Genomic DNA, 288,358 nt, shown 5'->3' on the forward strand with positions numbered 1-288,358 from the left:
TCTCACCAAGGCTACATTTATTTGATCTAAAATACAATGACATATTATTATGATTTTCTATTTTCAATATTTATTTTTTTACTCATTACTCCAGTCTTCAGTGTCACATGATCCTTCAGAAATCATTCTAATATGATTTGGTGCTCAATGTTATTGAAAACAGTTGAACTGCTTAATTTGTTTTGTGTAAAAACTGTGATTTTTTGGTTTTGTTTTTAGGATTATTTGAGGAAAAAAAAAAGTTAAAAAAAAGAACAGCATTTAATTTAAATATAATCTTTTTGTAACACTATACATTTATTCACTGTCACTTTTTACCAGTTTGATGCATCCTTGCTGAATAAAAGTAATAATTTCTTTCCACAAAAAAAAACTTTATATAAAAAAAATTATATGTATATTTTACTGCACCCAAACTTTTGAACAGCAGTGCAGATTTATTATAAAGAGGTAACGATTGTAAATATTTAAGCATGTTTTGGCTCTGCCCTCTAGTGGTAAATGGCTATTTAAACAAACAACTTCCCACTTATCTATAGAATCAAAACACAAACAAGTCACATATTATTACAAATTTTATTTATGGTTAAATAGGGTATATAATCCCCTTAAATTTGAACAATATCTGTCTGTGAACAAATTTTAAGAAAGGAAAGTCATCACCCATATTTCAAAAATCTCACTGTGGATTAAACAATAAACTTGAATTAACTAAACTAATTAACCTGTCATGCTACATTATTTACATCCTTACTATATATTGCAGTGCATAACCTTCGTCTACCTAAAAACCAGCACAATCAAAGATCAAGCTCAGTATGCCGCTTTCACGCGCGACACACCCTGACTTAAATTGACAGGTAACAGGAACCTTTCGTCAGAATAACTGATTCGATCAATACACCTATACAACCGCAAGAGAAACCCACACACACTGTCGACCTGAGACCTCAGGTACATGAGAAATCAAGGAGAACAACCATCTTCAGACCACAGGAGGATAAATAATGTGCTCAACTGGAGCACACTTCTTATGATTTGGCATCGCCCCTGAAAAGCAGCTGAATAAAATATGAGCACTCAAAATATCCAAGCAAGATTTGAACCTAGAAGACAAACTCAATCATTTCCAATTTATAAACTGAGTCAAGGTGAGAACAGGGAACTAAAGATGTGACTCACACTTCATGTTCTGCCATGCGGGAGAACACCAAGGTAAAGTGAGGACAAGACAAAACACAGCGAGACTAAAGAGCCAGCCCTGTCACTTCTTCTGTTTACAGAGGTAGAGTTCTCCTGTCAAACTTGTTTACACCAATGCGAGAGTTATATTCCAGAGTTATCGATCAAAGAGACTGAAGCTGTAGATTTCAGGGAAATGCAATTGCCTTATTCTCAAAGGCGTTGTATTGTATAAGTATTCATTTACAACAAGTGTATTGAAACTTTTTTTTAAATTTTTTGTCCTTCTAAAGCCGGATGAAACAGCGGAACCCCTGAAAGAGTGCCAAACAACCTTGATAGTGTCATTGTAACTGTCATAAATAAATAATAATATTAAAAAAAATTGCATTTGCCATTTGTGGCACGGTTATCCCAGAGTAGGCAGGTCTGTGACTGTGAATGTAAGCTTTTAGTCTGTCCGTTTATTAGCATCCGTGTGCATGTATGCATTTGTATTCGGCATGGATGTATTCAAATGTGTGTCTGTGAATCTGAGCAGAGTGTGTTGTTGCCTCCTGTTGCCAGGCAATAATCAGGTGTGTGTGTGTGCATGAGCATTAGTCCACTCCAAGGGCTTTGAGCTGTCTCTCGATCTCCGCATCTGATATCCCATCTGCTTTGGATGTGGTGGCGCTTGGTTGCTTTCGGCCAGCTGAAGGGGCATGAGCCATCTGCAGGGGAAACAAAAAAATCCATTATGGATCAAAAACAATGTGATGGATAGTGCTGCTGCAATCAAAGACTCAATAATCATGACACTTCACTGCGTAGGCCGTAGGGTACAGAAAAACAATTTAATAATTCTCTATGGCTCTCAGTTTCTAAAATAAAATGTGTTAATTCTTTCACACAGAAATATGATTCATTAATAAGTTCACACTTAAAGTGCCCCATTATGCTTTTTCGGATATTACCTCTCATGTAGTGATCAGTAGCGGCCTTTGCCATGTTTCACGCGTTCTGTTCCTCGCAAACACAAGGAGCTACCGCTTAGGCTCGAAAAAGGGAAAAAAACGGCCGGAAATTAACGGGGGCTTGGGGCAAATATGCCATCCAAAATTAATTTAAAAAAAATCCCCAAAATCCATATGGGGCAAAAAATGACTCTTGTTTTAATATTTATAAGCAATACCACATGAGCAAGAGTGCAGTTTTCCTGAATATCAGCACATTTGCAAATGTAATATTGATTTTAGTTCAATAAACAAGAAGTTAAATTTTAGACTCAGAATATTCTTTTTGCTCTATTTTGCTAACGAAAATAGCACATTTCAAAATTGCGAAATTGTACATCTCTGAGCAACAAAATCGGTGCATCCCAATTCGCATACTATCCGTACTAAATAGTATTCGAAAACAGAATTAGTACGTCCCAAATCGTAGTATGTTGAAATGAGTGTTCCAAAGATACCCGAATGGTCTACTATTACCGGTCAGAATCCGAAGTGCAGATCGATGCACACTCTAACGGCTAATATCGCCCACAACCCATCTCGCGTTGGACGAGGATTAGATTAGAACTACAAACACGCGTAAAAAGTGTTAAAAAACTACAGACATGGAGGATGTGCGAGTCCGGCGGTTATGTAGAGAGGTTTAAATAAAGGGGTAGGCGAATTGGGAAAAAATGGCAAATTATAATTATGTTTTGTTACTGAATGTATCTGGGCCTTTGTATGAATCAGTCTAATAAATGACTGAACGACTCATTCATAAAGGCAGGTGCGTCCCAATTTGCGTACTATACATTTATGTATAATAATTAACTTTTTACATTTAAATACATAATTAAATAGTTTAAAAAATTTGCTATGGTACTGAATGCGAGACCAAGATCTGTGAAATGTAACTGGCATTAGTACCATCTACTTAAATTTTGGTATGACAACACTACTAAAGTATTTCAGAGTAAAAATGTAGCTGCTCACATGTAGTCTAGGCTTACATGAAAGGTGTTTATGGGCACTTTTCACATTTCTGGAGTTCACAGAAGCAGAAATTGTCATACATGTCATATACTTCAATAGTGATAATTGGGATATTACAGCAAATATGTCTCAAAGATAAATAATAAATTACTCAAAGATCTCGCTGCTTGTGCTCTCAGGAGAGAGTGCAGAACGTAAGATACTTTTTGAAAGAGTGACAAATGGATGTACAGGTGATGTGTGCGGAATGCCCTGGACATGTTGTGGGTGTGTGTTTTTTTCTTCTTTTTTCTTGCAAATTTAAGAGGAAATATAGCAAATCTATGCACATACACAACAGGGTAATTTTACATGAAAAACTTATCTTGAAGAACTTTTACACAAAGAACACTTGCATGCAATTATTATCAAATGAAACCCACTGTGATGTGGTAAAAATTCTCTACTGGCATTTGTAAATAGGGATTTTATAGTTACATGAGCATTAGGGCTGCCTGATAAATGAAAAACATGATGTGTGATAAACTTGTTGGATTATTTTATAGCTCCTGTTTTAAGATAAATATCTCCTGTTCTTTCTAGTTAAAGAAAACATATATCAGATTAAACAGCAAATCTTGTACTACGTGACATTCTGCATAAAGTCTGATTCAGGATTACTGTAGGTCAAATGCAAAACCTAAAAAAGGCTTAATGTATAGGGTTCAATTATTTATATGATATATGTAATGGAGAACATCAAGACCAACAAATTATGCGAGGCTCAGCACTTTGACTCCATTTTCCGCATGTGATCTTTTCTTATATTGCTTCTCTTTATATATAGTTACATATCAATGTAAAAAAAAAAAAAAAAAACAGGCCTAAAGCTTAAAGGTGTTCTAAGTGATGTTGGGTGACGTCACTTCTTGTTGACGTTCGAAGTATTGTCAAACAAAACGGAGGCTAGCTAGACCCTCCTAAACCCCAGCCCCAAATCCTTCTTGTCGGTTATTGGTCGGAACAGTTTGTATTGTTTCGTGGTGCGGGTTAGCCCAGTTTGTTTTTCTTGCCGTTTGTGGAGCCTGGACTGTCTACAGAGTCTACACTGTCTACACTGTCTACTGTCTACACTGTTTTTTTACAGTGTGTTCAGGGGACAGACAGCTAGCAGATAGTGAGATGTTTGCTGTATGTGACAAAAAATGTTTTGGCCTAAAAAACGTGTGACATCACTTAAAGCACCTTTAAATAGATCAAACTTGAACAAATGGAGTGCTGCTTTAGTGCCGTTTAGGAAGAGGGTAAGAGCTAACCATGCTTGCAGTCTTTTCTATAGTTTGCCGTGCTTAGACAGACTGAATAGGACTGACTGAGCGTGGTCATCAAATGTAAAGCCAAAATACTAACACACAACCAAGGTGCCATCTCGCTTTTACCTTGTTTGAATGAAAAAAAACATTTGTAAATGCAGTCATAGATTCTTTGTATCACACTAGCATCATTGCTGCTTGGTTGTTGCATATAACACATATAAGAATAATCATTAAAGTTTTTTAAAATCCAATATATTATGCAGCCCTAATGGACACAAATGGATTTCAACACTAATGCACAACATTACACAGTACAGTAACACAGTAATAAGACAGTTTATTGAATCTAGTGCCTCAACATGATTTGACTGATGCCCGTATAATATTTCCGTTCTTACCTTTCCTGAGATCTCAATTCCAATCTCGTCCAACACCTGACTCACAATGTCGTGAGATTCTTCCTCATCACCAGAATCATCAAAGATCTCATCCAGAGTGTCGTTCACTGTAAACAGACACAAACATAGGCATTACAATCAATCCTTCCTGAAAAATTTCTAGAACATTATTTTTCAAAACCCACTCACAAAAACAACCACAATAACAATAAATAAACAAATGAAAACACATCTTACTCATCTCTTCTGTCATGTCCATCTTTGCTGTTTCCTTCTGGAAGTTCTGCAGGGTCTGCATGGTCTTCTGTGGATCCATCTTTTTGTTGACAGCTTGCATTGTCTGTAAGTTGTTTCGAGAGAGGCAGAGACACAAACACTCTTTGATTCATGTCCATTTTAAAATGTGCACTTTAGGCTACTTATGCAATTATGCAAAAGATGATGGCTATGTATCAACACTGTGCCAGTTCTGCATTTACAGAATAGACCAACATGTAGGCCCAAAACCAAAACAATTTACCTACATGGTTAATAGAGTTGTTAAGTCGTGCACAACGTCAATTTGCTGCCCTTGCTGGAAGCAAATTAGCATTTTCAAGCCATGAGTTCCCTTGGGAATTTTTAATGGGGGTTTTGAATAGTGGTTTTCCATTTGTGTAAAACAAGGTCAATATTACTTTAATATCCTTTCAAATTAAAGAGACTTTATTGAATAAAATAGCAACGTTTCTTCCAGTAATGTTTACCACAATCCTTATTTACTCATAAATCCAAAGCCATAATTCTAAAAACCCATTTGAAATTCCAGAGGGAAGCAACGGCTCTAAAATGCCAATTCTCTTTGGGTTTTAGGAATACAAAATGAGCAGCCCTATTTACTTAAATGTGAAGCCAGAGTGGATCTGAATTGTCTAAATTGATTGAAAATAAAATTCCTGGGGTTTAGAACAGACTTTTATAAAAGTTATCATGAGAATCTTACTTTGGTGGTTGTGGCCATGGCACCAGCCATCTTCATCTGGGAGTTCATAAGCTTGGTTTGTGTGGACATGGAGGTGACCTTAGAGCTGACAGCATATGTACGCGTTTTCTGTTTCCTCACTTGCACAAGCTGCTTGGCTAAAACTGTACAGGCCTCTCTGTTCCCTGTTTTAGCCATTTTCTTGATTTCCATCTCCTGTGATGGAAAAAAAAATATATATAGTAGGAAACGGTTAGAGATGCATTATAATTGCATTACAGTTCTCAGTTAAGCTAGAATAAGGCTTAGAGGTGACAGCATAATAATTAGATAAAGAAGAAGAATAATGTTTATTTGTATAACACCTTTAATCCATAAAATGCAGATATATTGTACATTTGTGTAAGAAGCCACAAACAAACAAACAAAACCTGTAAAAATGTAAAAACAACTTCATTACATTATTTTAGTGTCATACGTGTTACCCTGATGGTGTTTTTGTGTGTGTGTAATATGAACCTGTCTATATATGGGTATTGGCCATGTTTTAAGGCCACAACCACTTTCAATGAACTCAATTCAGCATGTGGATTTATATTTTACCACATGTATTATTATAATGGCTATCAGTAGTACTTTTAAAGGTGAAAAGCAAATCAGATTCTGGTAGTTCAAGTAAATTGGTATATTATATCACTTAATGAATTATATGGTTATAAGTTCCAAAATATACAGGCACCATACCATTCTGTAATAATACCTGAAACACTGTGACAGAACTTTTTTACAGTGAATTTCTGGCAACCACAGCTACTGTTTTTTAATGTTTACACTGGTTTTAAAATATAGCCATTGATGTATGACGGGCAGCTATAATAAAAGTATAAAGGATTCCACCAGCAACTTCTTAAAAGTTACACCAACAATGGCACAAACAGCCCGTATCTCAAATTGAAACAGAATCATGAGCTGTTAGTCATAATCTATTGCCCTCTGTGACATTAATGACATAATGACATAATGACATAACCTCGTGATCTCATACACCTCAGTGCTGAGAAAGGGAAACTTTTGGCATCATATTCACGTCACATTGATGGGTGGGGATTCTCACCAGTTGTTTTTCCTGTCTTTCCAGTGCTGTCCGGTCTCTTGTAATCTGTCTCTGCGTTCCCCGCAACTCTTTGTTCTGTTCTTTGATAACATCTGTAGTATGATAGGAAATATAGTTATCGATTCCCAGTTAAATTATTAATGCTGAAATTTCTGAGTCAGTTATAATAAATACATATATAAAGGTAGCCAACTACTTTCATAACAAGTCATTTTAGAACCCTTAACGATACAGTAGTGGCCCGGTGATTACATTAACTATTCGTTTCGACCATCTTTAACCCGATACTGTTAAGTATGAGCAGACTCAGTCAGATCAATAACGTTAGATGTTTGATATGTAGAATGTTTCCAGTGGCAGCTCCCACAAACACATTTTAGAATAAAAGACACTTCTGTGTTATTTAGCACTGTGGACATGCCCCAAAAGACCCCAAATCAGGTTAAATGTATTCAACAAATTTACACTCAGTAAGGAAACCAGCCGATGATTGACGTGCGAGTGTTGCTGGGCGGCTTTCACAAACAAACAAGCCCTTAGAGCAGCAGAAAAAAACTTACCGTCTACGGTCTTTTTCTTGAATAACGATGCCATAACTGCGACAAACTCCGTCGGCCACGAAACTAATAGAAAAGTAAGTATTTCAAAATGACTAATATCAACTGAGAGTCGCCTATCAAAATATCATGACTATTTCCTGGTTCTTGGCAAGTAGGCGTAAAACTTGTGCTCCTCTGCAGAGATTATTTCATTTTGATTGGTGGACATTGTCGTGACGTGGCATTCAAGTCATCCAATCGTAACATCATCTTGGAAAGCACCGCCCACAGATCTTGTGCCGCAAACACAGAGGTCTCCTTTGTCGATCTCATAAACAAAATACGGGTTGGAATTTGTTCCTTTTCCTTTTAGTACAGGGCAGGCCAGAGGTTTTCAGACTGCGGTCCACAAGGGAGAACTGGTGGTCCGTGGAAATGTGTAAAGGAAAACAGTGTAAAAAAGAAAAAGAAATACAATGAAATAAATAATGAATATACGATTAGATAATACATAGACAAATAAACAAACATATTAATAAATAACGAAAAGTTTAATTAAAATAAATCAATACATTTACTTATTACAATTATTTTAAAATAATACAGTTATGTATGCTTTAATTAATCATAAAAAATTGAAATAAATGATATTAAAATAAATAAAAATTGATTAACACACTTAAATAAGAAATTAGATTTCAATAAAGAAATAATAAAAAAATATTAAATAAATAAATAACAATACAATATTATAGTGAGTAGGAAAACAACTTAATAATGTAGCTTGATAGAAACGGAATATTTTCCAAATAACATTAGTCAAATATTCATTTGAATAATAGTATACTATTCTACGTTAAACTAGATATAGCTGCTTAAATTGAGTTCCTCGCATGAGGATGGTGAAAACCCCTGTTCTATTCATAGACAGTAAAAGAAAGGTTCTAGTACATTTGAACAGATTTTTTCATATTTATTACGACTAAGGGCAGCCAATCATAGCGCAAGGATTTGACGCATGCGCAGCCACTCATAGCGCAAGGATTTGACGCATGCGCAGCCACTCATAGTGGCGCGCAAGGATTTGACGCATGCTCGTGTGAATCCGACTCTGTTCGTTAGCTGTTCGTATATCTTCGTGCGCCGTTCGTTATGTTCCGCCTACACCTCGGATCTTGTCGATAGTGAATTAGGGCTGTATTTCGTCCCCCTCGATCTCTGTGTTGTTGTCCTCGGTGACGCGACGGAGGTGTAGCCTGACGCGGTCTCTTACGTGTCGGACTAAATAAAAGTGGAGCTCCGGAGGCCTGGGAGTGACGAGGCGAGTCTGTGTCGGGTAAGAAGAGACGCATTCGTGGGGGAAAGAGATAATGCACTTGCTGTTTTAGTGGACATGTCGCAATGCTCGATCCGTGTGTAACAAAGAGATCATGGCGGCGGTGGGCATGTTTCTCAATAGCTCAGACTTGCTTGCAGACAATGAGTCAGTCAGGCAGTCGAAGGAGGAAAATCGCGGCGGTTCTACGAAGTACGTGTGTTTATGGAAAGGAAAAGGGATGGATAGTGTTATGAATGCGATCGCTCGTCCATGGCACATTTTGATGGAAATACAGCACATGAAATGTTTTTTTTCTTGACTCCAGCATTGGTTTTTAGAGTAGTCGAAGCGTTCCGTGTTAAATGAAAGATCTTTACTGCATTCTCGCCCATGCAAAGATCTTTCTTTACCACAAAAACAATTATCTTGTGTAATAAATTGTGGATTTAATTGGTAAATAAAATGAGAGAAAATATATTCATCTTGAGTATTATTTCCTTCAAATTACACCATAAAACAGACTGATTTTGTGTTGCATACTTGCATCATTCAACCTGGAACACTATTTTACAAGTCGAAACACGCCTAAAAATGCAAGCACTTACATGTATTGTATTGTTTTATTTTATTTTAAATATCCATAAATACGCTCACGAAAAAAATGAAATTATTTCGCTTTCACCTTTTTTTCTTTATTTTGCTGTAATCATAAATCCTTTAAAATCCAAAGCGCAAATATGACTGACAGCTGTACACGGAAGTAAAAAAAGGCGGCAAATGGAGTCAACTTGGTTTGTTAAGCACGATGATTAAAGACTTTTCAACATTATTACTCATCACAAAACAGTCATGGAATCCTTCAAAGTGTATTTCGTTTATATTTGTTGTGCATGATCTCATTCATGTGTAGCTTGGTAGCTACATTTGTTTCTATGTAGATTATAATATAATTTTCACGTTATGTAAAGTGTCATCTAGTATTTTTGTCATCTGAAATTAAATGTAGACTATATAAATGCAAACATTTCACCCTTTTAGAATGTCAAAAAATATATAGTTTAAATATATTGCATAGTGTTATATTATACATTATTAATTTATTCAATGTCTTTTAATTTATTGCATTTGCATTTAATACCTATAAATATGTCTATTTTATAAGACAACCCTTCAGGCTACACAAATGAATACTCAAAAATGAAACCGACAAACCCAGTCTGTGGGCAGATTTTGTGGTCACACCCTTTCAGATTTCACATTTACATCAGTCTATGATTTACATCGATAAACATCCCCTTTTCATGGGATTTTGATGACCTGCCCTGTATATTCATAATAAATTGTATATTCGTAGTATCCTGTATATTTATCAAAATAAAATATTTTGAATTGCATCTCCAGGCTATCTAAATGACCATGGAGGCAGGAGCAGATGTCCAGCAGGGCGGCGACACTGCAATCTCAGAGACAGACAGTCAGCAGCTGGCCACTTTGGCGCAGGTGAGTTTCTAGTATGGAAACACATTTGCTAGCATGGCAAGGCTGATTATGAGTAATTATGCTTGTAGATGTGGGTTGATATTTTAATTCAATTCAGTTCTAGCTTAGTTTAGTGTCTGTGTCTCACCCTGTTGTACCTCCCTGATGCAGGTTTCCATGGCTGCAGCACAGGCATCAGCTACTGGACCCACAGTGACTTTAGTTCAGCTGCCCAACGGGCAAACAGTGCAAGTTCACGGGGTCATCCAGGCAGCCCAGCCCTCCGTCATACAATCCCCACAGGTGCAAACTGTACAAGTAAGCCTGACAAGATGGTTCATTTAAGAGATAACCGTACAAAAATCTCATTACATAATTCTGTGTGAGCCAGAGGTCGCAAACATTTTCTGTATTTTAGCAGTGACGGAAAAATCAGAAGGTCGTCCGTCATTTTGACAGATTACACTGAAGGTGATCTATCTGTAAATGTCCAGTTGGTGAAGAGTGCGCTCCAGTGTGACGGCAGTGTGCAGGCAGTGTTGCCAGATTGGCCGGATTTGAATTTGATTGTGCGGATTATAATTGGTTTGGCAGGAGGACAAAATTTGGCCGGGTTTGGGGTCAGTTTGGCGGTTTTCAAACATTTAAATTGTATTGGCTAGTTGGTTAACAAACAAAACCCAAATGTGCATGTCTATCTAATCAGTCCTCATGACGTTACTAAACTCACACCCACACAGCAGAGTAGTGTTGTCAAAAGACCCGGTACTTCGGTACCAAGTCGGTACTAAAAAAATGTAAACGTCACGGTACCAAGTTTTCTTAAGTACCGGTGGTACCGAGGACCCGTTCAAACCCGGTTCCTTGATGCGCATGCATGCACTGAGCACGTGCAGTTGCGCGTCCTCTTTATTAAAGCGCTGAGACATGGCGACCGGCGGTGCTGCTGATGTGGTGGCTGTAAATCCACTTGTTGATAAGAAAGGAGGAAAGAGACACTTATGGAAATATTTTGGATTAGGCTAATGTCACGTTGCCATAAGTGGCCGTTCACATAGCGCGTTTTTTGCAGATTCGTTATTCCAAATCTCTCATATTAGGAGCGACGCGGCGCGCTCGTTTTTCCCGTTTATATACTGTCTATGGTTTTTCCCGGAGCGCCTATGTTCATGTTTGCATAGCAACGACAGACGCCACGGGAGAGAAAGCGCTTGTGGAAAGGAGAAACTTGTCGATCTCCGAATGCAACGTTACGTTACTGTACATGAGGAGAGTAAGATGGAAAGCTTGTAAAGATTAGTTCCATATAAATTCACGGATAATTTGTTGTTTTGTCGTTAGTGAAAATCAATATTGACCTTGTATTTGAAAAAGGATCCTCATATAAAAACAATAGGCCTACTAAAATTCAGAGTAAGTTCGTTCGCATTCGGAGATCGACTATTTTTGAAACGGTGCGAACTGCGCTCTCCATGATGACGAGGAAGTATCAGCAAAGAATTTATCGATTTCTAGCACTTTGGTACCGAAATTGGTACCGAGAACCGTGGATTTTCACTGGTATCGGTACCGAATACTGAAATTTTGGTACCGTGACAACACTACAGCAGAGGCAGCTGTTTGAGGAGGATTGAATCAACGATTAATCGGTTTTGACTGTGCAAAGTTCTGTGTTATGTGCTACTATGTGTACTTCAAGAAAGACATTGAAGTCTTTTCAACAGTTTCTGTTTGAAGTTAAAGTGCAGCACAAATGTAAGGGCATTATTATTATTGACGTTCATTTCTTGAATAGCATTTTCTGCTTTTTATGGTGTGTGTGAGGGTTGTTAATTTCCTGACTGCTGTTTGCAAATAGGCTTTTGACATACTTTTAATAGTTTCTACCTGTTTGGGTAGAAACATTTTTGTCATATTTGCTCATTTTCATTTACTATATTTACCATGTTTTGATCCGTTTTCCTGTTGTATTGTTGTTCTCTTGGCAGAGAAATGTATGAATTTTTATCATTTTATTTTGTCATTTATTTTTTAAGGAGGTAAATGGTCCTTATAAACCTTTTATTGTCATGACAGTAGAATTATATTGCATTCTTTTGGCAGTAAATGTTTTGGACTGGAAATTGTGGTCCCAATCTGGCAACACAGAGCATGGGTTCAGCCTCAAGGACAAAATTAAAACTAGAAAATACGCAAAATCTAATGACAATTCTGCATTAGTCTCCCTTGATGCGTTTAATTGCGCACTGACGAGCATCCAGTTCCTGTTTTGTTCAAATCCTTCCTGTTATGTGTGAAAGAAAAAAATTGGCTGAAAGAGAAAAAAGGAAAAGGAAAAAAAAAGTCGATGCGGACGTGGAGGAAGATTTGAGTTCAGGCAGATACAGAGCGTTGATTGAGTTTAGTTTAGTTAGTTTTTTTTATTTTTAATATATTGCGTTGTTTATATTGGCCTTTTCAGGCACCAAAGCTCATTGTCGCTGCAGGGAATAAAAAATCTGCTTTGCACAGTCTCTGTTCATCTGTTCTCTTTTCCTAAATGAATAAATGCATAATCTTGCCCTTATGCTCGTCCTGTAAGTTCATGATTAAAAATTTAAATGTGAATGAAAACCACAGCTATTAAAAGTCTTATTTTCAATAAAATATGAAAATAAAAATGACTGGTAATAATAGATTATTACAGAAATTTTACGACTCTGTCCGTCAAAATGATGGACAATTGAGAAAGTCTAACGCGACCTCTGGTGTGAGCTGTCTTTGCAGACTCAATATTGTATGCAGGTAGCACATAGGATTAAATAACCTTAATACAATATTGATACTCTGTTGTTTGTTAATCTAGAAGACTTGATAGTTTAGAAATAATAATTTTTGTAGGGGATGAAGGGTCTTAAGTATTTATGGGTTCCTGTTTTGTCTCGTTTTAGATTTCTACCATTGCTGAGAGTGATGATTCTCAGGAGTCAGTGGACAGTGTGACAGATTGCCAGAAAAGGAGAGAGATCCTGTCTAGACGGCCATCATACAGGTACTTGAATGTATTTGTAGTTTCATCTCAAAAGGTGATTCGTGTCAAAGTAACTTCCCCTCCCTCTTGCAGTGACTTCTCTCTTTTATGCACTTGTGTTCACTTGTGCGAGGGCAGGACAAGCTGTCACTCACAGCAATAGACAACCACAACAAACCGATGATCCAATCAATTCAAAATCAAGTTCCTCCCTAAACTTTTTTGTTATTTGAGAAGCCGTCACAATAGGGAAGAATGGACTATCACAACTTCCATTCCATCCTGACCTTAAAGTCTCCATGAAATTAGAATTGACCCTATTTACTTTGTTAGCTCACATTACTAGTCTTGCGGTGAACAATTAATCCGTGCAAGTTAATACGCAGAAAAAATTAGTTTGTCGTGGTAATCTTTAATCAAAATCTGAACATTTGTTTCCGCTCTAGAATGGCGTTCCTTCTCTGATGACGTCAGTTTGACGGCTTGAGTAGAATATCTATAACCACTCCCCTCTAACCGTCAGTCTGCTATGAGCGAGGGATGGAGAGGAGGTGTGCTAAAATAAAATCATGTCCTCTATTCTGAGATTAGATGATATTTTAACTATTTTTAATATACCTTCAAAAACGAAATGTATGTCTGGAAAAATATTCGACTAAAAGTCACAAAATGCATAACAATGCAGGTGCATTTTGAAATGTTTTAACTAATCAAGGGCTGTAACTAATTATTATTTTGGTAATCGAGTAATCAGTCGATTATTTTGACAATTAATCAAGTAATCGGATAATATTTTTTTGTGGTAATAAAAATAGACCTAATTGAATAATATCCTATAAATTACTTAAAATGCATAAATAACAATGAGGCAATAATAATTGTCAATCAACATTTCAAAAGCAAGTAATCATTTGGTTTTATTGAACAACACTGTTAAAATATAATATAATAATGTAATTAAACATAATCAACTTGTAACGAGGTTTAATAGTTCACTTAAAAATGAAACGTTTTTCATCATTTACTCACCCTCGAGTTGTTTCAAACCGGTATGAATCTCTTTCTTCTGCTGAACACAAAAGAAGATATTTTGAAGAATGTCGGTAACCAGACAGTTGATGGACCCCATTGACTTCCATAGTAGGAAAAAAAAAATACTATGGTAGTCAATGAGGTCCATCAACTGTCTGGAACTGGCTAACGTTCAACACAATACTTTAATTATAAAATAAACAAACAACAAAATGAAAGTAAAGCGGCAAACCCCTCACGGACGACTGCCTCATATAAATAAAACATAAAAGACAACATAAACAGTCCAGGTCAGGTCCTCTCTCATTCTTCACTGTCGTCGCTCCTCCTTTTATCCTCGTTGTATGTAAGCATGTAAAAGCATGTAAGCGTTGCGATTCACTCTGAAACCTGCAGCGCATATATTTATTAAATTGAATATTCAACTCGTCAAAGTGGCTAGTTTATTCACAATTCATTGTTCACAAGCATGATTTGATATTTTGAAATGCAGAAAGATCCTGAACGACCTTTCATCCGATGCTCCAGCGGTCCCACGGATAGAAGAAGAGAAATCAGAGGAGGATTCCACTCCAGCCATAACAACCGTTACTATGCCAACGCCCATCTACCAGACAAGTAGTGGGCAGTACAGTAAGTTGTTTGCTTCTCTAGTACAAATACACTACTACTATTAACACTACTATTACTATTGACACTGTTTGAGTCTGCTAAATACAAATCGAAATGCAAAGGTTGTCAATATTTCAGATAACTTCACGGTTATACTGGTTGCATTTAAATCAACCTCATGCCATTTGTTTTCTCCCAGTTGCTATTACTCAGGGTGGAGCAATCCAGTTAGCCAACAACGGAACAGATGGAGTTCAAGGGCTACAAACCCTGACCATGACGAACGCAGCAGGCGCTCAGCAGGGCACCACCATCCTGCAGTATGCACAGACCAGCGACGGGCAGCAGATACTGGTGCCCAGCAATCAAGTGGTCGTGCAAGGTGAGATTTAGCAAAAATAGAAGACATTTCAGTTTTAAGCAAGTAGGCTACATACAACCTTGAATAAAAGAAAGCAACAGATGAGCAACAGAAGAGTAAGTGTGCTGGTCTAGTTTCTCAGGCTATAGGCTTAATCTATGCCCAGGTTCAGCCACACTTGGCATCTAAACATCTCCTTGTCAAACCATAAATATGTGCTGCTTGTGTTTTTCAGCGGCCTCGGGAGACGTTCAGGCATATCAGATCCGCACCGCAGCTAGCACCATTGCTCCAGGTGTGGTCATGGCCTCGTCTCCTGCAATGCCCAGCCAGGGAGGAACTGAGGAGGTCACGCGCAAGCGGGAGGTTCGGCTTATGAAGAACAGGTACGATTAAAAACTTATCTGCACAAGTAATTGCCCATGCTCATTTTGGACTGAAAATAATTGTCTGATACCACTGATAAAATTAAACAGGTAGCCTGTGTTTTTCTAGTCAACTAGTAGTTGTTCATGTAAGCCATTAGGCGACTAATCGCACATGTATATTAATTTCATTACTTAAATATATACTACTGGGGGGCGGAATATATGCCTATTCCCCAGCTTTTTAACGCGTTAAACTGAAAATAATTAATTGCATGCGTTAACACGTTAGTTAGTATTTTAGTAATAACGTGCAATGTTAGTATTGTATTTTGTTCCTATTAAATTATTTATTATTGTTATTATTTTACTTTACAATAATATTAGTAGCAGGGATTAAAGTTCTCCATCGCTACGACGGATTTCCGTTAATTGCAGCGAGTCAACAACGGATTTCCGTCAATTGCAGGGTTCCCGCCTGTCCAGCTGTCTCACTTTTCATTTTAAGGCTGTAAACAGGCTTACATTTCTCAAATAGTGTAATAAATATCTTAATTTTAGTTTGAATAGGTCTTAAATTAAGGAAAGACTAGGTGTATCCACCCTGGACTCTTTACGGCACTGCACTCAACATATGCTAGCCTGTGTATCATACATACCTCAGTGGACACGGTTCCATGCGTTCGCCGGCTTCTTTGAAAACAAATGCACATGACCAGGGGGAGAAGATGGGAGGGAGGAGAGTCGCCAACGAGTTTTTACAACAGTGTTGTCAAATATCTATTCCGAAGCTGTAGGGGGAGCTCTATAGAGAAACCTGCGTGCAAAAAGCGAATTTGCCAAAACTGCATAGTGCTGCTTTAATTATTTGTATGACTACATCACAAAGAGTCAAGTCTTGTAAAAGCATTTGATTGAAAACATTGAAATTTAATAAAAGTGTGTAAATAATAGAAATGAAGCTCAAAATGGCCTTTCTTTAAATGCAAATGTTCTTTGAGTATTTCATTTGTGAAGGTAATGCATATGCTCACTATACTCCTAATTACAAGAAGAATCATCTACTCTTAAACTGGGTGAGTGACAGGCTATGGAATGGGGTTTGGCCGAGGAAAATTTTTCAGTCAAATTATTTTTTTTTTTGTAAAGTAGTTTTTTGTAGTAGTAATATATTTCTTTTTTGATTTTGTTTTATGTAATTTTAATAATAATTAAAAAAAAATGTTTTTGAATAATAATAATAATAAATATTATTAACAATAATGTTATTGTAGTCATATTGAATAAAGGAGAAAAAAAACAGGTTTTCCTTTCTTTCTTTTTTCTTAGCTGATCACATGCCTGATTAAAATGCCAGATTATTTTTTTGTGTCATGATTGTTTATAGATATTTTTTTCCTGTAACTTGACTTTTACTATGAATACAACCTGTATACTGTGGTCTTCCTTAGAACCTTAACTTAATGGTTTTGAATATTGCATTTTTAGTTCGTGTGACTAATTTGGTGTCCTCTATAATCGCCTGACTGTAATAATGTGTTTCCACCACAGGGAGGCAGCACGGGAGTGCCGCAGGAAAAAGAAAGAGTATGTTAAATGTCTGGAAAACAGAGTGGCCGTGTTGGAGAATCAGAACAAAACGCTCATCGAGGAGCTCAAAGCGCTTAAGGACCTTTACTGTCACAAATCTGAATAATTGTCCTCACGCATACGTGCTGAACGGATCTCTTCTGGTGCCTCTAGAGACAGAGACTCTGAACATACCACAGGCACCTGCACAGCATCTGTCTTTTTTCATTTTTTATTTCTTTTTTTAAATATTATCTTCTGTAAAAATCCAGTTATCAGTAATACATTGTAAGTTTGTACGTGTAAACTTTTTATTTCCCTTTTCTCTTCAGAAGAAAGAGAGTCGGTTTTTTGGAGACAAGAAAAAACGACATGCAGGGTACAGTTTCGTTATCAACATGTTGCCCTACTTAAGGAGCTTTGTGAACCATAAAGAGCACCTTTCTGCAGCTGTGACAGGGAATGAATGTTTGTGTGGGTTTTTCATGAAAACAGCCCAGGGTGCTGCTTCTGAGACCTCCTCCTGTCACTCTGAGGTTCCCATTTGAAAGACTTTCCCACAATGCACCAGTCCTTGATGGCGCTGCTTGCGAGCATGATTAAAGAGGGATGGAGTTTTTCACTATTGCAGCATGGCTCTTTAATGATTGAGTTTAAATCAGCCGTGCCCTCTCCTGTTGTTTAACTGCTTCCGTTACTAATACACAAACTCATATTTTATATTTATATATATATATATATATAGATATATATATATCTATATATATATCTATATATATATATGCCCCTCTGTTATGACTTGGATTGATATATAATGTGTCATCTACTTTTTTTTAAGCAGTGTTCTTTTGTTACAAAATTAAGGAGAAACTCAGTCACATTTGTTAACAGAAAATAGCAGATCCTTTGAAACCTGGAATAATAACATTTGAAAAAGTGTAAAGTAAATGAAATATACTACATGATTTTCAATGAGTATTTGATGGCCTATAATTAGAAAATTGTTTTTTAAACTTGTAAGTGTGCTTATATTGTAATATATTGGATTTCTTCATCTATGCTAGACTTTACAGGTTATTCTAGTGCCATCTACACTGATCAGAGGCTAATTGTGTTGATTCCCTTATATTTTGGGCAAAGATTTTGATATATAATAACTGATCTCTGATCAGTGGACTTTTTTTCATGTTCCACATTGCAATGAAATGCTGTTATTCTCTTCTGTCTTTGGCCATAACATGTACCTATCCACAACAACAGAACATACATGTTATTTTAAGTCTTTTTTTTTTTTTTTTGTTAAACATTTCTGTTTTTATTTTTATGTTTATTTTTGTATTATGTATTGTATTTTTAAGATATGTTGCTTATGTGTAACCTAAATCAGTTATAAAGCATTCTGGTGCAGTCTTTCATCAACAATTATATATTTGGCAGCTGTTCGTAATCTAATGTGTTGAGGTAGTTTTTATTTTCAGAGTTTATCTGTAATGTTTGTGAAGATTTAATATTATTTGATCTTCACTTTTCACTTCAGTGCAGTTGCTCAGACCAGCAGGGACGTGTAGAGAGTTCCTCAGGGGCTCAGATGTAAAAAGGGGCATATAGCCTATATATATATATACACACACACACACACACACACAGTATCTCACAAAAATTAGTACACCCCTCACATTTTAGTATATCTACTCAAGGGACAATACTATAGAAATTAAACTTGGATTTTAGAGTAGTCAATGTCCTGCTTGTATGGCAGTATATATTAACTGTCCTCTGAAAATAACTCAACATACAGCCATTATTGTCAAAATAGCTGGCAACAAAAGTGAGTACACCCGAAGTGATAATAGCTGAACGTCGTTTAACCATGCAAAGCAACATGTCCTATTCATCATTTTCATGTTTTTGTCTGCTTAACAGTACCATACAAATTTGTGTATCTTGTATTAGAGCAGTTAAAATTTGTGCTTTGAATACAATTCTCTTATATTGACCACTGGATGTTCAACATAACACCTCATGGCAAAGAACTCTCTAAGGATTTGATAATTAGAATTGTTGCTCTCCACAAAGATGGCCTAGGCTATAAGAAGATTGGTAACACCCTGAAACTGAGTTACAGTACAGGCCAGGGTCATACAGAGGTTTTCCAAGACGGGTTTCACTCATAACAGGCCTTCCAAGAGTCAGTCAAAGAAGTTGAGTCCTCGTGCTGTGCGTCAGGTGCAGAAGCTGGCTTCAAAAAACAGACGCATGAGTGCTGCCAGCATTGCTTTAGAGGTCGCAGAAGTGGAAGATCAGCTTGTCAGTGCTCAGACTATACACCATACACTGCAACAAGTCGTTTTGCATGGCCGTCGTCCCAGAAGGAAGCCTCTTCTGAAGCTGGCTCACAAGAAAGCCCGCAAACAGTTTGCTGAAAGCAACCTGCCCAAGAGCATGAATTACTGGAACCATGTCCTGTGGTCTGATGAGACTAAGATAAACTTGTTTGGCTCAGATGGTGTCCAGCATGTGTGGTGACGCACTGGTGAAGAGTACCAAGAAAATTGTGTCTTGCCTACAGTCGAGCCTGGTGGTGGTAGCATCATGGTCTGGGGCTGCATGAGTGCTGCTGGTACTGGGAAGCTGAGCTTCATTGAGGGAAACATGGATTCCAACATGTACTGTGACATTCTGAAGCAGAACATGATGCCCTCCCTTCAGAAACTGGGCCGAACGGCATGATAACACACCACCAAGATGACAACTGTCTTGCTGAAGAAGCTGAAGGTGAGCGCCATGTGTCTAACATCCAGCAGCTCCGTGATGTCATTATGGAGGAGTGGATCCCAGCAACAACCTGTGCAGCTCTGGTGAACTCCATGGCCAGGAGGATTAAGGCAATGCTAGATAAATCAAATAAATGCAGGCTTGATGCGCATAAGGGACTTAAAATAAAATAAAAATAGTAATGTGTGTGCAAATTTTTGACCAGAAGTACTGTACTGTTATACTATTGCTGCAAAATTATAAAAAATGTTCAAATAATAAAGTCACCATTTCGTGTGTTGTTGTCAGCCTACACTTCACATGATAGGCCTGTAGGCCTGGGCTTCATTTAACAAACTATGATAGTTTCATCAAATGGTAAACGGTGTAGCAATATAGACTAAATACAAGTGACTTGAATACTATACTTAGCCTACCATTAATGCTACTTTTGGTGCTGGTTTTGTGCAGTGCTTTGTAGTCAATTAACATCCATTAGTTCAACGACGCAGATTCAGATCGCTTCATAAATGTAAAGTAAGTCTGTCCATGTAACGATTTATTTATAAATTACCGGAAAATTCACGTTCCACTTCACTTTGTCCAATGAAATTTGAACTTGTTGTGCCAGATGACAATTGGTCGGTGTATTATACATGACAAACAGGCTTCAATGAATTATGTAATATTGAATAAAATGATAAATAACTATGTTTATGATGAGATCATTAAAATAAACGGAAAAGCACATGCATAATGCCATTTCACATTTTGTAAAATATAGGCTATGCCAGATATTAGATATCAGTACATGCTAGAACAATCTCAAAATGCATTTGTTCAGGCTGTTTATCGTTCAGTTAGTAGATGAATGGATTGAAAGAGTGAGATGCCTTGAAATGATGAAGGTTACTTGAACGAATCGGGCGGGCACTGCTTCAGCCATTCAATCGCCTACAGATTGAAAAAATGAAGAAAAAAACAGAGACATTGTAAATTGTCAGTGATGCTTAAAGTGCCTAATGTAAAGTTTGTTTTAAGATACATGGAAATCTCAATTGTCTGCTTAAAGAACACCAGATTGCTTTTTTTTTCTCCATTTTTCTTTTGCAGCAGAACAGCACAGAGCTCCCTGATTGCTTGTGTTCTGTTTCTCAGAGCGTTTCACCTTCACGGTCAGTGATCAAGGTCTCCAGCAGTCTTTGATAATGGCCACAGGCAAACTTATTCATAAAACTCATTAGGGTATTAAATGGTGCTAAACAGTACCCCCTTGTCTATGAATCTGTGGGTTTGATAAAGCAGAATGAGAGGCTTAGATTAGAATGGTCTTTGTTCGATGATTATAGACTCCAGTTATTAGCACTGATTTGTAGCAATATCTTAAATGATTAAAAAAGATAATTTGTGTCAAGTCGATAATTTGTGTCGAAGTCGAAGTGCTCCCAAGTGCTATTCCGCCATTTACTTTTTATTTATTAAGTTCAAAAATGAAAATTACTCATATTGTTTTAATTTAGGCTTTTTATTCACAACATTGATCAACGCACAAACATAGAGCACATCAAATATGGTCAACAGGAGCTCAAACCCTCGATTTATATGGATAACTTTGGTGATATCTGGATGAACTTTGTGTGACAGAGTGAAAGTTCTGGTGGATTTTCAATGGTGGTCCAGAAAACTCAGAAATCTCTCAAGGTTTAAAGATGATCGAAAGGTCTTATGGGTTTGGGATGACATGAAGATGAGTAAGTGACTACCCCTTTTAAGAGAAATATATAAGTCTGGCCATTTTAAATTATTTTAATGCATGTTCTAAAAGTATTGTAAGGTGAATATCAGATTAAGAAAACTACGCTGGAAAAATTTGTGAATTCAAAAGCAAAATACTGACTCCCCACAAATGATTAAAGGACATTCTGAAATCCAAAGCACAGAATGGGCAATCTGTGAAAAGCCACAGAAGGTATTTGCATTCATATACTAAACACACTAAAAGAACATTCTGCCCTTCATTTGTTTCACCACCTGGTCATTTGTTAATCAGATTTGATTAAGCATTATTGAAATGCACGGTGTGATTGCTTTTTCGCTCATACAGCTGTGTCATGATGAAGGATTTTTACGGTAGTAATGTATGAACTCCTCTCTCACACACTCTATGCTGTTTAACTTCATGGCCTTGTCGTTTTTTCTTAGGTAGTGAGGTACTTTCGACTGATTTTAATGTGTGACAAATTGAAATAAATTAAACACTAAATGAAGTCTGAAACCCCCATGCCAGTATGAATGGACTGATGTTGAATTTTCTGCTCCAAGTCCATTTTGTCCTTATGATGTTATCTGTGTTTCTATTCTATTCTATTCTATTCTATTCTATTCTATTCTATTCTATTCTATTCTATTCTATTCTATTCTATTCTATCCACCCATCTTCTCTATATAGAGTGGCCTAAAATTCCACAGTAAAAATCTATTCATTCAAAATCCAATAATTTCGACTTGGAAATAAAGTTTTGGGATTAAAAAAAATGAATAATAAAAGTTAAGCTCTATATACTAATAAAAAAATAAAATAAAAATAAAACATACATGCATACATAAAATAATAAATAAATAGTTTATAGAAACCTTTTCAATCATGGTCTCAATTTTTTTACATAACGAAAATCAAATGTAACATGTATCTCATCAATGAAAGACAACACTAATATGTCCTATTTGTTTAGAAAGTAGCTTCTAGTACAACACACTTGTGACGCTTTAATCAATATCATTAAATAAATAAAATTAAAATTCATAAGCTGACACCAGTCCTCTCCTTATCTTTTTCTATTTCAACTCCTTGTAAAGAATTGGAAAAATGTACCGCACTATTTTCTGATCAAAGAGCATGTAATGACATGGTTATTGTGTCCCTATACTGTTGCATTGACTAAGGAGCATGCATTGCCAAATTGAAATAAGACCTCCCAGGATGGCTACATTTTCACCCATTCACAAAAATCAATTCATCACTCAATAAGAGCGGAACAAGCTTAGCAAGTACCTCTGCCCAAAGCCTTTTGTCGCTTTCAAGATGTTTCAATTATTCATCCAAAGAAAGCTAACAAAAATGGCTATGAACGAAGACAGCACAATTGATTTGACGACTTGGTTCCTTTGGGCATCGCACTTGTGGTACAATCACAATCTAATTACACAGAGGCAGGGCAGAGGAAATGGGTCGCTCCAGTGGTATTACTCATCTACCATTCGTTCCTGGAGCAAATCACTGATTTTTGATTTAGTTGAAGATTTAGTTATTTTTTTCCCAAGGATAGAGAAGGCAGAGATGAATGGCAAACGGATTTGTGGCAAATTAAATATTTTGAAGATAGAAACATGTCTCATTATAATGCATTTTGGAGGACAAGAAATGTCTTGGTGATATTCTTTTTTTTCTTTTAAAAGTTGGTCCCCATACATAAACTCACAATCAATCAGCATCCAACAAAATTGCAACAAATAAATAAATAGGCTACTATCTGTTTTTGGCAGATTTATGTCTACCTGAACATTTATAACAAAAGTTGAGCACAGGCACAAGCTTCATCCTGTAATCTGGAAGAGATGGCAGGCATGGAGAAAATCTAAGTGCAAGGGGCTAGGAACACAAAGAACCAGGGAAAACAAGGAATGTGCACCGGCACCATCAACCAACCATACAGAAAACATCGACTGACAGGAACAGGGGAAACACAAGGGCAGGGGCTCTAATTGGCTAACAAGACACACCTGGGAACAATGAAGACTAATCTACTAAAAAACTACAAGAACTACAAACATGGCACTCGGGATAGGAAGTAACCTAAAAGTCCAAACACAACACAGGAAAATAACAACCCTTTAATTCATAACGATTTAAAAAAGGAAAAATTATTATAAAAGAAAAAGTATACAAATTATGAATAAATAAAAACAAATAAAAACTAATTTATGAATATAAAGTTATAGTCGTGGTGTGAACTTCATTGGAATGGTACGGAACTTGGTGAGTCGTTATGTGACCACAAAAAAAAGAAAAGAAAAATTAATGGACTTGATTTTGAAAAAGCTAAATGGTTGTAAAAAAAAAAAAAAAAAAAAAAAAAAACCTGTCAAATTTGTGTTGTTTGCGGTCAGAAATGACAGCCGGAAATAATAGAAGAAATATTAAACAAGAGAGCAATTTTTGCTACAACCTGCAAATCAGCCACGATGCAGAAAAAAGGCTCAGTGAAGGGGTGACACTCATAAATATCAAGAGTGCAAAATAGACACATATATCCAAAACCTAAAAGTAAGTTTTTATGTCTAAAAACAACTATGGAATTTACAAGCCTCTTTAGGAATCTAGTGGTTACACCATGGCATTACAGATGTTTTTCTTTTATTTACTCCCACCAGATGACACTACTCTGCCTTCAAAAATTAGATTTTAAAGGCCTTGTCTCTATTTTAACATGAAATACAGATTTGAAAAATAATATAATAAAATATATATTATTTTCACTGGGAAACCATTTATCATTATAGCATCCAATTCTCTCAAAATACAAAATGCTATTGAACATAAATATACTACACTGATTTTACTGAAATTAAAAATAAAAAAAAGTTACATTTCAGGTGTTCTGTCACTTTTGACCTCGAACAGCACAAGTGTGACTCCCAAATGAACAATACCAGAGGGTTAAAGTGATTATTAAATCTTTATAAGATTTAGACTTTATAATTATTTATCATTATAGTTATCATCCATGGTGTGAACGGGCCTTTAGGGCTATTTGAGCTACACAGATATTATTGTAACATGTTTTATGACATCCATTCTCCAATTCCTCAAACGCTTATCAGAGTTTGGGAAAATTTTGTAGATGGTGGCAGTGGCTACACAAAAGACAAATCACTCACATACAGAGTGAAAAGCAAGACGTCCAAAAATAGTGCAAAGCTTGTTAGTTCACAAAACAAAACAAAATTATCCCAGTTCTGGATTACCATTTTGGCAGCAGGGAGAACTAAGAACTTATTATCGGCCTATACTCATAATTCTCAATGTTTCCGCGGCTCACACGTGAAGCTGGCTCGGCCTGTTACACTCTAATATGTGTTTCAACACCCCAACGAGACTGTGACAGTCAGCCAGCGATGATGAATATATCTATTCCCTCAACACTGACAAATCCCATTTTCACCGTAAGGAGTCCAGCCTTCACATATGTGTCCAGGCACATTCCATTTTCTCACAATAAGGAGCTACACAATCCTCTGTAATGGGTGATTTTTGTGGATCATCTTTTTGCGATCACCATGCAGCGGTGCAAGAAAATGAGGGCCAAGCCATTGCTGCTCATTGTGCGCCTAATTTAGTGCTCCCACATCCCTATATATCATTACTGTCTCATATAGATAAGCCGTGAGTCAACGGCAGCTGATTCTGAATGAGATTTTGGTTGTTAATATCTAAAGAAACAGGAAACATTTAAACACAGGTTTATTTAAACAATATTGCTAGCAAGAGTGGACATTCAACCATTGAATGTGCTTGAGTAACATTGCTTTTACCAGTTAAATGAACAATAAATGAATATGGTAACACTTTATTTTACAGTGCCCTTGTTACACATTACATGTAGTTACTGTATTAACCCTTAAATGCATACCTTGGGTCTTTAGTGACCCGGGACGTCATTCACTACTAGGAGAGTGTTTAACCCCTTAGGAACTGCCCTCCCACAAGGCCTACACTACTGTACATGAAATGGTCCCTTTTAAAAGGAAGTAATTTACTGTTTATGATCACATGACCCAGTGTGGCAAGTCTTCATGATTCATTTTAAAGCTAGATGGCTTGTAGTATAATTATAATATATTATTATAATATATTTCAAAATGTAATTATTTCTTTGATGGCTAAGCTGAATTTTCAGCAGTAATCCAGTCTTCAGTCTCACATGATCCTTCAGAAATCATTCTAAGATGCTGATTTGCAGCTCAAGAAACATACCTCTTGTTGTCAGTGTTGATTACAGTTAATATATTTTTGTGGAAAAAATCAGTAATCTTTGATGAAAAGAAAGGTCAAAAGAACAGCATTTATTTGAAATGTATATATAAAAGTAGCAATTCAAAAGTCTTTAGTGTCACTTGTGATCAATGTAGTGCATCCTAGCTGAATAAAAGTAATTTCTTTCTTTCAAATGAATGAATGAATGAATGAATGAATGTTACTAACCCCAAAGTTGAATTATTCAAGTGGTTTTGTTGCACATTTTCGTCGCCCATGAAAAATATTTTAAAGTTTAAGTTTCATAGGACTTTACCTGCTCCTTCCAGTGTTCCCACTTCAAGGACTTTGTCCTTTTGAGTGAGTAGCGATGCATAGGGATGTTCAGTTCCTTTTCTAATTCACCCTATATCAGCAAAATAATGCTGCAACCAATCAAATTCAAGGACTGTAACAAACCATTGCATGAATACAAATTAGTGAATGACTTAGACATTTACAGCAGTCAACGCAAACAGATTGGAAATCGGTTACATTACAAAGCAATCATGCAGCAAACCGAAGACCTCAGCCTCTCTACTTCTGTCAAAATGTTTGTGAGTATGTATGTGTCTTTTAAGGCAAGGTCACAGAATGTGACCACAGCGTTTTCAACACCTGCTCAGCCGCCCCTCAATCCACCCGTGTTTGAAGTGGTGCTATCTTTGCGATTAACATTTCGGGAAGGTAATAGTGATCTTCTCCATTCCACTGAAATAACGCAGATGCTGATCACCTCTTTCATTTTCTCTCTGCTGTCTCCCACTGTGGACTCGATTATTGGACAAACGAATAATAGCTTGAGCACTGATTATTTTGCTAATTTGCTCAAATGTTATTGCTTTTTTTATTGGGTTGACCTTATAAAAGCAGAAAATGTAAGGCAATTTCTATCAACAGTGTAATTTCAGGAACTTCAAATTGGTTATTGATGCCTTTAGCAAAGACTTTTCCTTTAAACCCTAGGAAACATAGTAGTCACATGGAATATGAGGCATCAACAGTAATCATGGCTTTATAATCAATGCAAATCCCTTTTACTTGTGAAGCAAGTCTAATCAAGGATGCAAGTTGTAGCAGACCAATATAATTTTTTTTTAAACTTGTTTTTTTTTTTAACTTAATTTGCTGAATAATTAACTCAAAAAAAATTATTTTGTCATTGTTGTACCAAACCTGTATGCAGTAAAAAAATAAAATAAATAAAAAACAAATAAATGATGGAACACAAAAGAAGACATTTTGAAGATTCTTCAAACTGGGAATTTTCATACAAGGCCATTTCACAGTGACAATGTCTGTCAAGAAAGAAAGAAAACAAACAAACATAAAAGATAATCTGACTCATGTGCTGTATTCTGCGTCTTCTGAAGCCTTACAATATCTTTGTAAGGTATTTGCTGAAAATCTTCATAACTACTGTGACCAGATTATTAAATCAGTAAACTGAACTGGAGAACCAAATCAATTTGATCTGTGAACAAGCTGTTCTTCTGAGCTAGTTCTTGAATTGGTGGTCAAATCAGTTCACAAATTGGATTGAACTATTCATTCAGAAATTGGATTGATCAATGTTTTCATTAATCAGACTGAATCAATTAATTGTATTTTTTAAGAATAAAAACAATTACTATTACTTGATTGTTCTGCCAAGGAAAACAGCCCATTAAGACATAGAAAACCATAAAAAATTGAGAAATAAACACTTTTATTCAGCAAGGGCATATTCAATTGATCAAAAGTGATAAAAAATTTGTTTCAAAAAAATTATATTTTAAATAAATGCTGTTCTTTTCGACATTCATCAAACAGCCCTAAAAACATGTATCATGGTTTACACAAAAATATTTAGCAGCAGCACAACTGTTTTCAATACAAATAATAAGATAATAATATCGAGCACCAAATCAGCATATTAGAATGATTTCTGAAGGATCAATGTCTAGCAAATGTTTATGCTATCCATTAAATTAATACTGAAGTCCACTGAGACCCTTTTCACTACAGTCGGTAAGTAACTGCTTTGATTTATAATGGCATCAATGATATAATAACTTTGGGGTGAAATGAGAAAAACTGCTGAGTGATATTAAAATAGCATGGTATATTGCCATTGACAGTGGTGAAATAGCCTATGCAGTTCAGTGCCGTGATTAACCAGTCAGAATAAAGTATTCCAGAAGGGGGTGTAATAAATGATGGGTTTATATTATATGCCTTAATATAATCCAAAGCCTTTAACTTTGCCAACATATGAGCTCTCTCTCTCTCTCTCTCTCTCTCTCTCTCTCTCTCTCTCTCTCTCTCTCTCTCTCTCTCTCTCTCTCTCTCTCTCTCTCTCTCTCTCTCTCTCTCTCTCTCTCTCTGTCTACCCATCTGTAATTACACTGTACGGAACACATTATTTTTAATTGTTTGCGTAAAGTGGAGATTCAGAGGTCAGAGAGCAGTGTTTCTGATTACAGTGGGACTCACTTGTGTCTATGTATGTGTGTTTGTGTGTAGTGGTGGGCACCTCCTCTATGTCCTGTGATTAATAGCTGCAGTACTGTGCTGTTGACCTTGAGAGCTCCGTCATTACAGGTGGTGGCTTACAGGGTGGGAGGGAGAACAGATGGGACATATTACCCCTGAATATCCACAGACAGGGAATATCGCATGGGCCAATGCGCCCACCTAAATCAAAGTTTGGAATATGGAGAGGGGAATTGATAGATGCTGATTCATAGGAGGACAGATTTGGTCATTGTAATGTGCTATTCACTGTGCTCTTTCATGCAAACCCAAAAAGGACACATCAGTGATTGGTTACACTGCTTAGCTGAAGAAAAAAAAACGGCAAGGGGGTAGACTTAAATAGAATGCTATAATCATTGTGTTTTACAATTAGTTAATCATGGTAACCATAACAGTAATCTCATAATATATTTTTCTATTCATTGTTCAGATCTTTTATGATTAATTTTCAGTCTTTACATATGAACATTTACATACAAACTTAGGTTCAGCATCATAAAATGGGCTAAAGAAGAATTTTGAACAATAAAATAGGGCTTTTCACAATTTCTACAAAAAATATTAAGCAGCACTATTTCATTGATAATGATAAGAAATGTTTATTAAGAAAATCAGCATATTGGAATGATTTCTGAAGGATCATGTGACACTGAAGACCAAAGTGATGATGCTGAAAAGTCAACTTTAACATCACAGAAATAAATGAGGAATTATAGGAATTAATTATTCTAAATTAAAATAGAAAACGCCTCAGTATACGTATGTAACCCTGGTTCCCTGAAGAGGGAACGAGGCGCTACGTCGAGACGCTGTGGGAATGCCCCTGGGTGATTGCGCCGTGAAGCACGTGTCTAATCAGTCCAATGGTGTGACGAGACGTCACAAGCGGGTGACATCATAGACTATAAAGCACACCTGAAAACAGTACGCGCTAGCTTCTGATAGGCCTAAGCAAGTCGATCACAGGCAAGCAGGAAGTATGGCAGAGTGACGCAGCGTCTTGTTGTTCCTTTTCAAGGGAACTCGAGCTGCATCGAGACGCTGTGCGAACACTACACCCACAACGCCATAATAGCAAATACCTGTTCTGTGTGAAATCATTGTGGACACTAAGAAGCAAGCACCCTAGACCCTGGAGTGGAGCCTAGATCCAAGTCGTAAAATCTAACAAATGTATGCGGTGAGGACCAGCCTGCCGCATCACAGATGTCATGAAGGGAAATCCCCAATAATAAAGCCTTTGAGGCAGCCATACTCCTGGTAGAATGGGCCCGGACAGACAAAGGTGAAGGCTGACCAGCCGCTTCATAAGCAAGTGAGATAGCCTCGACTACCCACTTGCTCATCCTCTGCTTGGATGCAGGGTAACCTTTTCTTGGTTACCCGAAACAGACGAATAGTTGATCCGATTTACGCCACAGGGCAGCTCTGTGTACGTAGTCATCCAAAGCCCGCACAGAGCACAGCAGATTTTTCCTGATCTGGTGTATTAAAAGGTGGAGGACAGAAGGCCTGCAGCATTATCGGGCCCACAACATTAGGGTGAAGAAAGGCTTTCACCATACCAGGTGCAAATTCTCATGAAGGAGCAACCGACAAGGCTTGCAAATCTCCAATTCTCTTGATAGAAGAAATAGCAGGTAGAAATAAAGAAAGGTTTTTAGTGTAAGGAACTTTTTTGAAACCTCTTCAATGGGCTCGAAGGGAGCAAAAATCAGGCCTTCCAATACAACGGCCAAATCCCAAGCCAGTGCTCTAGTGCGCAGTGCAGGCCTCAGCCTCAAGGTGCCACGGAGAAAACGAGAAATGAGAGGATATTTCCCCAATGATGCACCACCCAGAGGAGTGTGGTAAGCAGATATAGCTGCCACATACACCTTTAAGGTGGAAGGAGATAACCCCTCAGAGAAACGTTCTTGCCGATAATCGAGTACTGTACCAACAGGGCAGTTAACAGGATTCAGTTGGCGTTCTCCGCACTAAGCAGATCATTTCCATTTCAGTGCATACAGTCTTCTCATGGAGGGAGCTCTGGATTGGAGTATGGTCGGTCGAGAGACCTGATTCTATGAGCTGGGCCCCCTCAGGGGCCAAGCCTACAGTTTCCACAACTCCGGTAGAGGGTGATAAATCGTGCCCCCTGCTTGGGACAGTAGGTCCCTCCTGATCGGAATCTCCATCGGAGAGCTGTCTAGAAGGGACACCAGGTCCGAGAACCAAACTCAGGCCGGCCAGTATGGGGCTACTAGTAACAGACTGGCCCCTTCCTGGCGAACCCTCTCCAGAACTCCCGGAAGCATGGATATCGGAGGAAAACCGTACAGATGTGGCCGAGGCTACATCGCATCCAGTCCTAGAGGAGCTGGGTGCTTGAAAGAGAACCACATGGGACAATGAGTTTTATCTGAAGATGCGAAAAGGTTGACTTGAGCTTGACTGAATTTCTCCCAAAGGAGCTTCACCACATCGGGGTGAAGTCTCCATTCCCTGGGCCTCAGCCCCTGCCTCGACAGGATATCCGCTCCCTGATTTAGATGCCCCGGAATATATACTGCCCTGAGAGACAGTAATTTCCCCTGGGCCCATAGGAGGATGTGATGAGCTAGTTTGCATAGGTGACGTGATCTCAGACCCCCCGATGGTTGATATAAGAGACCACCGATGTGTTGTCCGTGCAGACAAGCACATGGTGACCGCTCAAGTCTGGCAGGAAGTGCTTGAGAGATCGAAACACAGCCATCATTTCTAGCCGATTTATGTGCCAAGAAAGTAGATGGTCCTGCCATAGACCTTTCGCCGAGCGACCACTCATGATCGCCCCCCACAGAAGCAACCTCCCAAGATCAAAGTGGGGATCAAAGCTGGAGAGACCGAGGACGGAGGCGGAACCTGAGGGAGGGCAGAGCAAGCAGAAGCAGAAGGGGTGGAGGACTAGAGAGCAGCAAGTCCGAAGCGCAGGTGAAGTGATGTCCAACCCAGGTGGAGCCGACGTGCCGAGGAAGTCTGGCGATGCCAAATGGCCGATGGTCCACGCAAAGGTTGAGGGTGGAAAGAGCGCAGGAACCAGGGCGACGGGTCGAGGCAGATCATAGCGCACCGAGGCTGGAGGCGGAGCTGGATGGCATGGATGGCTGAGAACTGGGGAAGAGACTGGAGACCCACACAGACACAAATAAAAAAACAAAGCCTTTATAATCTCTTTCTGGAGAGGTGGTGGCAGAGGTGGGCTAGGTGGTGGCAGAGGTGGGCTAGGTGGGGCCAGTGAGACAGGCATAGACTGGTTCAGGCAAAAGTAATGAGGGCAGAATAACATCCTCTCCAAACTCAAAATTTAACCAGCCAACAACTCACTCTCAGTAGAGGGAGGGTGAGCGGGCTCACTTCCAAACCCTCAAAGTCCATTAACACTCCCTCAGTGATGGATGACGTGGCCAGCTCACACACCTGGTCAGGCGCTGCTTGGGTTCTGCGGCGATGTGTTCCTCAGTTGCTCTCTGGGACACGGGCTCTAACATCGGGGCGGATTTCCTCACGCTGCCTGCGGTGGACTCAAGCTGTCATCCTCATAGGCTGGGTGGTTCTGGCTGTGCACTGGATTGGGAGTGGGGCTGGCGGCACCGAACAGCGAACGTTGATCTGCAGGAAACCAGCACCCATTCCACAAATGCGGCAAAGCTCCCTCGAGGAGCCTCCCTGGACAGCTGCGCTTGTGTGGCCGGCAAGAAGGAACAAGTACAGGCAGTTATCCGGGAAGGTGGTCTGATGGGCAAGGTCCAGAAACTCCTCTAAATGTTTCTCGAGGGAGCGTTCTCCCTGCTCAAGGCACAACAGTTTTACTGCCGGAATATCCATAGTGCAAGCAGGGAAAAAAAACAAAAATAAAACACCTACTTACTGAAAAGAAATAAAACTTCAAAAAACAGGCCACTATTTACTTTGTAGGTCCGGTATTATGTCATGCGGGTGGCTGTAAAAACTAACACAAAGATGAAGATAAAGGCAGTATTTAATAAATCCACAGGATAATCCACAAGAACAGAGTAACATACAACACATTCATAAACTGATGACACTGGACAACTAAACTCAAATAGAAATGTACATATACACAAGAAAATGAGTAGATTAATGAGCGAACAGCTGAACATGAGTGACCATGACAACAAATGATAAACTCAGCCGGAGGGAGGTGAAACACAAAAAGTCCAGAACGTATGTTCTAAGAAAATACTATTTCAGTCTTTCTACTTCAAAATTCAACATGTTACTTGCCATTTCTTTGTTTATTTGGAAAAGTTTACTAGCAAGTTCTGCAACACAGGGTGAAAATTGTTTCAAAGTAAAGCTACACCATTGGTTCAAGTGTGGGGGTTCACATGTCACAGCAGCAACACTTACTATAATATCTTATAAATGTATGAGGTGGCATGGCCTTTTACCCCACACACTGGGTAAAAGGCTCACCAACATGGGGCAAAAGGCACACATTTGTATTTTATACAAATACTTATATATTTTAAGTTAATACTTGTTCAAAACAATCACTTTAGCAAAGTTTGTACTATTTTTGGTTTATTTTGATAAATAAAAGAATTCATTTTTGTTTAATAAATATACTGTCATTAAAATATTTCATTTTAAAAAGCCAGAAACAATTCTTTTTTTAAAAAAATGTAAGATTCTGAAAGCATTGAATGAGATCCAATAATAATTTATTATAGCTTTACAGTAGCAACTGTCACAAACTGCTCTGACACAAAGGTTGTGGATCCAAATGCAGTATTTATTGCACAGGGTAATCCATAGTACAGGCAGGGTCAAACACATTATTAATTCTTAATAAGCTCTCTATGCAAACAAACACAACAAGGCAGGGAACACAGGCAAAAGAGTAATCCACGGAACAGGCAAGAAATCCAAAAACCAAGAGACCAGGGAGAATGCTCGGAATTGCAGTGTAACACTAAACAAGACTTCGCAGGGAATGAATGTGAAAACCAGGCTATTATAGTGTGAGTTAAACAAGGAAATGAGACACAGGTGAATGTCATCATGGCTGATTAGTCTGGGTAAAGGATTATGGGGAATGGAGTCTGTGAGGGAATGACAATAGTCTAATGTGGAGTGCCCTCTGGTGTCTCTCAAGGGCACTCCAGCTGGTGACAGTAATAAATAAATATGATATTGTATTGAAATAATTAATATAATATTTTTAAAATATATTTAAAATGTGATTATCTCTAAGCTGGACACCTAACTTGATATATTTACCATCTGAAGCTAACCACGTCATAACAACAAATGGAAAAGTAAGCCGCTTTTTACCCCAAATACCATACTTTTACATATTCTTCCGTTATTGAAAAACTGTTGCTTTAATTACCTTGAACAAAACTGAAAATCATTAACAATACCTTTGTCTCAAAATATAGTCAACATTTTATCGATCTACAAAATGTTTTAAAACATTAAAAATTACATCAATTTAGCACAGAATCAACTTTGCATTGCTGTCCACGATCGGTCAAGGATCAGCCAAATTTCTATGTCCATCATCAAAAGCGGTTGATAAGAAAAGTGCTGAGCTGATTTGTTGTGTCAGTGTCATCTTATGGTTTAAAAGAGAATAAAGTCAAATGCACCTTTTACCCCGGTGCGCCTTTAGCCCTGTTGCATCCTATAACAAATCATGATCATGGTCTTACAGCAGATGGAAGGTAAGACTTTCTATGTCTCTTTTGAGCAGTAATAAGCAAAAAATCTATTGCTAAATTAACTACATATAGCCTGCAACTGTTTGGGGGTGAAATGTATGAATCATAATGGAAGACAGCTTCCTTACCATCCATTCTTGCCCAATTTCATCAACAGAGAGAATAGGGCATCCCAATACTGAACTAGCCCTTCTTATCAGTTTGAGTCTGTTTTTTTTTTGTTTTTTTGTCCCTCTCTGAAATCCCAACATACAACAGCATAAAAAAGCACAGCATAAATAGTCCTTAACAGAATACAGCACACACCAAACAATCTCAGTCAACTCTGACCCTTCTTATACAATTCATGTGATCACACCGGTCCAGCTTAGTAGACTCTAAGGTATTTATAAGATCTCACAATTTCAATGTCCACCCCTCAGATATTAACAGGGACAATTTGATGTTTTCTTTCTGAAATCTATTACGATTTCTTTCTTTTTACTTGCATTAAGGAAATTCAACGGGAACCAATCTACAAAATTCTTAATAAGCTCTCTATATTCATCCTCATTATTATCAGTGATACATCCGACAACTGCAGTGTCATCATTTCTGAAGATGACAACTAGCAGAATTGTACTGAAAGTAAGATACATATTTATACAATTCATACTGTGAGAGAAAATTGTATTTCATTGGTATGTTTCTTTCTCTGTGGGAATAATTTACCATGGTACAGGAAAGATGAGTATGTGTATGATGTGCTTCTGAGAAGGTAAAATCTATAGCATAAAAGAATGAATACTGTATGTGTGTAATGCATATTTTAAGGTTATGTCCAAAACCTATGTCTTGTTTGGTTATCTTTTTTATTCCAATGATAATGTTTACTTTAATCATCTTAGCTGTTTATTTTATACCTTACTGCCCCCAAAGATATGTTTAACCTTTAGATCAGTTGCAGCAACAGCAAAGCCACACGTTTTGCTGCACAGTCTCTTATCCGTGTTTTTACTCTGAGACTTGCTGGCCCTGCATTCCTCTTCCTTTTCCTGCACTGCAAACTCCATTTGAAATGCAAATCAAAGCCTGGTGATTATCGAGAGTAACCCAGCCTCCTTCTGTTCTGTCTGCTGAATACTTATATTTGTGTATGCTCAGGCACAAAGACATGTATGCTCACACACACACCAACTCAGCTAGTGATACGCCGCTGTTCTTCAGTGTGCTCAGGACGGAGCAGGATTTATGGGAACACGTCAAAATTAACATCAGAATGCCAGCTGTACATAAATCCAGATACTTCAGTACCGGCACATCACCATTTCACATAAAATAAGGTCATTTATCACTGAGCATGATGTGTGGATCCAAAAGCATTTGTTGATTGAAAAAAGTTGTATGGTGCTGCTGTACAAGATGTGTAGTGTCAAAATGTAAAAGGAATATTTCTCAACAAAAATTATGTCATCATTTATTCACACTTATGTCATTCCAAACCAGTATGACTTTATTTTGCACAGCAAAAAAGGAGATAGTTTAATTAATTTCCTTTTGGGTGAATTCAATACAACGGCATTACACCATGACTGTCCTTCTATGATTAATAAAGCAGCCATGAGTGTCAGCAAAAAAAGTCCAATGCGGCTGGCTAATCATTTTCCAAGTGCCCTGTTTGGATTTGGTGGAAAAATCCCTGATATTTAAAGAGATGGTTCGGAGTAAAATCAACCTAGGGTCCTTTGCACCATGACCCCGAGCCAAACACCCCCCAGAAGCCTTTTTTCCCTTGGTCAAACATTATTAAAATTAGAGTTTATTTAGAGATATCAGCCGGATGGCTTAGTGCAGGCGCTAACGGATCCTATAATGTATCTCGTAAATTACCCCACTAATAATGCCCAGAATGGTACCAAACTTCTACAGTAGTACAAATAGGTTCTGTACTCATAAAACGAGGCATTGGAAAGTTTGTAAGTACATCAGGAGTTTATTTAAATAACACTTGCCTGACGGCTCATGCTACTGCTAACCCGGACGTCGAGGTCATTTCCGTGATTTGGGAAAAGCACGTAAAAGTCCTGGCAGAAAGATGTAGCGTGGGGGGGGACGTTTGGCTCGGGGTCATGGTGCAAAGGACCCTAGGTTGATTTTACTCCGAACCATCCCTTTAAAGCCACACCGTGTAACTTTTCAACCTTCATAATATATTTCCAAGACCCTTGTGATGGTACATCGACTTACAATAGGTTGAATGACACGTCTGCCATAGCCTGACGGGGTCTGTATCGCTTTTACTGGCACTATGTAACTTCGGGGTTCGGGTAGTAACCAGAGCACAAAAAGAACTACAAAATTCAACTGCTTTACGGCATACGTCACTTCCCCCACCACTTCCTCAAATTCGGACGTGAGCGTTTATATACTGTCTATGGACGTGAGATGCCAACCAGCGTTTGTTTTCGGCTTTCGTGCGTATGTTTTTGTCATGGGGGCTGTTGTGTTTAGACCTGACCACTTCATGCGTTTTCTCAGATCGGATAGCTATCCGATCGTGAAAAAAACAGGTGTAAATGCCCTCCGAAACGCATTCAAGACGCTCAAACCACTTCAGGGGGAGGTCTGAGACGCATTCCAGACGAAACTGAACAAGTGTAAATGCATCTGGTTGTTTAAACCACATATGTAAATTGTACTCCTCCCAAAAATGCTAAAAAATAAATAATAAAAAAAACGTGTGAGAGCGTGTTATAGGCTATATGTTATTGCCAGATATGACGACGCGCTGGAACACGCATCACCGCAGATGAGAAGCTGAGCATCAGATCATCAAGCCAACGTGCAAACTATCGCAAATCAAAGTGAAAGTAAGTCGCAGATGCTTAACACACAATCATCATCATCATTAAAAGTAAAGAAACAAAATGATCTTACGAGGGCTGTTGCTGCTGCTCTCTCTTATTGCGGTCTTTGATTTTGAAATTTTAGCTGATGATCAATAAAATGCATATCTGTTGCTTTCGGTGACGTGCACTCCATTAAATCTGCATATAGCGCGAGAATTGAAGATCGGATTTAAATCCGTTTCGCAAAAACATATTTATGTGACCAGGTGTAAATAGAATCGTTTTGATAAATCTGATAGCTATCCGATCTGAGAAAACGTGGCCAGTAAATAAATCTCTTATTTGTAAACTTGTTTGCATTCTATGTTGTATGTTGTTGCGCTTGCTTGTAGTATGCATTTTTTTTACATGTTGTTCATTCATCCATTGCTGATAATTAGACCAGTCCAATAATTTCCACATTTGTCTAGCTAGCTTTCGATTATCAGAGCTGTTAACAGACAACAAACACTCGTTCTCTAAGGCCTACGTGTTTTTTGCGTTATGTTTTATTGCCTAGCTTGCCTCACAAACTAGTTTGCCAGCTGAACTCAGGTGTTGTGAGGTGTATTTATCACGTAGTCCTGAGGGATATCAGACGACGCTGTTTACGTTGATTCTTGCGATCATGAGAACAGTTTTCAATATCTCACATAAATATCAGGACACAAATAAGCCTAACGTAGAGGTTGTAAATAAACGAGCACAATTTGCAAACTAGATAAATTGCAATAATCATGTCTTCGGAGTCTGTGTGCCTGTTCCATGCCCGACGCAGGTACCGGTGTGGAGGGTGGAGGGTGGGGGGGGTGGGGGAGGAGGGGTATTTACGACAGTGCAAGTATTCCACAGCGACTCTAGGGGTCGCTGTTTGACAAAAACACAATTTCTCCACAGTGTCCCTTTAAGAAATTTACAAAACAAGAAGTGCTCCATGTTCTCTCTTAACAGGTTTCTCAAGAAATTGAGCCCAGAGAACCAGGAATTGAATAAGTGATTAGAACATTAGAACAAATCTCAGTAACTCGACTCCACTCACATATGCTGATCCAAACCAGCTTTCTGTCTGTGCATTGCTTGGTGACAAGCAAAGCTTGATGCTCGGCTTCTTTTGTAATGCTTAATGTTAGCAGAGAACACACTGTCAGAAATGTATCATGACAGCTTATCACTGGGGTAGAACCCTTAGAATCACATGACACTGAAGTATGGCTGCTGAAAGTTCTGTTGCTTCATCACTGGAATAAATTATGAAATATTTAAATAATATTTCACAATATTACTGTTTTTACTGTGTTTTTTTTTTTTTTTTTTTTTTTTTTTTATAAAATGAATGCAGCCTTGGAGAACATAAGGGACTTCTTTAAAAAAATCTTTAAAAAATCATTCCAACTCCAAATTTCTGAATGGTAATGTAAACTAACTGGCCATTTTTTTCTGAAATGTCTGAAGAGTGATTTTAAGGCCGACTGCTATAATAAATAATTGCTCTTAAATAGCGGATCTAGGTGGAAAAAATAAGCGACTTCCTTTTGGAGCACTGTGACCTTCTCTTCAGATTCTCAGTTCACTCTCTCAGCCTAAACAAATGCTGCCAAGACCCTGACAGATCTCATCTGGGACGTAACTGAAAACAGTCCGACCACAAAGGGGCCATATTGATTATATTCAGAGCTCTTTCTGTCACCTGTCATTCCAGCAACAAACATATCTGAGTAGTGGCCTTTAGGGATTTGTTGATGACATTATGGGTAAATTTTTCAGAAAGATGAAAGAAGGATGAAGCATATTCCTGGGGTAAGGACTGGTTATGTATGAATGCAGTCGTTGCACAACTTTGATGAAAACGAATTAAATTTAGTGTCTATCAAATTAAAACCTCAGCACATTAAAATGTCATGGCAAAATGAAGAAGTGTCAATCTTATACACACATCCAGAGTTATTTGCATACTTCTCTGTTTGGTTGGTTTCAGCCTGAAATTGCCAGCAGGACATGGTATTAGTTTACGGTAGGGATAAGCTATGACAAAATGGCCTTATTTAGTAACATATGAATCAATAAATGTGTAGCTGATGGTTTTTGGAGTATTATATTTAAGTTCTCAAGTATTCAGCAGGGAGGCAGATTACATATACTGCTGAAGGAGATGTTCACAGTGTAACTAATGAGAGTACTTCCTGCTTGAACAGTTTAGATGTTTTGATCTACAAATACCCTGAAGCTTGAGATGTTAAGATGTGTGCCCTCTCATCTGTTTGAGGCACCTCATTTCTCTCCTAAGGTACAATATTTCTTCCATAATCCACTATAAGCCTGTCAAAGTTTCTCAGTCATACAAATGCATATGAAATATTAGTGCACAGAAATTTATAAAAACATTATTACCTCTAACAAATGCAAAGAATGATGATAAAATGGCAGAAATATTAGCTGAGTGTCACGGGGGGTTGCAGGAAGGCAGACAAAGATGAAGAATAAAGTTCCAATACGAAGTTTATTGAGGGTAATACAAATAATACTTAGGCAGGGCAACACACACTAAATGTAATGCAGACCGAACAAACTGAGTGAACAAGAGGAACTAAAATACACATGGTGATTAACTAAATGACGAACAGCTGTGATGATAGAACTAAACTAAAAGTCCATGATAATTAAACAAACTGTACATAACTGTGACACTAAGTGGCAACAAAAAGCATTTCTATGTTGTTGTGGCATTTGTTTCTAAATGCTTATTTCGATTTATGAGTGCTGACATAATACATCAACTAATTTGACAGATATGTAACCATGTTATTTTCTTGTTATATCTGTAATAATACCACTGGCAAGCAGCTAGACCTGAAAACATCATAGAAGTGTCTCAAAAGTTTTAGTTTTTCATCATTTTCTAAGACTCAATCAATCAATCAATCAATCAATCAATCAATCAATCAATCAATCTCCGCGTACAGACAACACCATTGACAAAATGATCCCCATTCACACGGATCTGCAAAAACGAATAAAAACCCTGTATTCTGCTGCCAGGCCGTTAGATGGCGAAACACTATAGATTGAAGACGTAATATGCATGTGCATGATGTCATCATTTTCAGAAATTTCATTTTTGTTGTTTACACAGAGACCGTTTTCTCTTTGAAACTTGCACTTTGAAACCCATTTTTAAAAGTTTGCGTTTTCAGCCACCCAAAACTTGGTTGATGTGTAAACGGCCAAAACGCATAAAAAGTTTTATGTTTTTAGTTGAAGATGGTAAACAGCCCCTCAGTTGTGCAATTGCCATTACAAAGCCATCAAATCAGCCTGATCTCATGAAAAGCGTCTCTATAGCATTGTATTTATCGTGTAATTTATATGCGAAAATTAGTTTTTACGTGTATATGATATGCAGTTTTCACGTGCATATGATATGCACTTTATGGCGTATAATACGCACGTACCCCACACCACTAATCCTACCCAAGGTGTTTACAGTGTGTGTCATATGCACGCAAAAACTAATTTCCGCATATACATTGCATGATAAATATCAGCCCGTTCTCATCCCAAGGCGTCATATACTGACGCTTTTGAAATTTCTTCAATATCCGACGCACAGAGCACCCTTAGGCGTCAATATGAGACGCAGATAAATATGAGTCTAGGAGGCGCCTCCTAGCGGTCTAACCCTAAACCTACCCCAGACCTAAACCTACCCATAACCGGCGTCTCATATTGACGCTAAAGGGTGCCCTTTGCGTCGGATATTGAAGAAATTTCAAAAGCGTCAGTATATGACGCCCTAGGATGAGAATGCGTTGTAAATATGCGTGCTACATAGATGCATTTCATGAGATCGGGTTGATCAAATACACCATACACTGATGGTATGAATACAATGATATGTACAATAGCAATTGCAAAAAAATAAATAAAAAAAATAATAATAATAACATTACCAGAAATCAATTCCAGTAGTAGCCTACATTGCGTTTAATTTGTTTAATGTGATTTTTATCCTTACATCTACTATGATATATTGTTAGTCCCAAGATTCTTCACATCAGTGAATAAATGCATAGATTCGCTAAGAATGCTTGTGTGCCTTTATAAACCATGTATCATTCATTCAGTAATTTTTTTTTATTTAATATTGAAAGTAGAAAAAATGAGAAAACAATTCCTTTTTCATTTTTTTTATTTTTTCCAAAAATGTTGATGAAATCTTGCTGAAAAAACGACTGAACGAATGATAGCTAGCCTACACGGATTATTTATGGTCTGGTGGTAGAACTTTCATTGAGCGTGTCAGAGAGGTTCTGGTTTCTTCATTAAAACCAGAAGACTGCACAGTGGTCACAAGGGCCAAGAGAACTGATAACAGCGGCAACGTGCACTCAGCATGATTTTAAAAACAACACATTTCAGTGATAGATCGCCTCTTATTTAACACAAACGAATTTCTTTCTATTAGGTACATCAGTGCCACGACAAAAAATGGTGGGGACAATTATCGACCCTGGAAAAAAGTGGTGGGGACATGTCCCACCCGTGACCCGTCCCACTCGCAAATTACGCCTAAACTGAAAAGAATGTTTAGTCAGTTCAGATTAGAAATTGTTCATGTGGAAACATCTACAATAACTGGTTTTGTTGAAATGAAATAAATGATTTAAGATAACTGATTATAACTGAATTCAACCAAGATGAAGGTTTTACTGAAGCATGACTGTCAGTTGATGTAACGTCTCAGTTACGTATGTAAGCCTCGTTCCCTGAGGAGGGAACGGAGATGTTACGTCAGTGAATGACTAAATGGGGGGTTTCGCTTAGAAGCCTATCACTTTTGAGTTTTAGAAAGCAAGCAAAAATTTGCATGCCGCAACTCCACCCCACCGCGTGGGTATAAAAGGAGGAGTGGTGGCAATCTCGCATTATATTTCCTCGCTGAGGAACCGAGACTGAACTCAGGCAATTCCAGCGTTACAGCGGTTGTGGCAGAGGGACGTAACATCTCCATTCCCTCCTCAGGGAACGAGGGTTACATACGTAACCGAGACGATCCCTTTCGTTCAGTCACTACGAGTTACATCAGTGAATGACGAAATGGGGGTCCCAATTTAATCACGCCACATCGGCTGTCTTCCAGTGCCCTGCGCAAGACGCATTATATTTCCTCGCTGAGGAACCGAGACTGAACTCAGGCAATTCCAGCGTTACAGCGGTTGTGGCAGAGGGACGTAACATCTCCATTCCCTCCTCAGGGAACGAGGGTTACATACGTAACCGAGACGATCCCTTTCGTTCAGTCACTACGAGTTACATCAGTGAATGACGAAATGGGGGTCCCAATTTAATCACGCCACATCGGCTGTCTTCCAGTGCCCTGCGCAAGACGCATTATATTTCCTCGCTGAGGAACCGAGACTGAACTCAGGCAATTCCAGCGTTACAGCGGTTGTGGCAGAGGGACGTAACATCTCCATTCCCTCCTCAGGGAACGAGGGTTACATACGTAACCGAGACGATCCCTTTCGTTCAGTCACTACGAGTTACATCAGTGAATGACGAAATGGGGGTCCCAATTTAATCACGCCACATCGGCTGTCTTCCAGTGCCCTGCGCAAGACTGAGCTCCCTGTCGTGAGACTAGCATGGACGAAGGGCTAGGCTTAACGCAAGAATACCAAGGTACACTGGGTAACATATCCCAGGAGGAACATGTAACACAGTGCCTACTCGTAGGGAGGACTTAGAATAATGACCTGAGAGCGGGATGCATATGGAAAACTCAGAGGTATCCAGCCCGCAGGGTGGAATGTTTCAACCTCGAGAGAGAGAGGGAAAACACGAGCTCGAAGGAGGCTTACCATGGAAATACACATGTGGGGGTCACCCAGTGGGGGAACCATGCACATGGAACACCTAGCCAATAAGGACTGATTGGCTGAGGACTGAGCAATAGGGCAGCACTCTGGTGACGGCATCATCAGTGTAGGAGGAACTCAGGGTCATGGAAGGAAGAACTCATCTGAGTGAAATAGTGCACACATCCAGTCCGTGGAGTGGAATGGCGCAGCAAGCGATGACACCCAGCGGGTCCAATTACCGGTCACTGGTGGCAAGTACATGAGAGGACACTAGCTCCACTCGGAGATTATAGAATTTTGCGAATGCCTTGGGCCAATGAGGCACAACCAATATGACCTGCTCCTCGTCCTCCCTGATCTTGCACAAGGTCCGTGCAAGAAGGCTTACTCGGGGAAACGCATACTTGCTGAGGCCCCGCGGCCAGCTGTGCGCCAGTGCATCTGTGCCGAGCGTGCCAGGAAATAAAATTCCTCTATTCCTCTGTCAGGGAATAAAACAGGCTGCAATGGGAAGAGTCGTGGGAGGCAAACAGATTTACCTGTGCGTCGCCGAACTATTCCCAAATCAGCTGAACCGACTGGGGATGGAGTCTCCATTCTCCAGGAAGTGGCTGAAGCCGTGAGAGCTCGTCGACTGCACGGTTCAGGTCTCCCAGAACATGAATGGCTAGAAGCGACCTCAGATGCTTCTGACTCCATAGGAGGAGGTGGCGGGCGAGTTGCGACATACGGCGGGAGCGTAGACCACCTTGTCGGTTGATGTACGCTACTGTCGCGGTATTGTCTGAGCAGACTAGTACGTGTTGGTTCTTGAGCAACGCACAGAAGTGGTGCAGAGCCAAACGTACCGCCACCAACTCGAGGCAATTGACATGCCAAAGGAGCTGGGGTCCTGTCCAGGAGCCTACGGCAGCATGTCCATTAAACATGGCACCCGAACCCGTGGTGGAGGCATCTGTTGATACAACAACATGCCTGGAAACTCGTTCTAAGGGCACTCCGGCCCGTAGAAAGCTGAGGTTCGTCCACAGGGTGAAGGTCTGACGGCAGGCCGGACTAACTGGTACTCGGGGCGTGCCCGGTTGCCATGCCCCCCTCAGGACTCGATCGCGAAGCCAGTGCTGAAGCGGTCTCATATGAAGCAATCCAAGCAGCGTGGCCGCGGCTGCGGATGCCATATGCCCCAGGAGCCTCTGAAATAATTTCAGTGGAACCGCACTCTTGCCGTCGAACTGTCTCAGGCAAGTCAGCAGTGACTGCACACGCTTGCTCATAAGCTGCACGCACATGGCGACCGAGTCGATTTCCATACCGAGAAAAGAGATCCTCTGCACTGGGGAGAGTTTGCTCTTTTCCCAGTTGACCTGAAGGCCCACGCGGGCTAGGTGCCGGAGCACTAGGTCCCTGTGTTCGCAAACCTGGTCTCGAGAGTGAGCTAGGATCAGCCAGTCCTCGAGATAGTTCAGGATGCAAACCCCGTGTTGCCGTAGCGGCACAAGGGCTGCCTCGACGACTTTCGTGAAGACGCGAGGAGATAGGGCTAGCCCGAATGGGAGAACCGCGTACTGATGTGCCCGCCCCTCGAAAGCAAACCGTAGAAATGGTCAAGGAAGAAAGGAGACATGAAAGTATGCGTCCTTCAGGTCGATCGCTGCAAACCAATCCAACGGATGAACACATTCGAAAATGCGTTTCGCTGTCAACATCCAGAACGGAAGCCTGTGAAGGGATCGGTTCAAGACGCGCAGGTCCAGGATTGGCCGTAACCCACCGGTTTTCTTGGGTACATTGAAGTACGGGCTGTAGAAGCCGGACTTCATTTTGGCTGGAGGGACAGTCTCGATCGCACCCTTCGCCAGTAGGGTGGCGACCTCCGCACGCATGACAGGGGCATTGCCACCGACCATGGTGTAGTGGACTCCCCGGAAGCGGGGAGGAGACCGTGCGAACTGAATTGCATAGCCGAGCCTGATGGTTCTCACGACCCAGTGGGACAGGTTGGGAAGCTCTAACCAAGCTCCCAAGAACTGTACCAGCGGGGTCATGTGAACCATATAGACGTACCCTCGATGGGGCAGCGAGGCGTTATGACCGGCCCGGAAGTGGGAGGCGTAGCGTCCAAAAAATTCAGCAGGCCGTCAGAGCAGAATATGCTTCATAGCCTCAGACTGCTTCTGGGCGGACGAGAACTGTTGGGCGCTGTAGTCCTTGACCGCGCCACTGAAGAGGCCAGCCTGGGATGTGGGTGAGTCGAGGAAACGGGTTCGCTCAGCATCTCTCATATCAGCCAGGTTGAGCCAATGGTGTCTCTGCTGGACCACATTCATGGACATCACCTGGCCCGGAGAGCGAGGTCGGTGGTGGCACGCAGCTCATCAAAGAGCCCTGGGTCAGTCCTGCCCTCGTGCATGTCCCTGCCTGGTAAACCTGCAGGATGGCCATGGCATGCAAAGAGGTGGCAGGTTGCCCCGCAGCTCTATAGGATTTCGCGACGAGAGTCGACTAAAACCTACAGGCTTTGGAGGGGTGCTTTGGGTCACCACGAGAAGAAGTGCTCTGAAGACACAGCTGCATCGCAACAGATCGTTCAACCGGGGGGACCCCAGTGAACCCTTTGGCCGCGGCCCCATCAAGGGGAGGAAAGGCAGAGAAGGTCGCCGAACGATCGCGAGAAGATAGTGGAGACTTCCAGGACCACGTGACCTCCTCATGCACCTCCGGGAAGAAAGGTATTGGGGACGGGCGCTCAGGACAGGGTGGAGGGTCCCACTCGAGCCCGATGCTCGGGGCTGCCCGGGAGAGCATGGCTGTCAACTCGGGATCTGACTCGGACAATGCTGGCACGCCTGAAGGTGGCAGCACAGCCAAATCATCATTTCCTGAGATTCCAGCCAACCTTTTCCCATCAGCCCACCGGTTGCGGCATGCAAGAGGGGGGTGTGGGCCGAGGAGTATCGTCAGCGCTTTGTTCCACACCGTCACCCTCAGATCACCCTGTCCACCAGCCAAAGTACCACCTCTCGCTCTAGTGAGGTCATTGAGTCTCAACCACAGTGTTGCGATGATCATGTTCCCGCAATGAGAACATGATTCATCCACAAAATCTGCCTTAGCGTGATCTAAGCCTAAACACGCAAGGCAGCGATTGTGCCTATCAAACTCAGAAACAGTGCTGAGTGCTGAAGCGACCAGGGAGAACACACAACTGGCAGATCACTGCACAGATCAGCAGGCAATGTGAACTCGCTGGAATTCGCCGTCAAACCAACACCTGGAGAGTAGCTCGTAAATCAAGTATTTAACCAGGTAAATCAGTTGACAACAAGTTCTCATTTATAACTGCGACCTGGCCAAGACAAAGCAAAACAGTACGACATAAACAACAACACAAAGTTACACATATGAAATAAATAAACATACAATCAATAACACAATAAAAAATGTGCAAGTGTAGTGTAAAATACAGTATGAATAGGAAGATAGGACAATAAATAGGCCATAGTGGTGAATAAATTACAGATTTACACTACATTAACACTGGAAAGATGGAAATTGTAATTAATGATGTGCAAATAGAGATACTGGAGTGCACAATGAACGGAAGTAAAAGGACTATAAACAGGTGCAGTGATCGATAAGCAGCTTTGACAGCTGATGCTTAAAGTGAGTGAGGGAGATAGGAACCTCTAGCTGCAAGGATTTTTGCAATTCGTTCCAGTCATTGGCAGCAGAGAACTGGAAGGAATGTCGGCCAGAGGTGTTGGCTTTGGGGATGGCCAGTGAAATATACCTGTTAGAGCGCATGCTACGGGTGGATGTTGCTATGGTGACCAGTGAGCTGAGATAATACAGGGATTTACCTAATAAAGACTTATAGATGAACTGGAGCCAATGGGTTCGGTGATGAATATGTAGTGAGGGCCAGCCAATGAGATAATAAAGGTTGCAGTGATGAGTAGTGTATGGGGCTTTGGTAACAAAACGGATGGCACTGTAATAAATTACATCCAACTTACTACGTAGAGTTTTGGAGGCTATTTTGTAAATAACTTTGCCGAAGTCAAGGATCAGTAGGATGGTAACTTTTACAAGAGCGTGATTGGCAGCATAGGTGAAGGAGGCTTTGTTACGAAATAGGAAGCCGATTCTAGATTTATTTTTGGATTGGAGATTGGAGTTAATGTGAGTCTGGAAGTTGAGTTTACAGTCTAACCAGACACCTAGGTATTTGTAGGAGTCCACGTATTCTAAGTCAGACCCGTCAAGAGTAGTGATGATAGTCCGATGGGCAGTTGTGGGCAATGTTCGATTGAAAAGCCTGCATTTAGTCTTACTAGCATTTAAGAGCAGTTAGAGACCACAGAAGGAGTGTTGTATGGCATTGTAACTTGTTTGAAGGTTAGTTAACACAGAGTCCAAAGAGGGGCCAGATGTATACAGAATGGTGTCGTCTGCATACAGATGGATCAGCGAATCACCAGCAGCGACAGCAGCAACATCATTGATGTATATAGAGAATATATAGAGCCCCCGCGATATGCAACTTTTCAGGGAAACCAGAAACAAATATACACAGTCAGTTAGAAAAGCAAAGGCCAGCTTTTTCAAACAGAAATTTGCATCCTGTAGTATTAATTCCAAAAAGTTCTGGGACACTGTAAAGTCTATGGAGAATAAAAGCATCTCCACCCAGTTGCCCACTGCATTGAGTCTAGGAAATACTGTCACCACCGATAACTTCATGATAATTGAAAATTTCAAGAAGCATTTTGCTACGGCTGGTCATCCTTTCCACTTGGCTACCTCTACCCTGGCCAATAGCTTTGTACTTCCCGCAGCAACTTGTTCATCGACCTGGCCAAGGCTTTCGACTCTGTCAGTCACCGCATTCTTATTGGCAGACTCAACAGCCTTGGTTTGCAAGTGACTGCCTCACTTGGTTCTCCAACTACTTCTTAGACAGAGTTCAGTGTGTAAAATCGGAGGGCCTGCTGTCCAGTCCCCTGGCAGTCTCTATGGTTCAATTCTTGGGCAATTCTGTCATCTCCATCTCTGCATATGATTTAGCAGTTTATTGTCATAAATATCAAAAATCTAAAAGGTGTGCATCATACATGAGACCTGGGTGAACAATATACAGTTGGTTTTATGACTGTAAATCATTGTCTTCAAATGCTATTGAAGTTAGAAACGTTTATGCCAATGTCGCATGTAATTTTGAGACGGTCCCTAAATATGCGTGCAACAAAAAAGTCTAAGAATGCGCTTCATGTGTCTTTCACTTATAACGTACCCATGTCTTAATGCCAAAGACCGTACTATATCTTTATATGACATTCCTAATTTAAAGTAAAATGTTTTTTCTTCTGTCATCTCCATCTCTGCTGTAGCCCAGTCTATGCTATGGTACGGTTACAGTATTGGCCTCTGTGGCTTCCTCAACTCGAGAAAAAATATATCGTTCCCTCAACATATGATCTCGAGGCTACGACTTTGCATCGCGTGGCCACAACATGATGTCGTTACCTCAACAAAATGATCTCGTGGCCACGACTTAATATGACGTTCCCACAAGATATTATGACGTTCCCACGACTTAATATCACGTTCCCACGAGTTTATATGTTGTGGCCACGACAAAAATAAGTGAACCGAACATGTCCCCTCCCGGTCACCGTACATTAGTATAGAACATTGAGTGCCCACAGAAGCACAAGCACTACTCATCAGCTGTAGACTTGGAATTAAGCCTTTTCCCCGTTATTATTTGATTCACGGACCGGACACCAGTTATCTTGCCAAAAAAAAATCTTTATTCTTATATGTCAGGAGAGAAACTTTTAGAAGATGTTATATTCATGCCAGGTCTATGCATTTCTGTGTTTCTCCTCCCTCACCCCATCATTCCTCTATGTTTCTCCTTCCTCTCACCCCGTCATCTCTCAGTTTCTCTGCGGTGGTACAGTAAGATTGAGCTTATATACATCACGTAGAGACTTCCAACTTCCTTGTAAGGTAACAAAACATGTTGCTTATGTTAAAAATGGAACGTATATGTCATGCTTTCACATGGTACAATCCACTATCCCTCTGTATTAGTGGTACATTTGCATCACTTGAAACATTCCTTTCCTTGCAAAGAGCATGCCAATACGAATTTAAAGTATCATCATCAGTGAACATCTCTGCTCAGTGAACTTTGCATTGCACTCATACCTCTAAGCAAAATATAGCTCATCCCAGATTTCTCATCAGCACACATGTACAACATACTTTGACTTCACAAAATATATTATGAAATTATTATGAAAATTAATAAAGAAAAATAATAAAAATAACATTAAGCAGTAAAGTTTGAAGTCTTCATCAGCACAATGGTAACCGCAAAAAATGGTAATTAGCAACAGAAACTCCATTAGCTTGTTTGTGTTTGCCTATTTAAGCTGAGTTCTTTTTTGAATGTATATGTAATCTTTTTTAAATGTATTTTCTATTATATCACCATAAACCAGCTTAAAATTTTGGGCAAAAAGGAATTCATGCATTCAGAAAAATGCAAAGTTCAAAAAGTGTGTGTTTTTTATGATGTTACAAAGCTGAATATTGCTGCAACTGAATAAAAACTCTTCTAGAACTTCAGCTCCTCTGAAAATGTTAAATTGGAAAATAAAAAATATACATTAGTTAAAAATGCCTTAAATTCCAGTATGTTCCACACAGAAAGCTATTGCACAGCTTCAGAAAACTCAATACAGCCAATGACAAAATTTCTGTGATTCTGGTATTTTTATTTATTATTGTTTTTGGTTGACAGATTTTTTTTTTTTCATATAAGCAAAGGGTTTGGGCATGACATGAGGGTAACAAAATATTGACAGCATTTTCATTTTTTAAGTACTTTTGAAGAATTCTTTTTTTTTTTTTCATTGGCCCTCATCCTTGCAGGCAAAAATAGATTTCTCAAAAGATCCCGCTACTGATAATATCACAGGGACACCAACCTACTCTGTCAGCCATTAGCCATTTATCTGTAACCAGTGTTGCCTACACTCTAATAAAGTTGATGCAAAGAGATTGTGGAAGCCAATCTTGGATCCGAAATTACATGTCTTCTGCCTGAGACTAGTGGTTGGGTACCTATTAAAAAAAAGTTGAAGCTTGTGAATTGCTTGTGAACCCTGTGGTTGCAAGTGTTAGCAAATAGACAGTTAGCAAATAGGCTAACTGAACCATGCTAATGAGGCAATTCGTGACACCTCAAACAAATGGGGCAATATTTTGTTAGCGTCAAATGAGCAACAGTGTTTACACTTTTTTGAGGAATTCAAATTCGCGTGGAAACATAAGTTGTGACATCTTTTCTTCATTGTTGTGATATAGGCCTATATGATATACAGTGAAACATTTTATCGAAAATGTAAAAAATGTAGGGTGGTGAAGGATTCAAATTTAAGAATCTATTTCAAATATGCTTCCTTACATAACATCACGGTAAAGAATATTGTATTTAGTGTTTAAGGGTAAGATAATGATTCTGCTCAGCAAAGTTGCCTTTCCTGTTTTCTCCTCATTGTCTTTAATGGCTCTTTGAGTCCCAGTATCACTCAGAACTGATGGGATTAGCACACGAATGATTCACTGAGAATCTCACCTTTTGTTCTGCAAATGGCTTTCGGACCCAAATGGCCCTTGGAGCCTTATGCTGATTGAATTAGGATTGACTAGACCCTCAGTCTAGGGTGTTACCTTAACCTGTATACTCATTTACATGCTTTGTTTGAATTTGTCTCCACCCCCAAAAGTCCCTCCTCCTAAAATGCCTATAAGATACCATGTAAAGTTATGTTAGATTAGATCATGTTGGAAGTTTCCACAGCCGCGTAAAGTGGAGTTCTCAATAAAGAATAACTTCTGTTGAACGCGATCCCGACTGTCTCACTGGTCTCTGCTTCGAACAAAGAAAACTTTACAACAGTGGGGACTAGATTCTAACCATTGTGTTTGTTAATAGGATGGAGGCAGATCTGAATGCAAACTTGAAGTTGATTGTAAGAAAGGGCTGGAGTATATGTGGACTAGATAATTGGAGAAGTTCGGTATACATCACCAGAGAGAAGTCTGTTGTTTCACTGGAAGATCGAGTAATGACATTTTGATTAAAAATTACACTGTAAAAAAAATGCATTTTGAAAATGTACACTCCATTGCCATTGTGACTGCTTCTTATTATGACCTATTGCCTGTTTCTTGGATATCACATTTATTGGATTACTGTTTTTGCCTTGGTTAGCTCTTTGGACTGTTTATTTTGCTCACTGAACCTAGCCAGTATCTTTGACCATCTCTTTGCCTGTTGATTTCTGCAAATTCTGCAAATGGATTCAAAACAAAAACCAAGCCTGAATCTTTTATACAAACCAGTGTGCTTAGGATTATGATAACAAATTCATATGGTAACAAACACCAGTATCAAGCAGCATAACAGACTGTTTTCATACAACTAAAATAACTGGAAGCGGGTGAAACCAGTGGCCTCGCACATTCAAGTTAAAAAATGGCCGCACCCACTCATGGTAAAAATAATGTGGATATTTGCATGTACAGTGGCGTTCTCTTATTTTACTAAATTAGATCATTTTTAACTGCTGAAACTGGAAGTTAAACCATATTATAAAGTGTCATATTACATTAATTATTAGTTTGAGTGCTCTGAAATAAAAATATCACAGAGAACAAAAGGTCTGTATAAGATTTGTTCTTCAGTGAAATTAGAGAATAATTGATAATGCCATTGTACCTCCACTTGTGAGATCACAGAAGGACTCTTACGAGTTGCTAATTATGGATGATGGCTGTGCTTTGGTTGGGACGGGTGAGGGAAAGAGTGAGAGTCTGAATGTTGAGGCTTATCGAGACAGCATTACCAAGGTTTAAGTAGGCCTGCTGGTTTGTGAAGATAAGGCCTTTCCACAGAGCCTGTTAAGGGGGCACAGGAGCTTTTAGTGGTGAACTAACAGCTCTTAAAATTGCTCTTTTATTTGGATCTAGGGCCTTACCTTACCACAATTCTAACTAGAAACTAGGAAAAGTAGATCTTAGATCAGGGGTGAAAAAGGCCATTTCTGGCAAAACCATTGATTGGTGTGTCTCTCAGGCTGTGAGGGATAAGTAGAGGAGAGCTGGCAGAGGATTTGTATGATTAGTGACACAAAGTTCAGCGGCCGGTACGCAGAAAGCTTTCTGGAGGACATATCATTACAAAGACCTATTTAGAGAGCCCATTAGAGCCCGATCTGTCTTGACAGGACAAATTGCTTTTTTTTTTACCTACACATTATTCAGTGCCGCTCCTACCCTTTTAAAGGATCCCTCAGCAAAATTTGTGTGGGGGCGCCCCGTCAGTGTGTTCGTAACCTCCAAAACGTTCCCACCACCCCTTAAGCCAGCATGTATCTCAGAGCAGTTTACTATAAACAAACAACATATAGCAGCCTGTTCATACCAAGCATGATGACTATACCAATAATGAAAAAGATATAGTTTAAAAAGAATTCTAAATGTAAAAGAATTGCAGAGTATAGACCTTTACATTTGTATTTAAGGATGTCCTGATCTAGGGTTATTATTTTATCATTTCATTAAAAAAAGAGGTTTTACTTCTAAATAACATAAAATCCCACCAAAAGTGGGTAATGCTATTTTTAAAACTTCAGGGAAGTGAGTGTAACCAGCATTGGCCAGCAGCCATATCACCCTGTAGCCCAAGACTGGTTGCCCACAGAAGCTAAGCAGGGTTGAGCCTGGTTAGTACCTGGATTGGAGACCTGCTGGGAAAACCAGGTTGCTGCTGGAAGAGGTGTTAGTGAGGCCAGCAGGGGGCGCTCACCCTGTGGTCTGTGTGGGCCCTAGCACCCCAGTATAGTGATGGGGACACTGTACTGTCAAAGAGCACCGTCCTTCGGATGAGACGTTAAACCGAGGTCCTGACTCTGTGGTCATTAAAAATCCAAATTTGCCCCTTGGCCCCTGTCCATCATGGCCTCCTAATCATCCCCATATACTGATTGGCTTCATCACTGTCTCCTCTCCACCAGTAAGCTGGTGTGTGGTGGGCTTTCTGGCGCAGGATGGCTGCCGTCGCATCATGAAGATGGATGCTGCACATTGGTGGTGGTTGTGGAGAATTCCCCCTTCCATGTAAAGCGCTTTGAGTGCAGAGAAAAGCGCTATATAAATGCAATTAATTAATTAATAATAATTATTATTATTAATAAACAAGAAATTACACTCTTACTGTTCCCGGTCAAAAATGACTGCAAACCTTTTTAGAAAAGCTTAGGCGGGTTAAGACAAATATTGGCACAACGCTATTAGTATTTTTTACTTTTCTTACTATTTTATTTTATTTGCTGACAATAGGACATATAAGATAACATGACAACACTTTTTCTCTAAAGTTAGCATATTCAATATTTTCAAGATTTAAAGGAACACGCTGACTTTTTGGGACATTAGCTTATTCACCGTATCCCCCAGAGTTAGATAAGTCCATACATACCCTTTTCATCTCCGTACGTGCCGTAACTCTGTCTGACGCACCCACTGCTAGCCTAGCTTAGCACAAAGACTGGAGGTAAACGGCTCCAGCTAGCATACTGCTCCCAATAAGTGACAAAATAACACCAACATTTTCCTATTTACATGTTGTGATTTGTATAGTCACAGCGTGTACAAATAACAAGGTCACATGAGACACAGCCATCTTCTAACCGTATACATACTGGGAACTATATTCTCAGAAGTCGAAGCTAGTTCCCAGTATGTATATGGTTAGAAAATGGCTGTGTCTCATGTGACCTTGTTATTTGTACATGGTGGGTGCGTCAGACAGAGTTACGGCACGCACGGAGATGAAAAGGGTATGTATGGACTTATCTAACTCTGGGGGATATGGTGAATAAGCTAAAGTCCCAAAAAGTCGGCGTGTTCTTTAAGTGTGCAAACTTTGGATTAAAAGTTTATTGTTTATTGAAGCATTGACATTGTATATCCAGAAGAGCTTGATTGACTGAACAAGTATGTCTTGTGCCATGTTAAATGCATGCTTTAAATTGGTTTCCTTACAAAACATGTTTTAATTTGACATTTTTGTCATTAAACATTGGTCTAATATCAAAGCTGGATATATAGAGAAGTATTTAATATTGAAATATGTTTAAAAACAATACATTACATATTTAATATAAATATTCCACAGTTGAATTTATAGTTGTATGTTACGTACCATTTTTTACCATTATGTTTGCATGACAAGAAGCACTGCTATACTACTATATAGGCTGCTTATAAGGTCTTTGACTTCATGTTGGTTCAGGGGCCCCAAGCAGCTTGTGTATTTTTATGTAGTTTTTGTGTGCAGTTTTTACAGAGAGAGGACTGGCACTGACATAATTGGGTTATTAGGAGAAACTGTTGCTCTAAATGTTCAGATTATTGTTTGTCTTCAAAACAACAGAGGTCAGGAATTCACTCATTTGGTGGACAAAGGGCTATCCACCAGTTGATGGTGATGGTCCACCAATTGATTAGATTCAGCCGGGCTACTTATCTGCCCATGTGTACCTCTTTTATCAAGCAGACAAAATGCACAGTATATGTCAGATGAAAAAAAACACAAAAAAAACAGGGTCAGATAAGGATCAGAATAGGGAGTCTAAATGCTGGATTCCAGACACTGTGGGGCACAAACCGGAGCACCACAGAGGCCATAGAGTGACGGGCAAAGTGTGACAAGCCCTGGCAAGCCTGTGACAGTGATAAATTAGAGATAGCCATCCAGGAAAACATGGATCAGGGGAACAGGGATCAAGTCAAGCGCATACACAGACAAACTCCTTTACACGCTAATGTGGCTTTGGAAACTAATCAGAGATTTATGGGTAAGACAACGGCTCTCTGCACATATCACATATCCACCCCATTGAGAGTGAAATAGAGCAAGAGGATTGATCAAGGACAAATCTGATTGATGACTGAGTTAAAGGAATACTGATGAACCTCCTGGTCACCGCTAAGGTGAGTTTGTGGAATAATGTCATTACCTGTATAAGTTCTAGAATGATGTTCCAAGCAAATAAGCATTGTTCTTAACCCACACCTAAAATCAGAGAAAAATTATGGGCTGATTACAACATAGTTCAAGCTACCCAGAGGTCGCAACCCTACGTGGGGACTCAGAAACAGAAATATATTTTCTTCATGAGCACAATTGCTTAGGCAATAGGATATAATAGGCATAGGGTATATATATATATATATATATTTGTGAAGTGACACCATGAGATGACTATGACAACATGATGGATGTGGCATGTACGAATTACATTCATACTACAGAATGTCACAAAGTACTTTTCTTTCAGAGTACTTACTCAAAAGAAGTACCTACTCAGAGTATGCGATTTTGGACATAGCCATTATGTTTATTTTGCTTATGTTCTTCTATTTTATGTCGTTTTGGATCAACGAGTCTGCTAATGCATAAATAAAAATTTAAGTGTTTATAACAACTTACCTGAATAATAACATGTGTGGTTTAGTCATCTGAAGGTAAAGGTCCCGATATACTCATGACAAAGTTCTTTTTTTTTTTTTGTGGTTCACACACCAAAAATGAGAAAACAGCAGTTAAGAAAGCATCTTGTCATAGCGATGTGGAATGTTTGCATCAGCTTTGCAATTCAGCAGTCAAGTCACGTAATGTTTATATATATATATATATATATATATATATACACTGCTCAAAAAAATTAAAGGAACACTTTAACAGAGGAACCTACAGAGGATTGAATTCAAAGACACCCCGGAAATCTAAGTGAAAAAATGATGCAGCAGGCTTGTCAATTTTGCTGAATTTTTTTTGCAGCAACTCAAAATGGTTCTCAGTAGTTTGTATGGCCCCCACGTGCTTGTATGCATGCCTGACAACGTCGGGACATGCTCCTACTGAGACGACGGATGGTGTCCTGGGGTATTTCCTCCCAGATCTGGACCAGCGCATCACTGAGCTCCTGGACAGTCTGAGGTGCAACCAGGTGATGTTAGATGGACCGAAACACAATGTCCCAGAGGTGTTCTATTGGATGTAGGTCAGGTGAGCGTGGTGGCCCTTCAATGGTAACATTCCTTCATCCTCCAGGAACTGCCTGCATGCTCTCGCCACATAAGGCCGGGCATTGTTGTGCACCAGGAGGAACCCAGGACCCACTGCACCAGCATAGGGTCTGACAATGGATCCAAGGATTTCATCCCGATACCTAATGGCAGTCAGGGTGCCATTGTCTAGCCTGCAGAGGTCTGTGTGTCCCTCCATGGATATGCCTCCCCAGACCATCACTGACCCACCACCAAACCGGTCATGCTGAACGATGTTACAGGCAGCATAACATTCTCCACGGCTTCTCCAGACCCTTTCCTGTCTGTCACGTGCTCAGGGTGAACCTGCTCTCATTTGTGAAAACCACAGGGCACCAGTGGCGGACCTGCCAATTCTGGTGTTCAATGGGAAATGCCAATCGAGCTCCCTGGTGCTGGGCAGTGAGCACAGGGCCCACTAGAAGACGTCGGGCCCTCAGGCCACCCTCATGAAGTCTATTTCTGATTGTTTGGTCAGAGACATTCACACCAGTGGCCTGCTGGAGGTCATTTTGTAGGGCTCTGGCAGTGCTCATCATGTTCCTCCTCGCACAAAGGAGCAGATACCGGTCCTGCTGATGGGTTAAGGACCTTCTACGGCCCTGTCCAGCTCTCCTAGAGTAGCTGTCTGTCTTCCTGGAATCTCCTCCATGCTCTTGAGACTGTGCTGGGAGACACAGCAAACCTTCTGGCAATGGCACGTATTGATGAGCCATCCTGAAGGAGCTGGACTGCCTGCGCAACCTCTGTAGGGTCCAGGTATCGCCTCATGCTACCAGTAGTGACACTGACCCTAGCCAAATGCAAAACTGGTGAAAAACAGTCTGAAAAGATGAGTAGGGAAAAAATGTCAGTGGCCTCCACCTGTAAAACCATTCCTGTTTTGGGGGTTGTCTCACTGTTGCCCATCTAGTGCACCTGCTGTTAATTTCATTAACACTAAAGCAGCTGAAACTGATTACCAACCCCCTCTGTTACTTAACTGACCAGATCAATATCCCAGGAGTTTAACTGACTTGATGCTATTCTCTGATTAAAAAGTGTTCCCTTTATTTTTTTGAGCAGTGTATATATATATATATTTAGAGTGTGATGGCAGTTTGTGTCCCTTCATACTCTGAATTAATATAACAAGAACCCAAAGCATGCTATGAGGAGGTGATGAACACCCATGTTTAAGGCATTCAATGAGGATTATTTTGATAGGAAGCATGGTACAGATGAGGTTACATTATAAAACTAGTGGTTAACTAGTGGTTCTATCATATCATAAAAAAATGCATAAAACAGTATACCGTACAAAAGACACCAGAAGACAGTAACATTCATACACACAATGTCCTGGAGATATGCATGTTCATTCATAAAAGGTTTGCTTATGAATTAATGGAAAGAGTCCCTTTCATGCATTATGTGTTTCATTAGGGAAATGAACTGAAAGTTACTTTTTCCACATTCCTTTTGGTTGTAAATGGCTTTTCTGCTATGGTGACCAGAGGCCTGTTTTGCTGGGGTTTTTTTTTTTTTTACATTGATTATGGAATAAAAGTCAACAGAAGCATACAGTTGATCAGCAAGGGCTCGAGTTTAAAAGTATCACTTAAAAAGCAATCAAATGTGTTAGTATTTAAATATGTGAGTGAGGTGAGTCTTGCATATCAGTGCATGTGCTTGAGATGCATGTCCCACAAACTGCCAAAGGCATTCATAACAGAAAAACCTAAAATGAGTCATCTGTTCCTGTAGAGGATTTCAGGTCTCTCTCTCTCTCTCTCACACACACACACACACACACACACACACACACACACACACACACACGTTGGGTTTCCATGTTTTATGGGTACTTTACATAGACACAATGATTGAAAAGCAAAACGTACAACTATTACTTTAAAAAAATAAAATAAATCAACACTTTCACATATTACATGTGACTATGCATGACATAACTTTAAAAAATGTCAATGAAATGCCTGGACAAAGAATAAATGTAGCCCTTTTTATTCTATTCAAGTTAACAGAGCACGTAGATCGTGTGTCTTCTGCTCTGTGTCCTTGAAATGGCAATTCACCGGCTCTGCCCAATTTTTAAAACCCACACGACATAAATTGGATTTTACATCTCACTTTTTCGTTTACGCTTCACCATTAGCAGAACATTAGGCAGGGGGAAAAAACAGCTACTGCAACAGGGAAATCAGTGTTTTTATTTAGACAAGAGCCTTAGAAGAGAACATCATTTACTCTGTTTTCTACAAGAGCTGAAGATGAGACACTTCAGAGTCTCCTGGCAAGATAATGCTCCACTCTTTTCTCCATCTTTATCCCTCTCTTTCACACACAAATGACAGAAACATTGGGCTCATTCACAGTGCATGTGGCTGAGGAGCTAAGTACGCAAAATCCTCTTTACACATTTTGTACGGAGACTGTTTCTCGATTCGTTTATCGTCAACCATTTGGTGCCTCCAAATATTATTAATTTATTTCTGTCACAACCATATAATTAATCTATTGGATCATTATTATCAGTGCATGGAAGTTAATTACACTTCCTATAATGCTAAATACATTATAATACAGCAGCACTTCAATTAGTGCATAATTACAGTACCATGAGCAAAACTAGGCGATGATAAAAGCAAATTCTCAAAAGTAATTGTCTCTCGTTGACCCAAAAGCTTTATATCCTGTTCATTGTACAATAAAGAAAAGGAACATAATTATTTGGGAGATGCTGAAATGTCTGGATGGGAATGCATTTGGTCAACTTCATGACTGACACCACATAAAACACACAAATGACAGGCACATTTTGACACCAGTACATTTAAATTAGAATTTAACAGGTCAAAGTAGCACTTTATCCAAAGCAGCCAAAGTCGAGACAACACCTCAGAGTTGTTACAGACACCAGCGGGTAGAAAGTAACTCATTTTACAGTACTTTTATATATTGATATTTATGAAGCAACATCTCATATCGGAAAAATTTCCATTATTTCAAGACTCAATCAGTTGTTTTGCAATTGCACACTGACCTTGGATAAATATCTATTAAATAATAATAATAATAATAATAATAGCTGGAATATATTTAAAAGTTAAGACTCAACATCTAAAAAAAAAAAAAAAGTGCACATATTTTAAATGTTTATGTTTCATTGTCTGCTCAGAAGCAAGATTAAAAAAAAAGAAAAAAGAAAAAGAACACCAAAACCACATAATTACACATTGGAATCACAAATTCTAAGCACGTCACAGTCACGAACAGAACAGTTGGGCGAAATATTTCCCTTGGGGAGAAACAAGGTGGATGAAGGTGAGGCACCTGACATGAGGGCAGCCGTCTCTTTTGTGGAAGATCTGAAACACAGCATTGCAAATTGCACAGTGGAGGAATGAAAAATGAAGGGCTTAGCCAGACAAATGTTTTTCCCCCTTAGCCTTTCTACAGTTTGTGTTTAGAGAATTAGATGTGGTAGGCAGAGGGAGGAATGACACTGACTGATGGATGGAATAACCCAATGTAGGAGCCACTGCAGATATTCAACTATACTAACAAAGACATAAAATCCCAGCATGGTAACGAAGAGAATAAACAGAGATAGGCTGGTATTTGCCCAGTTTAGAGAGCTTGAGATTTCACATTTAATCATGTTATCCTTCGATTGTCTTTAGTCTGTTGACGGATTCCAAAGGAAAATCAGTGGAACAGCCATTGTGACGGTCCTGATTCATTAAGCACTCAAAAAGGCTTAGCCGAGCACAAGATAGTAGATTATTAGTCAAAATCATTGTTTTATTTGCTTAGTTCAGGAAAACCAGAGTGTTTAGCAAGTTCCCAAGTGAGAAGAAGTGGAGGAGAAGAGAGGTTTTAGGTTGGAAAACAGTGCACTTGTTAGTATTGGTCATGTATTGTTGAGGTAAAGTCTTCAAGACCTTAAAGGATGGCTTGTGTGAACACTAAATGGTAACGAGATGGTTTAAAGACCAAGGGACGGTTTCAGAGAATGAAAAATTGAAAACAGGGATACTAAACTAACTGAATTGTTGAATTTTTTTAAGGTGGACGTTTTATGAAGTTGAGAGCCAAGGTCTCTGTGATCAGGAGCTCAGTGTTGATGTTATCTCAGGCCTTTTGGAGACCCACTAGAGCACAGCTTTCTTTCCACAACTTGGTTTGCAGCCGTTCATCATAAGACAGCGCTGAAGACTCCGTCTTACGACCGTTGTACAGATACAGTCCTCCGATCCCCTCGAGCTCAGAGGCAGCTGCAGCGTAGATAGCTGTGGATGCTCCTTCTGCAGGCGTCTGTGGATGGACAGGAATCAGAGATGAAGTCACACACAGCTGTGGGCACGTTAAGAATATTTAAACAGCGATGGATATGAAATATCAAAGGACAGAAAAGATTCCCGATTCCTGGAACAAAAATCCTAATTTTGCATTCCTGCTAGTCTCTTGACTTCACTCATCCTTGTACGTGACAGCCATCGCACATTCCTTGTGCGTGTTTGCAGTTGTTATAGTGTTCTTTTATTTGTTCTGTAGTGTTCTTCTTGGCACTTGAAATCTTACCCTAGCACTTGACATATATCCTTAGCTGCAAGCTCTGGTAATTGCCACTTATATGTGCACTTTCTTGTAAGTTGCAGTTGCTTTGGTAAATATACTGGCTGAAAACAAATACTGTATATTGTATCTTTATAGAACTGTCAATTTGTCATTTGGTAACTTTAACACTTTAGAACAAGGATTAATTTGTTATCACTAGTCAGTGCATTGGGTATCATGAATGAACAATTGGCTTTTTATTTTTCTCAGCATTTATTAGGTCAGGTGTGTCCAATCCTGCTTCTGGGGGGCCAATGTCCTGTAGAGTTTAGCTCCAACCTCCCTAAACTTGCCTGGAAGTTTCTTGCAATTCTGAAGCTCTTGATCAGCTGGTTCAGGTGTGTTTTAGGTTTAGGATTGGCTGTAAACTGCAGGATAGTGATTGGAGATCTCTAATGTAGGTTAATGTTAGTTTATAAATATACTATTGCTGATTATTTTAAATATTTAAATTTTTCATATTTTTCATATTTAATATGTATAATATATATTTGTAAATAATAAATTAACTTTTAAAAGAGGCCATATTATGCCCTTTTACAAAGTCTTTTTGGGTCTACTAGAATAGATTTTCATGCTTGAATGTTCAAAAAAAAAAATATTTTTTTATTTTACATTGTGGCAGCACCTCTCTTGCCAGTCTGTCAGTAACACTCTGTGTATGTTTCAGAATGGTCACGTCCCTTACCATAACATTCAACAGTTTCAACTAACGCAACCAGGCTTTGCCCCACTTATTTTTGCGTATGCCTTGGGCAGGAATTATTTAAATGAGGAATACTGTGACGTCTACGTTCCTAGAAGAAAACTCAAGACTATAATCGAGGCATTTCAGGGAATTCAGAAACAGTGCTTACTGGTATGAAGAATAACTTCAATAGTACAATTCATTAATAAAAAAAATAATCTATAAAAAAAAATAAAAAATCATGCCTCCTGACCTGGGCATAAATTCCCCACCAGTTTTTGCAAGCCAGGGAATAAGAATGTGTCCCGTTCACACAAGACGCGTTTAAAAACAGCAAGTTGGAACAGACTTGAATGGAACTGAGCAATACGTGTTTTTAAAAGCTTAAAGGGATAGTTCACCCAAAAATGAGGGTGAGTAATTGGTGACAGACTTTTCATGTCATTCCAAACCTGCATGACTCTCCTTCTTAAGAAATAAGAGGATATTTTGAGAATTTTTTCAAATATCATATTTTTTGTTCCACATAAGATACAGGTTTGAAACGACATGACAGTGAGTAAATAATGACAGAATGTTCTTTTTTAGGTGGACTATCCCAAACCGTCTCAAAATCTTGTGCTCTTGATGCAAATTGCTGGAAATAAAATCTGATATGACACAATGGCCAAATATTTCCATTTAGTGCATGTTTAAATAAACCAACAATAATTAAAAAACAAGTGTAGATGGGTTGCAAGAACATGTTGAACATGTTAACTAACTTGAATGGAATATACTGACTTTTTGTAAAGTCTATTGAATGCATTACTTGCCTGCCACAACACTGTTAAATTATCATTATTTGTTGTCTTTTTTTGTTTCAAATATTCATATATTGTATTTATTGCAAGCTAGCTAATCATGTAATTCAATTGGAAATTATTTTGTTGTCAGTCCTAATACACTTACACTTCCACATGTGACTCTTGCCTCATGTTTACACACGCCATGGTTAATTATTCAAATTACCCTTCTAATTGCAAATGTTATGGCTCGCTTCCACATCAGAAGATCTAAAAGCTGGGCTGCACAGTTGGTGAGATTGATATGCAGATGGTCAGTTGGACTATGACCTCCAGACGGATCAATTACACTGGACAGCCAATCTTCTCTAACACTGGTGCCAGATTCTGCACTTCAAACGCCTCTCTTTGAGGCCAGGCAATTGGGGCTGAGCACTGTTTTTCTATTTTCTAGATCTCTTTCGTCTGAGGGAATTTGGATTAAACTACAGGAGCCACAAGGTTTCTCTATACTGAGCTGAATCAATACAGCACAAAGAGTGTGAGAAAAGCTTATCTTTTAGAGCTGTTAGTATTGGAACATACGGGGACAGTGTGCTTAAGGGGAAATGGAGCAACAGCTGCGCTTTAGAAAGACTCAACATTTTTATATACTATTTAATAGGGATGGGCACAAAATTTACAGACAGTATACCGCACAATGGTAGAAATGTGTCAACCAGTAGATTCTGCAGTGATATACTGTATACACAGTATGGCTATGGCTATCATTATGAAGGACTACTTTACATTATTTACACATGTGAGTGATAGTAAACTGCAAAAAAAAAAAAAAAAAAAAAAAAAACATATACATATATACATATATATATATATACACAGTGCTATGCATAAGTTTAGACACCCATGCTAAAGTTGACTAAGAAGAGGAATAAAAAATCATCACATAGCCTTCACCATACCTAGAGATTGGCATGGAGTACTTTCCATAAGATCATCTCTCAATGCAAATCAAGCTATTAGGCTAACTGAAATAAAACCATGCCAATCTCTAGGTATGGTGAAGGCTATGTGATGATGTGGGGCTATTTTAATTCCAAAGGCCAAGGGAACTTTATCAGGATGCATAGTATCCTGGATCCATGAAGTAACTGGCCTTTAAAAATAAAAATCTGCCTGCCTCTATGGGAATTTAACATAGGGGTGTCCAAACTTATGCACCCTGTATTTTAAGGAAGAACATTTATTTATTTACGATACATTATTCATTCACAAAGAAAATTGGTGTCCTTAAAGGTTGGATTTTTCCTAATTTTTTTAATTAAGGCATTAAGTTCAATTTCCAAAAGATGATTTTTTTATTCCTCTTTTTAGTCAACTTTAGCATGGGTGTCTAAACTTATGCATAGCACTGTATATATATATATATATATATATATATATATATATATATATATATATATATATATATACACACACACATATATATATAATTATAAATAATTATGGTTGACGAGCTACAACATAGATTCCGCATATAGAATTAATATAGAACTCAATCGACTATTTTACAACCGTTTCAAATGGCTCAACCAATTAGAACTTAGTGAGAGCAATGTTTAATAATAAAGCAAGAAGCCACAGTTTGAAGAGATTTTCTAAAAGTAAAAAAAAAAAGAAAAAAGTTGCTTCGTAAGCAGCTCAGCCAATCATAACCATAACCAAAAGACCAGAACTATTCGTTATATATGATTCATTATAATATTTAGAATCTTTTGTTGTTTTTTGCATGCCATTTATCATGCATACGATATTTTATGTAAATCTGATAACACTTCACACTCTACGGTTATATACGTTAACATTAGTTGTATAGCTAACAAGACATAAAGATCAATACATTTACAGCTTTTATTAATCTAGATTAATGTCAATCTGTACATGTACTAATGCATTTCAAGTTTAAGGATAAACTATATTCAAGTTTAAATGAACATTACTAGTATTATAAACCAACATGAATTAACAATATAATTGTAAAATGACATTAACCTGGATTAATAAATGCAGTAAAAATGCAATACTTAATGGATTACCTAATGTAATGAAACTTAATTGTTACTTAAGTAACACTTGAGTATTTTTTTCATCCATCAAGTTCCAAATAAAAATGGAAAATAATCAACAGAGATGAAGTACCTTGTATTTGTACATACTAATTCATGTGATTATCTTAAAATAATTTAATTTAAAATTTAATATGTAAAGCATTATTGTCTTGAATTTTCAGTGAAAATGAACTGGTGGAAAACAATCAGCGTGAATGTAAAATATGTTTAAAATTATGCATACTTCAGTTTCGAGAGAGCATTTGATTTACATGAAAGATGTCATATCTCCCTCTTTCAATGAACACAGACAGTTCCAAAATTAAAGAAATGTTTAATAAATGTCTAATAAATGCTCAGAAATGTTATTAACATTCAATGTTCAGACTGTGCACAGGAAGAAACATTTTATGCTCTTGGACAAACCTTCCCAATCAGTTTCTTTTTGCCAAGTACCGAAAAATTGTATTCTCTACAGCGGGTGTGCTTTTCTATTTTAAAAGTCGTTGGCTGTCTAGTAATAACAACATTTCCCCTCAAGACATTCATAATTTGTCATCTTTTCTTTTAAACACATAAAGCACACTGTCCTCGCTGAGCCCCATCATTTCTGGGTTTTCTACAGCGATTTCTGTGCCGCATACATAATGGACGCCGTGACCCGTGACTCAACCTGAAATAAATAATAAGCCCCCTGCAAAAGGATATTGCTGTGCTGATAACTATCACAATAAATCAATATCAACACACCTCACCTCAACAAGGGTACGAGATTCACGGATATTACATATGTATTCAGCTGATTACACATTGAATTATCTTTTGTATAGTACAAATAATTCCTCTTGAGAAAAGGGTGAAGGTCACTGGCCATTGTTGTGGTTTTCATTTGCTATCTATTGCGCATAACCAAAGAGAGTTGTTCATACATAATTTATTATATAATGTTCTGACAGAATGTTCAACACAATCATATGCTGCTGTTTGCTATAGATGTTTGCTCATCTCTAATGCTCTTTTAGCACCACAAACTCAGCTGAATTTATGGGATGACAGTAAAACAGCCTGGGGGAAAATAAATGGTAGCAATTTCGATCATTTTGATACAACACATCACTGAGCAAAAACAGATGGATATTTATTGTATAGGTGGCATATAATATATAGCATAAAATGAAACCACATTAAAAATCTAGAAATACCAAATACATATTTGTATATTTGTAATTGTATACTCTATATTACTCTATTTTAATGTTGTCACTCATGCCACCATTTTCTTCCACTTATCTGAAATTCAAGAGGAGTAACATATTCTAAAAGAAGATGAAAGAATCACGTCTGATTAACACACACACACACACACACACACACACACACACACACACACACACACACACACACACACACACCTTTGAAGCAAAGAGACAAGATAAATCCAATTATTGTTCACCCTGACATAGCGGCTCCAAACCTTTCGATTTCAAGACGAATTCCAAGAGATTGGGTGAGACAGACGGATGGAAAAGAAGAAAAGAGAGAGTGAAAACAGTGTCTCCCAGGATACACCACACTGTCACAATACCTTATTGCAACATATTGGGGCAGGTGGGTTTGTCATAAAGTGTTGTCATTCAACAGAGCACCTTTCACAACAGCCTTTGTCACTGACACGCTGTATCTAAAGGAGAATATTCAGGAACTCATGAAACTGAATGCGTTTTAGATGCAAAAGCAGGCAATTTCATATTGGGACCAATAAGTAATAACAGTTATCATTTTAAATAATATTAGCTATTTATTTTAACAGTATCATTCAATATAGGATATTTATCAGCTGATATTTAATTGTGGTTGCTTGCTTCTGCTTAATTTTAGATTTTAGATTACTTTTGCAATCATATAGCACTTACTTAATGAGAAAGATTAGGCAAAAATTAAAAGGGCTTTCGTATAATAGAGCTCCCACCCAGGGTTATTATAGTTACTAAAATAAAATAAATAAATAAATAAATTCGTTACTTGAAATGAAACAAACGTTAACTAAAATAAAATACAATATGAACAAATCTTTCACTAGTTTTATTTAAGCTTACGGCATTTCTTATTTTCATGTAGTTTAACTTGATATGCTAAAATAATTAAAACTAGAGCTAAAATAAAAATGAATAAAAACTACATCAAGATAGAAAAAAACAAAAACTACAAAACATTTTTTTTACATTTTAACTCAAATGAAAATGGAACATATAAAAACAAAAATGTATTCAAAATATGAATAAAAACTATAATTGTATCTCAATAATACTAAATTAACACTTGTCCCAACTCTATTATAGACTTTCTCATCAACTATTCACCTCAAAATAATAGTATTTATATATTTCATACTTTGCATTATCACGCAAGCATTTGTTTATATATTTAGCCTTATCAGCATCAGTGGCTATTACAACATCCATTTAAACTTGATACAACTTTTGTTTTTAGTTTCTAGTGCGTTTTATTTTTTTAAACAAAATAGCATAGATTTATAATATTGTTCAATTAACAGTTATGACACATAATATTTTTTTTCTGTAGAATTTTTTAATTCAACCACTTGAAAGCTGTACATTTCATGTCCTATCTCTGTCTTGTCAATAGCAGTGGCACACAAAATTAACCCAAACACAAGTGAAAACTGAAGCCACAAGAATTCTCTCCCAAGCACAGACAGGTGCCTGAATAAACCATCACACTAGTGACTCAGACCTAGTTTGGCTGACTTTCCAAAGTTTGGCAAGCGATTTAAATAAATAAATAATTAAATAATTAATAAGGCAGTCCAAATATGCACAGGCAATTATTATCCTCCAGTAAACTTGACTAATGAGATTTTATAGAGGGCAAAATGATTTCCCTTACCCTAAAGAGCAGTTTAGCGAAAGGCTTCTTGGCTAGCTGGGCCGGGCCACACAGATTGTCATACAGGGCTGTGTCCACCATGCCTGGGTCCACTGCGTTAACCGTTACAGGGTCTCCTTTGACCCACAACCGGTCCTGCAGGTGGTAGGAGAACAGCAGCAGGGCCAGTTTACTCTGGGCGTATGCACCATGGGCACTATAACACATCCTGAGGAAGAGAGACAACGGGAGAAAAAAGAAAGAGGCCTTGAGCATAGTTATGCAGCTATTTTGGTGTCAACAGCCAGTAATGTGTTGTTTACTGTAATTTGTGTTTGCAAACCCATTTTGACAAGAATGTGCTTGTTGATGTGTTGTTGCTTCAATCAGATCATTCAGAACAGCAGTGAATCTTAGTCAACATTAAACCAGCGTTATTTGGTATTACTTACTATTACAGTGTTTATTAGTATTTTGAATTATTTTCATTTCATTTTCATTTTCATTTTGATATTAAAGTTTTAGTAATTTTTGTGTTATGTGCTTTTTGTCAGTTTTCTTTTTTATATTTCTATATAGCTTTTTAAAACAAATTTTCATCTAATATTTTTATTTTATTTTATTTCAGCTCCATTTCAATGAAACTTTTTTTTTTTTTTTTTTAACTAATAGTTTTAGTTTTAATTAACAATAATGACTGGAAATTGGAATTTGGGCATCACAACATTATAATGTACTGAATGGACATTCAGTTTTAAATAGGCTAAAAATGAAGAACATTTAACAGTTTAAGTGCGTGGTAGATGATGGCAAATATAATTGAAATGTAAAAACTGGTAAATGAGCAATTTTACAATTAAATAGCCAATATTGATTAAAGAAAACAAACAGCAAAAAATAATAAACAAAACAAACACGACAACGATGTACTAAAAACAGATGATCCACGCGGAATGGCGAAAATGACTAAAAAGGCTTGATTTTGCGTGCCAGGCCAGTAGTTGGCGATGTCACTTTGACAAGAAATACCCTGCGAACATGTAATACGCATGTGTGAACATGTAATATACATACGTATGATGTCACCGTTTTCACAAATTCACATTTTTGTTGTTTACATGTAGACGGTAAAGGCATAGTTTTCAAAACCTTGCACTTTGAAATGTCATAATCACGAGATTTCAACTTGTAAAAAGCATTCAGATCCTCGTAGAGCTCGTAATTTCAAATATTAAGCAGGGAATTTTCTTAGAGCTCCTACTTGTACCACGTGACCGCTGCAGATTTTTTTTTTTCTAAGGCATGTTTATAAAAGCTACTTAAATGTCCTAATTTAACTAAGGCCTACTCCTGGCTGAATCTATGTCCTGTCTGTGAAACCAGGCCAATATGTATTTTAACATTTAACTCATAAAATAATTTGTTCAACAGCATATTATCACTTGTAGTTGTGGTATTGAAATTAGCATCAAGAACTGGTGCCTAATTGCTATATTCACATTAACAAACCATAAATTGATTAAAAGATCTTGGGCCGGTTCCCCGATAACGCTCACTCTTAGCGCGCTAAGAAGACTCGAAAGATATATCTTACCAAAGTTGTTTATGTTCCTAAGTGTGTTCCCCGAACCATACCTTAGGAAGCTGCTTAAGATATACCTTCTTACGTGCGACGTTACCGGGTGCTGTCCGTGGCGTTGGTGCTGAATTGGTTGATATCGATGGCTCGAGAATCAATTATTCTCTCGTGCAGGGGCTGTTTATGTGAGAAAGCTGTGATCTTTATAAAAGAAGCACTTCAGAAATAGTTGAAATTGCATGTATTAGGACTCATGGGATATTATAAAAAATAATCCAAACTATAATAGCCTATAATAGCCTAGCCTATATATTTTTTTAAATTGTATCATATATTGCTGCCATAATAACCATTTCAAATTTGTACGTGCTTTCTTCTCTTTCCCAGTTTTGTTCGCTGAGGTGGAGCTGCGATGAAATATTGTTCTTGGAAATACTTTCCAGCATTTCAGTAATAAAAGTGTAGGCCTACATCTCGGTGCTCGGCAGTGATCAAAAAGGGTTTAAACAGTGGATTTTGAATCTCTTCTTGTAAACTCAGAGATGTGGATTCAGACGGCAATTAAATTACCACACGACCTGTTTGTCAAAAAAACAGTAGGTACTAATTTGGCCAGGGATTTTTACGCGGGTTGGGTGAGAAAAAACACTGATATTATGGATTCGGACGGCACTAAAATCACCGACTCTATAAACCCCTATAAATGTTTAAAATACCATACAAGCCCATGAGAAACAATATTAGCGTCCGAATAGGACTTAACTGACAGTAGCCTATGCTTTCACTGGCCTATGCTTTCACTGGCCTTTAAAAGCGCTTTTTAATTAAATTAATAATATTGTATAATAATATAATTAAAAATCTAACAACAATCAGTGTAATGACAATTTTATTCTTTGCATGAAAACACTTGAATTAGCCTAATTGAATACTGTCTGGGTGTATTAAAACTTAAGAATTATATTTGTATAGACCTGCAACAGTGATAAGGTAAAGCTAAGAGTGGTCCAGACCAACCTTCCGAAAGTGTGACTTACAGAAGATATACTTAGCGTACGAACGTGTCGGGAATCGTGCCATAACGTTAAGAGAGAGGTTAAGGAATAGGTTAAGAACTACTTAGCGATAAGAACGTTTTGGGGAACTGGGCCCTTGTCTTTCTATGCATGTTTCGAAGTCCTAGAATGCCCTAGAATGAAGAATCCATGTCTAATCATTCAGCTGCTTCATTTATCCGTTATTTATACCAGCATGTCTTTGCGCCCACCCCTTCCTCTCTCACCTTGAAGGACATATTTATTAGGAATCTTCTGTGCCAACCCACAGCATGAGCCAACCACACACACTTAACATACAGCGTGACAAGAACTCACCATCAGTTGCAAGCGGGCACCTTGTTTGCTGTATTAGATTTGTTGTTTGTCAGTATTTATTGTAACACTCATAACCGCCCCCTTTCTGCCTCCCAGGAGGCTTTGCAGAATTCAGTCAATCAATAAAACAGTGCTCTGAATCACACTGCATGTTATAGCAACTGTGTCCTTGAATAGTTGCAGTACATTACTGCAGTAATGGATGAGGACACTCAAGATTGAAAAGCAATAAAAGCAGTCCTGAGAAAAATAGGTTAGAACAGTGGCAATATTTTGAGGAATAAATAGGACAGTATGGACTGATCTGCACTACAGGAAGATCTGTTTAATATGAGACACATATTTTCGCCTTTTAAGAATGTTAGGGATGCACCAATATTAAAATTTCGGCTAATACAGACAAGTCAATATTATTTCCACTGAAAAATAGCCAACAACTCTGTACTTGGTAATACATTTTATATTATATAGTTTTTTTTTTTGTCTAAATAAACTAAAAGCAATTATTTAGGCATCACAACATTATAATAAATATATATGAATTATATATGAATTATATACATATTCATTATATGAATGGACATTCAGTTTGAGATCTGCTAAAAATGAAGAACATTTAACAGTTTAAGTGAGTGTGTCAGGGTTATGTTTTGTCTTTGTTTTCATTGTGTTCACTTTCTGTTTCGCTCATTTTCCGTTGACCGGGTTTTCCAAGTGTTTCATTGATTCATCTCAATCACCTGTCCCTTGTTAATTAACTCATTAGCTCCTTTGTTTGCCCTCTGTACTTAAGTACTCTGCCCTCAGTTTCTGTCAATTCTTTGTCCTGGATTGTTTTACGTCTATGTTGGAGTGGTTGTTCTATTCCGTGCCTCCAATTTGATCTCCTGCATGTTTCCTTGTTTGCATTTACAATTAAAATACTATTTTGTTTTGTTTACATTGTCGTGCGCCTTCATTTCAGCCACCCATCGTGACAGAGTGGTGATGGCAAATATAATTTAAATGTATATGAGCATTTAACAGCCAATATTTATTGAAAAAAAACAACAAAAAAAACAAAAAAAAACAGCAATAACCATTACAGCTATAAGCTGGAGTTTTGTGGTGGATAATTGTTTAAGGTGCGTTCAAGTAATTACGAGATTTCAACTTGTAAAAAGCGAACAGCTCCAAGTAGAACGTCATGTGTTGTTATCTTGAAACTACGGTAATTACAACATGGTGTGAATGCAGCATTAGTCTAAGTGGTGAAACAACCCAACACACTTTTATCTAATCTTATTACTTTACTGTGCAGAGTTATGAAATTATGGCTAAATTATTTTACATATTGAAACCATATTGAAACCTAAAATGGTCATATATTTTGAAATTTTCGCATGCATTCTTTTCCAGAGTTTAAAAGTGTTGCAGTTTGTAGCAATTTACACTACTTCTTTTTTGTTCCCCCTTTGCAAGCGGTCAAGCTAAACTGTAGGCCAACTGTACAATATGAATGTTTGATTGCAAAACTATCAGATAGTTGAAATCTAAGCAAGTTGGGGGAGAAAACAGCTACTTCTGCATCAGGTAAGCTTTTATTTTGTATCCTTTGAGTAAAAGTGTTGTATATTCGTATAGATACTATATAGTGGAAAATAAGGTGTTTGTCTCAAAATATTTTTTATAGCCTATCGTTTTCATATTTGCACACAATAAGCCTTTAGGCTTCTTTTTTTTTACCCCTCGATGCAAGTGAAACTCCACCTACGATTTTACTGATATATCATGCAATATACCAAATATAACTAATATATTCATTTTTCTTACACAACTCTGTTTATGCCAGAGGTTCTCAACCAGGGGGCCGGGGCCCACTAGTGTGCCTCATGATAACTTAAAATGAATTATAACAAGACAAAACAAGCATTAAAATAAGCTAAATAGACTAAAAAAAGAATAATAATAATAATAATTCACCCCCTCAAAAACTTTTTTCTTTTTTGTTTGAACAATACTGTTTTTTTAAACATGTGTCAAGTTTTTTTTTAATTATTATTATTATTTAACAAACCACATTTCATTATATAGTCCACAGCACAAACAACATGGTAACGGTTCTCAGTTGGAAATGAAATTATGAAAAGTGAGATCTTAATTCAGTAACCGGTGGATTCAGTGAGTGTATTGTTTGAAAAAGAACATACTGTTTTTTAATATGACTACAATGACTGTGTTGCATGATTTGTTTGTGTGTGCAGTCAGAGTAGACAATTCAGGCTAAATTCAGAATTCAGACTGCAAAAATAGAACATAAAAATTGGATGACTTTTGCATGTAGAACTAGATTCAGCAGTGGTGCCAAACAATACGGAATAAAATTTGATTTTAAAAAACAAGTAGGAAAATTAAATCTTCGTCTATTCAATTATGCATCAATTCATCCCTTCCATTCACAAAAAGGCTTGAGGTAAGAAAAGAATCTCAAGTGTAATACAGTAAAGCTCTAACCTTCCCTGCAAGTCATCCAGAGTTAATCTTCCTCCATAATGGGTAGCTGAAGACATAATAACTATTCGGGAACATTTCCCAGGTTTGCCTGACTTCCTCAGGACATCTAGCAACAGGTTGGCCAACAGGAAATGGCCCAGGTAGTTTAGCCCAAAGTGTAGCTCAAATCCATCCTCTGTTCTCCTCTCCGGAACAAGCATAACACCAGCTGCATACATAAAGGAACATCATTGCTGATATATTATGAACAAACAGAATATGCAGGACACCAGGAAGAATCCTACTATGCTTGATCAAGTATTCACGCCTTAAAAATGACTCATGAGTCATTTCTGAGTCACTGTTTTGAAAAGCAATGAAAATGCGCTCGGAGAACATTGTACTGCATGCAGCTCTCTGAATACCGTGAATTAAGTATTGCTGGTTTATTGATTCACATCTTTTTGAACGGCTTTTAACACACACAGAGAATGATATCAGAGATGTCTTCATATGAAACTGAACAAGCGAATAACCTTTTCCTCCATTAAAGTTCATAATGTGCCTCTTTCTGCTTAATTCATGTTCTCGCTGAGAAGAAAATGAAAAGATGTGAAGATCATCATGCGTCACATTCACACATAAACATACCCTTCTACAAAAATGCACTTCTATGTCTTTATAAAGAGCGACCACAAGATAATTAAAGTTGGTGAATCCCAATATTAAATGGATGTAATCTGGTTTAAAACCCTGGCCGAGACTGAGCACCAGCATTCATGCGGGAATAAGCCTCTGCTCTTGAAAACATGTTTCATCATTATTTTGCTCTTAACAGAATTACAGCTCAGTTCGCAGGAGAAAACAATAATCAGGATTATAAAAATGTCCTCAGCATATTAAATGAACATTAAACAGTACGTTTTTTAATTACACTCACGCTGGAAAGTTGAACCTAACGAATCCTAATTTTATCGATCCATGTTCTCTGAAGAGAGAATCAATGTCCCTCGACTCTTCCTCAGACACATGCAGTGTCCTGTCCAGCCAGGGCACTAGAGGGGTCAAGCGTTGACCTTTTGGCATCATTAGACCCTTAACGGGGTGGCACAAATATGATGACCCATCAGCTGGCATCAGAAGGGAGGGGTGTAACGCCATAGAGAACAAACAGGAAAAGGGGAGCGTGAATTATTAATTCTCTCGGTTAGGGAGAGGACAGTGTTTGACTGTTCCTGTCATTTTGAGGCATTCCCTCGGGCAGGCTTCTAAATAAAAATCATTCAGTTAAAACAAACAACCCCTAAGGCCCTCAGGACACAGACCAGACATGTCCAACAGAGCGAGCTTAGGAGGACGCAAGAGATTTTGAGCCCGTTTATAGGAGACAACCTATAAATTATAAATAGGTAACACTTTACAGTTAAGACTTTACAAGTTAATGCATTAGGTATCATGAACTAACAAAATGAACAGCAATTTTGCAACTTGTATTGTAATTTCATATTTGTTCATTAAACATTCATTTTAATTTTAAAACCTATAATGTGAAATCTACCTAAACAATATAAAAATGTATATTAACCTAATGTAAAAAAATGCTTAATAAGAATTCTTTAAATCATTAAATAAATAAATATGAAAATACGAAATATAAACAAACATTTAAAAATGTTAGACACTGCAAATATGACAATAACAACAAATAATACAGCACCATTGCTGTGGTCTAATGATGCATTTTAAGGGGGAAAATTGCCTAATGCTAGAGGAATTCAGGAATTTACATACCATTATTGACAAGGACGTGTAGTGGCAAACCTGTGGCTTTATATCTCTGGACAAACTGCCGCACAGATGTCAAAGAGGCCAAATCCAGGTACATGAACTCCACTGAAAGCAAACAGATTACAAAATCAGTACTAAAGCAGCACCTATGAGAGCAAATGCAGAAAATTAAAGGGATAATTCACCCAACAATGTTTTACCTTCCAAACGCATAGCTTCGCTTCAGAAGGCCTTTATTAACCCCATGGACCCAAATTAATTACTTTTATCATGGATGGATGCACTTTTTTTTTGCTTCAAAAAATCATCCTCCATTCACTGCCATTAAAAAGCTTGGAAGAGCCAGGACATTTTGTAATATAACTCTGATTGTATTCGTCTGAAAGAAGAAAGTCATATACACCTAGAAAGGCTAGAGGGTGAGTAAATCATGGGCTAATTTTTTATTTTTGGATGAACTATCCCTTTAATGTAGGAATTCTGAAAAGCTGGAAGGTGAATATACTGAGCTGCAATTCAAACAAATTCAACAATATAACCCTTCAAACTTAAAGGAATAGTTCACCCAAAAAATAAAACTTCTGCCATTATTTACTCACCTCATGTTATTTCAAACCTGTACGCCTTTCTACAAAACAAAAGAAGATAACTAAACAGATTTAGTTACTATTGGCCTCCATTGTAAAAAACAAAACAAACAAACAAAAAGTACAGAGACATTTCCCAATATATATATTATTTTTTTTTCACAGAAGACAGACAGGTTTAGAACCACATGATAGTGAGTAAATAATTACAGTAACAATTTTTTTTTTTTTTTTTTGGGTGAACTATCCCTTTACACTTTCTTCAAAAGGTAGCCTTTGTCAAGCCAAAATATTAAAGTTGTTTTGAAAATTTTTGCTTTTCTTATAAAAAAAGAGGAATTTCCTTGTTTCCTTGAATTTCACTTAAATTTTACTGCCTTACATTAAAATCTGAATTGCACTTATGCATCTTGTTTGCACAAAGCAAAATCAACCAATACAAAAACAGTAAATTAATTGGAAAAGGCATATTCAATTCAATTTAATTCTGAAAAGCACACAACCTGGTAAGCACAAAAAAATGAATTGCTCAAGGACGGCACAAGCATGCAAATGGAAATACTGAATCATCCAATAATATGAGGCCTCTGAGAAAGGTCTTCATTTCATCAGCTGAACAAGTCATTTTCTGGATACAAATCGGTTCAAGCACTTACACATCACAGCAATAACGTATTCAATATAACAACAGCATTAAATGCCATACTGAATGCAGTATATGTAGTTCATAATAGTCAAACGCATTTGTCCTCCTCAAATAAAACAAGTAAACTCAGCTTGTCAGCTTGTTTTAGAGGGGTTGGTTTCAAATAGTTGGAGGCTAAATTCTCTGTTGATTCATCCAGTGTTCTCATGCATGCCGTAGGTCATTTAATAACATTTTTCTGTTGGTCTGTACATCAAAGCACGTTCAATTAGTCGAATTTCAAAGCATGCAAATTATTCCACTCACTAACATTCACGGCAAGGTCAAAAGGACATTTTTCCCATCATCCCAAATGACCTGGCAGTGTTTCAATGATCGCTTCTTTTAAGATAAACATTTGAAACCAACAAAATTACTATAATTGCCCAAAAATCAGCTCCAAGTTTACTTAAAAATAAATAAATAAACAAAACAATAATATCTAGCTGAACCAGGCAGTGCAACTAAATTGAAATGCTATTGAATTAAAGACTATAACTCTCTTAATCGATAAAGTCTTGACAATACAGCTCACTACAAAGAACATCTTAACTTAAAATCAAGTTCTGCCCATTTTAAATGTATATCTTTTATGTTACTAATCTTGAAACGTGTCAATTAACTTATCAATCTGTCACGTTTCTTTGATGTAACACTAATTAACTTGCTTTAAATTTGACATCTCCATTTTGAATGAACAGGCTCATATGGAAGACCTAATCTGAATAATTTGATGTGTCTTTATCTCTGTTTAACGGGGTCACAATCCCAATCGTGGAAACAGAAGCTAGAGTTTTGCCCACTCATCATTCCTGTTCTTGTTCTCCATCAACTTTAATTAGGCATATCATTCATTCAGTCTGACGGAACTAACCTTTGAGCTAATAATGGCTCCCAAGTGAGAATTAGACCATTACATGCCTGCCGGGGTGGAGACCAAGAAATGTACACAGAAGGCCTTCTAAAAGAGCAGTGATAAAACTAATGCAGTTCTTTTTTAAATAACATGTTTAGCCTGATGCTGATAAATGTGCCAGAACATGTCCAAGTTTAGGGTATAAATTCGACAAGGTAGAAAACCCTTCAGATTTTTATTTTGGCATTTTGTTGATAAGCAAAGTAACCCTATAAGCCTTGAAACCCAAGCTTTGTGTTGCTCTAATGTGATTCAGAATGCTGTTGTGTTTACCTCAAAGAGCCCTTTGGGCTTTCGGCTTATTAAAATGAGAAGCTACATTAAAATACTCTAGTCATATGCACATCACTGCTTCAATCAGCTTTCGTTGTCATGTTATGCAAATCCTGGTATTTTGTTCATTTTTCCCCCTCCCTGAATTATAGTGAGGTGAGGCAAGGTTAACTATGACAAAGCGTTCACCTTTACTTTCCTATCAAAACAGAGTCAACCAGAGTTAGAGGTGGCCCATAGTCGTCAAAAATAGATGGTATGAAAAAATAGTAAAAAAAACCCCCAAAAAACAAAAAAGCCAACAGAATGGTGATAATCTTATAATGACTGCAACTCCAGTTAGATCATTATTACATTTGAGTTTTTATCATTCCATTAGTTTGTAAAAACATTAAATTAAATTCCAGCTGCAATTCCACTAAATTGAATCAACTTTAGGACTAGCTAAATGGTCTAAATTAAATCAGCAATTCAATATTTTCAAACAAAAAATAATTAATTTGAATGAATCTGTTTTGGTCTTGTTGTATGAACCTAAATCAAATCAATTTCAAATTAAAGGACTACATGTTTCAAATTTTGCCATCACTCACACACTGCTGCAATTAGACCATGCACACTGCCTTTGCTTTTCTGATGAAGTTACTCTAACACTGAGATTATTAATACATTACTATCAAAAATGTATACGTATTTTACTTTAAAGAAGTCATGAATTGAGAAACATATAAGTGATTATTGTACTATTAAAACACCCTGTAAGTTTCAGAACTCAAATGTCCTTGTTAGTCCAAACAGCTTTTAATGAAACCAAGCTCAGAAAACATCTTGTTTCTGATTGTCACATTATTATGTCATAGCGCGCCAAAAGACCACCTCTGCAGAATCAGATTGAGGCATCATCGCCTCTTTGGCTCCACCCACTGGGATGTAAGTGAGATGAGAAGGAGAGAAGAGAGATACAGGATCACTGGACTAAAAATAACATTACTTTCCAAAGGATCCTAATGCTAGGAAAGTTTATTTTCAACTATGTGAATGTCCAAGTAGAGCTTTATTTGTTTGTTTGGTACATTTCACTGTGGATTCTTTGGTAAATCAGTTGCAATTTTGGCGCAGGCTTTACAAACATACTCTTACTGTACGATATGGACCCGACAGTAATGCCACAAAATGCTGTTATCTAAATTGGGATTAAATTATATACAGAAAGCGATCAAAGAATGCTCCCTTTATAATCGCTGGAGCTGTCAATCACACAGCGCGAGTCACCAAAACTCCCGTTATAATCAATGACGCTGTCTATACTGTACAATGAATCTTATTTACATCGTGTTCGAGCTGTTAGTTTTGATGAAAGCATTTGTGACAGAGCAGATATAAAGTTGAATTGACGAGATCACTGCATTCATGTGGCTCAACAGACATGTCTGTCATCCAGTGGCGGAGCCAATGGGGTGTCCAGGTTGGCACCAGACACCCCTTATATCTGATTGGCCACCCCGGGTGCCAATGTGTGTCAATATATTGGATGCAATATCTTGCATCCCGTCTTAAAGTGACAGATGCCTAATATAGCCAACCTGCTGCCATCTGTGTCATTAAAGTTAATCAAAGAAGAAAAAAAATCACTAAATGATCTTGACTGAATAATTTTTGTAGCTTTAACAAGGATTGATCTACATTTAATTCATACAGTGAAGATTATGCAATGTTATTTTACGTTTGATTATTCAATTTCTGTACCTAAATTACTGTTAGACCAAAAAAAAAAAAAAAGAAGAATTAAAAAAAAAAAAACATAAAACATGGATTCCTGAAAAATAAAGTGAAAAATTTGGTAGAAAAAGATAAAATGGATTTCCCAGGGCCATAAATAAACTACATAAAACAATGATGTTAAAAACAAAAATGAACAAAAATTTATTAAAAAATCATTTTCTAATTATGTCTGTCAGTCCGCATCTCTGCACATCCAGTTATGGCAAACAAAAATGATTCATGTGATACAATATAACTCAGAGCTTAGCTAGGTGGTATTACTCTAACAAAAAGTCAAGCAGTTAATCTAACCCTGCCTCATGAATACCTCTCTAATCCTCAAGGCCTCTTCATTTCTGAGAATTACTGTGATAAACAGCACCACACCTTTAAGGTTTATAGCCCATCTCTGGCTGATCGAAATTGGTTGTTAGGATGGAATGGCCTTTGGTCCCCTTACAGTGCACTTGAACCAAACACTATCAATCCATGAGATCAGCCCAGAAAAATAATGAAGGGAAGGGCGTAAACGGGATGGCAGGAGGGATGAGAAAACCAGGTGCAATGAACAGAGATTCTGATGGCAGTATGGAAACCGCAGATGGAAACGGGAGATAATAAGCCCTTGCTGCATCAGACCTATTTATCATACAAACAGAAAAATATTGTCTCTCTGGCCTTCCCATTAATATTTACAATTATATACTATTTCATTGGTGACTTAGAAGTGAAGCTCTTATACCAGTGATAAAATGTGAGTATCTGTTCCTTTGGCACAGAGTGCAGCTTTCCAGTGCTGAGTACTCAACCGCATAATTAAACTAATTATAGTTACACAATTACAGCAATTACCCACTACATTACATTAATCGTCCGACACTACCCCAGTTTAGAGTGTGAAATGCCATTCTTACTAGCAACCCTTGATTACAAAAAACACTCATTCATCGCCAAATAAAAGAGTTTCTCCGACAACTTAAAATAGCACAAAGGACAACCTATTAGACTAGTCTTGGTTAAAATGCTAATTTTTGGGTGAATTTATAGTTGCATTGGAATGAAAATTTAACCTATCCATTTTCTAAATGCATGTTATTGATCTTATTGTGAACACTTCATTCATGCATACATTTTATTCTTTTACATTTTTTGTCCTTGTAATTTTTGTCTAGCGCATAAACCTGCTTCTTTTTACAATTGACTGCTAGCTCGCATTGAGATCTGCCTCCATCCAATCAACAACTAGAGGATTGAAACAAGACCCTGTCTACATGTTTCACTTGGATGTATGTTAAAATATGGAAGAAAAGATCTGTTGCTACTTCTGTTACATCGTGACTTTGACTTTAAAGGGTTAGTTCACCCAAAAATGAAAATTCTGTCAGTAATAACTCTTTCATAAAGACATAAAGACTTTTTCATAAAGACTTTCGTTCATCTTCGGAACACAAATATAATTTTGATGAAATCTGAGAGCTGGCTCACTTCTTCATAGGCTGCTAGTTAATCCATATCTGCCATCCCAGAAAAGTTAGTAAAGACATTGTTAAAATAGTTCAAGTGGCTACAGTGGCTCAACCTTAAGTTTATCAAGCGACGAGAATATTTTTTGTGTGCAAAAACAAACAAAAATATTATTCAACTATTCATTTTCTTCACTGTGGGCCTCTGAGTGAGTTCACATAGTGTAACAGCGCAGCGCTTCTGGGTTGTACGTCAAAAACATAGGCTCACTATTGGCCAGCATCACACACATGACCAGCCAATAGTGAGCCTACGTGTAGTCACTTTGACTATTTTAACGATGTCTTTACTAACATTTCTGGGATGTCAGATATCATTACCTAGCAGCCTATGAAGGAGTGAGACAGCTCTAAGATTTCTTCAAAAATATCTTAATTTGTGTTCCGAAGATGAACGAAAGTCTTACGGGGTTGGAACAACATGAGGGTTGTTCTCTAATGAGAGTTAGTTGACATGTAGTTGCAAAGTTACTTGTAGTTAGTAGAATGTCTAAAGTGGACTATCGAAATAAAGTGGAACCAAAATCATAAGCTATGTTTCCATCCACCTATTTTTATGCACATTTTGGTGCATTTTGCATTTGGTGCATTTTGATGCACCAGCAAAACTGGTGGATGGAAACGGCAAGATGTACATAAAGTTGAAAAAAAAATGTATCTGATAACAAAACTTGCATAAACTACGATGGAAACACATTTATCGTATACATTCCTCAATGCGCATCAAAAAATCATGTGACTGCGATGGGACAACAACTAGACTAACCAGCGGACCAATCTCGTTGCATCTGAAATGCCATTTTGGTTATTCTGAAATGCCTGAGCAAAGTCTTTTATCAAAGGCTATGTTCACACTGTCAGTCCAAATCCGATTTTTGTGCATATCCGATTGAAATCCGATCAGATTTAGCTAGTGTGAACGGCAAAATATCACGCAAAATACGCATTTCTGAAAATCCATTTCAGTCTGACAGCTCTGATCGGTTTTCAAGTGGTTTATGTGACTTTCTCACGCACATAAAACGTAATCGTCAGACGCTGTTATAGGAAACATGCTGAAAGTCGCTGCTGAAACAAGGGTGTGTTGTTGCAAAGTGCCAGACGAGCAGAAAATGACGATATGTTTTGTATATGTAACGGAGACATGTTTTGAAACCGTCGGAGACGACAGCACGGAATAAAGCAGTGCATACCAGCCTCTATGTTTCTGCTGTTGCTTCATAAGACGCAGTAGTCCAGCGCGGCGGCTACACATTGTCATGCTGTAAATAAGACAACATCTGTATTGAAAACCCCTCCATGTTGCGGTTGTTATTGTTTTTGACGTATGCCTTCCATCTTAAAGTCATTGCCATAGAAACCAATTCAGATATTCCGGAAAACGAAAGATTAGCATGGACACACAAATCGGATCTGAACAGTTGCGATACACAGTGTGGACGTCAATAATTTTAGATCAGATTCCAATTGGATACACAAATAATCGGATTTGGACAGACAGTCTGAAGGTAGCCAAAGAGGTTCAGTATAATTACCTTCCAAAACTGTCTTGCACGACTCCAAACAGCAGCATCTGCCTCCGAAAGCAAGATAACACATTATTGCGTTTCGTCTGCGTGCTCTGAGACGCAAGTAATTTATTATATACGAAAATGATTATATACAGTAGCTTCTCCTACTTTTCTTAGTGATATTTATCACCAGTTTATCAGGAATTAACGATTTTGTTCTCTTTGACTCACTGGATGGAAACAATGCTTTATTCTCAAATGTTTTATGCTTTGCAACGTAAAGGGATACTCCACTTTTTTTTGGAAATAGGCTCATTTTACAACTCCCCCAGAGTTAAACAGTTGAGTTTTACCGTTTTCGAATCCATTCAGCCGATCTCCGGGTCTGGGGGTCCCACTTTTAGCATAGCTAACTACAGAAGAGTCAAGTTTTAAATAGGAAAAATATCGAAACTCTTTGTTCATTTTTTTGAGAGAGATGCTAATGGTCTTGTCCGGTTCAATTCATTATGCTAAGCTATGCTAAAAGTGGGACCCCCAGACCCGGAGATCGGCTGAATGGATTCGAAAATGGTAAAACTCAACTGTTTAACTCTGGGGGAGTTGTAAAATGAGCCTATTTCCAAAAAAAAGTGGAGTATCCCTTTAAATTCGCAACTTTGGATGGAAACATATTGACTTTCCTAGCTGCACCCTTCACACACATTAAATGATTTGAATTTATGACACTGGGCCGAAAGAATATTAAACAGAGGGGATATAAACAGTAAGAGTGATGTCTCTCTGTGGTGACATTGTGTAAAATGACTCATGGAATAAAAGGGCAGCGGGGTGCAATAAAGCTGAGTGTGTACAAATGAGTCTTTGGGGGGAGGTGGGGGGTATATCAGGACATGTTCATGGGGCAGAAACCTAATGATGTATTGCGTACTCCCTTAGGTTTCTCTCTGTGTGTTGTGCATATTTAAAAGGCAGTTTATGGTGTGAGGCGAAAAGGATGACTTGCGTAGCAGTCCCGTGTACAATAGCTCTACATTGTCTCCCTCACAAAATTTGCTGTGTTTCAGGCTTCAGGCCTTTTCCACAACAACATTGTCAATACAGACAATCTAAAGCAGGGGTGCCCAATTCCTATTCCTGGAGATCTACCTTCCTGCAAAAGTTCAGCTCTGCTTAACACACCTGTCTATAATTATATGTGCTCCTGGAGACCTTAATTAGCTGATTCATGTGTGTTTTATCAGGGTTAGAGCTAAACTTTGCAGGTAGATCTCCAGGAACAGGATCGGGTACCCCTGATCTAAAGGGTGTTTTCACACTTAGTAAGTTACAAGGTCTTATAGTAGCTGGCATGAATTGACATATGAATGCACCAAAGCAAACCCAAATTTAGGCCATCTCAAGAGGTGGCCCGACTATGATTTGTATGTATGCAAACAGTTAGTTAGAACTGTTTTACTGTTTTCATTTGTTTTACTCCTTGGCACAACATATTTCCTGTTTCAACTAATTGAATAAGTAGATATTGGAGCCACAGGCAATAGCAGTGAACTGTCCTTGAGTATGTTCGTAAGGGTATGTATGGTGGCCTCATCGTGCCACTCACTCAATAAGGAGAGAGAAGTCGGAATACCTATTCTCTGACAGCAATGATTTTGAACCCTCTCTTCTCTTTCTTTCTTTATTTATAAAGCACAATTTAATACAGTTGCCTAAAGTGCTGTAAAAAGAACTTAAATAAAATCATACAAAGAAAAATAGTACAACAATAACATACAAATAGCCTAAGTAGACACAAATTAAAAGTAAAACATGCCTCAGCACCTAATCGAGATTAAAAGCCTGGGATAGCAAATGAGATTTTAACCAAGTTTTAAAAATTGATATTGTTGGAGCCATTCTGATATACAATGGTAATATGTTCCACAATTTAGGTGCAGCGACAGAAAAAGCCCGATCACCCCTTAGTTTCAGTCTGGATCTGGGAATAGTCGAGAGCAATCGATCAGAGGACCTAAGAGAGCAGATGTGTGCCGTTTTAGTAGGCCAGTAAGGTACGGTGGCGCCAAGCCATTTAATGATTTAAAAACAAATAATAAAAGTTTATATTCGATTCTGAAACACACCGGCAACCACTTAAGTGAAGATAAAATTGGTGTAATATGCTCATATTTGCGAGAACTTGTCAACAGTCTAGCGGCCACATTATGGACTGCCTGCAACCGCAGTAGTGCTGTCTGGCTAACTCCTATATAAAGAGAGTTACACTAGTCAAGCCATGAAAAAAATAAGGCAAGAATGACTCTACTCTCTAACTCATAAGAGAGGCCTTTAAGCAGTTAAGCATATTTGTATTAAAACATTTCATGGGAGACCCTCTTTGCAATGTCTTGGAGATCATATACTTAATGTGGGCATCCCATGACAGATCAGATGATATTTGAACTCCAAGAAAATTGATTGATTGCATGTCCAGAAATTACAGGAGAAGGAAGAGAGGGGATGTTGTCATCTTTCCTGGCACTAATTACCATATCCATGATCTTAGCCCCATTCATAGCCAGTGACAATTCCTGTCCCCATTCTGCCACTGAATCCAATGCCTTCTGGATTAGGCCAGGTAGGGATCCCATTAGAAGCTCAGTGATTGTTAGATCATCAACATATTTCCAAAACTATGAATACTAAAGGAGCCAGACATGGATCTAGATTGTTTATACAGATAAGGAAGAACAGAGGGAATAAAAGTCCCCCCTGGGGAACACCAGCTGGAATTGGATATGAGTTAGACACACAGGAACCCTGTTTCACCCTTTGCTCTCTGTAACTCAGATAACTCCTCACAATGAGCCAACGGGGCGTTTGACATGCATGTCAGCCAGAGCATGAAGCAATTGACACTGCTCAATTGTGTGAAAGGCTAGAGTAAAATGAACAAAAACCACATGAATGTCCATTTTGGGGTGGTTATTAAATTCTTCTTGCCAGTATTGAAGAATCTGATTTAGGGTAGTGTCAGTTGATCCGTTCGCTATGAAGCCATTTTGCGATGGCGCAATCTTAGTGATTGTATTGTCCAGAATGGCATCTCTGAGGATTCCTGATTAATGAAATCTGGCAGTAATCTTCTGGAAAACTGGGCTTTGTTTTTTTAATAACAGCTTTGACCACATATCACATGACACAGGTGCCAGTTCTACAGTCAGGACCAGCAGCCTTCGCTGCATTCATTTTGCGAAGTCTAGCTTTAATTTGCCCAATACTCAGGGGAGGTATTCTACCACTTTGACAGATTGTGAATAACATCATCTTCAGAGGGAGAAGTGTGGATCACTTGATCACACGGAAGCAAAATGCTTAGCAAAGGTATCACACTCATGTTGCAAGATGTTATAATCCTGAGACACAAAATCTCTCCTATCTCCTTCCATCCCATTAATGCCTTCACAGACTTAAACCACTGTTTTGGCTTAGTTCAGCACAGTTCTTCCACTTCGTTCTTGTAGTATATATATATATATATATATACATACAGTGGGTACGGAAAGTATTCAGACCCCCTTAAATCTTTCACTCTTTGTTATATTGCAGCCATTTGCTAAAATCATTTAAGTTAATTTTTTTTCCTCATTATTGTACACACAGCACCTCATATTGACAGAAAAACACACAATTGTTGACATTTTTGCACATTTATTAAAAAAGAAAAACTGAAATATCACATGGTCCTAAGTATTCAGACCCTTTGCTGTGACACTCATATATTTAACTCAGGTGCTGTCCATTTCTTCTGATCATCCTTGAGATGGTTCTACACCTTCATTTGAGTCCAGCTGTGTTTGATTATACTGATTGGACTTGATTATGAAAGCCACACACCTGTCTATATAAGACCTTACAGCTCACAGTGCATGTTAGAGCAAATGAGAATCATGAGGTCAAAGGAACTGCCTGAAGAGCTCAGAGACAGAATTGTGGCAAGGCACAGATCTGGCCAAGGTTACAAAAAAATTTCTGCTGCACTTAAGGTTCATAAGAGCACAGTAGCCTCCATCTTCCTTAAATGGAAGACGTTTGGGACGACCAGAACCCTTCCTAGAGCTGGCCGTCCGGCCAAACTGAGCTATCGGGGGAGAAGAGCCTTGGTGAGAGAGGTAAAGAAGAACCCAAAGATCACTGTGGCTGAGCTCCAGAGATGCAGTCGGGAGATGGGAGAAAGTTGTAGTAAGTCAACCATCACTGCAGCCATCCACCAGTCGGGGCTTTATGGCAGAGTGGCCTGTCGGAAGCCTCTCCTCAGTGCAAGACACATGAAAGCCCGCATGGAGTTTGCTAAAAAACACCTGAAGGACTCAAGGATGGTGATAAATAAGATTCTCTGGTCTGATGAGACCAAGATAGAACTTTTTGGCCTTAATTCTAAGCGGTATGTGTGGAGAAAACCAGGCACTGCTCATCACCTGTCCAATACAGTCTCAACAGTGAAGCATGGTGGCGGCAGCATCATGCTGTGGGGGTGTTTTTCAGCTGCAGGGACAGGACGACTGGTTGCAATCGAGGGAAAGATGAATGCGGCCAAGTACAAGGATATCCTGGACGAAAACCTTCTCCAGAGTGCTCTGGACCTCAGACTGGGCCGAAGGTTCACCTTCCAACAAGACAATGACCCTAAGCACACAGCTAAAATAACGAAGGAGTGGCTTCACAACAACTCCGTGACTGTTCTTGAATGGCCCAGCCAGAGCCCTGACTTAAACCCAATTGAGCATCTCTGGAGAGACCTGAAAATGGCTGTTTACCATCCAACCTGACAGAACTGGAGAGGATCTGCAAGGAGGAATGGCAGAGGATACCCAAATCCAGGTGTGAAAAACTTGTTGCATCTTTCCCAAAAAGACTCATGGCTGTATTAGATCAAAAGGGTGCTTCTACTAAATACTGAGCAAAGGGTCTGAATACTTAGGACCATGTGATATTTCAGTTTTTCTTTTTTAATAAATGTGCAAAAATGTCAACAATTCTGTGTTTTTCTGTCAATATGGGGTGCTGTGTATACAAAAAAATGAACTTAAATGATTTTAGCAAATGGCTGCAATATAACAAAGAGTGTGAAATTTAAGGGGGTCTGAATACTTTCCGTACCCACTATATATATATATATATATATATATATATAATTTTTTTTTGCATTCTTAATTTATTTGACAATAACTGATTTTAGATTCATATGGCAAGTTTTATCACCAGAGCAAAATGCATGCTGCCTCTCTTTTATCAGATATTTGTGATATAAACTTTCTTTAATGGAACAGTTTTGTCCAAGATAGACCCAGTGGAAGTAAAGGCACTAACCTTTGCCTCAGGGTCAGTAGCCTAATGAATCTCAGGGGTGAGTTTTCTGCAGAAGATGTGTTGAATGGGATTGGAGGGCCATTTCCCAGCATTCAACATGATATTCTGATGGTCAGAGGGGAAACTGGGGGAAAATGCTCAGGTGAAACATACATGGGACCGAAGTTGGTAAAGACTGAATCAAGATGACTGGCCTTTCTTGTTGATCCAGACACTACTTCATGTCTGCTACAGATGGTTTCAGACTTATATCTATTTTTGTCTCCAAGTATGACAATTGTGGCTTGCTGGTAGTTGCATTCAATGTTGCCAAGACAGGGATCCAAGAAATGTGTAGTTAGCATCAGGCTAGGCCATTGCTGAAGAACGTGGTGGAATGCACAGCACAGGAACAATACAACTAAACCCTAGATGAAGACGATTGGATCGTAACCAGAGCCATAGAGCTTCCTGTTCATCATCTTCTAAATGAGTTAGTTGCTTTTATGTGTTGTTGCAGACATACAGTGCAACTCCTCCTCCCCCGCTGCCATTGCGATCCTGCCGATGCAGTGTATATTCTAGAAAAATTAAAGTTGAATCTGGAATAGCAATATTTATCCAGGTCTCTGACACCACAATTACAGCTGACTTATAAAAATAATAATAATAATTATTCATTACATTTATATAGCGCTTTTCTTGGCACTCAAAGCGCTTTACATAGAAGAGGGGGATCTCCTCAACCACCACAAATGTGCAGCATCCACCTGGATTATGCGACGGCAGCCATATTGCGCCCATAGAACGCCCACCAAACACCAGCTTATTGGTGGAGAGGAGACTGGAGTTATGAAGCCAATGAGTATATAGGGATGATTAGGAGGCCATGATGGACACTGGGCAAATTTGGCCAGGATGCCGGTGTTACACCCCTACTCTTTTGAAAGACATCCAGGGATTTTTTGTGTCCAAGCTTCAAATCTGAATTTATTTTTTGACGTACACACACTGCACGAATATACAGAGTTTCCCGCTGTTTGCACATAATAATTATTCTCCTAAATTGATTCTTTATCTGTTTTAAACAGCACAGCAGACTTAATATGTATCCATTTCTGGTCATAATTTGGAGACAATGGACATATGAACCGTTGTGCAGTGCTGCTTATATTTATTACGCAGTAAAAATGCCCCTCTCCGCCATAGACGGTAAAAAAAAAGCAACTGCGCCCAAAACCGGCTGTGGATGTCGTCTGTGGATGAGAATCCGAAAGAACAAGGATTGGTGGGACGTTGTCCTGCTCCACCTCACAGACGCTGAGTGAAAGGAGGAGAATTTTAGAATGACAGGACACTCATTTATTTGACACTTTATTCAACAGGAAGAACATCTCGTTCACGCGTCATACGTCATTACGCTATTTCTACGTCTTTGCACATGCGCAGTCCTTTCAGTTTCGGTTTTCAATCCGATCAAGTGTTTACATGTTCTCTCGATCGGATTAGAAAAGGAATAAACCACCCCTTTCAATCCGATCGAAATTGCATTCGGATCGAGCTCGATCGGATCGATTAAGATGTTTACATGAGGTTTTTTTTTTAGCCCGATTGAGCCGTCAATCCAATTACTAATGGATTATTAACCAAAGAATCCATTAGTAATCGGACTGACGGCATGTAAACGTAGCCAATGCTATAATGTATATTGAAACATCGGAAATGTGTTTAAAAATCATATCACCGTTATTGAAAAAAATTATATTGCGATATATATTGAATTATTGTCCAGCCCTAGGAAAAAGATTCTTAAAATTGCTTTAAAGGTTACAAAGGAAACCATCTAGATCTACTATAAAGAAGTAGGCTGCAGTTCCTAGAATTCATACAAAATCTCCTAAAGTTGATGCCATCATATCCTTGCTCCCAAATTAAACATGTTGTCAGTCAAAAATGTAGTTTGAATGTGCGTTTATGCTATACTAAGTTAAAATTTATTAAAAGCCGAAAAAAGCAAGCTACCCGAACAGCTCCTTTGATGGCAAAGCAAAATTTTCAGTAGACAACACTTCAGTCTTCAGTGACACACGATCCTTCAGAAATCATTCAAATACGCTTATTTGGTTCTCTGAAAACATTTCTTATTATTATCAATGTTGAAAACAGTTTTGCTGCTTAATATTTTTGTTAAAACTGTGATAATTTTTTTTTTTTTCAGGATTCTTTCATAAACAGAAATTTCAGAGGAACAGCATTTATTTCAAATAGAACATCATAAATGTATTGAATAAAACTAATAATTTCTTTTAAAAAAAGAATACGGACCCCAAATTCCTGAACTGTAGTGTATTTTAACATCAAAATGTACTTTTAGTTTTACTACACTTTTATACACTTTTGTACATTTATAATTAATCTCATCAATACCATCAATATGCCCTATACTCAAATATTTAATTTAATATTAAAGTAACACTTTTTGGTCCATGTCCACTTAAAGAGGTCTTAGTTTGGTTCTTGAAAAGAGGACTAAATGTGAATAAATCGCCCTATTTTTTTTCGATTGTGCCTGAACCTGAAGAGAGACAAGAACCAATAATCCTGGTGTTCTCCAAAAATCAAAACCTTTAGAAACTCTATGATGGCAAGTTCTGTCTGTGTATTTACACTCTATGCTTTTCATTCCAGACTTTCTCAAAGCCCTTCGTGAGCTGTCTGTCCTGGCATGATTGATCACTGGCGTGCCTTTAGAAGAGCTGCTGGACAGGAATGCCTGCAGATGTTCTGTTCTGATTAAGAATCCGAGCAGCACTAATGAGCACAAGAGCCCATGCAGAACTCCTGAGTGCTGTTTCCTGATGGCACCTGACCAACAGGTCTGCTAAGAGGCGAGTTAGTCTCGGCATACGACCCACCACGGAATATACCCGTCTCATCCTTATTTGCTATTTCTGTTACCATTTTCAGTTTGGATGTGCCAAAGAGTGTGGTAATGAGGTAATCTTGGCACCAGAGGTACAGTGCCAGCCAGGGCCGTCCAAAAGGGGGGATAAAGGGGAACGTTTTCTGGGGCCCAGCCGCTAGAGGGGGCCCATGCAGTCCAGCTATAATTATGTTCACCCTAAATATAAGCAAAAGTTACCATATTTTATTTTGAACCAAAATAGCACCATTAATTGTTGAAAGTGAGAAAAAAATGCATTTTATTTAATGTTGCTTGAGTAAAATGTAGCCTGTGTCATAATGAAACACCCCTTTCCTGAAAATGGTCTGAGTAAGCTATTTTTTGTTGTACTTAATATCGCGAGCGGGCGCGGGCGCCGTGAGCGCTGAGCGAGCAGCAGGTACGAGTAGTGAGTTGTCGTCGAAAAAGATGGATAAAGCAAAAAAGCTGGCGGGGGCTAAAAATAGAAAAAGAAAGAGGGAAAAGGAGATGGCATGTCAACTGATGAGACAGCAGCTAAATAAGTGGATGAAAGGCAACAGGTAGGATTTAAAGTGTGACGTCCAGGTATGTAGATCCATCTGGCCATCGGGACTACCGGGAGATTCCCAGTGGGCCAACGTGCTTTTTGGGCCGATGCATCCCATACTTTTTTTCTTTTTTTGTCTTAACGGCCCATAAAACTGTACAATCGTTTTGTTTTGTTTTGCTTAATCGGCGGCGCTGGGTTAGTGCCGGTGTAATGCATTGGTAAAAAAAAGTCAGCGTTAGTTTTTTTTCTGAAACACCGGCCCATGAAACAAGTAGATCAGCGGCCCATTGGTTCTTTGGAACTATATGGTTATCCGGACCAGTGACGGGTAGGTTTAGGGGCAGGGTTAGGGGTAGGCCATCGTATGGTCCAGATGACCGTATAGTACCGGTTCTTTTCTTGATGGTCACTGGGCTGGCCCAATCACATCTTTAATGTGAAGTATAGAAATATACTCTTTCAAGTATAGAAATTAGTACAAAACTAATTATGAAAGTTTCCTTTATTTTTCAGTGCATTTGTTTTACAATATATGGCTATTATATCATGGGATTAATATTATAACTATTATCATGTAGTAGTGTAATGTAGACAGACACTGTAACTAAAAGAGGTTTTAATTTTTAATTTGCACACTGAATATGGGTTGGAGTTTTTAATTTTGAACTCTCAAAGTGCACCAGATTGCTGAATTTAACATTAAAAAGCACAAAATTGTCTTACGGGGGGTGCCCCCCAGCCCCCCAACCCCCCAACCCCCCTACCCCCCTAGAGGTACAGAGGTCCACTCACCACAGCTTTACCAAAAATCCTGTAAGAAACACTGGTATTGCTATGGCAATGCAGTTTATATATATATATATATATATATTTATTTATTTATTTGATTCATCACTGTGGAGTATAGTTCAATTGTATTAATAAATGACATTTTTTTACTTATTTCATCTATTAACTCTCACTCGTTCCTACTCACTCATTACATGGCACACTTATTTATTTATTTATTTGTTGTTTTTTTTGTTTTGTTTTGTCACTCAGTGACAGCAAAATTGTTGCTGCATACCCTTCTGACACTGGGTAGTTGCGCCCCTGAGTCTCTCTCAGTTAAATGTATGTGTTAATGTAGGAGAGAGAGAGAGAGAGCACACGCATGATATGAGTAGCCTATAGCAGATTTGGGGAGGGCCCATTCACTGGACCTTTTCAGGGGCCCAGTCATTTCTGTGGGCGGGCCTGGTGCCAGCTGGAGGCCATTGTGATTGGCATACCTCCATTTTCAAGTACCAACAAAGACATAATGACCCCCTTCTCCATTTTCAAATGCTGCCAGTAAATCAGACACGGGCTCCTGAGAGAGGAAGACTGATAGAGAATAACTCCTGGGTAAGTGACAGCTCTGGCTGAGATGCGGGGTTTTGTCAGTCGAGTCGGACTCCAACAGGTCTCTGAAAATGTAGATGGAAGATGCAGATTGGGCAGTACATCTTAGAAGGGATGATAAGATTTATCTCTCTATATCAAGACAGGAAGAGACAGAGCAGATCAATAAAGGATGGAGATAAAGAAGGGAATGGGCTGTTTTTTTCATTGACGTCATAATTGCAGTGTCACACTTCCATTATAATGAAGACGCAGAAGATAAAAATGTTTGACTGTTATATTACAAACATGCAAAACACATGATATAACACAATTATATGCACAAACACTATCAAATGCTCTGTATTTGACACCTCACAGACGTAGGAACCTCCTGTTTGGTGCATATGCGCCGGTGTCGCAATAATAATACATTTTTTTTTAAACGTATGTGAACCTTAGACACACAGTGTGTGTTCTGGCCATATGCTGGGGCGTCTGTCTAATTACATCAGGCGGTAGGGTGCCGTCACACCTACAATGAGCCCTCAAGTAGACATTTTACTAAACATTGACTCCACTGGTGAGGATCCAGAAGGTTCTGTGCAGGTTCTGGCTGTGCAGACATCTGCTCTTCACATCAGCTGTAAGCTGGCTTTCAACAGGTACCACAATAAACTCTCACCATGTCCTACTGACAAATATATACAGGTTTATAGGAAGTTTATTGTAAACAGTTCCATTTGAGAATGTAGCATACCAGCACTGAGAGTCATAAACCTTGATACAATCTTGATACCACAGACCCCTTTTTGTGTAGCAAATAATTACTTTTGGGTTTGAACAGTTTTTGTCATAAGTTTACATAAACTACCATTCAAAAAGTCTGAGGTCAGTAAGATTTTTTTGTTAAAGAAATTAATGCTTTTATTAAGCAAGGATGCATTGAATTGATCAAAACTTAAAAGTAAATACAAGTATAATGTTACAAAGATTACAATTTTTAAATAAATGCTGTTCTTTTAAACATTCTATTTATCGAAGTACTAGATACTAAATTGCTGGTACTAATGGTACTAATTTTCTAGCAAAAAGTATAGAACTGAAGTAATAAGCAAGTGCTTACTGACCCCAAACTTTTCAATTGTGTATATTACAATCAACCTGTACTTTGTTCAGTTGTAAAATATGTTTTATTAGTGCTGATCTGATTAATTAATGTTATCAATACTAAGTCATCAGTTAACTGTCCTAATTCTCAAATATTAAAAAGTATATTGGAATCAGGCGACGAGAATCAAATTAGTGAGTCTAAAAGAAACCTTTGGTGAACAAAAGACTTGAATCACTGGAATTGATAAAAATTCCTCCCACTAGTGGTTCAGATCAGTGACCCACAATCAGAGAAATGTCATCCAAATGGAGAATGTTTGGAGTTGGCAGTTTGGAGTCACAAAAAACACCAGATCAACATCCAAAAATTACTCAGAATAACTAACATCAGAAAGAAACTGGGCAAAACTAGTATCCATGGCAGAGTAGCAAGGTGGAAACACCAAGAAGAACACAAAAGCTTGCCTCATGTTTGCTAAGAAGAACTTGGATGATCCTCAAGAATTCTGGATCAAGTTTTTATAAAGAGCAATAGAACTTTGGGCTTGTTATGTCTGGTGAAGAACACTGCATTTCATAGAAGAAACCTATTCCTTAATTCCGCATTTCTACAATCGGAAAAGCCAAAAGAGAACAAGGACGATCTTTTTTTTTTTTTGTGTGTAATCATGATCTTGCAAACTTTTCAAGACAGACAGTATGTAGATTGAGATGAAGTCCGTCTGTGCAAAGCAGAGGAAGAGACATTTAAACAGACATTCGATGGCCATACAATATGTATGTCACATATCAGCACATCTTGGTCAAACAACTACAGTAAACTCTGAAAGTGCATGTCACTATGGCAGGCTCCATGACCACATCTAACACAGACACTTTCTGAAAACTGTTGAGATGAGCTACAAAGGCCTTGTCAATCAGAAATCTCACCAAAGATCCAGCGCTGCAGCAGCTGCTTGGAGAAAGAGACAAGCGGAGGAGGGGTGGAAAACAGCCTTGAGAACATAACTGTCCGCCCATCCAGAGTGACTGAATCCATAACGTGTTGACAGGGTGTATTGCCGCCTGCCACGGCTCAGCTCTGTACGTCTGCCTTGTGTTGTCAGGGCAAGAGAAAGGAGAGCGGATCAGCGTGGGACGAGTGTGCCTGCCAGCAGCGCTTTGCCCTGAATCAGTCACTCAGCACTATCTGTCTAAGATAGACATTATCTTGGAGCTGCAGAGTAAAGGGTCAGTGTGACCCCGTGATGAGATTGGCCTGTGCCATTTTGGGTGGTTCAGTTCAATTGAGCTTGTGTACCATTCAACTAAAGCTATATAAATGCAATACTTTAAGGACTACACAGTACTTTTCTTTTTTGTCCTGATGCCCCGGTTGGGCAAATACTTGAAATTTTAGCTTGCCCTGCCAACACTTTGACTGGTATACTAGTTCAAAAGTTTGGGGTTGATAAGAAAATAAGTATCTTATGCTCACCAAGGCTACATTTATTCAATCAAAAACACAGTAAAAACAATAATATTGTTTTTTACCTTTTAAAAAGTTAATAATAACTTTTTATTTTCCATTTTTCCATTTTAATATTTTTCCATTTTAATATATTTAAAAAATGAAATTTATTCCTGTGATGGCAAAGCTGCATTTTCAGCATCATTATTCCAGTCTTAAGGGTAACATGATTCTTTAGAAATCATTCTAATGTTGATTTGCTGCTCAAGAAACATTTCTTATTATTATTATCAATGTTGCAAACAGTTGTGCTGCTAAATATTTTTGTGGAAATCGTAATAAAAAATGTTCAGGATTAAACAGTTTAAAAGAACAGCATTTATTTGAAACGGAAATGTTTTGTAACAATGTAAATGTCTTAACTGTAACTTTTGACCAATTTAATGCATCCTTGCTGAATAAAAGTATTAATTTCTTCTTTTTTTTTAAACTACTTTTGAACAGCAGTATGTCATGTTTAGTTATGCAAAACATTAGGCATATTTATAATATTTAACCTACTCTAATTTTTCCACAACCATCACAAGTCATCCTCACAATTTGAACAAAACCTCAAACTGTACCATGGTGAGCAAAATTTGCAACAACAAATGTACAAAATGTATCACAGACCAATGTATAAAAAAACACATGTAAAACACATGTAGTGTCAATGCAACAATGGTCCAATGAGGGTTCAAAAATGGCTCCTTAATATGTTCTTTGATATTGTAATGGTGATTAACTTCTGAATATAATTTATAATAAAATACTTTTGTGTAAGGCAACTGCATGTCATATTCATAATGCATGCTACACAATCAAAACAAGCCAAGAACTGTGTTCCTAAATCAGTTTATTGCCATTCTACACAGTGCCTAACTTCACATTGGCCCACTTAGCAGCATGAAATACAAAACTATTATTCTAAATTTTAATAAATAATGCATAAGCAAGCAATACAACAATACTTGAAGCTAATGCTGCAGGTTTACACATCTCCAGTTACAGAAGTGAAACACACAGGACCTGTTGTCGTTAATAGTGACAAAGATTCAACACTTTTCATGATTCGTTAATTGCGATAACAATAATCGTAATCTTGATTAAGTTTTCAATTAATTGTGCACCTCAAGGTACATTTAATTCACATTTAATTACAGTTATTATCAGCATGTGTCATAATGATGCTTGTGTTGAATTTTAGTGCAATATTTACTGTGATTCAGGAGCAAAAGAAATGATTATATGAAATAGAGACAAACAGTAACATTTTCAAGTGTGACCTCTTTGACCACACCAACTTCTTTTAAACCAGCAACATTCTGGCACAGCATTCATTTTTAATAACCCACCGACAGCAACATTTAGCCTGTCCAATTGAGCAGCAGTAAACAAAGTTCCCATACAGCCTTCTGAGCCCATTATAATTACATGTCTTATCTTTGTCAGCTCAGTCTATCTTTTTTCCTAAATCAGCTCCGGTTTAACTGGATGTGATGTCTAACCCTCATTAGGTGATTGTAGTCGTATAAAGAGTGATCATGTGTCATTATTAGACCAGCTTAGAGAAGCACAGTGACGGATCATGCTGAGCATAAAGCCACACACATAAGCAGACCTCCAGCCAAGCCTTAGCTTGTTTTGAAAGACTCATTTCTTGTTAGCACATCTGACTTCTTCGCAGTATTGCTTTTTTTTGTCTCTGAACCAAAGACCAATTTCAAAACTGGTATTTAAAGTTACGGTTTCAGACAAACTGACCCTGGATGAGGGCAGAAGGACAGCTTTCCTTCAGTGCATTATTTCTCAACTTCAATAGCCCAATGATGAAAACTCGGGAGTGAAAACCGACGGGCCTGTTCTCGCCTAGCAGTTGAAAATCCACGTGGGGGAGGGGTTGATACCGCAGGGAAGCGAGCGTGCCTTCATCCGAACCGCAGCTCTCGATATCCCATCTGCATTACAATGAGGTTATGGTTCTTCAGCGAACACAATCATCAAACATCTCTCTCTTGGTATTCTTCTGCTTGCTTTCACACATTCTTCCAGTAAACACACCAGTCCAAACATGGCAAGAAAAATTATCCCGTTTAGCTGCAAGTTAAGTGGTATCAGGTCGTGGTGGAGTAAATCATCACCTCAAGGAGAACGTAAAGGTCAGGATCACCGATGGAAGAGGGTGTAGACATGATGATGTTCGGGAATACACAGAGCCTTTCTTACACGTCAGACCAGCTAAAAGCCCCAGGCCCTCCAAAAACATTTAATTTAGCAAGAATTTTACCTTTTCCCTGATTCAACTCCTGAATCTTCTTCACTGCTGCCAGACCCTCCTCTTCATTGTTCCCAGCTGAAGAAAAGAAAGAAAAGACAGGAAAAGGTGTTAAATATACAAAGTTATCATTGCATCAATGCCACATGAAGAATTTAAATCAGCAAATTAGTTAAAAAAACGAATATCAAGATCACTTTATATAATGAACAGATTGAATTTAGGCTTTAATTCACATATAGACATTGATCAGTGAACGTAAACAGAAGCTCAACCGAACCTGCTTGGCGCGCGAAAACAAACCTCATTGATTCTTGCTGAAGCTCAAACGTGCTGCGTAACATGAGAATGAACCTCATTGGTTGTCAAGCGAACATGCTTGATCTTCAGTTTATCTTAACTGATGTGTCAATTGATGAATGTTCATATGTGAATAAAAGCCTAAATTCAGTCTGTTCATCATATAAAGCGATCATGTCTCTTCAGAAAATTTGGACTAAACCGCTCAATTCATATGGATTATTTTTACGATCTCTTTATAAACTTTTTGAAGCGTCGAAGGTTCCGTTGTGTAAGCTTGCACTCGATCGGCCCAAAAATCGCCATCCGACCAGCGGGGAAGGTATCTGCGTGTTACTGTCTTTCCTCGTGGCAAAGTATTTTTGATTAAATGCAATACATTTTCTCATATGTATTTTCTCGTTATTTCATCTGACTCCATAAATGAAAAGGTTTTAATGATATCCGTGCATCATTAAAAATGAGCGAATGTTTGACTATTCTTTTTAACTCTTTAATGAAAATAATGTCAAAGTCAGTTAGAATAATCAAATGTAACAATTTATTATGTCAGGTAAATGTATCATGCCAATTTCATAATCAGTTCAGGGATAATCAATACAATAACATTGAATGCACTAGAATAAAGAGAAAAGATGCAAACCTAACATTAAAATACATGATGCTAAGAGTTGTGGTCACTCTTAGCATCATGGGCCAACTTGAGTTACAAAAAGGCCAAGAGCCCTTTGCTGCATTTCATTATATAGACAGAACCTCTTCAAGGAAACATCTGCTAACAATGGGAATTTACATTCAGAGTTGACACCTTTTGGGGGTATGAGACCATTTGTCAAGAGACCACCTTGCTTTGTGTGCCAGTTATCTCTAAACTCTTAAAAACGTATTACCTTTTGTTTTACTTATTTGGAAATGATACATTTGTACCAGTCGCACTGAGACATTTCAAATGATACCAAACATGTATAATACTCAATGATAATTATTCACATTAAAACTATGGATTTTTGGGTGAATTCAGGTGATCTTAGCATGAGAGAGAAGGAGTGGGGAATGAGGAGAAGGAATGTAGATTAGGATGATTCGGAGGTGAGATTTTCACAAGGGTGAGTTCAAATGTTAATTTCCAGCAAGGTCCTTTGTCTACTCGAGGAGTGGTCGTTCCCAAACCAGTTGTTCCAGTCTTACAGTTGTGTGGCGGTCAATGTATGTATTTCCCTTTAAGAAATAAAAAAATGATTAAAAAAATATTTAATTTTTTTTTTTTTAGTTTTTGTGAAGAGAATGTTTTTCTCTAAAAAGTGTTTTAATTATGTATGGTGCAGGTCATCCCTCTCAAAATATCTTTTGCCACGTTGAAATGAAGTGATCTACAAACGTCTGAAAGAATCTGCATGCTCATTGGCTGCACTCTCTGTTGATACACTAGTAGCATAGTGTTGTTTCGTGATGTGAAAAGCATTGGACAATAAAATTAAACAATAGAATTTACTTATTATAGTGTTTTACCAGAAGAAACAATTGGAGGATCATTGCCTGTATGGCAAGAGAAGCAGAAAAAGTCTGAAGACAGAAGACAGAAAGACCAACAAAGACAAAAAAAAACAAAAAAAAAACAAGCGTAAACATTGGTACAGTAGCGCATACACAAAGTGAAAAGATTTATTGATGGAGAAAATCCTGAGAAGTTCTTCTTTTTGTTGGACATGTAAGGGAATTAATTGTGTGGAACAATATGGGCGATATGGACTATATCTCGATATTTTATGGAATTTATTGCAATAACGATATCATTGACGATATAAATATAGTACCGTTCACCATTGTTTTTGGCTTCAAATGATAGCTGCATGCATTCTTGAGAGCCTCAGAAACACAAACATTGATTTAAAGTAAAACGTACCCATCATCAAATAGTCTCCTATAATATACCAATTACATAAAACACTTTTGGGGTAGTAGGGATCACTAATAGTGCGATCACCCCGTCCCTGGCCAAGTGGCTCCTTCTGGGGCCCAATCCGTTATGAGTCCTCTGCTTAGGCATGATGCTTTCGGATCAGGCCATGTATGCACTGATTCCTGCCGCACTGCTCAGGTGTGTACCAATGGGCACAGGGGTTAGCTCCCCCTGTGCCGTCAACCCTCTGCTACAAAACTAGAAAGAAAGCCTTGAAACAATCGGATTACCCAATGCCGACCACTGCACGGACCATGACTACGAATTAGCGAATCCGAACTGACTATCCTTGAAGTGAACATCAGAGGACTACGGTCCAATATTGGGGATCTTGCCAACTGTTGCTCAGTGAAGAAACCCTCCATAGTCATCATAGTTGAGACCTTTCTTGACTCCACCACTCCAGATGGGGCTGACTCCATCCAGATCCCTGGCTGCTCGCTCAACTGTCGCAGAGACCGCACTGGAAAAAACGGTGGTGGTATAGCAGTATACTGTCTAGAAGGAATATCCATCTACCACAATCCAGCTAGAGACCCTGATAGGTGCTATATACCGCCCCCCAAGTGCCTCCTGTGATATCTTGGACTACCTTGACAAGAACACATTCTCAGTGATGGACGAATATAGAACACAGTCTGTAATGCTCATAGGCGACTTTAATGTACACCACCACGAGTGGCTGGGCAGTAATAAAACAGACACTGCTGGACGGCGAGCCTTACAACTCGCCAACTGTCTGGGACTAGATCAGATTGTCAGGGAACCAACTAGAGGAGATAATATTCTAGATCTAGTTCTCTCAGACACACCAGCAACCACTACCACCTTAGCACAAATGGGATCCTCTGACCACAACCCTGTTCTAATACAGTTACAAATCCCAGTCTTCAGAGATAAGCCATACAAGAGAACAGTATGGAGATATGATAAGGCTCACTTCTGGGAAATGAGAGGTTACCTTACTAACATTAACTGGCCCAGTATTCTCAAGGATGAAGATCCTGAAATCATCTGCACAAACTTTACCACCATACTGCGAGATGCCATGGCATTATATATTCCCAATATTCTGTCCTCTGCATGCGTGTGCGTTGGTCATGCATATACAGATAGCTAAACATTGTAACGTGATGAAGAGGCTTCAATGACCACTCAGAGGATGTCAATTTTCTTCTTTACTTGAGTGTAATCATGTTATTTCTCTCAATGTTACATTACTTTGTGAAAAAGCAAAGCTTCTCTGGACCTTACACAACAAACTGGAATCGGAAGAAAGGAGAACGCGATCTCTCTGCAGCGCAGAACTGGAAAATGGCTGTTGAGCTTTGCGTGATTGTAGCTATGCAGCATAACAAATAAAGTTTTTTCCAAGAGAAGTTTAACTAAACCTATGGCAAACAGCGCCATCTAGTGGCGAAAAATGATTCATGTTAGACATGACATAATACTCCCCGTCTGGTATTAAGCATAATGCCATTCTTGAATTCTCAACGAGTGAATACATATTCACAGGGTAACTTAACACATAAGCAAAACAACCTCTGTAATAGGCCTTAAGAATGTCTTAGCAGTACCATTCTTAGTGACTTTCAGTTCCAGTTTTCTGACTCTGCCATCTGTGCCAGAAATAGCTTTGGTGACCAAAGCCATTGGCCATTCATTCCTTTTCACCTGATCATCTTTCATGAGGACCAGGTCTCCTTCTTTGATATTAGGCTTGTTGTCTTGCCATTTCTTGCGAGACTGAAGGGATGCAAGGTATTCTCGCCTCCACCTTTCCCAGAATATGCTGGCGAGATATTGCACTCTTTTCCACTGTTTCCGATATAGGTCGGTATCTTCAAAGGGTCCTGGAGGTCGGTACGGGGTACACACCTTTTGGGTGAGGATCATTGCTGGAGTGAGGAGAAGAGGTGAGTCAGGGTCAGTTGAAATGGATACAAGGGGTCTCGCATTGATAATAGCACACACTTCGGCCATTAGAGTTGACAACATTTCGTGAGTCAGATGCGAGGAGCTGATTTGAGGAAGCATAGAGTCTAAGATCCGTCTGGAAAGTCCGATCATCCTCTCCCATGCTCCTCCCATGTGAGATGAATGAGGTGGGTTAAAGATCCATTTGCAACCTTCTTCACTGAGGTATTTGGTCACACTTGAATCTTTAGTCGAGACCACCAGCATATTCAGCTCTCTGCACGCTCCTTGGAAATTAGTGCCGCAGTCAGATCGTATAATCTTAGCCGGGCCTTGCATGGCGAAGAAGCGGCGAAGCGCGTTAATGAAACTTGATGTGTCCATTGACTCTATCAGTTCGATATGAATGGCTCGCACGGATAAACATGTAAATATTACTGCCCATCTTTTGCTGTAGGCCTGACCTCCACGGGTACGGCGTGCTGATACATTCCAAGGGCCGAACACGTCCAAGCCGACATTAGTAAAGGGTGGTTCTGTGCTGATGCGGTCAGGAGGGAGGTCTGCCATTTTTTGTTCAGCTGTTTTACCTCTCTGTTTGCGGCAAATGACGCACTTGCGGAGGATACTGTTGATGTGTCTTTTTGCTCCAACTATCCAGAATCCTCCAGTGCGGATTTCTCCTTCTGTGAAGATTCGACCTTGATGATTTACTTTCTCATGGTGATGATTTATTAGGAGGGTTGCTATGTGACTATGGCCAGGTATGATGAGAGGGTGTTTCTCACTGCTGAGGAGTGTGGAATGTTCCAGTCTGCCTCCGATTCTTAGAAGTCCATTCTCCAGGACAGGGTTAAGCCTCTTAAGGGAACTCTGCTTGAAAACATCTCTCTCATTTTCCAGACAAGTGAATTCTTCTTTATAAGCTTCTCGTTGTGCACACCTGATGATGACACTTTCAGCTCGAGTCAGTAACTCAGGCATGTACGAACTTTTGCAGTGGTGCCAGCCGCAACACATGTTTTCTTTGTTTCTGAAAGACTGAGCGATGTGTATAAGAGAAGCTACGGCTCTTCTTAAGGATCTCCAAGATGAAAATCTTTCAAAGCGGTGAGAACCAAGATCAGAATCAGGGTTTAAGCATGTGGTGACGTGTGCTCGCACTTCCACGTCTGTATCTGGGTCAATAAGATTGTAAGGAGCTTCTTTCACCGGGGTGGTTGCAGGATGCTGCAGAAATGAAGGACCGGTGAGCCAATTTGTTTCAGTTAGACGGCATGCAGGAACTGGTCTAGTAGCAACATCTGCAGGGTTTTGTGAGGTTGGAATGTAAAGCCACTGTTCTGGGTGACTGAATTTTCTAATTCTTTGAACTCTGTTACTGACGTACACGTAAAAGCGTCGGGTCTCGTTGCAGATATATCCCAATACATCTTTGCTGTCTGTGTAGAACAGTAGGGTGTCTGGTTTGATGTCTAGCTCCTGGATGATTTGTTCAGCTATTTCGACTGCAAGGACAGCCGCACACAGTTCAAGTCTGGGAACCGTATGTCCAGTCTGTGGGGCTAGCTTGGCTTTACCCATAATGAATCCAACTTGACACATCCCATCGTGATCCGTTACCTTCAAATATGCGACAGCGGATATGTTCTGAACGGATGCGTCTGAGAAGACGTGAATCTCTTTTTTTACTGAGTGGGAAATGGACATTAGAGTGTAAGTCCGGGGAATTTTTAGTTGCTCTAAGTCCTGCAACGAGTCTTTCCAAAGGTTCCATTCAGTTTTCTTTTCAGCTGCGAGGGGGGCATCCCAGTCCGACTTCCCATTCGAAAGTTCACGAAGTAGCAGTTTCCCTTGGATGGTGATTGGCGCCACCATGCCGAGAGGGTCAAACAAGCTGTTCACAGTTGCCAGGACTCCTCTGCGTGTGAATGGGTTGTCACTGAGGTTAACGTGGAACGTAAATGTATCCTTCTGAAGGTCCCAACTCAAGCCAAGACTGCGCTGCAAAGGGGGTGAATCAGTGTCTAGATTCAAATGTTTCAAGTCTTTGGCATAGTCGGCTGGAGAGAATGCATGCATCACAGCTGGGCTATTGGATGCTATTTTGTGGAGTCTTAGGTTAGAGATAGCGAGCATATCTTTGGTAGCCTTAAGCAAACTGATAGCTTTGTTGATGGAGGGAAGTGACTTTAGTCCGTCATCAACATAGAAGTCTCTTTCAACAAAACGCCTCGCCTCGCATCTGCACCGAACTCTAATTCACCATACATGGCAGCACGTCTGAGGCCATAAATGGCAACAGCTGGGGAGGGGCTATTGCCGAAGACGTGGACTTTCATGCGGTATTCTACCATGCTTTGGGAGATGTCGTTGTTCTTGAACCACAAAAAGCGGAGAAAGTTTCTATGATCCTCTCTGACGATGAAACTGTGGAACATTTGCTCAATGTCCGCAGTGATGGCTATTGGCTCGTGCCTAAATCGTAGTAGGACTCCTAGCAGACTGTTGTTTAAATCTGGGCCCGTTAACAGCACATCGTTCAAAGACACGCCATGGAACTGGGCGCTGGAGTCGAACACTACACGAATTTGACCAGGCTTGCGTGGATGATACACACCAAAGGAGGGTAAGTACCAGCACTCCTCCCCTGGGTTCACAGAAGGAGCTGGCTCAGCATGATTGTTATCAAAGACCTTCTGCATAAACTCTACGAAGTGCTCTCTCATCTCAGGTTTCTTACGTAGTGTGCGACAGAGAGAGTTGAAACGGCTCAGGGCTTGCTCTCGGTTGTTTGGAAGCCGTTGTCTAAGTGCACGAAAAGGAAGGGGTGCTACCCAGCTGTTAGTGTCATCCATGAACATTTCTTTGTCCATTAACTGAATGAACTGCCTATCCTCAATTGAAGGGGCTATTTTTTCATCATCTTCCGTTCTTTCAAAGACTGAGGTGGCTATTGGGCTGGGAGCAAATTGGTGAAGGAGAGAGGCTTTAACACTTGGCTGTGCAGTTAACTTCTCCTTGAGGTAGAGTTTATTGAGACACGGACTAAAGTAAGATGGACGCCGGTCTTCTAGAATGTTTGTGCGGTAAACATTAACAGTTGAAGGCTTGTGAGCAGCACCAAGACACACCTCACCAACCACAACCCAGCCTAGGTCCAGTCTTTGAGCATAGGGAGCATTTTGTGGCCCATTGCGTTGCTCTCTTACCTTGAGCATTTGGATCTAGAGGAGGGATGAGATGAGCAATAGATTTGAGATGTGAGTGGTGTTTTGCTGCTTCAGGAGTGGGTATCTCTGACCTGTCTTCGGGCATGTAGTTGCACTCAATGAGCGCAGGGAGTGGGACTGAAAGACTGCCATCTAAAGGATGTGCGATGAAGTCCATAGCCCGCCTCCCAGACATTTCTGTGACTCCGGCACATGTGCGCAGAGTGTAGGGAAATTCTGTGCTCTTGAGATTGAAGAAGTCGAAAAACTCAGCTCTGGCAAGTGAACGATTACTTTGATCGTCAAGAATAGCATAGACGTTCAGTGATTTATCTGGCTCTCCCTTAGGGTGAACTTTGATGAGACAGATTTTTGAACAGGACCGTGAACTATTAGTATCCCCGCAGACCTCGGTGCATTTAGAGTTAATGTTAGGGTTTGTACTTTCTCTCTCCCCGCCATGCTCTGTGCTAGGTGCTTTCAGTGTCCATGGAGGTGGTCCAGGATGAAGGGCTGTGACATGTTTGTTACTACCACACTCTGTGCACTGTATGACAACTTCACAGTCTTTGGCCACATGGTCATTCGAAGAACAACATCTGAAGCAGATATTATGCTCCTTCAAAAAGATTTTCCGTTCCTCAATGCTCTTAGCTCTAAAGGTTCTGCACCGTTTGAAGGGATGGGTTTTTTTGTGAATGGGGCATTGTCTGTTTATATCAGGCTTACTATTCGGCGAATCAGAAGAACTGGTTGTTTGTGCAATCTCAGTTTTGTGAGTAGAGATGAAGCTTTTCAGTAGTCCGCCTCTTCTTACTGAGTTTTCAGGTTTTACAGGGGCAGTTGGAGATGAGTGGAATGCAAAACTTGGATCGTTGCGCATGTAGGCTTCTTTACATACAAAGTCTGTGAAAAATGTGAATGGAGGAAATGGTACCTGGAACTGAAGCTTGTATTGGGACCCTTGGGACATCCATTTTTCTTGGAGGTTATGAGGAAGTTTGTTGACAATAGGTGCCACGCCCCTCGCTGTGTCCAGGAAAGACAGCCCAGGTAAGTAGCCTCCAAGCTTTGCCGACTCCACTTCTTTGAGCAGATCTGCAAGTTCTCTTAACTTTTGGGGTTCTCTATTGCTGATTTTAGGGAAACAATCCAGCTTATCAAAGAGTGTTTTCTCAATTATTTCAGCACTCCCAAAGCTTTCTTCTAGACGGCACCATGCCATTCTTCGACCGGCTGCTGGATCAGTGACATGAACAGCTCTCACTCTTTTGACTTGTTCTGAGGACTGTGGTCCTAGCCACCTTGTCAGAAGATCAAGCTCCTTGCTAGGGGTGAGTGATAGTCCTTCTAGAGCATTCATAAATGATGACTTCCAGGCCAAGTAGTTTTCCGGTCGATTGTCAAACTTACTAAGCCCTGAGTTCACAAGCTCACGACGCACCAGGTATCTGGCTATTTCACTCATACCTGCATGATCTGTGGAGGGTGGCTGTTGCGTTGAACCGCTGAGGTAGGAAGTCTGAGGTTGGCTCACTTTTTCTGAAACCGGAATTTGTCCATAGGCTTTGTTATGAGAGAATGATGTGTGTGGCAGATTGACAGGAGTGTGCTGGGGAAATGATAACTGGGTGGTGGGCATTCTAGGTTGGCTTACTGTGAATGGTTTAGGAGTTGAAATCTGGTTTAGTGTGTCAACGTTCTGTGCAGCATTGCTCGTGACAGCCGTGGTGGGTAGCGCAGGCGAAATCATGAACTGTTCGTGATCACGGGAGTCTGTCTCTGCTTTAACATGAGGGAGACGGTGAAAACTTGATCCAGAAAGACTGTCCACATAGTCCTTTGTACGCTTTTCAATAGTTTCCTGAGGAAACGCTGTGACGTCAGTTCCCATATTCATTTCTCCTGACTCGATCTCTGCTGCAGCCGCTTCAAGAAACTCAGCCTCTGCCACTGCAGCTGCAAACTCCTTTTTATGCTGTAGTGATAACAGTTCAGATTCCAGTTTAGCTCTTTCTAACAGTACCTCAGCCTCTCTTTCCACAAAATTTGTACGTGCTCTCACTGCTTCCGCTTTAGCTCATGCCTTGGTTGCCGCCATACTCGCAGTGGACGATCTTGAGCTCTTGGAAGATGCAGATATCACCGATCTGGTTTCCAGTTGACTGAGTGAGACATGTGATGTGGTCAGCTGTTGCTCTTCAGCTTTCTTTTTAACATCCATCTTGAGTTAGTTGTGATGGGTGGAATAACTGAATAGCTGTCCTTCTCAGAAGTTTTGTCTTCTGTCCGTTGTGATGCTTTTTCACTATTCTGTCCTCTGCATGCGTGTGCGTTGGTCATGCATATACAGATAGCTAAACATTGTAACGTGATGAAGAGGCTTCAATGACCACTCAGAGGATGTCAATTTTCTTCTTTACTTGAGTGTAATCATGTTATTTCTCTCAATGTTACATTACTTTGTGAAAAAGCAAAGCTTCTCTGGACCTTACACAACAAACTGGAATCGGAAGAAAGGAGAACGCGATCTCTCTGCAGCGCAGAACTGGAAAATGGCTGTTGAGCTTTGCGTGATTGTAGCTATGCAGCATAACAAATAAAGTTTTTTCCAAGAGAAGTTTAACTAAACCTATGGCAAACAGCGCCATCTAGTGGCGAAAAATGATTCATGTTAGACATGACATAATACCCAACAAGACCATCACCAAAAAGCCCGGGGATAAAGCCTGGTTCAACACAGAGTGCAGAAGATTAGCCATGAGAAAAAGAAAGCTTTATCACAACATACGGACCTCCGATGACCCGGCTATGAAACGGAAGTTCCTCAAGGCAAGAGCAGCTTTCAATCAAGCTGAAAAGAGGGCAAAAAGGGAGTATTACACCAAATTGAGGAATGATCTTGCAGATAACTCACTAAGCTCAAAAAAATGGTGGGGCATAGTAAATTCACTTTCAGGCAGAAGTGGTTTCACAGACATCCCTGTCATTGAACACCGGGGTACCACCCACATCAGTGCCAGTGCAAAGGCTAACATCTTCTGCCAAACCTTTGCAGAGAAGTGTACTTTGCTTGATGCATCTGCGCAACCGTTGCCTCAGTGCCAGCAACCAACATCCTCTTTTGCCTATGTGCACTTCAAACCCAAAGACATTAGAAACATTCTTCGCAACCTTGACCCAGCAAAGGCAACGGGACCTGATGAAATACCAACAAAAGTCCTTAGAGAATGTGCAGCAGAATTGGCCAGCCCCCTCAGTCGTCTCTTTCAACTTCTCTTCTCACATGGCGTGTTCCCCAAACAATGGAAAAACGCCAGAGTGATACCAATACATAAAAGAGACTCAAAATCAGATCCAACAAATTATCGTCCCATATCCCTCCTCTCAGTCCTTAGCAAAGTGATGGAATCCTCAGTTCATAAACAGCTCCAGGGCTACCTCTTCCGTCATAAATTAATTTCCAATAAACAGTATGGATTTAAACCGAACCACTGCACAGCAGACCTCCTTACAGTTCTGTCGCAGACGTGGAACAACATCTTAGACAAAGGAGGTGAGGTGTACATTGTTGCACTAGACATTAAAGGAGCGTTCGACCAGGTTTGGCACAACAGCCTTCTGGATAAGCTTTCTGCTAAAGGCATAACTGGGCCATTACATTCTTGGCTACAGAACTACCTGGAAGGAAGGTCCATCCAGGTCATGCTCTCTGGTCAGTCCTCATCACCTCAACCAATCAACGCCTCGGTGCCCCAGGGATCCATTCTCGGCCCGCTATTATTCTCCATCTTCATAGACGATGTTGTAGAACAGTGCGATAATAGCATTTTTCTATATGCGGATGATTCCACCATTTACGCCCCAGTAACGACACTTAATGGTCCCAATGTGGCAGCATCCCTAAATAAAGACCTGGAGAATATTCGCAGGTGGGCTGATACCTGGAAGGTCACGTTCGAGCCCAGCAAATGCAAGGCTACGGTTCTGTCGAGAAAGAGGCCTCCATCCTGTCCGGACCTTTTTTTTGGGGCAACCAGAATTGACCTTTTTGAGCAGTTGAATATTCTGGGACTATGTATCGATAAGAAGTTGCTATGGACTAATCACCTGTCAAACATCTGCAAGCGTGATGGACAGCGTCTTGGAGCTCTGCGCAGTTTGGCCAACAAGCTTGATGTCAAAGGTAGGGCCAATGTCTACAAGGCACAAGTCAGGAGTACCATGGAGTACTCATGCCTTGCCTGGATGAACGCATCACAGACCACCCTTGGGCAGCTTGACAACATCCAGAAAAAGGCACTGAAAATCATTGGGGAGGATGAGGACACTGCCCTAAGGAAATATGCAATCAGCCAGCTCAGCCATCGTAGAACTGTTGCAGCAACAACTGTGCTTTTCAAAATGCACACTGAAAACTGTCCAGAGGATCTCAAAGCTCTGCTACCCCCACCTGATCTCCTTTGCCGAACCACTCGAAGAGCACGACCAAGTCACGCCCTAAAACTCCCCAAGTCCAACACCAAATGCTTGGGGAGGAGTTTTCTTCATTCGGCTGTAACAACTTGGAACTGCCTCCCCTGTACTGTAGTAGGTGAAATCACCTCAAAGAATGTTCAGGCCTTCAAGAAGAGACTAAACAAACACCTCCTTAGCAAAAAAACTGTAATCTCCTGATGCTTAATGTCACCTATCCTATATATCTAGTCCTGAGTAGCTGCAGATCACGATAGGCTCTCGGAACATGAATTGTTAACCCCCTGAAGTCGGCGGTATCGCCGGCGATACCAGCTCGCTTTTTTTTTATCAGTGTAAAAGAAACTCATAAATACTCTGTTGACTTTGATTTTCCATAGGAGTTTCATACATCAATCGATTCTGTTAAATGTGTATTATTTTGTGTATACTCACAATAAAAACAAAGTGTTGTGCTTTTTGCCAAATAAAGAAAAATAAACACGAAGCGAGTTCTGCCTTCTCTCTGCCAGTGTAGTCCATTCTGAAACGCGTCCAAAAATGAACAATAACTCAGCGAATACTCAGTCAATCAGGCATACAGACACACAGGCATGAAGCTTGAATTCTCTTCTTTTAAATTAAGTAATTTATATAAAAAAACAAATATTCTCATCTTGTGAAATCTGTATTAAAAGAGAGCGATTCCAGTCGAGCTCATTACAGCTGATTCAAATGTAATGTGACTCCGCCCACGGAGAGCGCGCGCTATTCAAACGCAAATGGCTGAGGCAATCCGCACAATCCTGTGAAAACCCCCATATCAGCTCGAGAAAACACACAAGTTTATTCAGATCATTACTTGTTTACACCGTCTCGCAGCGCTGTGAGGAATAATAATAATGGAAAATGTACCTCAGAAGTGCGGGTATATCGAGGAGCGAGCTGAGGAATGCTGTAGTAAGTTTTTTTTCCTTCTCACGTGAATTGGGTTTCTGTTTATGAATGAATGAACGGCAGAGATGCGCACTGTTTACCACAGCTCGCAAAAAGACAGTTTAAATTTAAATCGCGTGTGTGAATGAATGATGATGTTTTAGCAAACTGTATTGCTATACTGAGATGAGTAAAAATCGAAATAAAATGTAGGCTATTTAAGCAATGTATTAAACTGCAAATTAACAATATGCCCTAATATTTCATGAAAACAACGTTACAGTCAGGCGAAATATGAAAGACAACATTTTGTTGACTAGATTTGGGTACAGTTTTTACTGTAGAATATACTGCCACATCAAATAAGCTTTTGTTTAGCAATTTCTATATATAAAATACTATTTTTGTCAAAAATAAAGTCATCAACTAAGATGTTAGCTGTTCCAATGTTGGCTATATTCAAACTAATGAATACATAGATAAAATGTAGGCCTATAATCATTTTTTTTTTACAAAGAAAGAGTACACTTGAAATATTGTTGAAATTGTTATTGTTGTAATTGTAACCTTTTTAATAAAATAGCAAAACATATTTACAAGATAGATGTAAGCAAAATCTTAAATGGTCAAGTCTTCTTCTAAATATATCTTTTGTCCTTGCATTGTGGCTCAGTCAGTGTCACACCTGGCTAATTATGCAGAGTGGGTGGGACATTGTATTCTCAGGTGTAAACCACTCCTCGTTCACGCCCCCCTTGCATATTGGCTTTCCAAGCAAAACCTGTTTTACATCAATTTAAATCAATGTATTGTTTTATGTGAACGATAAAGCAAGACTATTTTCACATAATTTTGAAGAAAAAACTCTAGGCAATGACATCCATTAGTCAAAAGTCTTATTGCCACATATTTAGTATGTGTTTTGTGGCCTTATTTCAGAAACTTTAATTTTTAGTTTTTTCGATAACCATGCATAAACATTATTCTCTCAAAAATGAAAACATGTACATACATGTGGCTCACATATTATTGTAGTCCTGTTTGTGCTATATAGAGTGAATTTACACCTTTGCCATTAATATGTGTATAAGCAACTGAAAAAAGCACAAATGTCAAAGCATGTCAGAACACCTCCAGGGCCCAGAAAACCGCTCAGACTCCAGAGGGTTAAAGCCTGTATCTGCTTAAGCTTAAATAAAAATAAATAAATAAAAAGTCTCCTATAATATACCAATTACATAAAACACAGTAAAAATCCCAACACCAGCCCTAGCAGAAATGGAAAAGTTGCAGATAAACATTTCTTCTGTAAAAGTGCAGATAATGTTTAAATAGTGCAACTGTACTGAAAAACACCACACAATAATAATTACACACAATAATAAGTCAAATCAATTACAAGACTAATTCTTATTGTGAGGATAATTTTTACCGGTATGTCGCAAACGATAATATATCGCCCATCCCTGGTAGAACGCTCTCTAAAACTCACTAGTATCAGTATCTAATTTCCATAAAAGTCAGATGATCATGTGATCCACGTCGATAGATGGCAGTGTAGTGTCTAACAGCATTGTGGGACTAAAGTACAAAAGTACATAAAGAAAAGTGATGCTAACGCTACCTGAAGAACTACTGAATGCACCTTTAATCAATTGTTAAAAAAAGTTATTTCAAGAAAAAAAGAATCAAAATGCATAGAAATGCATATATAACATTCAGCCATCAACCATCAGAAAAATTATGTGTAAAAATGTAACTTAACTACCCATCAAGGTAGCATATTAGCACTTAAAGGGTCCATAATAGTATGTTAAGAGACTAATATGCACCTTTTAGTAGTAGATGATGTCCAAAAATATATCTTTTCAGGTTATTGCCCCAGTGACACTCAATTTTAACCATCATTACACATGTTTTTCTGACAGTTCACATACAAAGAGGAGCAGATTCACCTCAGGCTCATGCTACAACTATGGGGCTCAGTGCAATTACGCAACAGTTTTACCATGAGCTTTTACCAAATTACCAAAACAGCCGGTGCATATAGTCAAGTCCTGTTCCTGCATATGCAGTACCCTAAGAACCCCGTCCTGCATTTGAATGAACATGTGAGGAGAGTTACTCTTGCTTAAGCCCTTCTTATTGCCTTTTATGTGTCACTAAACTCCAAGAAAAAGCTCTTGTTGATAATGCAGACTGACAAGGAGGAAAAAGAAGAGGAAATGCTTGAAACATGAAAATAAGGATATGCTGTTCCCTGCTGCAGTTTGCAATTTAGCGACCCCTAGAGGCAATGTGCCTCTATTTAAGTAGAGCATGTGCTGTTCAGCCATTTTGTTATCAGGCATTTGAGAGAGCACACGGATGAATTCCATCTCCATTCATGTTTTACCCTTGAAAAGGCATTGTCTGTAAGTGTTTTCTAAAATCAATGTTATGAAAATTCTTTGGTGTTTTGTCATATAACGTAGTGTTGTATTTGAATATGTTAGATGTGTGTACAAATTTAACTATGAATGTTGTCTATGCTATTATGTATGCTATCTATGTTTAGAAGGGATGTTTTAGAAGAAGTTTATACTCAAAGTGTCTTGTAAAGTTAATGCATTTCTATTGTTGTTTTTTGCAGTTTTACACCGTTTCCATTAAATGAAATTCAAGTCAACTCTGTCTTGGGTACTTTCTGGAGGAGTGTTAAGCTTGCTGTATAGCTAGGTATCAGTACACATAGTGAGGACAGTAAAGTAAAAAGACACCATACTTCAGGATTTAATGTGAACTGGAGATACATTGTCTTCTCTCAAGGAAAATGTCGAATTCCAATTCCATAAGTGTCGATCCAGAAGACCTAGAGGTTAGGTCAGAAAGTGCTGCATCATCTTCGTCATCCTCTTCACGAAGATCAAGCAAGTCTACAAGCAGCATAGCGGCTGCACAAGCCGTGCCAAAGCAGAAGGAGCACGTAAAAGAGCAGCTTTCGCAAAACGAGAGATTGAGATGCAAGTTGAGAAAGCACGCATTGAAGCTACGTTAAATGCTCTGAAGGAAGAGTGTGAGGCTGAGGCTGCCTCAGCAGAAGCTGAAGTGTTTGAGGCATTTGTTAAATCAGAAAGGAGTGAATCTGAAAAGGGAGAAGGTCATGCTTCATCAATCCACCAGTCCATCGAACGTACTGGAGAATATGTCCGAAATCATTTTGCTCCTGTAGACGAGAATCATCCTCAGGTGTGTATAGCCCCAACCATTACTCACAGCACCATGAAGACTTTGTCAGTCAGCCTCCAAGCACAGCAAAGGTTAATTCCACAGATGTTTCAGAACTGGCTGCTTATTTAACACGTAGAGATCTTATTACTACGGGACTTAAAGTGTTTGATGATCAACCTGCCAGCTATCTGTCATGGAAATCCAGCTACAACAATGCAGTAGAGGGGTTGAATCTCAAACCTAGTGAAGAGTTAGATCTCATAATCAAGTGGATTGGTGGGGAGTCACTACAGCATGTCAAACGTATCCGAGCTGTTCATGTAAATAATCCAGCTGCGGGCCTGGATATGGTCTGGCAGAGGCTTGACAGAAGTTATGGTTCTCCTGAAGCCATTGAAGCTTTTCTGTTCTCCAGACTTCACGATTTCCCCCAAACTTTCAATCAAAGACAGCAAGAAGCTGCAAGAGCTCAGTGACTTACTTTTTGAAATATTAGCAGCAAAGAAAGAAGGTTATCTCCCTGGGCTCAACTTTCTTGACACAGCGAGAGGAATAAATCCAATTTCAGAGAAATTACCTCACAGCATTCAAGAGCAATGGATGAGTAAGGGGTCTTACTACAAAAGAGAGCATTGTGTTTCATATCCTCCTTTTTCATTTTTTGTCGACTTTGTCTCTCAACAGGCAGAGATGCGGAACGATCCCAGTTTTTTCCTCTACACTCCCAGCACTGGCCCTTTCATAGTTGAGAAGCAACATCTCACCAAAGTATGGAAACCGAAGGCCTCCTTCTCAGTGAACAGAACAGAGGTAGAAAACTCTGGAAAATTCTCTCTAGAGCACTTAAATGAGGATCCAGATAAACAATGCCCTCTTCACAAAAGACCTCATTCTCTAAAAAAGTGTAGAGCTTTCAGAAGTAAACCCCTAGTAGAACGAAAGCGTTTTTTGTCACAGCATTTTATATGCTTTAGATGTTGTTCTTCAAGAGCCCATCAAGCAAAGGACTGTAGAGCTGTAGTGCATTGTGAGGAATGTAATAGTGATCGACACATCTCAGCTCTTCATGCAGGACCAGCACCGTGGATTATGGAAGATTCTTCTACACCAGTGGATGATCATGGTGGGGAGCAAAGTGAAAGTGCAGAAGTTGCTACTACCTCCATGTGTACTGAAGTGTGTGGAGGAGGACTCAATGTTAAATCCTGCTCTAAAATCTGTCTTGTAAATGTCTATCCAAAGGGTCATCCCGAAAAGAAAGTAAGAATGTATGTGCTATTGGATGACCAGAGTAATGTGTCGCTGGCTAGATCAGCTTTCTTCGATGTTTTTAAAATCCAAGGCGCTGCTTGTCCATATACACTTAAGACTTGCTCTGGAACGGCAGATGATGCAGGGAGGAGAGCAAGTGGTTTCATTGTGGAGTCGGCAGATGGAGAAGTCCGCTTATCACTACCAACTCTCACCGAATGTGACTTAATTCCTAACAACAGGGATGAAATCCCAACTCCAGAAGCTGCACGCAGTTATACCCATCTTAAAGTTGTAGCTGACAAGATTTCGCCCCTTGACCATGATGCAGAGATTCTCTTGTTGCTTGGCAGAGATATCATTCATGTGCATAAGGTACGAAGTCAGTGCAATGGTCGTCACAATGAACCCTTTGCTCAACGTTTGGACTTAGGATGGGTTATAATTGGTAACGTTTGTCTTAATGGTGTTCACAGACCCACTGTTTGTTCTTATAAAACTAACCTCCTCTGGAACGGACGTCCCAGTTACCTGACACCATGTGAGAACAGCATCTACATGAAAGTACGGTTGTCAGGTTAACAAAACAAGTCTCCTGTCAGATCAACACGCACCGATGTGGGCAAATTGATTTTCAGTCAGGCGGACAATGACTATAAGCTTGCTGCTTCATTTGAGGATGAACTCTTCTTAGAGATCATGAATCAGGAATTCTGTAAAGATGGTGCAAACAGTTGGGTAGCTCCTCTGCCATTTCGCACACCAAGACAATGCTTACCCAACAACAGACAGCATGCTTTGACTCGATTCCTGTCACTCAGTCGCACTCTGAAGAAGAACACCGAGATGAAGGATCATTTTATAGATTTCATGGAAAAGATTTTTGAAAACAATCATGCTGAAGTAGCACCTCCCATTGACAGAGATAAGGAATGTTGGTACTTACCAAGTTTTGGAGTCTACCACCCTCAAAAACCTGGGCAAATTAGAATCGTGTTCGATTCAAGTGCACGGTTCAATGGCGTGTCGTTGAATGATGTTCTCCTTCGAGGTCCAGACCTTAATAATAGCTTGCTTGGAGTCCTCATGCGCTTCAGAACTGAGCCAGTTGCGGTGATGACAGACATCAAGCTGATGTTTCATAGTTTCCTTGTGAAAGAGGATCATCGCAACTACCTCCGTTTCTTGTGGTTCCATAACCACCAACTTGACGGTGAGATCATGGAGTATCGCATGAGAGTTCATATGTTTGGCAACTGCCCCTCACCTGCCGTGGCCATTTATGGTCTGAAAAGGACAGCCATGGAGGGGGAAAGAGAGTTTGGAAAAGAGGTGAGAAAGTTTGTAGAAAAACACTTTTATGTGGATGATGGCCTCAAATCATTCCCCATAGTGGAGGAAGCTGTCAGCGTGCTGAAATCAGCTCAAGAGATGTTGGCCCAATCCAATCTTAAGTTGCATAAAATTGCATCCAATAAACTGGAGCTTATTCACAAGCTCAGGAAAGAGAAGTTTGTATATTCTGTGATGCATCAACTAAAGCCATTGCCGCTGTTGGCTATGTAAAGGTTACAGATGCTCATGGACAGACTGAAGTTGGGTTCATCTTTGGTAAAACAAAACTGGCACCAAAACCTGACCTAACCATTCCCAGACTTGAATTATGTGCTGCTGTTCTCGCAGTGGAAATAGCAGAAGTAATCTCTGAAGAGCTGGACCTGGAACTGAAGAACATGAAATTCTATACCAACAGCAAGGTGGTTCTTGGTTACATATTCAATGAATCAAAACACTTCTTTGTATATGTTAATAACCGAGTGCAACGAATTAGACGTTCAACTCCGAAACATCAGTGGCACCATGTTCAAACTGATCTTAACCCAGCCGACTGTGGGACAAGAGCCGTTTCAGCAAACCAGCTTACTGTCTCTGCATGGCTTACTGGGCCAAAATTCCTGTCGCAAACCTGTCGTGGAAGCCTTTGACCTCATCCATCCTGAATCTGATGCAGAATTGCGACCTGAGGTAATGACATGTATAACCAAACTTTCTCCACGCCTTGGAAGTGCACGTTTTGAAAGGTTTTCAAGCTGGACGTCAGCTTCAAGAGCTGTAGCACGACTCTCACATATAGCTCATTCCTTCTCAAAAGAAGTCAATCAGGATTCCTGCCATGGCTGGCATATGTGTAAGGAACCTTTGAGTGCAGTCCAATTGGATGAGGCAAAGACTAAAAATCATTCTTGCTGTTCAAATTGAGACCTATCCAGAGGAAATGCAGAGCATCAGAAAGGGAAAACCTGTTAATAAACGAAGTCCCCTTGTCAAACTTTGTCCATTTATTGATGCTCAAGGAATACTTCGAGTTGGAGGAAGATTGTCGAAAGCACAAATTCCATCAAATGAGGCTCATCCAATTATAATTCCAGGTAAACACCACGTTGCTTCTCTACTCATTAGATATTACCATGAAAGAGTTTGCCACCAAGGCCGCCACTTCACTGAAGGAGCTGTCAGGGCAGCTGGATTCTGGATCGTCGCCGGCAAGAGACGTATCAGCAGTCTAATACACAGTTGTGTAACATGTCGTAAGTTACGGGGTAGGTCTGAAGAGCAGAAGATGGCAGACCTACCAGTCGATCGCTTGAGCACCGATCCTCCGTTCACTTATGTAGGTCTAGATGTGTTCGGTCCATGGTCTGTCATTGCCAGAAGAACACGTGGAGGACAGAGTAATAGCAAGCGCTGGGCAGTCATCTTCACGTGTATGAGTATACGAGCTATTCACATTGAAATTATTGAATCACTTGATGCATCTAGTTTTATCAATGCCCTTAGACGATTCTTTGCAATCAGAGGACCTGTGAAACAACTGAGGTCTGATTGTGGGACAAACTTCATAGGGGCCAGCAAACAACTACAGGTTGGTTCTATGCATGCCAACAAACCCGTAGAAAGCTACTTCTCAGAGCAAGGTTGTACTTGGTTGTTCAATCCACCACATTCCTCACACATGGGAGGTAGTTGGGAGAGAATGATTGGAGTGTCTCGTCGTATTCTTGATGCCATGCTTCTCAAACCTGGATCTGCTAGACTTTCACATGAAGTTTTAACAACTTTTATGGCCGAAGTTACTGCCATCGTAAATTCAAGACCATTAACTGCTGTGTCCTCCGATCCAGAACAACCTCTCATTCTTACTCCTGCTATGCTCCTTACGCAAAAGATTGGAGCACATTCTGTACCACCAGGACAGTTTGACGATAGTAATCTCTATAAACGGCAGTGGAGACAAGTCCAGCATCTGGCCAACGGATTCTGGAAAAGGTGGAGAAGTGAGTATATTTGTGGTCTCCAGAAAAGACAAAAGTGGACGGATGAGAAAACAAATGTGAAAGAAGGGGATCTTGTCCTACTAAAGGATATTCAAGCCAAAAGACACGACTGGCCTATTGGCTTAATCACTCAAACTTTTCCAAGTGATGACGGGAAAGTAAGGAAGGTCGAAGTGAAAATTGTCAGAGAAGGTGGCTCTAAGCTGTTTTTGCGACCAATCTCTGAAATTATTATTCTCTTGAGTAAGGACGGTAAAGGACTCTGTGGTTAGTTCTATAGAATGGACACTAAAGGTTTATTTGCTTGTAGGGTTTGGCATCTTAAATGCCAGGTGGGGAGTATGCTGTTCCCTGCTGCAGTTTGCAATTTAGCGACCCCTAGAGGCAATGTGCCTCTATTTAAGTAGAGCATGTGCTGTTCAGCCATTTTGTTATCAGGCATTTGAGAGAGCACACGGATGAATTCCATCTCCATTCATGTTTTACCCTTGAAAAGGCATTGTCTGTAAGTGTTTTCTAAAATCAATGTTATGAAAGTTCTTTGGTGTTTTGTCATATAACGTAGTGTTGTATTTGAATATGTTAGATGTGTGTACAAATTTAACTATGAATGTTGTCTATGCTATTATATATGCTATGCTATCTATGTTTAGAAGGGATGTTTTAGAAGATGTTTATACTCAAAGTGTCTTGTAAAGTTAATGTATTTCTATTGTTGTTTTTTGCAGTTTTACACCGTTTCCATTAAATGAAATTCAAGTCAACTCTGTCTTGTGTACTTTCTGGAGGAGTGTTAAGCTTGCTGTATAGCTATGTATCAGTACACATAGTGAGGACAGTAAAGAAGAACGTGGGTCTGAGCTCCTTCAACACCAGTCATGCTAATAACACTGTACATGGTATGGGAAATATTAAAAAGTATCACAAGTAGCAGGAAACCAATGAACAGATTACATAACCACATCAATGGATCTGTAAACCAGAGTCAAGACACCAGTGGAATAGTGTTATGCTGGGTACACACCAAAAGATTTTTTACATCTTATAAGATTTTCAAAATGTGATAGACCACAAACATGAGGACAAATAATCCTAGATTTAAGCGTTTTGCTCCTATAGTGTGTGGTGTGTCATGATGTGACAAAGACAGCACACCACACAAGAACAGATTTTCAACCAGAGTATCGACTGTGATCACAGGAAATCTCGCAAAATTTCGCGAGACTTCAGAATAAGCATGGCGGATGATATGCAGGAAGAAATTGCGATGATAGTGTTTGGAATGATTTTCACAGAAAATTCACGTGAAAAAAAACATTGTACCCACCATTATATATAACCTTTTATACAGAAATATATTCATTCTTTAATGTCTTTATTTATTCTTTTATTGGATTTATTGTCTCTTTAGAAAAAGTTATTTAATCCCTCTATAGAACCTCACTGAACCCTTGACACTCAGCTTCCTGCAAGTGTGTGTGTGTGTGTGTGAGAATGACCGTGTCTTCCATCATCTCGCTTTCTGATTGGATATTGTTTTGTTTCACGTGATAATCTCCAGAGCGTGTGCGCGTTTGTCCTCGGAGATCCCCCCACACATCAGGATTTCTGATCGTAAATATTAAACATGTTGAATATTTACGATTCACAATCGGGGCGGCTCCGACGTTCTTCCGAGCAGGTTCGGACACTCTTAACACACCTCACACCAAGGGAAAATCTGATAAGATAATCTGTTGAACCGTCAAGATAATCGGGACATAGCTAGGATTGTCGGAAGGGGGGAAATCAGACCAAAATCAGCCCGATTATCTTTTGGTGTGTACCCAGCATCAGTTTACTGATTTGAAATCAGGTATGAGATGATACTATACCAATGATCACATGCATGTCCAGGCTGACCAGATGTCTGGAAATCTCATATCCCATCCCTTTGGTTCCCCCTGTAACTATGGCAACCTTTCCATTCTGTTTGGGCAAATCTGAGCAAGACAGAAAGCAAGAAAATTATGGAAAAATTTAATGCATAATATTACAAAAACTAGTTGTTTTACACTGACACGGACAGTCTTTGTTTGGGACATATTCTTTCATCCCTCTGTGAGTGTTTTTTGGATGTGCAGTGGCCTCAGGGATCATTAATGTAGAAACTGCATGACCTGCTTTGTGATAAGCCTACTAGTGATACCATTCCTTCACTCTTTTGCTTAATGGGTATTATTAATTAATACTATTGATAAACAAGTTCACTTGTCCAATATTGATGTTTTACTGGCCAATGAGTCAGTGAAGCAGTGAGATTATGACAATCATCACTTATAAGCAGTCACTTTTTGTTACCATTTCCATGTTAAAATGTTTCCGGTTAAAATCAAATAATATTAAGTTTATTATGCATTAACTATAAGGCTTATATTTTATAGCCATCAAAAAAGTCTTAAAGTCTTAAAAATCAGTTCCTTAATCATCTTTCTTTTTCTTGTAGCTAATCCTGTGGGCTTCAAAAGCTTTAAATATTTCTGAATCAAAAGACCATTGTGAGGAAGGATTTGAGTCTAATCCTTGTGCTTTGCAATGGGACATGGTTGCCCTTTAACGGTGATTTAAATTGAAGTATAGAGCTGTCTACAATTGCAACCGAACAATCAAGTAGAAACTTGAAATTAATAAGTAATAATATGATTATAAATAATAATAATAATAATAATAATAATAAATATAGCTGCAAGCAGCAATTACCGGGGCCAAGCAGAATAAGACGACAAGACATGCCAACATGTCTGAAAGTGTCAGACCAACTGCAACAATGAGCAATTAAAGACATTTAAAGAGGATTTTAGGCGAAATGGCTGAAAAATCATGTAAAAAGTGATTCAAAATATGATTTAATGGATTGTCACTTTTGACCAAAAGGTGGCGCTGTTACGAAATTGATGTGGTGTGGTCAGAGTAAGGAGACAGTGACACATACAAAGTTTTGTGTCAATATGTCGAGGCATTGCAGATATAAAGCCTGAATAGTCATTTTGGCATCATGCCTCAACTTTGCTGCTGTGCTATACGAAAACGGTTTCATCAATCGACACGAAATCCATAACTTTTTGTCGGCACAGTCTGGAGATGATACGATTCGATTTTGGTGAAAATCGGACAAACGGTCTAGGAGGAGTTCGAAAAAGTAGGTTTTGAATGAAAATCAAGATGGAGGACAGGAAGTTTGGCCAAATAAGGAAAACTTGGTATCTATGTTCTCGGCTTGACCCAAGGAATCTATTAAGACCAGTGGCATTTCAATAGCCAGATGTATTCAAAAGTTATTAGCCTTTTTGGAAATTTTGTTATAACTTTTGACCACTAGGTGGCGCTGTCTTGAAATATTTTGGTTGCCTTCAGGGGATGGTGCTGATGACACAATCTGAGTTTCGTAATATTACACCAATGCATTTGTTTAGTATAGCATTTTATTTCACAAAACTGTATTGAAGTCAATGGGAATTTCATATTTTGTTCAATTATAGCGCCACCAAGAGGCTCAGTCCCACAATTTTTTTTACGTGTCCTCAGAGTGAGCCCATACATATGTGTGTCAATTTTGGTGAAAATATCTCAATTCGCTTCGGAATTATAGACATTTATATGAAAAAACACGAAAAAAATGACTGACACATGACTTTGATTGGAAATTAGTACCCCTAAACATCAATATTTTCGCATTTGGGCATTGGCGTATAGCTATCGACCTATGTTTCCAAACTTCTGACGGTGGTTTCGTCTCGATCGGACTAGCGGTTTCAAAGATATAGCCAAATGTTTTTTAAGCGCTAAATCACAACGCTACACAAACCGTAAGGCGAAACCTAGCATGTTTGGTATCGTAGGACTCGGCAACGATTCAGGAGTCTAAAAAGATGAGTTTCGTGAAAATAAGTCGACCACACCCAAAGTTATAAGCATTTGGAAAAAAAAATTCACCACTAGGTGGCGCTGTTTCGAAACTTCTCAGGCTCATTCAGGGCATCGTGCTGATGACCCATACCACGTTTCGTAACAATCCGTTCATGCGTTCATAAAATACAGAATTTTAGCACAAAATTCAAAATGGCCGACAGCCAAAATGACCGATATGGCAAAATTGGATATCAGTCGACTCGGCATGTTGCCCTGAATCTAACGAGACCAATTGTATGATTTTTGGACAAACTGTTCAGAAGTTATAAGCAAAAATAGCCATTTTTCATATCTCCGGACCAGTAGGTGGCGCTGCGCCGAAACACAGCATGTAGCCTCAGGTCATGCTTGTGAGTACAAGTACCAAGTTTGGTCTGAATACGATAAACCGTTGCGGAGATACGGCCTTACGACTGTTTTTGCTAGCGCTACGTAAAATGTATTCGTGCGTTTATCGAAAACGGTTTGATGAATCCATTTGAATTCCATAACTTTTTGTCAGCACTACCTGAAGATGATCTGGTTCAATTTTCGTGCAAATCGGACAAACCGTCTAGGACGAGTTCGAAAAAGTAGCTTTTTTTGAAAATTCAAGATGGTGGCCATATTTTTATGACGGCAAATGACGTCATAGGGTGCAATCGAATCGCCATGAGCTCAGGAATCAGAGGAAAAAAGAATTTCGCTGATTGGCCTTACGGTTCAAAAGTTATTAGCAAAATAAAAGTGAAACTTTGGACAGGTGGTGGCGCTAGAGGGAATGACTTAGAAACACCAAAATTGGTGTATTTAATGTTGAGACGGTCCTCTATCAGAATGTCAAACCAAAACAACTTTCCCGCAATCGGTTCTATGGGCTGCCATAGACTCCCATGGCGGAAGAAGAAGAAGAAGAAGAAGAAGAATAATAAATATAGCTGCAAGCAGCAATTATCGGGGCCAAGCGCAAGCAGACGACAGGATATGCCAACATGGCTGAAGGTGTCAGACCAACTGCAACAATGAGCAATTAAATACATTTAAAGAGGATTTTAGGCGAAATGGCTGAAAAATCATATAAAAAGTCATTCGAAATATGATTTAATGGATTATCACTTTCGACCAATCTGTGGCGCAGTTACAAAACTGATGTGATGTGGTCAGAGTGAAGTGACAATGACACATACAAAGTTTGGTGTCAATATGTCAAGGCATTGCAGAGATAAAGCCTGAATAGTGCTTTTAGCATCATGCCTCAACTTTGCTGCTACGCTATACGAAAACGGTTTCGTCTATAGACACGAAATCCATAACTTTTAGTCAGCACAGTCTGGAGATGATACGATTCGATTTTGGTGAAAATCGGACAAACGGTCTAGGAGGAGTTCGAAAAAGTAGGTTTTGACTGAAAATCAAGATGGCGGACAGGAAGCTAGGCCAAATAAGGAAACCTTGGTATCTATGTTCTCGTCTTGACCCAAGGAATCTATTAAGACCAGTTGCATTACAATAGGCCAACTTATTCAAAAGTTATTAGCAGTTTTGTAAATTTTGTTATAACTTTTGACCACTAGGTGGCACTGTCTCGAAATATTTTGGGTACCTTCAGGGGATGGTGCTGATGGCACATTTTGAGTTTCGTAATATTACACCAATGCATTTGTTTAGTATAGCATTTTATTTCACAAAACTGCATTGAAGTCAATGGGAATTTCATGTTTTGTTCTATTATAGCGCCACCAAGAGGCTGAGTCCCACCATCTTTTTTACATGTCCTCAGAGTGAGCTCATACATATGTGTGTCGATTTTGGTGAAAATATCTCAATTCGCTTCGGAGTTATAGACATTTATATGAAAAAACATGTAAAAAATGACTGACACATGACTTTGTTTGGAATTTACTACCCCTAAACATCAATATTTTCGCATTTGGGCATTGGCGTATAGCTATCGACCTATGTTTCCAAACTTCTGACGGTGGTTTCATCTCGATCGGACTAGCGGTTTCAAAGATATAGCCAAATGTTTTTTAAGCACTAAATCACAACGCTACACAAACCGTAAGGCGAAACCTAGCATGTTTGGTATCATAGGACTCGGCAACGATTCAGGAGTCTAAAAAGATGAGTTTCGTGAAAATAAGTCGACCACACCCAAAGTTATAAGCATTTGAAAAAAAAAATTCACCACTAGGTGGCGCTGTTTCGAAACTTCTCAGGCTCATTCAGGGCATTGTGCTGATGACCCATACCACGTTTCGTAACAATCTGTTCATGCGTTCTTAAAATACAGCATTTTAGCACAAAATTCAAAATGGCCGACAGTCAAAATGGCCGATATGGTAATATTGGATATCAGTCGACTCGGCATGTTACCCTGAATCTAACGAGACCAATTTTATGATTTTTGGACAAACTGTTCAGAAGTTATAAGCAAAAATAGCCATTTTTCATATCTCCGGACCAGTAGGTGGCGCTGCGCCGAAACACAGCATGTAGCCTCAGGTCATGCTTGTGATGACATGTACCGAGTTTGGTCTGAATCCGATAAAGCGTTGCGGAGATACGGCCTTACATCTGTTTTCGCAAGCGCTACGTAAAATGTATTCGTGGGTTTATCGAAAACTGTTAAGCGAATCAACTTGAATTCCATAACTTTTTGTCAGCATGGTCTGTAGATGATCTGGTTCAATTTTCGTGCAAATCGGACAAACCGTCTAGGACGAGTTCGAAAAAGTAGCTTTTTAGATAAATTCAAAATGGCGGCCATATTGTTATGACAGAAATGATGTCATAGGGTGCAATCGAATTGGCATGAGCTCAGGAATCAGAGAGAAAAATAATTTTGTTGATTGGCCTTACGGTTCAAAAGTTATTAGCAAAATAAAAGTGAAACTTTGGACAGGTGGTGGCGCTAGAGGGAATGACTTAGACACACCAAAATTGGTGTATTTAATGTTGGGACTGTCCTCTATCAGAATGTCAAACCAAAACAACTTTCCCGCATTCGGTTCTATGGGCTGCCATAGACTCCCAGTTGGAAGAAGGAAGAATAATAATAATAAGAACGGGAACAGATACAATAGGTGCCTACGCACCTTCGGTGCTTGGCCCCTAATAAGTACAGTGTCAGTAATATATATATATATATATATATATATATATATATATATATATACAGCAGATCTAGAAGAAAATAGTGCCATTGTACTTAAGTAATTCAGTGTTGATTCATTTTGGTTGTAAAAATCCTTAGTTATTAATTGAATCTATCTATCTATCTATCTATCTATCTATCTATCTATCTATACACACACACACATATATAACAAACTACTGTAACCTTTCACCTATTTATTTTGTGTGTGTGTGTTAAAATAAATAGGTGAAAGGTTACAGTAGTTTGTTATAACAAATAAGAAACAGGTTAAGCATAATTTCAGCCAACGCGATTTAGCAGCTATATATGCAACTGTCATATACAAACTGTATCAGTAGTATAAAGTATAAGAAAAAGTTGAAGTACTTTGTTCTACAAAAAAAAAAAAAAAAACTGTAATAATTTTTTACTCACTATTTACTTACTCACCCGCGTTACTTTCTTCAGTGTTAAGACAGAATAACAGTCTCAGTCACCATCCACATTCATTACAACTGTTGTTCCATACAACTAAAGTGAATAGTGACTGATCCTGTCATTCTGCCGCACAACTCATTTTGTGTTTATCGGTTTTGAACATGAATCTGATGCATAACATTTGTTTTTGGGTGAACTGTCCCTTTAAGCGCAGCTCCCACAAGACAGCTTGTAACTATTGAATAGATGTTTGACAGCTGCTAGACACATAAAATAACTACCCGTTAGACCACTGCAAATCCGTAACGATAAAAACCTCTAACCTGGCAGGTTGAACGATTTGTTGAAAAGCTGGTATAGGAGAACTTTGACGCCGTCTAAGTAGAGTCTGATGAAGCCGAAGATACAAGGCAAAAACCACCACATGTTTGAAGATGACAGGGAGTGTCTCAGTATTTACGCTCCGTGCTGAAGTACAGCAGGAACGGATCAGCTGTTCTTACGATAGTTCCGCTGTCTACGACAAGCACTGTAGACACCCAATCTGGACTCCGATTTACTACAGGGATTAACCACTGCCAGAAAAAAAAAGAAAAAAAAGAAGAAAAATAAATGCAGCTGATGAAAATTACCAAAAGACATAGCAGGATAATAATTTGAAAAACTGGTGAACACACATTTAAGTACAATCAAGAGATACGCTAGGCTAGAGATAGAGATGGAGAGATTTTTTAGTGGCCAGTAATAACTAGAGAGCTGGCCAATATAATGCAGAATAGTTGTAGACTGTATAGCAAATATACAGTAAGAGCAAATAAGATAAAATAATTGTTGAATATAATTGGCGAGGTATTTTTATCAAGCCAATTTGGTACAGTTATCTGCCGAATCAGATTAAACTAGTGGCAGACTGATAGCCTGGATGCCGGCCGAATTTAGCACCGCCCACAACATTTGAGGTCGGGAAGTTCGGTCTGGACTTGATCCGTTGTGAGTGTTTTACAAATATAAATAAATGAGCCTAGATAATATTTCACAAATAAATACAAACCATCCTACAAATTGCATTTAACCTTTGAACAAATACCAAATCTAGTGCATACAAATGCATATCTGTCTGTTATGATTGTGTGAGACACTTGGCTTTTTATGAGATCTCTCGGCTCGATTTTCTCACAAATGTGTCCAGGCCGATTTTCTCACAAATGCAGTCGAGCAACTTCTAAAACAGTAGATGGCGCTAAACTAGAGGATTAATTTAGCGATAGTCGAGAAGCAATTTGAAACTTGCCTTTGCCTACAGCTGAGGAAAATGACCGGTGAACAGGCGTGTTTCTGTCTTACTTTATCTATAATTAACCTTTTTAAGGTTTTCTTTTGCAAAATGTTTATTACATATGGTTAAGTTCAATTGTTAAGTTCTTTTCTTAAAAATGTATAATTTATTCACTTCAAAACAGAAACATTAAAAAGCATGCTATTTTAATTTGATTCATCCAACAACAGTGTAAAGTCTTCAGTTATTGTTCTGTAAAGGAGCTAAGTGAAAAAATACATTCTCTACATTTTTCCTGGGCTATTATCAGAGATGGGAAGTAACGAAGTACATACTTCGTTACTGTACTCAAGTAGATTTTTCAGATATTTTTACTTTACTTTACTATTTATTTTTGTGCCGACTTTTTACTTTTACTCCTTACATTTTAACATGAATATCGGTACTTTCTACTCCTTACATTTAAAAAAATTGTCTCGTTACTTTAGTTTCAAATAATTTCAGTGGAGTCGTTATTATTTTTGCGTCATCAACCCTTCACAGGGAGTTTGATTGACAGGCGATGTGACCAATCATAATCCGCCATTTTGTCCGACAAAGCAGTCAGGAGAGTAGACATTGGAGGATTTAAACTTGAAAAACGAAGTGTACCGACGTCTTTTCGCGTAAAAACATCATTCCTCTTATGTTCATTCATGTTTATTTGATGCTGTATAAATTAACTAGAAGGAAGAGATGATCGGTTCACGAGCAGCTTTAACTGAGGCTCTACAGCGATCTGTCACGACACATTAAAGAGACACAAAACGGGGGAGTACTGTCACGTTTCCGTTCATGTTTGGACTGTGTTGTCTTTGTCTTCTATTCACCTGTCTCACCTGTGCCTTGTTAATCACCTCATTTAGTTATCTCGTTTGTTTTGCCCCAGCGGTGTCTTATTTCCCTGATCTGTTTCCTTGTGTATTTAAGTCCTGTGTGTTCCTTCAGTCTTTGTCGGTCGTTGAATTGTCAAGGTCGGTGTTGAGTGTTTTCTTGTATTCTGAGTTTGTGAATAAACCAGATGTATTGAAATCCTGTCTCCTCGTCTTCGGCCTGCAAAACCCTGACAGTGTGGCGTAAGAGCGGCGTCGCTTGTCGGACATAGCAACAGTAACTAAAGGGAACGGAAGGGTTTGGGACCGTTCGCAAACCGGTCTTTGCGAACGGTCAAATGAATGGGAATATACGTTGCACACTTGACCCCGTCACTACAAGACGACTCGACAGATTCGGCGGCATTCATTCGCGGAAAAATCATAGCCTACATGTAGATTCCTTTAAATGTTAAGTGGAAGATTAAAAAAGAGAAACTGGGTCTGAATTCTCACAGAATCACAATTGAATTCACAATTGAATTCATATCTTGCTACTCAGTCAGAATCTCATTAACCTGGATGAGTCTCTGTCACAATAATCATATAGGCTATGTGATGTTTTAGGCCTATTGGCAGACATCCATTTAAAATGTAACGTTAGGCAATGGCATATAAAGAACCTTTTTTCCATATCCACTTAAGTTTCTCAGCTTGCACTCTAGTAACATTTGTGTGGTCCAGGTAGCTTTGCATAAAAAAATGGTTATCATTCGCAAGGCTACTTTTACTTTTATAAGTAAATTTCCAAGCCTGTACTTTGTTACTTTTACTTGAGTAAAGAAGTTAAATCAGTACTTCTACTTTTACCAGAGTATTTTTTAACACAAGTATCTGTACTTCTACTTGAGTACGAGAAGTGAGTACTTTTGCCATCTCTGGCTATGAAAAGCCAGTTTCCTAAATTCCTTAATTTTAATTCTCCACCCTTCTTTTAAAGGGATAGTTCACCCAAAAATGAAAATGCTGTCATCATTTACTCTTCCTCAAGTTGTTCCAAACCTGTATGAACAACTTGAGGAAGAGTAAATGATGACAGCATTTTCATTTTTGGGTGAACTATCCCTTTAGGCTATTAAACATATATAACCAATGTTATTAGGTAAATCAGACATGATAGTTCAGTTGATGTTTAATATTTCAACACAATAAATGGAAAAAAATAATAAAATATTTATTTCAAAATGAACAGAAACCTTCATCTGACGGTGTAACTAACGGAGTTGACAAAGGTACAACTGAGCTTACAACAACTTATTGACAAGACAACAAATTAAGACAACTAAACTATTTTATTTAATACAACAATCCTTCCAGTGGCCTGCTTTTCTCCTTTTAGAGATACAGTATGTCTCATTCTGGGTCTCCAGTAGCTCACAGAATACAAGAAGTGCACGTTGTTGAGTGTAATGGTCATAGGGTTCTGCCCTATATAGCACCAGAAATGATCCCAATGTGAATCCAAAGGCTGTCTTTAAACCGCATCAATTACTTACATTTTATTTGTGCTGACCTGCATGACTTAAGCAGTGGGAATTGGCATGTTTGCTCTCTATAAAGTCCATTAAATCAGGGTTTGCTATTGTGATCTCCTGTGAGTGACAGGTAAAGAAAAAAACAAGAAAAAGAAAAAAAGATGTGTACACTTAAAATAAGAACTGCAATAGTTCTTGTTTTGATTTCATGGAGACAGTAGATGTAAAGATGCAATCTATATAAGGCATGTAAATCAGGCCAAATATATATGTAAATAAAATCATGAAACACATTAGAACAACATTCTAAAACCAGAGGTGGAAAGTAACTAATTTCAAATACTGTCGTTACAGTAGCCTACTTGAGTAGATTTTTTTTTTTTAATTCTACTTTCTTGAGTATAATTATATTGTGGTACTTTTAATTGAGTTGAATAAAAATAAAGTAGGCTATTCAACTTCGCTACATTTATTTTCCACCAAAAGTAGGCCACAAAGTGACCTACTATGACAAAGGTGCCGACAGAGCGATAGGGCGAACTGGAATTTGACAGACACTTTTCAAACTACTGCAGTAGAGCTCTACGCTTCAGCCAATAACGACCGATCTGAAGCGCTTCAGCCAATAATTTTGGGGTCGACAGCTTATAAAAATTTATTTCTGGGTTATTTAGCTTGTTTGCTGTACACCTTGTCACATAGCAGCTTTTAGACATTGTTTTGTTTTTTTGTTATAAGTCATAAATGACAAGGAGGCAGCCTCTCGCAATTGGATTGTTTTCCCCCCGGTGTGGGCGTGGCCTAAATACGCTCTGTCTCTATCAAAATTTCCAGTTCAGCTGGGGGGCGGGGCGTTCATACCGTCAATCACTGGCGTTCACGTTTTGAATCTATTTTAGTGAATGAAAGTGAACTATGCTCATATTCTGATTTTAAATTGAAATGGGTCATACCATTGATATTACTACAGCACTGAGCAGTTTAAGTAAATAGAAACCTAGGCTCATACAAGGACGCAGTTATCGCACATAAATCATTCAATGGCCTAGGACCTCAATATATTGCAGATATGCTCACTGAATATAAACCCAACAGATCACTCAGATCACTAGGATCATATCAGCTAGAAATACCAAGGGTTCACTCAAAGCATGGCGAGTCCGCTTTTAGCTATTATGCTGGAACCAGCTTCCAGAGGAGCAGACGTGCTCCTACAATAGTCACTTTCAAATCCAGACTCAAAACACATCTGTTTAGCTATGCATTTACTGAATGAGCACTGTGCCAATGTTCGTCCGACTGTTTGTACTGTACTGTATTTTATTTTTTATTTTTCTAAACTGTTTTAATTATTCTTATTTCTTTTTATTATTTTAATTTCTTCTATGTAAAGCACTTTGAATTGCCATTGTGTATGAAATGTGCTATATAAATAAACTTGCCTTGCCTTGCCTTGCCATAGATGGAGCAAGAACAATGTGTCTAAAATGCATGCGCACAGTTCAGTTTAATTCTTTAGCTTGCCCTCTTTAACAATGCAGTTAACTAAATGTACGAAGCAAACTGTGTAAGAAGCTGAAATAACCTCAACATTAGCAATAACAGTGAAATAATATCACATGATTTATCAATCAGATGCGTGTAAAAGTGTAGCTCGGTGCTATAGCAACAGTGGGCTCCCAGCACATTTTCGGCAGAACGGAAAAAAAAGAACATTTGATTTAACATGTTAACCCGTATTGTTTTACTGTCACTTTTGTATCCATATAGGCCTACCATGTTAATCCTACATTTCTTTGATCAGACATCTCACTTACTGTTCTTTGCTTTTGCCCTTCTTAAAAAACATTCAAATGATCTTATGTGGACTTAGGCTACTTTTCAAATTTAGCAATAAAACAATCACTCTTGACAACAGGGATAGCTAATATGTTAATAGTGACAAGATTAATATCATGTTTTTCTCCAAAATCACTATTTATTATACAGGTCAATCCTGTTTGAAATAACTTGCTTCTGTGGTTGCTTCTTAACACAGAGTGAGATATAAAATATATAATTTTATCAAAATTATATACTCTGATACAGGTTATGTCTATTAGTGTTGCATTATAGATATACATCATTCTAATAAAAATACTTGAGATGGCTTGAAGAACACAGATAAACACAGATCATTGCAATCGTGTTTATTGTCTTCATGTTTCGTTAGTCTCTATCTGCATATTATTCAGCTGCAGATATCTGATGTCCATATAAGGGATTTCCTGGGCGTCCTCTGGCCTCCATGAACTAAACATATTAAATTACATGAGAGTGTTTAGCGCTCCATATTGCTAACATCGCCTCATTTTGGATAAAAATAGAAAACTATACTAAAGTACTTTGTAACGTAGTAACTTGAGGAGTTTTTAAGCAAACTCCTCTTACCTGAGTCATATTGTTTTTTTAGTACTCTTTCCACCACTGTCTAATACACACACACACACACACACACACACACACACACACACACATATGTTTGTGTGTGTGTGTGTGTGTGTGTGTGTGTGTGTGGTGGAAAGAGTACTAAAAAAACAATATGACTGTGTGTGTGTGTATGGTCCAACTCCAGACATAATACCTGATGGAGTTGACATCTGACAATGTAATATTTTTCCACCTTAACCAGATGTTGTACAGTGAAGTGGAGGTTCCCCCCTCCCACAACTATTTACAGAAACTATTACACCGGGAAGACAGAGCTGACATGTTAAGGCTGCGACTGCAGAGACTTCAACATTGTTTGTATAAAATATTTTTTCCAGGACTTCCAGGACTATGTGTCCTACCGTAAGATCCACAATGAGCAGGAAATAGGAAAGGGTTCGAGTTAAAGATGGCCATGACATTGTCTGATTTATTCAAACATTATACGCAAAGTGAGGACAACTTTGATAGGCATTTTTTATTAAAAATATAATTCAAGATTTACTTGTTTGTATTGTTTGATATATTACATTACATTACATTACATTTTTGATATTGTTGCATTTTTAAACACTTTGTTTGGCAGTTTTACATTGTGACCTCATGCTGAGGTCAGGTTAAATTACATGTATTTTCCAAGTAGAGCATGTGTAACTCCTCAACCAGGTCCTACTCGCCCCCGCTCTGTGCGGGCTTCGAACCTGGGTCTCCAGTGAGGGAGCCAGGCACTCTAACAAGGAGGCTAAAAACTGCAGCTTCTAGCATCCGTCGCTAGAGCGCCTCTTGAGATCAGGGGAGTGAGGCTTTTACTTGCACTTTCACTAGTTTGACTCTGTTACACATCGTGAGCTTAAAATTATATGGTTCTATCTCCACTTTTGGTCGAAATTGAGTTTTTGACATATTCTGATCCATTAGGTGTTTATTAATGCCTGTGTGGTGTTATTTTTGTAAAAAAAAATATAATATATATATATATATATATATAAAATATATAATATTTTACAGTATTTAAAATAATTTTTTATTTTTTTATTAATTATTTAAAAAATATTTTACAGTATTTAAAATAATACTTACAAAATTATTTTAAAACAAAAGCAATGAATGTCCTGAGCATCCATATTTCCTTTGGATTTAACTTCTTTTTAAGTATTTTTATTTTGATGAATTTCTTTATTTTTAACATAAAGCGGGCTTTTGGGTGTTTTGTCTCTTATCTCAAGAATCAGTGATTAGTGACAATATGTATTGTGTATTTCACCCAAAATAAAAATTACTGTGTGATATATATATTTTTTTAATTGAACTACTATATAATGTATAATAATGCAATGAGGGACTATTTGTGTTGAGCCTTAGCAAATCACAACAACAACAAAATATGTCCATCGCCACAAAAAGGGAGAAAAGTGGTCTTCAATTGTGACAGTCTTTGTTGAATCTTGCTTAAGCAAGAAAAAAGTGTTCTCAAGGCTCATTAGAGGGGGAAAAAAGGCAAGCATTGTAACAGTTAAAAATATCCAAAAATCATATTATATTCAGGTTAAATCACAGGAAATAGCAAGTATTCAAAGGGACATAATCATGCTTGAGCCTGTCAAACTGACAGAGGACCAAAAACAGCACCACCTTTCCAGATTGCAATAAGTAACAAGACTCAATTAGTCATTGTCCTGGTAATGCCAAATGTCTTATGTTACCAGTAAAAAGTTACTACATTATTTTAAATATATAGTCAGTGACAGAGTGCAAGCATATTCATCTTAAATAATTCTGTATTTTTAACTTCAGAATCATTAATATTTTTATTCTGGTGTCCCCATTGTCCTGTGCATTGGGTTGCCAGCACCAGGTCCAAGCCTATTCATTTCACACCTACAATGCAATATAAGATGTAGCATTTTAATCAACAGTACATTTTTTGTTAACCTTTTATCATATGTCTTGGAGTATCGCAATAATATCGTATCGTGATATGTATCGAATTGTGACATGAGGGTATCGTTACACCCCTAATACACACACACACACACACACACACACACGTCTGGTTTACTATCTTTGTAGGGACTCTCCATAAACTTAATGGTTTTTATACTGTACAAACTGTATATTCTATTCTAAGCCGTTTTCCTCATGGGGACCAAAAAATGTCCCCACACGAACAAGGATTTCGGATATTGCCACACACACACACACACACACACACACACACACACACACACACACACGATTGGATCATTGTTGTAGTGATCATTATGTTTCTATTATGTTATATGTTTGGCCGCAGTTCTTCTAACCCTTATTGTGTAGCTTTTCATTTCTTAAACAACCATGCAGGAAGACACATCATGGCCATATTCCAGAATGACATCAGACTCAGATTGTGAAAGAATGGTTGGTTAGGGAGCATGAAGAATCATTTTCACTGAGTCATGACCTAAAATTCATTGAAAGTCTTTGGGGTGTGCTGGAGGAGACTTTACAGAGTGCTTGACTCTTGCATTGTCAATATAAGATCTTGACCAAAATTGATGCACCTCTTGATACAAATAAATGTTGTGATGCATGTTATTTCCATCAGGAGGTGCATACTATTTGGTAAACTCTTAAATTCTTGGTGAGTGACAAACTGTAGACTTAGAGTAAGTTGAAACCTAATACTTTCATTTAAAAGTGTAATTTAGCAATATACCTCAGTAAAGCAGTACAATTGGCAGTAAATTATTAACTAATTCTCCCTAATTCTTCCTTTTTTTTCCTTTTTTTTTTTTATTCTTCCAAATTTTGTCTTTTAAAATTTCCTTTCTAAAAAAGCCTATTGCTATGTTAGGAAAGTCTTCCAGTTTTGTGGAATTGCACACACAAGAACCTAATTAGGCAGCTATAATCACATGCACACCAGACAATTTGGCTATTACATTTTTAAGTTCAGCATGATTTATATTTGTAAATGTTTTGTAACATTATGAATGTCTTTGCTGCCACTTTTGATCAAATTTTGATCAATTTAATTAGATAAAAATGCAGCCTTGGTGAGCATAAGATAAGATGTTCCATATTTTAAAGATAGATAGATAGATAGATAGATAGATAGATAGATAGATAGATAGATAGATAGATAGATAGATAGATAGATAGATAGATAGATAGATAGATAGATAGATAGATATTAATTACATTTAATTAAAATTAAAAGGTCAGATGTTATTGCTTCCATGGAATTACACAAGATGTGCTTTTGGAACATTTTCAAATCTCGCTGGATAACATGGGTTTTACTTGTGAAGTTGCCAGCTCACCAGCTTAAGTTCTGCTGTCATTACAGCAGAAGGAGGACAAAATAATCCTAAAATATTCTGAAATTGTCATGAAAATATTATTGTATTAGAAAAAAAATATTTTTATTAGTGGTCTCAGACCATATCTTTGTTTATTTTGTAGACTGACCGACCAGTTAGTAATCAAAAGCCATAAGTAATTTTGAATGCAAACTATGTAACAGACATAAAAACATGACTTAATTATTTTTATTTTATTGCATTTACAGTATGACGAAATGAAGAGTCTCTGACTGTTTCACTCTACATCCTTGGCACATGCAGATTTTTTTTCTGTTGGGGGCAAACAGCCATTTATGTAGCCTACTGTCATTCAAGGGCGATGTGTGCCATGAAAACGCCTCAAGAGACAGGAACACAAACCTGGGGCTCAGCTTTGGTGCAATGACAGCAGGTTGTGGAGAATCCTTGATGTTTGACTAGTACTATGTAAACAGACATTTTCTGGAAGTGCTCTCAGGCCATATAAGAATGGATTTTGTCTGAGAAGAAGAGGCTGGATGTCTCAAATTGTGGAAACTGAGTACCAGGGAATTTTTTCTTAGAGTAATTCTGTTTATAATTTAGTCTACGCTTTGACCTGTTGCTGAATTTTTATAATGTATGAGAATTCAGGGAAAAAAATGGAAAATGCTGGAAATGGGCCAGGTGATAACACAGAACAGGCTGAGGTGTGACAAAATGACAACTTGCTTTCCCACACCAGCACTCAAGATTTGTCCTCGCTGGTTAAATCAGTACCACTGATCAAAAGTGAAAACTTCTAATAATTACATGTCAGTGTGACCTGAGAATCTCCTATCTTGTTTCTCTCTCTGCTTGTCTTCATCACTTTCAGCAGACATGTTGCTTTATCCCAGAGAGTTTGCTTCCCCCTGAGCATGTTCTAACACTGACCTGAATCCCTACTCACAGTCGTTCCTTTCCAGAAGTGCTAAGCCTCCAGAAAAACATCCACTCACGCATAAACTCAGTCTCTCCCTCTCTCTCCTTCTTTTCCACTTACTCTGGATGCTGGATAGCAAAACAGCTGTTGTATTTTCCCCTTCAGAGTTTGTTTGTATCTACTGACTCCATGTCAGAATGCATTCAGAACAACAGGAGCTCCAACCCTCCCCCATATCTCTCTCTCTCTCTCTCTCTCTCTCTCTCTCTCTCTCTCTCTCTCTCTCTCTCTCTCTCTCTCTCTCTCTCTCTCTCTCTCTCTCTCTCTCTCTCTCTCTCTCTCTCTCTCTCTCTCTCTCTCTCTCTCTCTCTCTCTCTCTCTCTCTCTCTCTCTCTCTCTCCAGTTCAACTGTTCCAAGAACAGTTGTGTAATTTGTAACTACAGTTGTGTAATTTGCACACATGGAGTATATAGTTGGCATTCAGAGCATGAGTGAGGGATAGTTCAGCCAAAAATGAAAATTCTTCCATCCTTTACCTTCGCTAGACCTTTGTTCATCTTCGAAATTCAAATTCAGATATTTGTTAATGAACCTGAAAGGTTCTTTTCGATCCATTCAAAGTTCAAATAACCAAAACTTAGAAGCTCCAAAAAGATAATAAAAGCACCATAGAAGTAATCTGTATTAATCGAGAGGTTTAATTGTCAAGAGATACGATCGCTTTATATGATGAACAGATTTACTTTTATTTAAACAATGATCGACACACATACATAGAGCACATTGCAAATGATAAACATGAAAACTGAAATTAGCACAATTGAGTTTGTTTACACTATATATGATTTGCTTTATATATGAATGCTTATATGTACAGTGATAAAAGCATAAATTAAATTTGTTCATCATGTAAAGCAATCATATCTCCTACATAAAATAACGCAATACTTGGATTAAAGCACTTATTCATGTGGTTTCTGACACCTTTATGACCTTTTTTGGTCTTGTAAATTTTGATTAAACTTTTAATGGAGGGGCAGAATTGTCTCAGGTTTCATTATTTATTTAGTTATTTATTTATTCACTTATTTATCTGTGTTTCGAAGATTAACCACAGTCTCATGATGGGTTTGGAACAACATTAGAATGAGTTTTAATTTTTGGGTGAACTATCCCTTTAATCCATTCAGATTTGAATTATATTCAAGGGACACAAACAAAATAGAACCATGCTTTATTTTTGCTTACATCACTAATGCATTTCATTAATTATGAATTAACCTATCTATTTCATGTCACCGGCTTCAAACTGTTTTAATAGTTTTTATTTTAAGGATGTAAGGTGTTATATTTATCGTTAGGCTATATGTTCTGTCCTTGCCACATTTGTTTGTATTTTTGTGATATGGCATATAGTTTGACTTAGCAGCAATGGACACTATGGACAGCAGGCTTAACAAATAAGTGTGGTCATTTTGTAATGAATTGTGAATGTCAGTGACTTCCTCACACCATTCTATTGTTTTTCTCTTGCACACACGTATATCAAATACATCCTACATTCAATACATTTTTAGCATTCTTATGAGTTTGTACTCAAGTCTAATGATTTTATATTCTGAAACATCTTGAGACATCTTCAACAAACACAATGAAATGGTTAACTAGCAACTAATCTGCCCTCTATTTGTCCTTCAGATAGGAAATGTAAACGACTCTTTGAGTTCCGTCGGTATAGCAGATTCACATCAATGCCATTGATCTGGATCTAGCGGTTATTTCTCAAGCTCACTTGCAATGGCCTCGGTTCGAGGGCAAATTGGCAGTTGGACGCACTCATGATGCGCTATGGTGACTGTGCTGACACTTGAGATTCTTCTCACGTTCAGAGTGGAGTATTTAATCGGTGAGTCACTATATGCTCTTGGGGTGAAATTGTAGCCGGTTTGCAAAAGAAGAAATATATTTAAATCTATATGAGCAGTGGAAAAGATAATGCAATATTAAAGCATTATATAAATATGCACGTTGCTTTTAGTCTATACATTAGTGACTAAAAAACGATGAAATATAAAGACATCTGGAGCTGTAGCATTGAGTTTTTATTGAATCTCTGCATAACGAACGGTTGAAGGCACGAACCAAATTCCAAACGCTCTCGCATCACAAGCGCACAAAAGGCGTACCACAGGTTTCTATGGCAAGCCGTTTTAACATTTATTTCGTAACCCCAAATCGTCTATTTTAATGTTTCTAACTATTCATCAGATGGTACATACTATAAACTGTATATATTGTTACTAGTGTCTCAAAAATGGGTTCTAGTAGCCTAAATAAATCTCTGTAGGCTAGCTGAAATAGATAGGCTATAGTGACTATAGATAGTTAGGCTATAGGTTGGCTACTACCTAAAAATTAGTATAGTTACTAGTAAAACTGCAATAGGTAGCAGCAACAATTGAAATACACACTATTATGTGAATAGTTGATAGATAATTAAATATAATGTACATATATTTCAATGAAAAAAAAAAAAAAAAACTGCAAGCAATTTGTTGCCATTGACAGTGGAATCCTTGCTGTAAGATATGACTGGTAGCAAAGGAATGACAATTTGAATATATAGCCCTACTAGTGAGTACTGGAATATCTATTGATACGAGTGAAATAAAATATAGGCTACTTGTTGTTAAAACTGTATTACCCATTAGACACACACTACAGATTAACAAAAATAGATTAAATGAATGCATGTTAAATAGGCTTGCCATAGGATTCCATAAACTTCCAGTGCGATTAACTGGTGTAAGATATTTGCTTTTGTGTATCATAATACGACAGACGAAAGGAGAGGCATAAACTCTTCGCATTATAAGCTGATGGCACTCAACAGATATCATGCTTTAAAAGCAATTGAGAGCCCTTGGTATCATATCTGTGCCAACTTTTCTTGGTAATTTTTGCTCACAGTGCAGCAGTATCTGCTCTCTGTCTATGTGGGAAAGAACAAGGTGATTTTCGTTGCATAGGCTATTTACTACTGAGAAAAGTTATTTTATCATAAATGGCAGATAAATTCAATTTAAACGATGGATGGGATAAGATAGGGTTCCTTGACTCCCCGATTTCAGGTTAGTTTAAAAGCTTAAAATTGGACATGTAAAATAATTTCAACTGGTGCGTCCACATTACCAGGTGGAAGGAAAGCAGGTAGCCTATTTGCGATGGTTACCGACAGCCAGTGAAGCGCAACACGTTAGTGGAAAAGGACAGTCTATCCTATTCAAATTCTAACTGCTGTCCACCTCTAAATCTCATTCCTGGAGTTAAACTGGTTAGTCACAAGGCACTTACCAGAGTCACCCTTTGCTCCCTTGTTGAACAGTGCCAATGCTGGGACACCCGGAGCATGTCCTTAAAGACGCATCCAATAATGTCAATCAAATTCCGTGATCACAATCCACATCTCGACATATATACCATAATATCACGTACAAAATGAGCAGGATCGCAAAAATAAACAGTGCAACTAGTATTGCTTTGGTGACTGGGGATATTAAAGACTGCATGATACCGGCGAGCTGGAGAAAAGCACCGTGAGCGCAATGAAGATGGATACGCGTTCAGGCGCCAGCAGCGTCCGATCCGGTCCGTATCTGCATTGGTGCGTGCCGAGTGGGGAACCTAGAGTGAAACGAGAGTGAAACGCGTGGCACTTCAAAAACATGACACGCGAAAGAGCGCTGCCTCATCCATTGGTGATCTCCCACACCATTTGCGCAAGGGGGCACAATAGGCTACTCCGAGGTCCCTTCAGGATACCCCTCATCCAATACTGCTCGCTCAAAAGATAGGCTGTGTTAAATCATATTTTAAAATAAAATAACCATTCAAAGGCTATATAACAAAAAACAATCCTTTATTAAATAGGCTACGTATTTTATATGTAGTCAGTTGCGTTCCAAAAAGTGTTTTAAAAAGACAATAGGTTATGAAATAGCTGATGCTCTTGATATTAGGGTTTTTGTCCTACAAATGAGGCAGGTGTCCTTGAATTGTATTGTCACCAAGTCGTCGACAAAGAAGACGATATCACAGGTTATATATCGGAGGTTATATATCCGATAAAGGTGATTTTTCAGAGGGTGAAATATTTGTCATTGTACTTAAATGCATGCTGTATGCTGCAAGCGCTTCTCTTGTTGCAACACCTTTTGTTTAACACTAGATGGCGTAATAAATCTATTTTCTGGATGCTAGAGACCGCAACTGCCATCCTAAAAATGAATAAAAAAATTAGAAGCACACTCAAACTTAGGCACGTGCATGTCCAATGATTTTTGAGCAAAACAATAAATACAACGAATGAATGAATGAACGGATAGGCTAAATAAAAAATGAGGAGATGAATTATTTCAAAAAATCCTGTGGCAGAAATCATAAATGTGTCACAACGATTCTCACCTTCCGCAGATAATTTTACACTAAAGATGCTGCATGTAGGCCTAACATATCCTTACTCCCACTGTAATTTTTCCCCCTCCGTATAACAAAATATAAATTGTTTGTTAATTTGCAATGTGGCTTGCTTATTTTAATATATAATTCTTATTTAGCATATGCCTTGTAGCATATATATAATAAATGCTACAAGGCATATGCTAAATAAAAAAATGATATCCCATAGGCTTCTATAATAAAAACTGTCCTTCTTTTGGCCGTAATACGATCCACTTCGGACAAAATGAAGCTCTCTCGCGCTCTTAAAGAGCGCAGATAGGGCGTGTCGAGGCGCGTCCAGCACTGTGTTTTGAATCATCACTCTAATTAGACTACAAAGAGAGCTAAACTGTTGAATAGCAATTGGTTCGCGCTTCCATCACTCAGAGGGGTGGACTTAAGTTACTGCTCAACTTTACTTTTTCCGGAACGTTTCAAGTCTTGTAAACCGGTCATATGTTCGAGAAAAAAGAAGAAAACATTGTAGGCTAGGTTTCTTTTAAATCATACATCTTTTCAAAGCAAGATGACTTCATACACGTGGATTTTACTTATTCTGGCAAGTCTTGCGGCAACGAGAGCACAAGGTATGGTCTATCTAAACTGTTTACATTTTGTTTTGGTAACAGCGCTCGTTACATTTCTTGCACTGGGGACGTAACGTTAGGCATATAATCCATAAAATAACAACGGGAAAAGAGTCGTAGCTTTTTGCCTCTTAAACGCCCTGCTGCATATAAACTACGTCGTCACTCGTCTAAATCGCTCTTAAGTTATTTGAAGCGAGGAGTTAAAATTAGTTTTCTGGCAGTGTAACGTTACTAGACCAGTTATTTACTCTGATGCATTATACAGAAAAAGTGGGTTGAATGTTTTTGAAGTGCCACAGAACATGGGTACATTTCATTCCACATGCATGACTCACCAGCCTATGGGGAAAATGGCTGGAGAACCAAGATATATTGTTTTGGTAACATAACTTAAAACTTTTAAAAGTATGTCCAAAAATTAAAGCAGAGCTACAGAAGCTGAGATTGTTGATCTTCCCAATTTCAATTTGATTTATTCCGAACTTCATATGTTTTATGTCAGTAGCCTAATTTAGCTGCAACGCATTGAAAAGCAGAGTTTGCATGCTCATTTAAATAGTGTGGCTGTAATAGCTCCTCTTTGCCTCACAGAGCAAGATTTGTCATTTTTAATAATGAAACAAACTTTATAAACCATACACTGTCTTGTCATTTAAGTCTTTTGTTCGAACTTTAAATTCAGTAAATCAGTGCTTGTTACTGGCAGATTCCATTAATGTGTGTGTGCAAGCTTACGAATGGCGATACATTTATTCTCAACGTTGTTAATGAAAAAAACATAGAAAGAACCACTTAAAACAACTATTTTTTTGGTTCCTCTCCCATAGCTGCACGCGAGTAGATAACATCTTAGACTTTGACGGTCACAGCAAAACCCCTTTTCAACCACAGCAAACTTAATTTTGAGCAGTTAAGTTGCCTTGTTCACAGTGTTCTAAAAATACTTGATCCCATGATGTTGACCCATTCTTCCTGTGGAAGCATTGAGTCTATTAGTCCACAGGCACTCTCCTTTGTTATGAATGATGCATTGACAGGTTTGTATATAATACCTGCATTACTCAAGTTTGCCTGAATCTTAACTTTTCCTGAACTTTAAATGTAGTTCTTCCCAAATGTAGTTTTTATGCAATGTAAGTCGACTGCAAAAACATCTACCCAGATGAAAGGATCGCTGGTTTCAGTTCCGACTCAACCATCAGTCATGATGATCAGTCATGGGTTGTGCATAGACCATTATGAAAACAATGCAGTACATCCCCATAGCAACATAAGCCACAGGATGCAGTCTCGGATGGGGTGTTGCGTGTGGCAAACACAAAATCGCAATCATGCCATCGCGTGTCGTGCAGTGTACATATTTTTTCATACATTTATATAAAAAATTGTGTTTAGTTTTGCTGTGTATGTCATCCCAAGAGATGGGAGGGTTTGGTCACAATGTGAATCCAGTACAACACACAAATATAGTATACAATACAGTATTTGGGTGGAGTTATTATGTAAAATAGAACAGTCAAATTCCAATCATTTTGCTCAGTCACCTCTTTTACCCTCTAGGAATGAGACTTTGAGTTGCTTATTTCTTTCTCACACACATAGTTTTAGTTTTGAATTTGGGGGTCATATACAAGAGTAATTTTGCAGGAGGAAAGGCATTAGATGCTTTCTACAATTCAACGGCTGTTGTCTTGTTACTAACTTGGAACACTTTAAAATTACATCCTGCAGTGCTAATAGCCTTTATATTTGGAAATGGTTTTGTGAAAACAATTACTTTACCTCATTTGAGTTGCTTGACTTGAGTTCGATGTGCATCATTTATTTGGGTTCTGTACTGAGATGTGGAGCCACATGTAAATTGCACAAGTCAACTCAAATCTGGCTAATTGGTTTCCATTTGATCAAGTGTAACAATTTGAAGTGTTAATGAACTCTTTCTGAAATTTCATTAGGCATTTATGGGCTGTTATTTTAATGAACATTTTGCTGTGTTTGGAGTGACTGTCTAATGCTGAGATATAATATACGTTGACTTAGTGAATCAAATGAGTTCTGTTGAATTGGCTGGATGCATCCTCTATTGCCAAGTTTATTTGCAGCATAATTTGCATTGCTTAATTTCAGTTCAAATATTAGATTTTAAACTTGAGTTTTGAATGGGATTAAACTGGCCATAGAGCCAGTAGAGATGGTTTCTGGTTTAAACAAAATATTAAAATAACAACTGTTTTCTTGCAGACTTGGACCTGTCTGATGCTTTTGATGATGAATGTAAGTAGAAAGTACTCTATCTTTACTGTATATGGCCCATTTCATGCATGTCTATTTTTGTATGTTAAATATTTATAATATAAACAAGGCTCAACCCTTTTTCTTTTTTTTAAATTGTGGTTTAAATTTTTACTTACCCTGCCAAAATTGTCACTGGCCCCACCAAAAATTAATAAATGAATAAATAAAAATGTTTTGTTGCTGTTTTGACCTATGTATCATTGTATTCTAAAAAAAAGAGAAAATCAAAAAGAGAAATCAATTCAGTACTCACAATCTGTTTTCTATGCACGCGGAGAGGCAGTATTAACAATCAAGGGATAGTTAACCAAAAAATGAAAATTCTATATAATGTATTGCATAATTTCATAAAATTGATTGTGAAATATTAAAGCCATAGATGAGAACCACTAACCACATAGGCCTATCTATATTTATGTAAATGAATTTCAGGTAACACTTTAGTTAGGATACTGACTGTTTATTAGTACTTGGGTAGTTGACAAATGGCCAAGAAAAAGTACTTTTTTTGGAAAACATAACTTTTTAAGAAAAAATACATATATTTATGGAGTATGAAAACTGCAGTTTCAGAAAATAGTAGTGGTCACTCAATTTGTCAATGACTTCACATATTTTTTTCACGTTTTCACTCAACAGTACTGTAAATGTGTCCTATGGTGTGACATTTAAAAAGTACTAAGAAATTATATTAAATAACATAAAAAAAATACTTGAGATAGAATTGTTCACATTATTAAAACATTATTTTCTTAAAGTGATATTTATTTTACATGAAAGTACTAATTAGAATCATTTTCACCATGGATAGATGAACCTGATAAACTTTTCCCTACGAATGTCAGTAAAACTTTTTCGCCAACCTTACAAAACTGTTTGAAATTGTACCTATTTAAGAGGAGATATTATTGTAACTCCCCTAATGCCAAACTTGACTCTTTTTTTAAAAGATATTTTAAAATAAGTATATTTTTCTGTTGTTTTGTGTTTGTCACACCATAGGACAAAACGTCACACTAAAGGACAAAGATAGTCATTGCATAAAAAGAGTCAGAATATATAGTGTTTATTGTAACAATAATAAAGGAGGACATTTGTTTTTTTGTTGAAACTTTATATATTCGTTTTAAAAGCTTCTTAAGGAGGTCTTGTCCTATGGTGTGACATCTGTGTCCTATGGTGTGACAGGCGAAAGTGTCACACCATAGGACATTTCCTGTGACTTTTTCTGTCACACCAAAGGACATTTGAGCTTTTGTGGCAGTTAATAACCATGCTAATACTAGCTGAACTGTTATTAGCAATTGGCATGATACATTTGCATAATATTACATAGTCCTGCTGTCAAAAATACAAATTTTAATAAAAAAAATAAATTTAGGAGTGTCACACTAAAGGACAAAAAAACTTAACAACTTCAGTGGTCTGAAAACATAGTTAAATATTTGAACAATTCTGAGAGAAATACTTGCCATGTGCACTTCTCATGGGCTTCATAGGGGTCTTCAGTCACATGACCTTGAATGGGGTCTTTCAGCTAAATTTAGTTGTCCATGATATTGCCCAACTTAATGTCAGGTTATTGCATAACACCAAAGGACATTTTTTTCTGTGACAAACTTTATTGAATTCCTACACTTTTAGAAATGTATGTATAGGAAAAGTGATGGCCACTTAGTGAAATAGACACTTGCACAATTATGCCAGGAGTGTTCATTAAGATGTTTAAACATTATTTTCTTTATTTATAAAAGTTCATATTTATGAAATAATGTTGTCTACCGTCACACCGTAGGACGATTTTGAGATTTGGCTCAAAGTTGTAAAATAATAAAAAATAACTCGGGTATTTAAACAACAAATTCATGTAAAACAAGAAAATGTTTAACCATTTATAGTATTCTAAATGATGAAAATGTGAAAAAAAATATTTTTTATCTTCTGTGACGGTGAAAAAGCCACGTCATGTCAACTACCCACTTATAAAACACATATTAATGCCTTATTCTGAATGACCATATCCTACATCACTAATCCTACCCAATACCTAAACTTACAAACTATTAATAAGCAGTAATTAGGAGTTTGAGGCAAAAGTCATAGTTAATAGTGAGAATTGGACCCTAATCTAAAGTGTGACCAAATAATAGACTCTTGATTTCTTGTTTTGGTTGCTCCTGTCTAACTCACAAACAAATAACAAATAGACCACCCGTGGATCTTCCTCAACTCTTGTAAGTTTTGGTTTATGTTGCGTTGGCCTATGCTACACTTACTTATACTGACACCTACCAGCATGCACGTAGCATCATGCAAAAATAAAGGTATAAAGTAACAGATGCGAATGTTAAAGGGATAGTTCATCCAAAAATTAAAATTAGCCCATGATTTACTCACCCTGAAGTCATCCTAGGTGTATATGAAATTCTTCTTTCAGACGAATACAATCGGAGTTATATTAAAAAATGTCCTGGCTCTTCCAAGCCTCATAATGGCAGTGAATGGCTGTATGACTTTGGAAGTCCATCAAAGTGCCTCTATTCATGATTAAAGTGCTCCACACGGCTGAGGTGGGTTAATAAAGGCCTTCTGAAGTGAAGCGATGTGTTCGTGTAAGAAAAATATCCATATTTAAAATAACTAGCTTCCGGCAGACGGCCGTACGCATCATTTTACGGCAAAAATAGTAAATTGACGCCTCTCGCTGTTCAAACAAACAGGGCTGGGCAACTGCGTTCGTCATTACATTGTGCGTCAAGTTCAAGTGTTACTCTTTTGGCGTAAAACATTGCGTACGGCCGTCTGCCGGAAGTAATAAAAAAATAACTCCAATTTTATTCGTCTGAAAAGATGCCATGCCACTTAATGTTAATACCGCTACTGGGCGCACAAAAAACAGAGCGTGAGTACTGAATGGAGTTCTCTTTTGCATCTTCTTGGGCTTGAATCTGAATGGTTAAAAATCACGTGAATGTTTAAATTGACAGAACTTAAAAACACGTGCAAATGATAACCTTTCGTGACTATGCAGCACTGGCTCGATCGGCCAAGTGACAATTCCATCAGCTGTACCGAGCGTATTTCACACTGGCCTGGGCCATCCTGCAGTCCTTATTATAAAGCCCCGTGTCTTATTTTTCAACGTGGAAGCAAGCTATTTTCTGTGAATGTGCGAGACTTCTGATTCATTAGCCGCTCTATGGAAATAACGAGAAGAATAAAGTGCGGCACATGGTCAAACTATTTGCGCTACGAACCAGTGTGTCTATAACTATGACAATACATTAAAATAATAGGGTAAGAAATACCAGTTTGCAATATCAAGCAGCATAACAGGCTTTTTTGAACAGCTAAAAACAACTGGAAGCGGATGACACCGGAAGCCAGGCACATTTACAAATGGAAACACACACTTACGTAAAAAAAAATAAGGTGGATAAAGTAATTTTTTTAATCAAATGTGGAATGCCATACTTCGATCCTTGTTTGTGTTAACTATTCCATTGTGTCACTCATATTGTATTTTCAAACAATTAACAATATTATGATCTTAAGCTCCTGCAAAACCAACGGTGAAACCAGCAGTGAAACCAGCCCCACCCAAAAACTCAGATCCAGGAAATGGTAATTTTGTTTGTGTGTGTTTGTTTTGCATATAGCAATGGAATTATGTTCGTATGGACTGTTTAAGGTACATTGCGGTATACGTAGAATGACTAACATGAGTGCTACCTAATTTATAGTTTTGTCTTGCTCTTCTAGGATTTGATCTGTCAGATGCCTTCGATTCAGGTAAGACTGAGTGGGCTATGATGGGCACAATTCGTTTTTTAAACTCTTTTTGAATATTTTTGTGTGTGTGTAATGCATGTTAGTATCCCTCTGAATTTGTTAAGTATCTTGTAATTTTCTTTATTAGGACATGGTTCTTAATAATAATAATAATTATAAAACCTAGTTAACTTCTGGTCCAAAAATATAATTATTATTATTGTGGGGGTGCTCTGCCTGATAGTTCACCTACTGAATGTATGATGATCACTATATTGATTAGACTTAGACTTACTTTATGAATCCCCGAGGGGAAATTACAGCAGCAACAGAAAATCGAGACAACACGCATAACAAAAAATAGACAATACAATCAATCAATTGACTCATAAAATTATTAAACTCATAATTTATCAGTGTGTGTTTGTGTGACAACTTCATGGATATTGTGTGGTTCTGCATAGCAAAAATGAATACAACCTTTGGAGATCAAGTCTTTACTTTAAGTGCATAATTACTCAAAGAATCATATTTTGTGGGGAGCAAAAACTTAACTTATCAGATTCTGTTGCTGTGTGATGGTTGAATTTCTTTGAATTGGAATTCAGTGGATTCTTTTGTCATGCCAATTCAAATTTTTGAAAATTTCAAAAAAAATTCAAATTTCATTTCAGTTACTGTATTTAAATGACCCTAAACTATCTAAGTAAAATATCTCTTTATGACCATTGTTTATTGTACACAGACCCGAAAAAACCTGCAGGGGTCCCCCCAAAATCAGGAGATGGTAAGAAATCATTATGCTGGGGTGTTTATGTCATTTTTATGTACATAAAGTTCATGGGTTACACTTTATTGTAAGACAATGAGGGCTACGGTGGCCGAGAGAGCTCAACGCGCAGCAACTGAAGAAAACACATGCAAATAGAAAAAAAACGCATGCAAATAGAAAAAAACACCCACAAATTAAGAAAACATCTTCATCAGTTTCACAACACACGTGTGCTCCAAATAACACAGCCAAATACAGAAACGTGCTGCAAAAGTTCACAACACAACCAAATACAGAAACGCGCTGCAAATTGCATAGACCACAATGGAAATGTTTCTAGGGGAACCAAATAAGTGATGAACCCGACTTGACATTATTTGAAAAGATGCTAAAACACCTAAAAATCAAGATATTTTGAATAGACATATTATACATCTTTCTAGCTTTACCAAGATCTATATTATTTTGTTGGGTAGAAATTGTGAGTGGTGGTGGGGTCTTCAAATCTTGTTGTGGAACCTTGAAGTTAAAAAAAGTTGAGTTCCTCTGAGGTCTCGTTGTTACAGTAAAATTATACATTTAATATTAATGGATAACATGTTCTTACTATAGGGTTAGGATTAAAGGGTTAGTTCACCCAAAAATGAAAATTCTGTCAGTAATTACTCACCCTCATGTTGTTCCAACCGCGTAAGACCTTCGTTCATCTTCGGAACACAAATTAAGATATTTTTGATGAAATCTGAGTGCTGATCACTTCTCCATAGGCTGCTAGGTGACCGAAACTTGCTGGCCCAGAAAAGTTATTAAAGAGATCGTTAATATAGTCCAAGTGACTACAGTGGCTCAATCTTAAGTATATCAAGCGACGAGAATACTTTTTGTGCGCAAAAACAAACAAAAATAACGACTTTATTCCACTATTCATTTCCTTCTCTCTGGGCCTCTAGTTGGTTCACGTAGTGTTTTTGCGCAGCGCGTCTGTGTTACACGTCACCACGTAGGCTCACTATTGGCCGACGCTGGTCATGTGTGTGATGCGTGTTGACGTGCAACACAGACGCGCAGCGCAAAAACACTACGAGGCCCAGAGAGAAGGAAATGAATAGTGGAATAAAGTCGTTATTTTTGTTTGTTTTTGCGCACAAAAAGTATTCTCGTCGCTTGATATACTTAAGATTGAACCACTGTAGTCACTTGGACTATATTAACGATCTCTTTAATAACTTTTCTGGGCCAGCAAGTTTCGGTCACCTAGAAGCCTATGGAGAAGTGATCCAGCTCTCAGATTTCATCAAAAATATCTTAATTTATGTTCCGAAGATGAATGAAGGTCTTACGCGGTTGGAACAACATGAGGGTGAGTAATTACTGACAGAATTTTCATTTTTGGGTGAACTAACCCTTTAAGAGTTTGGTTTAGGGTTGCATGCAATTATGGGTAACACTTTATTTTACAGTGTCCTTGTTACAAGTTACATGTTGTTACTGTAGTAATAACAATAAATCATGCATAATTACATGCAACTAACCCTAAACCAAGCTCTATTCCTAACCCTAATCCTATAGTAAGTACATGTAGTTAATTATTAATCAGTACTTAAATGTATAATTACACTATAACATGGACACCTTAAAATAAAGTGTAACTCAATTATGCATAATTTACTGTTACTATAGTAAGTACATGTATAATTTATAACAAAGACACTTTAAAATAAAGTGTTAAGTTTATGTAGTAATGTTTGTTTAACTGACCCATTGTGCATTTAGTTTAATGAGCTAATTTAAGTTGATTTATTACTTGTTTGTAAATGAGTGCGTTAATACAATTTAATGTATTAATCTAATAATTTAATCATACACACGTCATTGTAGGTTAATTATGTTTTTAAATCTGTTATTGTTTGTATAGTAATCAACCTACTAATGCAATGCAAACAAATTAACATGATGATTTCATCTTCAGGTGGATTTGATCTGTCTGATGCATTTAATCCAGGTAAAAATTTATGTTGCTTTCTCTCAAGGACATTGTAGATTCTGTTTTTGTCTTGTTTACAATACCCCCCCCCCCCCCCCCACACACCCCCAGTATAATTTATTGATTTAATTAAGAGATTTTCAATCTTTCATGCAGTTTACATTTGAGGTACACTATATTCATAGATGCTCAGCTGGTAAATGTAAAGCTAAAATTTACTAGCTCATTTTCTGCTGTTCATGGCTATTACAATTGCTAATAGTTTTTTTCTGTTCAGATTGTTTTAAAGGTGTTATTCAATGAGTAACATCATGCCATAGGTTTTCTTAAAAAACAAAACAAAAAACACTTTAAAACATTCTTCAAAATACATTATTTTGTATTAATTATTAATGAACATAGATACACTTTCTATTTCTACAGATCTTGATCCCAAAAAACCTGTTGTCCCACCCAAAGAGAGAGGAACTGGTATGTTTCTGCCAACATGTTTGGGTTACACTTTATTTTACAGTACGTGTGCTTACAGTGTAGTTACATTAGAAAGTACTGGTAATATAAGGTAACTACATTGGTTAAGGTTAGGTTTAGGGTTAGGCTCAGGGTGGTTAGTACCTAGTTACTGTATGTACATGCAAAACAGGACTAAAAATAAAGTTCTACCCATGTTTGTTTGCATCTGTTAGGGTCTTGCACCACCCTTATGTCTCAAAAAAAGCTGGTAATAGTGTAATTCTTGGGGTCAATTTTACTGTTTAAGAGAGATAAAACTGGAGTGCTGTACATAGTTATGTAAAAAAAAATTATAATGCATGGCATTAGTAGAAAAAAAACCATCTTACTCAGCCAGGGAACATGCATAAATCTTGTTTATTAAAGTTCTGGTGACAAGGCTTGATGAGCACAGTATTCCTTGAGGTGTTGAGGAATTTCCCCAATGGAAAGCATATTTACACTGTGTGAATCGCTTCCTATTCCATATATAGTGTGCTGTGTTTTATTACTATATAGGAATTAGTGAATGTGTTCACAAGTGACCAATTGGATTGGATGGGGAAAAAAGGGCAGAATTATGTCATCAATTTATTTTATTTTTTTAAATTTGTATTGAGAAAATAAAATGCAAATTTTAAATGCATATCTTCTAAATGAGAATTTTGTCATGATTTAGAAACACGCTAGATTTATAAATAAACTTTAAACTAACATTATTACAAAAAGCCACAAACTGACATTTTTACTTTAATTACAATTATAGATTAGGTGCACATTTTTAAATTTGGTGAAGTCCATCAGGGGCAAAATTGCTTGTGTAAGTTGATGATAATGGGTTTTTTTTGTTTGTTTTTTTAAGGAAAATACATTAATGGAATATTTGTTTAAATTCAATATACGCTAGGTAGCAGTCTTTATTCAAAAACCTCATTTAATTTAGGTAAATCAACACTTTAAAAAGTGTGAGGAACTGAAAGATTACTGAACCCAATTAGATTCTTATGTGCATTAAACTGCTATTCTTTTGAAATCTTGCATGAATTTTTCATTTAGGTGGTGGATCTTTTGATGACAAAGACCTTCTTGGTGTGAATGAGGATGGTGGATACGTGCCCGATAAAGGCCGTAGTGGAGGTTTGTGTCAAGTTTTACATCTTTTTTTATCGTTTTTTTAGCTTGATTTAGTACTGTAAGTTGTCTTCGGTTTGAAGTTTGCATCTCTGTTCATAGCAGAAGATCAAATCCAGAGTTAAATTGTAAACAGATGTCACCCAATTCAATTGTATGAAAAATCTCCCAACAAACATCATATAACCATAACTACTTGCAGTCATTTTCTAAATAAAAAACGTTCATTTAAAAGATGTTCTTCATTGTCCATAATTATGTTACTTTAGAGAATTTTAAGAGAAAAATAGAACCAACAGAGTTGGCCATGGAACTTATTCCACATTCACTATTTTATATTCAGCATGCTTCGCTTGGGTTTCCTATGGAAGCTTGTTTCCGCCACTGAATACAAAATAAAGGAATTTTTATCATACAATTCTGACTTTTCTCAGAATTGCATGATATAAACTCGCAATTGCGAGTTATAAAGTCTAATTCTGAGGGGAAAAGATTGACTTTTTTATTCAGAATTGCGAGTTTATATCTCACAATTCTGACTTTATAACTCACAAACGACTTGTTATATAACTTGTTATAAAATCATAATTACAAGATATAAACTTTCAATTGTAACTATTATTACTTTCAATTGCGAGTTTATATCACACAATTCTGATATCACGCAAGGTCAGAATTGCGAGATGAAAATTCTTTTTTATTTTTTTATTCTGTGGCCGAAACAAGCTTCCATATTTTCCCATATGGGTTTCTGTGACTTAAATATAAGCTTTATGTCTAACCCATTTGGAATAAATGCTAAATACAATCATGATTACCTAAACGATTACCTTGGTAACATATGTTACTAAATGTACAATACATCAGTGCTGTGAGTGAATCTGACTCTGGTTTTTGGTTTTGGTTAAAGGGGGAGGAGCAGACCCTGGTTATGATGATCAAAGTGGTATTTATTTCCTTATACTTATGCCAAATGTTTACCCTCTGGTTCATAATTGTTTATTTTTATCTACTGTAACAAAACATTTACATATTTAATAGTAAAATATGTCTTCATTTGCTGGGTGATAATTTGAATGTAATTTTCTCATTAGGCGGTGCCGCTGAACAACCTCAAGGTAAATATTATTTTCACTCATTTTATTTGAATAGTACTAAAGTTACATTTATCAGTAATTGTCTGTAGTAACTGTTGGTCACAAAATGAAGGCTGTTATGGAGTTTACCTAAGGATAAATTGTCCACTGAAATATAAAGCTGACATGAGTGAGTGCCTCTGGCTGGTGTTTTTTGTTTCAGCTCTTTCATGCTCTATTTTCTAACCGTTTGTCCTGACAGAAGCTTTGTTTACTTGCCAATGGTGTCTTTCTCAGTGGAGTTAGCATGTCCTCTGTTTTAGTTTCTGTTATTTTTTGGGGGGGTTTATCAAGAATGAGTGACCACAAAAAGCTAAAATGTTTCACTCTAAATATTGAGTGAGACCATGGAAACAGTGGCGGTCTGATGACTAACTGTCACACAGTACTTGCATAAGGACAGGGCGGTCCAACAGACACAAACAATTATTGTGAGCAGTACATGTTGAGGTTTTTCCACTAGGTGATTGTTTTCTTCTGTGTTGGAATAGTACATGGGTGGTGAATATCATGTGCAGTGAAGACTGATAGATTTGACTGTTCATTCTGCCACTGGCTGTGCCCTAAATCTCTGCTTCGATTGCCTGTTGTTGCAGATCTAAACCAGCAGTGGCTCCAGCTTATCAAGAAGCTAGGCGTTAATATACCAGAAGGCCTCAGTGTCTGGATTGCCGGGTTTTTACAAGTAGTAGAGCCCCTGCTAGAGCAGTTTCGGGGACTTCTGAATGTAACGGAGGAAAAGGCAGAGCTCTAAATGTCTTGTATAGTAACCTTCTTTGCTTGTGTTGGGGTGAAATGGTTTTAAACATTGTTTACATGGTTTGGTTTTAAGGCTGGGGCTGCTGGTGCTCATGGTTTATGGATGAGATGCATATTTGGTCATGATCAAGATTAATCATATTGGTTTTGAAAATTTGGCAATGCGGAATTAATTTCATTGTATTGCTGACTGGTTTGACTGTTTTCTTTTTATGTTGGTAAGGATTATTAAAAGCCTATACACTCCCATTCAAAAGTTTGGGGTCAATAAGTGTGTGTTAAGAAATGTTTCTTAAGCACCACATCAATCTCCAGTGTCATCATGATCCTTCAGAAATCATTCTGATATGCTGCAGTAATGGCTGTTGGACATTCAGCTTTGCATCACAGGAATAAATTACATTATAAAATGTTACAATATAAAAGTTTAAATTCCAAATAATATATTCACTGTATTTTTGATCAAATAAATGCAGCCTTGGTGAGCACAAAAGAGCCTTGTTCTCAAAAACATAAAAAAGCTTACTTAGTCTGACCCTAAACTTTTGAACAGCAGTGTATATAATAAATCAGTTGGTGGAAGCCACTAATAGTTGATTGTTATGAATCTGTTAGAGTGTACAAATAAATGATAATTCTGATTGTGAAATAGATAATACACTAGTAGTGATTCAGTTATTTTAGATCAAAAAGAGGGGTGTGAATCCCAATGTTTTTCCTCAGGACATCCTCAATGACTTCTGTTCTTTTGTATCATCCCTTTTGTTGTGTTGGCACATTGTAGATGCATAGGATATCCTCAGATTTTTTGCCAATGAATAGATCTAGCAGTGGGACTGGTTTTGCATGGGTTTGAGAAGCAAACTCCGCTCGGTTTTATGGAATTAACCCAAAGGCTATTAAGCATTCCATTACTTTGCTTTTTTTCCCTCTGCTCATGGAAGCCATCTTATTACCTTTTTTTTTTTTTTTTTTTTTAAAGAACATTTGAGGTTGAAACATTGTAGCACTATTCTCTTTTGGCTAAAACTTGGTTTTAGGCTTACTTGACGTATCAGATGTACCAGAGGATTGAAACTGGCAAATGTTTGCCCTGTTGTGTGCGTCACAACTGAAAGCTTTAGCGCATGCAGGGATTATGCCATCCTAAATCTCAAAGAGAGCAGAGGCGCTATAGGGATGGGTTTTTTTTACCCCAGATACTGATGTTTCGTCTTAAAAGAGACTCATGTAAAAAATGTAGTTTTATTGGCATCAATGGTTCAAAGAGTTGTTTAGACACACACACAAGAAAAGTTTTAGCTGACCCCCCTCCCCCCTCCACACACATTATTGTAATGTTTATTTACCACATAGCAGGCATTCATCCTATTGTAAGAGCATGGTAGTTTGCATTTACTGTTGTTAATCTATTGCATATTTCAATGTTGTCTGGTTTTGTACCTTTAACATTGGTATTGTCCGTTTTGATGTATTGGTTCTCAATTGTAGTATTTCAGGCTCACATTTTTTCTTTTCTTAAGTTTGTCTGATTTCTTTTCCACAGAAGTGGCTATTTTCTCTGTCATCTTTGTTTTTTTTTTTTTTTTTTTTTTTTTTTAAGCATTTTAGCTACTTTTTGTGTTCACTTTCCTTTTAATAAAGTGAAATGTGAGAATTCCCTCTGTTTGATTCATATCATATAGTCACGCTCAACTGCTGTGACCAGTTCTTTTAATTGTCAGCATATCTCACTGGGTAAACCCCACCAACAATGACATGGTAAGAATGTATTAAGCATGTGTGAAGAACACTGGCCTGCCAGCTAGCAGTTGCCTCTTATATTATCTAGCTGCCTAAAATTTAGGGAGGTAAATCTGCATAGCTTTAGATCTGAAACTACAGTATTTTGTAGGAGGTTAACTTCAAACATTAGTTTGGAACCCTCTATTTATTTTGTCAGGTGAACTCCTGCATGCCTGGTTGCATACACAAAAATGGGTGTATGCAGGCAACGCCCAGCATGTTTACACCGTATCATGACACAGCAATATTAGAGCAACTTCACAACTACATTTTTAATTTAGTTAATCAAAATTGCACAATGTCAGATAAGTAGTTAACTACTTCCAGTGTTATGAACCTCCTCTTTCTGACCAAATAGAGTTAAATAAACGTAATTATTTAGCAATAATTGTTATTGCTTATATTTACACGTCAAGTTTAAGAACAATATGTTCAGGAACATTTGCCAAATGTTCTGTGCAGAATAGGAAACTCCTGTTGCACCCCCTAGTGGTAAAAAACATCATAGTTTGCTTGTCCTCTTGTTAAATGCCCATGTCTCTTTAGTTTTGTCATCAAGCTCCTACTAATAACTGATGTAGCCATTACAAAAATATGCGTATTGTACACTTCAGAAGCAATTTGAAACTAGCCCTTGTCCTTCTCTTTCCTTGTGTGTTCTGTCCCTTTAAATTGATCCCACAGGCGGAACCATGGCTGCCATCATCAGCTCTGTGGGTGTTGCTCTGCTCGGTGCCGCCTCAAGTTACTTTGCCTATCAGAAAAAGAAACTGTGTTTCAAAGTACAAGGAGGTGAGTTCAACACTTTTATCCAGGATTCTGAATCCCTATACAAGCACTAGCTTGGTTTTGATTTATGTTGCTTGCTTATCTGAGCAGTTCAAAAAGAGAAGAGGAAAAAATACTTCACAAATAAGCTGTTTACCTTCACAAACATACTTTTTTTTTACTCAAACTATTTGACCTCTTTTAATAACTTGTTCCACAATTATATAGAAATGCTTTCGGGAGACACAGTACATGGTTAACCTTAGCTCAACTAACACAGCAGCTCTTGTAGAGGAAGTGGGGGTTGGGCGCATGACGTGGCAGGCAGTTTAACTGCTCTGCTTGTATTACAAAAGCCCTCGAGGCCTCAACAGGTGGCTCTGTGGCGCAATGGATAGCGCATTGGACTTCTAAGCTACACTTAGAGAAGTGATTCAAAGGTTGTGGGTTCGAGTCCCACCAGAGTCGAGTTTTTTGAGAGAATGATGAAAAAAGGCTAACAACACAAGTAGCAGTGTTTTGTCCAAGTGTGAATGGTGTTACCATAGAACTTTAGTAACTGAATTTTCAAAATACCATAAACAAAATTGACTCACACTTTATATTAGGTGTCTTTAGCTACTATGCGCTTTCATAAATAAGTACAAAAATAAGTACAAAGTAGTTGTGTTGATGTTGTTTTGCAAAACACTTTTGCTGCTATTGAGGTGGGATACGGGTAAGTTTAGGGACAGGTTTGGTGGTTAGGTTTAAGGGAAAGGTCAACAGAGTAATTGTAGATGTAATTACAGAGATTAATTTCAACTGTAATTAGATGCAGGTTTTTAAAAAAAATATATAAGTACATTGTAAACGCATGTATGCACACAATAAGTGCATTGTATCAAATTATTAATTTAAATGTTAGTAGGCTACATAGTAGTTAAAGATACCTAATATAAACTGACACCCAAAATTGTTTCATGAGATAAGCTAAAATGTACATTTTCTTATAGGGGAAGATCCAGAGAGTGGCAAAAACCGTGGTACTCAGTCTGATCCACAAGGTAAGCATGATAATGCCAACATAGCGAATTTAAGAAAATGTAATTCTGACCCCACATCATATGCAAAGTTATTTGTGATTGTTTCAATCAATTAACATGGATACCAACCAACAATTTTGTCATGGGAGTGTATGATATATATATATATATATATATATATATATATATATATATATATATATATATATATATATATTTATATTTATATTTATATTTATATTTATATTTATATTTATATTTATATTTATATTTATATTTATATTTATATTTATTTCATTTTTTTATTTTTATTTTTTTCAAGTTAAAATGATCACATGATCTTTTGGAAAACATTCTAATATTCTGGTTTGGTGTGCTGCTTTTATTTATTTATTTATTTATTTATTTATTTGTGGAAACGGTATTTCTTTGAATGGCGAGTTCAAAAGAATAGCATTTATTTGTCATTTGTTACAAAAAATGTTACTATCACTTTTGATCAATTTAATGCATTGTTGCTGAATCAATTAATTTATTTTTGTGTGTGTGTGTGTGGTTTATATACAGTCATCAGTATTAAATCAGAGTTTTGTTCAAATTAAGTATTCAGAAAAGTAGTTATTTTTTTTAAACCTATTTTCTTAAAAGATAATAATTTGTTTTTATATGGATTTCATGCTTTCTGATGCAGCTACCAAGTAGATAACAATTTACTCTTTTCTCCCCCATAGTTCTCAGCAACCTGCTCCGTTCATCGTAACCGCAATTGGATCTGCGCACTGAAAGAGTACATCTAGCATGTCCAGTTATGGAGAGCCTATAACCCTGTGGGAAACATCTGTTATATGAAAGGCTGGTTTAAGGCTAATAATAATTAAAAAAAAAATGTATTTTTTATTGGATTCTCTAAGTTGTAATGCATTTTTTTTTTTCTGTATTCAACATTTTTCTTGACTATTTGTTTATCTTTGAAAGAGGTAGAAGTAATATGTCACTTGTAAAAAAACATAAAAAGATGTTTTTATTGGTCTTTTAGGATTTCAAGTGCCAATGTAAGATACTGCACTTTAAATGGACAAAGTTGTTACTATTTTTGTAGAAGTACTGCAAGTTGCATAAGGGACTTGCTATTGTAAAGTGCAAGCTGTCTGTTTACAGGTGAATGCATCAGTTGTTTTTTTGTTGTTGTTGTTCGTTCTAACATTACATGCGTAATCTGAATTTTAGACTGCCTTCTTTTACAATAAGACAATGGATGGATGGATGGATCAAGATGATGATGATGTATGCTGATGAATATCGAATTGACTGGTGACAAAATGTCAACTAAAATAAAACTGACATGGAATGAGTTTAAAATTATGGGATGCCAACTTGCTTATTTACATTTTCTATATTTAAATGAATTTAAAATATAAAAAATGATTTGAGATTAAAAGGTAAAAAGTTTTTTCTTCTCATTATTAACATATTTTAGCCATTGTAAATACTGCTAAAGATGTAGGCTACTGCACTTTTAGACTGGCCATTTTATACGCACAAGTCAACTTGCATTTAATGTGTTTAAATGAAATATGAACTACAGAACGAGCCTTGATGATTTATTGTCTGTCTGCTCTTTTTTCAGTTTTTTTGGCTATTTTTCTTTGAATATGCATTCGGTTGTTCTTCCCAAAATAAAGCCATTGGTTCCTAGATTTAGAACATTGTTCTGTATTTTGATGTTACTTAGGCTATACAGTAACGGCATATTTTGATCTTTAATACGGCGCCGAGATTGTTTTCCTTCATTTAATTTTCAGTGTTTAAATCTTGTAATAAGTTTAATGACCCAATTATTGATAATGGTAGTATCATTTCGATACTCATTCTCATTCTATGTCCAGTAGCGGGGGTTGAATGACCGCTGTCGCAATACCGTTATATCAAACCTTTTTTTTTTTTTTTTTTTTTACTTGTCAGTGAACGTTGACTGAAGGCAGCGCTGCATGCTGTTTGAAGAAAGACCTGTGGTTGCACGACTATCGTTTCATCGACTTTTCATCATTTGTTTTAAACACTGCCATTTACTTTATTGTTCCATAAAGATTTCCCCTCGTTACTCCTAAGAGCGACATAAAAATCAGACTGAGAAATGACGGGTAAGCTGACTAATATGCTTCTAATATGTTTACGTCCAAATGTCTAGACCGAGTAACAATGTATTCGAGCTGACTTAATTATTAACTGGGGAAGGACGGTGTGATTTTACATAAACCAACAAACATAGATATAATAAGCTAATGTTGTTTTGAGAGAAATTGTGTATTCAAAGTGCTGTCAACAATATAGTAACTTGAGCACTCTATTTGCATATCAAGCCTGTTCATTTCGAGTTCAGTCACTGACCATGTCATCCAGTTGTGTCATTTTGCCATCTGCTCCTTTTGCCTGCCAGGGAGTCAGGAGGACACAGGAAAACAACTGAGGTGAAATCTTGTGTAGGCTATATCAGTAACTAGCTCACAATGGCGGGTGAATGTAATGGGTCATTGAGAGAACTCGAAACCTTGTGTGCTTTTTGAAACCCACCTTATGCCAGTCAACACATATTTCTTCTTCTTTTTGAATGACTACTATTCAGATGTGTGCTTAGCACTTGTTGGCTGCTTTTCCTTAACTAATATCTTGGTCCATTAAGGCTACAAAATTAATATCATTCAAGTCCGAAGTTTAGTTAAATTTTTTTAATTAAGATCATGATCATTTCAAATAAAACACTTTACAACTTCGAATAAAAAGGTTTTACAGTGTGTTGTGTATTGGTCCAAAGCACATTTATAGCACTATTGTCCTCTGTTTACTATTTCTGTCTGCTATTTTATGTGTCTCTTTCTCTCAGAGGCTCAGGCCTTTGTGACCCTGGCCACTACAGATGCCTACTGCATGGGATGTGTAGTGGTAGGCAAAAGTTTGCGCAGACATGGAACATCAAGGAAGTTAGTGGTGATGGTTTCCCCCAATGTTTCTAGGATAGGAAGGTGAGTGAGCAACTGTCCTCCACTATTAATTCTGAAATAACATCAGTCCTTTCCTGACAGACTTCAGAAGTGAGGGCTGTGAAGAGTGATTAAGCTCCTTCTGTACATTTAGCTTTATAATATGACTTTCAAAAGGGTAATTCTTTCCCATGCATGGTACTATTAAGTCTGTAATAGTTTTCAAATTCAATCCCAGTGCAACATTAATCTTTCTTTGGGTTGCTTCTCATCTATCTTGGATTGTCTTTGACTTTTTTTTGCCTCATTGATTTTTATGCATTCTTCTAGATTGACCCTGGAGGATGTGTTTGATGAAGTTGTCGTGGTAGATGTGATGGACAGTAGAGACAAGGCACATCTCACCTGGCTGGGACGTCCTGAACTAGGGGTCACCTTCACCAAACTCCACTGCTGGACCCTTACACAGTTCAGCAAGTGTGTGTTCTTGGATGCAGACACACTTGTGAGTAATTGATTCTGTTCTGATAAATGAAAGTAAAGATGGCCATTAAAGGACACCAAGGTGTTCAAAGCTTTAGGAACACACAGAATACATAACTAAATATTATGTGCACAATATGCAATAATAAGTGCCACGGGCTGCATATGTTACAGTGCAGGTACATACTTTGAGGATAATTTATAAGTTGATGGCCCCACAACTAGGCTGTTATATTATTCTGTGCCGCAGGTACTGTGTAATGTTGATAAGCTGTTTGAATATGAAGAATTGTCTGCTGCACCTGATACAGGCTGGCCGGATTGCTTCAACTCTGGGGTATTTGTGTTCAGGCCCTCCCTGAATACCCATACACAAATCCTGGAACACGCCGCACAACACGGCAGCTTTGATGGTGAGTCACTCGGTTATATTTAGTGTATATTACATTAAGATCTTTAAAGTTCAGTCTAAATCGGATATGCGGATGCGCGTTGGAACTTTAATTAGCCTCAAATGCTGTTTTGTCACATTTGTATTTTTAATCTTTAAAAGCAACAACAGGAGCATCACATACAGTGGGGAGAACAAGTATTTGATACACTGCCGATTTTGCAGGTTTTCCCACTTACAAAGAATGTAGAAGTCTGTAATTTTTAACATAGGTACTCTTCAGCTGTGAGTGACGGAATCTAAAACAAAAATCCAGAAAATCGCATTGTATGATTTTTAATTTGCATTTTATTGCATTTATTAATTTCACAATATTACTGTAACTAACATAACTCAGTCATTCATTCACCTCACTTACTCAACTCACTCACTCACTCACTCACTCACTCACTCACTCACTCACTCACTCACTCACTCACTCACTCACTCACTCACTCACTCAACTCAACTCACTCACTCACGGTACTATAGTACTGTCAAATATAAATCTATTAATGACATTAATATGACACAACCTTTCATGTATAGGAGGAGACCAGGGTGTTTTAAACACTTTCTTCAGTGACTGGGCAGTAAAAGATATCAGGAAGCATTTACCATTTGTGTACAACCTCACAGCCAGTGCTGTCTACACTTATCTGCCAGCATTTCAGCAGTAAGTTAGTTTTCACACTATATCTTATTATTCAGGTATACCAATCATTTATGGTGTTATTTATTTGTGTAACGTGTAATGTTTATTAAGTAATCATATACCACATTAAATACATACACAAGTAGGACAAATAAGCATTCTGGTTTTGTACAGGTATGGCCACCATGCAAAAATTGTCCACTTCTTGGGTGGGATCAAGCCCTGGCATCATTCATATAATCCACAGGCTGCCAGTGAGTCATCTTTTAGGGATTCCAACAAGAACTTTTATGCACAATTTATGCATTTATGGTGGGCGGAGTACTACAGTCAAAACCAGCTACAAGTTAAGAAGGATGATAAGAAGGATGACAAGAATGAAGACTATGTAAGACTACACTCACAAACAGATATTTTGTTTTTCGTGTTGTACATAGCAGTGTTACTTCCACTGAACCTTTAAAGGGAAAGTCCACCCCCCAAAAATAAAATGCTGTCATCATTTACTCACCCTTATGTCATTGCAAACCCGTACTGTATAACTTTCTTACTTCTGTGAAACATAAAATAAGATATTTTGAAGAATGTTGGTAACCCAGCGTGTTCGGCTGCCATTGACTTTCATTGTATTTTTTGGTCCATACAGTGGAGGTCAGTGGTAAACTGTTGGTTTACCAACATTCTTCAAAATATCTTCTTTTATGTTCCACTGACGAATCAAAGTCATATGGGTTTGGAACGACATGAGGGTGAGTAAATGATAGACAGACTTTTCATTTTTGGTTAGATTTTCCCTTTAAAAATCTATTAGCATAATTATTTTATTTAATAGACCTAATGATAAAATATTTTTCATTTGTGAGTAATCTGTAATCTTGTTCTTGGTTTGCAGTCAGTGCAGCAGTTGGATTCTTCACAGACACATCCAACTCCAACACAAAGCCAAAAGAGCAGCACTGAAGCCCTCCACAGAGAGATGAGACTTTCTTCACCTCTCCAAGATCTGACTTTGGACTCACTGACAATCAGTTCATCTAAAACATCTGAGGAAATGCTAAGTGATAGGTTGAGCTGTCCTTCCAGAGAAATGGAGGTTTGAATAACTGAATTATTCAGTCATTATTCAACATTATTCAGTCTTGATTCATCTCTCACGCTGAGTCTCTCTCTGAATCAACTCTACTTCCTTTAAAAGTATTGTGCCCTCTGGGCTTTTAGACAAATCCAGTGACACACCCAACAGTGACTCACCCCAACACAAAGAGAACAAAAACCAGTTCAGATAGTTGCAAAAACACAATGAATGTGAAGATATTTGTTTAAATGTAATGCAAAGACCCAGGGATTAAAATGGACCAGAACTTTTGATTTAAAAGAAAAGGATAACATTTTTTGCAGTTTAGTGTCAATCAATTCCATTTCTTGTATATGTTCCAGAACAGTTTTTGTTTGATCCAGTTCACACATTCCATTACTTCACAAGAATCTAATGCTCAAATAAATAAAATAAAATTCATTACATTTAGCATTTATGCTACATTTATGTTTCCCTTCAGCTGGCCCTTATTTGTTTTAAAATCAAAATAATATTTATGAATAAAATTCAAGTTACAATATCAAGTTAACTTCAGTCAAGGCAAAGTTAAGAAACTATAGTTTGGTTTTTCATATCTTGTCCACCACATCTAAAAGTGCCACCCCCCACCTCCACCTCCAAATCCAAAATTTGTTTTAATCATTGATAGCATACATTGTGATTGTGAAGTATTTTGTCTAATGTTTTAGGAGAAGGCCTATTTATTTATTTACTTACTTATTTCTCTATCCTGTCTTCTCAGAATATTCTCTTTGATGTCCTGTCTGGTGGGGAGACTGAAGAGACCCCTATAGTCAGCCCTCCATCTGAGCAAGAGACTGAACACAAAGATCCAGAGACTGCTGATGATTCTTCCGTAGGCACTGGAAATGCTGTATGTATGAAAATAAGCTAATGTGCCTAACTTATGGAAAAAAAATACTTTGATTTTGATGTTATAATTTTTTATCATTTATACTTTTATAATTATTACTTATTTCCAAGATACTCGAATATGAGCTCTGCTCAAAAAGTAAAAAAAATAATAAAAAAAATAAACATAATAATAATTTAGTAAATTTTATCTATAGATGTCACTATTTCCCTAAATATGTCTCTACATATGTGCATTACATATTTGCATTACAGTTAACTAAAACTTAAACCATATTTTTAAACCAAAAACTTATTTTATTTATTTTATTTAACTTGATGTATGTACTAGAATAACCAAAAATAAAACTGGAATAAAAACTATAGACATTTTTTTTCAAAACTAATAAAAATTACGCACTCAATTTTTTTTTTACATTGGAAATGGAAAATCTAAAAATAAAAACTAATTCAAAATATTAATAAAAACTGTAATAGTATCTCAATAATGCTAAAATAACACTGCTTCACATAATAAGGTTTGAGGGTTTTTTTTCTTGCAAATATCAATGTATATACTGCCATCTAATGGTGGGTTATTAGAGCAGCTATTATTTGAATTTGCAGAATAAACCTTTTTTTTTTATTACATACTTATCATTATGATTTTGATAGTAATATTGTAACTGAAGATGGATTCTATCATATGGTCCCATTGTAGATCGCTGCTGAGACAGAGGAGGAAGACTCGGAGCGCCGGCACATGTGGGAGGAAGGTCACGTTGATTATATGGGCAAAGATGCCTTCGACAACATCAAGAGGAAACTTGACCTATTCCTTGAGTAATTCTCTCTCTCTCTCTCTCTCTCTCTCTCTCTCTCTCTCTCTCTCTCTCTCTCTCTCTCTGTGTGTGTGTGTGTGTGTGTGTGTGTGCAGGTTTATATTACATTGTGAGGACCAAATGTCCCCACAAGGATAGTAAAACGTGAAATCACCTACATTGTGAGGACTAGCCAGTGGTCCCCACAAGGGAAATTGATTAATGAACATACTAAATGATGTTTTATAGAAAATGTAAAATAGCAGAATGTTTTCTGTGATGGGTAGGTTTAGGGGTAGAGTTAATGTAAGGGGATAGAATATACAGTTTGTGCAGTATACAACTCACTACGCCTAAGGAGAATCCCCACAAAGATAACAAAACCGTGTGTGTGTGTGTGTGTGTGTGTGTGTGTGTGCTGGATGTGTGTTTTTGAAAATGTATAAAACACAGTATCTCAATATATTTTCACTTATACTGTATGTCCATCATCATCTCAACTGTTATATTTTCACCTCCTCAGATATAGCCGCTTTTCTACCTCTGTAGTATATTTGCCACAATCACTGTGGATCATACAAAAATATTGTGAAAATGTCTTGCATATAAATGTAACTTGTGTTAAACTGAACCTAGAAATTCAATTTCTGTACTATGAGCCTACATTATGTGATATAGGGTCTATCTGTATGATTTAGCATCTGCTGTGATCTTTTGTTTGCAGTTTTATTAAAATATTAACTGTAAATAAATCCCATTCTCTAGTGCTGTTAAGGAAGACATTATAAATAACATATTAATCAAGTACTAAATCATGAGAAAGGAATCAAGAGAAAGATCTAGTATTAAATGTCAATGTGCAAAAATAATCGCGCCACTAGAGGTCAGGCTATAAACACTCTCTAGCATCAACACCTCCACAAACTCTACTATTAGAGCATAACAGTCTGAGGCAAAAAGGTGATAGTCATAAAATTATAGTTCCTCTGAGTTTTACAACATTTATCTCTCTCCAGAAATGCTGACCTGTCTCCAAATCTTATCTGCCAGACACTACAAACTTTTATGGCCAGACAAAGTCAAAGGCAGCATGTTCTATGATGCATATTTTTAAACCATTAATTGTTTTCTCCATGTTTTAGTATTGAAGCCATTGTTTTACCCTTTGACCCTATCCTGTCGACATGACAGCTCTGATTTACTATAAATGTATCTTAATTTTGACCATTATTTTAATACATTAATATTATTTAAATTATGTTTATACTGTCAATACAACAGGTTTGGAACATGGATGCAATGTAAATTAAGAAATATGCTAAAAAAAACTGGAAGAAAAATTCCACTTTTGAATTTCCATGACTTTGCAAAAAAGGAGACTTTCTGTGAAAATGGTCCATTAATAAACAGAATCTACATAGATCAATTTGAGATCATCCAGTTTTTACATAAGCTATATGTTTATAAAAGATTAGCCAGTTCCAACATTAAACAATATATTTTAACATTTACATAATTTCACTGCCACAACAGGTGCAGATATTGCCATTTAAATGGATAATTCACCCAAAAATAAAAATTCTGTCATCGGTTTACTCATGCTCAAGTTGTTCCAAACCTGTATGAATTTAGAAGAATATTTTGAAGAAGATAATTTGAAGAATGTCAGTGACCAAATAGTTGATTGGACTCCATTGACTTTCATAGTATTTTTTCCCCATACTTTGGAAGTCAATGGGGTCCATCAACTGTTTGGTCACTGACATTCTTCAAATTATCTTCTTTTGTGTTCAGCAGAAGAAAGAAATTCATACAGGTTTGGAACAACTTGAGAGCGAGTAAATTATGACATCATTTTCATTTTTGGGTGAACTTTAAGTCAAGCATAAATTAAGTTGACATAAATTCAGAAGCTCAAGCAAATAAATCTGCCAAACCATGTACTTTTACATCAATCAACATATGGCACTGGATATAAACTCTCAGTCTTTCACAATTACTCATTTTGACATCTTGGCAATCTGAGAGATTTGTCAAGCTGCTCACGCTCTTCCGTATTACTGTGCTGTGTGTCATGGTCAGGTACAAAGCACCATTTACTTCGTTTCACAGTGCTGCCAAAACCAGAAGTTTTGAATTCTATCAGACAGATGAAGAACAGGTTTTATATATATATATATATATATATAATTTGAAGAATATATATTATATATATATATATATATATATATATATTGCATCATTGAATTTGATCCAAAATAAGCACATTCAGAAAAGAATAAATGTTATATATCCTATGGCCTGGTTTCACAGACAGGGCTAAGATTAAACCAAGATTAGGCCTTAATTAATTTAGGACATAGCTTTTATAAATGTGCCTTAGAAAATAAAATAAAACATTATAATACAACAAAACAATGACAGTGACAAATTTTAAAATATGTCAGTGCAAGTTGCTTTCAGTAAAAACAGCTCAAACATGCATTTTAGTCTGGGACTAGACTTAAGCCTGTGAAACCGGGGGTTAGTGTAGTCATGAGTTCAATATGGATTATCTCAGCTCTTTCACTTTGCATGGTTTGTGTTGCAGGGATCAATACATAGTTTGTTTTTCTGCTTCTTAAACAGATTTCACAAATATTTTTCTAAAATACTTCAATAGTTCTGCTGTAGTATGACATAAGCATGAATTTATCGATTTAAAGCTGTGCAGGGGAACAAACAAAGATGTACCACATAGTGTTGCAGATGTAAAGATGTTTTCGGTCTTATAGTAATGTTCTCCCACTCTTAGAGAAAATATTTACAGAACATTTAGTGACTAGCTGCTCAGAATATGTATGTTGTTGAAATCTAAAAACCATAAAGCAGAAGAAGGTTCAGTTTAGTCTGTGCTTTCATCATGTCTGAGAAAACCTCAATTACATGATAGTTTCCAAAATCCCTATTTTCATGAATTGCTCTCATTTACTGGTTAGAGAATGTTTATTAAAGGGGTGGTTGAATATGATTTCACTTTTCTAACTTAGTGTGTAATGTTGCTGTCTGAGCATAAACAACATTTGCAAAGTTACAACGCTCAAAGTTCAAAGCAAAGGGAGATATTTTCTTTTCAAGAAATTGCTTTTTAAGGACTACAACAAACGGCTGGTAGGGACTACACGACATTCCTCCCGGGTTAGTGACATCACTAACCCTAAAATTTACATAAACCCACCCCCGGGAACGCGATTTATAGATTATCAAGACAGAATATGCTAATTAATGTTGTCTACTTGTTGTCACTTCTTCTTGAGTCTCTCCATCTTTCTGACTTTGGTTTGAACATAAAAGGCTAAAGGTTTTTGAAATTTTCAGTGCATGTGTGTGTGAGGTAAAAGAACACAAGCTCTTGAAGCTCCACCCTCTGTGCCAGGAGCAGCAGCTCATTTGCATTTAAAGGGACAGACACAAAAACTGTGCGTTTTTGCTCACCCTCAAAAAGTGACAACATGCTATATAAAAATATCTGTGGGGTACTTTGAGCTAAAACTTCACATACACACTCTGGGGACATCAGAGACTTATTTTACATCTTGTGAAAAGGGTATTTGCAGAGGGGAGAGTGCTCCCATCTGTCTTATTTGTCTTATCAATACCATCATGTTGCTCAAGTGCTGACATGAAACTTTGGTTATTTATTAAAAGTCATCTTTATTAAAAAATATGCAAAATAGAAATACATTAGTTTTTAAAGGACAAATAATTTATAAGTGTTACACGTGGACAAGTATGACATTTTTTCAAATAGAGCAATGCAAATACAAATACAAATAATTATATGAAAAAGCTATTGTAGGCAACTTTGTATTTCATTTGTAATTCTTGAAATCTGAATAAGAATCTGTGATTGTAATACTGTGAAAATTTAATTTTCTAAAATTTCAAAAGTCGTTCAAAAATATGTTGTGAGCATCTTGTTTACATTTGAAAGTTTTGAATAATTAGATTTTTTTAAGCATTATTAAAATAATGTTATCCCTGATTTGTGAAATATTCTGCATTATTGGCTTCCATAAAGTCAGAATATATAATTTATATTTTTCTTCATGGCTACAAATATATATCTTTTTTATCTATACATTTAGACATAAACTGTCATTGTCAAACATTAAAAGTATAAAGATGCCTTGTAATATCAGTAGGTTGGTTATATTACATGAATCCCATACCAAGCTTTTGAAGAATAGTACCTTTTTTACATTTTGCAAAGTTTTACTTGCAAACTTTAAAGTAAAGCTCACATCATTGATAAAGTATAATGTAATGTTTTTTTTGTTTTTTGTTTTTTTGCATTGGGCTGATTCCATTCTACATATTTCACATTGACAAATTCTATTGCTATCAAGCTGTGTTAAAGCTCAATGTCGCAGTTCCTTGGGCATATGAAGAGTAGATGTCCTGTGTTTCTTAGTATACATAAAGGTATGTACCTTTTGAGTCAACCCCTACCACATTTCTGGCTGTGCATCTGTACAGTCCAGCATCTCTTGTTGTAGGATTCTGGATGATTAAGGAACCCTGAGGATGGAGGTACTTGTTCCCAATTAGCCGTGGTTGGGGGCTGACAACAAGCCGTGTTCGGTCTGGTGTCTCCCATGCGATTTCTGATTTGGGGATTCCAGTGGCCACACAGTTAAGTTGTACCGCCACTCCTCTTTTAGCATAGGTAGCAGGAGCTGGGCCACTAGTGATACGCGGTGGATATGTAATGATGATGACTGGAATAGTTATCAGGGAGCTTCCATATTCATTTGAGGCCCTGCAGGTATATGAGCCCCTGTCATGGACAGAGGCCTGCTGGATGGAGAGGGTTCCATTGGCAAGAATAGCATAACGACCTGCTCTTTGAGGTCGGTTTAAGACTATCCCACTTGGCAGAGTCCAGGTGAGGCGGACAGAGTCAGTGTTTGACAAGCAGTGCAGCTGTAAACTTTGCCCATTTATGATACTAACAGGCGAGTTATACCTGTTATTGATTTCTGGCTTGTGCCCTGGAATTAATGTAACAGTTCTTTCAACCAGCCCAGCTGCATTGCGTCCCAAACAACGATATGTGCCTGCCTCTGAGAGAGCAGGGTTACTGATGACCAAAGTCCCATCAGACTTGTGAAAGAATTTACTGAATTGTGCACCACTCAATAGTGGGGAGCCATTTAGAAGGATCCACGTCAGCTGTGGGGTTGGTGACCCCTCAACTGAACAGCTTAGGTTAATGGTCCTTCCCACGGTCAATAAGAGTGACTCCATTTTAGGACTCTTAAGTTTCGGCTTCTCCGAAATATCTGTTACATCAAGCTGAACAATGAGTTTTGTTTCACCTCCCTCATTACGAGCAACACAGGCTAACTGGCCTGAATCGGTTATTCTCACTGAACGGATATCCAAAGTGCCATTGTGATGTACTGTCATTCGACTGCCATAATATGGTGCGGGGAGTACAACATTCTCTGGAAGAACCCACATGACACGGGGAACAGGTGTACCAGTAGTTTCACAGTCAATTAGTTTCCGTTGATCTCTCACACTAGACACTTTCATTGAGTTTGTGGTGCCTATGAGGCCATTAATAGCAGGTGGAGAGACAAGAATTTCCACTCTGGTCACTTTGCGATCCTGTCCTGCACTGTTCCTGGCAAGACATATATAGTTCCCACCATCGAATCTCTGAACTTTCTGAATGATTAGAGTCCCATTGTTGTGTATAAAATATTTGTCTGAAGCTGAAGTGATGGCTCTATTAGTGGGTGAGAACCACAATATAAGAGGTGTTGGCTCACCCTTGGCACTGCACTGCAGAGAGACAGACTCTCCATAGAGGACCCTGATGACATCATGTGTCTTATTTGCAATCATAGGAACATCTGCAATTACTTCGACATGCACTTTCATCTCATCTTTTCCAACCTGGTTCTCAGCATAACATGTATAGTCGCCCTCTTCACGCATCCCTACTTCATTGAAGAAGAGGGTTCCATTGTCAAAGACAACATACCTGCGACTTCGACTGCCAACATTACGTTCAGATTTCATGACACTGTTGATCATGGTGCCATCAGGCAATGCCCACTGGATTTTAGGATCAGGTAGTCCAGAGGCCACACAGTCAACTTTTAGGTTACCTCCATACATCACCTTCCTATCAGACTTTGTCTTCTGCTCAATTTTAGCAGGTTTTGCCAGGACGTTGACCTTAAAGGGCACAAAATCATCCCCGATTTTGTTGCGAGCAACACAGAGGTATTCACCGTTATCTTTCTCTGTCACAGAGATGATGGATAGAGTACCGTTGGCAGAGACCTTGATCATTTGATCGTAACTGAAATATACAAAAAAATTAAAAAAGCATTATTACTGAAGATGTGTGATTCAACCAGTTTAATGTAAAATGTTACTAACAGAAGATTTTTGCTTTTTATTTAGAATGTTGCAGTCTTGATGTTTGAGATTTCAAAACCAGATGAGCCCCTCTTTTTAGAGGAGCAGTTAAAGTGCCCCTGTAGTAAATAATTGTATCCCTTAAAACTCATCTTTGATCACCAAAATTTATGTACATATACATATTTACAAGTTTTTTTCCTGTGAAAATTTTTTGGTTCAAAAACCCTGGGTTCATTTAGTATATGCGGTCCACTTGGTCAACTTACTGAGGTAAACGCTGCACAATGGTATCGCTCTTTACAGCGTCAGACACATAACGGTATGATTAGCCTTTTGCTTGACTACTTTATCAAACAGCTAATAATGTATTACTAATTTTACACAAAACATGTTCCTGTTTGCCACCTCAGAGTCAGACAGCTACCTTTTAACAATTAGTATCCTTAGAAACGCTTTAAACAACTCAGAACATCAGTGGAGAAAGGCATATAGTTGATCATGACATCGTAATATTTTTCTACCCGATTTTCCATTTCAACAGAAAAAAAATAACCTGGCTTCTCTTGAGACTCCACTGCTTCTGAGAATAGTTAATGATATGCTAAAGCCTGCCAGCACATTGACGTGATTGGTTACAAGGTAGTTTGTGACATAAGAAACACCAGTGATTTCAAACTGCGTTTTTGAAACTGTCTTTAGATCACTGCAGTTTTAAGGAGACAGTACTCAGCAATGGGGTTGACTTATGAATTTGCACATGGTTCATCTCAAAGCATATTATAAACACCAAATAGACCTATTAACAACATTAAAAACTTGATTTTCACCACAGCGTGACATTAAGAGTGTTTGATTTGCATGGCAAGGGTAACATGTCTCATTAGTCAAAACAGGATGCAAACTTATGAAAACATAGTGTTTAAGTGCATGCTTTAAGGAGCAAGAGAAATGCAGAGGGAGAAGAAAAAGAAAGGAAGACAGTAGCCATGTGCACATTTTTCTCAAGTGTATAAACTCAGTATGTACTTTCCTGCAAAGTAGGTGTACTTCAGTGAAGTGTTTACATTACCTGTAGTGAGCATCCACAAGCTTTTTGGACGGAGTCCTCCAAATTATCCTGGGTTCTGGATTCCCTGACGCAATACAGTCCAGGTGCAACCTGCCTCCATAGACCACATCTGTTTTTTTAGGTGATGAGAATGTAATCTTGGCTCTTGAGTATATTATAGACTTCTTTACAGTCAAAATAATGGCTCTCCATGCAGTGCCAACCACATTGGTTACTGAGCATTCATACCTCCCTGCATCTGTCGGAGCAAGACTACGAATATAGAGTGTCCCATTGGGGAATACAAACAAGTTACGTCCATTAATAAACTGGGAGGGACGGAGTTGCATGGCATCAGGAGTGATCCAGCCAATAGCAGGGGGAGGGGCACCCCTGGCAGTGCAATTCAAGTAGGCAGTGCTTCCCTCTGGAAGACTGACATTCTCATGTCTTGGCTGCTGAATGATGGGTGGCAAGGAAGCAATAGTCAGTCGAACGGATATGGTATCAGCACCTGCAGCATTGCTAGCAATGCATTTATAAATTCCTCGATCCATGTGACTGACCGATTTCATGTAAAGCGAGCCATTACGTAAGACTGAGACCATGTGCTCAGGTGTGCCATGAGTAGGTCCACTAGAATGTACCATTTTCCTATCAGGTAGGACCCAGGTGATCCGAGGCTGGGGATGCCCTTGGGACTGACACTCAAACTCGACAGTTTCTCCAAGGTATGCTGTGGCTTCTCTATAGCGAGGCTGCAGAACTCTAGGGTGTTCAGCTAGAACAACTAAATTAACTACAATCTTGTCCTCTCCATACTGGTTTTGAACACTGCAGAGGTACTGGCCTCTGTCCAGAGGAAGTACATTGTGGATTATAAGCGTACCATTAGAAGAGACCTCAAATCTCTGAACCCTGCTGTTCTGTGTGATACTAGCTCCTGTAGGAAAAAAAAGTGACAAAATAATTTTAGAGCTACAGCATCAAAATAATATATTTCTACATGCATATGTCAACAATGTACAGATTTGAAAAGCTTATGGTAATATTTAAATAATTAAAACTATACCTGTCCTACCTGTGGATACTTTAATCCAGGAAAGGAAGGGACTGGGATTTCCCACAGCCACACAAGGCAAATAGGCATCAGTCTCAGCATGTGCTGTTACTGATCTAATGTCTGTGCTGGTGATCCGAGGTCTGCCTCTACCCTCAGGCACTACCGTTGGTCTTTGTTGAGGTCCTCCTGATGTGGTGTAATGCACAGAAGAGCTTCCTCTACCCTGAACACCTGGCCTGCCAGGAAGTTTTTGCTGTTGTAAAGATACTGTTAAAGTTGAGTGAAGTGGTGGAGTTGTGGGTGTTTTTTTAGTGGTCTTTTTGTGGATGTTTTCCTCTAATTCTTGAGATCCTGTCTCCTCAGAGGCACTGGCTAATTGATAAGGAAATTGTGTGACTGGAAGTCTTGCCCTACTGTATGTTCTGCTAAGTTCTATCTTACTAATGTTTTCCTGGCCTGGGGTTACAAATCTGTCTTTGTCACTATCAGGAATGTGATTTGCATTGTCTGGTTCACCTAGCATGCTCACAGAAGTGGGCGTATTTGGATAAAGCATATGTGTATGTTCTGTAGGAGGCCTCAGGGCTGTTGTAGTTGTTGTTGTGGCAATTATGTTTTCTTTTGTAACTGAAGAGACATTAGCATTTTCTGACGGAGACCAAGGGTTCATGGATAAAACAGAATTGTGTCTGTTGTGAATGCTACCAGTTGGAAGCCTAATTGGTTTTGTTGTTGCAAGCACTAATGCTGGAAAGCTTTTGGGCCTTCCTGTTGGAACCTGTGAACTCTTTTGTGTCCCCTCAAAAATTGTGGCAGTTGCTGTTGCTGAACCATATGGGATTTCTGAATTATTTTTGATGATTTCATACTGTGTACTTGGGGAAGATGAAGAAAATGACCTCACAGGAAACCTTCTTTCAAGCTCATTGTATGACAGAACTTTTTCAGTCTCTGTGGGGTTATATTGGCTCTTTGTTTTGTCTGGACTTGCATCTGGAAGTTCTTCTAATTGTGCATGAGAGTCGTTTGACGTTGGGCTTGAGCTGGGGTCTGCTGTAATGTTTTCCTGTTGAGTCTCTTCAAACATTTTAGCTTTAGGGGTATGGGTGCTTGTAAACCACTCATGAATGGCTGCCTTCATAGGAGGATTTGGAATATGGGGAGACAAGGTGGATTTTTTTTCTTTCTCTGTAGTTGCTTTTTCTTGTTCACTTCCAAAACTACTGAATGTTGATGGAGACACTAGTACTGTTGTGGTGCTTTTCTCTTGAGCTGGCTTAGCATGAGATGAGTGTCTCTCCTTTGTCATAGATACTTTTTCTTGGGATAGGGATTTGTGGGTTTTGTGATTCCTGCCACTGTATAAAGGGTCTGTGTTCTCTTCATGAGTCATTTTGCCAAGTGACTCTGGCTGGCTGTCAGTTAATGGAACAGTAGTATTCATCTTGGCTCCTACACTTTTGGCCCATGGAGATGTTTCTATTTTAGTTTGAGAGGAGGCAGTTGTCTTAGTAACGACTGAAAACTCATTTGTGACCTCTGCAATTGAAGCTGAAGTGGGCTGTGGGGTGACATTTGTGACATATACGGATGATTTAGAACTGTTTGTCTTAGTTCTAATTCGATTAGGCTTTCTACGTCTTCCACCGTTTCTCCTCCTCAAACTGGATGAGTTCCTAGCACGTGAGGAGGAAGCATTGAGTAAATTAGTGAATGTTGCTTTGTGTCCTGAAGTGGGTTTGGTGGTTGGTGTCACAGTAAGAAGCAATGGAATTTTTGAGACATTATGTTTCTCTTGAGGTATGTGCTTTTGTAAGGTCTGTGGTCCTAGCTTAATTATAGTTAGAATTTCAGTAAATGAGTACACAGCAGTTTCTGTACTTGGTTCTGTTAGGGTTTTTGCTGTGGTTGATACTAAGCTGTGATGCATCCTTTCCTGATAAACCTCTCCCACGTGCTCAGGGTTTTGCAAAACCCTGTATTCTTCGTCATCTTCACCATCAGACTTTTGATTTGCTTCAGTTACATCCATTGCGTGGCTTTGGTTTTCCTGTAAATAGGTTCCATATGATGTTGTGCTCCACAAAGTGCTCCCTGCAACTCCATCTGCAACCTCTGAATCTCTCACAGTAAAACGGGTCATCTGTGGTCCAACTGTGGGTTGTGTGATATATGTGCTAACTGTAAACAAATCTGGATTTGGGTCTGTTTTAGGAGCTGCTATCTGGTAAATAACATGTCTTGCATCCTCAGAATCCAGAGCTCTTATATCCAAGTTGTACTCAGTAGCCTCAATAGGCATCTGTGACATTGTAACTGAGTACAATACTTCCTTTAGTGGTGTCCTTGTTGTTGTACCTTCTGCAGATAATTGTAATGATTGCTTTGTGTAGGCAGCCTCTGACTCCTGTATTTTGTGTGTACTGGTCTGAATATAGTTTGGAGTAGTTGTTTTTGAACTGGTTCCACCACTGCGAACTTTTGCCAAAATGTTAGCCCAGTGCTTTGGGTCTATTTGGTTGTTTGACATGTTAATTCTTCTTTTTGACTCTACAGTGTTAACCCTGTCCACTACTGGAGTACCTATTCTCCTCCTTGGTGTAGCAGGGCGTCTCCAGGAATTCCTAGACGGATGACCTCCCCTTATTCCCATACTTGGGACCCTCCGCCGATTGGGAAAATCCACTTGCGTAGGAAGTGCTTTCTCTAAAAACTCTTCAGGTTCATTATCCCCAGATGTCTCCACATCGTTTTTCACAAGGACTTTTATTTTGGTTGAAACTCCCTCAACAGGTTGAGGGCTACTGGAGTACTTCCGTAAGGGGAGCATACCTGGTGGCCTAGTTATTATTACTTTTGTGGCCAAAGTGTCCATCCCATGCTGGTTTCCTGCTACACACTTATAGTATCCATTGTCTGAAAGCTGACTGTGTCGAATAATCAGAGTTCCATTTGAAGCCACAAATATCCTGGAAATGTTTATCCACTTGTTAACAATGCTGCCATCAGGGAGAATCCAGTGTATATCAGCATCAGGGGATCCAGTGGCGACACATGGAAGGAAAAACGGTCGACCTGCGAATCCCGTTACTGGCTCTGTTACTCCTTCACCTCCAGGAGGTGGGCTGGAGGATTCCTCCACTGTCAGGCGAAAAGGGAGTATCGTAAGATCATCTGAAACCTGTGCAATACAGTAGTACACTCCTGAATCAGAATGATCCAGAGATTTGATTTCAAGAACACCGCCACTTGAAGCTGAAAGCATTCTATCAACATTGCTATAAGGTGTTTTTAAAGTAGAGCCATCAGGTAGCATCCATTTAACTGACTCGTTCCCTGAGCTATGTATGGTACAGTTTATTTTAGCAGGACTTCCCACAACAGCAGTCTGCATTGTTCTAGTGTTGTTCCTGGACTCAATTATAACCCAGCCCCTACTCTGCTGTCTTATATATTCCTTTTCCATAACTTCAGTCAGATGGGTGCTCAGAATAATTCGAACACTTTTACTTGTCGACTGAAGTCTGTTTAGCTGGAGGTCCATTGATGACTGCATTAACCAGGGTGGGTCAGCTGCTATGTTAGCTTTTACTCCTGTATAGTAAAGAGCATCCTTTTCAACATCTTGCCGATATCTAAAGCTTGTGTAAGGGTCCTTACTTAGCATAATTTCCCTTCGAAGGTGGGCTGGAACATCACTATAATATGCAATCAATCTCCACAACTTCTCATAACTGGACCTGTCAATAGCACACTTTAAATCTAACGTCAGAGTCACATTTGCTGATATTTGAGACTGGTTAACATAGTCCCAGCCTATACTTGTATGCACTCCTGGCTCAGTGACAATGCATTCCAGGTCTACTTGATGTCCATGTTCATCTGATAGGCCCAGGGAAATGTTGCCAAGGGGTTGACGAAATTCATCCATCGTCAGGAGGTCACTTTCAGTGTCCTCTGGGGAAATGGCTCTGTGAGAGGTGCGGATAATGGGACTTTTGCAAGTGGGTTTCTCCAACTCCTGTAGTTGTTTCTTCTTTAGGTGTTTTGGAGAGAAACACATAGGGCATAGCTGGCCATCCAGATAGGCTTTGTCCTTCTTACATTTCAGCACACCTGGAAAGAAAAAAGGAGGTGTTAGAAGTGGACATTTATCAAGAGAAGTAGGTTTATAATTCTAAACAATTTTATATAATCCTATGCAGAACTATCATTATGAGAAGATAATCACAAGTGATCATTTATATTACTACTATAGTCAATCATGATAATAATAACCTGGTGAATTTTTATTCCATTCTTTGAACCATCTCATACGACAGTCACAGGTCCAGGGGTTCCCATTCAGGGAGAGGTTCTCCAGGTAGGGCATGCCTGCTAGCATCCTCTGTGATAACGTGGTCAGTATATTATCTGACAGGTACAAGTGCTTCAGGGTGGACACTGGGAAGTGTCCATGAATAGAGAAAGTGGAGAAGGTTGCTGGATGGAGCTGCTGAAGTTGGTTGCCCTCCAATTGGAGAAGGCGAAGAGATGTGAGGCCTTGGAATGCATCAGGGTGGATGAACTCAAGTCTGTTGTGATCCAGGTGCAACCTAGTGAGACTCCAGAGACCCATAAGGGTTTGCCTGCTAATTACCTTCAGTTTATTATAGCTTAGTTTCAGCATCTGAGGAGAAAGAGGCATTGAACTAGATACAATTTACTTGTTTATATTACATTTTCAATTTGAATTCATTGATGCTATTTACAGTGCTATGCATACGTTTAGACACCCATGCTAAAGTTGACTAAAAAGAGGAATAAAAAATCATCTTTTGGAAATTGAACTTAATTCCTTAATTAAAAAAATTTGGAAAAATCCAAATTTATTTCCGTAAATAAATAAATGTTCTTCCTTAAAATACAGGGTGCATAAGTCTGGACACCCCTATGTTAAATTCCCATAGAGGCAGGCAGATTTTTATTTTTAAAGGCCAGTTACTTCATGGATCCAGGATACTATGCATCCTGATAAAGTTCCCTTGGCCTTTGGAATTAAAATAGCCCCACATCATCACATAGCCTTCACCATACCTAGAGATTGGCATGGTTTTATTTCAGTTAGCCTAATAGCTGGTTTGATTTGCATTGAGAGATGATCTTATGGAAAGTACTCCATGCCAGTCTCTAGGTATGGTGAAGGCTATGTGATGATGTGGGGCTATTTTAATTCCAAAGGCCAAGTGAACTTTATCAGGATGCATAGTATCCTGGATCCATGAAGTAACTGGCCTTTAAAAATAAAAATCTGCCTGCCTCTATGGGAATTTAACATAGGGGTGTCCAGACTTATGCACCCTGTATTTTAAGGAAGAACATTTATTTATTTACGATACATTATTCATTCACAAAGAAAATTGGTGTCCTTAAAGGTTGGATTTTTCCTAATTTTTTTAATTAAGGCATTAAGTTCAATTTCCAAAAGATGATTTTTTTATTCCTCTTTTTAGTCAATTTTAGCATGGGTGTCTAAACTTATGCATAGCACTGTAACTGCAAAAGTTGTTCCATACATATGAGGTATCAATGCAAACATTAGTACAACAATAGAAGTACAGAAATATTTTTTTCTCAAAGGGAAAAAAATGTACCTGAAGGGATATGAGGTCACGGAATGTTCCATCAGGAATTTGATGCACATCATTGCCATGCATTAAAAGAAGCTCCAGTTTTCGTAACCCAGCAAAAGAGCTGTAAGTTATTCTATTTATAGTATTAAACCTGAGTGTACAGAAGGAGGTGACAATAAGATGGTTAATTATGCTGTGATGCTGCAGATTTACCAAATATAACCTAAATTGACTCAATTTCAATGTGGGAGAGTAGGGCTAGTTTTCAAAAGGTTTTATCTCAGTAACTGTAAGGTTTCCAAATGCCTAGTCCAAAGTTTTCTTAAAATCACATAATTTATGGAATTAAGTTCTCCAAATAAAATTCCAAAATCATATATATATATAATTTTTTTGTAATTGCTTCTGGGTAAACAAGTGAACACAATAAAACCACACTGACATATACTCAGGCATGGATCAACTACTATAGGCTGATGATATCCAAATGGTTGAACTTTGTTCCCAGGACAAATGTATGCATTTCTCATACATTTGAGGTCAGGGCAAGTTATCAAATGTCTTTTATGTTAAAATGTATACAATTTTATTAAATACAATATTTGTTGATTAAAACAATGGTTTGTTTTGTTCATTCCTGTTTACATTTGTGTTGCTTAAAGGGATACTCCACCGTTTTTTCATATTAAACTATGTTATTCCCTTAACTAAGACGAGTTGATACATACCTCTCTCGTCTCAGTGCGTGTACTTAATCGCTCTGGAGCGTGGTGACACTTTGATAGCACTTAGCTTAGCCCAGTTCATTCAATGGTACCAAACAGAGATGAAGTTAGAAGCGACCAAACACCTCCACGTTTTCCCTATTTAAAACGACTCGGCGCAGTAAAAAGTCACGTTGGTTCTACTTCTAATGACAGAAGTGAGAGGGAGAGGGGGAGAGGATTTTTCAGGCGTGACTTTTTACTGCGCCGAGTCGAAGTACTCCCAAAAGTGCTATTCCGCCATACATTATAGTTATCCTTTTTAACCAGCTTAGAAAAGCGCCACGTTTTATTTTGTGTCACCATACTTGGTCGTGTAACTACTCGTGTAACTGTTTTTAAATAGGGAAAACGTGGAGGTGTTTAGTCGCTTCTAACTTCATCTCTGTTTGGTACCATTGAATGAACTGGGCTAAGCTAAGTGCTATCAAAGTGTCACCACGCTCCAGAGCGATTAAGTACACGCACTGAGACGAGAGAGGTATGTATCAACTCGTCTTAGTTAAGGGAATAACATAGTTTAATACGAAAAAACGGTGGAGTATCCCTTTAATAAAATAATTTTGTTTATAATAATCTTTTTACTGTTTTCTGTTATTTATTTTACTACAAAACAAACAAAATTATCACATATTGCATTGTGACAATTCAAAGAACTGGATCTTACACTTGGGTAATATCAGTTGAAATGTAACTTTTGTAGCCTATAAGGTATGTGTTTATGTAAACCTACAATTAAATATAAACCTACACAAATTGCAACAACTAGCCCTGTTTACCCAATTAAGTATTATCTCAAATCCTTCCTGGGAGAGTCCTAAATATCATGCATAGTTGTAGGTCACCTGAAAAGTGGTCGAAATATCCCTGGCATTTGACATCATCAAGGGAAATTCCCACTAACCTACAGATGAACCCATTTGGATTAAATGTTTTAAAGCAACGAGTAATAAAATCGAGTTTCAGCATGCTACGATGACCAGTATGATAGGCCTAATCTACAGATAAATCCGTTTTGGAATGGATGTGCAGCTAAAGTGTTATATTACGAAAGCTGATTTCAGAAAGCTAAGAAAGAAAGCAATGTCTAAGAATAATAATATTGTGTCACAGAAAAGTTAATCTTACCCCAAATTCATCCGCTCCACCTGTTTGGGCACGCCAGCAGGCACCGTGAATAAGGAGCGGAACGTGCAGTGCACCTCTGCGGGCTGGTGGCACGCACATGGCCTCGGGCAACACCGTACCGCTACAGGCAGTGCTACTAACACCAGCATCATCAAAACCTGAGCATAAAAGCGACCCATCTTCAGCTTCACAGCAGCAGCCACCTTAAACTGCAGAAAAATGCAATTGTTGAAGCAAAATACTGTAGAATATTTTGTGTGTGTGTGTGTGTGTGTGATTTCTAAGATATATAAAGTCTGCAAGCGCAAGGAGCTCGTCCAGAAGCAAAATATAAAGACTTGGCGACCTATATTTATCTTTTACTTTGTTTGCTGAGAAATTAATTAATAAAGCAATTGGTTGTTAAATGTCACTACAATCTTATGATAATAAAACTGCATTCTTGTTTTAAAATAAGTTAGGGAGCGCTGTTGTAGTAGCCCATGCTACCAAACTCCGATTTCATTCAAGAGCTACTGGAAAGGAAAAAAAGCAAACCGTATGTTAACTTTGTTAACAGGAGATTATTCCAACTACAATCCGGCATGATTTTGGTCCACAGCACCCATTAAAATGCCATCTCCAGAAATCCTGTGATAGTCCATTCACTTAAGGATGCAAATTCTCCACTGATGATGAAAAAGCTGAAATATTTTCATTCATAAAGTTTTTATTTGTTGTCGGTTTTCTTCTCAATCCAATATGACACTAATTACTTGTAGTCCGATGCGGAGAAACGTCTAAACAGTATAAACAAATCCCTACAATTTTAGAGAAAGGATGTATTTGAGAAGCGCATTGGAGACTCCAGCTGTGAAGCTGCGCGTTATGTTGGAAACGTGAGAATGAAACTCTCAGATGGCGCTGGTGCGCGCGTCGATGCGTCTGCGCGCAGAACGCAGGGATCGGTGGGAGTGACCGACTGTGAGCCTTTTACACGCGTTCCTGGAAGTAATGTTTTGGATGGGACGAATAACTTCCGCAAGCACACAGTCCAGACAAAAGGTAGTGTATTAATCTCAGTTCTATGCTAAAACTTGGCAGTATCTACAAACGCTTACATGTATGTGTTGTTTATGATAGCTTTGAAGTTATTGCATCCCCCCACTGTTCTTTTTCCACGACATGCTGTTTTGACCCTTAAAGGTTCAGACTGAGACTACTGTATATAAGTAAAGGTTACACAAGGTTCAAAGCCTTGTTATTTCCCTCATAGAGACTGATCCTAGACCCTACATGCCACACACACACACACACACACACACACACACACTCACACTCACACTCACTATGCATGCTCTAAACTGATGCATGAAGTCCCCTGAGTTCACAAGGAACCCGCATTTAGAGACGAAAATGCAGGGGGCTAGCAAGGGCAGAGGTCACAAGCTCATGCCCCTGTTATTGACCACTTGGGAGATTCCATACATCACATCATGTCATTTCAAGCAGATAGCATCTTCAGTGATGGAAATAGAGGTGAGCATAAACCGATTGTGATCATGATAAGAGAAGAATGAAAACAAAGAAGAATGAAAACAAAATGTAATCATCTTCAAGAAAGGAACTTGCTTTGTTTGGGGGATATGGAACAAATCCTCACATATCAAGACATATCAAATAGATTAACAGTAAATACATTGACAGTAAATACATTTACAATGTTGCAAATATTTATTGTTCAAATATTGCTTTTTAACTTTGTATTCAATAAAGATTTTTATTTTATTTTATTATTATCATGGTTTCCACAGATAGTAAGCAGAACAACTGTTTTCAACATAATAATAAGAAATGTTTCTTGAGCACCAAATCAACATATTGGACTGATTTCTGAAAGATCATGTGACACTTAAGACTGAAGTAATGATGCTGAAAACTGAGGAGCAAATTGCATTTTAAATATATATATATATTTAAAATCTGTTATCTTAAATTGTATCAATAATGCAGTCTTGGTGAGCACACAAAACTTATTTCAAAAATGTAAAAAATCATAAAATAAAAAAAAGCCACTTTCCCCAAATGTTTGAACGGTAGTGTAAATGTAAATTACTTGATCTTGATTACTTGATTCATTTTTTTTTTTTTTTTTTTTTGCTTCAGTATGTCACACAGTAAGACTGTGCATTAAGGATTTCAAGACAACATTTTGAAGAAACTTGTATGTATAGGTATTGGTGTAAAAGCATTACAAGGAAAAAATTAAGTGATTTATGAAGTTCAGTTCAGTTTTTATAGTCAGAAAGGTTATCAAAACATGAAAATGGAGAAATTCCATTCAATTCACAATCAGGGCATTGTTAAAAGGTAATCAAAACAGTCTTCCAAGGTGACTGGTTTCTTAGTGAGCACATTCTTCAAACAACATGCTCAACTTTTTTCCATTTAATGTTCTGTGACCTCCACGTGTCATTCGTTTAATGGCAGACTAACTTCTAAACACAGTGAAAGAACCTGATGTCAGAATCTTTTAACAACTACTGACTGAGTGGTTAAAAAAAAACAAAAAACAGACCTCACTTAAAAAAGAAAGAAATGGCTCACGCTTTGCCACAGACCAGTCATACACCACAGTCACGCTGAATGCTCTTTGAATATACTTCTATAGCGGTCAGACGAACTAGTGCACCTGGAGCAGACTTTGTGAGTTCATCCTCCATCGCCTTCGATTCACACACTGCACATGATCAGGCTCACATTATGCTGAATCAGCCACCATGACTCAACTTCAACTTTCCAAAACAAATTCTGAATGCGTGTAGCATAATGTTCATATTTTTATCGCATAAATACAAGAGTTGGAAAATGAGTGTGCACTATAAAAATACATGTTTAAGGATGAGCAAAATATCTGTAGCAAGTGTACAATTATATTTAAAGGCTTAATCATTCAAGTTCTATGAGTGCCCATGTACTAAAAATAAAGATGTTACTTTTAAGCTTGTTGCAAATTTGTTATGTCTGAGACATGATTCAGCTTAATAACAGGGAGACATGAGGACGTAACATGTTTAAAGGTTGTAAGGTCAAAGGTGCTTTGTTAAGATTTTAAGGGTGTTAAAATTAAAGGGTGTGCACACAATTTAACAACAACCTGTATTGGATTAATAATATTTTGGTGTAGTGGGAGGCATCAAAGCTTGCACCTGTTTTTCCAGACACTGTTTTGACAGCAAATGTAGCTACCATTCAACATTGAATCTACAGTGTGCAATGTAGACCCAATCCACCTGGTTAGCACATGTTACCAGTGGTCCCTGAGTGGTAGTTCATCTGTCATGGAAATGACCTAAGGACCTAGTGCATGCATGATATCCTTGCAAATACTTTTCAGGTGTAGTAAAAGCTTTGTTTCAGGCAGGTTGAGATCTTCATACTAGAAAAAGACTGATGTTCATTCAGTGTCCAATTTAATTTTACTGTAAAAAGCATATTGTGGCAAGCTGTAAATTTAAAATAAGATGAATGAATGGATGAACAAATGAATGAATGAATGAATGAATGAATGGATAAATAAATAATTCTTCATTAGTAATTATCAGATTTATTTTAAAAAAAAAATACTTATTTAACTGGTATTGTTCAGATACAGGTAACATTTTTTTTTTGTGTGTGTGTATATATATATATATATATATATATATATATATATATATATATATATATATATATATATATATATATATATATATATATATATATATATATTATTTTCTCCAGCATTACCAACAGCAGCTGTGGCAGATGTGAAATATATCACGGTTTCTCTAACCTCATTGATTTACAATATTTTACCAGCTTCATCTTTTCCATTTTTTGTCATCTGACACGGAATTGTGTTATTAATTTCCCCCGTATTAATCAAAAAGTAACAGTTGCCCATTTGCTCTGCTCCCAGATCAGTGTCCTTGCTTTATTAATTGAAAAGGAAACAGTAAAGCTGGCCTTGGATCAGCAAAAGGCAGCTGCAAGCTATGATCTACCAGACTCCCCTGTTTGACCATCTGGCCGAAAACCGACCTGTAGAATACAAATAATAAACAACATTACCTAGACAATGAAGTCTTGTTTATTTTCACTGGTGGTCTGACCACATATGTTAAAATGATAACTGCGAGACAAATGATCCTATAATGGGTAAAGTAGTTTTTATTTATATTATCATACTTCTAATAAAGGATTATGTTATTACAGATTTTTGTCAAAACATGCAAAACAAACTATGAGTCCTGAAATGAATAGCTTATCACTTCTGTTATTACCATGACTCTTGAAATATTTCCAACCTTATCTCAGCTTTAATGAAAAAATGAATGATGGACATTTAAAGGGCATACTGTATCTGAGAAAGAAAAGAGTACAGTATAAAGGCAAGCACTGACAAGACAGATATGAAGATGTGTCGTTTTACAATACAGTCTTTCTGTATTTGCTTTTGGCACTTTACTATAAAGCAGACTAGGTGGTTTTCAGTCTGTCAGTATTAAATCCTAGCATTCAGGTTTATTAGCCATTGCCCTGAATTCTCACATAGTCTTTTGTCTTGCCGTTCTGGCCTAGATCCCCAGGGCCTCCACATGGACAGGACTGTATAATAAACAGCCTCCCAACCCACTGAGTGCAGCTGGACTATTGCTAGAATCCAGATAAAGAGTGGAAAACCATGGACACTTCAACCTACAATGAAAAAAACTGTGAGGCTATAAAGAAATAGTTGAGAAGAGGTGTCAAGTTTCTGCACCAATAATGCACCAACAGAACTGCTGTTTTTCAAACAGGTTTCCTAAAACTTTCTCCCACTCACGCCATGGTTGAGCCAAAGTTGCTGTGTTGGCTGGTCAGGGGTGCGTTTCCTGTACAATGACATAACTCGCTGTTTAACCACCGTAATATGAATTGTTGGAGAAATTAACTAGCAAGTCGCAAAACTGTTGCAAGGTCGCACCTCTGTCGCTTGACCAACATTGATTCAATAATACAGGTCTGTTGTTAACGATGTCACATGCAAGTCGTGGACTTTTACTATTTTGCAACTGCTTTCAGATTATTTTTGCTTTCGATGTTTGATTCATTGCGGTTTCCCTCTTACGCATTTGACACATGCGCACTCTTCAAAAATGGCGTTTATTGTTGACACGCTAAAACAAGGGTCCTAGGCCCCCTAAGGGGTCCACAACAGTAATGCAGGGGGTCCTCCAATTCATGTTTGATCACAAATGGGTAAAAATACAAAGTAAAATTTAAATACAAGGACCCTCATACAAAAGCAAGAGCACCCTCAGTTGATACTGTAATAATATCATATTATTGGTGAAACAGATCTGGCAAACACTCCAGTGCGTATTTGTGTTTCCGCTCTGGAGAACATCAAATGTTTCTATTTACAACATGTTTTTGCAGTGGTGAGAAATGTAGCCAATCACAGACATGTTTGTTCATCTCTTGAACGCAGTGGCCAATCAGAGGTGTTTAATTTAGTCAGAATCCACTCATCGGTCAAAACGCGTGGGTTTTTGTTCAATGCTGAGTTCTGTATGCTCTCGAATCCTCTTATTAACAAACAAAGACACAATGTAAGAGATTCGTTGTGCACATGACATGCAGGAGAAAAAAAAAAAGTAGGCTAAATCGTGTGCATGGTTTAGGCTACTACTCCTTTCCCTCGATTTATAAATCGAGCGCACAATTTACTATTTCGTTCCTTTGATTTACTATATCGTGCGCACAGTTTATAAATCGAAGGAACGAATTAGTAAATCATGCACACGTCATTTGCGGAGCTCCATAGTTTCAGTGTAGATAACTTTATTGTTTTTTCTGAGATGAGTGACTGCTTTGTAGTGATAGGGAGCATTCTTTGCGCCCTTTCGAGGCTGTAATATATATTTTTTATATTGTAATAGTATATTTTCACATTTAATATCCAAATTAATGTAGAAACTGTCACGTTGTAGCATCACCAAACTCAAAATAAGCGTTAACGACAACCGCTAAAAAGAACTGAAAACACAGGCATATAAATACACAGGCAAATTAGGAATATTAATGACACACAGCTGGACAGAATAACAAAATCATATCAATTACCATGACAACTAAAGACTGGCGGGGACTAGAACAGAGGAGACTGAATAGAAACAAACTTAAAGTCCATGAAAGTGAAACTAAGACATAAATAACTGATAATATGTTACAGAAACAACAAAGGCATTATATTTTAAAAACGTGTTGCATTATTGTTGGGAATGGTTTTGGGAAACGCACAATGGGTGCTCAGACAAATAAATGCCACTGTATTGTAGAGTTTATGCCAATTTCTTTGTGGAAATCAACCAAGAAATATATATATATATATATATATATATATATATATATATATATATATATATATATATATATATATATATATATATATATATAATTTATTTATTTATTTATTATTTATTTTTTTCAATCCAGAATAAGATACAGTATTTAAAGATCACAAAGAATTACATTAAGGAATTTTTGGGAAATGTGTTTGCAGCTTGTTGTATTAAGACAATGCATTCTACAGTCTAAAATAAGACTGAACTGTTCTGATGTTCTTCCAATGCTCTCATAATGCTTTTCAGCTGAGTCAATATTTATCCAGAAACTGTAGGAAAACACTGCGTATCTAAGTCACATAATCAAGCTTTAGGCAAATGATTCACAGAAAAATGCACAGCACTCCTTTAGTGTGCACACTTATCTGTCATATAAAAGCTGGTTTGATAAATATTCCTCATAGAGATTAATACTGTTAATCTTGCTCAGAAAAATCTCAAATAAACATAGCACAATGCAATCTCTCTGCAGTGAAGGTAAGATTATCTCTTGACCAACACATCTGTCTTTAGCAGGCAGGAAAGATCTTCTGCATCTCACTAGTCCATTAAAACAGCAGTTGAATCTCCAGGCAGGCAAACTTTATATGAGTTTACTCACAAATGCATTTTACCCCACTTTTAGTAATGAACAGCTTCCTGCAACAGCTAAATCACATGTTGTCAGTTGTAACATAACACCTTGTTTACTGTGATATAAGATGACAGTAAATCACAGAACTGTGTGTACTACTGATGGCCAAGGTATGTGGAAACTACTGGATGTGATTGCACACTAAACCAAACATGCCCTGGCACATTCTTAATTTTTTTTTTTTTTTTTTTACAGGTTAAAGGCATCATGGAAATCTCCAACCTTATCCAGGTCTTACATTAGTTTGTGTCTTCTAGAGGGATTTTACTTTCTCACAAATCCAGTCTCCAGAGACGGAAGCAGACCCTTGGTATTCTGATTAAAACACTTTAATGAAGACCATCTGTGGAATGGCACTGAAATTAATACCTTTCTTTCCAGGTTGTCACAGAAAGAGAAAGAAGAAAAGGTAAACTGAAAATGAACTCTCTTAAGTGATGCTATGTAAAGTAGACAACTTTTGAAAGATAATACAAATTGATATGGAAAGAATGAACATTTTGTATTAGTTATTATTCTTTTTACAGCTCTGACTTTTTGGACTTTTTGAGGTAACAAAACTTAATTGATGCAAATGTTGAACCCCAGTGACTGGAAAACCTCTCAGGTCAAAGCGAACGTATAAATCAGGATTATCCCAGAAACCCCAGATTACACAGTGTAACATATTTTCAACATGTCTGGCACAGATCACAAACAGATGCTAAGCACATAAAATGCTCTACTGTAAGTGCAGGATTATATAACAGATACTGTACCTGTAGCAACAGTAATGACTTAAACACAAACCTGCTCACATAATTAACTCAACAGCTGTAGAACACATTCAAGGAATGCATTTCAAAACAACCACCTCAAAGATCAATGGACACTTCTTTAGCTGTTCTGCCCAGTGAAATCAGTAAGAGGCATGAGATATTTCTAGGAGACCAAATCGAACTTAAACTTCCTAATTATTAACTAAATGGTGTAACAGACCTATTTAACATCTGCTGTAGACCAGCCTGTCCACCAAAGTGTGATCAAGTGAGAATTCTTTCAGATGTGCTTCCAGAGCAGTTGTTTTAAATTGTGATTTTGATTAAACAATTTCTGAAACTTCTTAGACATGGTTGGGGTGCGCTGGATATGGTCTACTAATACAGTAGTTCTCTGATTGCTAACTGTATAGGTCTGAATCTATATTTCTCTAGTGAATAAATCTGCAATCCCTAATTCTGAATGCTTATGTTTAAAATCGCAAAGATTGATATCACACCATTGCAAGTTTTTTAAAAACACTTCTTGTCTTGAAGTCTTGTCAAATAGTAACTGAGAGAATTTGGATTTTTAACAGATGTGCCTCTAAACAAATCCACATGGACTCCTTTGGAGGAATGTAGTGAAAGGCGAAAATGTGGAAAAAAGTTTTTGACCCCCAGAGGAAGAGACCCTGATAGGATCAACACACAGCTGAGGATCCACACACACCGGAGGATCCATACACACCGGAGGATCCACACACACCGAGGGGCTCCTATGGGAGAGTAATTAAATTACAGAGCTTTTAAGTGAATTTCATATATTGCTCATTAGTGTAGATCAACTGTATGATGACATTACGATACGATCTGGAAGCATACATTACATTAGTTTTATGATCTCCTTATGTGGCAGACATTAATGTGGTTGCCATATCACACTTGACAGCCAGTGTTGAAGTAAAGTTGTGTTGACCTTTTGCTTCTGGAATGAGAGAAACTTGATGTCTGTTTAATGAGTGAGAAAGCAAGACATGTCTATCAGAATGTCCATCAACAGCAGCCCAGAATATTTATAAGAAAAAGAACTAAAAACGAAATCAGCAGTCCAATCATCAGATTGGAATCTATTGGAATCACCTCACTGTTATTTGGAATCAATTACAATTATATGCACATTTACGATTGCATTTACAGTTGCTGTTTTGCACGTGTTGCATGTTGTATGTCACTTTTGCCTTCTTGAGCAAATGGACAACATAAATGTCGATTGTAGCTCACCTTTGTTAATCAGACTACTATCACATTATCCAGGTCTGTAAATCCAACTTCGCAAAACAAGGACTAATATGATTTTAAGTCAGACTAAAGCATTCACAACATATTAAAAAGACAAATTAAGGTTTTTTTCCAATTGAAATCAAGCTCTTAAAAGGCCTGGTCACACAATCAAAAATGTGTCCTGTTTGGCATGAAAATTTGTCTGATTTTCACATGCTCTTTGTCTGTTCAGACAAATGTTCAAAAACAGAAAGGGGGCAGAATGAAAATCACTCATTGAATCACTCTCTGACAGTAGGTGGCACTCCAGAAAAGTCAGTTCTGGATTCTTCCTCTGCTATTCACTATTGCATAGCAAAATAATCTGTTTGTGAGTTAAATAACATCAGAAGTTCTGAAAATGTGACTAAAAGATCACCTTTAAAGCATGCGGATGTTCATGTGCATTCATTCAAATGAAAATGTTAATTGTGCCAAATATCTCACCAAATATTCTTCTTGGTGTTTATGGGCCTTAAATGTACTTGGTGATTTATTTTCCAATTCATGGAACAGACCAACCTTTCTCAAACAAGAAACTTTTCTAACTTCACTTTTATTATTTGTTGGATGAAGAATAAGGCCAGACAGATAGCTAGTTACTCCTAACCTCTGTTTTGATGTTTAAAGCTATGACAGCAAAGGCTTTGCTAAGATGTCCTTGGTCACACTTCAAAGGGGAAGATATGGTGAACTAATGGCAGTTTACCTGCAAGGCAGTAATAACAGGGTGATGACAGGGGTCGACCTTTATGGGAGTCCATGTTTGCATAATAACTTGCATAATGAAGAGTTACAAAGGGTTCATGGTATAAGCAAATTAATAGCTCCTTTCTTCTCTTGATATCATTGAATCTCCTCAATGTGGCACAACAGCTATCTAGTATGTTAAAGTAAAATTGAAGAAAACTGAATCACTCAAATAATCCTTATGGTAAATGGTAAAATGGTAAATGGACTGCATTTATATATGGATATAAATCCATATATAATTTAAAAAGCTCATTTATATAGCGCTTTCACAGACCTATGGCCACCAAAGCGCTTTACATTGCCTCACATTCACCCATTCACTCACTCATTCATACACCGACGGCGGTGTCAGCCCTGCAAGGCGCCATCCAGCTCGTCGGGAGCAGCTGGGGTTAGGTGTCTTGCTCATGGACACCTCGACACTTGGTCAAGTGGAACCAGGGATTGAACCACCAACCTTTCGGTTTGTAGACAACCTACATGAACCACTGAGCCACTGCCACCCCTTATAAAGTGTTTGTATCAAATACCTCGTCATCATATACACATACTTCTGTTAAGAAATGAAATCAACCTGTTGTCACTGACTTGGAAATGTCTAAACTGATTTTAAAGGAAACTGCATTCAGTAATAAGATGGGTTTTGATAGGAAGGTCTCAGGCAGTGCTTAAACTTGCAGTGTGTGCTGATGGTATGATAAATCTTTGGATTGTCTTTCAGCCATGAGCTTTAGTTTTATGTTTCCTCTCTCAAAGCTAAGACATCTCCTGAAAACTATGCCAGAATACACTTCACTTCTGCCAGGACATGACTCACTTGTCTACTGGTGCCTGATGAGCATGTCAGTGTGTCAATGACTGAGGGGCTTTAGGGGCTTATAAAAGGAATGACAGCTGGGACACTGAATTCACCATGATCAATTCGAATTGTATAGTAGAATTGTTTATCACACTTTATACTGCAGCATTCATATTATTCTGTTTTTGCATATAGTATTGAAATATGTTGCCAGCTCATTTATTTTTCTAAGCCATATCAACAAGCTTGATGCAACATAGATTATAATGACATCACACCAGAGGCCAGTCATTCTAGGTGCATTATGTGGCCACATCCACATGGCCAGACGACACCTGTAGTGTATAAACTACAGCCTGAACAGACCACAGTTCTTGACACATGTCAGATTGGAGCACCCTTGAAAAATTCAAGTTCTCTTGTTTTGAAATTCTGCTTTCTATCTTATTGTATTGTCTCTGTTACTTAGTTGGCACAAAGCAGAAGTCATGACTTTACTTCCATGCTGTGATGTTCTGTATTTGCAAATAATTTAGATAGAAATAGTGTAGAGTGGGAATTTATAATATTCATTAGTTATTGTTTAAATTGTGAAAAGTGAGCATTGCATACTGGATTTAAGTAAGATCTAAATGTGATTGGCTAAACTGCATTGCATGCCAACAGAGATAAGGGAGCAGATCACAATTAGAGCAAGAAGTTTTGATTAAAAACTATGAGCAAATTGCCTAATGTATGTACAGTACTTGTTTTTTTATTAATTTTTATTTTTTACTATCAGATGCTGTGCTTGTAGATCATAATTCTGTCAAATGATTGTTCCATTCAATTCTTGTTTGAAGAGTTTTTGGATTCTTCTTTAGAGATTATCTTTGTGTTTTGTTGTGATGAAATAATGCAGCATTTAGATCCTCACAACATCCTCAAGTGGCGTGCACAAAAAAAATAAAAAATTATATGGATGATACAACTGTACCAAAAAACACTTCCGTCAAGGACAATTAATTATATAGAAAATAACACTTAAACTAAAATGGATTTTGTAATAATGGTTGATCCTTCTATTGGAGAAATTTGAGCTTGAAGTGCCATCCTTATGTTTTAGTTTTCTGCTACTACAAGCAACGCACCTTGCCAAACCACACTTAACATAGGGTGTTTTATTGCTTTCAATATGGAATAGAACAGAATGCAGCGGTCTGCAACACATTTTACAAGGCACTTCTTGTTTTTCACTAGACATTTTAAAAAGCGTGGCACTTTTATAATAAATAATAGGCAGGCACAATACCCAAAGACATCCTTGATTAGATTTTTGTGTTTAGATCCTAAAACTTGTTTTCATAGGCAAAATATTTGACGCCATTACTCACAAACAAGAACAAAGACGAGACATAACAAATCTTCAAATAAATCAGTTCCTCATTTTGAATAAAAACCAAGCAGAGTCAGTCTGATGGTGCAGACTGACCACCAAGTAATTCATTTACAAAGAGCCTTGCAGTTATTTGAAGACTTTGGAGAAACAACGATTAAAATGATTTGTTTGTGTCATGCATGTGTGTCTGCTTTATTGTAAAAGTCTGAATACAGTCAGATCAAATTCCATTAACAATTAACACAAAACAATACTGGATGAACAATGAAGAAATCTGGTACCTATAAGGCCTAAATAAAAGCATTACAGTTAAGTGGAAGCGTTAAGTGTTTCGGATTAGTCTTTTGTACGAGTCCAAATCATAATGATACTGATACATTCTTACAGTTACAGCCATGAATCATAAATATATGTTCACTTAAAAGTCTCCTCTATTGCTTTTATCCACCTCTTGAATAAGACACAGACCCAATGCAATATCATTTCAATTAGATCTTTTACTTCTCCATGCAAGAAGATCCTCTCTAATTTGATTCTCATTTCCGTGCAACATCTTCCCCTCTAATCAGACCGTTAGACTGTAATCATGAGAGCTACAGTTCACTCCTTCCCCAGAGGCTCTGCAAATGGACGTTTAGATCTGAGTAAGCATATTTGTGAAATGACCATCACCGGAGAGACCTGCTCCAAATTCAGTTGCTGTTACACTCAACAGCTGGTTAATCAAGAAATATTACAGCATTGCCAGTGTTAAAATGGGGACTAGGCTGACCTAGATATGGTCTTTATGTATCTGCTGACCTTAACTGTCCCCCTGTACCGACAGGGTTTTGTGCCTGATAGCCACATGCTTTCACTGACACCTTAGTTTACTTAAAAATTTGTGTAATCATTATACTCACCCTTATGTTGTTCCAGATGTGGAAAACAAAAGAAGATCCAATGAAAGGTCAACATTGGAGCCCACTGACTTAAATTGCATGGGTAAAACTAGTTTTGTCATACAGGTTTGGTCAACATGTGTCACACACCTGAGCCCTCAGCCAAGATGGCCGCCACCTCGCCGCCTGAGCCCTCAGCCAAGATGGCCGCCGCCTCACCGCCTGAGCCCTTGGCAAAGATGGCCGCCGCCTCACTGCCTGGGTCCTCCCCAGTGTTGGGTAAGTTACTCAAAAAAAGTAATCCACTACAAATTACTAATTACTGCTCTAAAATTGTAATTTGATTACATTACTGATTACTGCATGTAAAATGCAGTTGGTCTATTTACAGCGCGAGGTCGCACCTTCTGGGAGGGGGAGGTACTGTCACACACCTCAACGGCACTACACTTCCCAGCATCCCTCATGTTTCCCACCTGCACACTATCAGCCATCACCTGATCACCTGCACGTCATCAATCACAGTGGACACTAACTATCTCACAGTTGTCTGTCATTGTCTCGTTATCATCTGTGTATTTAGTTCCTGCTTGTCTTCAGTTCAGTGTCTGGTATTGTTTCGTGTTGTTGGCTCTTTTTGTTATTACTTGTTTAAAGGGGAACTTGGCAACTCTAGACATTTCTTTGCTGATTTTCACTTTTGTTGTTGCATGTTTTCTCAACGATCTCCCCTTACAGCTGTGGGCCGTATATTTCACAACACTGTCGTAAAAAAACTCACTTGCGGAACCCTCCTCCCCCTTTCTACCTCTGCTCATGTGCATTTGTTATTATCGGAGCCTTTATCGTGTGGAGCTATGTCTACCAAGGTGGGTAATACATCATACATAGTATGATATGGCGTGTGTGTTTATGTGGAATTGCCGTAAAGCAGGTTGTGTTTCTCGCTCGTTCTCGCCTTCTCACACGACTTCCTATTTCCAACTTACCAGGACGTTAGTCCCCATGTTGCAAGGTTGATTTTCTGCCTGGGGACGCTAGGGGGAGCGGGGAAAGTCACCATTTTTACCAGAACAGGTTATTTAACCATCCAAATGATTTCTAAACGGTTTTATTAAGTTGAAATAGTTGCCAAGTTCCCGTTTAATAAACCTTGGAATTATCTTCGTCTTCTGTGAATTTCAGCATTGCAACATGACTTTGAATTATGATTTTTTTTTTTTTTTTTTTTTTTTCTCTCGGATGATCTATCCCTTTATCCCTAAAGCCTGTTTCATATTTGATACACAAATTACTAAGGCCTTTAAATTATCAACATGATCAAAAATGTTGCTGAATATTTTTTAGCAAGTAAAAGTCCTTCTAGTATAATTGTAAAAATGTCAATCTTCAGGTTGTGGTACACGTGTTCTTTTGCTGTGAAATCTTTAATGATTTTTATAAACAAAACATACAAATAATTTTTATCTTGTTATGGCACATATAACATTATGTATTGAGAAGATGGAGCTCATACTTGAAGAGGAAAATAGTTTTATTTAGAGGCCCAAACTGAGCAAAAATATGTAATTTTGTGCAGTTGCGTGATTTATTTTTAAAATATATAATCAATTTTATATAATGATATATGTAATACAAATACAATCTTACTATCATTTCATATGTAAAGGTTAATCATAGTTGTAATGGTTATGAAATGGTAATCTCAGTGTTTTGCCCAGTGTTTGAATATAAATGCATTAGATCCTCTTTTGATCAGTAACCCTCTCCAAATCTGCAAAAGCAGTTACATTAGATTATGTGTTTACCTTGACCGGCTTAAGGGCACAGGGATATTGATATTATGAGCAGAGAAATGCAATTAGTTCATGATTTGGAAACAGATACACTTTGAATTATTCCTGTTACACTATCCAGCTGCCTGCTTTCTTTGTTTACTTGAAACAAATCTCTAGGGAGTATGTTCCCAACCAAGCTTGAAATGAAGACATTTCTTCTGATGACTTGTTTGTCTTCTGATTCATTGTGTTTCATTGATGTTTTTGGAATTTAGTGAATCATTTTGCGGGTTTGCTGACATGTCTTTGGAAGGCCTAGTTTTGGAGTGAGTGCATGTAATTGAAGTTAGCAAAATGGTGGAGGCTAGTAAAATGCCTGAAACCATGTACAGCACCTTTAATTGCCAAGAAGAAGCCCCCCAAGCATTTAAAGGGATACTAAACTATCCCTTAGAAACAGATGCACTTTGTTTTGCACTTAGTTAATTCTTTGCCAGGAGCTTGCTGTTCCAACAAGTTCTTACTCCCAAGTCGTCCTATAGGGTCCTAAGGAGGACATTCCAATCATGGTATAAAGTTTACATTTTTATTTATAATTCATTAGAGAAACCTGGGCTTGTTAAAATGTTAAGTATATATTTTTCCCAAGTTAAAATAGAGAAACAACCAAATGAACCATACGGGATGATTGCAGGAGTCAATGCTAGTGCTGGATCTGAACAAGGCAAATCTCCTCCAGGAGACTGACTGTGTGCCAAATCTGAGATAAACCATCAGTTTTTCTATTGACCGAGACACAAACTCTCAGACGGCGAGCTTCCCTTCCTAAGAACTAACAGGTGTGTATCAGTGAAATACCTGCACTTGATACATCTGCAGAGAAAAAGTTCATATCAGAGTCAAATACAAACCAAATCCAGTATCTCAGTGCAGCTTGATCTCATTCACATACACACTCCTCTCTTTAAAAATACAGATATTACATGGTGTAGCTCACTAATAGCTTTTTGTTGTATGCACAATGTGCAACACATCTACTTAAATATTATTTTTGGTCTTTAAATTAGTTGGTAAATTAACATTGGTAACACTTTATTATGATGGTCCCCCCAATAGACATTCTACAGACTATTAGTAACTTTGGAACAACATTTTATTCTAACCCTAACCCTGCAGTCTACTAACACTCTAATGAGAGCTAGTAGACATGTAGGTGCTACATTACTTACAGTCAACAGAATGTGTTAAAGGGACCATCACAATAAAGTGAATTTTTTTTTTTTTTACTATAATGAATTGAATATTCATTTATTGAATATTTATTTAGTCAAAAATACGATGCATGATTTAATTTGTTGGACACAGTTGAGAAGTTCAAGACTTCTAAAGTGGGACAGACTATGCTAATAAGGTTATCCAACACATCCAATAGTTTTCAACAAACTATTGTCCAACAACAAATAGTCCAGTCATTTTAAGCCAAAATGGGGGTCAACCTTGAACAAATTGCAACAGAAGCAAACTCAACTGATTTTGTATCCTCAATATGTCGTGAGTAAGGAAAAAAAAGTCCCGAAGAATCCCATTAGGGGGAAGTTTTGAAAAAGACCCAAATATAGCCTATTCACACGCCTATTCATTCTTTTTCTTACTTGAATAGGGTAAAGATTTTACCCTTTAGATATCACCATGAAAATTAGTGAGTTGATTACTTACATCAAGACAAAAAAAAAAAAAATGTATTACAAGTTTTTTTTAAATTGTTTGTTAACATGGACAAACGGTGCATAATCTAATTACGTATGTGCTAATTTGCATAAATACCACAACAGATCTAAACATTGGGTATAGCCAGGTGAAAATGTCTTGTTGAATCTTGTTGACGCATAACAGTAAAATACTTAATGTTAAGGTCTGAATGGAACCCATTACGGCTACCCATGAGCATTAATACAGAGGCAGGAAGAAGTAATTTAGAAACCAGCCTTTATTAATTATTATTGCAGAGATGGGGTTTGGGGCTGGGTCTGTGGGACTGTTTCTGGGGATTCACTTTTTATTTTGCCTACCTTTTGTCTTCTGCATTCTCCTTACCATTGTCTCCTGTTCTTCCCTCAGACTCGTCCCCTATAGAAACAGTCCCACGGACCCAGCCCCAAACCCAATCTCTTAAAAATTAATAAAGGCTGGTTTCTACTTCTTCCTGCCTCTAGGCGTATGAATAGGCTATATTTGGATCTTTTTCAAAACTTTCTCCTAATGGGATTCTTCTGGACTTTTTTTTCCTTACTCAGGACATACTGAGGATACAAAATCAGTTGAGTTTGCTTCTGTTGCAATTTGTTCAACCTTTTTTCATAAAATGACTGGACTAAAAACACACTGAAATTATTCCTGTAATGCATATGTGGAAAGTGTCATTTAGCATCAGCTTCTGCCTTGTATATCACAATTAGTTTGGCAAGACAAAAAGGTGTCTGATGCTGCCTTCATGTGCTATCCGAAATTTCCTACTTCCCACTTCTGAAGTTGTAATTACGAGTTTGTTGCATTCAAGTGCTTTATTGTTGAAAAGAATATGAATCATGGAGGACACCAGGTTCATTTCTTGGGGAAACTTATTAAAGCTAAAATGCATTGAAGATATTTAGTCAATATCCGACAGATTTTGAATAAAACATAGCGTCCCATTCATTGCCAACCATTTAAACATTACCTGCGCTTTTGTATGCATTCACTGTACTGCTCATTTATAAGGTTTGGTAAAATAAACTCTTGTATAATAAATGTTTGTAAAATATATTCAATTTACATCAAATGGTTATTTATATGTCAATATACGACTGCAACGGCAAGAGAAAGCAATGTAAAACAAATAAAACTTAGTCACTACAGCAATACTCTCCTCCACCATGTTTAAAGTTTAGGAAGTTTCCCATTTGTAAAAAAACAACTTGAGAGGCTGTTGATGTCCGATAGCACGTGAAGGCAGCATGAGGTGTAGCTGTTAGGTGGGTGAGGTTTCCTCTATGATATCTCATTGTGGGTGTGGTGGTGTTCTGATGACAGGACTCTTTGATGTGATCAGAACTGCACTGATCACTGTGGTTACCTGCTATTACAAGGTGTCGCCCACATTTCTAAATGGAGGTTTTTGGGGTGGTTTGAGCTGTTTACTCCAGTAGGTGAGGGGTTAAGTGAGCGACATGCAGGGGAACGAGGGCGTAATGGTAGGTTTGTAGTCTTTTTTTCTTTATTTATGAAGTAGACTCCACCACACTCAGCAACTTTCAAGGTTCTTTGCTCCAAGCAACAAATTCACATCAGGTTTATTTCCAACACAGCAGCACTGATCCTGTAATTTCTTTTCCTAATAAATAAAGTAACTCTGATGCAATAAAAAAGAAAAAAAAATCTTCTTTACGATTCCAACAATTCCACTACGAGACAAAGGGAGATTAGAGAACATCGGTCAGCACCCCTGACTCAGCCAAAAAGTGTCATCAGGTAAGTGCTGTGTTGACAGTATGAAGAATTAAAACAGCAGCTGCAACTTTTCACATCACAGCTTCAGAGAATACATATCAACGGGTGATGTATCGAAATTTTGTTGGATTTGAGCAACCCAAACATACACAGATGAGTGTACACAAAGTTGAACACACCATAGTCTTAGTGTTAAATGGAAATGTCATTTACAGCTTACGAGTTAAATGTTTTTCTGCTTTCCTGACACATCTGGGAATATATTGCGCAGAACTGCCAAAGTGCAGAGGCGTGCACACAAATACATACCATACATTAAAAACCATTTCATATCAGGTTGGGGACAGATCCATTGTGCAGTCCTTTAGAAGACCGTAAGGGAACTATTAAGTAAAATTAGTCTGTCCCAGTGGTGTGTCTGACAGGACTAAATGTCATTAAAATGTTTAAACTGTAGTCGAATTTTACAAGGAGCGGAAAGAAGAAAGAAAGTTATGTTTGAACATTTCACTACGGGTGAAGTCTAACCACAGGAGTTAGAGAATGAAATAACCTCTTAAAAATGCAATAGTCTCAATGGATGAGATCATTCATCTGCTTTTGCAGGGAATGAGGGATGCTAATTTGTTCTGTTAACTGCTAATGTACATTTAATATACATTTTACGGAAAATAAGCTATAAAGTGACCAAAAGAAGGAAATACAAGCATATGAAACTGTGGAAAACACTAGAAAATGAGAATATACTAAGACTCTTACAGTAAATGGCCTAATAACTTTTAGTTTAAAAGGTTACAGAGGCTGGTTTGAAAATTTTTGCTAAGAGGGTATGGCTTGGCGCCATCAGACTGAGAGTCCAACCCATCTCAATAAGCCCTCAACAAGTTTGGTCAGAGTACACTGAAAAGTTATAACAGGCAGTAGGTGTATTAGTCAAATTGTTTTGCCCACATGAAAAGTTCGGTTTATTTTCATGATTATAGTACTTGCAGATTTTCATAACAGCTTGGTTGAAGGTAACATTGCACTTGTACCATCTCAAATACACCATCAATGTTCAGAAGGCAAAAAAAGGAAAGTACTTAAACTTAAAACAAAATGTAATCAAAAACCAGTATAAAATCCTATGCTGGGTTCGTGTCAATTTCTAAGTTCATAGAACTTCATTTTAGTTTTTGCTGTTGCAAATAATATAAAATACAATCTTTTCTCAAACAAATGTAAAAAAAAAAAAAAGAAAAAAAGAAAAATTGAGAATACAGCAAAAATGATCCACACTTGGTACAACAACATACAAACAAACAATAACAGAAAAATCCAAAAGATGGTAACAGCTGTAAAGTCCATAAGAAATCTGCAGGTTCCTCAGTATAAAATTGCATTTGCAATTTAAAAAGAACAGCCATTTCAAGAAATGATCTTCAGTAGACACTTTACAATGATAGACAACTGCTTCAAACAAAAGCAGTTACAAAAAAACTAGGGAAGTCCAGAAAAAAAAGAACCATTTTGAACATACACACAGTAGCTACATTTTTGAAGCATTTCACACCATACTCAGTTCTCTTCCCATTATGCAAGACTTTCCATGTGCCAACCATGTATTAAGTAGCATTACAAAGCAATGTAAACAGTGTTCGCCAAATTCACCCCATATAAATGCAAGGCAACTTTAGAAAACACATGGCTAATAAAATTTTAAGTGTTTATGCACTTTAAACAATTTAACAATTAGTAAACACATATAAAACATCATAAAGCACAACAGCCAACGTATTTGAACAGGCATTTGATAATACAAGCATTAATGCCGATTTATTAGTTACCTACAGGTTTGTGAGGTCATGTTCGATTAGGTAAGTGCTACTGTACCTCTATTTTACCTGCTATTCTCAGTATGACATCCTGGCAGAAATGTGTTCAAAAGCTCTTTGGATACTTGGGGCCGTTCACACAGAACACGTTTTTTCCCCACCACTTATAAAAAAAAAAAAAAAAAAAAAAAAAAAAAATCACACTGTGATAAGCATAACTAAAACAAAGAAAAAGAAAAAATGAGATAAAGTAGAAATGATTACAAAAAGTCAAAATTATCAAACAATAATGAGATAAAGTCGAAATTTAGATAAATCAAATGACATAAGTCATGAGATAAGTCAAATGACAAGTCAAAATTGAAATAAAAAATGATAAAGTCAGTGAATTTTCATCTTCATTTTGACTTGTCATGACTCATATCTCAATTATAACAGTCAAAATTGAGATACAAAGTCATAATTATGACAAAATGAATAGTCTTTTTTAACTTATATAAACATAATTTCGAATTTTTGTCATAGTTACGACTTACTATGTCAAAATTAAGACTGACCAAAACATTTTTCCCTAATGTGTTTGGAAATGGGCTTCCATGATTCATATGAACAGGTTATAGTTTTCAAATAGAATACCGGAGGCAAACTATTCACCTATTGTCGGAAGGAAAAATAAATAAAATAAAAAATAAAATAAATAGACACAAGCAGCACTTTCTGTTCAGTAAATATGACTGAATTCAGGAGACTTAAGCAGTTTGGGTTCTGATGTGTAGATTAATGACTATTTGGATGTGGCCCACAACCTCATGTAAATTACGTTTCAGACTATACATTTTTGTAATCATTTTTATTGAATAAAAAAATTACCATTTTAAAATGTATGGCCGTTATTAAAGGAAATATTTATAATAGTAACCACAAAATTTGACTCTTTATTTACTTATTTATTTTTTAGTATAGACTGGCAGTTTTGTTACGCAGTTGAAAAGCTGTGAGAGTAAAAGCGTGTTGCAGTTAAGACTGCTGCTTGATTATGTGCCTGTTCAAGTGTCCGGTGTGAAACAGGCCTTATGTTATGAAATTTATATAGATAAACCATGTAGGAGGAAAGGATCAACACAGCAAGTTTAGATAACCAGAAAAGAAAATTTGTCAGGCTTAAAGTTTTGATTCAGCAAGCTTTTCAAGATATATAGTCATAACAAAAGCATGACCATACATGATCAGGTATAAGCGAAGACATTGTCTAGAATAGGATAGATCCCGCAAAAGGGACCTTGAACAGAACCTTGTTATTATTGCTAATTTAAATGATATTTTTGCATAATATAAAGAGACTCAGACAGTGAAGAATGATGCTATTCATCACTTAGTAGATGCTGAAGTGATAAACTGTTTCCTCCTTATTCGTTTGATGATAATTATGATGCCAATAATGGTGATCACAAGAAGTCTATTTCTGTTTCTCAAGTGTGCAGGACTCAGGGACAAGCAGGGAATAATGCAACTATGACCTTTTAATGTCCCCTGAATGGCTAAGTTAAACCTTTAGCTCCAATTTATTATCTTCTACCAAGTCCTGTCGTTTGTGTCATTAAAAAGAATATCCTTTCAGAAGTTCTTGAAAATTTCCAGATCCTTAGCTGGCACAGGTGTGTCCTTCTTCCACTCATCCTCTGGATAGGTGTCAAAGTTAGATGTGTCACCCTCATGAGATACCTTTGGAACTATGGGTGGCTGTCACAGGAAGGAGAGAGAAACTCATTAACAAAGCTTCAGATACAGCTAAATATACATTAGCATTCAAACGTTTGGGGTTACTGAAAAAAAAGAAAAAAAAGAAAAAAAGAAAAGAAATTGTAATCATCAAGGATGCATTAAACTGATCAAATGTATCAGTTTCCACAAAAATATTAAGCAGCACAACCATTTTAACATTGACAATAATAATAATAATAATAATAATAATAATAATAATAATAACTGTTTCTTGTGCACCATTTATTGACAATATCCGGGGTTTTTTGTTTGTTTTTTGCGAACAGCTTACATCCTCTTTTAAAAGTGACCCATATCCGATATCTGCATTTATGCTTTACACTTGGCAAAACAACCCAAGGTAGACATACTGACCCGGAAAAGCTTAGGCAGATGGACGCAGACAAAATGATACCAGATCATCAAAACGTTGGGTTTTGATAAACCCACTGAACCCTAAACCTACTGAAAAAGAGTCATGTGATCACGGTTGGTGTCCACCCGAGTTGACCACCGTCAACTCACCACCGTCACTTTTTCAATTACATACGACTCGCATTGACAGGGGAATATCCAATCTGTCCGATTACATGGTAGACACAAACGCAAATATCCGATTCATATCAGATTTTTTCCACATATGAATGATGTCTGAAACCGATCTGAGAATATCAGAATCCATGTGTTATTTTTTTTTCTTCCTGTTTACACGTTCGTGGGTCATCTTTGCCACATGGGAGGGAAAAAAAAGAAAATCGGAATTGGGTCTAAGAATGATTCCGAAAAATGTGACACTGAAGACTGGATTAATGACTGCTGAAAATTCTGCTTTGTCATAACAGGAATAAATTACATAATATATTAAAATAGAAAACAGTTCTATTAAATAGTAATAATATTTCACAATATTACAGTTTTTACTTCATTTTTGATAAAATAAATGCAGCCTTGGTAAGCATAATTGACTATTGGTAGTGTATACTGTACTTCCCATTATCCAGCTACCAAGGCCTTCTGGGAAACTATGCAATATGTCCAGTAAACCTTGGGGAATATTCTGGCTTTGTAATTCTAACAATAAAGCAAGTAAAATCACTTTTTAAAGAGGCGTTGACACTTATGTGGCCAGCAATGACTTGGAAATCTTACAAAAATGATTAGTGGTATTAAATGAATCTTTAATAACAGGGCATATCCTAAAACTCTATACAACAGAACTGCGGTGCTTACCTTGAGTTTTCTACAGGGCACAGACTCCCAGTCTACTGACTTAAACCATCTGTGCTTTTTCACATCATCAGCCCCATTCTGGAAGAAGACAAAAATAATACACAATAATGTGATGGATTACTATAACTAAATGAACATTAAAGTAGAATAAAGTCTTACATTTTGAGACAAACCATCACAGTTAAAACTGTGACAAGAATAAAAACCTTAAATGTGCTACAATGAATAATATATCTATTAACACTTTTAGATCTGACATTGAACATTTCACTCTTCATTTGAATCCATTTTATACCAAACAGTCTTTTCAGCCACCGTGTTGTCTTTTTAGTTTCTTAGAGAGGAAAAGAAAAGTGGGGCAACAATGCAAATCTTCTAGAAACCTCAGAATTTGGGCCATGCATTGCACTGTGGGACTATGAGAGATAGACATCCACTCAAGTGGAATAACAGATATCTGCACTTGTGAATGAGCGCTGCCAGCAGGACCTGGCCTTGCTGTGGAAACAGTGCAAACACAGCTGTGATTGGGTTGCCGGCTCTTAAACTCTCATAAAGAGTCAGATGAGAATAGAGTGAGAGAAAGAAAGAAAGAAAGAAAGAAAGAAAGAAAGAAAGAAAGAAAGAAAAAGAAAGAAAAAGAAAGAAAGAAAGCTAAATTAACAATAGAAACATCTAGCCTGATAAGTCCACCCTATGTGACATTTCTTCAAAAATTTGCCATCTTTGTCTCCTACTCTGAATATGCATTGACAACAAAAAGTAAATCTGAATAAATCACAATTTATTCAATCTAAAAAAACAAAAACAAACAGAGAGATATATATTTCAGCACAGCTTGTTCCTCACAAGCGGATAATTGTAATAACAGCATTAACTGTTGTTAATGGGAAAATGACGCAACCATTCACACACTTCCCATGACATCACCTTCACGATATGCATCACATTAGGTGTGACAGGCCTGGCGCACTGCTGCCACCTCATCTGGCGCCAGTTATTGAATTATTTCCTCTCAAAGGACAATTTAGAAAAGTAACCACCATTAAACCGCAACTGTTTGAATTACTCAAGCTGGAGATGCAGAAACATTTTGCACAAGGACTCTGTCTGCAGTTCTTTCCTCTCTTTCCACCTCGACTGATGGGGGTTGGAAGGGAGGTATGGTGGGAGAGTTTCCCGGTGTCAGAATCACTCTGTGAGTGTCCAGGGAGTTTCTCCAGAGCCTCATCTCATCCCCTCTAGGCAGATAGGCCCAGATAGGCCCTCCTTTTCATAAATGGAAACATGTGGCCAACTGTGGCCTTTGGGAGAAAAATCTCGCAGGACTCAATCAAGGTCTTATTATTTGCTTATTAAGATGCAAAACTGGCCAAGGAAAAGTTTAATATGTTAGATGATTCATGGATTCTCAATTCTCAACCTGAATGTGATATGACTATAAAGAGTCCATATGGACAGAAAGAAGAGTGTATCAAAATAATAATGTTCTCAAAGGAAATATCCCAGATGCTGATTCCTGCAGAAATACCTTGCTCAACCATACAAGCACTATAGAAAATATCTGTTACTAACACCTTGCTTACCTTCATGTTTCCAAGCCTTCTTGCCCGGTCAATTACCAGAAACTTCTTGATTAGGTCCCTAGACAAACAAAGACAGAAGGTGAGAATCACTATGGTTAAAAAAAAAGGCACATTATTTAATTATTCAATACACAAAGGAAAGTTAAGATGCACGAGGCAGAAATTAAGATTAGGAAGACTCCTTGTTTAAATTCTGTCTGATTCCAATAATTATTGTAATGTTATGATAACCGATAAATGGCTAATATTAAATACTAATATTGTACTACTTTGCTAAAAAAGAAAAGAAAATGAAATAAAAAAAACTAAAATAAATGATCTGTATACTACATTTTGGCAACACAGCATTATAAATGAGCAGTACTGAAATCTGCTAAATAAAAGTAAAAGTATACAAATACTATATAAAAGTAAGTCTTCAAAAAATGATCTAGGAATGTGTGTGGTCAGAAACAGTTTATGGCACGTTTCAATATGTAACATTAATACACTTTAAACTATTCTGCTCGTACTATTCTGAACATTGTCTGGAACTTTGTATTACTAGCACTTCTTGTATTTATTGCCTGCTTAAGCATGAAGCATTTGTTGTATTACTCATTTGTAAGTCACTTTGGATAAAAGCGTCTAGTAAATGTAAATATTTGATGTAAATGCAATGTCTGTTGTACTTTTTTTTTTTCAAGAGTTAAATCTTCACTATAATAGAATAAAATGTTATGCTAGATGATGGCAAATGTAAATCTATATTCTATTAAAACATGTGGAAATATATTTAAGGAATCTAATATCCACCATCAAACTATATATCAATAAATGTACAAAAAGCAAAATATCTATAATAAATAATAATATTTTTGCTGATATCTTGTGTCCCTATACAAGAGTGGCCTGCTTTGTACAATACAGATTGTTACATGATTGTTTTTGACAAATGCCTGAAAAGTTTGAGAACCACTATCTTAAAGAGATTATTCATTGTGCAAAAGCTTTAATCAGCTTATGAACATAAAAACAATTTCTTCAAACATAAAAATCTTTGCACTGACAAAAATAATCTGTATCTATGATCCAACACGCTTCAAGCTGCGAAGGCGAGCGCATTAGCATGTTGACTGCTGTGGCGTTGATGTTCTCACTCAACCTAACACGAGAGACGCCTGGAGCGATCTTGCTATATAGATGACCTTACCATTCACTCTAGCCTCCCTGGCAGATGTTATTCATTCTCCAGTGATCATGTGTGTTTGACTTCACGATACTATTATCTTATCAAGCTTGTTAAACCCCCAGTGACAGGAGATGTCGTTTGGCTACTTTCACAATTGTAACTAGAGTAAACATGTCAGTTTAAAGGAAATACGGATTTGCTTTGCCTGAAGTGACTGTCTGTCTCTATTTCCGATTGCTTTCTTAAGCTGTCTTTGTCTCTGGAGTGCAGACTGTTTGAAGCAGTAAACAGCAGTTAGCCCCAACAGTTAGTGGACAAAAGTCTATTAGGAAATGCAACTGTGATGCAATTTTGTGTACATGTTTGTACAGCTGAAATGATACAACTAAGAGAGGATATTGTTCTATATCATTAAGGATTACTTTTGTATTTTTTGAACATCAAGATGAAACAGCAGCTTGTTTGCTGAATCCTGAGCTCCTTTAGTTCAAAAGCACCCTAAGTAGTGGAGTAAACAGACCCATCTGTCTGTAATCTAGAGGATGCCTCCACTCCTGCAGCTGCCAGTGTGCTTAGTTGACAAGTTTAGATGGGTTCATTAGAGGACATGTGTTATGTGTATCTATGAGAGCATCTCTCTTTGAACTATGAACTGTCTAAAACATGGGTCTTCAACCTTTTTCATATCTGGAGAGAGAGAGCCTGTTATCACTGAATATAAAAATGATTATTACATTTTAAGTGTGGTCTACTACCATATTGATGGATTTAAATACTTGAAGATGCTTTTGAAGCAAAGTTATTAAAATAGTCATTATTGATGTTCAAAGACATATACATTTTTATTTAACTTAATTAATATATTTTAATGTGGGAGGAGCAATGAAACTGAATTTTAGCTTTTTAAATTTAACTTGATGTATTTTTGTTTTACCAGTGTTAGTCTAGCATTATTTATATACTATTAAGAGTATTTATTGATATTTTGAATAATTTGAATCTTTTCAGTTTTCATTTTAATGTTAAAGATTTAGTAATTTTCTCATTTTCATTTAAGTTTACATTTTTAATACATTTTTTATTTCAGCTTAATTTCACCAAATTAAAATTGGTTGTAAGTTTCAGTAACCAAAACAATTTTTTTTAAACAAAAATAAAATATATCTTGTTTATGCTGACATGATTTCACAAGACATTGTGTTTTATCTATGCTATAAATATGGCATGTGTAATTTTTTTTGGTTGTGTTTTCTTTATCAAACTCACTTTACATAGAAATCCAGATGCCGTGGAAACTCCAACTTTCCGGCCAGAATCTTCTGGTAGATGCCAAAAGGATTATCATCAAAAAATGGTGGATACCTTAGACAGAGAAAGACAGTAAAATAGTAGAGATTTTTAAATGCCAGTGATGAATCCAAGATCCCAAAACCTTAAAAAGATGTACCAACCAGAGATGTATCGACTGAAATATTTTAATGCTGACAAAGACATTTTAAAATTATGATCAATTAATGTGTCAGTATGACAGAGATCAGAAAAAGTCTCTAAAAATGTATACTACTGTCCTTCATCTTATTGACAGCTTAGCTGAATTTAATGCTGAAATGCCCAAAATGAATGCAGACTTTATTTTTGTCAGCTTAGTCTAATAAAAACCTCTGCAATGATTCATTAAAAGACCTGACCTGGACACTACAGACAAGACAAGCACATAGATGAACACAAAACAACTGTGACTTAAGCCATCAAGGACCAAACATGAACTAGAAAACAAAAAAGTTGACATTCAACTTGATACAAGTGCAGATTTAATATTGGCTTGGAATAAAATCAATAACAACACATCACTTTTGTTTGTAACATCATTTTTAGGCGTCATATGTATAATTGGTAAACAAATAAATAAATCTGGTTTACCAAAGATATAATTGCCCATTCAGTTTTGATTTAATATTTTTTCTTAGGGAAGTTTTACATAAATGCATTTTAAGTTTTTTATTAAATAATTCCAAATGGCAAACTGATAATAAAACTTTTTTTTTTATTACTACATTTAAAATAATAATACTTATTATTACAGGGTTCCCACACCTTGGTTAACTTCAGATTCAAGGACCTTTCAAGGACTTTCCAGGTCCAATACCCTCAAATTCAAGGACTTAATGTGGGGACTTAATTCAAGGACTCAAAAACTCATCGTATTACCTTGTAAGATGCATTGTTACAAGTTTTCATGTGTCAAACACAACTATGCAAAAAAGCTTTTTTTTTTTTTTTGCATTTATTTTTGGCCATATGACAGAGATCTGATATTCTATTCGTCATATTTCTGTTTTACATAAAACTGAAGAATATTCAGTACATCCTATACTGTATTCTAAAATGATCTAATATTAACTTTTGCATGGATTTCTTTTTAAAAGAGCTAAGGCTCATGTAACCAGAAGTTTTATATATGAATATGCTTTTAGGTTTTTCTTGCCTCATGTGTTTACATTATCTTAAAGCAAAGCAATTAAACACTACATTAAATAAAATATTTGGGCAAATGTAAGTAACTAACTAACTAATAAACCCTGTAATTATTATTATTGTCATTTTGTAGTGCTTTATTGTCAGTATGTTACTTGGAATTATTTAATATAAAAGACCTCTTCAATTATGTTACTTTTGCTAAACTCTCTCCGCCAGTAAAGTAATTTTCCATCATTTATGAGGCACCGCTTTCCTGCCACTTGACTGAATTTTCTGGCTTTCTGTGTTTTCACTGTTTTTCCACTGTTCAACTTTTTTTTTTTTTTTCGCTGGCGGGGAAAGAGTTAATACAAATATTCCAATGTAATCTACAGCGAGTTAACTGAACAAAGTCTTGAAGTTTTGAATTTGAATTTCACAGATGCATTCCTGATCTGCACTTGTTTAAATCACCAAAAGTAGGAACCGCAACTGCTGAATGTGTCGTTTAGGCCTTTGAATGACTGCTGTGGACTGTGTCTCAGTATAATGCCATTTCTGCTCATTTCTGTCCATGTGATGTGTGTTCTCTAATGTCTGGTATGTGATTCTCCAGCTCATGCTGTGTAATCCATTACTCCATTACAGACTTCCAGTTCAGTCGTGCTACGCCCCAACCGACACGCCATCAAACATCCTTCCACTCTCCAAGCAATGAGCTTGTGTTTAATACCTGAGTCCAGGTGGCATTGCAAACAGCCATTAAATATGAGGGATAGATAAGGTGAGAGATGCTAATGAGCCTGTTACTAGGCGACAACCTGAAGTCGCATGAGGGCACAGATCACTGACAATGACAGAACTCAAGTGTCAACAGTGAAGATGAGATGATGAGACATACATCAGCAGCAAAATATAGAGTGAAAGACCCTGCAGCGTTTGACACAGAATAAGCCATTAGCTCAGAGTTGCACAGCGGGGATGACACATGTGTGATGGTTTAAAAGAGCATTACACAGAATGGCCACAGTACGATTATATCCTATATAAATAATATATGTAAATATATAGTAAATAGTAATAGTAAATATGATGCATAATGAATCATAACTGTATAGCACACATATTCCAGTCATATACATTACTGTTATTATTCTTTTATAGTGCATTTTTGAAGCTTGATAGCACCTGGTCACCAATCACTTTCACTGAATGGAAAAGAAAAACACAAAAATCTCCTTTTGTGTTTAAATTAAGAAAAATTATCATTTAGGTTTGATATGACATGAGGGTAAGTAAACGATGACATAATTTTGTATTCCTTTACAGACCTCTGGCTGCAGCCTTCTAAAAAGTAAAATAAGGTGGTTTAACTTAATGGATTGAGCAGAACTGACAGTATTGACTGAGTGTGGAAACCATAAACAGAGAGAGAGAATCCAGGAGAGCATAACTTGTAGCTATTCCTTCTCATGGGTGATGGAAAAGAGAGATAGGGTGAAGGAGAATAAAAGACAGAAAGAGCAAGAGAGGCATATTCGTCTCTATAGTGTTACTGTAAGCAGTGGCTGGTGACAGGGGAACAAATGAGAATTATAAAAGTCAAAACTTTTACATAACACCACAGGTGTCGCCAACATTCCACTGAGAAAGAGAATACAAAAGGAGAAGCCTTTAAAATTGTGCTCTTGAAGAGTGCTGGATCTTATAACATCTAATGTATTATAACTAAGACACTCACACATACTGGTGTGTGTGTATATATATATATATATATATATATATATATATATATATATATATATATATATATATATATATATATATATATATATATATGTCCTTCAATGACAAAATTATGTAGATTTTTAAAGTGAATCAGCATGGTGGTAAGAAAAGCCAAACAGAAATTTAAGAGTTGCCAGTCACATTTAAACCGGTGCGCACAGAAAGTTGCTTCTCATACTGAATAGTGGTCCGCGAGTTCCTTCCGCATCTTTTTGCACTTAAACGGACAAATACACACAAAAATATGTCAAAATATTCTCGTAAACACAGTTGGTTATTTCTTAAGTGAACATAAACAGTTGACAAAGAAAATGCATGTGTAACATTATATTGGATCAGTGCAGCTCTTAAAGTGACAACAGCCTGATATTCCTGCTGCTGTCTCTATAATAACGTTAATCAAACAACAAAAGACAAAGAGAAAATTAACCCTCTGTTCTTGACTGAATAACTTTTGTAACTATATTTGTAATGTAGCCTAGGCCTATATTTTATTCATAAAGTGCAGTGTTATTTTACATTTGATTACAGTTTCTGTACCTAAATACCTATACATCTTAAAACATTGTTTATTTCAATTGTATATTTGTTCAGTTGTATTTATTTATGCAATTGCTAAGTAAAAATGTGTTCCTTTTTAACTACTGTTTTTTTTTTTTTTTTTTTATAATGTTTGAAATGTTTATTAGTTAGGCTAGTTGTTTTTGCTATGATATTTTTAAACCATAGGCAAAAGTTCCTTAAGTGCTCTTTTAGCCTGCTGATTTTTGTTCATGGTATTCAGCTACAATGAAATGTTTTACAATAAGGCTTATCTTATTGAAATCGAAATTAGGAATCGATGAGCAGAATCGGAATTGTTAAAATTCAAACGATACCCAATCCTACCCTAACCCAATCCTTAATTCAAAATATATCTTCTGGAAACCCTGGTTTGTGAACCATTTTTGCTTTTAAATGCAATTCTAAAAGTTTTTGCTCAGACTTAGCTGACATTTTCACCAATTTTATCCTTAAAAGTAGTTAGGACAGAAATATGAACACACCCACAAGACATCTGCTCACACCCACTTACACGGTCGGTCACTGCATTGAGGTTGCTACCCCATTGGAGGAACTATTTCAACTCTTGCTATATTTCCTGTAAAGCAGAGTCAAACAACCTTTAACATTCAAACAGACAAACACACCGTCCCAGATACGACTGAAGAGAGCTTTTGTATGTCTGGGCAAGCTGAGCCTATGTCCGTGTGTCTGTCTCTTGGAAAACTAAGGGACTTTTTCTCTCACTGACTTGCAGAAGCAAATACTTCAAAAGAAGTCTGGGATGAATGAAGAGGGTGGGTCACTCTTTCCTCCAGACGAGAGCCTGTGAAAGCTCTAGGGCAGATTTAGATCCAGCAACATGCAGGTGGGAGAATGGAGCAGTTTGGAATGGATATACACTACAGCATCCAAAATTATACCAGGAGGGAAGAAGTTTATTTTCACACCGGCTTTGGAGTCCATGTGACAAAATGAACACATTTTCTTGTGCAAAGATTATGCACAAAGTGCAGCTGTGTGGTAGCCTGACAAGCCAGACCCACATCAAAATGTTGGGTCTGGGAACACACCATTGGCAGGGCTCAATCTAAACGGTTGTCTTTCAAATTCCCTCTGCACGCAATAGGACAGCGCTACAACCAACCAGAGCGTTTTCCCACCAGCGGAGCTAGTTGTTAGATTAAACTTTTGCCGTATCCGGTCGGCAAAACTCTGAACACATCTTCCTTTTTTAAGAATGACTTCAGTGCCGTTCTTTGTTCTTTTCTCAAAGAAAAGCTTAACTCCAAGTCCTCCAGAGTCGCGGCCAAAGCCGATTCGAAAGACCCATCTTCTTTGTTTTCAAGTAGCAGGGAATTCACGCGGAACCGTCGCAACTCTGCCGTCATTATGTTAAGCCCGCCCACCAACTCTATACGCGATGTGATTGGCCTGACTAGAGTTTGGTTTTTCCAGCTCGCAAGCCAACGGAGAGTTGCTAGACGACCCTGGCTGCAAATTACATTTGCTGCCGCTAGGGTGCGTCTAGATTTCTAGGCTAGCAGTGTGGAACTTGCTGATCGAGAAATAAAAATATAACATATAATTTGCCAAAAAATTATCCACAAATTGTACATGCTGTTCTACCACACATTTATGCCCACATGTGTTGGTAATAACAGATTAATCTGGATGTAATCTTTTTGTAAACAAGATCTATTCCAAGATACACATCCGCCCCCTGAGATACTGTAAATGCGAGCAGATTATCTGTGTGCATATTAAATATGCCAGTTTATGCATGCTGAATATAGGCTGCAGGAATTAACGTCAAGGCAAATAAGGATAAATATCACAATACGGATACATTTCAAGACAGCACTGAAAGAGGACACTGAGACATGCACAAGGAGGTTTAGGCCCTTGGCAGAGCTCAATATTCCACGGCTGCCCTCTAGTGGCGTATTTTTGACAAGAGCCGATCCCTCCTGACCACACACCAATACAAATACAGTCTGAGCCATACATGATGGAATGGCAACTGTTATTTATTTCAATGTATTTATTCATCACTGGTTTTTTAAAAGTTGCCATTAGCTGAAGGCCAGTTAAGTTGGAAAATACTTGGTAATACTTGGAAAGTAGTTTTCAGGATTTTAGATTCTCAAATTTTTTAATAACAAATGTAAGGGAAATCACTTATAGATGAAAAAAATAAGCATATATATATATATATATATATATATATATATATATATATATATATATAGGGGGTAAAACTTAGTAATAGCATTCATTAAAAACCACCAGCTAAAACTATTACATATATAAAATGTATACTCAGATCATTAGCAAATGTTTAGCTAAAAAATATGCTTTATTCATCTCTCTGGACCCCCTTCAGTAATTTACAAACTTCCAGGGGTACACAGACTCTGTAAAATATAAATGAACATTTGGTCTTACCCTGCTAGCATTTCAAAGATGAGCACACCGAGAGCCCACCAATCCACAGCTCGCCCATGACCTTTACTCTGGATCACTTCAGGAGCCAAATATTCAGGAGTACCACATAGAGTCCAGGTCCTGTAAAGAAATAAATAATAAAATAGTGATGGACAGAAAGAGCGAAAAAAAAAAAAAATCCTACAAGACCCAAAAGACTTGGAAAAAACTGAATGTTTTAAGACTATAAAAAATAATACATTTTTTGAAGTTGACCATGTTTAGAGTTAAAGACAAAAAATAAAAACAAAAACAACAACAACAAACACAGACATTTCTCACAAAATATATTTTATGTTCCACAGAAGAAATAATATTATACAAGTTTGGAGTGACATAATTGATATAGTAAATTATGACAATTTCAGGGATTAAAGCAAAAAAAAAATCTTTTGACTGAAAAAATTTCCTTGGCCAAACCCCATTCCACACCCTGCCACACACCCAGTGTGAAAATTTTCTTCTTGTAATTAGGAGTATAGTGAGTACATGCATTACCTTCACAAATGAAATACTCAAAGAACATTGGCATTTAAAGAAAGGCCATTTTGAACTGCGTTTCTATTATTTACACACTTTTGTGAAATTCCAATGTTTTCAATCTAATCATTTTACAAGACTGGACTCTTTGTGATGTAGTCATACAAACAGAGGTCCTTGCTAAAGGGATCTTGCTAGGGGGGTTCGGGGGCATGCACACAGTATCCAGAGGCAAATGAGCAATTTATATGAGCATGAAAGATTGGTTTCAGCAACTCATTTTTTCCTTAATTAATCAATGTTTTTGGACTAATCTGTTCATTTAAAGGAACTGTATGTAAGATTGTGGCCAAAACTGGTACTGCAATCACTTTCAAATTACTGTAGAGCAGTGTATCCCCTCCCCGTCCCCCCTGACTCGAGGTTGCCAGATAGGCTGCAGGATCCAGCAGGAACGTAGGCTGCTATGTAGCTGTGGTAACTAGAGCAGAGCTGGCAACCCAGATGCCGAAACACTACTGACTTCGTGATTGGTAGATAGGTGGAGGGTGGGGCATCAGGCCAAAACACAACATGACAACATCAACATCAGTTGAGGGCTGCAACTATCACTTTTAAATGACAATATCCTGGCCGGACTACTGTTGTCAGTGATATAAGTATTTGAAATGAACATGATTTCTTAATGTCTAGTTACATATCAGGGCCATTTTATGATTAATTGAAATACATTTCTTACATACAGCTCCTTTAATGGTTCAATTACTCACTCATAAAGGCAGTCACTTGTCGCCACCTACTGGCTTAATGATGCAAGTTGCGTAAACACAGACAAAACGGAGTGATACAAACAGTGAAAACTCCCAGTGCTGATACTGGTGAAATATAATATATTCGAGGACCATATAGAAATATTAATATTTATACAATACTACTATTATGGAGTTATATTTTATAGGTGCTTGTGTTGTTAAATTGAGCTAAATATGTTCCACTGTAATTAGCAAAGAACATTTATATGTGTTGAATAGGAATACATTGTAATAATGTTAATCTCATGGGCACAGTATGCAATACCTACTCTTTCTCTCATCTCCATCACATTCTCTCTTTCTTCTTCTCGCAGTCTCCTAATCTTTACCAGTATATCTTATCTTCCCAAAGCTGAGCGATACAGTCTTTGCAAATTGATTGTTTCTTCTATTGTAAACAGTTGTTTGGTTTAGCTACTTACATCTCGCAGGCCAGACTTGCATGACCGTTAACCGAAGCGTGTCATGAAGCGTCACGGCTCGCAGCTTCTGTGAACATAAAGCCCTAAAGCATTTGTTTTTTTCATCTCGCCTGGGAAAACAGCGTCGCTCTTTATTTTGGCGCACTTTTCGCGCATCTACATTTGGAGTGAACCATAGACTGTATAGTGTATAGAGCGAGCCTTTTTCACTGATTGTTCACAGCTTAACGGAAGTTACACCCATAATTCGCGAAAAGCGTCATGGGGCGTAGGAATAAGGTGGATAGAACGCTTAGAGTGGAGAGAGGAACGTGCTTTTGCTCCACTCCAGGCTTTGATCACATCCCCCTAAACAGGGTGAATACACCTCGTCCTTCCTTAATTGAAGACTCATTCAAACTAAAATTAAGACATTTATTACACTATTTGAGAAATGTACGCATATTTACAGCCTTAAAATTATGAAAAGTGAATTTAAGACATAAGGGCAGGGGGGAACCCTGATATTGACGGAAATCCGTCGTAGACTCTCTGCAATTAACGGAAATCCGTCGTAGCGACGAAGAACTTTAATCCCTGCAATTTACATTTTTGGATGGACTACAGCTTTATTAAAATGTCAGATTTTCTTGCTTTCATTAGAGCACACAATGCTCTTTGGGACATCCTCAGTTCATGCTAGATTACATCAAATCGTCGGTTTTTGCCCACAATGTGGAGTTTATGTCAGCCTGAGTGCTTTGATCAGTAAAGCAAAAATGGGACATTAAATATGAAACATTCCTAAATTTGTCAATGTTTCTAATTAAAATTTCACTCAAATTGTTATGTTTATAATAATATTGCACGCAAAATAGATAAATAAACAAACAAACAAACAAATAAATAAATAAAAACTTGACGTCTTTTGCACAAGTACTCAGCCAGTCATTGCATATAATAATTGCAATAACTTTGCAATAACCCAAACTTTTTTCATGCCAGTGCGACTACATTTTGTTAGAGGTCGCACTGGTGCCACCAACACATTGCCCAACTGATAAGAAAATCCAGTTGCATTCAAAAAATATCAAACAGAAAATTAACGACAAATTATCAGCTCGGAGCAATAATAGACAGCACAGAACTCAGAACATATTAACTTGTGTGCGATCTTGAGCATGCGACACCGTTACTACACAGCTCTGTGAGATACAGTGAGAAAGAGTTTGCAGCAAGATCTAGTGTGAATCATTCAAATTCGGTGCAGAATTATCTGTTATAAACCACGCTGATGTGGAAACCAGGAGAGATATTGTGCCATGAATAAACAAGTTATAGAAGGCTTTCCAGTCCACAAATCATTCAACATGGATTTAATATAGAAACGCTAACTGTAACCATGGTATTGTGGCAGTAATAGTCAAACATTTTAACATTATTTATCTCAGGGTTCGTACAGCCTTTTGAAAGTGAAAGTAAAAAAACTTTTCAAGGGCTTTTTAAAGTGCATCACACTTTTTTTCAGCACTACAAATCTCTAAATATTATCCAATTTTATAAGGGATGCACTGATACCACTATTTCCAGAATGAGTCCGATATCGATACAGTCATTTTTGGTACTCGCCGATACCGATAACCGCAACCTGTATTTTCACTGCATTTGTAATTTTTAAATGTACTGGTAGAGAATATAAATATTATTATTTGGCTAAGCTAACTTAGTTGGCTAAGATTACATGCTTAATAAAGCCTGCTAAAATGCTTTGTATGAACTTGTGTTACTTTCACTGTTCATATTGCTCTATCATATTTTATCTTTCATTTAACAGTACAGCACATATTTAGAGCTGCTCCAGAGGGGCTCAGTGCTGAGGATTGGGTCAGTGGTACAAATGTTTAGAAACAAGTGAAATATCAATTATTTATTCCAATTCTGATACTACAACAAAAACTACAGTAATCAATCAAATGTTAAAAAACACTGCATATTCATTACTGTATAAATTAAATATAGATGGATCTTTTTATTTTAGTCAAGAGCAGTGAGTAATTTATTTGTCCTTTGTTTGATTGAACATTAAACAATGTTTGAACATTAAAACATTAAAACCTGCTGCCCCTTTAGACCGAACGCACGGACCCCATTTGAATATACAGTGGGTACAGAAAGTATTCATACCCCCGGTAAATATGATAAAAAATGGCTGTAAAAAATAAATCTTTCGTTCAAAAAATTGGCAAAATTCTAACCTTTCATTGAAGTAAAAGAATTCAAATTGGGGGGGAAATCACATTATGAAATAAATGTTTTTCTCCAAAACACGTTGGCCACAATTATTCATACCCTTTTAGTAAATACCTTTTTGCAATCTCCTTTTGCCAAGATAACTGCTCTGAGTCTTCTCCTATAATGCCTGATGAGTTTGGAGAACAACTGACCAGAGATCAGAGAGCATTCCTCCATACAGAATCTCTCCAGATCCTTCAGATTCCCAGATCCATGTTGGTGCTTCTTCTCTTCAGTTCACTCCACTCATCAGGTCAGGGAACTGGGACGGCCATGGCAGATGCTTTTTGTGCTCCGAAACACATTTTTGTGTTGATTTTGATGTTTGTTTTGGATCGTTGTCCTGATGGAAGATCCAACCACGGCCCATTATAAGATTTCTAGCAGAAGGCGTCAGGTTTTGATTTTTTATCTGTTGATATTTGATAGAATCCACGATGCCATGTATCTGAACAAAATGTCCAGGACCTCCAGCAGAAAAATAGGCCCACAACATTAAAGATCCAATGGTATATTAAATTGTACACATGGGGTACTTTTTATCCTTGTGTGCACGAAACACATCTAGCGTGTCTGCTGCCAAAAAGCTCTTTTTTTTAGTTTCATCTGACCACAGAACCCTGTGCCGTTTGAAGTTCCAGTCATGTCTGACAACTGAATATGCTGGAGTTTGTTTTTGGATGAGCGAGGAGCATTTTTCTTGAAACCCTCCCAAACAACATGTGGTGATGTAGGGGTTGTTTGATTTTTTTTTAATAGGCTTTCTGACCCCAAGACTTAACTAATCTCTGCAATTCTCCATCTTTGATCCTTGAAGAGTCTTTGGCCACTCAAACCATCCTCCTCACTGTGCATTAAGACAATATAGACACACGTCCTCTTCCAGGCAGATTTGTAACATTTTTACTTGATTATAACTTCTTAATTATTGCCCTGATGGTCAAAATGGGTATTTTCAATTATTTAGCTATTTTCTTACAGCCACTTTCTATTGTGTGAAGCTCAACAATCTTTTGCTGCACATCAGAACTATACTCTTTGGTTTTACTCATTGTGATGGATGATTAAGGGAATTTGGCCTTTGTGTTTCCTCATATTTAAAATCCTGTGAAACAAGAAGTCATAGCTGGACAATTTCATGTTTCTAGTCACCCTGGTGTGCTGAAAAAGGTAAATATTAATGAGAATATACTTCAGAGATATTTTATTCAACATTCTAGGGGTATGAATAATTGTGGCCAACGTGTTTTGGAGAAAAACATTTATTTCATAATGTGATTTCCCCCCAAATTTGAATTCTTTTACTTCAATGAAAGGTTAGATTTTTGCAAATTTTTTGAATGAAAGATCAAATTTTTTACAGCCATTTTTGATCATATTTACCGGGGGTATGAATACTTTCCGTACCCACTGTACTGTCTACGTTCACTTGAGATATAACAGACTTTGTTTACTAGGATACTTGCCAAGACAGACGTTTTTACATAATTTTGTGTGAATTCGTCCGTTCAAGCACAAGACGTAAAAGACCATTCAATTCAGCACTTTGGATGTTTGTGTTGGAACTTCTTGTATGTGACACTTCTTGGCCTGCACACATCCTGTAAGTAATAATGTAGAGAACCACTCGTTATACATAAATCAGGTAACAGTTCTGTTTTACTTACACATACAATTTAGTTTTAATCCAAATAACACATGCTGAGTGAATGATCAGCAATCAAGAGCATTCAATAGAAGTGCTCTCTCTCTCTCTCTCTCTCTCTCGTCAGTTAACGTTAATAATAAGTTTACTTTCTTTGCCATTGACATCCAACTGAACTACAAACTTTCCACTGACGTCTGTGAAACCAGCTCGCGCATCTGTGCCGCTGTGCGCTCAATCCACTGCACATTTTTCAGCTCGCGCACCACAGCTATAGGTGTTCCTATATTTCATTTAATATTTTTTATCCCCATTATACTCTCTGTTGTCAGTGTTTCTTTGTCTGGACACAAATGTACAAACGCTGCCTGGTATCGGTTGTTGGTATCGGAGCATTTTTACGAGTACGAGTACATTAGCTCAGTATCGGTGCATCCCTAAATTTATTTTTAATGTGATGATTTGTAAAATGAAAAAGTTTAAAGATGTAAGAAAACTAACATTCCACGGCAAACAAACACTTTTATTAAAAAAAGACATGAAATTACCACTATAACCAGTAGATGGCAGCAGAGGAGCACTTATTGACTTATTAGCCATTTCCACTCCCTAATATGGAAAAAAGTAGGAAGTCACAAAGCCTCATGAAAAACAAAAACTTTTCTTCAAATTGTGACTGAATTACAAAAAGCAAGTAGAGAGCGCTCATTTTATAATCACTGAAGCTGTTGTTCAGTTCAGTATGATACTATAGAAGAACAATGAGAACATTTAATGAGAGTAGAATATTTAAATTTCCCTACAAAAATTGGGTTTTTGCACAATACTGTTGTTAATAAAATTTAATTATAAAACGGATAGTTCCAGTCCTTGATTCTGATTGGTTGAGCCGCGTTCGAAGCCGTTGTAAATTACTCAACAAACATACACCTGTGATCGCATTACATCAGTATTAAGGCCCTTGCACACCGAGTCCGAAATTATCGCATGCGTTTTTTCGCATTCGTGATTCGGTGGCTCTGAATTGTCAAAACACCATTCAAAATGCTTGCTACGGATGCGAAAAACGCAGAAAATCGAACCTGATTCGAATTTTTTTTTTACGTTTTTTGAAGTTTCGGAGGCAGTGTGCAAGCGTGATTGACATAACGTGAGGTCGTATTTATTTTTTAACGTGCGAAAATTTGCTCAGTGTGCAAGGGCCTTTACTGTGCAACTGCTGTTTGTGATTCTTTGTTGCTGCATGTGTTGCTTAGCAACCTCTTTGGAACTACATTGAGAGATATGCAGATAAAATTGAACAATAATCCGCTCCGCGTCGTGCCTAACAACGCCCCTTAGCTGTTCTAAATCCACTGTAAAACACGGCTTTGCGGGACTTATTGCTTAATTGAACTGCATCTCAATTCAACCTCAGTGCTTTACTGTCAAATTTCCAAAAAACAAACATGCAATATTATTAGTATTAATAGTGTCTTTACAATAGTAATTTTATCATTAAATTAACTTATTTTGGGTTAATGTACATTATCACACTATTACTAGACATTTACCGAAATATATATATTTTGCCTATATATTTAACACAGTAAAAAATAGAGATATAACCATAGCCATATGACATAGCCCAGCTACTGCAGTGACTGCTGAGATAGCACAGAGGGGTGTAATTACAGTACACCTTATGACAGCTGGCTATCTGGAACGGATTGTATTGGCTGGTGTAAGGTAGAGACAGCATATCCACTTCAAGCCAAGGATACTATAAGTGTAACTGTATATTGAGCTAGAAGCCAGGGTGAAAGCCCACTACACCATGTTTTATTTGTAGTAGAGGGTTTCTGATGACACAGAGAAGTTGCAGCTCCATGGGGTGAAATGACATATATGTGTTTGTTTGGGGCCATGGGGATGGTCAATAAATGAGTCTGTTGACCTGTCCTTCAGCAAATGGCTGCCATTTGCTTCTTTGTCTGGACCTGGTTTTGTAATAGAATTATAAGATTGTAGCTGTTGATACCAGAATGTCAATAAGGATACGTAAATATATAAAAGAGCTTTGTGAGTTATGTAAAAGATCAGAAAATTGTTGACTAATCATTCTGTATAAAAATTGTAAAATTGTATTTTACACTTGCAGTTTTAACAGAAAAAAAAAGGACCTTTTGATAATTATAGCTTTCAGGTCTTCAACCTTTTTCAGCTCATGAATCATTTGATAGAGGGACAAAGCATATTGCATGAGTGCTGAATTTTAGGTCATCTGATGGGTAGACAGATTCTTCAAGGGGTGTTTAAATCGCATCACAAAACTGGGGTACCTCAGGGTTCGGTGCTTGGCCCTTCTATTCTCTCTATTCTCTCTCTCTCTCTCTCTCTCTCTCTGCTCATCAGGCCATACTACTGCTGATGCTATCCTAAAACTGCCATGATGACAGCAGGAATATTAAACGCAAGAGAGTCTGGAACAACTTGTGTGCATATCTCTCACAGTATTTCTTTTCCTTATTTTCTTGCTCTCTATTTTAGTCTTTCTTTATCTTTCTGTGCTCAGCTGCATGGTTTTAATCCTTCTGTCTGTAATAGAGAGGATTAGTCTCCCTTGTGTTAACTGAAGCCTCTCAGTGTCAGTTCACAACAGCATTTCAATGAACCGCAAGAGAAGTTTGGTGTGACATGGTTTTCAATTGGCTCTGATGATTTGTGTTTACACTAATTATATCAGACTGCATACTAATAGGAGCAGTGAAGAAACTGATCCTGTTATCAAGATCAGTTCCTGTTATTGAGATAAGAACACCTGATGACTCACTTAACAATATGTTTGCCTGTATGGCTGTGTTTGTGTCTACAACATGTAAGCCTGTTTTATTTAAAGCTAGGGTAGTCAATTTAGGAGAGGCTAGCAATAGCAAGCTGGCCTATGAAAGCAATAGATCCCACCCTCCCTTCAAAGAGTCTCCAAAACCATGTCCCCTCCAAAAGAACGCGCACAGTAGTCTGCAAAGCAGCATGAGAGACAGCGTTAAATTACCTCATGTCTCAAAGCACATAACATTATAATATTAATGAACGTAAACAACGTATAGAGCTTTTACTTGTACCACCTGACGGCTGCAGTTTAATTTAGGCGTTGATAGTGTTGCAAGAGAAACGCATACATCCGAGTCTGAGGAAGTGAACAGCTCTGGGTAGAACTTCACCGGTTGCCATCTTGTAATTACAGTTAACATGGTGTGAACACAGCATAAGCTTGTTGTTTTGGTTCAGGAGGAACTGTAAAGGCCTCGATATAATCACGGCAAAGATTTTTTTCATTCTTCGCTTATAGGGGTAAAACGAAGTTTGAAATACATGACCCGTGATATACTGTTAGCGACCATCCAAAGATGCCTACACTGCTGAGAGCAGCGTTTAGATTATGTATAGAATATGTAAATATGTGCTACATGCTTTCCTCTCAATAACAAAATAAACACACAACACAATTAAGAAAACAGCAAGCATTTTAATAAAGCATAAGAAAAGCATGTGATCATAGCAAAGTGGATATGTTTGCATGAGCTCTGCAATTCGGCACTCTAGTAAAGTCACATCACGTTTATTTATATAGCACTTTTACAGACAGTAGCAAACTTTCCAGAAAGTTTACTTTGACGATGTTTTGAACACCCAAAATTAACTCCAAATGAACTCCGTTTTGGCCTGATTTTGTTTGAAATTACGCCGCATCAGTTTGTTCTTCAGTATCGCTTGAAGTGTATCAGGGTCTTAAAAGGTGGCTGTTGTTTGTTTGCAGAGCTCAGTGACTGTCTGTCTACAACTCTGCATAGCCTCATGGAACGTGTGACTGATGACATATGCTGACAGGCAGGTAGGACATCGTATCATCGAAACGAATGCAATGATTGGATAAACATTTTTTGGTCCAAAAGTGTTTATGAAAATAATTGCCTACCCTACCTTTATCCGTAACTCTTTGTCATTGTCCTAGCTGAAACAAGTGTGTAAACATCTCAAAATTCACAGCCGAATTTTCAAAATGGACCTTTAGGATGTCAACGCTGTTGTGATGGTGACTTTTCTCCTATTCCTTTTTATGTTTTCTTTTTGATTGGCCTCTCAAAGCTGTGCAGCTACCGTTTGACAAGTTCCTTCCTTCAACTACAAATACGACCACAATAAGAACCCTGCAATTCATCAGTAACTGTGGTACAACAATAAGCTCTCATCTTGAGCAGACAATCTGACAAGATAAAAGAAAAACAGACGAAAATGCCATAATGCGGTCTAAAAAAACACAAAAAAACCCCGTCATGCCTGTTGTAGGACCAGATTTCCAAAGTCCTCATCCTGTCCTGATCTTAACAATACAGCCACTTTAAATGGCCATCAATCAAGGCAAACAGCAAATATCCTGGTCTGTAATGCCAAATGCAACTATAGCCACCAGATGGCATTGTTGCCACATGACAATCTATCTAAATGTTATCTACTCAAACTGGAAAAGCCAAAGCTGTTGCTTGAAGGGATCGCTGTCTTCCCCACTGGACTAGCGGCACTGGTTTGAGTTTCTATATGTGGGTCACTTGCGCATCACAGTCAGGCCCTCGTTGTACTGTGCCCCTTCCCCATGTACAGAGAAACAGAATCGTGACCCATTATGCATGCACATCAGAGGGGTCATGGGTTGCTCTGAAAAAGCACTGACTGCAGTACTCTGCACTGCAGATGGATACACACAAACATACAAACAAACAAACACACACACACAATCTCTCATTCTTTTTTATTTGAAAGATAATATAAGAGGGCACAACCAGAGGAATTTCAATTTCAACAAGGTTACTCTATTTTTTCATAATTGGTCTGTGTCACTCTCGTTCAGAATTAATAACGGTAGGTTGGTGGATGCTCTGGGGCCAAACAAAGCCGCCTTTTTTGTTGTAGAGGCTCATATTAGGACAGCTTTAATACCCACAGAGAAGCACTTCTTTAAGACTTTTGTGGGGGAAGTCACACTGTATGAGTGAAGAATAAAAGAAGAGGGATTTTGAAGGATTAAGAGTGACATGGCAGTTTGTTTCTGAGCCCATTCTACATAGGCATTCCCTAACATCACAGCTGAGATTCAGAAAAAAAAACTGAAATGAATTTGAACGCCTATTTCAGCAATGCAGGACGTATGGTTTACATTTAATGTGACAATGAAAACACTAGGAATGTTAAAATGCCATGAAAAGAATGTAAAAATTCTGGAGCATGCCAATCTTAAAATCAACTATAATCATCAAGGACGCACACTTCAGATAACTGCTGCTCAGCTATTTCTCTCCCTGGTTTATGTATTTAAAAAATTATTTCAAAAGATTTCACAACATCAATAGACCTCAAGAGTAGGTGTTGGGTAAGTTACTCTAAAAGAAGTACATGGTCACACTTTAGATTAGGGTTCAATTCGAACTATTAACTACGACTTGTGCCTCAATAAACTCCTAATTACTGCTTATTAATAGTTAGTAAGGTAGTTGATAAGTTTAGGTATTGGGTAGGATTAAGGGATGTAGAATATGGTCATGCGGAATAAGGCATTAATATATGATTTATAAGTACTAATAGACAGCAAGTATCCTAGTAATATGGATGCTAATAAGCAACAGGTTAATAGTGAGAATTGGACCCTAAACTAAAGTGTTACCAAGTAATAGCTACTAGCTACTTATTACATCTTCAACAGTGTAATTTGATTACTGTACTAATTACCCTCTCTAAAAAGTATTGCATTACTTATTACTTACTTTCTAAATCCAATATCAACCTCGACCAGTTGAACAAGGAACATGAAACTGCTCTTTTAATTATTTTAAATATAAAATTGCATACATTATTTTTGAACTGACTAAGTATTTAAAGGGAGAAGGTTAAATTAAAAACATACATTTTAACATTACACATGAAATTTTGATGTTAAATCACATAGTGTTTTATATAGAACTGTTCTATAGTCTATACAGCATTTACAACCTTCTACACTGAAAGTAAATTACTCACATATGCGACCAAATGTCATGCTAGGCGACTAAAAATGTCTTTAAATAGCCAATGGCTAGTAAATTGTATGACTTCAGTCACCTGTGTCAGCTGAGCTTTATGCACCATCGCTTGGCTGAGAGCAGAGCACCCTTTGTCGCTTTCTCTCACACGAGAGATGAGTCTTTTACACATGCCATGTAAAGATAATTGACACGCTAGATCTAAATGCAGGGCTCGACAGGACTGCCTGATGACCAAGAGTTGACAGAACTGTCACGGCCCTGATCGGGCCGGTGCTGCATCGTCATGAAAGTTGATCATTTGCACGTTTTTTAGACTTGCCTATTTAAACATTCAAGCTCAAGAAGACAAGAAAGATAACTCACACGCATCTGAGAGGACGCAAATACTGATTTGAGCTCTTTCACGTCTTCTTGTGAACGTAAACAGTTGATAGAAAACGCATGTGTAACATTATCAGTACATTGGATCCATGCATGATGTCTTAAAGTGACAGCAGCCTAATATACCTACTGCTGTCTGTGTTTTTAATGTTAATGTTTAAAACAACAAAAGGACTGCAAAAACAAAAACAAAAAAACAACCTCCATGCTCTTGACTAAATAACTTTGTAACTTTAATAAGGATTAATCTATTTTTAATTTATACAGTGAAGACTATGCAGTGTTATTTTACATTTGATTATTTTATTCAATTTCTGTACCTAATCTACCTAATCTGTATCTAACTACAGATCTACCTGAAAAACATGAAAAGCAATTAAAATTTGTATCTTTATTCTATTGTTTTTATTTGTGCTATTGCTTGTAGTTTAATTACTTGTTCTTATTTTATTGACTGTTTACTTGTCTTTAATAGTGTTTGAAATTTATATTTTATATTATATTTATGTCAAAATTTTTTTTCCACTTGCATTTCATGTAAAAAGTCTGACGAGTAAAATAAAAAAATTACTAGCCAATGGCGACTCAAGCTTCAGTGTGTCCATAGAGGGTTGATTTAATGCAATTACATCAGAAGTAACTGTAATTAAAAGGATAGTTCACCCAAAAATGAAAATTCTGTCATCATTTACTTAACCTCACGTCGTTCCAAATCCACATGAAATTCGTTCATCTTTTAAACACAAATGGATATATTTTAATTAAAACTAAGAGATTTTGGTCCCTCCATCGACAGTCCATGCAACTACCACTTTGACGCCTCAAAAAGTTCATAAAGAGGTCGTAAAACTAATCCATGTGAATTTAGTAGTTTAACCCTAATTTTCGACACGATCACTTTATATGATAAACATATTTAATTTAGGCTTTTATTCACATATAAACATTCATCAACACACAGATCAGATACGGAAAATGAGGTTCATTCTTTTGTTACGCAGCAGGTTTGAGTTTCGGTTTAGGTTTGCTGATCAATGTTTATATGTGAATTAAAGCCTAAATTTAATCTGTTCATCATAAAGTGATCAAGAAAATTTGTACTAAACCACTCAATTCATATTAATTAGTTTTATGATCTCTTTATAAACTTTTTGAAGCAACAAATTGGTAGTTGCATGGACTGTCAATGGAGGGACAGAAATCGCTCAGATTTTATTCATTTCGAAGATGAACGTAAGTCTTACAGGTTTGGTACAACATGAGGGTGAGTAATTGATGACAATTTTTTTTCCAATTTTGGGTGAACTAACCCTTTAAATTACAGAAAAATATTAGTAGTCCCTTGCTTTACTTTTTCAAAGGAAAAGTACTTAAGCATTACACCCAACAATGTTAGGAGTGCATTAAGCAGAAATTGTATACTTCAATGTACTAATTCAACAAATAGAAAAAAGGTGTGATATCTGCAGTCAAACTCCATCATATGTTGACTGTTTGAGGTAGGAATGCACCAATGCCATTTTTAGAGACTAAATATGAGAACCTACACAACTGTCTGCAGCTCTAATCCTTCACGGTATTGGCTTTTGGACTCTGAGCACTTTAACGAGCACATTAGCACATAATTCAACCTTATATTAATTCTATGACCGTTTCCACAAAACCATTAAATGGTATAACTATTTTCTACATTGATAATAATAATACATTTCTTGTTTCTTGAGCGCCAAAGCATATTAGAATGAATTCTGAAGGATCATGTGACACTGAAGACGGGAGTAATGGCTGCTGAAAATGTATGTTTGCCATCACAGGAATAAAAAATAGAAAACATAATATTAAAATAGAAAACAGTTATTTTAAAATGTAATAATATTTCACAAAATTGTAATATTCTACAGCCTTGGTGACCATAAGAGACTTCTTTCAAAAACATAAAACAGATCTTACCAGCCACAAACTTTTGAACAGTATATATACTGTATATCACATGTACACAAATATTGTATAGATAACCAATGAAAACATACCTTTCTGTGAGCTTTTTAGCAAACCCGAAATCTGTCAGTCGAATGTGCCCCTCGCTGTCCAGCAGTATATTCTCTGGTTTCAGGTCTCTGTAGACTATTTCTTTGGAGTGAAGGTATTCAATGGCGCACACGATTTCAGCTGAGTAAAACATTCCGGTGCTGTTACTGAAACGTCCTCGGCTGCGTAAATAGCTGAAGAGTTCACCACCATTCACGTATTCCATCAACATGTACAGCAAGCGATCATCATGATGCGTCCAGTACCTGAAAAAATGTCCACATCATATTTACATGTGATTTGTAAATATGGTACAAGTACTTGCCATGAGCTTGGAGGCAGACAGGCTATACATTATAAGACCTGGACTTAAATTACTAAAGCATTACACAATTAAATGAATACAATTTTATTAACTTTTCCAGGTCTAGAAATCAGACTTTTAAAATTAGGCTACCTCATATATCCTAGTTTGTTCTAATATATCCCTCGCTCTTCAAAAAAAAAGAAAGAAAAAAGTTGTTGAGGGGTTGAATTAAAATAAGAAATATCTTGATTTTTTCTTGAGGCCCCCCTGGCTGAGAACCACAAGTATAGATCAGTATCTATATTTAGAAATATTTAATAATAACCCTAACCCTAATAGGTTTAAATATAGCAAATTCAATGTTCTGTAGTGATTGTAGCAGGTCAAACAACATTTGACATTGATATGTTTGGTACTTCAGCACGTTTAAATGTTTACAGCACACTGAAATGTTTATACTGTGGAGTTACAAATTTAAGAATCTGTATAAGATCTGCTGATCTTACATCCTTAACATAACATGACAAACTAAGGTAGAGTACATTGAATTTAGCATTTAAGGTTATGATGAAGATATCAGCTGTTAAGCAACGTTCCCAGCAAGAGATTCCTGCCAGTCCTGTTCTCTCTATTGTAAGTTAAATGAGTCAGATTACTGAGACTCTCACCCTTTGTCTTTAATGGCTCTTGGAGCCCCTGTCCCAGTCTTTGAATAGTTATGCTGATTGGATTAGGATTGGCAACACTCTAGAGTCTAGTTTGTTAATTTTTAAGAGTTTCCTATAGCTGTATACTTCATTTGCATGCTTTGTGCTTCTAAGCACTGCCCTCTAAATGTATATAAACTACAATGTACACTGCCTTAGTTAGACTTGATGACTGCAGCTACCGACAGCTCGTGTTCTCAATAAAGAATCCTGCTGAAGATACAACCAAGTCTCCTGGTCTTCACTTCTGAGTTTCCTACAATACAGATCATAACCCAGTGTATGTTTATGAGATAACAGTGTATTAAACAGTGTTCTCAATTCTGTTAGCCTATTTGTTAATGTTGTGTAGTGTTTACTCACAGTCTGACAAGGAAAGGATGGTTCACCTCCATCAAAACCTCTTTCTCATTATGTACGTGTTGCTCCTGCTTTAGACGAATAACATCTGGGATCTTCATTGCCTTCAGAGCAAAGAAACCTCTTGTCTTTTTATCCTTCACCAGAAAAACCCTTCCAAAGGTTCCTGTACCTGCAACAATGTGGAGAAATGTCATAATAAGAATGGCTACAACGAAAAATTTAATAATAGCCTCAACAGAAACTTAATTCACTTTGGACCCAAAATGTATGAAGACTTAAGCTACTTACTACCACTATCCAATTTTTAAATACTGAGACTACAGAAGCATGTTTGTGTCTGTTCTCCACAGAGCTCAGTTCTCCACAGATGAATGGCACTCAGAGCAGGGAGCTTAAAACTTTCAAAGATGACCAACCTCAAAGAAGTCTTTAATTTCTACTGTATGGGGACACTTGTTTCAGTGGGTAAAATATCTTACACTACACACATATGATCAATGGCAACAGAAGCTGAGAGAGCAGGGCACATTTAACCACCCACCAAATTACAGGCTACTCAGTCTCACCGGAGCGCTGTTACAAGCTTGACAGATCAAGGATACAAGGATACAACTCGACAGGCTATTGGGACCAGTACATCCTATTATATGCTCTTAGACCTAAGCCTCACACTAAATGCTTAACAAATCATGGTAAGAAAAAAAAAAAGCCCTGTTGTGTGTACGTGTGGAGTAGCACTTGGCTCAAGAGGCGGAAAACCACAGTCGTGGAGTGGTAGTTTGGGTTTAAGGGGCATGAAGTGGATCATGCAGATACCGAAAATAGGCTTGTGTTTTATTTGTTTAACCAAACTTCCGCTTGAGAAATACTTCTAAAGTACTAAAGTAGTATGCAGACTTGAGACAGAACAAACATCCCTAACAATTTTAGAGATCTCTTAAAAAAAAAAAAAAAAAAAAGCCTTTTGATTGACACTACCATTCAAATGGTTAGGGTCAGCAATATTTCTATTTCAAATAAAGTGTTCTTTTGAACTTTCTATTTATCAAAAAAATAAAAATAAAAATGAAGCACAGCAGTTTTTAACATTGCTGATAAGAAGAAATGTATTTTTTACATTGAACACTAGAGTAATTGCTGCTGAAAATTCAGTCAGTTAAATATATATATATATATATATATATTATATATATTATATATATATATATATATATATATATATATATATAATAGCAGTTTAATGTAATTAAAGGGATAGTTCACTCAAAAATGAAAATGATGTCATTACTCGTTCTAAACCTATAAGAATTCCGTTCATCTTCGGAACACAAATGAAGATTTTTTTATGAAATCTGGTACCTTTCAGTCCCTCCACTGACAGTCTACGCAACGTTCATAAAGAGGTCGTAAAACTAATCCATATGAATTGAGCGGTTTATTCCAAATTTTCTGAAGAGATAGAATCGCTTTATATGATGAACAGATTTCATTTAGGCTTTTATTCACATATAACATTGATCAGCGAACATGAACAGAAGCTCAACCGAACCTGCTTGTTGCACGAGAACAAACTTCATTGATTATAACTTCATTCATTCTTGCTGAAGCTCAAATGTGCAGCGTAACATGAAAATAAACCTAGGCCTAATTGGTTCTTGCATGTCAAGTGAACATCCTTGAGCTTACGTTTACCACAACTGATGAAGTTTAAGTGAATAAAAGCCTAAATTCAGTCTGCTCATCATATTAAGTGATTGTGTCTCTTCAGAAAATTTGGACTAAACCACTCAATTCATATGGATTAGTTTTACAATCTCTTTATTTACTTTTTTAAGCATCAAAGTGTCAGTTGCGTAGCTGTCAATGGAGGGACAGAGAGCTCTCAGATTTCATTAAAAAAAGATCTTCATTTGTGTTCCGAAGATGAACGAAAGTCTTACAAGTTTGGAACGACATGAGGGTGAGTAATTAATGAAAGTAATTAACTATCCCTTTAATATAATTTAAGTTTAGATGACTTACTGTATATAGCCCAGCTGATTCTTACAAATTTAAGGCAGCAACAGAACTTAAGTTTTTTTTTTTTTTTTTTACAGTGCAGGAAAAAAAAAAAATAGAAAAAAAACATTTGAATATATATTAAAACAGAAAACAGATATTCAATTGTAAAAATGTCATATTATTCTTGTGAATTATATTTATTAAACTTTTGAACAGTAGTGTATTTTTTAGCTATATACGCAATAAAAAGTTATATTCATAAATAAATTTCACAAATGTATACAATTAAACAATAAAAACAAAAACAAACTTGATAAGATTTTTAAGTTTGATATTTGATAAAGATTCTTAACATTTCCCCACATTTCTAAAAACATTTATTAATGCAATTTCTGATCAAACTGTTGCCTAGTAATATTAGAAGAAGGACAATATAGTTCTGAGACTCATGGCCCTTATTCCATGTACAATAACAATGAAAGTGCAAATGTCAAAAGAAAGTTATATTTCATGACACAAGCCAAAAAATAGAACTAGAAGCAAAATGTTTAATGTTGTACTGATCACGGAACTAAGCTATGCTCTAAGTATTCGTAACAGGGTAGTTTCAGACGACCTACATTTCCTTGTAGTTGCATTCGAGCCACAACACAGACGGAATAACTGACATGGAATGTTGGCATTCAACACGTTTACCTCACACAAGGAATCTTTGTTCAGAGATGTCTATGATCAGCTATGTTGACATGGTTACACAACCATGGAAGAAAACAAATGCCTTGGCTGTCAGTAGGGAGGAGACGGGATTGGTAACGTGAAGTAAGACACTTGTGATGATGACACACTATTAGATCATGTTTCCTGCCAGTTACAGGGAAATCTTACTCAGCTAGCTACATTTTCAAAACTTCAAACATTTCGACACATTTTTATATTGCGATATCTCGATCTAACGATGTATAGTTACATCGTTACATGAAAGGTAATATACAAAAAAGCATAATAGTGCCATTTTGAGTTCAAGGCATGGACTTAATGATGTATTTTGTTTGTACAAAACCTTGCTGAGGACTGCCTTAAAATGCAAATTCAGGTTCTACAAAATTTTGATATGGATGCACACTCAGAAATATACTTTTGTGCCATGATCAAATAACTTGTGACTGTGAGTGAGTCATAGTTTAGCTGATAAGCCAACAGCAACCATGTATGTGTCAAAGGAAAAATATGATATGAATCTCATGTTTCAAGGAACATAAAATAAATATAAATAATATTTCAGCAGCTCAGATATCAGAGAAAACGTGATGACATTATGAAATTAAAAAAATATGCATAGCTTTAGTTTCTTTGTGTTTTTTACAGGCTATTCAACTCTTTGGTTCTTTGTAGGATTGATACAGTGTCAATGCACTGAAAAAAATTATAAAACAAGAAATATGAGCTTTCCCTCTACTTAGATTAATTTAGAATAAACCACAAATGGATTTAGAGTAAATGCACTTTGTTGGAAGTATTTAACAGATTATACTTCGAACTACGGAGCCCCTAAAGGGACCTTTGCAAAAAAAAGTAAAAAAAAATTAATAAAAATAGACAAACTTTCGCTTGCGCACAAGAAACATTGGCAAATAGGTCAATGCACACAGCCGTATTGTACCTTTAGCCCATTTCACGATACGGTTTCTCGGCCATCACAGAGGATGTGTTAAAGCGGACATAAGCCTGTGATATTATATACTGCCCTAACGAAAGCCAAATTTGTACACACAAAAGAAATAGGTTATAGTATAGGCTACATAAACCGGAAATTGTAACGGAAATTCCTCGTGTTTCTCGTACTCACACAAAAGTCTGTATATTTTTAAGGTACCTTTAACATATGAATCGCGATTCTATCTTCTAACAATTTGAATCGATTTATAAATTAAAAAAAAAAATCTATAAGTTTGTTAATAACAAAACAAAGAACAGTGCAGCACCAGGACAGTTTAGAGAATGCACAGGCTTGCAACGGGGGACAAATTAAGCAGTTCCATACCAAAAATGAAAATTACCCCATGATTAATAAAGGAAGAATTACTCTTTTGGCGTAAGTCGACTTGCGTAGGCCGTCTGCCGGAAGCTAGTTATTTTAGTCGATAACGTTTTAAATATGGATTTTTCTTTCTTACACAAATGCATCGCTTCACTTCAGAAGCCACTTATTAATGCCCCAGAGCCGTGTGGGTTACTTTTATCATGGATGGATGCACTTTTATGGACTTCAAAACAGAAACGGCCATTCACTGCCATTATAAAGCTTGGAAGAGGTAAGACATTTTTTAATATAACTGACTGTATTTCATCTGAAAGAAGAATGTCATATACATGGCTTGATGGTGAGTAAATCATGGGGTGATTTTCATTTTTGGGTGAACTATCCCTTTAAACAAATAATAAAAAAAAAATCCTTAAATAATGTATGATTACTGGCAGTCCGGCACTTTTTTTTGTAGTTTTTACACATGAGAAGCACGTTCAACGTAGATGTGTAAGCGGTTGCCATGATAACGGAAAATACCTGCTTGTAAAAGCATAAACATATCCTGTACCCGAGGTTAAATCACTAAATATTGAGACTGCAACAGCGAGTATTAGGATTTTTCTAACTCCAAAAACTTGGCCAATGATAATCACACATTTTGCTGATGCAAAAGACATGTGAGTGCTCAAGCCGTGAGAGGCGAATATAAAAGGCTGAGCAACGATGGCGTCTCAGTGTCCACCGGATTCTCTCTTAATAAGGTAATTTAAAGTACCTTATTAAATAACTCCACTAACAGTAGCTGCTGTTCAGTTTGCATACTGCTGCTCTCCTTCTATCTACTGTCTTCTGAACTCTTCCCTCTCTTTAGTAAAGCTCCAGTGAAGGGTTGCCAGATATCAACCAAATAAATTACATAAATTCAAAAACAAATGCATATCGAATCAAAATCGAGAATCGGTTTTTAATTGAATCGTGACCCCAAGAATCGATTTTAATCGAATCGTGAGATTCCAAAAGATTACCGCCCCTAATCAATAACTACATTTTATTTATTTGAAATAATAATCAAAATTATTCCCTTAAGTAGGCTAGCCTATTTCTCATTGGTCTAATAGATTGCAGCAGGGATGACATTCTTTTGTAGGCAAAACCAAAGTTACAGTAGCATCAACCTGGTTCCCTTGTCAAAAAGCTAAGAATATATTTATATTGGCTTTTGGATTATTGCAGAACATAATTATGTGACCAACAAAATTTCAAGATTCATAAAGTCCAAATTGACCCCATTTACTTAGTTAGTAGTGCACATTAGTCTTGAGGTGAACAATATTCAACCAATGCAATTTAGTTTGTCAGTCTGCTGTAAGTAGTGGTCGACCGATATTGGTTTTTTGATTGCCGATGCCGATATCTTAGAGAGCAGGGTGGCCGATGGCCGATATAAATATATATATATATATATATATATATATATATATATATATATATATATATATATATATATATATATATATATATACTTTATATTTATTTCAATATTTAATAAATTAGAAATAAATTAGAAAACAAATCCTTAAAATAAACATGCTTGTACTTTAGATGGCAACTTCTTGAATCTGCAATCCAATTACAGTATTTTTCACAAATAAAGTAATTGTTTATAAATATGTGAATAAAAAGGAAGTAAACACTGTAACAGGGTACTCAGTAATCTGGTAACGTTAATTTCGTGCGCACTGATATTCATATTATCTCAAATAAAGACAAGGTAACGCTAATTTTACATACAGCACACAGTGAAAACAATATGAATATGACACAGTGGGCAACTGGATATAGCACAGCATATTTTAAAATGAAGGATTTAAAGTTTTTCGATCGCGTCTCCTGTGAAGCTGATCTTCTGTTCGCATTCATTCACTTTACACGGACCAACCGTCACTCTCAGTAACAACGCGTTTATGCAGGCTACAAATGCACACTTCACAAGATATCACAGCTGGATTCGATTAAATCTGCAAGGTTTGTGAAATTAAATGTTTATTAGATATTCAGAGATTTGTTTAAATTATGTAGATCTTTTGCATTTGCTGAATGTTGACGGTAAATGATAAAGTATTTCAGCCTGATTGCTTGCCTTTTCTGTTACAAATAATATAAAAGCAGCGCTTTACTTTTTCCCATACCATTTACTTTTTTTGTTTACCAGTTCTGTCTAACAAAGTATTAGATATGACTGACAGCGATCGTAAACTAATGAAGATGGAGAATGTGAGTGAGCGCTGTCGCCGCCCGTCAAAATAAAAGTCTGGAGTGCCGTCAAAATAAAAGTCCCGCTTCCAAAACATCGGCCCATCAGAAAAACTTATCGGCTGATGCCGATATTTTAAAAATGCCAAATATCGGCCGATATATCGGCCTTGGCGATATATAGGTCAACCACTAGCTGTAAGCTTTGACAATGAGCTGATGGAATGCACACTTTTCTAGATCCAATCAATTCCCAATTCATAAAAAAAAGAAAAGCCACACCCTCTGTTTTTCTCATTTAATAGGCCTATTTCATTTCACTCGAAATATGTCACAATACTGAAGTAAAGTCGTCGCAACTTCCTGTTCACAGTGACTTCAACCTAAACATTTTGTTCATCAAGATAATCTTCACAAATTAACACAACCTTTATGAATTTTGAAGACTACATATATTCACCAGAAGCAAAAAAATAAGCTATAAACGTTATAAACTACACCATGGTTGCTACAACGTCACCAGCACTAAGCTTCGATGACTCTTTCAATATTTTTTTTTTTTAAATCTACAAGTTGTAAAGTTTGAGTTCAAATAGTTTGCAAAAGTGCAAACTATAAATACAACAAAGCTGTAAAAGTCTAGTAAATAAGTGTTTCCTTGTTCGGCATAATGCCGTTTAATTTCCCCGAAAATCTCTGTGGTCCTATTAAGCCACTATTAAGCCACTTGTTAGCAACCACATAAAAGCTTAAAGTCACCATAAAATCTAAATTGACTATTCTTATTTTTTTTGTAATATTAGATAATTTATTATAAATCATTAATCTGTACAGTGTGCACATAATTATATATTTTAAAATTCATGTACCCTCATAATCTTTAATCAAAACGGCATCTCTTCTCTTCTCTGATGACGTGTTCACTGGCGCAAGAGTGGGACAACCTGTCACTCACATTAGATCACAGCAATAGACAACGATTCAGCGATCCAATGCAATCCCAATGGACAAACTCAAATTCCGCCCAACATTTTTTCTTGTTCGAGAAGTTTACTATACGACACAATAGCAGTATTAATTTTGGCAGCCATTTTTTATGTAGTCTTAGTCTTCATCTTCAGACGAAAATGTTAATTGGTCTTAGTCATATTTTAGTCATTTTGTCTTTCAGAATTTTAGTCTAGTTTTAGTTGACGGAAAGCCATTACATTACATTACATTGCTTTAAATAAAACAATGTTCAATAAATAAGCAATGATGGTAAAAACGAAGTGATACTTTTAAATATTAAATTAAAATCGCCAGTAGGTGGCAATAAGTCACTTTCTTTATGAGTGAGTCATCGAGTCATTCATTCATTCAGTAACGAAGCAAGTGGCTGTATTTATGAACGGGTAATTGAATATCACTATTCGTTCAAAGCCACAGATCCGTTCACAAATCACTGCTGTGTGCTGCAGTTCTGCTGTGGTGTTTCACTGCAAAATAGAGCAATAACCCTACTGTCAATACTGTTTTAAATGTAGTACATCACTTAATGTTACCCTTTTGTTTGTTGAACTGTTGTATAAAATCAATGTAACATTTGAAATCGTGTGGATATTCAGGAAACATTGCATTCTTGCTCGTATAATATGATCAACATTAAAAACTGCTGGATATCAGCCTGCATTTTGATCGCAGATTTAGTCACACAAACAGCGCAAGCGGCTCGTGACAGAACACAGACCGACTGAATGACACTTTAATTTAAGTAGAAAATCTCAAATGAAGATCGCTGAACTCCAGCTTACTTGTCTGTGTTTTCAGATCATCCGTGCTTCTTCATCAGTGTAGAGAGAGCATGTGTGCGCGCATGGTTGCCAGATACTACTGAAAACACTGGGTAAAAAATGTGTTCTTTTAACAGAAAAGCTCTGACTGGGGGTTTAAATTACTGAAATCTGACAACCGTAAGCATGAACGCTCGTAAAACAGTCAATGTGTTGTCGTCTCCTTTATTTGACAAAAACAAGTGGTTTTGGTTTTTTTTTTTTTTAAAACACATTTCAGTCTCGTCTTTTTTCGTCAATGATATTGCATATGTTGATATAGTTACAGTTATTGTTTAATGACGTGGGTGTCGTCTCTCATCATCTAGTCATAGTCAGGGAAAAAAAGGTCATCAACGAAAATTTTTCGTCATAGTTTTCGTTTCCTTGCACAATAGGGAAGAAAAGACTACTTTAGCTTCCGATTACCAAAACGTTTCCGTTTCCGTTTACTTTAGCTTACTGACTTTACCAAAAACCCATTGAAAAAAACAAAACAAATTACGAGAGAACTGCAAGTGCAAAACTGCTGTTTTAAACACAACTAAAATAGTTTTAGGACTCTATTGTAGGCTGTTTTTGGTTCCTAATTAATATAGCAAACCAGGTTCAAACAATCAGTTTAATAAATATGTATAGATATATTTCCAGTTTTCTAATTAGGCAGATCACTCTTGCTTCGGGTGGCAGATGCCCCATTTATCTGGATATGAGAATAGCTTTTACTTTTTCAGTTATCAACCTTAACCATTATCTGGCCATTATCATGATTATGAGACACCAACCTTATTTTAAATCATTAATGAATACCTAATTGAAGGCATCATTAATGGATTAATTGATGTGTGGTATTAGATTTTCTCGATAAATAATTTTCTTCTTTGGGGTTTACAGCTGGTCTTTATAAAGGCTTTAAAAGTTTTTTTTATTTTTTTTTATAGAAGTCTCAGTAAAGCACGATTTCAGCCTTTCACTATGAAACCCATTTTTTAGTAATAGTCTGGCAATACATCTGACTTTACACTGGTGGGCAGAGATAACCTTCACTGAGCTGCATTTAACCTGTGATATCAAATGCCTTAAAATCACTAGAAAATGTCCCAAGCTGTATTTGCCATTACTTAACAAAAGAACACTTGTGCCATATTATCCAGATTCAGTCACTTTTCTACCATAAATCAAATTAGAGCAAAAAGTGAGTTCTGACGATGATTTCCTCATTATTTTAATGACAATTTAACGATAAGAGCATTCAGATAGGAGCTTAAACCATTCGTCACAGACCGTAAATCTCTACCATCCCACAAAAAGCTCTGCAAATTGGATTATTTATGCTGGGCCTAATGCTATAGTATACACTTTGCATCCCCGCTATCCATTTTTATACAGGAGATCGCCTCTCAAAATGTCATGAGCAAAATTTTCCCCTAAACCACAAAAGTAATTTCCTTGTACAGTAAATCACAGATATCACATAAGGATCATTGTTTCTCGGAAATAGTACATTTCCGCTCCAATAAAAACTGTGAGGCTGTGCAGCAGCGTGCAGGTGCGCACATTTTCCAGAAAAGTTTGTTTTTATGAATCACAACTTATGCGTCGGAAGTGGCGTACGCCTCTTTCAGGGCCTGTTTTGTGCGTAAGCAACAGTTATAAATGAGGCTGTGCAAATTAAGGATTTGTATTCTGTGTTAGGGCTGGGTGATATGGTTACAAATAAAATCATATTTCTTGTATTTTCTGGCTGAATAGCGATACAACATATATCTTGATAATTTCTACTTTTATCTATTTCGATTATTTTTTCCTGTATTTATTAAAAACAATTATTTTACATCCTGCCCAATGTTGTTCTACAAACAATGTTCATATTGAAGGCTATGAAAACATATGTAAAAATGTAACCATATAGAATAGGCTATGCTATACTGTATATTATGTGCAAAGAAAGGGTTAAAATCACATTACATTCTAACATTGAAACAACATTACAATCTTTTAAAAGTAAAAGTTAAAATCACTAAATTCAAAATGCACGGACTAAGTGTTAACTAAGAGGCACACACATTTACTCATCTGACATCTGATTACTCCATTACAATAGTCACATACAGTTCCTGCTATCATAAATATGCAATTGTAGGTTTAAAATTCTACATATGGCACATTTAATGTCAAACAAGAAATATTTGAGCAAAATGTATATTTTATTCAGAATTATTGCGGTCTATTCTATATAGCCTAGTGGTTCAGGGATAACATCAAAACCTGGAAGACTAATTTGCCACTGGTTTCCTCAAGATTTTCCCATGGGGTGTCATACCAAGGTTTTTCAATTTATGAGTAAAATAAGGTCTGTGGTAAACATATATTGACGATACTTGCACATTTTGCTCTTCAACGTAAATGAAACACACCCATATCGAAATAACATTTTGAAGCTGTAATGTTTATTCATATAAAAAAACAAAAAAAAACGTATGTTTCTATAAATAGACAAGAACGTTTGGGGTGGGATGTGTGTGTAATTAATACATTATAGAACAAAACGTGCAAGTATTGTCAAGTTATGTGAGCAGCGGCGCTTGTTCACTGAAGTCTGTGAAGTTTAGGAGAGACTAGCTTGAATAAGGCTCATCCACTCCTGACAGCAAAATGGAAATATTTGCACGACTTTCTAACATTTACAGATGGAGAATATCGGATAAAACGGATCTCTAAACAGCACAAATAGCCTATCTGTCAGAGCATCTGACGGGGCAAGTAGCGTTTAAATATGTACACGTTAACTATATCTTACAAGTTATTTTGAAGCCCTTAATATTAAGCATGCCTCATGTTTATGACAAATTGGATTATGCGCCTTCTACGCTATTTTTCAGATGTGCTCGTAATATCAAATAACTGTCGATATAAACAGTCTCATATGGTTTATAAACATATATTGATAATTGTACAAACTCGATATACAGCCCAATTTTGTGTGCTAGTTGTTTAAACCTGAGTATGTATGTTGATGAAGATACTTTATTTTTTATTATACTTTACTTTAATTATAGAAAAACACTAGTTTACACCAGTTACGTCCAGAGACGTGGCTCACACGTGAGGCTGTAGTGTGTAAGCAACCCAACCCCCATTGATGGAAAAGATCAAAAGTGTGGCTACATTTCACCAGCGATGTCAACATGCAATACTTTGCCAGTGCTTTGCGGCAAGCTTCATGTGTGCGCTTGAGCGCGAGGCATATATTCCACCCCCCAGTGGCCTATATGAGCCATTGAGTCTGTAAAAAGTCAACAAATTGAAAAAATAAACCCAAAGTTTTGTTTATAGGTAATATGTAATGTAATCTTGTTAAAACCGATTTAAAAAAATTGGAAATTGGAAAATCTTTGAACGAAACCCACACCCTAAGTGCCCATATATCAGACTTTTGTCCCGTCCACTGCAATGGTTACCACTTTAATCATTGCAATTTCAAGAGTGAATTATGTGCATGGCCATTAATCAGTGAAGCAATCTACACTGCACACAAAATCTCTTTACATGGCTTGCTGCGATAGTCGGTGTTGCCGGTGTTCAGCTGGAACACCGGTTACATCACTTGCCCACCGCGGCACCGCCCCCACCGTCGTTTAGATTTTTTATAGTAATAAAAATTATTTAGTTAGAGAACAGACACTACAATTAAAAACTGAACGTGTGCTCAATTCAGCGTGAGCTGAACGAAAGTCACAGCACAAATCAGCAGCAGGAGTCAGATTTCACCTCACTTTGCACATTTCACCTCACTCTTGACTGACAATACGACGGCGGAAGGTTTGGTTTCAAAGCGAAATGTAAAAGTGCCTATTTAAGTGAGTTTGTCATTGTACTATTTTGTTGCGACCCTCTACGCACACCTTGGCAATAGAATCGCCATTGACTGGTCAATTTTTTGGGTTACTCGTGTGGTAGATTTTTAATAGATAAATAGTAAACTGTATATTAAACTAACATGTCTCTAACATCTAACCTTACTTCTCTTTTCAGGCCTAACATGATAACACTCTGAAACACAATGTACTAAAACGTTCTGTCCTGTGTTTTTTGATGTTGTATTTTTGCCATACCCCTTTGACTTTGGTTGTGTGAGTGTATAAATAACAAGTTTGGGAATTGAAACTAGACAGATGACTAAATTTGAACCTTGTCATTAACAATGAAGTAATCATTAAAACAAAGTTTGCTTTACCTGGTAACAGAAGGGTTTGTCTATGAAAACCAATCAAATTGTGGGGAAATTATGTAATGCAGTATGACATTTTTGCCATACCTCCTTATTCTATAAAAACTGTTGTATTCTTTTAGTTGGTGGGATTCTCAATGGAATTTGTCAGAGATCCTCCGGCCTTGCTTCTTCTTGGGGGAGATTCTCTGAGAACTGCTCGAGAGATCCTCCGGCTGTGATTAAAGCATTTAAAGGACATTTGCTAAGGTCTGTTTGTCAATTATTCCTGCGCAGGAAGTAAGCTAGTTACGGGAACAGGTATTAGTACCCAGCCGTCGTCAATGTGTAGACGCGCTAGAGTATAGGATTAGCACCCAGTCAACGTCGATGTGTAGACGCGCTAGAGTATATCTATTATAGGCCCAGGTAGGCTTAGGTCAGATGAGATAGGACTTAGTTAGGTTTAGGGAAAAATCTACGACACTCGCCAGACTGATATACTATTATTAGAGATGCACCGACAGGAATCTTTTTTGGCCAATCCCGATACCAACATTTGTCACTTGCTCTCTTATTTGAACTTTTGTCTTTAAAATAGATTTGTATTTTGATCATGTTTTAAATGAGCAAAGTTCAACTAGCTTAGTTTATTGATGCATCATCAGATAACTATTGAACATGGATTGGAGGCACTTAATGTGTGAAAATAACAAAACATGCTGACACATGTGCAAAATACTTCTGTACACATTCCGACCTGACCTGGTTGTTTTCTTAATGTGAGCTGTTCTCCTCCTCGCCCTGAGGCCCTTAAACAATGACTTGTCCTTTCAGTTTCACATTGCCAGGTAAAAGAGGTAGATAGCATGACCACAACTACTAATAACTAAAACATCAGGCCTTAAAAAGGGTGGCAGGACAAATAGCCACTATGCCGATCACCATAACTCGATAATGAATGAATTCTTATTCAAGTATGTATTCAAGCACTGTTACTCTCACCTATGGCTAAACAAACATCACTGGTGGAGTTAGACTAGACTGATGCAGGTTGTTATCTTATGATGTCTGTTCTATGGCTTGAGTAATAATCCTGCCAGTTTCTGCCTGAACTCACATGGTGCTAATGAGAACGAGGAAGTTTGTGGTGCTCAGATAGGAGGTAACAAGTTCTTGCCATGCATTTCAATATAAATAGAGGGGCTTGTTTAGAAACTGAGCCTTCTTTTAACAGATACAATTTGGGCACATGAGATTTACTCCTTGTCAGACAGGCCTTGTTCCATTTGTGTGCGCAGTACATATATAAATTACTTTTCACTGCCAAATGTGGGAGTAGAAGAGAAGGTGTGTAATGAAACTAATTAAAATGTGTTAGAGGTGTGAGTGAACTAAGATAGTGAGGTCTTCAGGGGCAGAAGTGAGAGGAAGAACAAAAAAAAAGGTATTAAGTATTCTTATTGGGTTAAGTTTTAAAAACAAGAAAAGCACTACCATAAACTGCAAATAAGTAGTAGTAAATTACAAACTAATTTTATAATTAGCATTGCACCGATGTATGTGAAATATAAATAAATGCAGGCTAAAACATTCTCGCTGCTGAGTGGATGGACTTTCAGTTTGTGTAACCATGTCGTGTAATCTGCCATTTTGGAATAAAAAAAGGCTAAGGTGGGGGAAAAAAATGAGATCAGTGAATGACTATTTGTAATAGCATTTAAAAGTTGAGGGTCAGTAAGATAAAAATAAATAAAAATAAGTCTCTCACCAAGGCTGCATTTATTTGATCAAAAATAATTAACAAAAGTAGTATTGTAAAATATTATTACAAATAAAATAATTGATAAATTAATAGTTTTCTAATGTACTTTAAAATGTAATTTATTACTGTGATGGGCTGGCAAACCTGAATTTTCAGCAGTACTCCTGTGTCCTGTCTTCAGTGTCACGTGATCCTTGAGAAATCATGTGTATTTGGTGTTCAAGAAACATTTCATATTTTTATTGTGTTGAAAACAGTTGTGCTGCTTAATATTTTTGTGAAAACTATGGATTTTTTATGTGTGTGTGTGGATATTTTAATGAACAGAAGTTTAAAAGGACGGCATTTTACGTCACTAATAGAGCCCAACCGATAAAGGATTTTTAAGGCCGATACCGATACAAATATTTGGTGATTTAAAAATCCGATATTCCGATATATCGGCCGATATATATATATATTTTTTTAAATCCAGAAACGTGTAACAAAACATGAACAGATTTTCCCTAACATTAGTTATTTGTAGTTATTTAAGAGTCCTCAGCCTTACTAAAATAATATAATGCAGTTTAAAAATATATATATATTTTTTAAATTAACTTTATTGTCACAACAGAACAGAATATATTAAAGTTCTGATAAATATAATGTATATTAAAAATACAAACTTAAGATACGAAACTTAAAGTCCTTTGAACAAAAAAAATCAACTATTATTATTAATATTGACAGTAATAATTTAAAAATAAATCAATGATGATGATATTATTATTATCATCATCATTTGTATTATTATTAAACAAGACAAAGGTCACTCCTAATTCTATCCATCTATTCCATCAAGCTACAACAAACCATTTTCAATCATCATTTGCTGCCTGCCTTCTAAAATCTACTACTTAGTGATGTACTAAATACATTATGTGAGGTAATTAACACATGGTTACCGAGTCGATCGTTCCCTGGGATGCGTTTTCATGAAAATCGAATGTAAAGAGTTTTATCTCTAAAAACAGATTAACGTTAGCTTATAACGCTAGTATATAAGAGTAAGTAAAAGTAAATCGCTAGTTAATACCACTAACAAGGCTCAAAATAGCCTCACACTAACACAGTAGCATAATGAGGGTCCCTACATGCAAACCGAAGCATTGAGAACTTTGTAAGTGTACAGACAGTTTAATAAGAAGATACTTTATAAAGACAGTACATTACGCGTCGCGTTTACAGGCATCATCTTGGAAAACCGTCTCGACTAGTCGAGTCACGAACGCCGTGCTACGTTAGATTTCACAAACGTAATTCCTATTGACCAGCTCACTTAGCACGGCGTTCGTGACTCGATTAGTCGAGACTGTTTTCAAAGATGACGAATGGCTGTAAACGCGTAATGTACTGTCTTTATAAAGTAACTTCTTATTAAACTGTCTGTACACTTACAAAGTTCTCAATGCTTCGGTTTGCATGTAGGGACCCTCATTATGCTACCGTGTTAGTGTGAGGCTATTTTGAGCCTTGTTAGTGGTATTAACTAGCGATTTACTTTTACTTACTCTGTGCCCCATATACTAGCGTTATAAGATCATCTGTTTTTAGAGATAAAACTCTTTACATTAGATTTTCATGAAAACGCATCCCAGGGAACGATCGACTCAGTAACCATGTTAATTACCCCTACAGTAACACACACTTGGATTTCACACACGTGTAAAAGAAAAGCTAACTTTTATGCACAGGCTAGCTGCTATGTTTGATACTTTTTCTCTCTGTCTAAATATTCACTCCTCGCGTGCCTAACTTACGTTTTACAATGCAGGGACTGGAACTACAGATATGCTAGTTATAAATACAGTAATCATTACTTTATTTAGGCAGAATAAGTTTGTTGTGATTTCCAAGCTCATTGATGTTAGCAGTCTTCCTTGTAGAGTGCGCTCTGGTGGACAAACTATGCAGCACCAACACTCATAACATGGTTGCAGGGTGTTTCGTCCGCTTTTATTTTATTTTTTAAATATTCATTTATCGGCCGTTATAAATGCCGATACCGATAGTTTGGAAAATGCCTAATATCGGCCGATAATATCGGCCCGCCGATATATCGGTCGGGCTCTAGTCACTAATCAATTTAATGCACCCTTGCCGAATAAAAGTATTATTAATTTTTAATATTCACTGCATTTCTTTCCAAGAAGAAAAAATTTGAAAAAAATTAGAATCATGCCAAATTATGATTTACTTCTAAAAATGTTATTTGTTTAATAAGGATTTTTTCTTTATGATATCAGCAATTATATAACGCAGACATTTGTGACTATCCCCCAAAAAATATCCGTATGAATTTATCAAGTCATAGTCAATACTATGTGAATGAAAATGAGACTATGAGATGTAGACATACACTTAAAGGGTTTGTACTGTTGTGCAACTGGGTGCAACCAGCTTTCAGCTGATGCAACTTTGAAAACATTTTTTTTTTTTTCTTCAAAAAGTTTCCTGGTGTTGTTCATTCGTGAAAAGTTAATGGCATCCACCCTTTAAAATATAAATGGAGGGGTTGCACTCCTACGGAGCCCCTAAAGGGACATGGTTGGTGGAAATTGTTTTAGGTTGAGAGATTTTTTTTTTTTTAACTTTTGCGTTCCCTCGCAAAGTTATTTGCGTTCCCACGCAAAACTTTTGCGTTCCCTCGCAAAGATATTTGCGTTCCCACGCAAAACCTGTTTTGAGCTCGGACAGACACTTCCTGTTGAAATGTCCCGCTGGCAGTGTTTCAGAGCTCAGTACGTTAATGGATCATTTCATAGTGTTTGAACTTGGACTCAAATATAAAGAAATGCGGTCAGTGCTTATAAGGAGTTCAGTGAAGTTGGCAATATTCACATAGGCTATTCGAACTTCCCTATTCTTGAGCTAAACGTTGTTAAAACACAAACAACACCTATTTACAATCACAGTAACCTAGACAACGAGCTACAACCCGATTCTCATCAAAACAAGCTTTATAATATAGGCTAAATTGATCTCTATGAGCAGGCGGCTGAGAGACTAGTTCAAAGGGACCGTCTGCAAAGTGCAATATAACCCAAAAACGACTACAGCATAAACTCATAGTCAAAAATAGTCATTGACTTCAATGTTACAAACTGTAGTGCCACCAAATTCAGTTTACACATCAATGGTGACCCACTGGTCATACTACACTACTTTTGCACATTTTATATTATGAAAAAATTCAATAACTTCACTGTAACACACCAAATTTAGTTCACACATGACACATCACTGCTCTAATGTTGCAACAGTTAGTTAGGGAAGTAATTGCACATAAAAAGTAGGTAAGTAATAATAATAAGTAGGCCTATTCTTTACACAAATGATATTGGTACTGTAGGCTACGCAGCTTTTGCATTATATTTGCTTACTGAATTTGATGGCATTACACTGTACACTTAGCCTAGAAATCTAGACGCACCCTAGCGGCAGCAAAATGTATTTTGCAGCCAGGTCGGTCTAGCAACTCTCCATTGACTTTCGAGCTGCAAAAACCTAAACTGGGTCAGGCCAATCACGTAGTGTATAGAGCAGGCGGGGCGGGCTTAACATATGACGACAGAGTTGCGACGGTTACCTGGCTGCCACTTGAAAACAAAGAATAACGGCTGCTGCTGGAGAACAGTCTTTCGAATCGGCTTTGTCCGCGACTCTGGAGGACTTGGAGTTAAGTTTTTCTTTGAGAAAAGAGCAAAGAACGGCACTTAAGTCATTCTTAAAAAAAGGAAGATGTGTTCGTAGTTTTGCCGGCCAGATATGGCAAAAGTTGAATCTATCAACTAGCTCAGCTGTTGGGAAAACGCTCTGGTTTCTTTATATTTGAGTCCAAGTTCAAACACTATGAAACGATCCATTAACGTACGGAGCTCTGAAACACTGCCAGCGGGACATTACAACAGGAAGTGTCTGTCCGAGCTCAAAACAGGTTTTGCATGGGAACGCAAATATCTTTGCGAGGGAACGCAAAAGTTTTGCGTGGGAACGCAAATATCTTTGCGTCGGAACGCAAATAACTTTGCGAGGGAACGCAAAAGTTTTGCGTGGGAGCGCAAAAGATTAAAAAAAAATAAATCTTCCATCCTAAAAAGAATTCCACCACCACGTCCCTTTAGGGGCTCCGTACACTCCTGATACATCCTGATAGTTTTACTTTAGCAGTTTCTTCACCCTCATGATAATGTTGATCTTTACTTCCGGGATTTCCCACCTGAGCCTCACTTTCAAAATGTCAGTTAAAACGAGTCGAATGTTAGTTTTAGAGAATGGCCTCAAGTAAATTTATAAAATCAGCTGAAAAATCTACTGGTAACAAGTAACAAAATATCAAAAGTGTATTTTTGAACTAGGTCTTGCTCTATGGATGCAGGTGTACTTGACAACCCATTACTGCATGCATTCCCATGGGAATTCCCAGGGTAACTTATTATGCTGCTACAAAGCTCTGGTTTGTCTCTTTGTATAGTGGTAAGAAGCGATCACCTTGAAATGCTAAACCAAGAAATCACTTGTAGGACAAACATGGGTGTACACATTTTAGAGAAATATGATAACATTTTGGAGGATATTATTTGTTGACTAAAACGTGTTTAATCTGATCCAGAAGGACCACTTCTTACTTACCAACAGTGGCAATGGTGTCCAGGTCATCTAGTGTATAGGTCCTGTTGGTGGTGAGGGATGCGGCCCCTGCGGATATCGTGGGACTGCCTGCGTCTGTCCTGCCACTATCCCGACCAGAACTGCTTTCATTATTTATTCCAGCTTTGCCTTTAGTTGATGCCATCTTCTTCCGTATATGACCAATCTAACTCTAGCCACATTAATGGCCAATTCTAGATATCAAGTCCAGAATTTCCGCTTTTGGAAAACGCGCTATCGATAACATACACATTGATCTGTTTTGGTCAAGTTAACATATCCTTTGTTCGCACAAACCAGACTGTGACCCTCTGCTTTCCATCGCTTGGCAAACAGAAATGTATCAGAACAATATAGACTAGACTAGTAAACAGTCTTGTTATTAAAATGTTCAGCGATTCATGTCAACGGGACTGTCATTTATTCTATACTTTATTACGGATGTCCCCTGTGCGACTAACGTTACAACTGCACGTTAACAAAGACAGGAGTGGACAAGATTCAAACTTCAAGTCTTACGAATCCAGGCGGTTTATCCAGTCGAAAATTTCCAGGAGCAAGGGTGCGGTATAAACGCTGGTTAATGGTCCCCCAATGTAAATTGCCAGATAACAGAGACATTTAAATTATTTACTTCCCCCTTCCGTACCCATCAAGAAATCGGAACCCATTTCCCCTTCAAAACATCGCTCAGCGGCAAGGAAACAGAGAAACGCTTGAAAACTGACAGGCAGCGGTGTTGACCAATCATATTCAGCACGATTGCGGCAATGTCCAATCGAACGTTAGAAAAGGCGGAGCACTGTTTGACTGACAGCTTGAGTGTACGTATTTTCCCTGTGGTTTGTAGCACATGTAGACAACGTAGACATCACCACGCCTAGGTTACTAGATGCTATTTTGGGGGAGGAGGACACGTTGTAGCTTGAGTCTTTTTGACATGAGAATTTTCACCTTTCAGATAAGATCTAGGATATTTATAAATTTCATTTTAATATTTTTTTTCTTGAACATAATCAAAACACGTGTTTGATATTACTATATCCGTTAATTATAGCACAGCACATAATTCTCACTCATCTAAGAAGATGTCTAATACTGAACATAATACAAAACAAAATTATACAAGAATGATAGATATAGAGAGCTGAGCTGACATTAGATAGACTAGGTGCAGTCCTTCATCTGAGCTGTTAGTGTTGCAATAATGGCGATTTCATAAATTATTAAAAATTACTTGCAGTACCCTTTAGAGTTTAGTACAGTATCTATCTATCTATCTATCTATCTATCTATCTATCTATCTATCTATCTATCTATCTATCTATCTATCTGTTGTGTTAACTGTAACTGCAAAAGACAAAGGGACTCATGAAGATATCAAATGGAGTCTATATAAACTTATGAATGGATAATTATTATTATTATTATTATTATTATATATTTTGGACTATAGCCTATAAACATCTGATATGTGGAATAGTTTATTCGGGGTAATACTACAAAAAAATAAATAAACGTAATTTTTATGATCCTTCTTAAAAAGAAACATTTAGCAGATTCTGCAAGGGGTATGTAAACCTGTATGACCACAACCTATCTATTTTGAATGATAATAGAGCTTATATGCACAACTTTTATTGAAAATGGAGGTTGTAAGGAGGGAATTTGAATGAAGTTTTTTTTTTAACTCATGTGCTCTTAATAGAATACTCATTTAGACCCTAGACAAAACTTACGACCCACTCACTCACACACTCACTGCTATGGACTCACTGACCCATGTGCAAACCTTAAGTGTCTATTTATGCACTGTGCTCTCTGAACAGCCTAAGGGAAATGATATAAGCCAGTTTACAGGCACCATGAACTTTCTCTTTAGAATTTCAAAAATGTGTTTTTATCCTGTTACATGAAACAAGCATCTCTCCCAATTTTTTCATGCCTCTTGCCATTTGCATTGGAGGCACACATGCATTAATATGTTAGCTAAACTATTATCAAACATAAAATTAACTTAACATAAAACTTAGTTTTAAAAGAAGTTTCAATCAATTCCCAATGCCTTATTGTCTAATTTTGTAAGATGTGATGTTTTATTATATGATACAATATGATATTAGCCCCATAATAGTATTTAAATGTCTACAGCATAGTGGAAGTAAAAAAACAGCTAATATGAAAGTTTTGGTTGACATTATTATGTTATTACATTTTCTGAAGATCCTCGTTTCTGTGAACATTTGTTGTAAATAAACTACATTTAAAGAGTTTTCAGGCCCATTTTGTACTCTATGGAGAGTGCCTTTTATTATCTCTCAAGCACAGAAGCTCAAACCAGCTCAGTGTATTTTTATCATAGATGGGTTCTGTGAAAGCTGTTACGTACCATTCCTGCAGATCAAAGTAAAGCATGTCTTCAGCTTAGGCTCATCACTAACTGTATTTTTCAGTCTTTCTGATGTATGTATTTTGCAACCTATGATTGAGTCTTTTCTGTGTAGCAAGTAATGCAATGTCATATCATTCAGCCGTCTTTGGGGGAGGAAATAGACTGTTGGCTTGCATGGTTAGCTTGCAGAACTCCATTAAGCCTTTCAGAGGCTGTCAGTCTGAGTACATATCATATTCACTGACAGGGTAACAGCCGCTGCCGCCACCAATGCCCTTGGAACATTGCATTTCTGAGTGTTAGAATCAGCTACAGTGCATGCACACACAATGTCAGCTCTAACATTTACAATCTGTAGAATTCTGAGACACTGCTGCAACATAAATGGCTGGTAATCTTACATACTCACAGAAACTGGCATAGCAAGCCTTTGGGCGAAAAATTATACTTTGTAGCATTTTTCAGGCGTTTTGGTTCCTTTTCACACCACACTGATCTGGTCCGAATCAGTTTATGTGTTGATAAAACGAACCAAAATGCAGTCACGTGACAACATCCACATCACTCGTTGGCCAGATGTGTCTTGAACGCATAACTGCACTTCGATTGGTCAGAATTAACGTGCGGGAAAATTCCAACAGAACTCCCGCAAGTAAACAAAGAGGTGGAAAATCTGGCAGACAACACGCCGCTGTTTACTATGGAGAGACGACTGTGTGGGCTGATTGTATCTCTGGTCATATTTTGTGTGTGTCTGTGTGTGTGTGTGTGTGTGTGTGTGAGAGAGAGAGTATAACGAAGAGAATATAACATGAAAACAAGCAACAGTTTTATTTAGCTGCTTTTGGTTAATGTGAAGTATCCTAACTGGCTGTCATATTGGCAAGGCAAAGTATACAACTATATGCCTTGTAAGACTGAAAATACTGGTTGAGGCCCTGGTCTGAGACAAAGGGCTAATTATCATTTGACCTCCCCCATACGACCTCACTTCCGCAAACTACTAAGAACTCACACAAGAATATGGTTTAATGTGAATGTTTATCATTGACTGTTATGTTTTTGGTGTCATTTGAAATGTCTCAAAGTGAGTGGTACAGATATCTCATATCCAGATAGATAAAATAAAAGGTAATAAGGTTTAGAGAAGTTTAGAGAAAACTGGTTAAGCCATTTGAGGGTGGTTTTCCCCATCCCCCATATCACCTGGGCAAACAGGATAAAGGAAGGTGTGCGTGCTCTATCTGGGCTCTTCTTTGCTGGTCACGAATGGAATAGGTGGTCTCTCTCTCTCTCTCTCTCTCTCTCTCTCTTTCTTTCTCTCTCTCTCTCTCTCTCTCTTTCCCTTTTTCTCTCTCTATCTCAGGTGCAAACTGGGTAAGATTATTTGGTGTAACCAATGTATAACCATGTACTAGATATTTGAATTGATTGTGGAATTGATCTCTGATATCTGAAATATTAAATTGTTACATGAGATTATTCTAACTGATCTTGACATTGTTCCTTTAATGGTTAAAAGGAATAGTCAAACATTCACTCGTGATTAATGATCCACAGATATCATTAAACCTTTTCATTTATGGAGTCAGATGAATTAACGAGAGAATACATAACTAAATGTATTGTTAATTTAACCAACCAATACTTTGCATGAGTGAGGACAAGAACAGGTGATGTGTATTGGTATTGAACCTTCCCTGTGTATTGGCGGACCGGCAGATTGGACCAATTTCACGGGCCTTACAGCCAAAAGTCACACCATAACTTCTGAAACAAGTGGTTGGTATTGGCAAGTGCAAAAACTAAAACTCACCTTCAACCTCCGTGTAAGATGCGGTAGCCCGGTCAACTGTGCTAGCATCAGTAGCATCATTGGAATCTGACAATGGCAATGTTGAACTATCATGGGACTTAACAACATCGACCGGATGAACGTCAGGTTTTGTCCCAAGTATTTTGTCGAGGTCATCGTGCCAGGGGAACTTGTCTTTCTCCTTACCTGAGCTGCCTGTTTTATTAAGTGCATCCCGCACTTGTATGTACTGCTGCCGAAGTTTCTTTGCCTTAACCCGGCACTGTTCCACAGATCTATTAAATCCCCTTTCCCTGAGCTGCTTGCTAAACAAAGTGAAGATTTCGCTGTTCTTGTGGGTTTTTGACAGTTGGGACCTAATCAGGCTTCGCACCTCCTCACAACTCCAAGTTTGTCTGCGAGCTGCCATGCTTAAAGTGCAAACTGTCAACAAATATTTCTCCTCATCCCATAATGCACAGCGCAGCTGACTTCGGCAACTGGTTTAGTCCAAAAATGCGCAGTTCTTTGGCAGTTGGTTCTGTTCGAGGTCGGATCACGTTCTCACCACAAACGAACCACTCCAGAGCTCGTTTGAAAGCGTACCGAGACCTCCTCGCTTGTTTGGTCCGCTTTTGGTGCGCACCCGAGTGCGAATGCCGCATTCACACCTGCCCAAACGAACCGCACCAATGGGGAAAACAAATTCTAGTGCGATTCAACCAAACTAAATGAGGCAGGTGTGAAAGCACCCTTTGTTGAACATGAATCAGTTGTACGTCAGCTATGTCTTTTTAGGCCTTTTCCACACTAATGTTTTTGTTTGAAAATGCATCTTTTTCTCTCCGTTTTGGCCTTCCGTCCACACTGAGACTGTGTTTTTGTCCTGCGAAAATGGAGTTTTTTGAATATGCTTTCCCAAATTGCTGAATTTGAAAATGCCGTTTGCTCATTGTAGTGTGGACTTTGAAACCGATATTTGAAAACAATGAAACATGTTTAGACGTGATGCATAATGAACGAATGAATGAATGATATGTATGTTTATATTGCTATTGTGCCCATTATGTGCTTTTCACTTTCACACTGTCTAGAGATACAATATGTTACTTTGTACACTCTTCATATCACAGGCCAGCAAAGATGACAGAAAATATACTTGCAATTGCTGCCGCAGTTGCGTTTTAGACCAAAAATATAACGGTGACTGAGTGCGACCTAGACCCATCAGTGAGTGGTAAGATATTTTAATAAATAAAATGATCCTGCCAGAAGAATAGCATTAAAACTTTATTATGTCTGTTCTGTCTGTATTATCTCAATGAGCTTTTATGAATGCACAATAAGGTGAGTTCAGCGTTTTCCGACGTTTCAGTGTGGATGAGAAACTTTTGGAAAACTCTTGAAAACACTAGTGTGGACGGAGAGCGTTTTGAAACGAAAACACCATTTTCAGATGTATCCAGATTAATATATACGTATAGCCTTAGAGAAACAGCTCTTGGACAAAGGGTCCTCCACATTATATTGTATTTAACATGGTCATGGTGTATCAGGAATTATATAATTAATGGGTGATGTGGATGAGGCAGGGTTCCATTATTATCTCACATCATTGGCTGAGCAGTACCAATCACGCAATATCAGAGATGGTAAAGAACAGTGACTTAAATGACTTAAGCTGACTTAAAAATGATTGAAAATAAGACAAAACAAACTTTAAAATGAGACAAAAGACACACACACACACACACACACACACAAAACAGTTTGTTTTGGTTCTCGAATGTAATTGGCTGAGAGCCTTTTCTAGCCGTGTGATATTTCCCCAGTATCAGCACTGGAACCTTTGTATCATACCTAGGAACCTAGTGTGTCATGGTGGCACCACCATACTTTTTCAAATACTACTGCTGTTGTGTCACGGAATGTAGTTTTAAGAGTTTTTTTAGGCAAGAATGTAGTTATTTAGACTTCAAATATGCGACTTGTACGTAAACACAGGGCATATTTGACAATGTGTTTAGACGTTTTCAGAGATTGAACTCCAGACCGTCAGTGGCCATTCAGTACCCTCTATGAATAACTTTATCTTGGCCAGTCCTTCGGGAATTTGCTGCTGGTTCTTATGTAGATGGTGTTTCAACATAATGTCATGTTGGTTTGGGTTTTGTTGGCGTTCATGTCTTTTATTAGCTCAAACATGACAATCTGGGACTCAGGTCAGGAAGCAGACAGACTGGCTAAACCAACCATCTGCTAGCTCTCTCACATCACTGAGGTCAGATAAATCTGTCACGGTTCATGAATCGGCTGTCTCATGCTGATGTGTCTGCGTGAGTGTAATGGTGTGGGTGTGGTTACTCGTTGTGTTGATTAGTGTCACCAGCTGTCTTCAATCCCAGTTCCCTTTATATGCCCAGTAATTTCCCTCTCATGTTGTCAGATCGTTGTGGTTGTTCCTCGGTGTGTGTCCTGTTCTCGTGCCTCGTCTGCAAAGTTCTTCGTCTGGATTTCGTCAGTTTCTTCGTGTCGTCTGGATGTTCCACGGTTCCTGCAGGTTTCACTCGAGCACGCTGACCACCGCACCACCACCGGATCGCCATCTCGTCCCTGCTTCGTTTGCCACCTGAGTGTTTGTCCCCGACCTGTGTCTTTACATCTGACCACATCTAAATAAACTGAGTTTTACTTGCATCTTGCATCCTCCTGTTATTTCCTCACAGAACGATCTGACCCAACCATGGATGCAGCAAGCACGACCCAGTTCAACGACTTCATCGCTCACAGCATCACACGTATGGACCAACAAGAGGAGAGCATCTCGGGCACAGGTTGTGCGGTGCAAGCACTCGTGAAGCAGGTGTCCGAGCTCACCCAACAAGTACAACTTCTACGGACTCCCACTGCGCCCCCCACACCGCCCGTTCCCCCACCACCAGCGCCCGCAGCAGCGGAGAGACTGGAGCCACGCCTACCCACACCAGAGGGATATTCCGGTGAGCCTGAATATTGCAGAGCGTTCCTCACAAGATGTTCCATGCATTTCGCCTTACAGCCACGCACTTTCCAGAGCGAACAGGCAAAGGTGGCATTTGTATTAACCCTGCTGTCAGGGAGAGGAGCGCTTTGGGGAACGGCGGTGTGGGAGAACGGAGACAACTGCTGCACCTCATTTCAGGCACTCTCCAAAGAAATTAAGAGAGTTTTCGATCGGGTAAGGAGGCGGCCAGATTACTCGCCGGACTGCGACAGGGAGAAGGCTCGGTGGCGGACTTTTCCATTCAGTTCCGCACCCTGGCCGCAGAGTGCCGTTGGAACGAGGAGGCGCAGTGGGATATGTTCCTGCATGGGCTGGCTGACTGCGTTCAAAAAGAAATTTACACAATGGACTTACCGGAGACGCTGAACGGACTGGTGGAACTTGCTCTGAGAGTGGACGCTCGACTGAATTGTGTGACCAGATTGACGCGCCCCAGCCGTCCACAGCCCAGCACGGAGGACCACCAGCCCGGTGGTGCGAGCACGGTCAGCCCCGCATTCAACCACAAGCCCATGCAGGTGGGGAGAGCTCGGCTTTCCCGGGAGGAGAGGGAAAGGCGGAGATCCCAAGGACTCTGCCTATACTGTGGTCGGGCGGGCCACTTCATCCACTCCTGCCCGGTAAAAGAGCAAGCCCGGTAGTAAGTATGAAGCTATCGGGTGGGATCTCCGCCGAGAAGACCTCATCACCATCATCAACCCTCCTCCCAGTAAGACTGAGATGGCGAACGTCGACGCACTGCACCAACGCACTACTGGATTCGGGAGCGGAAGGTAATTTCATGGACTTCAAACTTGCACTTAAGCTTCAGATCCCCGTCACTCCCCTCTCGCACCAGATTACCGTCAACGCACTCAATGGTCAAGAACTCCCCCGGATTACACATTCTACTGAGAACATCACCCTCATCACTTCTGGCAATCACACAGAACTCATCTCATTCCTACTCATGGACTCACCACTTGCACCAGTGGTTTTGGGACACCCGTGGCTTTCCAGACACAACCCCCGTGTCGACTGGTGCACTAACACTGTTTCCACATGGAGTAACCACTGTCATGAGTCCTGTTTAGTGTCTGCCTGTCCCTCTGTGTCTGGTTCTGTGTTTCAGAGTGAGGCAGCGGATTTGTCTAACGTGCCCGCGGAGTACCTCGACCTGAAGGAGGTGTTCAGTAAGTCTCGTGCTGCTTCTCTCCCTCCGCATCGTTCCTATGACTGTGCGATAGATCTACTGCCAGGTAAATCTCCGCCTAAGGGCAAACTTTACTCTCTTTCTGTTCCCGAGAGGGAGGCCATGGAGAAATATATTTCTGATTCTCTAGCCTCTGGGTTCATCCAGCCTTCCTCTTCTCCTGCGGGGGCGGGGTTCTTTTTCGTTGGGAAGAAGGATGGTTCTCTGCGACCTTGCATTGATTACCGAGAGTTGGTACATCACGGTAAAGAATTCTTATCCTTTGCCGTTGATGTCTTCAGCTTTCGAGAGGTTGCAGGGAGCATCCATTTTCACGAAACTGGACTTACGTAATGCATATCATTTGGTTCGCATCAGGAAGGGGGATTAATGGAAAACCGCTTTTAAGGGGCACTTTGAATATTTGGTTATGCCTTTCGGGCTTTCCAACAGCCCAGCGGTTTTCCAGGCACTCGTGAATGACGTGTTGAGAGACATGGTAGATCAATTCATATATGTTTACCTGGATGACATATTGATTTTTTCTTCGTCTCTCCAGGAACACATTCAACACGTCAGACGAGTGCTCCAGAGACTGTTAGAGAATGCGTTTTTTGTCAAGGCGGAGAAATGCGCGTTTCATGCACAGTCTGTTCCCTTCCTAGGGTACATCATCTCCTCTGAGGGAGTGCGCATGGATCCTGACAAGGTTAAGGCTGTGGTAGATTGGCCAAGTCCAGATTCCCGTAAGGCCCTACAGCGGTTTCTGGGGTTCGATAATTTCACCAACCTCAAGAGTCGCTTCGTTTCGGCTCCCATTCTTGTCACCCCTGATCCCACACGTCAGTTCGTGGTGGAGGTCGACGCATCAGAGGTGGGAGTAGGAGCAGTGCTTTCACAACGCGCTTCCTCAGACGACAAGATGCACCCCTGCGCGTTTTTTTCTCATCGACTATCGCCTGCCGAACGTAATTATGACATTGGTAACAGAGAGTTGTTGGCAGTCAAGTTAGCGTTGGAGGAGTGGCGTCATTGGTTAGAGGGTTCGGGGGTACCCTTTATCGTTTGGACCGATCATAATAATCTTGAATACATCAGATCTGCTAAAAGACTCAACTCCAGGCAGGCTCGGTGGCTCTTTTTTTCGGACGTTTTGATTTTGTTCTCTCGTACCGCCCGGGTTCCAAAAAAATCAAACCCGACTCTTTGTCTCGTATTTTTGATCCATCCGAATGCCCGGTGACTCCCGAGTGTATTTTACCTGAGAAAGTTGTCATCTCCACTCTGGTATGGGAGGTCGAATCGAGGGTCAAGACAGCCTTAGAAGGGGTAACGCCTCCGCCTGGTTGCCCACCGAGTCGTTTGTTTGTCCCGGAGGGGTTACGGTCCGACGTTATTCGATGGGGTCATTTCTCCAACGGTTACATGGCCTCCCGATGGACGTGGTCTCTGACAGGGGTTCCCAATTCATATCCAAATTTTGGCAAGAATTTTGTAAGTTACTGGGGGCCACGGTCAGTCTGTCCTCGGGCTATCATCCCCAGAGCAATGGCCAGTCTGAACGAGCCAATCAGGACCTCGAGAGAATGTTGCGATGTTTGGTTGCCAAGAATCCGTCGTCCTGGAGCCAACAGCTTTCTATGGTGGAGTACGCCCACAATTCGTTACCAGTGTCATCCACGGGCCTCTCGCCATTTAAGTGTAGTTTAGGTTACCAGCCACCAATTTTTCCGAGTCTGGAATCCGAGGTCGCGGTTCCCCTCACGCATTCGTCCAGAGGTGCCGCCGTACTTGAACTAGAGCCTGTGAGACTCTACTCCAAGCGGGGGGGCGCATGAAGGCCAAGGCCGATCGCCACCGGTCAAAGCCTCCCGTTTACGTCGTGGGTCAAAAAGTGTGGCTTTCTACCAAGAATATTCCGCTCCGCTCCGTGTCTAACAAGTTAGCTCCCAAATTCATTGGCCCGTTTCCTGTCACCAAAATTATTAGTCCGGTGACAGTCCGACTCAAACTCCCTCCTGCGTACAGGATAATTCACCCCACCTTCCATGTGTCTAAAGTCAAGCCCGTGTTTTATTCTCACATTAATCCGCCTGCCCCGGTTCCCCCCCCGCCGCGACTCGTAGATGGGGAACCCACGTATTTGGTACACCGCATTCTGGACTCGAGACGGAGGGGACGCGGATTTCAGTACTTGGTGGACTGGGAGGGTTACGGTCCGGAGGAGAGAAGTTGGGTACCTGCTAGAGACATTCTGGATCACTCCCTTATCGATGATTACAATCGACAGGTAAGGTTGTCTGGGAACGCCAGGAGGCGTTCCTAGGGAGGGGGGTACTGTCACGGTTCATGAATCGGCTGTCTCATGCTGATGTGTCTGCGTGAGTGTAATGGTGTGGTTACTCATTGTGTTGATTAGTGTCACCAGCTGTCTTCAATCCCAGTTCCCTTTATATGCCCAGTAATTTCCTTCTCATGTTGTCAGATCGTTGTGGTTGTTCCTCGGTGTGTGTCCTGTTCTCGTGCCTCGTCTGCAAAGTTCTTCATCTGGATTTCGTCAGTTTCTTCGTGTCGTCTGGATGTTCCACGGTTCATGGGTTTCACTCGAGCACGCTGACCACCGCACCACCAGCGGAGTGTTTGTCCCCGACCTGTGTCTTTACATCTGACCACATCTAAATAAACTGAGTTTTACTTGCATCTTGCATCCTCCTGTTATTTCCTCACAAAATCCCATCACATAGAGAATCTTTCACCTAGATATCATCACATAGAGACTGTGTCTGTTCCCCAAATTAGGAAATACAAAAAACTCCCAAACCCATTTAAGGGTAAATTTTTTATTGATGTTCAACAAATAAAAAACAAATATAATGCAGATGAACAAATGATAAAGCTCGGGTTGCTGAATATTCAATCCCTTTCTTCAAAAGCACTTATTGTTAATAATATGATTACAGAATACAGACCATAACCTATATGTGCTGTGTTTGACAGAAACTTGGGTAAAACCAATTACATTACTTTAAATGAGTCCACCCGGCAAGATTACTGCTATAAACACAAGGCTCGTTTAAAAGGAAAAGGGGGAGGTATTGCTGTAATTTATAGCAATATCTTCAGTATTTCTCAGAAGTCTAGTTTCATATATAATTATTTTGAAGTGATGGTGCTTTCTGTAACGTTATCTAGTGTAAGTGATAAATCCCGTTTAACATTTGTGCTGGCTACTGTATACAGGCCACCAGGGCACCATACAGACATTCTAAACTCTATTGGAGTTAGACAACACGTGTCAGGACCTACTCATTGTCGTAATCATACTTTCGATCTAAGATTGTCACATGGAATCAATGTTGATGCCGTTGAAATTCTGCAGCAGAGCGATGACATCTCAGATCATTATTTAATCTCATGTATACTTAATTTAGCCAAGGTTGCAAAGCCAACTCTGTGTTATAAATATGGTAGAACTATCACTTCCGCCACTAAAGATTGCTTTATAAATAATCTTCCTGATCAGTTTCATCTCGTGAGCATTCCAGATAGCTTAGAAGAACTCGATGTTGCAACATAAATGATTGACTCTCTCTTTTCCAGCACTTTAGACACAGTTCGATCGCCGAGGAAGTGTTCTCTGAGCTTCGTCAAGGCACAGATCTATCTCTCTGTGTGACCAAGCAAATGGCCTGTCCCATCGGCCGTTCAATGTCGGCTTTAGTCAGCACGGAGAGGCACCTGTGGCTTAATCTGACAGGAATTAAAGAGAAAGATTGTGTGTTTCTGTTAGATTCCCCTGTGTCACCCTCTGGCATGTTTGGCGACTCCATCAATACTGTCGTCACCAGGTTAAGGGAGGTTAAGAAGCAAGAAGCTTTCGTTCAGTTCCTTCCTCGCAACACTCAAGGGGAGGGGCCATCGGCCACCCAACCTCTCCCCGGTCCTTCAAAAGCCAGGGAGGTGAAAAAGCAGAGCGTGGCGAGCCGCGCTCCCCCTCATAAGGATTGGAGACAGGCTCGTTGCGCTCAGCAACCTCCCAAGCCAGACCTCAGGACTATTTTTAATAGAAAGAGGAAGTCCTGATGGTCTGGCCCAGTCTGTTGGGGGTAGCCCCCCGCGGGACAGGGTGCGTACAACTAATCGCCCCTTTCTGTTACCCCCACAAAACCTCTCCATCCCCACCACCTCTGGTGCTTCAGGGGGCAGCGGTTTCCAGAGAAATGTTAGATATTCCGTTGCTTCCTGCTGTCATCCAGGACACGAAACATCTAACATCCCCTCAAAAGGATGTGTTAAAATTGATACCACTCTCAGAGAGTCTGGCAGCATGGAAACTTCTGCCAGGCATTTATGTGTGGGTATTAAGCACAGTACAAATAGGATACAGAATCCAATTTATTCGTTGTCCTCCGCGTTTCAACGGCATGGTCTCCACTTCCGTGAGACCGGAGCTGATGCATGTACTGTCACAAGAGCTACAAACTCTTCTGAGCAAAGAGGCCATAGAACATGTTTCTCTTCCAGAGAGAGAGTCGGGCTATTACAGCAGCTCATCCAGCTCAAGGGGAATGGGAGGGTCATCAGCTGGATTGGCACATCAACTGCCTCGAGCTGATGGCTGTATTTCTGTCCCTGAAATACTTTCTCCCTCAGTTGAGGGGGTGTCATGTCCTAGTGCGGGTGGACAACACAGCAGCAGTCTCTTACATAAAAATCACCAGGGAGTTCTGCGCTCACGCAATCTGAACAGAATAGCAAGGCAGATTTTTCTCTGGGCCCAGGACAAGTTCCTGTCACTCAGGGCAGTGTACATTCCAGGACATCTGAATGTGGGAGTGGATTTACTGTTCAGACATAAACTACAGATGGGAGAATGGAAACTCCACCCAGAAGTAGTGAAACAGATTTGGACCAGATTTTACGAAGCGGAGGTGGATCTCTTCGCCTCCCATCAGACAGTGCAATGCCCTCTCTACTTCTCTCTGAGTCACCCAGCCCCCCTGGTTCTGGACGTGATGGCACACACATGGCCCAAAATGTGCCTGTATGCATTTCCTCCAGTTTTCTCTGCTCCCAGGAGTTCTAGCCAGAGTTCATCAACAAGGTCTTGCCTTGATAGCGCCACGTTTGCCGAACACAGTATGGTTCTCAGAGATAATATCTCTCCTCGACGGCTCGCCATGGCCGATTCCGGAGAGGAGGGACCTTCTGTCTCAGGCGGAGGGCACGATATTCCATCCCAGGCCCAACCTGTGGAACCTTCATGTTTGGCCCCTGATGGGTACCAATTGAAAGACACTGGGCTTTCGCCTGACGTTATTGAGACCATTCTAAGTGCTAGGGCTTCCTCCACTAGAAAGAGTTATACCAGCAAATGGGGTGTCTTTGAAAGGTGCCACCAAGCAGACCATGTCACATTGGGTCAGGGATGCTATTGCTCTTGCTTATGAGGCGTGCGGTCAAGCTTCGCCAACGGGTCTTAGGGCTCACTCCACCAGGGGGGTCGCCTCCTCTAGTGCTCTGGCAAGGGGTGCCCCCTTACAACTTGTTTGTGATGCGGCAGGCTGGTCCTCTCCGCACACATTCATAAGATTTTATAGTTTGGATGTTCATGCCACTCCGAGCTCTCACGTCCTTGAGTCGACGTCACAAGCTAATGTCAGAGGCCTTCTTGCATTCTTGTGAGCACACCTACACAACCGTGAGGGGTCCAGACACCTTCAAGCACGGCGGCATGGGTATTCTCGTTCCCAATGCGCTAAGCAGCGCAGCATCGATTGTAGCTTTTGAAAGTGAACCATCCGGGTTACTTGACTGTAACCCTGTTCCCTGAAAAAGCGGAATGAGATGCTGTGCTGATGTCCCAGGACTGCTCTTCAGACAAAATATCCTGACGATGCACCTTTGGCTCACCTATTTATAACCTTGGATGTGTGCCGATGACGTCATCCACCGAGGCTATATTACCTCCGGGTCAATTCTATTGACGTGTTACACACAATATTCACAGCTGGTCATGATTAAAGACGTTCCCAATGCGCTAAGCAGCGCAGCATCTCGTTCCACTTTTTCAGGGAACAGGGTTACAATCAAGTAACCCGGATCGTCCCTCATTTTAGCCTGCCATGTGCTGTGTATGTGTCATGGTCTGATTGGTTGTTCAGGTCATGTGTTTCTCAGTTCTGTTTTGTCATTGTTTCATTTTTTGATTGTTCTCAGGTGTTTCTTGTTAGTCATTAGTCTCTGTATATAAATAGACCTCATGTTTCCATCCCAACAGAGAGACTACACCACCACCAATCCACCAACTACAGTAAGTTTTTAGTAAATTTTACCCACTGTTTCGAAAACCTACACTGGGATTAATATATAGTATTAAATATAATTATTCTCATCATCAAAGTAAGACATTTACTGATTGAAAGTCAGAGGAACTTTTTGTCCTTTTTTCCTCTGAAGTGGCCCACTGAAAGGGGATTCATGTCACTTTCATCAGTCCTTTATTTAATTCACTGGAAAACATTAAGGGAAAGACCCTCAGACGTGTCATAACAGGATAAATGTGGCTGCAGGTAAAATTATATGATGGTTTGATTTTGGTGTACCATTTGGCTTTTTTGTGTGCTTCCCCTGCTATGATTCACATTTTTCTGATGGGATTGCCATTCTTTAAGTGTATGGTTACATTTTTAATCATGTAATAACTAACCGTCTCAAAGATGACAGTACTTGGTCTCGGTTCATGTTGTGTGAATGTGTTATAATGGCAAACGTTTGTACAATTTAAATACATTTTAAGATTGTTTAAAGGAATGGTAAAAAATAAAAAAAATAATCAGTGAATCATTTCTTCTTTCCCCCTCCAGATTCACCAATGATCCAGCTGATTACTGGCAATTTGGTGGAGGATTTTTCTTTAGCTGCTAGTGTTAGGGTTCAGTCACTTCGGTCTAGTTAATTTCTTGGTTTTGTGAAAGAGCTCTGACAACTCCTGGTCTTGTCTCGTCTTTGTCTGAGTGCGCGGATTTGAGCGTGCTCGAGCTGTGCACTCACTTGTCTATGTGCCTTGTTACTTGTGCGGTGCATGGTGTTTGGATCCCGGCACGTCGGTCTAGTTTGGTTTCAGTTCTGTGTCGGGATTCGGACATCCATGCTCCGCGTGTTTGTTTTCTGTTGTGAGTGCACGGGATGAGCTTTCACTCGTTCTCGTGCGCTCTGTCTTGTCCCGTGACCGTGCGGTTTCGAGTTCGCTCGAGCCGTACGCACTTCCGTCTGCTTGTGTTGTGTCCTGTGTAGCACGCAGTTCGTGTTTACATCGGCCGCGTGCTTTCATGTCATGTTTTGTCTTGTGCTGTGTAGCACACAGCTTGTGTTTTACACTAGCTGTGTGCTTTCATGTTGTCATGTTTTGTGTGAACACGTGGCTTATGAGTTTTCATTAGCTGCGTGAGACATTAGCATTAGTTCATGTCTCCTTTTGTGTGAGCACATATGGCTTGTGAATTGTTTTACTGGCTATGTGTAGGGTGACCTTTGGTTGCTTTGGTGGGGTAGGCCTACTATGATATTAGACTACATAAAATATAATTTAAAACCTGAACCAAACATATTTTTATTCAAAGATCAACAGTCTGTCATAGTCTTTAGTCTGCCACAAAAAACAACAACATTAAAATCATGAACTCAAATTTCATTGTGAAAAAAAACAATGACTGTTGTAACAGTGTGTAAATCAGACCTTTCAGGCTATAGCCTAATGCTAATAAGCCTTATACCAAAATTATTATTATGACTAAATTGTCGGTCATTAAATAAGAAAACTAAATAATTGTGTAGATGATTTGCTTTATGTAACCCGACATCAGACATTAGGCCGAAGTATTTTTTTGCACACAGTGCCGCGACCAATCAATCACTCCTTTACGACTGGCTGCCTGCACATTCACTGTCCTCGCGGCTCCTGCAACTTGTGCTCGCTTATCATTGCATATAAATTCACGCCTACGCTATCTTTGTAGAACTTCAAAAAAAGAAAAAAGATGCTGCATCCAATGAGCAGCCGGCGGGGGGGTTGGCTGTAGGACGACTCAACCTCCACGGACAGTTTTTAATGTTTAATCAGAAAATAACTACTCAAGATTTTGCTTTAGTATCATTTTCGGGACAATTAGGGCCAGATTCAGGATTCGGGACAACAGCTTAGATTTCGGGAATGTCCCAAATTTTTCGGGACATCTGGTCACTCTAGCCATGTGCTTGTGTCTTTTGTCATGTTTGGTGTGAGCACATGGCTTGTCATGTGTTTCCTTGTGCCATGTGCTCTCTTGTTGATTGTCTATCCCCGCCTACCTTGTTACCTGATCATTAATTAATTTGTCAAGTCAAGTCAGTCTTGTTTTCCCCCTCGAGGTAGTTTTTGTTGTCTGTTTTGTTTTATTTTTTATAATTAATAAAAACCCATTTTCCTGCAATTGAGTCCTCTCTTCATCTCCTCAACCTCAGCCCCAAACCCTAACAGCTACATTGCACTAGCACTTCTGGTATGGATTCATTGATCTTTTGTGATGTTTGATTTTACTCAATTTAATAAAAAATTACTTAATTTTATTTACTTAGTAGCCTACTGTTACGTTCAGGTGTGTGTTGGTTGAGGCACATATGAAGCAAGATCCAGTTGCAGCACACTTTATTAAATAGATTCTAAACTTGAACAAACTAGGACAAGAACACAGGAACAGAACAACCGAACGACAGCATAACTGTAGACACAAAAACAGTCAAACAAGAACTCACAAAGACAGGGCTGAAACACAGGGCTTAAATACAGGGGTAAATGAGCTAGACAGGATAACAAGGGGGCGTGGTTAATGGGAAACACCTGGGATGACTAATAGACAGACAGGGAACCACTAAACATGACAGGACACAAAACCACATCGTGACACCTACAATCTATAGTTAGGATTCTGAATTAAAACAGTGTAATGTTTCTCCACAAATATTATCAGAAATACACGGAGCCGCCAGGGCTCAGGCGAAAATTGTTAAAACAATATAAACCTGCATTAAAAGATATAAGCTAAAGAACAACAGACCACAACCCTCTCAGCTCAACACCACAATTTGTTGATTTCTTCGTCTGTTTCAAAGATGAAATCATGACCTTATGATGACAGTAACCGTAACTGACAGATGGAGTAATGTTTAAATTTCTTCAATTTGCAAACCGAAGCATAGTTCAGCGTTGGTTCAACGTCGACATTAGGGTTGTAACGGAATGAGATTTTCACGGTATGATAATCGTCTCAGAAAATTTCACGGTATCCGGTATTAAACAATCATTATTATTATAATCATCAGCTACAATGACCCTTAAATGAATGAAAACAAATAAGTTTTTTTTGGTTGAACATATGGTTTATTAAAACAAACTTTTTTTAATAAAAAAAAAAAAAGAAAACTTTTTATGGAAGTACGAGTCTACCTTTTGAAAAAAATAAGAAAGGAAAAATAAAGCTGCACATCTCCCATTTGAACAAACATGTCTAATCAATTGAATTAATAAAACCTTAACTCATTTTTATTCTTAATTTATTAATTATTATTTAAGGTAAGGTAATAGAGTCTTATGAAATGTATTTTATTTCCTTAGAAATTCTGGGTTGTCTGATATAATTTGTCTGGATTATATGATGTAATACAAATATATTATTGAAAATGCAATCAGATGAAATGTAACAACTTTTGTTTGTCTGCAGACTCTGCACAACATAGGTTTACTAAATTAAAACTCAGACAAAAAAAAAATATTATTTCTTAAATAATGTTTAAATAAACTTTATTATCATTGTTGTTGTTATAACTTTAATTTGGCTACTTTCAATTGTACAACAGTAATATATTTCTTTAAGCTAAACCAAACTTTTATTTTGACAGGTTGTACTAAACTCCTATGAGTTTCAGTCAGAGTGTATTTGACGATGATTCTTTTGAATAAAATTATGAAATGCTCATTTAGTTCTCTCAGAGCAGCTCTGGATATGTTCATGTGTTCACGTCCTCATAGTGGGACGGCAGACGCTTTAAACACCATGAGCGTCACACATACTTAAAGGAATATTTCACCGTTGGAAAGATGAATGTGTATTTAAATTGGGTCATTTATGTAGTAAAAATGTGAAATTATTTTAGAAGTTGGTGCCTTCTAGACTGAAAAAAGCCAGAAAATGTATTTTTGGCTCATGTGGATGAAAGACAACAACTCCCAGAATGCACTTGCTTCTCTGCCCTATGAGGCCACTCCCAAGCCACGCCGACTTCGACTTCATTGGAAGTTAGCTATTGTTACACCATCAGATGGCAGCAAAGACTGTCTTTATAAATGAGTGAGTAGCAAATATTTTTATATTGAAATGGACTTAAACAAGGAAACGGGGATGTTGTTTTTGCTTTAAACAACTCCTTAAGACACAACTTACAAATGCACTGACTAGCGCTGTCATGGGAAATCCCAAGTGCTTAATTATATACACAGTACATGTAATTTTATTTTTTATTTTTATTTTATAATAAATAGAATAGAAGAGTAAGTGTTAGTATTACTGGATCAAGTGCTGCCGAAAAAGATGCATCTTCAGCCGTTTCTTGAAAATGGCAACAGACTCTGGTTGAGTTAGGCAGATCATTCCACCAGTAGGGAACAGTCAAGGTAAAGGTCAGAGAAAGAGATTTTGTGCGTCTTTGAGTTGGCACCACAAGACAACGTTCGCTTACAGAGTGCAAGTTTCTGGATGGCACATAAGTCTGAAGTAATGGGTTTAGGTAAAAGGGAGCAGAGCCAGTGGTTGTTCTGTAGGCAAACGTCAGTGACTTGAATTTGATGCGAGCGGCAACTGGCAACCAGCACAATTTTGTGAGGAGAGGAGTGACGTGTGCCCTTTTCGGCTCGTTAAAGACCACTCTAGCTGCAGCATTTTGGATCAGTTGAAGAGTTTTGACAGTGCAAGCTGGAAGACCAGCCAGGAGAGCATTACAATAGTCCAGTCTGGATAGAACAAACACTTGGACAAGGAGTTGTGTAGCATGCTTTGATAGGAAGGGCCTGATCCTCCTAATGTTGTACAAGGCAAATCTGCAGGACCGGGCAGTTCTAGCAATGTGGTCTGTGAAGTTCAATTGATCATCAATTACAACTCCAGGGTTCCTGGCTGACCTTGATGGAGTTATGGATGACAAGCCTAGCTGAATGGTGAAGTTGTGATGAGGTGTTAGGTTGGCCGGGACTACAAGCAGCTCTGTCTTTGCAAGGTTTAGTTGAAGGTGGTGGTCCTTCATCCAGCCAGAAATGTATGTCAGGCAGGCTGAGATGTGAGCAGCTACCATCAGATCATCAGGCTGAAATGAGAGGTAGAGTTGTGTGTCATTGGCATATCAGTCATAGGAAAAACCATGTTTCTGATCACAGATCACTGATTCACAGATCCTAGTGATGTCATGTAGATGGAGAAGAGAAGTGGTCCAATCACTGAGCCCTGAGGCACTCCAGTAACTAGATGTTGGGTCTTAGACACCTCACCCCTCCACAACACCCTAAAGGACCTACCCTGAGAGGTAAGACTTGAACTATTGGAGTGTGGTTCCCGAGATGCCCTTCATCTTTAGGATTGACAGGAAGATCTGGTGGTTGTTGGTGGTGTCAAAGGCAGCAGACAGATAGAGATGGTCCTCACTGCAGAACACAAAATCCAGGGGGAGGAGTTGGATCCAGATCCAACTCCTCCCACCTTACATATACCTAAACCTACCCATCTCCACCCCCTGATCCCTAAACCCACCCCTAAACCTACCAATCTCCACCCCTTAGATCTGGATCAAACTCCGCCCCCGAGATCTCGTGTACTGCAGTGAGGTGCTACTGGACAGATACAGCAGGATGAGAATTGAGGATTTGGAAGCTGCTCTTGCCAGTCTCAGAGCTTCAATTACTGAGAGCAGAGCAGTCTCAGTTGAGTGTCCACTTTGGAAACCAGACTGATTGTTGTCCAGGAGTTTGTAAGAAAGGAAGAGATCTGATTGAAAATAACTTGTTCAAGTGTTTTGTGATGAATGGAAGAAGGGATACCGGTCTGTAATTGTCCAGATGTTTTGGATTTAGACTGGGTTTCTTAAGTAGTGGGGTTACCCGAGCCTGCTTAAAGCAACACCAAGTGACTTTTGCTCTCGGGGTCCCCCTACAGTTGGGAAACATTATTGTCTTCTACTACTGTCGTAAAATCTGTCATGGTTACACCAGGGGATACACGTGCATTTGTTGACAAGCCGATACCCCCGAACTCTGCAAAAGGAGTTCTCACGTCTTGGGCAGACTGCCTGCGTTGCGTGTGAAATGTCTTCATCCCAGGTACAGTGGCATATATTTCAGCATGTCATATGAATATAATTTCATGGGTTTTATTTTTTTCATCGAAAACTAGCATGTTAGCATTTACTAGCTACCAGATTGATAATTCGCTCCTCTACTAGCATTACTTGATTCATGAAGATAAATGGAGGACCAGATAGCTTCCGTAACATAGCCAGGCAGACAACAAATTCGAAAAACTAGAGATAGTATACAAGCAATATACTTACTAGTCCAACAGTATGACGGCCAAGTCAGCATCGGTCAGGCACCCCTCCTCCTCCTTTAGCTCACGCCAGCGAGCGAAAGCTGGACCAATATTGATACTCGTCCGGTGAAGCAGTCGATTCTGTTCCCTACCGGAATTCCTGTTCCCTTTACGCAATCATACTACAAATCATGCGTAGTTGCGGAGTTACCATACGTACCATCAGAACTGAATACGAGCAAGAAGCACAACTGGATGTACGGGAAGCCAAAAGGTTAAAAAAGGATTGTATTTTTTCCCGAAATTTAAGCGTTTTTTTTTATTTGTATTTTTTTATTAGAAGCGAGTTTTTCCCCATCTGTCAATTCAATCCAGATTATTTCTTTTCAATTTAAAACGTTATTACCGATTTCAATGTAATGTTTATTAAGGCTTTGATTTATTAAGGTTTATTAAGGCTTTGACGCATGCGCTGTCAGCAGACACCGGCTCGTTGAGGGGGAACAGGAATTCCGGTAGGGAACAGAATCGACTGCTTCACCGGCCTTTGATTTTGTCACTCTCCCTTTTTCTCTTCCTAGTCTCCTCCGACAAAACCTTTGCCTTCTTTGGTTTCGTTGCTGCTTCGGCCATGACAACAACATACACACGCTAAACCACACGCTATACATCCGAATTTGAGGAAGTGGGGGGTGGGGGGTGGTGGGGGAAGTGAGGTATGTTGTAAAGCAGTCGAATTTTGTAGTTCTTTTTGTGCTCGGGTTACTACCCGAACCCCAAAGTTCCGTAGTGCCAGTAAAAGCGATACAGACCCCGTCAGGCTATGGCAGACGTGTCATTCAACCTATTGTAAGTCGATGTACCATCACAAGGGTCTTGGAAATATATTATGAAGGTTGAAAAACTACATGGTGTTGCTTTAAATGCTGTGGGAAAGGTACCAGTGTGAAGAGAGGTGTTGATGATGTGCGTGAGTGAGGGTACAACTGAGGAAGAAATGGCTTGAAGTAGATTAGTGGGAATAGGATCAACCGGACAGGTAGTAGGGCGATTGGAAAGGAGGAGTTTGGAGACTTCTGCCTCTGAAAGCAGAGAGATGTAACAAGTTAGCTCAAAGGGGAAATATTAATAATAACTCATAATGATCAGTTATGATTAATTATTAATATTTGGGTCAGTTAATTGGATTAACTTGAGGTAGCTAAATTAATATTACAATCAATTATTCAGTTCCAGCAAACTCTTTTGATTATTCATTTATTCTAAGAAAAGCGTATCTTTCATGGCCACCGAAAAATAATTATTTCTTAGCATGTACAGTGCTTAGAGCATGTAACAAGATCAAGATGAAATGGACTTTGTTACAAGCAGAGAATCAGAACCAAATACATATTGTGCACAAGTTTTATTAACTAAATCACAAACATAACTAAACTAAACAAACATACATTCATTCATACATACATACATGCATGCATAGGTAAAATGGTGAGTGATATGGAACCGGAAGCAGGAAATTGAACTATGGAAAAGATCTATTTAACTATGAAAAGAACCATTAGCCTATCATTTTCAGAGCACCTCATTAAATTGATACTTGCATGGTCTGTGCAGTGGACAATTCTTGAAGTGGTTGAAAATTTAGTTCGTTGATAGGTCCATGAGTGTCAAATGTCACTGTACAAGTTGCAATCGTTTTCTTCTCTGCTGGAGGGAGAAGATATGATGAACTTGCATGGTTATTTCGATGCTGTTCTCATGGCTGGAGTGCAGATTGTGGGCTGCAGGCTCTGGGCCGGCAGGACACGCAGAGCAAATGGTGGGAGTTGCGATGGACTTCGTCCGCATTGAATGAAGACATTGAACTCCTGAGGTTGTCCTTGATGCTGATGTGGTTGAGAGAGTCCTCTCTCTCCTGAGTGAGCACATGGCTGTGGTGAGTCGAAGCCTGCTGCCCTGGGGCCTGGTGAGGCCACGCTGGACAGCACGGCATCCTGAACGTATCGAGAAGCCAAGAGTTGATCATTGCAAGAGTGATGGTAAGGTTACAGTTTTCTTCTGGCTCAACCAATAAGAAAGGGGGAATTTCCAAGTGGGAGATTCCTCTGTTGCTAGGATTTATGACGCTATCTCAAGTGTGGTTAGACATCTGCCTTCCCTTTTGTGTTCATTAATGCTCAGATAGATATAATAAACACATACTGCATTCTAAGAGAAGGTGACGTGCATTAAAGTCTAAATCATTAAATGAGGATTAATTAGATAGGAGGCATGATACAGGTGGGGTTACATTGACCGTTGGTTGTATAATAAAATACATACCGTAGTACATAATAGTGCACAAGACAGTAAATCATTCACACAGTTTCTGGGATGCATGTTCATTTATAGATCAGTTCATCTATGATTAATGCAGCAAAGTCTGTATTAGAGATTGTTTCTGTCTCCCCCATTGTCTCTGTCTTGAGCACGTGACCACATTTTTTAACAGCCATAAAACCAACTTATCTGATCGTGGTCATGGTAACTAAGACCTTCTTGCCCTTACTGGGGGATGGGACCACAGATCCCAGAGTGAAGTTTAAAGATTTTTGGTACATATACCAAATAATTGTGTCTGATTTGTCTCAGTCATTACAGAGAAGGAGGGTAGAATGTGTGTGTTAGCTGGTAAAATGTGTGTCAGTTTGTGGATTGGTAAATTGGCCACTGATGGTTGTTGTTTTATTTATGAAGAATGTGGCAAAATCGTCAGCTGTTAAGGTTGATTAAGGAGGAGGAGGGTTGAGAAGAGAGGGGAAGGTTTTGAAAAGCATGCGAGAGTCAGAAGAATTGTTAATTTTGTTGTGATCGTAAGTCATTTTAGAGATATTAGCAGAGAAGGAAAAGAGGAGGGACTGATAAAGACCAAGGTCAGTAGGATCTTTTGATTTGCGCCACTTCCTCTCTGCACCCCTGAGTTTAGAACAATGTTCATGGAGAACATCAGATAGCCAGGGGGCAGAGGGGATGGCGCGGGCTGGCCTGGAGGAAAGTATCGGTATTAACGGAAATTAGATCAGTCAGATGCAGAAATCGATGTAATGGAAAAGGCAATGACGAGTGCAGAATATCACTGATCAACTGAATGATTCTTGGTCTCTATGTACACTGAAAAAAATGAGTCGTTGGATCAAAGTAAAAAAATTACTTCAACTTGTTACAAGTAATCGGTTTACTTTATCTCAACTTAAAAAAAATCATTTACTCAAATCACATTTCCATAGTCAACTTAAAGTAAAAATACTCTTTCAACCAAAGAGATTTGTTTAATTAGCATTAAATTAAAAATTATTATTTGGATTAACTTAATTTTTAAAACTTTTATATATTAAATATCAAAATAAATACAAAACAAAATTACAAACATGAAATATCACCAAATTTTTGTCTGAAAAAATAAGCCTTTTACACTCTGGAATCAAACATTTAACTGTTTATTTAGTGCAATCTTCCAACAAACTCACAGAAACCAGAATTTCCACTTGTTAAAACATGTGATGAAGAATTCATTTGATTTACAAAAGTCAATACTGAAACCGTTTTAGTGCATGACTTAATAAAAAAATAAAAAAATACATTCAATAATAAAACCGTCAACAATGTAATTTTGTACAACAACAAAAAAAACATCCATCAATAAATGTATACATCAATTCCATTTGCTATAGTAAAATTGTCACTTGACATTTCAGATTATCTTGCATTAAATTTAGGAATGTAACAGAAAACATTGAAAAGCCCTTAATATGGCATTGATAAATCATCCAATGTAACATCAATTCATTGAAAAAAAAAAAAAAACATTGAAACAAATCAACATTGAAAGCTCCTTAAAAGACATGACATGCAGGAACATTTAAAGGGTTAGTTCACCAAATTAAAATATTTTCAATGAGATCTGAGAGCTGTCTCACTCCTTCATAGGTTGCTATGTAATTTCATTCTGCCGGCCAAGACAAGTTAGTAAAGACATTGTTAAAATAGTCCAAGTGACTACAGTGGATCAACCTTAAGTTTATCAAGCGACGAGAATACTTTTTGTGTACAAAAAACAAACAAAACTTTCGACTTTATTCAACTATTAATTTTCTTGAGTTTGGGTCTTGAGTGAGTTCACGAGAGCGCCACGACACATGCGCGAGAACTGAGAAGATGACGCTCACGATCATTTGATGGGAAAAGGTTGAAAGGTAAGCCATTCACTTAGCAGCATTGGCAAGGAACTTATACGTTTTCTCGTTGGTTTTTCACGATTCGGACATCCAGTAAATGCACACTTTAGAACCATTTTAAACACTACATCGAGACTCATCTGCGGCATCTTCTCAGTTCTTGCGCATGCGTTGTGTTGCTTTTGTGAACACGTCAAGAAGATGAACGAAAGTCTTACAGGGATGGAACAACTTGAGGGTGAGTAAATACTGACAGAATTTTCATTTTTGGGTGAACTAACCCTTTAAAATCCATTTGCATCTTCGCTATGTCCATGACAATTTTTTGAAAGGCCTCAAAGGTATATTTAAGTACTTCAGGATACCTCAAGTTCTCAGTACGTGATTCCAAACATCATGGCACAAGCAGATGCAACTGAGGACAACTCATGTAAAACCTCAATACCATCAATGACAATGCTGATGTCCAGGGGAGTGCTTAGACCATCACTTTCACAGAGCACAAAAACTGTCCAAGTTCTCTCTGTGCTTCATCTTTCTGGCCAATCTGAAAGACACACAAGCAAAAAAAAAAAAAAAAGGAAACAATTCTTACTCAGAGAGCTAATTCATAAATTCAACTGCTCTTACCAAAAAGAAACCAATTACTTACCGTTATCTTCTGACTGGACTACAATGACTCCAAACTGTTGTCTTTCAACATCTGTATCTTAAAAAAGACAAACACAGCAATCACCAACTTTCATAAAGAATAGCTTATGCTTATGCATGAAGGATATGCTTTTGCACCTAAGAGCCAACATTTTTGCAAGTTTAGATATTTATAAATAATACGTTAAATAAGTTGGTGTAATTTGAACGTTTATCAATAATTATTTTCAAAGTTGCAAAGATGTCATGTCATACAGATTTCATAAAATAATGTATTTTGTGTAACATATTATGTAATAGGTCATTGTGTGCGTGTATGCATGTTTAAACTTTTATGACGTAATCGGAACCTACTGCAGTGTGTTAAAACATCAACAACGTAATTGATCAATCAAGTATTTACCATATATTTATTCTTTTAAGGTTATACAGTAGTATGTATATATGAGGCTACTGTCACTTTAAGAATTAACACACATACCAACAAAGACAAACTCGATTTTTTGGCAAATGTTTAAGACACAACCAAATGTGTTAAAGTGAATACTTGACTAGGTAGACATTTTCAATTAAAATAAAATATCTATGACCATTCAAACGCCATATGACACTAAAAAGAACTCAATTCAGTGCTGTGCAATATATTGATAAAGTGTAAATTCTCTGATGTCCACTTTGAATTCAAACTTTGAATTATTTGATAAAACACGTTTGCATTAATCAGTTAACTGATCCTCATGTGATTATAAATGTATGATAGAAACAAACTTAACTTAATTTGTAAGATTACTCACCATATGTAATTTTGTGTCCACCATGAGGTTATCCTGCAGCAAAAGAAGATGATGGTTGAGAAGAATTTTGTCCGTGCGTGGTCACTCACGTGGCTTAAACAGAATGCAAACTTGTCATTTGATTTGAAGCATAATCACACCAACTTAACTGTTGCTTGACTCATTTTAAAGTATTAACCACTCTTGCTACTTTATTTTTCTCCTTCGCCAATGTTTCTACATCAATCAAATGTCAGAAACTTATGCAATCCACTCAATGAACGAAATGTAGATACGCAATGTATTATATATAACATTACAATCTCTACCGATAGTAACAATTATATACTATTTTAGGGTTTTTCCTGGATCAAAATGAGTTGAAGGTGGTCAAATCCTGCTTGGAAAATAGGTATCTGAACTTGGGCTGTCACGATCGATTGTTCAATTTGGTAGACGAGGAGTTTTACCGCGACGCGCTGTTTGAATGCTGATCAAATGATTGACAGCTGCAGCGGAGGGAAGACGAGTTTGTGCAAACTTTAATTTAACGATGTAAAATTTCTTCTGTCCCTCACAACAAGATATGAAATGGCTTTACACCACTTAAATCATTACATTAGAATTTGTGAATGATTGAGTAACATTATTTCTGATTATTTATCGCGACAGGCCTAATCTGAGCCTGTCTGAGTTTTGAGGACAGCCGGATCGGGAACGCCATTTGACGGAGGCGGTCGCCTTGTAATTCTCAATGCAGGAAAAACCCAAATAAATAATGTAATTAAAAGTCCACAAATTATCTAACGTTACTAACGTTACTTAAGTATCTATTAATGGCTATCCATCGTTACTAGGCCTAACATTTATAGCTAACATTAACTGTAGCCTACACTTGAAATATCAGATGACTCTGACCAAAATAAAACGGATAAGTTATTCAACCAAACACATGCATGAATGCATTGAATTCTACTTTAATATTATACAAATGTATATCAACGGCGATAAAACTTAATGAAAACTTATTTTTAGGATTACTCACCAATACTGTGGATCCGCAACGGTCTTCATACAGCAAAACAAGATGGCGGCCGAACAGAAAATTCTCGACCCAAGCTTGATGACGTCAGTAGTCACGTGGTTTGGACGTGGACGTAAAATTGTAATTTGATTTAAAGCAATTATTTTAAATTACACCCAAACAAATTGTTTTACTTCAAGACAAATAAACTCAATTACATTAGACCAACGACAAGCCAGAAAAGTGAATGTATTGAGTCAGATCAAGTATAAAAAGTTCTTTAAACTAATGACAAGCCATATGCACTTTTTAGAGTGTAGCTTGGTCTCAAGCTTGGTCTCAACGTGACGGAATAACACACTAGGCTGTAGCTAGGGCTGTGCAGAAACTTGTGAATGATGCTCGTGCTATCACTGTTTATGAGGTCATTTTATGTTCCGGGAAAACTTAAGTTGTATGGTCAGTGTCGGTCACAGTGCCTTTTAATTGCTGTTTTTGATCCAGCAATTATTTATTTACAAATTAAGCACTGGAAATCCCCCTCAGAGGACAATCAAACTGATTTTGTGATTATGAATATAAGATTGACTAGCTGAATATCAGCTAGATGAAGGTAATGCACTCTCTTAGTCAGGGCTGCCAGACTCACGCAATTGACACTTTTCACACACTCTCACGCCACACATCCATTTTCTCACGCACAGAAAAATTGCGGAGCAAAGAGGTACTTTTAATATTAAACTAATTCTCAGCTCTTAGATTCCGTCAATTTTATTACGAAATTCAGACAAAAATACGTTTGGCGCTTGTAAATGTGACGTGACAGATCGCTGCAGAGCGCCTCAGTTCAAGTGCACGTGAACCGATCATCTACAGTACAACTTACCGAAAGTATACATAATATCGACCAATTTGTGTTTTTCAACCACGGAAAGAGGTCATTATAACAGCAGGAGAACAATTCTGTCACATAACGTTACATTTACCTCAGGAAAGCCATTTAATGACCATAGCATGTTAATTGAATAGAAAAAATAGCTAGATAGGAGATTTTGCTGAGCACTATATTACATTTTTATTATATTTTTACTTATGTCATTAAATAATTGTTATTATAACAAAAACTGCATTATATTTAATTTAATTTGTTATTTTTAACCTTTAAAAATACCAGCAGATTGGGCCCTCTATGTTTACAGCATTAGGTGAGATTATTTTTTTAAATAAAATTAAAATAAACATGTATCCAAATTAGTCAATATTGAATCCAAATCGGATTCAAATCACAAGAATGGAATTGAAATCTTGAAATTGAAGTAAAAAAAAAGTTGAGTGCTACATGTGGTGTTTCACATCTGCTTACATCACTCACCCTTGAAGAAATGTTGAAGAATGTAAATTTTACATCTTTATCATGTGATGCATTCAATGAAACAGTAAACTGAATGTGAAAAGAAGGCTGAATCCAGTACATTCAAATGAACATGACTCACTAACTACACCACAATTATTTAATATTTATGTAATCACATACCACACAAAATTAAATGCACAATACAGTTAAGATATGAAGACAAATGAGTGTATGCAAAGCCATTTGAATAAATCAACTGCATTTTACAGTGTACTGCAAAATACACAGTTAGTTCATACACAAAACATTAATCAGCGTAATGGACAAGCAGAGCAAAATACCCTGTCGGCTCTTCCTGTTGGTGAACCATAGTCTCTAAAAGGCGATGATTGCCAGTCTTATAAAAAGACTATATTGCTGAAAAAGAAGTGGGTTAGGCCCATAATTCAGCTGTCTGGGTTGCCATTTATAGCAGGGCAACATTTGTTGAAGATGACCAGCTGCACCTACTCCAGTGGGAAGAGTGAGATTAGACAGAGGAAAAATGTCATTACATTAGTTTACTTCAAAATTGTGCATTTAGAAATAAGGGTAAACTCTCATCCATCATTAGAAAATTCAGTTTTCTGACAGAAAAATTTGTTTTAGATGTATACACATATCACCATCCATAATGAAAAATCCCACGGCTGTCATCCCAATGGAGAGATCCTCAGCCAGACTTCATTCTCCAACTCCACAGCAGCTGGATCCCATCTGCAGGAACAGGTGATACAGAGACCTTTCTTGTTTTTTATGGAGTAACCTCTGAGTAGTCTATGTGTTTAATGTCCTTAATAAATCAAGGACGGAAGTAGCAGGCAGCACATCAAGAGTCATACATGTTTAAAAGATGTCTGCTCATTGATTGATTAATTGATTACTGTTTCATTCATTCATATGTTAAAATGATATTACACAGTTTTTAGAATCAAAGTCAACTAAATCTGAAACTATACTCTACAGCAACATGCAACAACAGCAAAAAGCTTATTTTCGGCACTAATCCCATGAATTTCACTGTGGTAAATCCACATGCAAACTCCTCAGCCTACATATAAATCCTGGATTCTTCAGCCATCTGCTTAAGTTACTCATCACTCAAATCACTGAGTGTGTAATTTCTCATTTAGGGGCTTCTATACGAGAAGGGTGGAAATGTGTCTACATATCCCTGTGTTGACATGTCTCTTCTCCCGACCATCTGTTCGGTGGTTACTATTGCCCCCTAGCTTGTGTTTTGGTTACTGCAGTAAGATGGTTTCTAAGGAGAGAAAGAAAGAAAAATTTAAATCTGCTGAAAAGGAAAGACAGCCCTGTATTTATCAGTCTGAAAAATACAGGGCATGGCTGGTTAGCATGCAAGGCACTTACAGTAGCCCATGCTGGTAAGTGGCATAACTACACCATTATGTTGGTTAAAATCACCAATAAACATGCTGGAGGAAAAAAGTATGTATATAAATTGCAGCCATGTATAAAGAACCATATCAAATAAAAATGGTAATTCTGTACTCTTTGCCATAACAGCCATCTATTGTATCTGTGCTGAGAGCACAAATTATCTGAGTCCATACACAATTAATTGTCCCACATGCTACTGTAACATATTAGGTCCAAGGATGACGAAGGTAGATAATAAATCAAAGTTCACTTTAATAAAAAAGGCAAATAGGATAATCTGAGATCGCACAGGCACGCAAGAGAAAACAATACCGGACAATGAATGAGACCTCAAGAGACAGGCTAATGATGAACAGAATACACACAGGTGTGGTAAACAGTTAATGAATGTCCATGGTAACAGATTAGTGATGGGAAATAGAACAAAGGGAAACATGTGACTGAAGAGAAACAAACTAAAAGTCCATGAAAACACTAAAACACACATATTGTGACAGTTACAATCAAGCTTATACATTTTTCCATTTTTAAATTTTATGTTTTTAATAATGTACCAGGAGCACAGACATACCCTTGTCAAAAAACTTTGTACTCAATCGTATTGAATGTGCACTTGTAGTGTACTTTAAATCTTAAAAATATACTTTTAAAAAGCTGTACATGCAGAATACAATGAAATAAAAGGCCACTTAAGTGTACTTAAATATGTTAACACATTTTTTAAAAAGTGCACTTTATAATAATGACAAATAAAAAGTTGTATTTTGAAGTACATTTTAATTATTTCCATTTTAATCCTTTGTTGTGCTTTAAAAATACACTTATTTTGATGTTATATAACATAAAGTACTGTACTTACAATAAATGTAGTTATTCGAAATCACATACATTTTTTTGTTATTGTATATTACATTACAATATAATAAATTATTATATTATATTATAAATATACCATATTGCAACTTTATTATTACAAAAATATAAATATAAACATGTTTGAATACATAATATTCAAGTTTAAAATTACATTAGTTTAGTTTACCATAAGTGCTTGTCAGTACATTCAGCAGTCCACTTTAACCATTTTAATATTTCAAATAAAATAAAATAAAAAGTAATTAATTATGAAATTACAAATAAAAATGTACTTAAATCCTACTAAAGTTGGTAGAAGAGCACTCTTAATTTCAACTAATTGCATTTAATATAAATTTAAACTATAAATATGTTCATTAAATTGCAATTAACATGCAATTTGTTTGCACTTAACTATCATTTAAAGTATGTTATTTCCATAATAAGTATGCTATGCATCTTTTTCACAAGGGTATATCATAACGATTGGGAAATTGCTGTGTAAGGATTAACTTTTCACAATTTTTCTGTGACACCACAGTAATTAGTGACATAATTTATGGCTCAGGTAATTCATAAAAAAAGCATTAGCAGAGATGCGCCAACCTTCCAACTGCCTTTGAGATGCTCAGGAATGCTAATGTTAATACTGAATGCATACTCATTTTTGATGACAACCAGAAATGTCACACCGATAAAAGCTCAGTACACTCCATATTGTGAACCACAGAATAAGATATTTATAAATCTGCAAAAACGTACTGTTCGAGCAATCCAATTATCAGTGGTGAATTGAAGTGAAGGGCTTGGATGTTGTGATGCTGTGTGCATCAACAAAACAAAATAAATGAACAAAGCTCTGTGACTGCTGTTGATTAGAAGTCATGCCCAAAGGGAAAAGTCACAGATGGCATTCTGTATGTTTTATAGGCGCTCACTCTGTCAGCCAATGCTAGGAATACCAAGAGACCTATCAGAGAGAGAGGGAGCACCGCTCAGAGAAAGAGAGAGAGAGAGAGAGAGAGAGAGAAATATATTAAAGACATCTCTAGCAGGCATGATTCGAAATAACCCCCCTTTCATCACTGATAGTGAGCAGGATTTATGAGTGTACAGATTGTTTCACTCTGTTGTTGATGGAGTGGAGGCAATCAGGGACAGAGGCTGTTGTTAGAAACACACTAAAGACATAAAGTGCAAGGCAGTGCTGCCCATTCTGCGGAGATAGCATTGACCATTTTATTGTCTGTATGAAAGTTGCCATTTTTCCCTCCCATTGAACACCTCTATATGAAAGCCTCACTTTACTTTACTGTGTGTGTCCTTCTCTCTCTCCCTGTTTCGTTCGCTCTAATTCATACTGCCTGTGTGTGGGAAGGCACTTCTGCTCCTTGTATTACACTACTGATAAGAAGAGGACAACTGGATTCAGCCCTGGTTTGACTGTCTCACTGCTGGGAGAAACTCAATTATCAGAACGTTACAGCAGTTTGCCCTTTGGGCCTTCTGCTTACGCAGTCTCATTCACATGTACACACACATAAGCCTTACTTTATTGCAGACACAGACTGCAGTAAGAGGTGTGATGGACACTAATGGTGAAACAGCATGTCAAGTAAAATGTTTGACTGGGTAAAGACAGATTGTCAGACAGAGAGAGAGAGAACAAAAATCGTGGGTTCTTTTCAGCAACTGTGAAGCATAAGATATTTGAAACTGACTGTTTTTGTCCAAGCAAAATCAGATTTAGAATTTTGTCCCCGCAGTTTTCTTCCTGCCTTCTTGAGGGGCTTATTTTGTTAATAATGAATATTGGTCTGTTTTTTTGTTTGTTTGTTTTTTTACCACAATAACAATGTACTGTACATACTGGAAGAGTATACTGTACATTGTACATGATTGGCCACAAGAAAAAAAAATACAGTATATCATCAAAGATTTTGAGGAATATCACTGTTAGCATAATATATAGCCCCAACTTTGTTAACACTCATGTTCTGTTTGGGGTGTTGAAGACCATTAATAATCTATTTTAATAGCTTGGAAAAAAGTACTAAACATTCTTTTCTATAATATTTCCTAATCTTATGAGAACTACACTGCTTATGAGTACTAATACACTTCAACTTCCCCATTAAGTCAAAGTATTTTAAACATAATAATAAGATAAGATATACATTGATTATGTATTTTTAAAATGAATCATTAAAATGTAAAAATAAAATAAAATAAAAATGTGTGTGTAATGTGTGATTTACTGTTAAATCATAAGACATTTTTACAGTAAGTGATTTGAAATCTTCTTGAAAATGGTTTTAAAACCATATGCAAACAGCATGAAAGCAAAGAGTGGAGAAATTGGCACATGTGCTTTAAAGTAATGATAAATATTTTTCCATTTCTTTATTGTGGACACTCTCATTTAATCATTACCATGATCAATCCCCTTCCCAAACTTCAACCAACTTTCAATGTCAGTTCTTACTCTACAGAAACAACAGTTCAACATGTTTTCCCCCTTAGGAAGTAGACTCCTTTGAAAACTTCCCAAACACCAGCAGGATTATTCAATTTAATAAAGAAAAGCCTCCAGTTCAGCCACATCAACAGTCTCCAAAGAGAATCTCCCCCATGACTGGCTTGGTGTTGGTCCTCAGAACGCAGAATTGCAGGCCATCACTCCAGGCTGGTAGTGCCGATAAGCATTGTGACCTGATGGGAAACACAGTTCTCCAGGCTTTATCAGTTTCAAACAGAGGACTTCATGCTCCATAACTTTTCAGCCCTACAGATAAGCGGTAGCTTTCTCGCAACATTATGAAAGAACATTGAGGCTCTTAGTTACATAGTTAGATAGTTACATGGTACACATCTCTCTAACATAACCTGTCACGAATGGGTAGTGGTAATGATCGCATGAAGATGAGCAATAACACAAACAGTCTTTAATAAATCCAATTAGGAAACACAGGAAAATTATAAGGATAAATAATATAACACAACGACATTCAAACTAAGAAGATACAGAATATAAAAATTAGACCGTTACATTAACAAGCATGAGCTGCAAATACAATTGGACAACAGTTTATGGACTTGTGTGGCAAATGAGGGAAAAAAAAGAGCTTGATTCACAGAGATATATGTTACCGGAAAAGGAAATGGAAGTTGAACATGGGACAGGTTCTGATTTGTTTAAAATAATCTGAATACTGTTGTAACGGATGTGCAAGAATCATGATTCTGTTTTTCCCTGCACACAAAACTCCAGAAGCCTTATCATTATAAATTTTGGCCAAACTTTTAACGTTTGACCTGTAAATGTAACTCATAGCCCTAAAGCCGCTAGGTCTGCGCTGTGTGGCAACTTTTACAGCTCTTCCGACACTTAATGGCATCTCAGAGACATCCCTGAACCTGAAACCAACATTCTTCTTCCCCTGTGGGGAGCTGCAAAGAGACCCACAGAGAGATAACGAAACTTTCTCCTGCTACGTGACATCACACACACACAAACGTTTCTTTACACTCATCATGTAAGTCATTACTAAGATGTATTTGATAGGTTTGTGCGTTGCATAGCTGGTTAGCCCTTTCATGCCATAGTTCTGATTTTCTGATTTGTAACTTGGAAGTGTTTCTCCTAAGTAATGTTCTCAAATAGAAATATGGTCTTGTAACCTGACCCCCCTGCTATAGGATAACACTTTACAACACCCCCGGGAGACTGAGTCATCATCCCACACACACATACACACATACACACACACACACACACACCTTTGTGTGTAACTTAGGATAGAAATATCCCTTTAACGTACACTCCAATATGTATGTGTGATTAGTTGTTGCTTTATAATAGAGGTGTAGTTCTCTTACGAGAGGTTCTCTCGTATTGCGCAAGTTGCTTACGCTACGGGAAAGTCTGATGTGAAGCCAAAAATTATCCTTAATTTTGTATTCATTGTCAACGCAGTGCGGCAGCCGGCAGACCAAGGCAGGCTGTATAAGCGTGCTCAATGGCTGCTCGGCGGCAACTGCTTAAGCCTATCAGTGAGCCTCGTGAAACGCGGCCTCCAATGAGGGCGCTTTGCGCCCTCCACACCCTTCTAACCGTCAAGATGGGTGTGGCCAGAGTGTATATAACGAAGGCTCACAGGCTGAATATTTGATTTTCTTGTCTTCAGCGAAGCTCTTCGCATCGCTGGATCTTGAGAGCCGCCGCCGTTGAAACCAGCGACCAGCAAGCCTAGGACAGCGCCTGAAGAAGCCGGCCGCCTTCGCCGCCTTCAGCCATCCGTGCCTGCTACGCTATCCGGCGACATATCCTTTTACTGCTGTGTGTGTTCGCCTACTGCGACACATACTTTCTCTCATTCTAAAAGAGCACGAGGCGTTTTTCTAAAAATGCCTCGTTTTTTCCTGCGGCTTGTGCCGCGCCCCGCTCAGCAACGGAGACCGCCACCTCTTCTGCGCTCTCTGCCTGGGCCGCGAGCACGCCGCCACCGCACTCTCTACGGGCGGCTGCCCCGAGTGCGAAGAACTTTCAATGTCGACCCTGCGGGCTCGACTTGAAGTTTTCGACCAAGCTGTCGTTCCGCCTGTCCCTGCCGGGCCGCGCAAGAAGAAGCGCCGCTCGCAGAGACCTCCGGACACTGATGTGACTGAGGAGCTCGCCGGAACTTCTCCCTCGAGCTTCTCTCTCGCTCGCTCTCTCCGCCCCCCCTCCCGGCCGTTCAACCGCCGGCTCTCGCCCGCGCCGCCGCCGCGTCAGGGGATGAGGCGAATGAGATAGATACACTCCCTCTGTTCGAGCCGCGCTACTGCGCCGCTCACAAGGGATGGCAGAAGTGGACGGTCTCGGAGCGAGCTTCCTTTCCCTTTGTTCAAGCCGCGCTACTGCGCCGCTCACAAGGGATGGCAGAAGCGGACGGTCCTGGAGCTCTCTTTACAATACAAGAAAGCTACTCCGTCCTCGCGCGTCACTCACCGGCGAAAGGAGAACAGAGTGTTTTCGTCCCGCCCTGGCCGGACCTACCTCCATTCCTCACACATTTCTCAGTCCCCTCTTGAGTTCAGGCGACTGGAATTGTTCATATTGCAGTATACGAGCCTGTTATAAATACACGCACGCCTGCAAGCAAACGCCGTCGCAAGACATGACGCTCTTATATGCTCGCTCTAACCGAAAGCTAATGTATTCTCCCCTGTGGCTCAGTGGCAGAATCTTAGGCTTTTGCGCCAGGGATCCGGGTTCGATCCCGGCTCTTGCGGCAGATAAAAATGTATGCTGTTCGCTTCTCCAAGCTCGCGGCAAGCTTTTCTTATTTACAGAAAGCGAACCCGCTCTCCCCCTTATTGGGCCGCGCAGATTGCGCCGTTCACAAGGGATGACAGAGCGGACGGTCACGAGCAACGTTCAGCGCGCGCGCCTCACTCACCGGCGAAAAGAGAGAGAGTGTTTTCGTCCCGCTGTGGCCGGACAAACCGCCAATTCTCACACATTTCTCAGTCCGCTCTTAAGTTCAGGCGGCTGGAAATATTACTATTGCAGTAAACGAGCCTGTTTTTATTACACGCACGCCTGCAAACAAACTTGAGGTCGCTCACTTATATGCTCGCGCTAACCAAAAGCTATTGTGTTCTCCCCTGTGGTACAGTGGCAGAATTATAGGCTTTCGCACCAGAGACCCGTGTTCGATTCCGGCTCTTGCAGCAGATACAATTTATGCTGTTCGCTTCTCCGAGCTCGCGGCCAGCTTTTCTTACATACAGAAAGCGAACCCGCCTCTCGCACCCCTCCTACTCATGGTGCTCGATTATTATTGAGCCTCTATACACGAGGGAAGAAAAGACGGTTAAGTCCCGCTGCGGTTGGACCACCGTCAAAGCTTCACGCTCTGTCAGTCCCCATTGTCATGGCTACTGCAGATGTTTACCTCGCAGCCAACGAGCCGGTATATCTACCCGCTCGCCTGCGCGCAACCACCGTTCTCACGGCGACCCAGAGAAATCTCAAATGAGCATAATGTCTGGTTGCACGGCTCACGCTGTATGTGTTTCAAATGCAGTGAATGTGCCCACGTTTCCGTGTTCACCCCTGCACACAAGCACTATAAATCCCGTGTCTCTCACAGAGCCCACTCTCATAAAGCAGGCAGAAGCCGCTCGAGTGTTAAAAGTAGGTCACGTGTCCACCTCCCCGTGCCCACACCTACTCACTGCCCGCTCTGTCACATGGCCTCTCACGACCGGTCATGTTTTAAATGTAAGTCCTGTGCCCGCCCTCGAGCGCTCACACATACTAACAAACATTTCGCCCCGACGCCGCCCTCGCGCGTCGCGCCTCACACTGTATGTTCCCCGTCCAAAGCCACTGGGATACTGTGTCTAAAACGGCCAGCTATCGCTGCATGCGAGCCGCCGTATCTAAGCACCAAGAGCGCGTGCGCTGCGCCCGCGCCTCCGTTTCACCGTTCAAAATGCTCACAACCAGGCAAATTCTTGCGCAAATTCGCCCGAGGGACTGGTTTATATCTCTCGATCTAAAAGACGCGTACTTTCAGATCCAGATAATACCCCGTCACAGGCCATTCTTGAGATTCGCCTTCGACGGTCAGGTATATCAGTACACCGTCCTGCCTTTCGGCCTGTCGCTGGCACCCCGTACATTTACGAAGTGCATGGACACGCTCTCGCTCCCCTGAGGGGTCGGGGAATGCGAATTCTGAACTACTTGGACGATTGGCTAATTCTAGCACAGTCAGAGGCCGAACTCATCACCCATTGCTTCTAAGCCACCTGGACAGCCTGGGGCTCACGGTCAACTGGACCAAGAGCTCATTAGTGCCCAGTCAATCAACCTCTTTTCTGGGTTTGGATCTGGACACTGTGGCAATGACGGCCCGCCTGTCGACACAGCGTGCGCAATGCATTCGACGCCTAGCCGCGTCTTTCCAGCCGGGCAGCACCGCACCTGTCAAGACATTTCAGAGGATGCTGGGTTGTATGGCTTCAGCTGCAGCAGTGCTTCAGCTGGGTCTGTTACGTATGCGCCCGCTACAACGCTGGCTGAATGCCCGAGTGCCTCACGGAGCCTGGGCTTCCGGCGGCATTCGAATCAGAGTGACTCAGAGCTGCGTTTCAGCACTGAAGCCCTGGTTAGCGGCCGACTGGTACCAGCGGGGAGTGACAATGGGAGCCATCTCGCACCACAAAGTTATCTCGACGGACGCTTCCACCTCAGGTTGGGGCGCTCTTTTCGAGGGCAAACCGGTCTTTGGCCTGTGTTTAGACCAGGAGAAATGCCTCCACATAAACTGGAGATGATAGCGGTCGAGAACGCGCTAAAGCGCTTCCTCCCATTTATACAGGATCACCATGTGCTAGTCCGCTCGGACAACATGTCAGTGGTATCCTATGTGAACCGACAGGGCGGCGTCAGATCCAGAAACCTGTGCAAGCTGACAGAACGCCTTCTCGTGTGGGCTCACCGCTCATTGCGCTCGCTGAGAGCCGCGCACGTGCCGGGCCACCTGAATGTCGGTCCAGACAGACTGTCCAGAGACATCATTTCCCCGGGAGAATGGTCCCTGCACCCCCAGACAGTCCAGTTTCTCTGGCGCCTATTCGGCAGAGCGGAGGTCGATCTCTTTGCGTCAAGAGACAACGCTCACTGCCCGAAATTTTTCTCGAAAAGCGAGGATGCGTCTAAGTGGTCGGTGTTTTCTAAATGGTGCGCTACTAAGAGCTTAGATCCACGTGCATGTGGGGTCCCACGGGTGCTCTCCTTCCTACAAGAGCTGTTGGACAAGGGCAGGTCCCCTTCCACGCTCAAAGTGTATGTGCTTATTGCAGCGTTCGCTGAGACGACGCGCGGCCAGACATTAGGAAGGAACGAGCTTATTATCCGCTTCCTCAGAGGAGCCAGACGGATGAATCCCCCGCGGCCCCCCTCGGTTCCTATTTGGGATCTGTCCTTGGTCCTGGAGGCCCTGAAGGCTTTTCCCTTTGAACCGCTTGAATCTGTGGATTTAAAGTACCTGACGCTCAAAACTGTTTTTCTGATAGCTCTGTATCTTCATTATAACGCGTGGGGGATTTGCACGCGCTATCTGTTAGCCCTGCATGTCTTGAGATCGGACCGAACGACTCGAAAGTCATTCTCAGACCGAGACACGGTTACATCCCCAAAGCGATTGGAACCCCTTTTAGGGCACAAATTATTTCCCTTTCGGCTCTGCCAGCATCCGATAATGGGGACAGTGATAACCTCCTATGCCCTGTCAGGGCGCTGAGAGTTTACATCACGCGCTCCGCCGCTTTCAGGCGTTCCGAGCAGCTCTTTGTTTCCTTCGGCGGGCGCACCAAGGGTCTCGCCGCCTCGAAACAGAGCCTGTCCAGGTGGATAGTGGACGCGATTGCAGCAGCTTATGCCTCCAAACACCTGCAGTGCCCTCTGGGTATCAGAGCCCACTCTACTAGAAGCATGGCCTCTTCGTGGGCATGGTCCAGTGGAATTTCTATCCACGATATTTGTATGGCGGCGGCCTGGGCCTCCCCATCGACATTCGTGAGGTTTTATAACCTGGAAGTTCCCGCCTTACAGGCTAAATTGCTGTCAGTATAAGTGACATGTATGCTCTGCCCAGTCGCTCATGTGCAGACTACGTTCACATGCTGACGATATTTCTGGCATGTTACTTAGGGTGAAGTGTTTTATACTCAGACCGGCTGGTCCGCTCTGTTTATCATTCCCCGTTACGCGCTGTTTACCGGTGCTGGCCCGCGCTGCTGGCCGCCCGTCTTCCACTCTGCTGCGCGGGGGGTTATTCTCTTCGTAAAAGACCGATGATGTCGCTCTTTTCTTCCCCTAATGTGTGCTTATGTACTGTGTGGGCTCGCGCTGCCGGCCCCACTGTTTTGCACTGATATATACTTATAGACCGGCGGCGCCGCTCTATTTTATACACTGAGTGAAGTGCTTTGTACTGTGTTGGCCCGTCTCTCCGACCGGCCACCTGTTCCAGCAGAATGTTTTCCCCGGTCTCCCTGGGTTTCAAGTGCTGGATGCTCGGCGCGCACGGCGTTGACAATGGGTTCCCGTAGCGTAAGCAACTTACGCAATACGAGAGAACCTCTCGTAAGAGAACGTACTCGGTTACCTAATGTAACCTCGGTTCTCTCTAGAAGAGGGAACGAGTATTGCGTAACCTGCCGTGTCGCGCCACAAGCTTTTGCGCTTCAGACTACGAAAACCAAATATTCAGCCTGTGAGCCTTCGTTATATACACTCTGGCCACACCCATCTTGACGGTTAGAAGGGTGTGGAGGGCGCGAAGCGCCCTCATTGGAGGCCGCGTTTCACGAGGCTCACTGATAGGCTTAAGCAGTTGCCGCCGAGCAGCCAATGAGCACGCTTATACAGCCTGCCTTGGTCTGCCGGCTGCCGCACTGCGTTGACAATGAATACAAAATTAAGGATAATTTTTGGCTTCAGATCTCGAAGAAAGAAGACTTTCCCGTAGCGTAAGCAACTTACGCAATACTTGTTCCCTCTTCTAGAGAGAACCGAGGTTACATTAGGTAACCGAGTACGTTTTCTAATGTGTAATCTTGAATCAAAAGTGTTTTAGTTTTGAGAATGTCACCAATGTTCTCTGGCAATTTCCTTCCCCCCCACTTGGTTTTTATTGCCCTAACGGAATGTCAAGCAAGCTGAGATTCTAGGAGAGGAGTAGGAATAAAGTGTTAATCCTACATTTTCTATATGTATAACCACTTAAGAAATGTATAAACAAGGATTTGATTTTCCCATATCAAATTTGTGTATCTGCAATTTTATCGTGTGTTAATCAAAACTTTAAATGTGTGTAATTCTGCATATGAATGTAACTTTATGTTTCCTCTACTTGTACCTGCCATCATTGGTATCTGTTTGACCGTTGTGTTTTGACTAAACCAGTCATACATAGGAGATTACAGTAAAATGTATTGTTTTGTGTGTACAATCTTTCTGGGTAGAAATGACGAAATTTTATACCATCATAAACTATGCAAATAAGTTCTCTTGACAAGACAAAGAAGAACTTTTCCCGTCCGAGATGCTCTAAGATGATTGGTTCACGCACGCGAAGCAGGCGTGAGCCCATCCTCTCCATAAGAGACGGACACAGAACTCTCTTTGGAGCACTTTTATGAACCCAC

General features: G+C 38.2%; 7 protein-coding genes and 1 long non-coding RNA gene across 10 annotated transcripts; 3 read left to right on the forward strand and 5 right to left on the reverse strand.

Moving 5' to 3' along the window:
- Nucleotides 1-562: 562 nt before the first annotated feature.
- Nucleotides 563-7,645, reverse strand: chmp2bb (charged multivesicular body protein 2Bb). Its single transcript, XM_084094523.1, has 6 exons — nucleotides 7,481-7,645; nucleotides 6,921-7,012; nucleotides 5,828-6,022; nucleotides 5,083-5,185; nucleotides 4,846-4,952; nucleotides 563-1,895 (listed from the first exon to the last, which is right to left on the reverse strand). The coding sequence occupies exons 1-6, from the start codon at nucleotides 7,512-7,514 to the stop codon at nucleotides 1,782-1,784; spliced, it is 645 nt and encodes a 214-aa protein (XP_083950649.1). The 5' UTR covers nucleotides 7,515-7,645; the 3' UTR covers nucleotides 563-1,781.
- A 1,005-nt stretch (nucleotides 7,646-8,650) lies between these two features.
- On the forward strand, nucleotides 8,651-18,652 carry creb1a (cAMP responsive element binding protein 1a). Of its 2 annotated transcripts, none has more exons than XM_084092268.1 (8): nucleotides 8,651-8,795; nucleotides 10,179-10,277; nucleotides 10,428-10,574; nucleotides 13,187-13,287; nucleotides 14,792-14,931; nucleotides 15,110-15,292; nucleotides 15,507-15,657; nucleotides 17,188-18,652. In XM_084092268.1, the coding sequence occupies exons 2-8, from the start codon at nucleotides 10,188-10,190 to the stop codon at nucleotides 17,330-17,332; spliced, it is 957 nt and encodes a 318-aa protein (XP_083948394.1). In that variant the 5' UTR covers nucleotides 8,651-8,795; nucleotides 10,179-10,187; the 3' UTR covers nucleotides 17,333-18,652. The 2 variants fall into 2 exon arrangements, with proteins under 2 accessions (XP_083948394.1, XP_083948395.1); XM_084092269.1 differs by having other exon boundaries at nucleotides 8,655-8,795; nucleotides 10,428-10,559.
- Nucleotides 18,653-59,117: 40,465 nt separating this feature from the next.
- On the reverse strand, nucleotides 59,118-138,938 carry dhrsx (dehydrogenase/reductase (SDR family) X-linked). Its single transcript, XM_084095544.1, has 8 exons — nucleotides 138,580-138,938; nucleotides 125,187-125,438; nucleotides 119,234-119,341; nucleotides 96,796-96,861; nucleotides 74,485-74,586; nucleotides 72,715-72,922; nucleotides 67,291-67,498; nucleotides 59,118-60,499 (listed from the first exon to the last, which is right to left on the reverse strand). Exons 2-8 carry the CDS (start codon nucleotides 125,287-125,289, stop codon nucleotides 60,317-60,319), a joined length of 978 nt encoding a protein of 325 aa, XP_083951670.1. The 5' UTR covers nucleotides 125,290-125,438; nucleotides 138,580-138,938; the 3' UTR covers nucleotides 59,118-60,316.
- Nucleotides 138,939-139,997: 1,059 nt separating this feature from the next.
- On the forward strand, nucleotides 139,998-157,595 carry cd99 (CD99 molecule). Of its 2 annotated transcripts, XM_084103580.1 has the most exons (13): nucleotides 139,998-140,312; nucleotides 142,557-142,589; nucleotides 146,166-146,234; nucleotides 146,373-146,402; nucleotides 147,127-147,168; nucleotides 149,123-149,155; nucleotides 149,561-149,608; nucleotides 150,686-150,766; nucleotides 151,671-151,706; nucleotides 151,855-151,878; nucleotides 155,125-155,232; nucleotides 156,204-156,254; nucleotides 156,965-157,595. In XM_084103580.1, exons 1-13 carry the CDS (start codon nucleotides 140,252-140,254, stop codon nucleotides 156,991-156,993), a joined length of 645 nt encoding a protein of 214 aa, XP_083959706.1. In that variant the 5' UTR covers nucleotides 139,998-140,251; the 3' UTR covers nucleotides 156,994-157,595. The 2 variants fall into 2 exon arrangements, with proteins under 2 accessions (XP_083959706.1, XP_083959707.1); XM_084103581.1 differs by lacking the exons at nucleotides 155,125-155,232; nucleotides 156,204-156,254; nucleotides 156,965-157,595 and adding an exon at nucleotides 152,493-153,636 and having other exon boundaries at nucleotides 140,016-140,312.
- A 590-nt stretch (nucleotides 157,596-158,185) lies between these two features.
- Nucleotides 158,186-164,972, forward strand: gyg2 (glycogenin 2). The gene is made up of 9 exons (XM_084103570.1): nucleotides 158,186-158,374; nucleotides 159,115-159,253; nucleotides 159,542-159,716; nucleotides 159,945-160,107; nucleotides 160,674-160,800; nucleotides 160,954-161,167; nucleotides 161,672-161,872; nucleotides 162,618-162,749; nucleotides 163,449-164,972. The coding sequence occupies exons 1-9, from the start codon at nucleotides 158,368-158,370 to the stop codon at nucleotides 163,572-163,574; spliced, it is 1,284 nt and encodes a 427-aa protein (XP_083959696.1). The 5' UTR covers nucleotides 158,186-158,367; the 3' UTR covers nucleotides 163,575-164,972.
- A 2,264-nt stretch (nucleotides 164,973-167,236) lies between these two features.
- mxra5a (matrix-remodelling associated 5a) lies at nucleotides 167,237-180,442 on the reverse strand. Its single transcript, XM_084095604.1, has 7 exons — nucleotides 180,121-180,442; nucleotides 179,584-179,792; nucleotides 177,713-177,842; nucleotides 176,358-176,748; nucleotides 172,098-176,195; nucleotides 171,038-171,959; nucleotides 167,237-169,906 (listed from the first exon to the last, which is right to left on the reverse strand). The coding sequence occupies exons 2-7, from the start codon at nucleotides 179,760-179,762 to the stop codon at nucleotides 167,998-168,000; spliced, it is 7,629 nt and encodes a 2,542-aa protein (XP_083951730.1). The 5' UTR covers nucleotides 179,763-179,792; nucleotides 180,121-180,442; the 3' UTR covers nucleotides 167,237-167,997.
- Nucleotides 180,443-198,700: 18,258 nt separating this feature from the next.
- prkx (protein kinase X-linked) lies at nucleotides 198,701-247,527 on the reverse strand. Its single transcript, XM_084105844.1, has 8 exons — nucleotides 246,812-247,527; nucleotides 228,072-228,240; nucleotides 226,697-226,960; nucleotides 212,561-212,680; nucleotides 206,591-206,686; nucleotides 204,154-204,211; nucleotides 202,568-202,645; nucleotides 198,701-201,316 (listed from the first exon to the last, which is right to left on the reverse strand). Exons 1-8 carry the CDS (start codon nucleotides 246,972-246,974, stop codon nucleotides 201,191-201,193), a joined length of 1,074 nt encoding a protein of 357 aa, XP_083961970.1. The 5' UTR covers nucleotides 246,975-247,527; the 3' UTR covers nucleotides 198,701-201,190.
- Nucleotides 247,528-271,244: 23,717 nt separating this feature from the next.
- Nucleotides 271,245-273,575, reverse strand: LOC311078243. The gene is made up of 3 exons (XR_014605090.1): nucleotides 273,498-273,575; nucleotides 272,705-272,761; nucleotides 271,245-272,599 (listed from the first exon to the last, which is right to left on the reverse strand). It is a non-coding gene; the product is annotated as an uncharacterized lncRNA (long non-coding RNA).
- Between the last annotated feature and the right edge of the window lie 14,783 nt (nucleotides 273,576-288,358).

Source organism: Abramis brama, assembly GCF_963993115.1.
Source record: "Abramis brama genome assembly, chromosome: 2".
Classification (NCBI taxonomy): Eukaryota; Metazoa; Chordata; class Actinopteri; order Cypriniformes; family Leuciscidae; genus Abramis; species Abramis brama.

Bases quoted from the DNA above. Each gene is read 5' to 3' on its own strand.
- chmp2bb (XM_084094523.1), bottom strand. From the start codon at position 7,514: ATGGCATCGTTATTCAAGAAAAAGACCGTAGACG. The intron at 5,186-5,827 runs GTAAGATTCTCA...AACAACTTACAG, and splicing joins CCATGGCCACAACCACCAAA to ACAATGCAAGCTGTCAACAA. The intron at 1,896-4,845 runs GTAAGAACGGAA...TTTCCCCTGCAG, and splicing joins GAATTGAGATCTCAGGAAAG to ATGGCTCATGCCCCTTCAGC.
- creb1a (XM_084092268.1), top strand. From the start codon at position 10,188: ATGACCATGGAGGCAGGAGCAGATGTCCAGCAGGGCGGCGACACTGCA. The intron at 10,575-13,186 runs GTAAGCCTGACA...GTCTCGTTTTAG, and splicing joins CACAGGTGCAAACTGTACAA to ATTTCTACCATTGCTGAGAG. The intron at 15,293-15,506 runs GTGAGATTTAGC...TGTGTTTTTCAG, and splicing joins CAATCAAGTGGTCGTGCAAG to CGGCCTCGGGAGACGTTCAG.
- dhrsx (XM_084095544.1), bottom strand. From the start codon at position 125,289: ATGTGGTGGTTTTTGCCTTGTATCTTCGGCTTCATCAGACTCTACTTA. The intron at 72,923-74,484 runs GTATGTAAATTC...TTATGTATGCAG, and splicing joins ACACGTCCTTGTCAATAATG to CTGGTGTTATGCTTGTTCCG. The intron at 60,500-67,290 runs GTAAGGGAAATC...GTCCATCCACAG, and splicing joins TCGCTAAACTGCTCTTTAGG to ACGCCTGCAGAAGGAGCATC.
- cd99 (XM_084103580.1), top strand. From the start codon at position 140,252: ATGACTTCATACACGTGGATTTTACTTATTCTGGCAAGTCTTGCGGCA. The intron at 142,590-146,165 runs GTAAGTAGAAAG...TATGATCTTAAG, and splicing joins TGATGCTTTTGATGATGAAT to CTCCTGCAAAACCAACGGTG. The intron at 149,156-149,560 runs GTAAAAATTTAT...CTATTTCTACAG, and splicing joins GTCTGATGCATTTAATCCAG to ATCTTGATCCCAAAAAACCT.
- gyg2 (XM_084103570.1), top strand. The intron at 159,254-159,541 runs GTGAGTGAGCAA...GCATTCTTCTAG, and splicing joins AATGTTTCTAGGATAGGAAG to ATTGACCCTGGAGGATGTGT. The intron at 161,873-162,617 runs GTTTGAATAACT...CTGTCTTCTCAG, and splicing joins GTCCTTCCAGAGAAATGGAG to AATATTCTCTTTGATGTCCT.
- mxra5a (XM_084095604.1), bottom strand. From the start codon at position 179,762: ATGGGTCGCTTTTATGCTCAGGTTTTGATGATGCTGGTGTTAGTAGCA. The intron at 177,843-179,583 runs GTAAGATTAACT...CTGTACACTCAG, and splicing joins GTGGAGCGGATGAATTTGGG to GTTTAATACTATAAATAGAA. The intron at 169,907-171,037 runs GTAATGTAAACA...TGTATATTTCAG, and splicing joins CTTGTGGATGCTCACTACAG to TTACGATCAAATGATCAAGG.
- prkx (XM_084105844.1), bottom strand. From the start codon at position 246,974: ATGGCATCAACTAAAGGCAAAGCTGGAATAAATAATGAAAGCAGTTCT. The intron at 212,681-226,696 runs GTATGTTTTCAT...ATTTCTTTACAG, and splicing joins GCTAAAAAGCTCACAGAAAG to GACCTGGACTCTATGTGGTA. The intron at 206,687-212,560 runs GTAAGACCAAAT...TCTCTGTCTAAG, and splicing joins ATCTTTGAAATGCTAGCAGG to GTATCCACCATTTTTTGATG.